Source organism: Homalodisca vitripennis, chromosome 5, assembly GCF_021130785.1.
Source record: "Homalodisca vitripennis isolate AUS2020 chromosome 5, UT_GWSS_2.1, whole genome shotgun sequence".
Lineage (NCBI taxonomy): Eukaryota > Metazoa > Arthropoda > Insecta > Hemiptera > Cicadellidae > Homalodisca > Homalodisca vitripennis.
The window spans coordinates 163,187,190-163,475,547 of record NC_060211.1 but is presented as its reverse complement, the minus strand read 5'-3'; the positions used below and the strand labels follow the sequence as shown (position 1 = coordinate 163,475,547).

The following is a 288,358-nucleotide window of genomic DNA, read 5'->3' as shown; positions in this document are numbered from 1 at the left end:
AAACACAACGTCCTGTGTTGTCCGGGGAAAGTTCTTAAACACTAATAGAGCTATCACTACAATAAAACGACATCAGTTTTTGTATTCACATTATGTACCGCCTTCTTGAATTTTGATTCATTCAAGCTGTCTGTAACCATCCAACCCCTAGGAAGGTTCTGTCCTGGCTAGATTATTCCTTCAAGTTGAACTTACACGGGATACAGGAAAAAGCGATGTGTCCCATGGATTTCCAGGAGCGGCACATCACTACCGTAAATGTCGAGATATTGAGGTATAAGGGTAGATCGATAGATAAAATCTACTGCGGGAGGTGACTTGGGTTTGGTGGGGCTCTTAGTCTTAAGGGCTGTTGCTAGCTTAGACACAAGAGTGTGCCACCCCCTGCCTGCTTTTATTGGAGAGACTGGTATAGAGCTGGCTCCCCCTTCTTCCAAGGAGAGATGATAGATAATTCCCAAAATCCTTTTTCATGGGATCTTGACAGAAGGTGGCGTCCCCCCCCCACTTTACCCACCCAGAATATCATGCCACTCCGGAAGCAGCTCAAAGGTCTTTTAGGACTAAGTTTGTCTCAGCTTGTTGTCTTAAGAGAAAAACACCATCTAAATATAATAGTGTAAATTACTCTTTTTTGGAAAATTCTTATTTTGAGAAAATTTGTTGCAAAATAAAAAAATTGTGTCCACCACCTTCCACAAGAACTTGTTTACGACAACTTGGTCAATTTTTTGTTATGCAGTAAGTAAGCTCACTTCATACTGGTGTGATTTTTACCTGCGTAAAGACTCGTCTTAATAAGTCGAGTTCAAGTGTAAAAATCCATACTGGCGAAATCTTTACTTGCAGAGTACTTGGTGGAGTATATTAATTGAAGATGTAAGTCTAGCAATAAAATCTCAACACTCATTGGACATTTTAAAGTTACTTCAAACTCAGACAGAATTGAAGTAAATGTATGAGACTTTTAGAATACACAAGAAAAGATTATGTAAATCTATACAAAAACTCTGGTGAAAAAGTTGAAGCCATAGATGGAAATTGCAAAACCTACAGACTATAGACATGCCGAGATATGATAAGGATCATTTTAAAGTTATTTCAAACTGTGACAGAATTGAGGAAAATGAATGAGATTTAGAATGCACAAGAAATTATTCTGGAAATCTCATTTCAAATATTGATCATATACCAAGGAACGTTAATATAGCATTTCAGGCATGCAAATGGTACACAGCATTGGATTTGCTATGCAGTCTTTCCGAGGGCTACCAGCGAGGTTAGCAAGCTGATTTGCAACATTTTACATATTCTCTGAAGCTGCTAGCCAGCTAGTCGAGTCAGTTACTCAAGGATTTCTCATGACGCCTTTCTGGATACTCGTATATATCCCTATCACAACACACTATCCCAGATCACAACATAAACTCAACACAAGGATAACAGAATTTCGGATATCGTTACGTTTTTAAAACAGAAACAATACGATTTGAGGACCTGTTTCGTATGTCCACTTATCCAGGTGATAAACCCTAAAACATAAGGCTAATAAAATTACAAAATTCCAACACTTATGGCCACGACCAGTTTTTTTGTCAACTTTGACTTTTGTGTTTCATCAATATGTATTAGTATTGCAGTTTTTGCGTGCTTATTTTAGGATTAGGAACCTGAAGAGGAGGACAGGTATCAGTTCCGAAACGTTGTATTTCTGTTTTTGTTCCTACGTTATGTTCATATGTTATCAAATCAACTATCGTCCATCATTAACTGTGAGCAAAACACTTTCACAATGTGCAAATTTTTAGATCGGTATAATATAATTAGCATATAATTACCATCCCACGAAATTGTAATTTCATAATCCAATTTATACTGGCCTTTTATATTTTGGCTAATTTCTGGTTGCTATCCATCTCATATTGTGATACTTTGAAGCCGTGTAGGAAATATCTATAAAACTTATGCATCAAGACAAAGGATATATAAAGGAAAGGATAAAAAAGGATGGTTCATTTAACAATTGCTCACAAATTGTGCTTGCGACTATAGCCTACAGTATGTTTAGTAAAAGTGTTCCAATACTTTAGGATTTTGTTTTACACGTAAAAATGAACAAAAAAAGTTCATATGAACGTATTTTAAAAATGAAATATTAACAAAATCCTTTACCCGTTTTAAACTATCAAACGTTTAGACTGTTTCATCAAAATACCTCAAAACAGACTAACGTTCATGTTTAAACGATAAAAGGATTTTATTAATATGTTATTTTCAAAAAGATCTACCAAATAAAGATTAGAAAAATTCTGAAGTTTTATAATTTTAACTTAACTGGTTCAAAAGATATGTTTTTATAAAAATACATACAGACATGTAGACAAAGTGTTTGCTCATTTTTATGTGTAGAACAAAATCCCAAAGTATTTGAACACATTTACTGAATACCGGGTATAGATAACGGGCCTGTTTTTGCTACACAACATTCTTTTAGGGACGTCTTTCCATAACGTGCATACGTATGTATCCCATTAGTCATTTTTTGTGTAATGAGCTGTATTTTCTGAATGATGGTATAAAATCTTAATTCTTAAACTCATATTTGATGTTTTCGGTTCACGCCATGTCGAACGAGTGCTAGCTAACACAATTAACAGCTTCTATTTTTATTATGTTTAGAGTTTAATGGTAATAACATCTGTTGGACGTGGCATGCATTGAAAAATTTACGTACCCTAATAGTCATGATGTTCCATAATTTGATAACTTAAACAATTGAAATCCCTTATCTTCTCAAAGTATTAACTCAATGATATGTATGATCTATGTCTATAGATCTCCTATTATGAAAACAATACCCTGCTCACTCCCAACGTCTGATGGTGTAGATACCGTACAGCCATCTCCCACGATTGCACAGTCTGCAAGGAATATTGATCGATGCCCTCACTCTGTAATCAGATTTGGATAACGCAATGTAGCGGTTCAGTGATGTATCAGATCTGCCTGCGAACCGATCGACCGGTCGAGCAACGTTTCCGATAGCTGGGAACAGTTGCGAAACCGAGTGGATTGTGGATTGTGTGTTGTGGGAGGTGGATTACGCAACAGTGCACTACTTGCCTTGACCCTAGCTTTCCCCTTACCTGGCTGCCAGCTGCGGTACTTTGTCTCGCCTTCCACAACTGTTGTCCTGGACCGGTGCGTGCTAGAGGTCGGTGCTGCCCATGATCTGATTGTAAAATACATTAGTGAAGGTTCCATTCGGATACGCTACTACGAATATTTTGTTCACTTCGGACAAGAAGATAAACCCTCTCATTGAACTGAGTTCAAAAAAGATTGTGCTTACTTCCGGAGTGACAGGATATTCGGGATGGGGTAAATTTTGAGAATATATATGATGTGAATTTAGCTCTAGCTCACCTTCCTTTTACGTGCAGCGTCTGAATTCTGATGCTGTTGCAGACTTGACTCCTTAAATCTGGAGTCATGCTCGCCTGAAAGGATCCAAAAATAGTCGGTTGCGAAGAACGAAGACACTCCAAACCAACCCTCCACATCGTTTTGACATCAGAGATACCCAGACTTCAAAAAGTAGTGTAATCTAGGTGAAGAGGTATTCTCATTGTCTCATTAGCTGCACAATTGAGTGCACTAAAATGTTGACTGACACGAGCCCAAAGCACGGTGGAGCAACCGAGTCTTCTAACCACAAAGCAAAGTCTGGGTGTCAAATACGTATATCTCGATAGAACTAATAAAGTATTCCCTTTACTAATTAAAAATATTTTTAAAGTTTCTATTTGAAAGATCGTAAACTTTCTCAATATCTAATAAAAGACAGTTGAATCAATTTTGTCCAAGATACAGAATCAACTTTTGACTATATTATACTTTGTAATGTATATCTGAATCAAGAAATTTATAGTTTATTCTTTTGAGGACCAAAAAACTAGCCAGGTTCCTGCATATACAAACAGAATATATGAAAAAGGAACAACAATTAGTCAACAGCCCCCCTCCCGTAGTCTCAGGAAAACCGTCTTGGCAACTTATTACATTTAAAACCACATAGATACTATATTGTATGTTTGTTTCTACTATTATAATACACGTTCAAATTAAGATGTTGTCTCTCTCTATCCCATAACACAATTCCATAATTACATACAGGTTAAAACTCACCCAAAATAAGCGACTGAAAAAACGATTTTGTTCAGAACGGTTGCCATCGAGACTATTCTCTAAGTTCCTTATGGAATACAGACAGTTGTTAAGTTTGGGACGCAAATGAATACGATGGTGCTGTTTTGATTCTGACATTATTTTAAACTGTGTTTATTTAACATTCTCCATTTTACATACTGTCATGCTTAGTAAGTAGTAGCTTTAAATTGTTAAAATGTATCAATACTTCCCCTTAGCTTTATTTCTTTACGTTTAATATGTATTATATGTAATTATTGTTCACATCTTTTGAGTATTAACAGCGTTAATTTCTTTCTTTAAAGTTTGTTATTGGCGATAGAAGGTTTGAAAGGATAATACGGTTGTGGAAGTTTGTCGCCGTCAAAATGTATAGTATAACGTTTAGATGATTTAAATTTACAAGTATATTCTTACTTTTCTTTCTTTTGTAATGGGCTAACTTTTTCACCTGATGAAGAGTATGGATTTCAATCCTCGAAACGTCGTGTTGCACATTTTGCAACATACAACAACGGCAAATTAGCTTTACATTTTCACAGTATTTTCTTATCTTAGAGTTTTAATACACAAACTAATCTTGAAATGGCCGGTTTTTGAGGACACCAAACTTTGCGTATTTTCTAGATAATATAGGTCACAGCTGTTCGAGCTGTACAAGGAAGGTGATATTCATTCATGTAAAGCCTGAGGAACTCCTTTCTGATGTACTTTGCACGAGTGAATGCAATTGAGTGCAGCAATGATGACCCGGAGGCAGTTAGCATTATCCTTCAATTTAACGCCATCAGCTCCTGGCTGATCATAACAGTGCTAAAGTAGCCATGAGGCTAGAAGCGCGCCAACTCCAGACCCAAACTAGGGGAAAGCGCGCAGAGATGAGTCGTGTAAGGTCGAGTTACCCAACGGCTGACGGATGAACCACCTAATTGATATTTGCGGGAGGAAGACGAGATCCACATTTGCCGTCATTTCGCGCCGGAATAAATCAAGAGCGGATTTCGCAAGCGCATAACGCGTGTGGGACGGTTACTTAACTCGGTTAGCCTTTGGCCCGACCGGCGCATCCGAGAAAGTTGCCCTGTTTCATCTCCCGAGATTATGATCGTCCGACCTCGTAAACAAGTCATGGTGAATCGGACGGGAGATTATCGTGGTTCCAGCCCCCCGAGGTCAGCAGAGATGTTGCACAGAGGAGCGCTTCTGGAGATTCCGCAACCCGTGAGTTCTGACAGTGCAGATTGAGATTCACTCTTCCTGATAAGATATTGGTGGAACGTGGTAGGCCAGCGTGTCTTCTTAAACGGCCCATTAGCCTTATTTAAAGTTCAACTCAAGTGAGATCTGGAAGCACAAACTCTTCAACAGCTCTTCTGGTAAGTTGCCACCTTTTCGTTTCGCAAGAGAAGATTTACACATTGACAGTAGGTTGAGCCCGTGACGTAACGCCCAGCTCTGGACGGCAACGGTTGCCGTGTAGGGCGGGCCAGGAAGTGGAGAAGGAAGCAGAACCACCGGCGAAAGCCCTGATATTACTTATACAATGATAAACAGGACTGGGTGTGGTTGTAGCGGCTCAATGGTGGCATTGTTCAGCTATAGTTGGATCACTACTCTTGATCGAGCGCTGATGTCTTGGTCCTTTTCTGGCCATTTGGAAGTCGAGCGCAGAATGGACGGTTCTTAGTTGGTTATGCCTCGATTATTGTGAACAGTAATGGCGAAGCAGCTAAGGGGATCGAATAACCAAATGGATAAAACATTATTTTTTTAATGACCTTGTAACACTTTAATATTAGACTAATACTATGCAATCGTGATTAGTAGAACTTATTTTAGAACTGTTCTATGACCCAAGAAAACTTGTATCAAGCTTCAGGTATAGGATCGATCAGTAGCTATCACACGGACAGACAGACAGCGACACGATTTTAAGTTAGAACTTATTTTAGAACTGTTGTATGACCCAAGAAAACTTGAATCAATCTTCAGGTATAGGATCGATCAGTAGCTATGGCACGGACAGACAGACAGCGACACGATTTTAAGTTAGAACTTATTTTAGAACTGTTCTATGACCCAAGAAAACTTGAATCAAGCTTCAGGTATAGGAGCGATCAGTAGCTATCGCACGGACAGACAGACAGCGACATGATTTTAAGTTAGAACTTATTTTAGAACTGTTCTATGACCCAAGAAAACTTGAATCAAGCTTCAGTTATAGGATCGATCAGTAGCTATCGCACGGACAGACTGACTGCGACACGATTTTAAGAAGGATCTGTTACGTCCTTAACAATTTTCCGGTAACGCTGTTTACATATTTTTATTACTAAAATAAAAATATTGGATTATAAATAATAATCTATGTAACGCACGATTAAGTACAAAAAACGATATCTATGACTTTAAAAAACGTTATAGGATATGATGAATGCATACAAAAATATACTAAATGTATTGCTTACTTTTGGATTCTTTGGTTTTAGCCACAAACTAGTCTACAATTAAAAACAGTGAATTAGTTACGAATCAAAAAAATAAATGTTTTGGCGATTGTTTTCACTATTATAATTGTATGTACATACATAGATAAATAGAGTGACGATGGGGGATGAAAAACAATAGTCAACAAAAAATGATGGGGAGTTGGATGACCTCTTAGTGTAAATAATTCATTACATTTTGTTTAGTTAAAAATTATTCTGCAACCCGTTAGTTTTAATTTTATAATAATATAATTAAATTCCAATGTGTAGAACTTGTAATATAAATGATCTAGTATAGCACTTCAACAATTCCCACCTATTCGAAATCTTCAGCGCATTTCACTACTGAAAACTAGAGAGACTGTGCACTGCGCAGACCATTAACTTCTTCGTGTTAGATGTGAAGCTATATAAAACCTTTATAATGCCTTACGAATTGAAGGTCTGGTGTCAAAACAAAATTAAAATAATATTTGTATTACAGCCTTTATACAGACCTTTGTGTCCCGTAACTGTCTGGACAAAGGTATACCACGTTATTGCTCAGGTCAAGACTAACATATTTCACCATATGAACATGGATCTCTAATGCTTAGTTTTCCCATCTGTCTGTCTGTATGTATTTTTTTCAATAACAATTAATATCTTAAAAACTAATAAATTAAATTATAAAAAGTTTGGCACACTCTTTTGTTATACTACGGCCAATTAGTGAAAAGAATATCATGAAATTACTATTAGTATTTTAAAAATGGTGGCCATTAAAACTTTTATATTTTCAACATCTTCAAACCAGCAATTTTTCTCAAGAATAACAGTTTTTATGCGATTTTATCATACATGTAATGACACAACGATTATTTAAATCAAACAATAAATAACTGATTTAGAGGAAATTTACTGTGACAAGGGCCATATTGAGGTTTTCTGCTAATAGCCAACAATACAAATAATGAATAACCTCTCAATGTGGGCCATGTCTTGTCACAGTAAATCTGTGACAAGACATATATTACATATATATTATTACATATATATATGTATATATATATATATATATATATATATATATATATATATATATATATATATATATATATATATGGCTTGAATTTGATGTCTTTGATTTACAATTATTAGGTCAACGTTACCAAGGTCATAGTAGTTAGCTTAATTTATTAACAGGAAAAACTAGTTCATTGATGATTGCTGAATCCATTACTATGGCATAATCTAGGGATGAAATGACAATTATTGTATCAGTAGTTTATTATTTACATTGCGTAACTGAAAATTCAAGCCATGTTTGAACGGTTTCCATTTCCGGCTCGGTCGTCCATTCTTTTGAGAATCTGACTTTCTTTCAATATTCCTTTACAATGTAAGTTAGTGAGTTTACCGTTCTTGCTTTTGCTTATGAGGAAAATGAGCACCCATATAATCTAGATAGTTAAGATAACCCATATTACTTCTGTAACTGTCGCCATCATAATGACTGATAGCTACGCTAAGTGACTGATACCGACTCTAGTGTTTTTAAGTGATTTTTCAGATAGCGATGTGCCCCAATGGTCATCACTTATCTCTTAATGTTTGTCGTTTAAAAAGAATTAACGCCGACTCCAGTTTTAATGCGAGATAGCGAGCCAAGCCACGCTTAACGTCTTGTCATGTACATGTTTGGAAATTGGCTCTATCACGTCAGGGTATCTAAGTAGCGAGATTTTTTCGTATTTCAGCCTTGAGACTCAAAATATTGGAATTGGCTAGTTACAGTGTCCACTTTGTTTCAGAGGGATCTAGACCAGGGGTGCCCAACCGTTTTTACTCAAGGGCCACATTGTAAACCCTTTATGTACAGGCGGGCCAACATCCCAGGGGATTTGGAACCCCAAACAAAACGTAATGCCCAGGGTTTGTTCCAGAAATCTTGTGCAAAATATGAGTTTTAAGGTTATTTGGCCCTTGTTTTCCTGATTATTGTAATTTCTTATTATTTATTAGTTGTTAGGTAAAGGTTTATAATATATTATATTTTTAGGTTCTTTTAGTAGAAATAAATATAAATCCAGACTTTTGGATGTTTGCTCTAATTCTGAGGGAACAATAAAGAAGTCACCAGTAAATTGAATACATTGATTTAAATTAATCCTACTAGGATACTAGGACATACAAATTACGTGGCGAGTGGTGACCTTGAGTTGGGTAGGGGTTACGTCGCCGCACCGCGCGCTGTGCCGTGCTTTACACGCGCTCTATTCGCCAGCCGGCAGCCACCACCGTAGTCAGTGAAATCTGTCTGCATGCAACTACTTTACTTCTTTCAACACTCATACTCCAACAAATGAATACGGCTCGTTCTACGTGAAATCGGCTGGACTGCTTGGTTCTCAAAATTTGTATTTATTTAATATTTCAAATGCTTGTAAACAAATTTGGTTGTTTTGGCAACAAGGCGGGCCACATAAAACTGACTCGCGGGCCGGATTCGGCCCGCGGGCCGTAGGTTGGGCAGCCCTGATCTAGACTGTGGTTGCTTTCAAAATGTTAGAACTTGAAAGTTAGTAGAAATTTTTTTATTCAAATATTCTATGTCACTGGCACCGCGATCTCACTGATATCACAAGCTTATAACGTTGTATAAATTTAAAAAGCCATTTTAATACAAATATTTTCATGTTTAATTTCAAACTTCACATAAATATTGAAGGTGAACATAGTATATTCAATGTGAATGTTGAGTTTAGCTCCAGTTAACCCTCTTAGTGCAGTGTCTGGAATCCCAAAGAAGTTTAAACACTTGACTTGATTACACATATAGCTTAACTATACTAAAAAATATAACATCATTTTATATAGACTTGGTGTGTGAGTTTTATTACTTAAACACATGTGTTTTTTTTTTTAATAAGGAATCCAATTTAATGAAAAAAGTCAGAATGTATCATGTGGCAAGATATGTTGAGGAAGATTTCATATGTAGACTTTCTATTTTGCATGAAACGTAATTTCTTCAAGAATGAGATTTTATTATGCGTCATTTTCGTGTAAACTTCTTTGTTAATGATTGTCTTCTGTCTATCACAAGAAGGAAATGAACTATTGATATGAAATTTTGAATACAACCTCAACAAAGTCCGTTACGACACGTAATGTGCAGTACTTATACCTTTTATATAATAAAGTTCAACAAACATTTTCTATATTGCTATTATTTACACGTTCATTAATACATAACATATGCTCCTGTGAACACTGTCTTGTATTCGTTTCCCACAGTAGTGAATGGTTTTATTCCTAAGATTCGAACATTTGTGCCACACTTAATACACTGTGTTCTTTGTTTGAAACACACATTGCAATTCATATAACCTAAAAGAGAAATAAAAAATGTATATCGAACTCTGTTGTCCCATTACCCAGCGAAATGTAAATATTACAGCAGGGTTTTACATTTTGTAATAACAGATTCTTTATCAGTATTCTTTGAGCCTAGAAAAATAGTATTTGAGACTAAGCTGTTTGTTTATTTTCTGTACGTAAAATGTGGATGAAACTTAGTTTTAAGCTGTTTCCACTGACACATTAAAAATAAGAATTATCAAAGATGTTACAAAATTATACTCGGCAAATTTTTACTAAGTATAGCATAAAAATAGGACACAAAAATTGGGCGGGCCTTACTCTTAAGCAAATATCTTTACACTATGACGTCATTACAAAGAATCTAAAATATTAAATACAGCTACTGTGTGTTGAATAAATTTTACATTACTGCGACCGGTGTAAGATTAACCTTCACAACCTCAAGGGTGAAGGTTGACCGCCTGTTTGTACAGAAAAGGTTAAACCGTACGGAGTAGTAATTGGAATAAATAACTGTAATCTAAATAAAGTAGAATTAAACTGTTAATAAATCACCCGGTTTTCCTTATCGACAAATAATTGATTTTTTAAACATACGGTCCTATATGTTTGCATTCCAAGGACAAAGTATATTGTAAATATTACGCAACGCGTAAGGGAACTAGTATAACTATGAAGAGGATTGAAGAAGATAACTGAAAAGAAAGCTTAAATTTAGAAAATTGAAGTATGAGCCATGAGGTGAGGGTGACACCGAAAATAAACACAAGTTATTAATCCCCTATAGTTTCAAATAAAATGGCTTAACTAAATGTTTGATTAACAAAATTAAAAAAAATTATATTGAAACACAAGATTCTAAACGTCTATTCTATTTTACACCTAATAATATGTAATAATATCTTAATATAATATAATATAATAAGGTGTAAATATCTTATCTACAAAAATTACCTAGTTAAACAAGTCCACATAAGTAAAAAATACCAAAGAAAATTATGCATGGTTTCGGATCACAGTTTTTTTATAAGTGAAGTGAAGGTGCTTTTATTTGTTCTCTTAGGACAAGAAGCTTAAAAAATGCCTCCAGCCTCTCCAGTGAACCTGGCAGATGGTGGCACACACTTATGTATAGGCTGGCAAGAACCTTTGACTCTTTAGGGACAAATTCCACGAACTTCAACAATCATCTCCTGCAATAGACTAGACCTATCGAATTACCCTTGCGCCCCAATTACTGTTGCGAATCTCAACATTTGCGGTTAGTGATGTGCCGCTCCTGGACATCGATAAGATTACCCAGATTTTAGTGACACACCGGTTTTTGCTGTATCCACTGTGGGTTCAACTGGTAGGTGTAAACCAGCCAGAGGTGAACCCTCCTGGGGAATAAATGAAGAACAAGTGAAGATGCTTACTCGATATTTTAAGGAGTTTAAAAACGAACTAGAGTGACGGCAACATCTCAGTCAGGAATCGGCATTATTATCTGTAACATATAAGTGTCGTAGTGGCTGTGGTCAACACAGCCGTTTCAGACCACTGCGGTTAAGGAGTTATGCTATATAATTAGTGGAGAAAAAATCATAATGGAGCCTTAAACTACTAAAACAATAAGGTGTACAAGGCCAGGAAACATTACTTTCCCAACACTTCACTTTGTAAAAAATGAAATGTTTTTAACTCCTCACAAACCGCAGAATAGAGAATTTTTTAATGAAATGAAATGAAAAATATTTTATTTTTAAGTATTAATAAATTTACACATAGTCCTTAAACATTCAAGCACGTGTGAATTATATATTATTCCAAATGACACTATATATTTATATCTACAGTAATTTCAACTGTCCATATACCAGTCTTTTTCTCTGAATGTTCGAATCACCATCCTAGGAATACAATGATCAACAACATAAATTTTGTGAAATTTAAAAAAAAACCAAAATTTAAAAAACAACTTCAAATGAAGATTTTAATATTTATTTCTCAAATTACAAAATCATTCCAAACCAAAAGTAGAAAACTTATACATCCGGCGAAAGCGTACGATGTCTCCAAATCAATTATCTTAAAATGAGAATGTTACAAAACTATTTGGGACATCATAAAAAACTACAAATAATATTTCTTGAGTTATCAAAAGCATTTAACCGTGAAAATGTGAAATTGTTTGACAAACTTGAGTTTCATGGCATCAGAGGCTTCTTCAATAGCATTTCTTAGCCATAGAACACACGTACAAATTTGAGACAAATTTTGTGAAGCAGTTGAACTGAGTTACGGGGTTCCTCAAGGATCATTGCTCAGTCCAATTCATTTTCTCATCTACGTCAATGGTATAGGGTCATCGCTATGTTATGGAATACTTGTATAGTATGCTTATGATGACAACGCTTTGTTTGAGTAACAATTCCAAACTAATTATGTAACAGCACATATTTATGTATAAATAATTGTTAATACATCAGGCTCAATCTCAAAGCAAATTACTAACAATCAAATGTCCAGAGACATAAATATTATTTACCTGGTTGTTAGGCGTAGAACGGCGATTTACGAACAGTTATCATTACAGACAGAAGTTGCTAGAATCAATAAAAACGCCCAAGTGCGTTAACAACTCGTTTGAAACGCGTTTTAGCGTCCCAGGCACTTTGGAACTTTACAGTATTGACGAGTTTATGGTTGTCTACACAATCAGTAGATTGACAAACGGCACTGGAAGTGCGAAAACGGTCTGCTGGAGAATACTGTATGTTTCACTGTTTTTTTTGATTTGGTGTAGATGTTTGAAATTTAAAAAAATCAAATAGTATCTGACGATTGCTATACATTTTGCCATTTTCTCGTAAAATAATACATTTTATTTGAAAATGTGATTAGCTCTGATTCCTTCCAGAGGAAATTCTAAAGCCTGATTTCTAAAAATATGTTGTTAACGAAAACACTGTATCTTATACGTAATAAACTACATTAATTAATTTTTGAACATTTTCCATATACTTTTATTTAAAAAGTATTTTTCTTATAACATTTTCACAGAATATATTTTATTTATAAAACATTAAATACTGCAATACCTCTAAAGATATGTATTCATTTCGACTAACTCAAGAATAAATGCCCCTTCATGAGGTAACTATATGCAATATCTCATTTCCCAACACTGAGCAATGAAATACTCATATATTAACAAGGAGTATCAAGTACCAATGTCCATAATTTGTGTGGAAACTAACAAGTTTATTAACCTATTAGTAATTTAATGTACCATTAAAACAGACCTTGAGCCCCTCTCTGGCTCAGACAATAGGCAGGTGTCGTTTGATTTCTCTTTGACGAATGTAGAGAAACACATCGTTCTTTCGTTTTCACTTTTGTTCTCACGTTTAACAATTTAAATAACTTGCCTTTACCTTCTAACAATGTTTTGCGGTTTTTAAGAATATTTTAGTGCCAAAATTTACGAGCTCCAAGAAAACTAATTGGTGAGTAAGAAAGTTTTAGTTAGCGCTCGAACGTGGAGTTGGTGTTACAACACTTTTGTCATTTACTACATTGATATTACTTGTCTGAGTATTGATTTTTAACTTTAAATTAAACTACGTTTATATATACCTCTACAATTTGTATCTGGTAAAATATTACACATCAATTCATAATAAACTGTAACTTAACTCAATCTAACTCAATGTTATACAAGAGATGGCAAATAAGATGATAGAGGAAGCCCCAAAGGAACCTTAAGCGCCCTTATTAGAATTGTGTCGTTGTCCTTCCGTCCATCTCTCTGTCATTTTGTGCGATAAATATTGATATAAAGTTGCTATAAAACACACACACACACACACACACACACACACACACACACACACACACACACACACACACACACACACACACACACACACACACACACACATATTTCTCTTAGTCCGAGGATAACCTTATTGATTTTGAAATCAAAAGGTATAAGGGCAGTCGTTACCAAGCCCAAAAACGGCAATATATATATATATATATATATATATATATATATATATATATATATATATATATATAAATTCACGGCTACAATACTTAATAATAACGCATAACAAGATGGTGGTTCATGCAACATAAAGCAATAAGTAGAACAAAATTAATAAGCTAAGTTACATGCAGTGAAGTTTAATGCAAACTACTATTTACTAATAGTGTAAAATTAAATTGCATAATTGTAATCTGACTAGAACGGAGACTAGAATTCATTCAAAAATCTATGAAACCAACCAATATCCTTCTTATTCTATTACATATTCACAAGAATGTTTATTTTTCTACGGGACTCTGAAAAAAGGGCTCAACTTCTTAAAGCCTGCAAGGCACAGGGTACGGCCCTTTGAGTAAGCGCTGTATCCTTGCAAGTGATCCCGAATACATAAAGCTTAGTATATTGGCGCCTGCATAAAGGTTATCGGAGACTGGCTCCAGGTCGAGTTCACTGCTGCCAGTAGCTCCCGGTAGACAGTTATGCTGTTTAGCAGCTAGAAGAAAAGCAAGACATCATATAATAACCTAAGAAATTGCACTTAGATTTAAAGGACTTTTGTGCTGCTTCCCGAGTAACAGGATATTCTGTAAGGGTAAGGTTGGGGCTAGACGTTACCTCTTATCAAGATCCATGAGGAAGGGTTTTTGGCATTAATGTCATATCTCTGAAGGGGAAGCCAGTTCTGTACCAGGCTCTCTTTTTAAACCAGACAGAGATACAGTGTTTTCGTCAAGAAAATATTTTTAGAAATCAGGCTTTAGAATATCATTTGGAAGGAATCAGAGAGTAAAACATTTTCATATCAAATATACTATTTTGCGCACGCCCTTATGTCTAGACTAGCAACAGCCTAGAGATCTCACCAACCCCAACCGTTATCCTCGTAGTGGACTAGACCTATCCATCTACCCTTGCACCATAAGGTTGCCCAGTGACACAAAGGTTTTTGCTGTACCCAGTGTAGGTTCAACTGGAAAGCATAAACAGCCAGAATTGGACTCTCATTGGGAGCGTGTTGCTCGCAGGCTTTGAAGACTAGCTCAGGAATGGTCCAGACGTACTCTAACCAACCTGGAACATCTAATAGTCGTTACACCAGCTGAATAAGTCTAAGAATTAAGATAAATGGAAAATTAAATTAAGATTTTATCTCACTAGATAATACTATGGAGAGGTTTAATTGTATGGTAAGCGAAATGAAAGTTTGAACATCAGGATGTACTTAAGTCTTTTGAGAATATTCAAGAAAACGTGTGTTACGATTTGGTATTCTGACCAACAGTTCTAAGATCCATAACTGTGACCGAGAGATGGATGTGTGCGTGTGCGGGTGCGGGTGTGGCGGGTGCGGGTGGGGTAACACACACAACCGCTGGCGTGATAGCGACCGGTCGGGCGGCACAGGCCGGCTACCGGTGACGACATACTGACACACTTCCACACCTGATCGACTGGAAACCGCCTCATTTTACTTTCAGCCCAATATACTTTATCCACTTTATTTACATAACTCAGAGAAAGGAGAGGAGTTTCTCCGATGGCAGTGACATCGAGAGTAGCCGTGACTTCCCCTCTGCAGAAGGATTGTGTCCTCAAGGGTGAAGTCCTGTAACTACTATCCGGGCAGCCATTAACCTTAATAGACTGTAACGCTGGGAAGCTTCTTTCATCTCCGTTTCGTCATGCTGCAAGCTGTGATGGCAGTGACATCGAGAGTAGCCGTGACTTCCCCTCTGCAGAAGGATCGTGTCCTCAGGGGTGAAGTCCTGTAACTACTATCCGGGCAGCCATTAACCTTAATAGACTGCAACGCTGGGAAGCTTCTTTTATCTCCAGTGGCAATGACATTGAGAGTAGCCGTGACTTCCCCTCTGCAGAAGGATTGTGTCCTCAAGGGTGAAGTCCTGTAACTACTATCCGGGCAGCCATTAACCTTAATAGACTGTAACGCTGGGAAGCTTCTTTCATCTCCGTTTCATCATGCTGCAAGCTGTGATGGCAGTGACATCGAGAGTAGCCGTGACTTCCCCTCTGCAGAAGGATTGTGTCCTCAAGGGTGAAGTCCTGTAACTACTATCCGGGCAGCCATTAACCTTAATAGACTGTAACGCTGGGAAGCTTCTTTCATCTCCGTTTCGTCATGCTGCAAGCTGTGATGGCAGTGACATCGAGAGTAGCCGTGACTTCCCCTCTGCAGAAGGATCGTGTCCTCAGGGGTGAAGTCCTGTAACTACTATCCGGGCAGCCATTAACCTTAATAGACTGCAACGCTGGGAAGCTTCTTTTATCTCCAGTGGCAATGACATCGAGAGTAGCCGTGACTTCCCCTCTGCAGAAGGATTGTGTCCTCAAGGGTGAAGTCCTGTAACTACTATCCGGGCAGCCATTAACCTTAATAGACTGTAACGCTGGGAAGCTTCTTTCATCTCCGTTTCGTCATGCTGCAAGCTGTGATGGCATTGACATCGAGAGTAGCCGTGACTTCCCCTCTGCAGAAGGATCGTGTCCTCAAGGGTGAAGTCCTGTAACTACTATCTGGGCAGCCATTAACCTTAATAGACTGCAACGCTAGGAAGCTTCTTTAATCTCCGGTGGCAGTGACATCGAGAGTAGCCGTGACTTCCCCTCTGCAGAAGGATCGTGTCCTCAAGGGTGAAGTCCTGTAACTACTATCCGGGCAGCCATTAACCTTAATAGACTGCAACGCTAGGAAGCTTCTTTAATCTCCGGTGGCAGTGACATCGAGAGTAGCCGTGACTTCCCCTCTGCAGAAGGATCGTGTCCTCAAGGGTGAAGTCCTGTAACTACTATCCGGGCAACCATTAACCTTAATAGACTGTAACGCTGGGAAGCTTCTTTCATCTCCGGTGGCAGTGACATCGAGTGTAGCCGTGACTTCCCCTCTGCAGAAGGATCGTGTCCTCAAAGATGAAGTCCTTAACTACTATCCGGGCAGCCAATAACCTTAATAGACTGCAACGCTGGGAAGCTTCTTTTATCTCCAGTGGCAGTGACATCGAGAGTAGCCGTGACTTCCCCTCTGCAGAAGGATCGTGTCCTCAAGGATGAAGTCCTGTAACTACTATCCGGGCAGCCATTAACCTTAATAGACTGCAACGCTGGGAAGCTTCTTTCATCTCTGTTTCGTCATGGTGCAAGCCGTGATTACTCATTACTGTACAGGCCACCAGTTAACCGTACTCATGTTCCAGTCCCACGCCCACATCCTGTGACTCTTCATTCATTGATTACATTTGTGTCCCAACCAGTATTTAAGTACTTTGCGTCATATTTTAATATCCCTTGATTAAATTTTAAATTACTGTATTGCCGTTCAGTGCAATTTTACCAAACATTAAATGTTAGAATACCTGCTGGGTTATTAATAACATTTCCGTATTGCAAGAAAATTATACTAATAATTAATATGCTCTAATCAAAGTAAATGGTCTTTCTGTACTAAAAGTTTTTCAGGATTTAAATGTCAGAAACTATCAGTACATTGCGTTTGTGGTTTTATATAAGAATATTTAATGAGAAATAGTACGTTATTTGCTAAAGTATATTCTGCTAATTCCACACAATTACCGAATTGAGATTATGAGAGTATGATTGTGAGTTATCAATACATATCCTTATACCGAAAGATCCTTATGATAGCCGGATGTCCAAGTGGGAATTCCCGGTGATACTCTATTAGAAGGCAAAGGGTATAATCAATATTTAATCACTACGGCTTAATCGATTACGAACGTCTAATCAATGAGGACCTATCTATTGAATAATGTAAGCCAAACTTTGGGTTATATTTTTCCTTCAAACTCGTTTCAAGTTCTACGTGTCAACGTGAACTTTAAAGTTAAAAAACACAACGTGCAAAGTAGTAATCTAAACGGACTGATATTTTCTCGTATATCAGTCTTACGATTCACATCGCGTCGAAACATTGCTTACAACATCTTGAAATATTTCCACCTCGTGTGGAAGCTATGTTCGGTCAACATATTTGGTTTAACAACTAAGGGCATTTCTTTGTTTTAAAAAGCAATCATATCATATATCAATTTAATGTAAATTGATATATGATTGATTCTGTACACAAAATAAACAATTGTGTAACAAGAAGCAATCAACCGTTCTTATTGGAATCAAAATTCAAAGTTTTATATGACTAGAATTCAATAAAAATGTAATAACTGGCTAACAAAAAAGGAATACAATAAATAAATTACGAGGGAGACAGACAATGTAAATGAGTTAATAATACTAGTAATAAGTAATGAAAAAAACATGTATTAGTGATTAAATGTATAGAGGGGTTAACAATGTAATAAATTAAGCGAGAATCAAATAAAAAATAGTTTATGAAAAGCAACAACAAAAAGTAATATAACGATACAAAGAGACACACAAATTATTGTATGACTAATTTCCAAACGACATTACCAGGACAAACATATCAGTGAACTATTAGGAATAACTTAACAGAATTAGTATAAATAGTTATTATTACCATCAAGATTATTTCTTATATAATCAAATAAAGTGCTCTCCTCAATTAAGACATTTCAAACACTTAATTGGTCTGTAGTTTGAAATCACAATTTGTTGGCCCTTTTTTGGTTGGACGTACTACAGATAACTTTTATTTTTCCGGGAAAATACCATTAAAATGATTGGTTTATCAGATGAGCCAGAAGAAAAGCTATGACATTTGCACACATCTTAAAAAATTTCGATGTAACATTACCCCATCCATTTGACTGTGAACCTCAGATATTGTATTCGGCTCAAAAAAATAAAGAAAAGGTTTATTTTGTCGTTGGATAGCTGGGATATTCGCAATATACTCGAAAGTTGTGTTAAAAGAAGTCAATTTATTGGTTCCCAATTTAAACCAAATATTCGTTAAACATTTTTCTGCATCAGTTGGTGTCTGAATACCTTCATTGCCATTAGTAATGACAGTAGGGTTCTTTGAAGAATTGCCCATGATTTACCAAGCTCATTATTTACCAACGTAAAGGTGCTAAGATGCTGTGCGTTTTACGACGTTGAAAGTCTTATCCGATGATGGGTGAATTGTGGCTCAAGATAATTCAACAATCGATAGTCTGCAAAAGAGGCGACTAGTAGAGTTCCATCGTTGAGTGAATCACCAGCTAAGTAGCTAATATCATTCATTATATTCGGTCACAGAGGCTGGCTGTATATGTTTCCTGGCACTATTAAAATCGTCTGTACATCGTGCACAATAAATTGGCGTGGATATGATCGTATTAGAACGCAGAATTAAAAATGCTGCCTTTGATGATTAAGAAATCCAACAAAAGGGGTTTAGGATGCTGCTTTAAAGGTTACTAGGAGGAACAAGATGACTTTCAGGAATGCATAAACTGTTCGCAGACAGGTTGCTCAATCATCTCACATGCGGAAGCTGAGTGAATTAAAAGAGTTCAGATTCCTCTTGTCCTATCATTCCATCTCTTATTTCTTATCTCTTCTATCTATTCTATTTCTGTCTCCAGTTTGATTCGTTTTGTGTAGCTTGCTAGTATTTTATAAATAATCGTGAAATTAAAATTCCAAAAGAAATAGTCTTGTGAGAGAACAACAGTAAAATTAGTCGTTTTCCCTGTAGCTCACCGCAATAGACCTTCACTTTCCGAGATAGATCCTTGGTCCTAGACAAAGAGCCAAACAATGGGCGATCAGACTCCAGCCAAGGCCAGTCTATGTGAGTTTCGTTTATTAGCTGATAAGGCAGTATCTGATTACAAAATCAGGAGTTGGCCACTTTAATTAATCTGATGGTCTCGCAATTTCCTCGGAGGCGGTGACGTAATGGAAGAAGAAGCTCACACCGCTATTAGGCAACCATCTACTCAGCCTGCGCCCGCCTGCAATCAAACATCTTTGATAATGTCACTGATAATATTGCAGCTGCTCTCTCCATGGGAATCAATCTCCATTGTTAAATGCCTTTATTAAGCTAACTTCATCTGTAATCTGGTCGGTTTAGAAACGCAGGGTTCGGATAATTTCCCTAGATGTAATAAATTTCACAGTTAAGATAAAGTACCCTTTGTGCTGCATACCGATGTACTTTAGACAATATTTATTATGCAGTTCACATAATTGAACATATATCGATTCTCTTCGTTGATGCTGTTTATAATAAATCAATACTGACCATGTATGACATTATCTTAATTATGAGCTTTTCATTTTGGTTTATGCTGTAAAGGGAACACATTTGAATGTTTATTTGAATATTTGAATGTTGAGTAGTAAACGTTTGATTGTGGCAAGATTGGAGCCTACACCCACTTATTAATTTGTCTATATTCAATTCTCCTACAATATATCACCCCAAAGCGTTCGAGGGGTAAGAACGACAGAACATGGGCAGCACGACTGGTCGTGCAGATCCTTGAGGGAATGACTTTCTCGCGGCGTGGGCGCGGCTAGGAACCTTGGCTGACTTGGACAGTACAGCTGCCCGGGCACAATCCTGCTGCTGCAGCGGCAATCTGCTGAGTCTAAACTGTAATGAACGGTGCTGAGTCTGGCCTTCTGGCTCCTGGTCACCTTCATTAACCGACATGCTTCTCCCTCCCGCACAGCTGGAGGCTCATTCAATAAGGGAAATTATAGACCTATGGCACTATGTCCAAACTGTATTAATGAAAATAAAATTTCGCCAAAATAAACTTCGGGTGGAAAACATTCATCAATTTAACTTGAATAGGACAGTTTGTTCGAGTCTTTAAGTTTTCTTAATTTTAGTCTCAGTATCTTAAATTTAAATTACTCCATAGATTCTAATCTAAATCAGCATTCTTCCATTTTTAAAACCAGAAAGAGCAACAGTCAGGAAATTTTTCTAAATATTAGTCATATACTTTGCCATTTTTATTTCTATATTCCAAAATCATTAGTGAAATTTCTGTATAACTGTTTATAAGAAGATAATGAGCAAAAATAAATTTTAAATAGAACTAAAATCTTACTAAATATTGTAAAATAATGTATTTCTTAGAAATACGTCACATACTTCTATTTATTTGTCTGATGTACTATTTAAAATTATTTATGAATACAATAAAAATTAATATTATAAGTATTGCAATATTTCGTAGGTTTAACATTTTCACTGTACACATTTTCTTACTGTTAAATAACATTAATGAAAGGTTAGAGCCTGGTTGATGTTTATTCATTCTTACAACTTTATTTTACTTAGTAGCTGCATCGTATGTTCTTAATAAAGAAAATAGATTTACCTAATGGATCTCATGTTCAAAATTAACATAAAAATTGGACTTATGGAAGCTGTTGTTTAACTATTTGTTATGTTCTTTCTGCACATCGTGCTATTTCTATGCTGAATATACCTATTTATATGTTTCTATTGTGATCGAAAGGAAGTACCATTCAGTGATAATCTGGTTATCTACCGGTAAAACTGTAAAAATCAAATCAGTTGCATTAGATATATTTGCTGGAAATGGCAATATCGTGACTATCTTTTTTATCTTAGTTCTTAGTCTCCCGCGGCCGGTGTCATACCTACCATTTAAGTGTTTTTGGTTCAAGCCGCTCGAAAAATGTCTTACACGATTAAGTTCTTAGTTTCAGTGTAATATTTTTGACTGAAGATGGCTCTTCACAGTTAGGCCGAAAAAGACACGTGAAACTCAAATTAAAATTATATGTATCCTTTATATATATATATATATATATATATATATATATATATATATATATATATATATATATATATTAATCAATATTACCACTAAAATGACTTTTTTATACTAACCTCATATCAAAAACTCATACAATACAACTATTTAAAACATACGAGAACTGTTGTATAAGCGTGAGTTTATATAATATATAACACTACTGGCTTAAATATTTTCAATTACAGTTTTATAATACTATTGAAAGTACTTTTAGTTAATCATATTTGAGAATTTTTGTAATTTATTTTACTACCCTATAGATTGTTACTTCAAGTAAAAATATAACACCTTATTCGTACGTAAAATAAAGAATTTTACATGAAAATCACAATTGTCAGTTATGATTGTGCATTGTCGCTGTAGACTGTTAAACAAAAAAGCTGCTTTCTAATTGACTGTAGACTGTGTACGATAAAGCTGCATTGTAGCTGACTGTAGATAGTGTACGATAAAGCTGCATTGTAACTGACTGAAGACTGTGTACGATAAAGCTGCATTGTAACTGACTGTAGACTGAGTACGATAAAGCTGAATTGTAATTTACTGTAGACTGTGTACGATAAAGCTGCATTGTAACTGACTGTAGACTGTGTACGATAAAGCTGCATTGTAACTGACTGTAGACTGACGATAAAGCTGCATTGTAACTGACTGTAACAGTGTACGATGCTGCATTGTAACTGACTGTAGACAGTGTACGATAAAGCTGCATTGTAACTGACTGTAGACTGTGTACAATAAAGCTGCATAGTAACTGACTGTAGACAGTGTACGATAAAGCTGCATTGTAACTGACTGTAGATTGTGTACGATAAAGCTGTATTGTAACTGACTGTAGACAGTGTACGATAAAGCTGCATTGTAACTGACTGTAGACTGTGTACAATAAAGCTGCATTGTAACTGACTGTAGACAGTGTACGATAAAGCTGCATTATAACTGACTGTAGACTGTGTACGGCTAAGCTGCATTGTAACTGAGTGTAGATTGTGTACGATAAAGCTGCATTGTAACTGACTGTAGATTGTGTACTATAAAGCTGCATTGTAATTGACTGTAGACTGTGTACAATAAAGCTGCATTGTAACTGACTGTAGACAGTGTACGATAAAGTTGCATTATAACTGACTGTAGATTGTGTACGATAAAGCTGCATTGTAACTGACTGTAGATTGTGTACGACAAAGCTGCATTGTAACTGACTGTATGCAATAAAGCTGCATCATATTAATAGATTAAATAGTACAGCCTGGAGATAAATTTGATGTAAAAGTCCTGATCTTATATTAATAATGATAAGATATATTTAGTAAACACAAAACATTTCAGCTCAACGTAAAATAATTGTGTGAGTGGTATTTGACAAATATAGACAAGGTTAGCTTAGTGTCTTAAAAATAAACGCAACGTTTACAATAATGCTACTCATACTTTATTGCAATTCATGATATTATTATCTCAGACTCGTATAACATTTACACACTCATATCTAATCTGTATGCATTTTGGAAGATCAAATATATGTTACATAGTAATGTATTTCTGACATAAACGACATTTTTCACTGTAAGGTACACAGTTGCTAACACTGCTATTAGAAAATTACCCAGAGTTTTGTGCTCATGAAATTGTAAATACGAGTTTCATACAATAATTTTTATAACTTACTTTATCTTTATCTGCGAAACATAGTAGTATCTGAAAACACAAGCCCAGATACTAAACAAAATCATGTTTTTAGCCCCTAAAAATTTGTAGTATAGTTTTAATTTGCAGAAAATGTGGCCACACAACAACAAAATAACGCTAAAAACCGGAAACGCCAGAAAAAGTGTAAAAGTGTAGGTGTAATAAATGTTCTTGAAAATCGTATATTTTAACCTAACCAAGGGAATTAATTTCAAATTTCAAATATCATCACATGGTGTGACTTAGTTAAGTATGTTTAAAGCTATAATTATTGGTTTAAATTATTTTCATTATATTTCGTTGAAATATATTATAATGTTTCCCATTTGCAAAACACCTCGAACATTAAGTTATTAAATGTCCAAGGAACTGAGGTTGGTATCCATAAAGCCTATTATAAAAAAGGATAAAATTTCAAACAAAATGCTATTTTAAGCTTAAAAATAATTATAAATACAGGGCTATCAAATTTGTATGCGTTAAAAACTTAAGAAATCTAATTTTAATTTATTTATCTTAAACTGAACAAAACATGAGAACCTAGAATTTAAAACCATTTTTTACAAACTATATAAAAATTTAGAGAGAAAACGTCTTACACCAGCAGTGATTGGATTCACGAGAATAGAACATTAAATTGAAAACAACTGTACAATTTGTGTGAGATTAAAATGATATGTGTTATTTGTTTTTTCCCGAGGTCACGTGATGTATGATGGAAGATTGTGCAAATTGAAAACATTATCCACACATTGAGGACCTTTCATTATGCCGTCAAAGGATAAATAAGGAAGTTTGGACAAACTGTGTCACAGACGCTGTACAGTGGATGACTCGCTGCTAAATAAAAGTGGTTATGTTTGTGGTAATAACGACTACCTTGACATTATCTTCTGCACACTTCAGTAGAAAGCTATAAACGTTGAGCAAAACTCCACACATTGAAGAATTAATCACCATGAGCCCAACCTCAATAGGTTAACATCGACTTTAAAGTACAGCGTGTCGAAATAAATCAATTCGTGTAACCATTTTTAATTTCAATTTAATGTGTGCGTTTTTATTATGATTATAAATTTCGCGTTCAAGGTCCATTACGTAAAATTACTAATCTAGCGTAATATGTTATTAAAGGAATATTGCCACTATGCAATATGAAAGCCAGATTACTGAATCATAAGATCAGAGATAAAATCTAGAGAGATATTATAGCCAATTATGTGTATTTCCAATAATTAAAAAGATTAAATAATACTTTTGTGAGCATAAACTTTAAAGTTAAAGATTAATTATATTACGTATTATATTACGACCATAGATACAACAAGATTTAATAAGATATTTAACAAAATTTGTTGGCAAGCACTCACAAGAGTAAGATATATTTGTTGTAGTTGACAGGACCTGGCGTTTAAAAACCTACAGAACCACTTTGCTTCTGAAATCCTTTTTGTGGAGGCCATCCTAGAAGCAACCTAATATGCGGAAGCTCATGGTGAATATCCAGTTATTGCTCTGTCTATACTCTTGAAACTTAACTGCCATTAGAAGCACCAACTCTCTGGAAGTTCATGGAATTTGGAAGATTCCTATGCATAGCAGTTCTCGAAATCCGGAATATTCTAATGGGAATATCCTGTCAATAAAAACCTCAGCCTCCATTTAGGGCTGTTATTTTCATCATTCTATCGCCATTAGGAAGGTATAAGCTAATAGTAGAAATATATGAGTCTGGCAGATTCTGTACTCTGAAAGCTCCTGGCTTCAGGAAGGTCAAGTTTCTGACTGAGATGTTCCGACCAGGAGGAGTCATGTTCTGACCACATGGAGAGTGCTTCCAGCCTTTAGAGCTTTCGGTTACTAGGAGCTTTAGACCACAGAAAGCTTGGCTGTCTCTAGAAAGTTTTTGCGTCTTAAAACTGTTTTGCCTTTGAGTGGTTCCAGCCAAGGGAAGATCCCTGATCTTGTCCCCTGGTACCGTGGAAAGATCTGTTTTAAGAGCTCCCAGATTCAGGATTATTCTAGCTTCTGTAAGATTTCAGACTGTGGCATGCTTCGTCCAGCTCACTTTCCCAACTAAGCTTTCTATCTCAATTAGTATATAGCATTCACAAAATTCTGGTCTGAGTTATCTTATGTTTAATTTATTGGGTTTATTAATTCTACATAGATACCTAGTACTTTCAAAATTATTGTGTAAGAAACGACTTTATACATTTAAATTTACCTAAATTTTTACTTGTATTGGAGAACTCGATTATTTAAACCCGTTTAAGAAGAATTGATATGATAGAACGTTTCATATTACCTGTTAAGGCTTAATTATTGCTTTAAAACGTTATATAGACGAATATACAAAAACTGTAATATTTGATAACCATAAAGATCTGTCTAAAGATTTTAGACGTATTCAAGAATATGTCAAAGTTACTACAAAGTCATATTATTTTTCTCAAACGAAAAGGATTTTATCAATATTTCCCTTTTTAAAGTAAAATATTGAGCACCAACTTTGTTGTTAAGAACCTATCAACAGCTGTAAAGAAATATTGTAAATCAAATGTGTTTGTGTTAAATTAATATTAACTGTTTTGTATCATTTCAGTAATGCGACGAGGATGAGTCTCTGAGAGATATTGAAGAAGGAACCTGAGAAAACCTTCACTCGTTCCGCTCTTCCAGCCATTTGGTTTTTAATCTTGGAGAAATCAGAGAGTGTATTGTTACTACTACATCATCTAAGACCTTGTATGACCTTGTTAAAAATTACTCGGATTTGTTCAGAGTCAGATGTGAAGGTGGATTACATAAACCTCCTGGTGAGTGAGATAACGTAAATCAGTACGAGGTGTAGACGGACACAAAGCAGTTCCGCCTGCAAGAGTCAAGGGCGTACGGCCCACAATTATCAGCTGGGAATAAAATAATAGGCGGTACTTTCTAATAATGTCCACAACTCGACCTTGAGTGGCCTTGGGCTGTGCCCATTCTCCCATTATCTGGGAAATGTTGAGCAACAAAGATTAGTTACGCGTGGGCGGTTACGGCCCATAAAAGTCATTGCACCTTCGGTTAAACGCACTGGACAAACAGCAAGAACAGCTCGGACATGACTTGCCGAGATACTCTGAATGCTGGTTACGCAATAAGCGAGGCCCATAGTTTGTAATTTCACGTGGAACACTATCGTGAACTGTCTGTAAGCTATGATTTCCATTTACACATAGACTAGTCATTGTGTTCATGTGAGATTCGATTGATAAAGCCTCTGGCTACGCAATGGCCCAGACTCGAACACCGATGTTTTGACTACCGCGCCTCGTTGGATGTGATGCAACGAACCTTAGGTGTTGGCTCGTTAGAAATGAAAACACAAGACCTTTTGTAGTCTACGGTCCTATCGTTCCTGGTGTTTTCTCTTGGACTCCTCTGTTATTTGAGCGTACGACTCAGTTTCCTAATTTGATTTATTTATATTGCGGTCTATTTCGTCTTATTGAACCACACCAAAGGACAAAATCCTCGATAAAGCATCATTGTGAAACCTTCAAAATAAAAATGGCAAGCTCCAAACTGTAAAACAGGAAGAGGTACAAAGATAAGGAATTTTCAAATGGCCGAAATGACCTTAGGAACACTTAAAACATCACACTAAATAGCTAATTGTTCTTGATGGTGTCCTTCTTGGAGGACACGTGCATATTTGTATGGTGCAAGGAAATAGAATGGATAGTGAGGATTTTAATATTCTCCTATTGAATATTTCCCGCTTCGAAGGGCTCTTGCACGTCTCCACTCTCTGTTGAGATATCAAAATATAATTTTATTTCTTTACATACTCTACTATACATAAAGTAATATGGTTAAATATTGTAACACTAACTGACTATTCCATATTTCAAATTTCACTGCAAGTAATTGTCAATAAAGGGGACGAAATCATACAAAATGGCTAATAATATATGAAAGAAGGAATCCCCATGACAACTTCAGGATGCAAAGGTTTGTATGTTATTTTTCTGCTGCTGAAAGAGAATTTTCTTATATTAAGTTTTAGAGAAATGTTATATTATTCACACACGAGTACTAAGCAACCATGTCTTTTATTTTAAGACCATTGTCATACCTCGGCCAAGAGAAGAACACAACTGTACTTATCTCAGACATTTATTCTGACTTTAGACGGGTTTATAATAATTGCCATGAAAATTTTAATTTAATGTCAAATGAGACTTTATCCCGTTTTCATTCAAAGTATCCTGGTACTAGTTCACTAAATTTTAAAGTAATCTTTGAATGGAGGTCAAAAGTGAACGTAGATGGATATTTATCCAACTTGTTTGTATTATATTCACAGGTCAGACAGTTAAATCTTTCAGATCCTGCCCTTTTATTCGCTGATCCTCAGCCCCAGTTACTATATAGATGTCAAAAACCGAAAGTAAGACCTTGAAAACACAAGGTCGACTGTCTGGAGTGTTCTAACGTCTCTCCACCCGAGTTTATTACCCCATTTTTCGTCCTTCAGGTTGATTGTTTTTACGGCCTTTCCTACAGCAGAGGCTACGTGCTGCAATTAATTCCTCCCGGCTAGACGCGACGGGGCGCGACACGTTGAAACGTGTTCTAGCGTTGTTCTCTTTGTTGTCTTGGTTACCTCCATTATGTCAGTAGCATACTCCTATATTCATGTATAATCGATACTACTCAATCAAGAAACAAATCGAACTTCACATAAAGTGGTATTTATGTTAATGTTAACTGTTATACACTACTGTGTTATATTTTAATCATTAAAATTTCAAAAAAAAAAAAACTAAAAACCTATAACGCTTTTTCAACCCTTATAAAACGTCCCGTAAGAGCCGAAATTAGTCGTTTTCTTTCAATAAAATAAATTTTAAAATGCTTCTTTTCGAAGCCCTAGAAACTAAAGTTAGTTCACTATATTTGTTACAGCGACCCAACTAAAAATTAAAAAATGTTATCCAAGGAAAATATATCCATAATGTTTTAAATCTGGTCGTAAGGAAGTAAGGAATTTGTGGCTAATGTTTAAATCAATATGCAGGGCAAACATTTATGTTGAAATAAAATAATATAATATTTTTGGTAAATATGGAAGAGGTTGAAATTAATCATATAAAATTATAAATCCGGTTATCCAATTGCGCGTGGGAATGAGTTTATTGAGAAGATTGATTTACGACTGAAAGCCAATAGGTGGAACAGTGAAAGACCGAATGATAGAACGATAGAACATGTTTGTCTCTAAATTTGGTCGTTTATACCTCAAAAAAAAAAAAAAAAAAAAAAAAAAAAAAAAAAAAAAAAAAAAAAAAAAATGTCAACTCCATGTGCATAGTATAGTAACAAACTATTGTGAACTATAAAATGCGTAGTTCTTGGTTGAGGAACACATTGTATATTATATATGTACATTAACTTATATTCCTAGCTAAGTTTGAAAGTTCTATAAGGAAGTAAATATAGGCTAAACAAGTTACCACTTTGTGAACATAAATAACTAGCAAAACCCAGTTAGTACTAGACCTTGGCGTAGAGTAGACTATTTTCAGAAGTTAAGTTTGTTTACCAGATTTTGAGAAACCTGTGGTGAGCGTTTTTTTTTTTTTTTAAGAAGAGACCAATCTTCTTATAGTAGCCTTATTCTGCATGTTCTAATAGCCGATTGTCCTGTACGAAGATCTCATAAACAGAGTCGGTACTACACAAAGTCGATTGCACTGACAAAAAGTGGTACAGCCGCAGACTGGATTTGAATCTGCGTTATCCCAGATCCAAAGTCCGACGTCTTAGACGATGAGGCCACCAGCTCTCTAAAAAAGGGGGTTTTCAGATTACAGCAAGTATTATGGATGCAAAGAAGTGAAGGCCATAGGCCTTCTTCAACAACTGGCGGGATTTCCTTGGCTGCTGCAGAAATTGTGTTCAGTCTTATCTCTAAGACCCTAATGAATACAATATTTGAAACAAGTGACTGAATCAAATTTCAGTGCATCTGCACGAAGAAATAGCCTCTCAGTATTTTTTTGAAGAGGTCGATAAAGTACTATTTGTATAGGTTGAAAAGTACCTTTCCGTAGTTAGTAGGCTGATAAAATAACCGGAAGAATAAAGAAGATCTATTTTCTCTGAAACCAACCTTTCCCATTGCCATCTAAGTGATCTTGGCCTTGCCCCGGCATCTAAGTGATCAGAGAGAGCCGAATTCCTGTCACTGATAAGAACGAATGTCTCAGCCCAGCGAAGCCTGAGATCGATAGTGCAGCAGAAGAAAAGTCAGGCAAAGAATGGGAGGAAGTATGGAGACTGCACCACATTCCCCTTTCTCCCCCAGGAGCCTTGGCATACAAACGGTGGTGGCTGACTGTGGCGCGGCCTTTCTTCGACACTTCAATATCGGACACTTCACCTTGAGCAGAGGCTGCCAGTGAGAACGCCATGTTACTGGCCGTGAGATGGGCGTGAGACACGGCGACTCCATCCAGCAGCATTTTAGCGCACATAATGAATCCTTTGTTTGTCTAATGGCACTCTAATTGAGCTTTAACAGGGTTTGGAAAGGTCTTCGTCGGATGAAATCACGTACGAAACTCGCATGTCACTTTGAGGAAGCAATTTATTCCACTTGCATCGTTTATTGGTTTCTTCTAAAACTCTGTATCATTACAATGTTTTGTGTATAACAAGCCATATAGAATCCATCCACTCCAATGGTGGATAAAAATAGGAAATAAAATAAAAATGTACATATTTCACTTGTCACGATGAAAAAACGTTAATACCATATCATGGTTTTTATAGGGACGAAACGACACCCGTTTAAGGTTTCTCAAAGCGCACTGAAGAAATCTAAATTTTTATGATCATAAAGCTTGTTTTCTATGTTTTGTGACATTACGGTATCGTATCTATTAGTTAACAGAACAAAAATTTATAAATCAGCTTTTGTACAGATATGTGTGATGCCTTCGGTGGTTATTTGCTGTCTGGTAATATTTTCCAAATAAATAACCTCTGCAAGGACAAGAAAAATAAAATAGAAAATGACCAGTTTCAATGCCTTTTGTACACGCATTATGGGTGTGTTTGTGTCGTGTTGAGTAAGCGCCGATTTCAACTTTTGATGATTTAAAAGTTGGTTGAATAAATTAAGTGGCTATCTTTACGTCCTATTTCAATTATTAGTTACACTTTGATCTTAACAATATTACATCAGCGATTATTTTGAAGTTTCCCTGATTTTAAAAGCTCCAAAAATCCGCTTACTCAACTTAATACTTTTTAGAATAGAAATACAAATCGAATTCACGTAAAGAAGGAAGAAATCTAACATTTTTCCAGAACGAGTTAAATTTAACAAATAGATAGACATATTTAACCAAATCTGTACAGAAATAATCTTTTTGTGTGGGATCTAAAAATCTCAGAGGACGGAGTTCTTTAAGGGTTAGGCAATAACTTTCGTTCTCTACGAGAGCCTTATTAACTTTTGATATATGGAATAACATGACATACAAACTTGCAGGAGCTGTATGGGATCAGATTTTTCTTTTTATCTTCCTATATATAGACTTTCTTTTCTAATTAGTTAAGCAAGAAAGAAGCTTAAGAACCTCCAGATCACAGTAACTATTATCATTTTTTAATATCACCATAGACCCATCGTAATTGGATTTTGGCTATTAAAGGGCTCACCCAAGACAATTCAGAAAGGATTATTTTCCCAAATTTTATGTCAATGAGTTTAAAAATTACCTACAGTGCAGCTAAAACAAATACACACTCATACACAAAACATTGTATTTATAGATTACGAGGTATAAAAGGTGATAATTGTGTTTAGACTTACACAAAACTTCATAATACAAGTACGCAAAGTTGATACACTATAATATAGTGATTAAACGAGAAGGTATTTATTAGTATGAGACTTTAGTTTTAAACTAAAATTAGACAAGGAACTAATTCTAAAAAGAGAAAAGATTTCTACAAACATATTATATTCAGTCATTAGTAATATACAGTAGTAACGCATTACTAATTAAACTCAGTAGTAATTAGGAAATAGAAAAATACGGCGACTTACAATTTATGTGAGGAAATTAGGACTGATGTTTTATGGACACCTGGTTGAACTCCACTAGATTAACAAAGCACCTATGTAAAGTTTAAAGAAATTCAAAGTAGAGCCAAGAAGGAAAAAATATGAATGCAACATTAAAAGAAGACGCCATAAATGACTGAAACCGACCTTTCAAAAAGGAATACAGATAAGAAAAAGAATTTTAACTGAAAAGTTGATCAAAGGGAAGAAAGCGAAAAGAAGGGAAAGAACTTAGTCCGACGAAAAAAAGAAAGACAGCTCATTCGGAAAGAATGAAAGTAGTGTGTGTATGAAAATTGCGTCTGACTGAGCATAATCGTGAAAAAAAAAAAAAATTCTTGATAAGACTACTGTGATGGAAACAGGATTGTTCCGGACATTTGTCTTCGTTCTGTGATACAAAAAAATCAGTAACACTGCGTTTCGAGATCTGCAATGAGATCACTCCTTCAGGTAAATAACTAACCTAACACATAATTACAAACTAGGTTAAAATAAACAAATCATACCAAAGCGTTGTGACACGCGTAAGTCAGGAACCACAACCACCATGGTGTGTGTCAACTTCACTGACTCTAAAACATGCAATTAATAAAAAACTAAACACAACACTAATTAATAAAACTGGACTACAGAATACAGGTTACAATAGGTCTGCATTCGTCGACCAACCACCTACGACCGATTTTTTGTGAGTAGTGTTACTGATTTTTGTATCACTAAAAGGTGGCAAATGTTCGGAAAAATCCTGTTTCCTTCACAACCCTGCCATCGTCAAAAACAAACTGCAAACAAAGAACTACTGTGATAGGACTCAGTAGTTTTCCATCCAACAATAATTTTGAAATGGACTAGATATTATGGCCTCTAGTTCTCCATAAAGGGCTTGCATAAACGTATCACAAATGTTGAAAGTTGAACTATAACATTTGCACGTTAATCTTGCATACCACAGGTAACAACCACTTAGTGACAACGTAAATATTTGAATAACGTTCACTCCGCAGAAACCGTTTCAATCACACTGTTGCGGTTATACCTACCGAGTAGACCACAGATAACTAGTTTCACGTCATTACGAGAAATAACAAAACTATAATAACAAACTTGCTCTGGCAATTTTCACACCCATTCAATCTGGATTCGGATTGTAATTTTGGCCCCAGATTGATCCGGTAGCCATAGCCACCGCACTTTTTAGTGGCCTTCGGATGTGGCAGATGTCAGATACTCGTTTCGACGAAAGGCTCAGAAGTCAGGGTGATCCGACAGGACCTAATGGGGTTTGATTACAAGGTTCAGGTTCGGTGTTTCACACTTCTAGAGTCAAACAGTAAATGCGTGTCAAGGGCGAATGCTGAGGGAGAAAGTGCGAACGGTCATTTTCTTAGGAAACTTCCCGGTAACGCTGGCAACGCCTTGGTCTTGCATTTTTATAGCGTTATCAAACGTCTCGTATACAATGGTGCGGTGCGGTCGGTGTTGGAGCAACCGTCGCCTGAACCGCAATAAGAACCGCGGTCGGGACCAGAACCAGAACCAGTGAAGGGCGGAAGTACGGGTAGAAATGTCAAGGCTTGTCAGATCCTGGAGCGGCGGTGCGGCTCGCCGTAGGTTAACCAACACCATTAGCGGCTCCCACCCATGTGGGGGCATAATTCACACATAACAGAGCAATCTTTATGTGGCTGTGCTCGGAATTACAATTTTGGCGGTTTATTTCAAAGCACCTGGAGGCAATGCGTTCCGCTTGTTTCTCAGGTTTAGTGTGAAATAAATGTCCTTTGAATTACCAAAAATGTGTGACCACTTCATCAAAATGTCAAAGTTATTTCTTTCTCATTTGTAATATTGGGTGATTTTATGTTTATTGGGTACATAATGGACTGTGAGGGTAGGCGAATGCTCCTCTGCAGATTGATTGGAAAAATAGGCGCTTGTTTGTTTATTTCCGGATAGTGTCCTAATGGCTTGTGCTATAAACTTGAAATTTAGGAATAATGGTCTAAAAAGAGATCCAACCTACAAATTTTGGAATTAAAAAAATATATATTTTTTAAGAAAATTTTTTACAAAAGAAAGTAAAAATAATAAAATAACTTATGTTTATCTATTTCATAATTAGTATTGTACGCAGAATCATTCAAAGGAAAGTTCAGGTTTGAATGTAAAATAAAGTTTTGATGATGTTAAAAAATGCTAAAGTTACAGGATATTTTAATATCAACGGCAGATAAGTAGAAGCCTACTTCTAAAAGCGAAATAAAATTATAGTGAATTGTAATATAAATTGTGCAAGCATTGTCTTCAAGAATAGAATTTGAAGTCTAATCTAATACCTTACTTCAAAATAACGAAACTTACGAGATATTCCGTAGATGTTTCTTATATAAAGGTGTAAGGTACTTTTATAAAAGTACTGAACTTGTACTACTACTTGTACTTGTACTTGTCTGACTTTTGAACTATGTTTTAATCCTACGAAAACTGATAGAAAACGGCCTAAGTAGAAAGGTATATTTTAGAGCTGTGTGAAAAAATTGAATCCGTCAATTTACATATTATACTAGTCTACCTAGTAAAGACTGCAATGTGTTTCTCAGTTCGAAATGATCTGCTTAATACATCTGCCTCCACTTTAGACCCTCTGGCTGTTTTCTTCTTTTTTTTTGAGAGGTAGGAAAAAGCATTTATGCACACAGGTAGCCATCCTGCAGTGTGGGACTCTCTTCAAAAGACATAAATTTCCCACTAAAAAATCTCCTCTATATTTCAAGATCCTAACCTTGGCGGACCCTCTGGAATGGAATGAAACAATGCAATCAGCCGTTACGCGTTCAATTCGTTATGCCTTTGGGAATGAACTAAATCCTAAGGACAAATCAAAACAATGGGAGAATGAATAAAATCAACAACTAAGCATTGTGAGTAAACTCCTCTCTTTAAAATGAGTGATAGATTTATTTTGGCTGTGTTGAAGATCATAAGCGAATATCCTTGTTTAATTGTTATACTCTCCTTACATTCATCACACAACATTCCAGAATGGGAAGGCCGATTCCAATAATTCGTAAAGTTAATTTTATTAAAGCCAGTGTAAAAGGCTGATATTAGTTATTATTAATTAATACTTCGCTTTTCAGAGATTTTGGATTTTACTACAAGAATAACTGTCAGAGCCCTCATTATCATTTTACTTTTGGAATTCTTCGATAGTAATTTAGTCAAACCTCTTTGCATTACTACAAAGACATGACTACTCTCTCACTAGCAATACAACTGTTTATTGTTTGTTTAAAGCTTGTGGATGATTTCAAAGTATAATAGAGTTTCGGACATAAGCCATCGTTATATGTTACAAAAAGTATAACTCTACGTTTCGAGGACTTACATCCCTCTTCTTCAAGTGATAAAAAGCCTAATACACAAACATACACAAAAAACGTTAAACAATTAAATTGCAACAATGGACTGCCACTTAAGTTGGCACCATTGAAACACTTTAATTTGTTGAGCATCTATTAGCGTTATCGAAATCTACCGTCTTCTCTGAATCCTCGGAACGTTTTGTTATACTTTTCAGTAATGTTTTTTTTATGTTGAACTACCAAAGGCAGACAAGATATCCGCGAATGTCTGTCTCTAGACAGCCCACTCTATCAACGGCCATGGCTGGCTGGGATTTTTTTTTCGCCTACTGCCGGTTGCCTGGCCTTGCATCAGATTAAGTTCTCCCCTGTCTCAAGGCAATATTACCGGCTGCAAACCACTTAGTCTATTGACAAGTTCGCAGAATCTAGAAACGGGTTGCTGCTGCCTTTTTACTGAAGGCTTTGCAGGAAGAAAGGAATGATTACGGTTCTTTAGATATTCACATAAATTTCCACTACTTGTTAGTCTGTAGAGACACCTTGGAGTTAACGATGTAATTGTATAAATAGAATATAGAAGTGTTCCAATACATCTTCTGGATAAGGGCAGTATTTGTATTTCCTATATGGAAAATAGGATAGTCACAAATTTATTTTAAGGTATTTAGTGTAAAATAATATATGTATAATAATACAGTTTACCCTTAAGAGAGTTACAAATAAAAATATATAAAGAGTAATCAAACAATATAAAGGTTTCAGAGAATATTTTATTGGAACACAACTTATTTGCTGAATAAATATATTAATATAATACACATTCACGTGAACACTCACACGCACAAGTACACACATTTTGATATGTGTGTGTAAATATATTCTTGCATAGAGACAAATTTATATATCTGCATTGGAATTATCTTGAAGACTAACGAACTAAAAAGTCTTCTCTTTGCTCCAATAAAAATTTACATACGTTTCTACTTTCAAATTTCAGGGTTGTTATTCGATTTCGGAGATGAAGTAAATAAATTAGTTAATTGGCTACTTAACATGTAAAGTTACATGTACATTAACATGTAAAGTTAAATTGTGAATATCTATGAAATCTAATTTAATTTATGATACTGTTCATTTACTTTTATATGAGTCTAAATTAAGAATCGGGCGGAAAATCTTAAAATCTGTATTTTACGATTGTAAGAAAAATGTAAAAATAAGATTGTTTTGTAAAAACAGACAACAAACTGATTTAATGTAAATAAAAGTGAATTAAAATTTCTATTTTTTTAAATCTGGGTATCGAAAGGACCTTAAATATTTGCTGTTAGGGTATTTCTGGAAATGTAATCAGAATATTAGCTGATTTTAATGACTGTCGAAGCTTAATGTGGGGTGTAACGAGTAAGTAAAGTTTCTAGCACTTTTATCAGCTCCTAATATTGGTCTTAATGTGACGTACCTTAGAGAATGTTATGAGTTTGTTACAATTTAGGGAACATGTTTCATGCAGCATTCTAATAATAATTGAATGGATTAGCCACAATAGAGCCGGTTTCTGCATGGATCATGGAGTCAAATAATGTCTAAGTTAATGGAAGTTAAAAATTCTAGTTGTGACCGAACACATTTTATCGATACAATCCAGATGGAAGGCAATGAGTATAAGATACAAAAGGCTATTAAAAAAAAAACATTTCACACTAAAAATTTTATTTAACATATTTACGATAGAGAATAGAGCACTATGTATGTGCTTGAGAGTGCCGATGGCCAATCGGTTTAAAGCGTTGGACTTTGCGTCTGAGATAGAGATAACGCAGGTTCGAATCCTGTCTCTGACCCTTGCACTTTTTATCAGTACCATCGATTGTCAGTATCGACTCTTCCCCTTATTCTGTTTGATAAGATCCTCGCACAGGCCAGTGGCCCATGAGGACGGGCAGAATAAGGCATAAAAGAGGATCGGCTTTTCCTTTTTCTATGAAAGCTTTTTTCTTAGAATCATCAATTACATTATATTTTTGCTCACCTCTCATTATGACCTTTAAAAATGATTGCATCTATCCTTAGTCATGATCATCCATCAATCATAACTCATTCTGTACTTCTCTTTACGTGATAAAACAAATAATAGTTAAGGATAAACAACATTATAATGAAAGTAATGTTTCAAGAAAAGTATCAATATAGCAGAGATTGATTATAGGACATGCTAAAAGTACATTACGTTACAAATGTATATCGGCGACATAAAATCGCGACTTTCATGGAATGGTCACACCTACGTAAAACCACATACCGCAATAGAAGGAATCCATCAAATAAATGGAACAACCCAATTCTTTCATCATTAAAAATGGCGCTTATTCACTTCTCAATGTGGTTAATGATGGTCCAGCCTCGGTATCTTACCTTACCGGTCGGTGTAACCCTGTAATACTTGGAATTAACGAGGTCATTCTATAATAGAAGAGGTAATTGTTCCCGCAGATTGGATTCCTCAAAGGGCAGTGCTCTGCGCGGCGCGGCGCGGACAGTCCGCAATATAGCTCAGGATACTCGCTTGCGATATCTGTTTCTCCACAGACCCGCTCAAACCACACGTCGAGTTTGGAAAACACCGTGTTGTGGGTATTATAGCAGTCTCGGGAGCGAAAAGTGTTGCCTTGGTAAATGTCAAATTGACGGAGCAATCCAAATTGAGTCATAGTCGGTTGAATGTTGTGTCATAAATCAAGTGGTCTATTTTAATCCATTACAAAAAAAGTAATGCCAATAATGGTTTTAATGCACTGTAATCCTAGTCTATGAGCCGAGAGTCAATTTGCATAGTATTAGTATAAATTTAATTTTTTCTTCACAGAGAATTTTTACTTAAGAGAGAAATGGGTCGTTAACTACACTAACTTCGGTGGAGGTCGAAATGGAACGGTACCTATCGAAAATGTTAAATAGATTTTTCATTCAGATTATATGTTTCCTAGTTTGATCAGTTAAAACCGACCATCATATATGTACATAATAGTAGTATCCCCGTCAGACAACTAGACAAAGACACTGAAAGTTGCCACTTCAAGTTAGATGACGTCAATTAACATTTATTTGCGTATAACGTAGCTATGGTGGGAAGGGTTGATTCAATGGGAATGTTGAGTTTAGCTCAAGTTCACCTTCCTCTTACGTGCAGCATCTGAAATCTGACTTTTTTTGAAATCTGGTCATGTTCTTCTGAAGGGATCCAAAAACAGTCGGCAGCAAAGAACGAAGAACCTCAAAACGAAACAATGCGGGCGATTTCGTCTGCAACTGCATCAGATTTATGATGCTGCACGTAAGAGAAAGGTGAACTGGAGCTAAACTCAACATTCGCATTTATTTACGTTTTTAGCGGATAGTTTTAAATGGGTCAAGGTAAGAAAAAATATGAGAAATAAATTTCATATTTTACCCGTTTTGGTATCCTTCCATTTCGACCTCCACCAAAAAAGCGTGATTGACACTCGATTTCTTTTTCGGGAAAAGTCTATATCAGTTTTAAGATAAACCAGGTTGTTTCTTTATACAATACAAATTGCTTCTCAGCTAGACTGTACAAGAATCAAGGAATTCTAATTTAATACCATTAATCAATTACAACACAAATTCCAATAATTATTTTAATTACGCGAGGCCTTTCAGAATCGACGATTCCATCGTCAGGAATCTTTACCAAAAAGGCCTCGATTCTGAAAGGCCTCGCAAAATTAAATTAATTATTGGAATATGTGTTGTAATTCACTACTGGTATTAAATTAAAATATTTACAATGCTCCTAGAATATTCAAGAAATTCAGACTTTGCCTCTTAAATTTAATAAAAAAAAGTCTTTATTACACATAAATGTGACATTTTTAGAAAGTTTCTGCTTGAATAATCTTGGATAAAAATATATAGAAGGGCTCTGAATTACAATTCATTTATTTATGATATGTGGGGTTTTGAGGATAACACGTCCTATAACTTGCAGCACCTGTTGCTTATTAGATTCGCACACTTAGATTCCAGTAACTCTCTTGGAAACCTCATATTCAGCTAAGAAGTGGCTGAGATGTGACTCGTGCTGAGCACGACTTCGCGCATTAGAGCGACAAGAAGTCGATTGTTCGTGGCAAAAAGACAATCCCATTCGAGTCACTTACCGAATCACGTAATTACATAAAGGAAGCAATCTCTGCGCCTGACTGTCTTTGAATTTCCGTGAACTGCAGACACATATGTCACAATGCGCAATCCCTGATAGCTGAGTCGGTGCCTTTCAATTTATCATCATAGGGATCCACGTTCGAATCCCGATTTGGGTATGGTGTTTTCGCACGCTAAGAAATAATCATCTGACCCTAGCCTGAAATACGTATATGGTTGCGAGGTAAAGTTTCCGATCGATGATTTATAAAAAAAATGTGAATTGTGTAGATCATCGCCTTTCTGCAAATCCTTTAGGCTTGCTCGTCCAATACCAGATACAACTTTAAAGAACAAGGTGACCCTTTTCATTCACGACTCGGAGATGTTCCGTAACAGCATCGTGAGAGAAACATTCCTCAACTATATAATTGCGAACTTCATGTGCAATAAAGTAAGTGCGGATTCAGCACGTGAAATCCCTCGAGTAAGTCAGTAATCACGCATTCACACGGGTTCACACGCAGTTCGGCGTTACTTATTGCTCTGAATGTGAAGGTTGGGGTTTGCCAATCCTCGGGCGCGAGCGCTGGTTGGCAAACAGAATCTGTTCTCTCTGAAATCACCGCTGACAGAGGGTTATTTTCGATTGAGGCGGCAAGGCTGCAGGCTGAAGGTCGTGGAAAGGCCAAGTGGTTATAATATAGGTCAGTTGAGCTACGTTATCAAACAATGGAGTGAAGTAAGTATAGCAGTAGCCCGGGGCCATCGATGGCCTTATCTCCTGCCAGCTCACTGTAGCTTCTGGTATGTCGTTCCGGGAGTGAAGTAAGTATATCAGTAGCCCGAGACCCTCGATATCCTCGCCTCATGCCAGCTCACTGTAGCATCTGGTATGTCATTCCGGGAGTGAAGTAAGTATATCAGTAGCCCGGGGTCCCTCGATGTCCTTGCCTCATGCCTAGCTCACTGTAGCATCTGGTATGTCATTCCGGGAGTGAAGTAAGTATAGCATTAGCCCGGGGCCCTCGATGTCCTTGCCTCCCTAGCTCACTGTAACTTCCAGTATATCGTTCCGGGAATAAACACGGTTCGACATTCTGTGACTTGTGTATGGATCCTTAACATATTGCAGTATGTAGTAAGAAGGGTATTTTCGTCTTGGATACTTACTTTGCATAATTTTAAATAATCTATTTATAGACATTATTCAGGGTTATTTTTTTCAACGCTGAAGACATTTAACTTGAGATTAAAATAAATTTGTAATATAGTAGTTCTATATCTGATTTTCTTAAACCATCACCTCCTCACAGTGGGTATTAGTTATTTTCAATTGATGCTAAAAGAAAGTTCAGTTGAAGTACAATACACTCTAAAAGTATAACTAAAGTGGCGCTCAAATAGTGGTGCAAAGTGATATGGTGGAGTAAGTGGCACAGCCGTTATATTTTTTCAATTATAGAGTTCTGTATTTTCTAAATCTTCCAAACATCTTGTTAATACGATGGGTGATGTAGACTTCTACGCAACACACTCATTCCCCTAGAGGGCACGCGTGGCCAGGAAGCCGAGCTGTTTGTAAGTTCGCCGTGGTCCAATTCTCCACACGGCGGCCCTGGCCGCTGCCTCTTGTCATTGCTTGATGAGATGAGTCGGCATTCATCGCGGTCACCTCCCACCTCGATATGTTGGCGATGCAGTCATTGACTTCATTCTTCCATTGTTTTGCTTTGTTCTTAGGATTTATTCCATTCTCGCTGGCACAATAACTTTGATACAGGAACGGCTCATGATCCGCAATATGTTCTATTGCTTCCTTTGTCCAGCAGGATCCTTCGGGGAAGTGAGTACGTGCGACGGTGGTCTCGACTGGGCTACTTCTGAACAGTAGATACCGATTGTCTTTGTAGCCTACTCCAAATTATTTGTCAAGGCTTCAAACAATTGGAACAGCCTCCTAAATAAATAAACAATAGGAAATGTTCAACTAGAAGAATACTGGGTTTCATCCTGGAATTCTAAAATGAACCACGTAGGAATCACTGGATCTTGCTGAATAGCTACTTGAACTGAATTGAGAGAGTAACTATTAGAAGAATAAATTGATTAATAACACTGCACTCATATGACTTTGGTGAGCAATGACAAATTGTGAATCCTCGTTTCGCTTAAGATTGGTTGGCCTTCATATCGTGGGGTTGGAAGAGCTTCAATGCATCAGAGCCTTGGATTTAACTCTGTGATAGATGATAATGGATGTGTTAGTTAATAACGGGAGTATCTTTTTCATACATATACATACAGACAAATCCATATCCTATTTCCCTCAAATTAGGATTTGGAATAAATTTATTGATGTGGTAATTGGATGATTAAATAAGATCATCAACTAACACACTGAACCTTCCGGTGTTTTCCAACAGTTCTAAATGTATAATTTAAGTGGCTGCATCAACCAGGTGTATCCATGATTTTCTACGTTTTTCTATAAATTAATCTCATCTCATCAATGCTGCGTTCATTGAGATAAAGTAATTTCTTTATTAAAATCCCTCGCCCCCACACCCCTAGGTCAGATTGCTAAGTTGGTAGTTGCGTTTACCAAAATGTTCTTAGGATGGGTAACTAGCATTGCTGAACGTTGCAGTTAATTTCTGGCATGTCCCCAGGAACTATATCGAATATGATAATTTTCGTAATGGTTAGCTGTACTGAACATGCAAGAAGATGAAGAAATCATTAGTGGTCAGCTTTGCTGGAATTCCGGCCTCAGAGTAAAAGCAAATTACTTCGCGCTGACAGAATCCACGACGATCAGCAATATCTAACCTTGGAAGACATTTCAAACTAAACAATGAACTATCAAACAAAGAATTGTCATTTCTTTTCCAGCTAGAAATTGTTTTCTTTCAATTGACCGCAAAAGACAAAGGGACAATAGATATATTTCTTTATTAATAATTATTTTTATAACTTCATTTATTTCCTTATTGCTAATCCTATTTAAAGAAATGAAGACAATTGTGGAAAATATAAGCTATGACTTCTTTTTATAATTAATACAATGTTCATATCGATGATTTGGGAGTGCCGATGACCGAGCGGTCTAAGACGTTGGACTTTGGGTCTGAGTTATAGATATCGCAGGTTCAGATCCTGTCTGTGACCGCTGCACTTTTTATCAGCACCTTGTACTTTATCGACTCTCCCCCTTTTCTGTTTGATAAGATTCTCGCACAGGCCAGTGGCCCATGATGACGGACGGAATAAGGCTTAAAAGGAGATCGGCCTCTCCTTAAAAAAATAATAAAAATATGTATCAACAGCACGGTTCAGTGCGAGTTCTCTGTCTCTTCGCGGCTGGCGGATTCTTGCTTTGTCGTTTTTCGGATATTTATGGCCACACGACCAAGGATATGACCAGCTTGGCAGGCAACCTTTGATGGCACAAGTATTTTGTAAGTGCAGTAATGTACTTTAATTTTATTGAGCTTCGGATCGCTATCAAGTTCACACCTCGCCTTTCACGCTCCACCGAACCTCGTTAACGTTGATATGATTTAACATTAATCCGTAATTTTTATTTGCTAGACAATAAACCTTGGGAACATGTAAGGCCACAAAACTTACAACACAAAAGAATGCCAAACAAGGTAACCTACTTTCACCGTATATTTTCCAGCAGACAAACGTGTTACAGGAGACATGTCGTATTTGTAAACTATTGACCGATATTGAATGGAGTATATACCCCGGCCGAGCCCTGGCCGTGTGTCCACAATCTCCCGTCGCCTTGACACGCATCTGGCAGCGATGATAATATCGCACTGGTCCGGTCACCGCTCGTAATTGGCGGCGGGACAGATGATCAGCTGACAGCTAGGCGTTACCATGGCAACAGTCAACTCACAGAGAGGACAAAACGAGCAGAGGAACACTAACCTCCTTCTGTAAGACTGCACCTTGTGTAGAAAACATAAATTTCTCCTATATTCGTTCTGGGTCAGATTCCGTTATATGCCCTCAACGCTTAAACTTTTTTCAATGAACTTAGAACGTTATAAAACGATGTAGTTGAGTAACATAACTAACATTATGCCCCCAACGCTAATTTTTCATTTACGGATGATTATAATGAATTACGAAAGAAAAACATCCCTCGAGATAGTACCTATCCGTAAAATATCAAATTCTAGAGGGGCAGATCAGAAATATAAATTGAATTGTAATGGAAAGGCAATTATGTACCGTGCAAAAAACTTAAATAATCATGTGATGCCGCGCGGCCTGACGTGGTCGGGATTCTCGAGAAAGATAAGATAACAGCGACAACAATACCGATCGCAATACCTGGAAATGCTTGTTGATTGATGGAATGTTAGTTCTGTTACTCAACTACATCGTTTTATAACGTTCTAAGTTCATTGAAAAAAGTTTAAGCGTTGGGGGCATATAACGGAATCTGACCTCGTTCTGTATTAGTTTAGTGTAAATATCATTATAAATAAGACCATATTTTATTTTGGTATCATGTTTGAGTTTAGAATAATGTCATATTAGACATAAGCTATGAACTATTGACATAATATTAGTGTATTGTGATAACAGAGGAACACAGACGGGACAGAGTGAAGTGCTGCTCTTATCAAAGAACAATCACAAGCTGGACTGACTTTATTTTCATGTTTTATTTTTGATGCCCTGCCACGCTACTTGAAACCGTGACAGTGTAAATTTCATTTATGTAATTTGTAATTTGTGTTGTATATTTGATGGAATAAATAATTATTCATCATATTACAGTAATTCTGAGCTGTTAGTAAATCAACTGTAATTTTTACTATTGAAATATATCACAAAGTAAACGTTTTGAATAACGTTTGAGGTGATGATAGGTGTCGCAGAGAAGGAATACTCTAAAAATAGTAATTCAAAAATATTAAAAGATAATTGCAAACAAAGTAATCAATTTATTACTAAACTATATTAAATGCTTACGCGATAAGGAGAGCTTTGTTATATACTGGCTGTCCCACCAAGAGGTTTAAACGTTTCATTTTATATTACCGCTCATTTATGCACCGAACATTTTCCAACTCAACACAGTTCATTAAATAGGGTTTTAAAGTATTCTTTGAAAATTTCAGCTCTCTAGCAATTGTTGAAACAAAATGGTGGGACACCCGTCCAACCTTCCTTAGTGATTTCGGTTGACCTGGAGAGCGGAGCATTGATGAGCATGCTAGTACTTCTCCTACCTCATTTGATCCTCTAGAGTAGTTTTTTACGACACCAGTTCTAACAAAAGATTTATCCAATTACTCGTAGTTATTGTTGGATTGCTAGGTGGTTCGACTCCTGGGTAGGCAACCTGAAATTGTCTCCTTGCTTCTGTAATGTTGACAAAAGCAATAGCCCACGCACAACACTTCACTTTTTGTTCAACATTAAAGGCCATTTCCCGAACTTCAAGATCAGTAAAGCTGTAATGGAGGAGGGTAGGTTATGTTTTTATAGCACAAGCAGTATTCTTTAATCAAACAGTTGTTTTCAACAATGACCGTTGTTAAACAGCTGTTCTTTAAACTGCAACGCAGTGATAAAATGAGGTAATTCAAGAAATAATTTGTATAGGAAGCAAAATGGTAAAATTTTCAATATGTTAACATTTCGTTTCTACAATTATTAGGCGGCTTTAATTTTCACAGAATACTGTTAAAGCCTATTTTATTAATTATGTTGTAGAGTTTGAAAATGTTCGGTGAATAAATGGACAAGTAATATAAAATCAAACGTTTAAACCTCTTCGTGGGACATTCTGTATTATATAGACAACATTGTAATTTTAACCTCACCTTGTTTAATTAATCGATTTAATATCCATTGAGATAGAGCCGGATACCGGGGTCTGAGGTTGAATTTAGATAATATCTTGAGGGATCTTTACCCTGCAAGAATTACGAGGAGGTGCCACCTATTCCTACGCTTATGACCAGTGGCATTTGTGATCGGTACTTTCTCTTGTCATATCATTCAATGTGAACTGATCATGGAGAAGTACGGATCACAACTTTTCGTGGTCATAAGTACGGAAGTTGGGGGTGCCTTCCACCCTACACTTCTGGCAAAAACTTCCCTTGAAACTCAGGTCACTTGAGTGGTTAAACCACTCTTCAAGTTGGACGAGATAAGAAGCTGCTTGTTGACAATGAGCATCTTATCGCTGCCTGTATCTCAATTTATCCTTCCGTCTTCGGATAAAGTTTGCTTTTTCCTTTAATTTTACCAAAAACCACACTTTCAAATCATCAAAAACTAAATATGGAATAATTTTATCATGTAGCTGAATTAGTAGAAAACCAATGGGTTTAATCAGATTATGTTTCCATATGAGTCGGTTGTTCTGCCGGCCATCCTGATTTTAACTCCATAATAACAATATTGAACCTCAAAGAAATTCCCGTATTTCATAGAACTGTGGGAGGTGTCTTAGTTTAAAGGTAATATAATTAATACATTATATACAATCTTTTAATTTTTTAAAATTGTTATTGGTTTATTCACAACCAAATTTCAAACATTGTTGCACTTCACCGTTTAAATATTTAACGAGTATATACTTCACCGTTTAAAAAATACAATGAATATACGTACACTGCACAAGAAAACCTAGAAAGAGCTTGGATGGATTATTTCTATCTGTAAAATGAGACGCTTTCCAAATAGCTCTAGGAGTTAACAGTATTTGAGTTATTGTTTGAGTTTGCAAAACTCAAGGTACTTTGAAATTGATAATTTAATAAATTGATGAACTTTTACCTGTCTTCTGATTCTAACCGTTTTCCAGTACATCCTTTACAACACACTATATATAACCTTCAACTATTTGATATTTCACCCAATCTAAAAAAAGATAATTCTAAAATATTCATAACGCTTTTTGTAATTATTTAAATACCTTAAATCTAGAAGGGGCCACGGGTTTTATTCTCGGGATGGTTAGCATCATTTTTAATTGCTAGCTTTGGAATGTTTTGTTTTAGACAGCTAGTTTAAAGTCACTGGAATTGCAGTATAAAACATGTATGGGACATTTTATTAGCGATTTTGTACATCTTAATAAACAAGTTTCATAATTAATTACTAATGGCTGTAGGGCAGCCATTACTTTATGGTTGCCTCACGAAATTTATACCTAAGCAGTCGTAAAGGTTCTGCTTAACTTTAATAGGTCCACGTAACCGCAGACCATTTAATGGACGGTGAACGGCTACGTAACAAATCCGTTCCATTAAAGGAGTGGACCATGCGTGTACGTGCGGAGAAGGGGCATGTTGTGGGCGGTAAATGTGTCGGTCATGCCGCCTCCGCCACCGGCTACCAGGACAGTGGTCATCCGGGCGAGCGGTGGCGAGTGGCAGCTGACGTGACTGGAGGCTCTGGAACTCCTGGAGAAATTGTGGTTTGTCATTGGATGTTGTTAATCATTTTACCACGCCATTAAGCAGAGCATCGATATCGTATCGGCAATCCTTGAAAGCCGCTAAACGCGTATATTTTATATTGGTAAATTAAATTATCATAATGGGCTGTAAAACGATAACCATTACATTTGCAATGTAAAACACAATTCTACTTTCCTTTCTGTCTGCTGAGGCGTTGCAAATTAGGATACTAGAGTTTGTTTATAAGCAAACTTAATGTAAATTTTATTACTATGTTTTTAAGCTATGGTTATTGTGGACTCCAGTATTATCTATGGCCAATATCTTAGAGATGCCAGAGGCACCAATATTCTGATTTTTTAAGGAGTGACCGTTGCATTATTTTGCCCGTCCTCTAGGGCGATTGGCCTATGCGCGATTTTTATCAAACAGAAAAGAGGAGAATCGATACAGTAAAGGTAAAAGTACAGTAAAGTCGAAGCAGTACTGATAAAGGTGCTGAGGCCACAGATAAGTTTTAACCAGCGCTATCTCTAACAAAAGTCTTAGTCTGCTCATCCATCGGCACTCCTAAATATCCGTCATGAATAGTATCAAGAATTTAAGATCCAAGTTCAAAAACTACCAACACAATCGATACAAATAATTTTCGTTTAGTGGACAGAACAAGGGGTACAAATTGAGAGAATGTTTCGAATCAGTTTGAAATTAATCTCAACATTCGCAAAACTCTTGAAATTAATAATGATCAAACATTCGCTACTTTACAAGTTCAATGTATACTTAATTCCCACCATGAATCTAGTAATATTATCTTCCACAAACAAATCCTCTCTGGAGTGTTTTAATTTGGTTCAGGAGCTCAGAATGTCAAGGAGTTTGTTAGAATTTCTACAGACAATGTTTTTACTGCTACTAACTAAGCTCACTGCTATTCTATATAATGCAAAACATGTTCCTGTGATACAAAAGTTACAAAAATAATGTTTTGATGAATGGTAAGATGTTGATTAGACACGATTTTCCTAAACTTTAAAAGCAAAATATTTGGCTTGAAGGCGTTTTAACTCAAACGTAACGAGGATCCTCAATACTAATGAGTTGTAATTTATAAATCCCACGTCCAAAGACGTCATTAAAATAAAGAACTGATAATTTTTTAAAGTATTTTAATATTTGGTAGAGTTAGCAATTAATTGTTCATACAATATATTTGAATAAAGTTTACTCTAGTTTCCTCTGGTTGTCTGAACATTTAATAGAGGTTTATTTGCAACTTGCCAGATCAGACACACCGTTTTTTTATGACTGATCCTCTCCAGATCCTCTTGCAATTGAAGTTCTAATACAACAGTTTCTGAAGCATTCGTAGGAAAGTAACATCTATATTTATAAATCTTCCTATCTAAATACCAGAAGTAAACTTATTATACAACATAAATATTTTGGAAAGCATGTATCATGATTTCAAAATGTATTATGCCCAACCACAATAATAAACAATTCATAAACTGGGGTTTTGTTTGCTAATGAAATAACATTATAATAAAAATTCGATTAAAAGCCTTCAATCTCAACTTTTTTAGATAAAAAAGAAAGACCGATTCCATGTTTAACCTTAATCCATCCTCATGGGCCACACGGATCACTGGCTTGTTCAAGGATCTTATAAAACAGAACAAAAACGAGAGGAGGTACAGTACAAGGTCAACGATAACGATATAAATTGAAACGGTCACAGAGAGGATTAGAATCTGCGTCGTATCTATCTCCAAAGTCAGTTTGGATCTATCTTCAAATGTAATGTTTGAAAAATTTAGATTGACAGATCTTCCTATTTGTGTTTCGATTCGTCAAATGTCTATATCTACTCAAGGACGTACATACGGGCTTTTTCAAATACTAATATTGCACTACCTTGATTTTACTATGACTAATTTGATGTCTGAAAGGTTGCAAGATTTGTATCGTCAAGGTTACTGTCATTGCAGTAGTAACCCTGGTCGAGTAAGCCAAAAAGAGAATTGATGCCCTTAAAATGACCATACTTCATAATTGTAACGGTTAAGACAGTTTTTTTATTTTCCTGAGTAAAAACCATAGTCTTGAGTACTTCGTAAATCTAAGGATACCAGTTCCTTACCAGAGTAATTACTATTCCAAGTTCCTTTGCATCTTGAGTCGATTCTTCTCACTTTGGATCTTTGAACATTATTTTGGGTTTTGAAAATTCTTCAAGTTTAATTTTCTTACTGTATTGTTTTAATAATGTTACTGAACGGTTTGTATTTCAGTTCTATTAGGATTTTTAAAATCAGTGTAACTGATAATTTGGCTTACTTTACACCAAATTGTACGAGCACAATCTTTACTACGTTACTGAATAATACATCAGTAGCAGAATTACATGCAGTAAACACCTTCGTTGCGGCTCTATATGGAGAGTTCTGATTACTAGTAACTACAGTAAGTAGTCAATGTGTAAATAAGGCCATTAGACAAATGGCTCTGTTGGAGAGGGCGTTGTAGAATACACCTACCGGTTCACAGATGTAAAACGCATCTACCTTGAACAATCTACAAGTAGTTCACACCGTAATATGAAAACCCAAACACACCATTATCGTGTCAGTAGTACTAAAATAATACCTCTGACAACAGCGGTACAAGATAGCTCCAAGCTGGGGCCGTTTGTTTACGATCGGTAACCGAAGACCAGCTTGTCGGCCTCGCTTACTGCAGGACCTCCGCTCCACCCGCCGCGCCGCGCCCTGTATGGTGTCGCCCTACTTACACGTCTGCAAGTAGTGTATGTATATCACAGCTGACCTGATCATTTATCGTTGTTAATGCTTAAAATGTTTTTTTAAGCTGCAAACAGCTGCGAAACATTGATTACATCCTTCTTTTGACTTATGCGTGTCACAATGATCTTGGTATGAGTTGTTTATTTTAACCAAGAGTGCAGTCATTATTTGTTAGGTTATTTATCTACCTGAGGAAGAGATCAGAATGCAGATCTCGAAATTTAGTGTTAATTTTTATATCACTGTACTGACTAGTGGTAAATGGCCGGATCAATCCTGTTTCCTTTACAAACATTGATATTGACCACCATTTGAAGAATATTTGTAATACATAAAAAAATAACTTGTATATAAATAATGGCAAAAAACTGTATCATGATAAAAATCGATACGGTTCATCCAGTACAATCTATTAATCGTATTAAGGGCTCGAAACACCCCTTGAAAATAGGCAAGGCTGGCACACCCTTATGTCTAGGCTAGCAAGAACCTTCGCCAATTTGGGAAAGAACCACGCCAACTCCAACAGTCATCTCCCGCTGTTTGCTAGACCTATCGAATTACCCTTACACTACAGAATCTTAACATTTGCGGTTAGTGATGTGCTACTCTTGGACATCCTTAAGGTTGATTAGATTTAGGTGACACATCGGTTTTTGCTGTGCCCAGTATGGGTTGAACTGGAAGGTATAAACCAGCCAGAAGTTTCCCCAACTAGCCTCTTCTTCTTAGTTAAGAGGGCAAAATAAAAAACATATTGAATTGAAATTCAAAATTCAAATCCAATTTCTCAATTTCAAATTCAAAATTAAATTTTTTAATGCAGTATACATTTAAAAACGTATGGAATCATGAGAATTGATTGTTTACAAACGCATAACATTAAAGCACAATTAAACCATACATTATTTGCTGTCTTACCCCACACATTCCTGCCAATATTCCCACTTACAGCGCCGGTTGTCAGTCTATTGATTGAGCGGTCATCCAGTCTTCAGCACTATAAAATGCTTGGGACGCCAAAAAACGCGTTTCAAACAAGTTTTTAATTTCTTAAGCGTTTGTTATTGAATTTTCAAAATGTCTTCATAAAACGAACCCCTGTCTGTGACGGTAAGTAAGTGTCCCTAAACCTCCTTCCTGCTGTGTCTCTCAGTTAATCTGTAGGCGTCTCTGCCTCTTGTCTAGACATGTCCATGTATGTCTCGGCCCCTTGTCATGACTAATTACTGACATTACTCTCAAAATTTCCATTCAGCCACCTTGTTAGTTATTGCTCTAAATTACACCTATAACACGTATTCTACCATTCAGTGTAAATCTCACACTACCTCACCACCCGCGGCTCATGCAGATTCCGAGAATTGATGGTGGCCCCACCCAGGGTCGACTTCAACAATCAAGGTACAATAGGTCACCGTTCCAGGTTAAATGAGATAAACGACATTTTATCAGACTATCTGATCTAGAAACCGGTTGGAACTGCCATTTTATCTTTCTCGTGTCGTAAACATTGTTATCGCTTGCATCCAATTACACCATTGCTATAGTGTGAGGATTGATTTGGATATTCATTTATTACTTAGAAAGTAACAAAGATTTTACTGATTTTGATAAAGATACGCTAAACTCTTTTGATCGTTTTTATATAGTTTCCATTTGGATAAATGGCTTTTACCAGAGGTCCGTTTTTCAATTTGTCTACCAACAACAACATGAACATTAATAATGAACATTGCTGTTAATGTTCAATGCTGTTAATGAACATTGATTGTCTAACAACAGAACATTATGAATTGAATTTTTATTGGTGTTAATGTTTATAGCTTTATTGAAACATAAATTTGTTAATAACCATTAATTAGCGAGTTCCTAGTTAGTTTGTACTTTCTCAATGTGCAGTTTTTTTACCTGATAATTGTTACTGTAATTATACGAGTAGTATACAGTAATCAAAGCACAAATTTAAAGGTATATTATGTTTGAATAGCAACAAATTGCTATGGTGGTATACCTGGACCATAAGTTGCATGTTTTAAAGGTACGCTTTTGAGGCTAGAAAATCGTCTACTGGTCAAGTACCGTCTACGGGTACTAAAGCCGTAATTGTCACATAAGTACAGTTTGAAGACTAGCAACAGTATTTCCTTGTCAAGCACAACCACATGGACCTTAGTCTCCCTCAGAGAATAATTTTGAGCCTAGCAGCATCGTCATCTTGTCAAGCACGATCACTGGGAGTAAAATGTGTATCAGAGTATGATTTGAAGATCAGCAACACTCAATTCTTGTTAAAGCACGATCACTTGGACCATAATCTGTCTTGGAGTATGATTTAAAGACTAGCTACACTCAATTCTTGTTAAAGCACGATCACTTGGACCATAATCTGTCTTGGAGTATGATTTAAAGACTAGCAACACTCACTTATTGTTAAAGCACGATCACTTGGACATAATCTGTCTCAGAGTATGATTTAGAGACTAGCAACACACACTTATTGTCAAAGCACGATCACTTGGACCATAATTTGTCTCAGAGTATGATTTAGAGACTAGCAACACACACTTATTGTCAAAGCACGATCACTTGGACCATAATCTGTCTCAGAGTATGATTTAGAGACTAGCAAAACTCACTTATTGTTAAAGCACGATCACTTGGACCATAATCTGTTTCAGAGTATGATTTGAAGACTAGCAACACTCACTTCTTGTTAAAGCACGATCACTCGACCGTGATCAGATCGTCCCTAGGCGCACGGTTGTGGTAAATTTGAATCTTAACCTCGGCTGCATCAGGAAATCACTTAAAAAGTATTCCGAGTCAACTATTTGAACTTCATTGGTGAGAGCAAGGTAACAGAAGAGGTGCAATAAGCAGTTTAGAGTCAACCGTCTCACATCACATATGGATATTGATTAAAAACAATTTACCCTACCATGTTTTTATATTTTATAATCTACGTTATTTTGTACATTTAATCAGATTGATATATTTGTATGTTTAATGTGTTAAACGTGTTTCAATCAGAGACTGAAACATACATAAGTGTGAGACGACTATGAGACAGGAATGGCCAAAACGATGGTATATGATTCTTCACAGGCATATTGCTTAATTCAACTGAAAGCTCTCTACATAGTCTTGACGAGTTTCTGACATTTGATGAGAGACCACCCAATGAGGAGACTGACTCCAGCGCTGGGAGTGGAATATAATTGGCGAGGGATGACTGTAACGTGAGAATGTGAATGTTGTAGTTGGAATGTAGTTTCTATGTGGCATCCATTTTAATCTCATAATTGAGAATTGACGTTTGATATGCTACATCTGTCGTTTAAAACAAAGAAACGATTTGTCTCGGATGAAATCAAATTAATTGATAATATTGCGGATAGCAGCGCATTCCCTATATTTCCTTTCCTATTTACGTCTTTATCTCAACCATTTCTGTATATTTAGCAGTCAATAATTAAATCATAAAAACACAAAATGTATTTTATGATAAGATCTATACAATAATTTTACAGTTTGTTTGGAATATATAATATAAATGAGGTTGGAAATGAAAAATCCCAAAAAAGTGTCATTTAATGGTTAGTAGATGGACTTGTTTATTTAAAATTAAATAATATCGAACTGATTATCATTAATTGAAACTCACATAAATACATCATTAACCACACATATGATAGGAATATATGGTTATATATTGAAAAATTAATCTAAAAGAATTAAATATGAGATTGGCAACGAAAAATATCCAAACCAAAGTGTCATTTAACGGTTAGCAGATGAGTTGGTCTACATAAAATGTAATAATACCGAAATGATATATTTCGAAACTTACATAAATACATCATTAACCTCTCATATGATAGGAATAGATGGTTATATATTGACAAATGAACCTAAAAACACTAAATATGATTATTAATTTTCCTCTTGCATTACACAACAATACGTTAGTTGATTATTACAATAATAACAGTTGGTAAGTTATTGTTCCAGTAACAGACCTTGATATGTTTCTCGGTGAAGCCTTGAAGCCTTGGCCATTATTACTATAATGACAGTGGACGTGGTCTGGCGACCAAATGAGTACGTGTAATACTCCCGTTTACTAATTCTCTACCTTGAAATATGAAAGACCCTTTTCTTAATTTAAAGTTTTGATTCGACTTTTATTGGTTCAAAATAGTTCCTCAGGTAAAACATTATTTACTTCAGTCCGAATGGAAATATGCCAGTCTGTTATTGTACATATATCGTAGTGTTGTAGGTCATAAAATGAATTTGTAAATATTATACAACTTGAATTTTTTTTATAATTTTCAATATTTTAAAAGACCTTTTTGTGAGGAGCCCCCTATTTCTACACCTTCTCTCGAAGTATCCGAATAAACCTGAATAGAAAAAAAGCAGTACTTTTAAAGAATCACAACACACTAGTATTACTAAATAAAAGCTGAAGTCCATGGCCATATAAAACCTGACGTGTATAAGTTTAGCCAAGAGGTTAAGATTTAAATCTTAAAGATTATAAATCGAATATTTTTTCCTAAAATAACGACTGAACTATGAACCCATCTTTTACTCAGACGTTTATACGGTTGACTAATCATGAAATTGAATTAAAAATTTGATATGTTGCACATTTAGATCTAGAATAAAAGTCTCATTTGTATTTTTTCTAATTTTTATATTTCAGTTAATATTAGTCTTCTGAGATTCACTATATCCTAGAGGTAAGGTTAGGACTCTAACCTCAATAAGAGGTCAACAAAACTTTTCTAATGTTTTACAACTTTCAGTATAATCAATTAAAATTTGGGCGCTGTAAGAAAATAAAAACAAATATGCCGATGCAATGGAATATTGAAATACCCGTCAAAAATGAACGACATTGCAAAGTAAATAAACTATTCCATCTTTATAAACACCAACCAATTAAAGAAAGTAACCATCACTTTTTGTGTAATTAACCGAGCAAGTACTTATGATTAACTGTACGGTACAGTATAGTCCGTGTGAATGGACAATAGTATTTCGGACATTTGCCATCGTTATACGTTACATAACGTATACACAAACGTTTCGAGGAGTGAAATGTACCCTCTTCCTCAAGTTAGAAGCCAATTAGTATATATATATATATATATATATATATATATATATATTATATATATATAATATATACAGGGTGTATATTATGTCTGGAAACACCCAAATATATCCTTTAATAATTTAAATATAAATTTGAAACCTCTTACAATCGTGATAGAGATTGGGCATCTACTTTTTGGAACAATGTTTTGTTATGTCACACCAACGGGGGACGTCCTGCCGAGGGTATCGTGAATATTCTTAATGGAAGCCTATACCTTGTGATACATAATTTTAAAGGTAATAGCTTACTGAATTGAATGCCACAAACCGCATCTCAAAGGAATTATTCTATCAGAAAATAGAGCATTTTTAGTATTGAAAATTTACTGATGTTCAACAATGTAATTTTAACATGGTTCTTGCCAACAAAATGTGTTACACTAATTTTTTAGCATTTTTTAAATGTTCAATTAAAATAAAATAAACAATTTATTTTTAAGCTGGTTTCATTAGTAACAAATTTACCAGTTTTTATTACAATGAATAAAACTTATGAGTCACTTTCTCTGATTACTTATGATCTGTACTTGGTGTTTTCCAGTCAGCAGGAAGGTTTAAAGAGACAAAGGTCACTAGCCTATGAGAAACATTATTGTGTTATTAATCATCTGGTCTACAGGTTTCAGTTTGTTGAGCATGGAGCTTTCACTAAGACAGGTCTAAGCTTGGGAATTATCAAATGGACAAAGGTCATATCATTCCTGTCGAGTTAATCAGTGTCTCTGAAGCATTGCTGTCAAACAAGTTATCTAATTACAGTAGTTCAGTTTTTATTTGGCATTTTAATGGAATTGTCTAAAAGAGAACGAATTACTCTGTTGATGATGCGAGGATATGGCGATCGTCAAAGATCTTATCGGGAAGTTTGTAATTTGTTTAATGACACTTTCCCAGAAAGGAATCCCATAAGTGTTTCAACAATATCAAAAACTATTGAGCGTTTTGAAATGACAGGGGAGTGTACGTAATCGGCCAAAGTCGGGTAGGATACAATCTGCAACAGATGAAGAACATGCACTAGATGTTTTGCAAACAACATTTATTGAAGACCCACATACATCGTTCAGAAAAGCTGCACAGCAACATGATATGCACCCTATGTCTGTGAGTAAGATTTTGAAAAATTAATAAATACAAACCATTTAAAGTTCATTTAGTCCAACAGTTAAGTGAGGATGATTACGACAGAAGAGTTGAGCTTTTTGTGAACTTGTGATGCGCCAAATGTGATGACAATAGAGATTTTCTGACCAACATACTATTTTTCTGATGAGGCAACTTTTTCCTAAATGGCAATGTTAACAGGCACAATTGCCGTTACTGGGCTAGTGAAAACCCACATTGGATTACTGAGTCCCATTCACAGCAACCACAAAAACTGAACGTATGGTGTGGAATTTTAGGTAACAAAATTGTTGGACCCTTTTTCATCAATGGAAATTTAAATGCCGAACTTTACTACAATATGCTCCAAAATGAAATAATCCCAGCTATTCAAATTGCATCAGGAGAATACTTTGATAATGTATGGTTTTCAGCAGGATGGTGCTCCACCCCATTATGGGAGGACAGGTAAGAGAGTATTTGGATTTAAGGTTTCCTCATAAATGGATTGGCCGAAGAGGAGAAATCGAATGGCCTCCAAGATCTCCGGATTTGTCACCAATCGATTATTTCCTATGGGGTCATTTAAAATCCAATGTTTATAGAAGAAAAGCCTCATAATTTTGGAAGACCTAAGAAACAGGATTATAGAGGAGATTGCTTTGATAACTGAAGAAATGTTAGGCAACTCTGTCCGAATCATTTTACACAAGATTGGCTCATTGTCAAACCGTAGAAGGAACACAGTTCGAACAATTGCTTTGACACCAAATGCAGGTAAAAACGTTTGTTGTAAGACTTTTCTAACGGCATAACATTATTTTTTATTTGTAATAAGAAATCAATAACATAAGTATTTCCATAATTGTACTGTAATAAAAAACTGGCAAATTTGTGCTAATAGAACCAGCTTAAAATGAAATTTTTGTTTTATTAATTGAACATTTAAAAAAATGCTAAAAAATTAGTGTAACACATTTTGTGACAAGAACCATGTTAAAATTACATTGTTGAACATCAGTAAATTTTCAATACTAAAAATGCTCTATTTTCTGATAGAATAATTCCCTTGAGATGCGGTTTGTGGCATTCAATTCAGTAAGCTATTACCTTTAAAATTATGTATCACAAGGTATAGGCTTCCATTAAGAATATTCACGATACCCTCGGCAGGACGTCCCCCGTTGGTGTGACATAACAAAACATTGTTCCAAAAAGTAGATTCCCAATCTCTATCACGATTGTAAGAGGTTTCAAATTTTATATTTATATTATTAAAGGATATATTTTTGGTGTTTCCAGACATAATATACACCCTGTATATAGCTTTTGAAAGTGCAGCAATCGACTGGCACTAAAAAAAGAAAAAAAGAGGATGAAACAAAATAAAACATATCTGAAAACTGCTTGGAGTCCAGGCAGAAGAAAATGAACCCACGCATTGCCATTGGACGGGAAGTAAGTCAAGAAGAAAAATTTCGTAATATATACATCGGTGGCAAATGTTCGAAATCCTGTTATCTTTTCAAAGATTACATTGTCAATAATACATTAAAAATATATATGCTCTGTTTCTTTAATAATAAGTTTATTTTGTTTTTTCCTTGTTACGATCAAGGTTACCAGAAATATAAATGTAAAACTGTTACGAATTTACTTGCAAGTTTCTACCGCTTGACATTTTATTGATGAATTCAATAGCGTTCTTGTATGGGCCAAGAGGAACCTATGTTTCAAGTCTCTAAGACGTTTCTATCAAGATTGCTCAAATGGGCACTTAGACGACAAGATTTTTCGTCTGAAAAAGAAGGACCTGCTATGTTCTTAGTAAAACAAAATATTAGATGTTAAAGGTATGTACCTCAATTACAGGTCATATACCACATGTGTTACATCAGGTGTCGATTTTAGCGTCGTCCACACGCTATATTCGTTGTTACCTAATTGGTCTGCAAACGCTATAGACCACATTTTACGGTTTCGCCCTCGTCGATGGGTTCTCCCATTGTGATGCAGAAATGTAATACAGTTATGTGTCCACAAAGCAGAATATTACTTTCCATACAAATGTGTTATGAAAGTATCTAATCAGACATTCCTGGGTCATTCATGTAATGTCCATTACAGCCTAGGAGTGTTATTGTCAAATAATTGGCTGTTTATGGAACATATAATCGGTTTAGTTTGGTTTGTAAATTAGAAAATATATGTAATAACAGATACTTTATACAGTATAACTAAAAATGGGTTTTTAAAAGTAAGTTTTAAAAATATATAATTTGGCAAAGGTCAGAACAACTCTGTCAACAACCGATGTTAGTTAGAACAATTAATAGCAAAAATACAAATTTTTCGTATGAAAACGTTTTGGCATTTTTTTTAATAATCCTATATTATAAATATAATCGTAAAAAATATAAATTGTTTCTTATTAATGCTATAATATTTTATCAGCAATTCGAGTTACTTCAGAATGATTATTTAATTTTAAAATGTAACGGAGGTTCAATTGGATTTACTTAATTTTATTCGAGTTATTTAGTATGAAAATTAACTTTATAGTCTTCAAATTCAATAATGTAACTTTTTTCATTCTATAAACTCCAAGAATAGAGAACAGCAGGAGGAAGAGGGACAGGAAAAGAAAAATAGAGGTAGTAATAGAATTAACAATACTGACCAATTTATATTTCTCCGCCTACTGGAATAAGATATATCTGCCTGTATGTTTTTGCAATGATCCTTCGTGAGGTTAAATAGTTCAGAGGATTTTATAGTCCTAACTAAGACTAACTTTGCCTTTAATAAAGTAATTCTTAATGCAGATCTAAATGCATTTTGAAAATAAAAACTAAAGTTTTGTTTTGTTATCTTATACGTGATTTTCTAAGCAGGCGGGATGAGCGCTTTTGGATTAAATATTGCTAATTCTATAAAGACAAATTTTAAGTAATTTGCAATTAGAATTTCTTCGTAACGTATCGGATTATGGGCATAGATGGGACTCTGTCTGAGAGATGGTGGGTACGATTTACAGAGAGGTCAACAAAAATTTCCAAGTGAGTCGGGCTCTTTAAAAAAAGAAACAAACACGTTTAGTGCAATCAGTTATAGGTGCTGCAAAAGCCTCCTAAAAAGTAAAATCAAACGTATGAAAGAGAAGATACCCTTGTATCAAACAGTACCATTAAAGAGAGAAACTCACAATTTTGCTGATTACAACTAATTAAATCGCTCGCTCTTGTTCACCACCTTGTCAGATCACACTCAACCCCTCAGGCACACATGACTTTCAAGAGCACGGCTTCACTTCTCGTGAGACGCCGGTGGTTTGAGCTAATGATAGATAAAGAGATATCGCCGAAGAACAAAGAACCCATTCTCCGAGTGTCGATTGCGGACTGGCGTGAGACGCGGGCGAGCGGTAGAAAGTGACAGAAGCTGGCCATTATTGCGGCGCTCGTGACGCTACGTGACGCGGTCTGGCGCAACACTTCCGATCGGAAACAATTGCGCGAAGACGTCCGTCATTTACCGATATAGGCCAGCGAGGCACCCGTGAGGCGTTACAATGGAGTGGCTGCCTGCCAGCCTGAGCCGGATCTTACCGAGGTGTCATATGTAATCAACTATTCGGGGTTTTGATGAGGTGTGGTCTCCACTTTGACCACCATGAGCATCGGAAGATGGAGTACAAGCCTTCAAATCTGCAGTAAAGTAAGGCAAACCGTTCACCACTCACAAGTTTAGGTGACCACCATGAGCATCGGAAGATGGAGTACAAGCCTTCAAATCTGCAGTAAATTAAGGCAAACCGTTCACGACTCACAAGTTTAGGAGTTAGATGAAGCAAACAATGGTCAGTGTTGTAAGCATCAGCACTCATCGTACATTTCCAACTGTCATCCTTTCTCGCCTTAGGTTCCGTTTATGGTGATGGTAACGTATAAAAATGTTTAATTTTGTATAATTGTATTATCACAAATAGGGTTTATCAAACAACCGTATGAACGCCAATAGAAGTTATAAGAAGACAGCCAAAGCTGTAGAAAAAATACAAGGTTGGCTGTAACCACACATCTCACAGGGCGTAAAATTCTGACTTCCTAAAGGTTTCTAATGTGTTTACTAGAAACTTATCTAGGAATTGATAGGGTGAATTGATAGGAATTGATAGGAAATCAAATTAACTCCAGTTAATTGATTGGAGATCAGGTTTCTGGTTTAGTTCTTTTTATCAAAACGAATTAAAAACATCATCTCTAAAGTACCTTCTGGATCAAGAAAAATAGAAAACACTGATTCTGTTCAATCCAGGAGAAGTTGTAGGCATTTGAAGTTGGACTTGGGTTGTATCGTTTAGTTCTGTCCTAAGAACCTTTTCAGCCACTTGGTTGAAGATAAGAATATTAAATTTTTACAGGTGGCTATGATCAACAAAAGATTCAACAAAAACCTGAAAATCTATCCCAAATACAAACAAAATGGTAACAGCCCCAAAACGTTATTATGTTGTTATTAAACTAGAAGTTCTTTGATGTCTTCTTTATTTATGACCTGTTAATGATGTATGGTACACAGCTCATCCCTCACCTTCCATACTTCCATTATCTCTCGCTACCTCTAGAACAGCAAAAGTAGAGCCCAGCACACCCTGCTCTTGGATGTGGAAGTGCGAATACATTGAGCAATCACCAGTGTTAATGTCCTCCGTCCTTGGTCCACCTTTACAATTGGAGCAAGGCGGTGCAGCGAGCTAATCTGAATTTAGTCGAACTTTGAACTTTGACCCCGCCCTACACCACGCAGAATAAGACAACACCCCTCCTTGCTTGAGAGCCTCATATATCAGTAAGACATAGTGACCAATCAGGTCATGGCATTGATTTAGATAGATCTGGACGGGAAGGTCTGCATTGACAGTAGTTGTGTCTGGTGTGTGTGTCTTTCTGTCATTTTTTGTTATATTTTATGGATACAGTATTATTTAATCAATGTCAAATTTCCACTCAACTTCAATAAATAAGTTAGAGCAATATTTATTTATTTATCAACGATTCCAACAGCAATGTCTACTACAATAAGCCAAGACTCAATTACTCATTATTTCAGTCGTTGATATCAAACACTAAGTACTTAAGATGGAGACTATAAATTTGGTAAATTTCTCTATTGGGAGCAAGTAACAGAGATGTATTTCCAACTTTATTTTAAATTAACTTTAAAGATCTCAAACAATAATTTGCTACAAGAGATGCCGTCAAATCTGTACGACACAAGTGGAAACAATCAAATTCCCCATTGGTTAAAATTTACGATCATTGGGAAAGGGCTAAACGATCAATGCCACGTAATGCAATGAAGATATAAAATGGTACGCATTGATGTAGCATTAAATATAGGGGAAGGAAGAACAATTGTTTCGAAATCCTTTTACTGAGTGATCAAAACTATCAAAGATACTTTCAAGTATGGCTATGCTACTGACCTGAATTTCCTTTTCCAATTTTCAAACACCTTTTTTATTTTAGGGCATATTTAGAAGATTGCAGTATCTCAAGGAATTCACAAGATATGGATTAGAAATTAATATAGAAACCTACTGATTTAGCCATACGAAACTCATCATACACAATACTTGAGGAGTGTATACCATAGAAAAGGAGGAGAAAACATTTTACTCGTAGTTCATTGTTTGGAGGAATGCAATGAATTACGTTGAAGAATACAAAGTTAAATTCAAGTCTTCAGCTACCCAACACTCCTTTACATTCAATTATAAAAAGTTAAGTAAAAGGCAAATGTTCAGGATCATTAACCTTAAACTGGTTTGAAAAAGAATGACAAGCTAGAGTTGTTTTCAACTGACTAGGGCTACCTGAACCAGAACTCCTCTCGAACACCGCGGTGGTTGTAACCAGGAACTGCAGACCACCGGAAGGAAGCCAAACACACGTAACTCACGTCTCCAGTTGGGTCGAGCTGTGGCTCACGAGTCCCTTGGCATTTGTCCGAGTCGAGCTGGCATTTCGAGCCGCAGTGTGGTAATACCGCATCATTAGACATTTTCGTCAATAGCACTCAGCAGAGACGTTGATTCATAAACACCCGAGTTCCTTAATGTACATTATCGGCAGTGTCCTTTTCTCTCAGCAGGATAAATGCGAGCTGTCGAAGATTAACGTAAGTTCTTTCTCAACGGTTGTGTCTACACGAAGATGCTCTCTGTCAGAGCCGTGGTGTAAACATTTCACAACGAGTTTCGAAGCAGCGTATAAAATATGAGGTCAATATGAGCAAAGGTTTTAATTACGGATGGTAATCTTTTATCTAATTATTGTTCGTAAACAATTATAAATTAGCTGTACACTCATTCTGCATATAAAGGACTGAGTGTGATATTAATTCAGTGTCGACGGTAATAAATGTCTAGGTATATGTGGGATTATTTTTATTATGAGGAGTCCCCATAATGTACCCTAAGCCATCCGATGTACCATTGTGAGGAATCCCCATAAAGTACCAAACTCCATCTAATATACCACTATGATGAATATCCATAACGTATCTCACACTATCTGATGTAAAACTAGGAGTAATCCTCATAAAGTACTCCAAAATATCTGATGTACCACTATGAAGAATATCATATCCGATGTACCACTATGAGGAATATCAATAAAATATGAATCACCATCCAATATACCGATATGGGGAATATTCATAATGTACGAACACTATCCGGTGTATACAGTACCTCATAAAGTACCTAAAACCATCAGATGTACCGTTATAAAGAATCCCCATAAAGTACACCGTACCAAACAATGAACCATTATAAAGAATCCCCATAAAGTACACCATACCATCCGATGCATCATTATGAAGAATTTCCATCACGTAGATCACATCATCCGCTGCACAATGCTCATCGTCCATTGGTTCCAACTTGGATGACATCAAGCTCCTTAATTTGGATTAAAACACACACCTAGGCATTCTCTCCATACTATCCTAACATGCTGTATTACTGTAAGACAGGGAATCTTTACGGAAGCTTTCGGCGTCAGGGCACCTTTACCTACAAAACACTATTATCGCTTCGTCGATACTACAGGTACTCAAGGAACAATATGTAATAGCATGTCAAAAAAATTTATAATTGATCCTCTTTTTGACTCAATAGTTTTGGTGGGCTTTGAATTAATGCATCTATTACACTGTCATAGTTAGGTCATCGTGATCTAATATCCGATATCCACCGTTTAGAGAAAAATCTAAAGTTCTCTTAGATACCATGACTTGGAGGATAAACCGTATCGTTCATTAAGACCTCTAAGGACTTCAAAATAAGTTGGTGACCTTTGACGTTGGAAACCTGTTCGCGAGTGTACTTACCTGTTCCATAATCATGGAACTCTTAGAACTAAGGACTTGATGCAAATATGTTAAACAAGGGTGAAATTTAGCGTAAAGAGGAAAGAAGAAAAATTATGTCTTCTTTATTGTCCACTTAATCAATATTTGTAAGGAGACAATTGACCAATAAGCACAAGCTTCAACAAACTCTAAGGCGTAATACAATATCTAAATTTTCAATCGAATCAACAAAAATGTGCAAAGAAGGAGTTACATACATTTTTGTTGGCCAAAAAGAGCTTGTACCCAAACAAAAATAGACTAAAAGAAGAAATCAGAAAATTTGAATCGGATCTTATACAAAGTGGATACACTCCGTTCAGTTATAAATAAATGAAGATATTTATTTAAAAAAACAACCGAGTCAGGAAATAAGCAAAAAAGAAACTTTTGTATTTTTGTAAATTATTTGTGCCCGGATTTTCGGAGATAATTTAAAGATTGGACATAAAATACATATTAAAACTGCATTTAGGACTAATATGTTTAAAACACCCCGAAGGCGAGTCAGTCGTCGCCCCAACCTAATCTAACGTTAAATTTGTCATATTTCGGTATTATTTATTTAAAAACTACTATATCCAGGTATACAAAAGAAACTCATTGGCTTGTTGTTATGACTCTTTATCTAACTGTTACACCCAAAATTAAGTGTATTTAGCTTAATGAGGTTCCAAATAAATTTGTTAAAACATTAATAGTTAATATTGAGTAAATTTAAGTATATCGTACAAAGGAGGTTGAAAGGAATATGTTAGTGAAAATTTCAGGGAAATAATTATATTAGTAAGCACTTATATAAAAGTGCACTAGTATAGGGAAATATATTAGTAAGCACTTATATAAAAGAGCACTAGTATATAAAAAAGTGTACCTACAGTTAACATTTTGAAGATTTTTTTCGGGACATTAAGTTAAAAGGGAAATTATTATCTTTATTCAGACAACAGCATCAAATCCAGGCCTATAAAGCTATTCTTATTCTATGCCTTCCAGCTTCCTCTTCTCAGTTCTTGCTGCTATTCTGGCCTTTTTGGTCATCTCAGCTTTTTTATCGGCTTTTGATTGCCACATTTGATCAAGCACAGATTGATCCAGCCTCAACATAGAGTTCCTGCAATAATGTTACCCTACCTAAGTAACCAGATTTTTAAGTTACTAATAGAATCCCGAAGTCCTATCTTGACTATTTCAAGTGCAACAAAAACTCATTTTAGGATACGCAACGATAAACGTTACTGAAAGAATCATTTGGACTTTGAGTCTTTGATTGCAGGTATTTCTGGAGTCTTGTTTGAAAAAATCTTTGTAGATAGGCTTGACTTTATTCATAACTGCCAAAGGGAGTAAAGACCCTTATTTCCGACATAAAACATGGAAGAAAAATTAAATATTTCAAAAGTTACATTAATATAAGAATGAAAAATGAATAATTCAACAAAGTGCCATATGCCGTTGTAGAATTGATTTGAATTGTTTATAAAATTGAAATATGTACGAATAGTATAGAAAACTATTCATACAATAATAAAATATATAACATGAAACAAATTCAATTTAATTTAAAAATTGACGTCGGACTCTCTTGCGTTTTAACCATAAAGTCAAAAAGAAAAATTTCACTCATGATTCCAAAACCGTTATCTCATTAAATTTTTGTACTTATATTCATTTGATATACATTCATTAATTGGCAAGATAAATGGCAGAGTAAAAGACCATTTAGAAAATACCAGAATAGCCTAAAATTGTCCAGCATTGCTGGCCTAAATATCCCTACATTAAGTGGGTTGAAGCTAACATAATACACCGATAAGGATAATTTTGAACGTAAATTAATTGAGGCTTCATAAATAAAAATAGGAGATCAACCTCTGTTAAAGTTAACCCATTTTGGGTACAATTATTAAAAATCATAAATTAGGAACATAAATTTCGATTATAACATTCAAAGAAACGCTAACGAATAAAATTAAAATACTCTGTGACTGTGAGATCGGCAAGAAAAGCTAAGGCCTTTGCCCCCCCCCCCCATCAAAACTGTTGCCATCCTGCCCCCCTTTTGTTTCAGTTCAGATGACGTTCTTTTTCTCAGTTTACCGCCTGATCTGGTATAATGACAATGTGTTGTTCCAGTGTTAGAGTTCTGGAGCGTGCGAGATTAGTCCAGCACAATAGAGGAAAGGTCAAACAAATATGTCTGACCTCTCAAAAAGTTAAGGTCATCTCTATATCTAGGTAAATGTGATGCAGGAATCTTCGAGTTTGCAGCTAGACATAATGGATGGGAGGATTTAATGGCTACCATTAACTTAATGAATAGTTGACGACTTCATGATGCCCCACGACCTGATGACACCTTTTAATGTATGTTTAGATAGGCGGACTGTCATCATTATCCAAACATCCAGCACAATACTTGGAATCATGTGTTTTGTTTGTCACGTAGTATGTATAGTAAAATTTGTACCATGTAAGGTATGACAGAAACAACATGGAATGTAAAATTTAAACACACATTATTGTTTTATTACATGAAACCAACGTTCAAACATTCTTTTATGTATTTGAAACGTATGTATGTATGTATGTATGTACGTATGTATTTGAAACATAGTAATTTGAAAAGCTGTTTATTGAAATTCTATCGTATATAGGAATAAAGCAAATAATAAACAGAAAACATAATTTCTTAAACTTACAATCATTTTATATCGAAGAACAAGACTTTCCCTTAAGATTGTTTAGTTCCCAGTCCACCTTCCTCTTAGTGCACCGTATAAAATCTGACGCTGTCACAGACTTGAGCTTCTTCGACGCCGACTTCTTTTGGATCTCATCAGACAAACATGATTCCAGATTCCATGATTCAGATTTCAGACGCTGAACTGAGAATAAGGTAAACTAGCTAAGGGTAAGGGAGCTAAACTCAACATGCTCATTGAAATAAATCTTCCCCCATTTATGTGCTAATAATTTAATTAAAATGCCTATAAACTGTTTTCCTGTGTACTAAAACAGCAACAGCTAGCTCTCAATTATGAATAAGATAAGACCCCTCGCCACTTGTCGCATAATAGGCTTCTTGAAATTACAGGAAAAGTTTATTGCTCATATCAATCCGTCAGATTGCCCTTGTTAGGATGTTATGTCACATATTAAAAATGTCATACGATTGTTCTCGGTTTGTTTAGAATCTTTTCTATCCTGCGATTTTCTATTTGCCATCAAATTTACTCACAATAAAAGTGTAAAAGTGTTCACAAACTCTCACCAAAACCCATGGAGTGGCATGCATGCCATCACCGAATTTAATGATGCTTATATAGAAATGAAGCTTCATGTAAAATTACAAGTCTATAGATAAGTTTGTTCTCGATATATTTTGTGGACAGACAGACAGACAAAAATAAAATTCTTCCTGCCCTTTATGTGATACACAGTGTTAGTTAAGATAAACCACGACCTTTGAACCGCATCTTGTATATATAACTTCTCGGAAAAAGATTTATATCGGAAGGAAGCCGCTCGTGCATAAAAAGCCGCGGTTATGAGCGAAATGCGCGTGTAAAAATCTACATATGATGTAAGCGTGTAGTGTGATTTCACATGTTAGTTCAATGTTTTTATTTGTGAAAACAAGATATAAAATTTGTATTCAAATGTACCCACAATGAATACACTTAGTTTCAAATATTACAATAATGTAGACTTCATATTGTATACAGATTGCATTAACCAATAAAGCATACTTTTATTGTACTGTATTTCGCTAATAAATTAATTTACAATAATCTTATCTTTCTCTACTAAACAAAATATTGTTAACTACTTGAAGTTATAGTATTCACAATTTGTATTATCAAATAAGCATTATTTAATTCAAGTTAAAAAAAAACTCCCTTAGTTTGTATCAAACTAATGATGGTTAAAAATATATTTTCTGAACCGTTCATACTTATATATTATTTATTTGGTGGGAGCTTTTACAAAAAAACTTTTTAAATCTTTGTTTCGATGACTTTTTACATTTTAATTTGTTATAACCTTATCTTATAATAAGATTAAGAAAATATTAACCAATTTCAATATATTAGTGCCTTTTTTCTACCAAAATTTAAGTTTTTTAAAATATAATTTACTGTTTAGTTTTAAAGCTGTATGTCACTTGCATATAGTTTAGTATAAGTTTACGTTTTTTTTTTATATTTCTACTGGAAAATTATTATTTGTTAACACAGTCGGTACCAATTCTATACTAGTTTAATATCTAAAATCCCATCTATTTACTATCCACAGTTTTGAAATTTTGATGTTCCATTGGAGTCTCAGATTTCATTTTAATTTTGTGTTCATGAATAACACTACCTAAGTCTGGTTCCACACTAGGTACAGAAAATATTCGTAATTATAGTATTTCGATGATTTTCCGATAATATATCCATAATGCCCTATTTTTTATAAAGGTTGTTTGAACTGGCCTAGATGATAGCGTGTAGGCAACCAGATAGACAGACGATATGCAAAGCGAGTTAAATGAATAACCTCAATCGTTTTACCAGAGGGTTCACTTCTGGCTGATTCATAACTTCCAGTTGAACCTACACTGGGTACAGCAAAAACCGATGTATCACTTAAAATTGGACAACCTTATGGATGTCCAGGAACAGCACATCACTAACCGCAAATGTCGAGATTCGGTGGTGCAAGGGTAAATCGGTCTAGTTTACTGCAGGAGATGCCTGTTCGAGTAGGTGGGGGGCTCCTTAAGTGTCAATGGTTCTTCCTAGCCTAGACACAAGGGTGTGCCACCCTCGCCTGCTTTGAGTAGAGAAGCTGGTTCAGACCTGGCTTCCCTGTCTTCCGAGAAGACATAGTTGAGATTAATACCCTAAATTCTTCCTAGTGGATCTCTACTGGAGGCGGCTCTTACCCCTAACCTTACCCATCCAGAATATCCTGTCACTTCGGAAGTAGCGCAAAGGTCCTTTTATGCCTATGTGCAATTTCTAAGCTTCTTTACCTAATATAACAAAAAGCCTCATTCGTTCCATAATTTATTCATGAATAAGTTCTACTAGAAATTCCATAGTTTAAGAAGTCAAAATGTAAGTATTACTTGCTTTTCTTGACCAAATGCGGGAGGTGATAAATCAACCGAAGGAAATGTTACGAAAATCCCTGCAGACTTGCCAAAATGCATAATTTCACATTTTAATTGGCTTACACCACTGTGACTCCACGGATTACAGCATTTGCACAGACATATCGCGGTAGAAACGGATGAGTTTTCGCGAAAGCATAGTAATTGGCACCACTGACTGACACATGCAGGTAATTAGGAATGAGTTAGTGACGACAGACCTGCACCAGCCCGTGTGTGAACCGGAGGATAAAATATCAATTTGCGCCATTTCGCAACCCAAGGCCGCGTCTCGGTCGCCGGCGAAGCCACAAGAAATGATAGTCCGATATGTGGTATTTGCCAGCTGTCCACTCTAGCTTCAAGTTGAGGCGAAGACACAGATTTGCCACAAAAGCAATTTGGAACTGAATGTGTCTCAATCTGTGGAGTAACCCCCATAAATGAAATAATACATTTAAACTTGTTTTTTACACTGAATTTCCAATGCCGTCTTTTTTTACTTTACCTAAATTTTTATTTAGAAAATGTAATGGAAATGTTTCGATAATGGGGCCCCAAAGGTGTACTTACAATTAAAATTATGCGAAATTAAATGTTTGAAACTGAAACCTTTGTTTAAATTTAGGACAGACAATATAAAATAAAAATATAAAATTAATATAAGAAGTAACAAAACTATTTGAAGCGTCATTGACACTATATTTTGTAGTCTATGTGTTTCTGATGTCGAAACTATCTAAAGTTTCGTTTTGAGCTTCTTTGTCGCCGATTCGCTTTTGATATCTTCAGACTAACAAGACTCCAGATTCCAGGGGTCAAGTCTGAGACAGTGTCAGATACCAGACGCCGCAATAAAAGGAAAGGGAATTGCATCAAAACTCAACATTCAAATTGAATAAACTCCTCCTAACATAGCTACGTTATGCATAACAAAAATAGCGGACTTAAATGATTGGAATTCACTTCATATAAACTGGAATGAAGACTTAGTGTTAAATAACAAAGAAGACTATTGAAGTTCCATTCGAAAATATTCTCGATTTATTAAAAAACTAAACTCTAGTCATATCATATCTAATTTCAATACTGGCTGCAATATTTCCAAATTTTATGATTTTGCATATTTAAACCATATGGTATTTTATTTTATTTGTAATAAAAATAATGTAAACCTTTATTTGTGCAGTCCCCTGACGATGAAATTTATTGTTTCGAAAAGCTTCGTCCAAAATATAAATAATATTTGAAAAGTGTTTTTTTATAACTGCTAATTTTATTTTTTTCCAATTGCTCCAAGAGTCTTCAATTAAATTCGAATACGATAATTAATTACATCAATATGACAAGTTGTAAAGTGTCTTATTTTTCGTAGATGAATTATTACCAAAACAAAAGTATATCAGACCTGTGTAAGCCAGAAGGATGACCACGTTATAAGGTGTAACCAGCCTTTAAAATTAGAAATGCCTTGTGGATCGGGTTAAAAAAACATGCTTACTTTGTGTTGCTAGAACTTATAATTGAAACAGCCACCGTTGACTGATTTGTCATACAGGAAGTGGGTTAAGGACACTTCTAATGTAACTTACGAATTCAATTTGTTAACAGGAACAACTCATTCACGCAACATCCTAGCATCCTGTGACAAATAGCGATAGGAGATAACGTAACCTTTGACATCCTGTTAAATAGACGATAATTTAGCATCGTATGGTAGACAACGACATGTGCTTAGATAAAGAGCCATAGTGTTGGCTTTACCATTGATGGCTTTTTATAATTTGTTACATCCCACGTCAAATATATTATGTAAAAAGTCTTGAAATTTCCAACTATAAAAGTGAGGAGTTGCGATTAGATTAGAATAACTTATTCTAATTGTATTCTCAACAACCATGTATTACAGTTTTTAGCGTTATTTATATTAAAGTTATAAAGGTTGTTTATGAGCTTTTCTGTAATATTTAAAAAAAAATTTTTAGGGTAAGTCAAACAACAAATGTAATACAAACATCGTACAGAAATACTTACTTCACTGTCCATATGTCTGTGTGTGTGTTTTATTAGAATTTTTAGAATTATAAAAAATAGAAAAAATTCTATTGGTCACATTTTATATGATTTGTTTGAAATGAAGGGAAATATCGGTATCACGTTTCGAAATGGGCGAACGATTGAATTTGTTTAAGGACCGTAAAACCTAAACAGATTATTAAAATGTTTAAGGGATAATAATAGTTGGTATATTTAAATATAAAATTTTGACTCATAGATAATAATTTCGGTCAGGAAATAATGTGGATTTAAGCAAAAGTGTCATTATTTACATGTCCATTACACCATTAACTGGTTTCGAAGACTTCAGTTTATTCACTCTGCCCTTATATACGAATTCATGCACACTAAGCAGCTTAATAAAACAACACTGGTGAGTTTTGTCTTATACATGAATAACATATTGTACACAGTTGTACAGTAACTTAAATGCAAGTGTAAAACATTCTTATCTAGTGAAAGTATGCGTGTGACCGTGAAAAAAATGCTTGATGAGATCTTGGATTGCTATCTGCCTTGCTTCTATGTCCATGAAGTATTTATATACTGCTGATTTATAATGATAATTTAGGGCAGATAAAAAACAGCTACCGTGTTTAGCATCACAGAACTTCGGTATTTAAACAACTTCCATCTTTCTTTTCGAGATTCTTAATTAACTCGTTATTTGTATAGCGAGCTAATTAAGAAGCTTCCCGAGGGTGTTTAATCTTCAAATACAAATAAATTCAAAACTCGATTAAAACGCCTGTTGGATTTTAAAGTATTTCTGCAGAGGAATTAATAAATGATCACACGAAAGTTTGATTTGTTCGTGAAACGGCCTGAGTTTAGTTGGATATAAATGATGATACTATGTGTGTAAATGACATTGTTGGTAATGTAGATGGTAATTAAATGACTTAGTACATGATATATATCCACAGAAATAGGTTTTATTCTCTTCATAAAATAAAGGACAAGCCATTTCTTCTATGGTTGTCAGAAACATATAAATTTTCAAGTAAATAAATATATTTTATATATATATATATATATTTTATATATATATATATTTATATATATATATATTTATATATATATATATACAGTATATATATATATATATTTATTTATTTGTTTGACAATTTTATACGTGTGTTTTCGAAAGAACGTCTTGACAGTGCTGAACATTTTAGTTTATTTTTGAAAATTTAGTGATTAGTATGAAAAATGCAAACACAGGAGCAAGTTTTTGAACTACTTACTGACAAGCACTAATTACTATTTAAGCACATGTCTTATATACCTATATTTTAGGACGATTTTAGGGATATCAGAAAATCAATGTAAATTATGAACAGACAAAAACGTATAAATTTAACATAAAACTTAAAATAAATGTGAACTTTAAGATAATTTACTTCAATAAACAAGATATTTAATTTATTGTTTTACGATGCAATCAACCGTACTATTATATAAGTATTTAAGGCAAACCCGTTCAAAAAGACGACGAGGAATTCGAGGTATGCTGGTGGACAAAATTAATTACAAATTGTATTCGGAACAGTTAAATGGTAGTGGCCTGAAAATATATTAGATAGAAAATAAATGATTGTTGGATTGATTGTATAATTCGTGATAATTTCACCTGAGATTAAAGTTCCTCATAATATCTAAAATTAAGTTAAATAGAATCTTAATTAAGGATTTTATTTTTGCTTATAATGTGAAATAAACATATAGCTTATACCTACCAATAATCACAGTGGTGGTGTAGGTTAATATTATAAGAAAGTATATCTAAATAATCTTTGTGCTCCATTTTCTTTGTCGATTGTTTGATGAAAATAGTTTAGTGGTCTGTTAGTCATTTGGCATTTCCGTCAATGGAACTTAGCTCTTGTTCAAGGACATTTACCAGGATAGGAGTGGACTAACCTTGGTAATCCAGGATCTCAGCGGCATAGCCTACACCGAAGCACACTTAACCTGTTACCAACAGCTTGTTTAACAATTTCCGTTTGCTAATTTCAAGTGGATCGAGTTTTGCAGGTTTTGTTTAACGACTTCTAATTACAGTTTCGTAAAAAGTGCATGCAGTAAAACTTTTTGTTTTAAGTTTTTTGTTTAATGCCCCTGGTGTGTTGAATTATATATGTCCTTATTAAAGAATTAAATTGAAAAATAATGTCGTAAATCTGACCAGTCAATTGAAATGTCAGCATAATCGATTTCTCGGGGCTAATGAATAATTCTAATTAATCATCTGTCGTTAGCCTATGATTTCGTAACTTGATATTTAGTACATAATACAAGACGTGTTTTTTTAAGTAAGTGACGTTCACAAAATTTGCCGCTACAGCGCTGCAGTCGGTGTCCCGCGCATGCGCACTGTTTACCTTCATCGTTTAGCAAGCCACAGATTAAATTACGGCAAAAATCGATCGTTTTTACATGTGTTAATGCATATTTTAAATTCCCCCGTCAATTTAAAATCCCGCCGACTGTGAAGTATTTGTTTTATTGGTGTTAAAATAGTGAAAACAGTTTAAATTCACTGTTAATATTGTGAAGTATATAGACAAAACATCAGTGATGGAATTCCATTCAAATGGACAAGAGCTTTAAAATATTGCCAAACAAATGTTCATGGTGAGAACGGAGTGGATGGCCCTTAATGATAACCAACGTTAAACGGGCATACGTTTCCCAATATATACGTTATCAGAAGAGTTTCCACAACTTTTTAAAAGTTTTCTCTACCATTTTTTTTAGAAACATTTTTTGCTGTATAACAATGTCTATCCACATGCTACAAAATCTCATCACAGGATTTTGTTAAGAACAATTTGATAGTGCCCCAAATAGCTCCAATTTAGCCCAGTGACTATAATGTGTTCTTCATCAGAAGTATCTTGAAGGTCAGAGCCGCAACCACGACAAAAGCGTCGAAATGATCGCGTTGCAGTCGCTGTTAAAACAGGCGGAAGTCTTCTAAGAGGACAGTATGCAAAATATTGTGTTTTGAATGTTTCAAAATGTGGATTTCGTTTAAAATTAAAATTTTTACAACAAATTTACTTAATATTTTCAGATATCACAACTGTAATTACTTTAAAAAACTTGCTTCGTATGAATGGCATATTAACTGCCAAAATAATCTTGAATAGGGTTTTCGAGACAGCGGCAGTTGGAAGTCCATAAGAACATTAACCCAGTGAGTTGGGGTTTAGAGTAAATAAGACGATCTATCCTAGTAGTGTCTTTAAAATAATCCACCAATCCTTTAAAATGTAAGTGCTAAAATGAGCCTAGTTGTAATTAGGGAAAAGGTGATCCAAAAATAGCAAATTTATGAAATAAATTTCAATTTCAACATATTATGATCCAAGCAATACCGCGATTCCCGAAGGTCTTTTGTATCTTTGTGATTCATGATGAATTAATTATATTTTCCATCGCCATAGCTCAGTCTGTTCAATCAAGAAAATAAAAATATATAGGTTTCGGAAACCAACTTCGGCCAAAAAGCATGTACTTCTAGCCCTTGTCATATATATGTTTATGCTTAAATATTATAAAATAAAAGCAATTATCCGCGTCTTCGGATGCAATTTCGCAGGTTTTGCTCCTGTATGAGGACTTCTGGTCTGAGTAAATTATGTTTCTGATGCCAAATGTTGAGTTTACCTACTTCACACAATCAAGAAAATATGTTAAAAGTGTACATTTATGGTCATTTTAATTTAATTAATTGCTCCAAAGATAAGTTTGACTCTCAAACCGATCAAAAACATTGATATACACACACAGCTCTGAGAAGCCTACTTTAGTCAAAAGAGAACTTAGATAGGTTTCATAACAGTCTTTAAATTCGTAGTAAAATTTTTTGAATATTTTAGAACATTTAGAGCTGAAAATGGTATATTAGTTCAAAAGAACAGCTCAGCGGAATTTCATCTACATTGTTCTTGTTTAGTGCTTCAAAGGGAGTCTTCGGAGTCAAATTCTGTTTAAGGACATTTTCTAAGGTAGATTATTACTTACCTAATCGCTGAATTCTAAAAAAAAGTTTAAAATATGGTTACTTACAATAAAGTTTATTCACTATAAATGTAAACAAATTGAAAATAATAAACAATGTCTACACAGTACAATTGATAACATTTGACGGGCTATTGAATTAATATTACACAACTTTAAAGACCAAGATGGGATTCTCGCTTCTTTAAAAACCAGTGGGGCGTAGCCCGGAAGAATTTCCGAAATAAGAAAAGACCGATATTTATCCCATAAACTCCAACTGCAGAATGTTCATGTACAATTTCAGAACAATCGGTTGAGTAGTTTACGAGTGAAAACAAAACAAACAAACAAAGGCATTTACAATATTATTAGGATTATGATATTATCAAGTACACAGTGCTTGATCAGTAGTGTAATGAAGATACCAAGAATAAAGTTAATATCTAATTTTTACTCAACATTGCGCCAGTGACGAATTAAAAACATCTAACCTATTGTAAATACTATTTAAAAAATATTATAAACCCAATCTTAATGAACACAGTTGTGAATGTTTTTACACAAGATACTCGAAACTGGTGGAATTCCTAGACATTGTGATAAGCCTTTAACTGTGGCTTTAGGCAAAGCGGTAAATTAACAACAACATGACTCATCAATCCATTATTTTCAGACTACTGTCCGAAAAACAACAAGACTTCTATGACGCAACACCTCATAAAAGATTATTTTGATATGTTGCATGACTTAATAAGGATTCCCCCTTACACCAGAAATAGATAGGAGTTAGGTAGGACTTCCCTAGGTCGTAATAGTCCTACATACATAAGCATATGCATCGGGATAACAAGGAAAACTCAACAATAACAAAGGAAATATCTTAGACCAAAAGTAGATTACAAGAGCTGGAAGTAGAAACTTGTTGGCCGAAGTGGATATCCGAGAGCTACATACAATGGAGTTTTTTGATCAGGGCAATAAGGCGATCAAAACAACTGTGGCCCCTTAAGTGCTTTTAAACTGCCGGAAGTAGGCACCTTTTAACCGAAGTGGGCTCCTCTGTCCTAAGCATGCATATATTTTTCTTGATCGAGACAACAAAGCAAACTCTGATATGACTTTGGAAATTGCATCCGAAGACGCGGATAATTGCTTTTATTTTATAATATTTAAGCATAAACAGATGTTTTACCCACTTTGTTAGATTTTAGTTAGAAGGGCCAAAAGCTGTTTAGTGTAAGTTAAATTTGCATTATAAAACATAAATATTACCATTTTTTCCGAATTCAAAAATATTCCAGGTAATTATTCCAATTTTTATTTTCATAATAAACCTTCCTTGGATTTTAACGAATATTTTACAGAGAATTAGTCCAGCCATTCTCGAGATTAACGCTTAGCAACACATTTTACGATTCATTTTTATTTATAATATCAAACACCAAAATATATGTTAGTGGCAGCAGTTTTAAAAATTTGATAGCACAATTAGAAACACCTAAAAAATATAAAACCATATTCTTATTTGTTTCAATAAAAATTAACAGAAATTTAATGTTTAATTAATGTTGCAGGGAATATTAAATTATGTATTAAGATATATTGTATAAATGACACACAAAAAATACAATTATTTTCTGTTTTTTTTTTTTCAATCTGAGATATAATAAAGGGGTGCCGAAGTAGGAAAGAGATACATTTATACTACAGTATTAAACATTATTTTGCATTTTGGTCGGGTTTCGTGAAATTCAACACCTCAGTTTCAAAACAGGAAAAAATAATTGTATTTTTATAGTTTTCCCTAGGTTATCATGTAAATAAACATGAATACCTCAATGCTGCAATTTAAACCAATTGTGAGTAATATATTATTAAATAAAAAAATATTTGTAGCAAATACAGACCGAGACAAAACGCATGAAGAATGGGACAATTTTACTGACAAGAAGCACGGTTCCACATTGTTAGACACGGAGATATATACACAGTTTACACTTCATTCAGCGCACAGTGTTTGTACAAGTAAGCCATGCATGATATTGTCTACTGCACGCCTAGACTGTTATGACAGGCCGTGCAGTAACACCAGATATGGTCGCTCGCATTGCTGACACCTTGTTAAGTGTTACTGTATTTCATTCCGTACCACAAAGCGGTGCCGCCTGCTGCCTCTCACAGGTACCACAGTTGCTGGCCTTTCTTTGTTATGAAACTGCTCACGTTTAGCACCACTCCGTTTTTACTTTCAATGACCGCTGGTTCCCGCAACAGCGGGTATTTGCTCCTAAGAATAAGTAATTTTGCTCTTTTAGTCGCCTGGCAGGACGCAATCAGTCAAGATTAGCTCGATCTTAATATTACAATGTGATTATTTAAATACAGTGCCGTTTGGTTTACCAGTCTGTTCAAAAACGAATAAAGGGGTAACAGTAAGGTTGTATTGAATATGCCTGTGCAGGTACAAAGCAACTGATGAATTGTGCTTAAGTTCTTTCTTTTACCAATACAAAAAATAGGTAGATATTTGGCCTAGTCATGCAATGCTATTTCATTTTACTTTACTTTCAACATAAAAAGAACCCATAAGGTTAATTTTTATCTATGCCTAATGTTACTGAACATAACCTCAAATTCATATTTGTTATATTTTTATTAGAATACTTTGGAAAAGACCTCTTAAAATATGAACGGGTTTTTCCGTTTTGACAGTCTCTGCACTCAAGTATAACCCCTCTTCAACCGTAAATTTATTTACACCCACGCACGGTTTCCCAATCGTTCAAATCGGTTTACTATTTCACGGATATCTAGCTCTCCTCCCATAAATATTCCCACATTTTTGTAATAACTTCATCAAATATCTGAATACATACAAATGACTATTATTACATTCCTGCATTATTAACTACACCAAAATTAACTATCACTTTTAATCATAAACTATATGAACAAACTGTCCACTTTCTTTCTGATTTTCCAAAGAAGGTTAAGTTTATTTTTAAGAACTTGGATGGGAAAGGAATTGTTCCGTGACGAGAGATTCACACACACACTCAAAGAAAATGATTGACAATAAGTATTTTCTTGTTTGAAAACAATACTATATATGATCTAATAAGAATTGAGATTAAGACGAGGTTCGTTTAATTAGTTGAATTTAAAACCAAATAATATTTGTAAATGTTCCTTAATATAATGTACCTGTATGTTACTTATTTGATACTGAAACACTCAGTAACTTATCTAATCATGGAGACAAATTATCCATTCTACTTGCACTAAGTGTAATTGGCACATTATGATATCTGAACTAATTAATTTTTTCCACAGTTCGAATACACCTATTGAACTGGAACACAATTTTAAGAAGTTAGTCATACAGACTCCTAAATTCTTTTGGACAGCTGTTTCAAATCCCATGTAAAGAGTTATTTAAATCGACAACACTTCCTTTGGTTTTGAAATTAAGAAATTAGTTTCGCACAGCATGGGATACATTTTACTTACTTAAAATTCAGATTTAATGTAGTAATTTAAATTTTGCTAAGATGCTTTCCATATAAATTATAACTACTGACATCTTTATAATTTTATCTCTTTTAAGAGGAAATAAAGAATATGCAGCCATAAAAACCTACTCATAGATTTGTAATTTTGGGTTTAGCTCCGGTTAACCTTCATCTTAGTACTCATACTCATTGAGTGTCCTAGAGGCTAAGATCTCTGGAAATACCACCATCCCGGGCATGAGTGTCACTTCAAGGGCAGCAATATCGCACTTTCTCTATGCAAATCTATTAAATAGCTGCTGTTAGTAGACTCAACAGGCTATAGCAAGAACCCTTCTTAGAAGCACGGTGAAAACAAACGAATAAAACTGAATATTATAAATTGGATTTAATGTATCACAACACACACTTTAAGCGTAAACAATTCTCTTTAATTTAACTGAATGAAATAGGATTATCTATTAGTGAGTACTATATTTCAAGTAAAAGACATATTTAGAATTTATTGGTTTATCAATTGGGCGAAAAAAGCTCTCAGCGTTGCATTAATCAAACCTTAAGGACTTTTTTGAAATTTGTTTTTATGGGCTTATCGATTGGGTGGCAAAAGCTCTCAGCGTTGCATTAATATCATTAATGGTGTTTGTTTGAAATTCGTTTTTGGCGAGGAAGGATTGTGAAGGAAACATGATTTTTTTCCGGACATTTGGCATTGTTCAGTGATACAAAAATCAGTAACTCTTCGTTACGAGATCTGCAATCTGATCTCTTCTTCAGTTAAAAAACTAATCTAACACACAATTAAAAAAAACTAGGTTAAAATAAACAATCCTAAGAACTTATTGCGGTTTACTTTGTCGAGACGGTATTTATTTTAAAAATTAATAGGTTCAGAATAAATACATTTAAAACATTCATTTTTGTCAAGTATTAAGAGAAATTACGTGTCTTTACACCTTAATGAGTACTTTTAGTTTCTTAAACAGAATAATATAGTGTTCACCATAATGTTTTAAATTACAGCCTCTAAACGTTCAATTGCTGACCTATTCAAGTTCCTTATTAGTTTGGAACCTTTGATCTTTAAACAGAAGATACTTACTTACATAACCTGTTTTATCAAATACTGGTGCACTACAAATGTACAATATAGACAAACAAACACCATGTTAAAAAGGTTTGAACTTTTGTATTCTCCATAGCATTTTAATGAAAGTGCATCTGTTGTCTTATTGTCTAAATAAAGAAAGTTATCTAAACCAATTGTGTAATTAAGTACTTTTGAATCGATTTCGTGAAGTCCAGAGGATGTACTCCCAGTTCTTTGAAAATTTAGTAGGAAAGAGATCAAGAAAATGAAGAAAGGACTATCAAGTGCCGAGGCCAAGCATGTGGTCGATAACCCGTTGTGTTTGAACTGTTTCTGTCTCTATCTAGGCTAACGAGTGTGTTGATAATTATATTGTTTAAGCTGCCAAACGCTCGGGAGGGTAGGGTAGGTGACTGTTACGTCGAAGGGGTCACACCGGCCTCCGCCTACACCTGATAATCAGCTGATCTACTACTCGCTCTCCTGCCATTGTTGCCACACCCACAGCACACCGGTCAGCCCCGTCACCATTTTAGATTAATAACACTATATGGACCAGTTCTGAGTGGCAATTTCGATTGAGCAATTCGCAAATGTCAACAAAAGTAAAATTGGCTCCTTACAGTTTTTGTATAGGTCAGAATATATCGCCAGATGGTGGAGTTCTAGTTTAACTGATTGAATGTGTTAAAACTAACAAATGGTTTCTTTTAAAATTATATTAAAACATATGTTTGTCTTATTTTAGAGCTGTAATCACTAACATTAACATAACTGAAATGAGTTGAAGTATTGGTCCATAAATTGCAGATTAAAACTCTTGGTCGCGTAACGAGAACTTTGAGTGAAGCAAGTCCTAAAGAACTTTAAGAGACTAGTATTTAAGTCAGAGAGAATGTGCTATTCAGCATTGTCTAGAATGGATGAAGAAATGAAATAGTCTATTAGGAATTTCGTAACATATAACTGAGATCAGTGTTTCACAGTATAAAATTGTATATAATATTCATAGAAGTGCGTGTCTTCAACGTCTGTTGCCTAACTTTCAAAAAAATATAGCATAGGAGAAAGGCCGTGATAGATGTAACAACTGTGATTCTAGAGGTATTTGAAACAAAGGTGCCATTTCAGCCAATAATGAGCGGGCGCCCGAAGCTAGCAAGGACGCGGGCATTCACTGACGAAGAGCGCTCTTCCGGAGACTTTAACGGTCGTGAATACTGATGGTAGTCGTAGACTCTGATTGGCCGTAGGATTCTGATTGATGTATTCTTGTGAACAACGCTTCTTTCGTGTCTTAAGAACTTCGTCTCTGAAATGTTAGTTAACTTACTTAGTTTTCATCCTAGAGCTTTTTAATGGTATTTTAATCCATTATAACATGGTATCTATATAAATTTTTAATATAGCTCCAGTTCACCTTCCTCCGAGTGCAGTGTCTGGAATCGGACTCAGTCACAGACTTAACTCCTAAAATCTGCTGAAGAACGCTCTTCCGGAGACTTTAACGATCGTGAATACTGATGGTAGTCATCGACTCTGATTGACCGTATATCTGGATTGATGTATTCTTGTGAACAAAGCTTCTTTCGTGTCTCAAGACCTTTGTTTCTTAAATATTAGTTTAATAGTTTTCATCCTAAAGCTTTTAACAGTATTTTAATCCGTTATAACATGGTATCTATATAAATGTTGAGTTTAGCTCTAGTTCACCTTCTCTGAGTGCAGCGTCTGGAATCTGACGAAGTCAATGACTTGACTCCTGAAATCTGGAGTAATTTCTGTCTGAAGAGATTTTAAAAAAGGCAGTGACGAAGAAGCTCAAAATGAACTCGTTACAACGTATCGAAATCAGTGACACATAGACCACAAGATATATTATAATCTAGATTAAGAGGTATTCTGATTGTCTCATCACGTTCACAATTAAGTCCACTAAGATAATTTAGACCCAATTTCCAAGCACGGTGGAGCAACAGAGTTTTTTAATCATTAAGTAACTATGGTGAGAAGGGTTAATTTCATGTGAATGTCGAGTTTAGCTCCAATGCACCTTCCTTCTAGTGCAGCGTCTGGAATCTGACGCAGTCAGAGATTCCTGGAATCTGGATTTATGTCCATCTGAAGAGATAATGAAGTCGGCCAAAATGAACTATTTACAGAGTATCGACATTAGAGACACGTGTGCTACAAAATATAGTGTAATATAGGTGAAGAAATATTCTCATTGTTTCATCTGGTGCACAATTGAGTCCACTTAGACGATGTTGACACGATCTCTAAATACGCTGGAGTGCGGCTGTAATTTCGAGTGTTTGTAGACAGTTCTATGCGGCGATTTGAGTTGATAATCTGTTTATTATTTACCTGGAGATGTAATTCAATGGAATCATTCTAATAATAAACTTATTTTTATGACTTACCTTTATTCTATATTGGGCTCTTTTCTATTGCAAGATTTTATTCATTACATTATGTTAAATATTTTTGTATAATTCATTATAACTACTATTCTTATTGTTTACCACTAAACAGTCTGCAACTATACGATTCGTATAGTAACTATTTAGCATTTGATGACATATATTGTAAGGTTATATAATCAAAGGTAAAATACTAAAAAATATAAATTTTATCTCCAGTCAATATTTAAGGAATTCTATCCAGATTAATAGTTTTCTACAGTTTTATTTCAGGTCAATCTTCGTTGAAATTCTAAAACACATATCTGGCTTAAAATAATAAGCTAAAACTACTAATTTTACTAATGTGAATTTGAAAAGAGTGGTTATAATTTCTAAACAGAGCTGTATTGTAATTTTTTATTAATTCTAACTTATTTAATTCTTACTTTTAAATGTTTGCTGAAGAAAGAAGGTGATTAGAAACAAACACAAAAGTAATATTAATGTGCAAGAAGCGATATATCGTACGAAATTAAAAGTAATATACTTGTAGTAAAACCAGTATTGCAAGGTTATATACGGAAGTTATTATTCTTAAAAATAACAGATTAGTGAGAATTTACTGACATATTTAAAAAAATATTTATCAAACAGATTTGGGTGAAAGTGAACTAATTTAGAGTCTACCTTTCCGGCACAGTTTTATTCCGGTATTGATGTTGCATTAATAGATTTCATCAATAATATTTTCCACATTGAATTATTTAAAATGTATTTCTAACATGTTATTAATGGAAATATTTTAAGTAGGCTAAATTATTTTTCTCAAAATCTGCGAATTAAAAACGTTTGTGAATTACTACTTTTAATACACGACATTAAATCCCACATTCACTTTAAATCCCGAGTATTAAAACACAAAGGTTTATTAAAGTAGCCAAAATTGTTCTCTATTTTCAGGTATCGTACTAAACTTAAGTTCGCATAACACTATTCTTTACATGTATTGCATTTAGGAAGAACTACTGTATTCCTATTGAGATTCAGAGTTAGTAGAACTAATTTAGTCCATGTATTTCTCTGTTACTTTTAAGTACGGTTGAATTTGGAATTTGATATGTACAGCAGTTTATCTCAGAGTCTTTAACGTTATTGATGTACTTCTTAGAACTCAAGAAATACAAGATCATTCATTGCGTGTTGAAAACGACAAAAATTACTATAGGAACAATACAAGGAGTTCGAAGGAGGAACATAGAAGGAGAGAAGGAGAAAGGTTGCCATTGAACACGAAAATATGCTTTAGCCGAGAACGACCTTTGGGTTGGAAAGGGCGAGGTCGTTTTGCCGGAACTGTTATTTCGACCAAGCGCAGATCGCGTACTAACCGTATGATTAAGTACGTACATTGACCGCTATACCCAGCCCAACAGTCCAGATTGACTATCAAATAGCAATATTGAATTATGGTAATAAATATCACCCACATACCACTTATCACTTATAGTCAATTCACTTAGTTAATCCTCTAGAAACTACAGCTAGAAGAATCAATATTCTTTAAGTAATTATCCTATTATTTTACTTTTCTTCGTTTATTTTCTCTACAATATTACTAATTATTAGAATTCGTAAATTATATTTATAATTTATCCTAACATCGGTGTGCTTCTTTCTATTACAGTGTTATAAAGTTAATCAACACACACTGCTCAAGACATAAATCATAAACCTAATATTTTCTCGAGTCTACACAGATGCCATTAAGGATCATGTAGGCTCTTTTCCCTTTAGTTATACAGTATTTAGGTAGCAAATTAAATCTAACGATAACTGCTGTTTTTGGGGTTTTGATTTTAATTAATTTGTATGTATGGTTTTATTTTTTTGTCATATAAGATGTTTTTTTTATTAGGTGTTCAATTATTTCATTTTAACTATTTAAAATTATGATACAATCATTTGTTATTCAATTCTTAATTTTTCGGATATATACTTTTGTAAGTTCAGTTATATATTTGTGGAAATAAATGTGATTTTGATTTGATTTGACTTACAATTAAATTTATGTTTGTACTATAATATCTGTTCTATACCAATCATCTATGTTATTAAAATCTGATATTGACGTAACCACTGCTAAAATCTTAAAAGACTTGATTATACAAATACCACATTCGGAATAATTACCAATATATGTTAACTGTAGTTATTGTATGTATGAACAACTGATTTAAATGAAACAGACGATTACTACTCATACAACAGATGTATTACAGGAATATGGTAATTATTAATTTATTTTCATTGGTTAGACAATAAAATCTATTTTGTATTGGAATTATACAATTAACCGTTTCAAAATGTAATATGTATTTTAAATAATCTGTACGTTGGTTTGGAACCACTTTGGCTTAACCCACAGTCAATCCTACTAGTGTCCACTGGTTTAACCGTACTTGCTATATTATCTTTGAATTGAATATTGACTGTCTTTACTCATCATGGTAACAATACAGACAGACGTGAGTTGTAATAGTGTATAACAAAAGTTTATTTTAATACAATCTTATTGCCTTAATATTTACTATAAAACTAGAACACATTCATTAATGTTCATTACATTTAACGGTAGAAAACATTTTTATTCTAATGTAAATACTATTGGAGGTAAAAACAAAATTTCTAATACTAAGGTTATCTGGTTTTCAAAGAAAAAAAATTATGTGTTATGTGTCATATACAGTATTAGAATTTAAACATTTTTAGATATAATAAATTGGAATTTTTACAATTAATTGGGGCTTGAGCCCAATGAAGGCTGTTAGAGCAAAGAATCACGTTCTACACCAAAATAACTTTTAGTTATTGTGAAAGTAAATGTAACACTTTTTCTCCTTCACACTGCGCCCATTATTGGGTAACACGTTAAGATTTTCATTTCAGAGTTCGATTGCTATTTTAAAATTAAATAAAGACACCATCAGCTTTGCCTACAAAGACCTTTAAAATGATGAATAACATTACGCTCGTTTATATTTTAAAAACTGGAGAAGGATGTCCAGACCTGCTGACTTTGGCACACTCTGTAATTGCACATAAGTAAAAAAAAATTTTTTGATTTCCTCCAGGACAACTGTACACGGAGAAATTGTTTGGTTTACTCATCTACTATAATACAGTACGTTCTTTCATAATTTGAGACACCTTATATATTTTATCTTTGTGCGGGAAATGTAAGAACTTACAGATTTAAAAATCAAATTATATCATTGATAACTTTTGGACAACACTGAATACAAAACAATTTGTTTGTAGTTACAAAAATGCATCTATTTTTAACGGCTAAATAAAAAAGGGTTAAATGTATTTATGTCATAAACGGCATAAGAGAGGAATTTGGTACACTATTGATAAATATACAGGATTATTGCTCAAAATACGCTGTAATTACAGACGGATTTTAAATCTACTTTACCACAAGTTCATACTCATAGTTATATTCCTTAGCCTACTTACGACACATTCGGATCTCCTAAATATGTTTAGACGATTGTTATTTAACAGTTTAAAGCTATTTCTAATGGAACTTGTGTATTTTTAATTATTTAAATAACTATTTTTAGCTTTTTTAACTTCTGTAACAATAATGAAAGCTTTACAAGGTAATTTATAACATTCCCGTTAATATTGTATAACTTCAATCAAATCTCTCTTATTTGTCATTTTTTATAAAATTTGATATAACAGATAATGAAAATAACTAAATTTAAAATAAATTTTGAAAACCACATTAATTTACACATTTTCAGTAATGTAATAAATTCAAGGTATTAATTAATGAAATTTTGGAGATAATTAAATCAGTAATTGTTATGTTTAAACAAACGCATTTATATTATTTATTATTTTAGATTATATATCGCTTACATGAGCATAATATAAATCCCACGTTTAAGTAAAAATTTTTTTAATGCCCTTTATTTCGAGATTACTACACACTGTAAAAATGTAATCATATGTAATGAAGGCTTACTTTGAATTAAAGTTGAATTAGAGTTATTATAAATGGAAATAGTTTTTCGATGTTTAAAATTTGTTGTTAAATAAAAACAAATTATGTTTTGCACTTCATTGTTTCAATTTTAAAATATTAAAGATTTTATTAAAAATTAAAATCATTTGAATACACATCAATAAATTGGCACATCTCCCTTACGTCTACGAAAAATAAAAGTAACAGAAGCTAAACATTGTTATCACAAGGATGCAAATTAGTGTGATTACTGAGTTTAATTTAAATACTCAAAATTTAATTTAGAAGAAAAACTAAAAACCGTTTGGATGCGAAGTTATATTATAGATTAACTTTTGCTGCTACGACCATTATGGTGGAAGTTCAGTATAGCAATTACCGGATCCTATGTATCTTAGTAGCCAACGATACAGTTTATAGACGAAGGCGATGCTGGTGGGGCGGGGGTGGGGGCGAAAGGCCGGGGACGGTTGCGGGCGGCTGGAGAGCGGTGACGGGCCCAGTCTGTGCGAGGACGGTCGGTGTAGAGGTAGTGTGGCGCGTGCGTGTATGGTGCCTCTCCGGATATCCCTAGACCCACCCCCTCGACACCATGACCAACCTAGGATTCTATTTATTTGTCTTCTTTCTCTTTCTTGGTGAGTAATTTTTACAGACATGTTATAGAACCTGTAAAAAATGTTACACCCCTAAAATAATTTTTTCAGTGGAACAGACGAAATTTGTTGTATCTTCTCTCCCTTTGAAGCTAAAGGAATGAAGATAAAACAAATTGTCGTATTTCTCATTGAAACAAAAAAATACCAAAAATACTCATAAGGGTGTAAATAACGTATAATCTTTCAAAAAACTGTATTCGACCAAGTAGCAAACTGAAATTAGTATCCTCCAGTGCCTTGTCTTAAAAAATTGGAAAAAATCAATTTAGTATCATGATAAAAATTGCAAAAAATATGTAAAAATATATGCTCTTTGACATATATAATGTACTTCTTCAATAACATAATTTTAAAACTTTTCTACAATGTGAGTTTGTGTTTGTGTGTTACAAATTTTTGTAACAATGCATTTTTAATTTTTTACTAAATTGATTTTTTGTATTCATTTTTACATGGCTGGAACTGACGATTTTCCAAGAACTTTATTAATAAATATGGTATGTTATTATTTCAGATGGGAGTTTTTTTTATTAAAAGTCAGTTTATGGGGTGGAGTACTTTATTTCTCAAACTTCACTAATCTTACCAGGCTGATTTGTTGATATTTCTGTCGTTACTATCATCAGTTAATATCGTTGTTATTATAAACCTGGAGTTTTGCAAAGTCCAGCTGTTTGATTCAGCGATCGAACATTAATTAGTCATAGCAACAGTTGAAGTACCTGTTGATTACAATTAAATAGAGAAAGTGGGTGAAGATCGTGCTGCGTATTAAACTTTCCGCGCTGCACTGAATGATAAAGATGCGGTGTTGAAAGTGTAGGAGGAAGTTATTTGGTTTTATTTTCTGTTTTAAATAGATAAACAATTTCTGTCCATGGAAATGTTATTATAGCATAAATTTGTTATATTTACAAACTCTTTATGGAAATTTTGTGGTATAGTTCTTTAGAACACTATAGAAAATACCATCCCTTTTTATACATTCCGTATTAGAACCCGAATTATTAAACATATGTAAAAGAAGAGAAACAAAAATCTTCACAAAGAGAGTTAGCTTTTTACCTTATTTTTAACTTTAGGATAGGCAATATTAGACTATTACAGTTTAATGGTGTAATATTTACAATTATTAAGTAAACATATTAAACTGCACAATAGCAGTAAAGATTTTTTGTTTTTTCAAAACTCTTGACTAATGAGCTCAGATTTTTTTGGATGTGGTTTTAGTGTTTATATGGGCGTTTGCTTGTAATTGACACGGTGTTTCCAATTACGTAGTTTATTAATTTTCACATTATAATTTTAGAGAAGTCTCCAAAGATGTTTCTTAAAAAGTGTGAATAAACAGGGCATAAATTAACTATGGATTATTCAAAATCGCTTAACAGTTCAAGCGAAACTATGTGCATTAAATGAACGTATAAATCTAGATTGTTTACCACTCTTCTTTCACATCAGGGGAACAACGAAGAGTCCCACGAAGAGCCGGTGGAAAATCGTAAATTTACATTTAATGGGATTGGAGAGTTCCTGATGAAGTGGTTTCAGCTCGCTTCTGCCTACGCTTGAGAACACATTTGTCACGTTACTCTATTATTTTGTGATTTGTTTTTAAATGCCGTGAAAAATTTTATGTTATTTAATATGCACTTAGCAAAGAGTTCAAGCGAAAGCGATGGGTCGAAGCACGTTGTTTATGAGAGACTTTAACGCAAGGTTCGTTGAACCACCGATATAATTCATTCGTCAAGCAATATACGAAAGTATACCAGTTGGTTTCATCCACCAACGCCTTCTTTACATCCCAATATTCCTTGAATATACTGTCCACCGTTAAGGATGAGCGTTAAAATGTTTCAAAATGACGTCAAACACATTCATATACAAAGTATGAAATCTACGTCAACCTTATGGTGGTTTAGTTATCGTCCTGCATTTCCAATAAAGTGAATAGCCTACACAATACAAACATTGCTGCCAGTGTAAATGAAATCTCCATATTAAACGACGGCTGTACTGGCTTCATCTTGAATTCAAGCCCATAAGAAAAATATAGAACCTCAAACAATGTCCTACTCTTACTTTTAATCTAAGAATTATGAGATGTGACTCATTCTAAAGATATGAATACATATCAAAACGTTTTGTATGCTTATTATATATATATATATATATATATATATATATATATATATATATATATATGCATATATAACTTGAGTTTGAAAGGAAACATCTTTTTATATTCTAATGTTGTATTTCTGTATCCTCAATATCTTTGAAACCCAACTTGTAATTATTTTTTATTTTAAAACATTTTATCAATAATTTGTTTAAATCAGGAATTTTTTATCACAGTTATGGCGTGTGGAAGTTTTAAAAGTTAAAAAGTAGGAGGTATAAATTACGTTTTAACAGTTTGTTTTTACTATTTACTAATGTTTAAGCAGTATTTTTGTGAATTGAAGGCCTAATTTAGTTTCAGATGAAGAACATGTTATCAAGAAAGGTTTTAAATCGATGTAGGAAAGCAATGGAGGTCTTTTTCACAATTTGTAGAAGTACGTAGGCAATCTGTTCACATAAAACTAGTGTTATAATGAAGAAACTAATTCAAACAGGATTTAACGTAATAAATTTCAAACATTTTAAACTTCGAAGTTGTACTTGGAATTATTTGTTTCTTGATTTACATATAGAAAATTGGGAACTTTATATTAAGTAATATTCTAGAAGATTTACATTTACAAATTTTTAAATTCTAAATTATTTCTAAGTGCAGTTAGTAGGAGGAATCCAGTCTTTACTCACGTTGTTTTTATATTTCTTACTGTCCGTTTTCTAACAGCAGCAAATAAAAATTGAGGTGTTTTCTGTAATAAAACTACTTAAAAGCGGCTTAAATTCCATTTGTGTCCCAACCTCCACACAATTCATCATTGTCGCATTGATTAGGAATATTAGGTGGTGAAAGAACCCTCTGAAAGGCCTCAATTGTACGATTACCGTGCGGTGTTGTCTGTGATTAACGAGGAAAGGTGAGTGTGTCCATTGGCCAAGGTCAATGGGGTCATCAGTGGAGGAGGATCAGGAGTCAATTAGTATCAAGTAACATTTATTGGCTGTAGGCAAGCCTTCGCCCTCTCACTAGACCCCACAAACACACGTACAAGATGCGGTGACGTACAGTAGCCTGTTGGATTACACTGACTTTAAATTAGCAGATGGAAACTGATCAGATACAATCTCGCGTGTCTTCATAGCGTGATCGCGTGCTCTTGCTGTCCAGTAAAAGCGTGTAAGATTTGACTTTTATTGGACCAATTAAGTAAACAAACAAACAAAACTGTTTCGGCAGGCTACATAACATTGCACTCCTTAATGGATTAATTGACTTGCAGAAATGCCCATTAAACAGAAATCCATTTCTTAACTCTCCTCGTGATTTAATTTTGTTGTAATAATATTTTTTCAACAATAACATTGATTCATTACTGAAATTATGTTTGTTTATGTCTATATTTAATGTTTAGAATTTACATCAGTAGCTTTCACATTGGTTAATTACGCAAATCAGTGCGTAAATTCGCTTATCGTTAGCGAAGCTGCCAATTTAGATTGGTTTCATAAAATAGTGGCTATCTATTATTTTCTTTAAGATTTCTGTTGATACAGATTCAAGGAAAACTCAAATAATGTAAAGACTGGTCTAGTCGTGTATAATTTGAAATGAATTAGTAATGGATTAATAAAAAAAAAACATTATAACACATAATTGTTCAATCATTTCCAAATCACTAAGAAAAACAGTAATTTGATTGAAGAGATTTGATTCATTCCATTGTCCATTGTTCTTATCTGACACTAGGATGCTTGGTGCACTAACCTGGTAAGGATATGATGACTATCCTATTAGAGGTACGGTGCTTCCTGTATGGAGTATTAACTAATATGGGATAGGAAGTGGATATTTTCCCAGTAATTATTACTCACCTTATGAATACATTGTTGTTCATGTAGACAAACTTATGTCTAAAAATATAACTTAATTTCTCTACGCCACATAAGGATGCCATCACCTAGTGAAACTTCCTTAATCTCCTATAAGGAAGGGCTATCATGCCCTATAAGGGATATAAGGAAAATTGCTTCAACGGTATGTAGAATTATCCATATTTAGATTCCCAATTACACAAATGGGAAGATACGTCATTACAATGATAATATTGAATCTGGATGTATACGTAATCTAGAGTTACCTTGTCATCCAGATGAATCTGCCAGATGATATCTTTGTTACGGTTTTTGAGCTGCATGATCTGATTGACTCCGCTTCGTGGACATGAAGGCTTGCGTAATCACATCACTGAATCTCTGGTAAACTCGAACCCCGGGTCAGATTACCCAATGGCAGACCTTTTGAAGGCCACCAACTTTCAGACCTAGTGGACCATGATATGATGGAATGCGGCGATGAAGATTCCTTACAAAGACATTAATCTCACTAATGATATGTGATTTCTTTACCTCTTAATAAAGGAACCAATGACACACTGATTTTACCCCAAGGCGAAATGTCAGGGTCTTTCGATTGTAAGGAATTTTGCAGCTAAATATAATCTGAAAAATTTAGAACTGTTAGTTTTTTGAGTACCCTGAAAGGACTAGTCTAATGTTCTTGAGTCTGCTACAGTCAAAAATGTTGGAAGTCATTTTGTGCTGCAAAGGAATTCAGCAATGGGTATCTTTTAGGTGAATCTTTCCAAATGAGAATTCAAGTAAGTAGTTTAGTTTATTGTCCTAAAAGCAGCTTTCGATTCGTGGCGAAGGTCTTCCGGAACATTGTCGTCAAGGTTGAGGAGTGTAGCTCATTGTTTTCCTTCTGCCTATTGTCTCTCATCTTCCTATAGTTTTTCGTTCTTCGTCGTTCGTTTAAACTGACTAACGGGTTTGGCATGTTCCTTTGAGGACCTTCTTCGGCTAGAGTGCCATCCACCTCATTTCACCTTGTATAAGAGAAGGAATCCTCTGTACCCATAGGCTCTGAAGGAACAGGATTATAGTAAAAAATTAGCCGTTTAAGGGTATATTTTGCTTACTAAATAAAAAGGTGGAATAATATTTACATTTAAAGGAAAACTTAGTGCGGCACAAATTATTAAAGTTCAGACCATTGAAACTCGTCATATAATCCAGATCTTCTCAAATCTATTTTGAAGATTCGGTCAGCAGAATGGCGTAATTTCGCTCAGTATTTATCATAGTACTTACTAGAATTCTCAGAAACATGTAGAAGATCATGTACTTCAAAGTAGAACCCATGGATTTTGCAATACGATATGTTATTGTTCAATAAAGAAATGTACTAAATCGTGATCCAGACCTCAAATGATATTTCTGCGGAATCTTATACAAAGTAGCAATAATACCACGAGATCTCCAGACCGGTGTGGTGTGGTGTGAGACAGTGGGTCAAAAGTTACCACCGAACTCGGTCATTAATACAAACACGCGCATAGCGCCGTGCCAGGACGCCAGTTACGACAGTCTGGCGGTTACCAAACGGGCACAGAATTAGCATACGCGACCCAGACGATAACATTTAAATTTACTAACAAAATAATAAGAGAGGTGCTGCGATCAAACATTGACTAATGTATGCTGATGACGTTGCGAAACTGAGGAGCCGAGAAATATGCGGTGCGAGTAGCGTGGGCCGAGGTATATTGCAACCATCTTTCCGTTAGGCTGGATAATTTTCAGTTTTTTTTTTTTTAATAGTTTGAACGAGATAATGTTTAGATGTATAATGCATCTTTAAAGGAAAATATTTAATCTAAGCCTTTTTAGTTTTGAATGTGTTATTAAAACCCTTTGCTGTATTAAAAACTGTATCTTTTTGACATATGTTACATTTAAGAGAGAATAGTCGTAGGCTATTGTGAAGGAAACAGGATTTTTCCGAACATTTGCCAACGTTCGGTGATACAAAAGACCAGTAACACTACGTTTCGAGATCTGCAATTTGATCTGTAGCTCTGGATCTCGAAACGTAATGTTACTGATCTTTTTTATCACTGAACGATGGCAAATGTTCGAAAAATCCTGTTTACTAAACAAACCTTCCGTCGTCAAAAACAAACTTCAATCCTAATTAATAGACTATTATACATCTAATTTTTAAAAATCCACAACATAAGTGCTTATTTCAATTTAAAAAAATGCTTTATGTCTATAATTATTAATGAAATTTACCTTTTCATATTGAAAAGGTTTAAATTTTTGTTTTCTTACACATTTTTACTTGGTAAATTCTTTTTGAGTTAAAAACTGTTTGCTTACATTTTTATCGTAAATTTAGTACTGTATGGCTGATCATTTATAACTGAAGGGTCTCATAATGAGGTTAATGTTAAAAAAATTTTATTTACCCAACAAACTCCCATTTTTGGATACGGTTCAAACCTTTTAATAGTAAGTTGCGGTCCGAGATCTCATTGTAAAGGTATAGATAAAAGAACAATAATTCGTGGAAATTAGATCCCTAAATCTAATTACACAACATTGAGCTGAGTTAAAGTTAGAATTTTACCTTGTTCAAACGGGTACACAATTGGGAAAGAGTTGTCAGAAATTAGGTTTTTAGGGTCGCTGGGTTTGCCTCATAAAGCCTTTCAGTTTGAGGTATAACTCAATGAGTATTCATATGAAAAATTGTTGTGTTGCTCTTCCTCTCTCCTATTCTGGAGCCGGATGAGACAATTTTGAATTTCGTCAAAAACTTCTTCAGATCATGCTATTACCTATTTATTACGTCAAAAAGATTTAGTTTTTCTCGTAAATGTATGTTAAGTAATTTCAACATTTTTCATATATTTTATACATTGTATGTAATCTAAGTTATAGTTTAATCCTTTAAACTTGCCTTCTCGGTAAAGTTAGGCTTCTAAAGCCACCTTTACAATATTCTTAACGATGTAAATGTTAATTTGAATCACGAATTTTAGCGTGGAACTACATACAAGTGACATTTCAAAGTTCTAGGGGATCACGAAAGCATTCAGCCGTCAGTTCGGGATACTGTTGCTATGTCAGTGCTAAACATGTGCTACCCCCCTTCGCAAGTGGTAATCGAAGAACATTTCTTGAAATAGTACCACCAAGTATACAAATTACCTAAAATATATACAAATTTCAAAAGCCTAATGTCGAATAAAAATTATGAAAGATAGTGATTTTAATTCAAAATATTAAACTATGATCCAATCATTCTTCCTTCATTTGTACGATTTTTCTTCCATATTTGTACGATTTTTCTTCCCGTATTCGTACGATAAGTTCCTCGTATTTGTTCAATCACTTCTCTCATATTTAGACGAATATTTAGCACTTTTTATTTGGTTTTGCGCTAATATGCATAGCGCTAATTAAATATAACATAGAGATATTATACAATTAGGTTTAGATCATTATCGATGGAGCCTCTAAACCGAGTAAGTACAGATTTTCATCTATTTATCACAGTTTGGTGTCGTTAAACGTAATCACCTCCACGTCCACTACATACTGTTATCAGTTAATAGCCGAGGTGGTCCCCGTAATGTTGCAGTATTACAGTATTACAGTCATACCGAGTGACATTTACATTATTGCTGACCTCACACTGGTAATTGCCGTCAAGTACAGTTGTACCGCATCCTACAACAATGCCCATTAACCCTACATACCGAGTGGAACAATGGGTAAGGACAGGCTCGACCCGCCACGCCGCCGACCTCTGGGTGACCTTTACCCTCATGAGCTGATTGGGCCGTGGAAGGTCCTTACTTACCTCATTTGTACCTAGTTGTTACTTGAAACAGATTGTTCACGGTTCCACCAAGGAGATAAAACCTTTGTAAGAAATCACGATACAATCTTCATTGTTGCTACTCTGTCTAAAATGAACTAATTAATTGAAATTTCTTGAGGAAATATTTGATTCGGTTAAATAACTGTTACACCAACACCAATTACAATATATTAGTAACACGTTATTAAAATAGAGTAAGGCTGAGATGTGGTGTGCTAATGGTGTTGTTCCCAGGTGTAAACTAGTTCACTTGCACAACTGCAGTTATGTCCCACGGATACATTGTCGCCTGCTGAAACCGCACACTCCATTGCGTTCTCACCACATTCACCTTTAGCAGACGTAGTCTTTGAAAACACTCGCAGCTTCACTTGAAAGAACTGTAATATCTTTGAATTCTAAATTTTAAAAGTTTAGATCTATAAAGGGTTTCTTACACAGTCAAGAATTTTGAGGTCGAACATGTCGTAAGAAGCAAAAAATGTCTAGCAAACTATGGACCAATTTCCTTCACTTTACCAATTTAAAAATATTCTCAAATTACCACTTATTCAATCCAGTTGCTATATTAATTACTACCGTTCAATTCTTAAGAAATTACAATCAACTCTAGCTCTTACCTTTATAGAAGTATACCTTAAACTTAAACAATTTCATACTATACGTATATTAATACAACCAACTCCACACTGAAATGTAGTTTACAACTGTAGCTTCACAAATTTAGGAACTTCCTAACCCTGTTTAGTTGGTAGTTAAGTTTTTTCTTATCTCCGCCTCTAAAATACCCGAGGAATTGGAGAAATTCCCTGGAAAAGGAAATTGGGCGTAATGTCGCCTGCATTCAGATCTCTACTGAAAGTAAAACAGCCGAGTCAAAGCAGCCTTGTTAAGTCCCTTTCAGTTTCAGTGAGGCGTGATCTGGCTGGCCCAGTTTCTCTAGTGTACCGCGCCACCACACAGAACCAGTTGCACTAGGTCGGCGTGTACCCGATGAAAGAAAGCCAGGAATAAGAAAGTGGTGTCATTGTGAACTCCCAGAGCGGCGGTGGCGGCGGTGGCTACTTCCTTCTGGTTTCTCTGTTACAATTAGTCGCTCCTTTCAATCAGCCGTGCCAATGTAATTGAGGTGGAGACAGACTGCGGGCTGATGGAGAAAAGGACAGATTTGATGGATTTGTGTCAGTCACTCGGATAGATAGACATGTCTCACTTACGTCATTAAGGAAGAGTGATCTTAACGATTGGGATACCCTAATGACGTGTGATAGGCGTTTGAATGTTCTCCGACACCTTGCAACTAGAGGGACTATTTATTTCAGTCCTATTGGAACCATTTATAATATAAAAGTTAGTCATGTTGTATTGTAATTTTTGTAAAACTTAGGAGAATCTTGAATTTTAGTATAAAAAGATACAAAGAGAAATTTAGTAAATTAAACACACGATTTTAATTACAGTAACTTCAAATTAGTGTTGAAGAAGATATAGTGGGTGAACGAAACGAGTATTTATGAGAATAATTGGGCATGAACATGCCTTAGCATACCTTATAGTGCTGCATTTTAATGCCTTAGGCTTTTTTCACCTGAAGAAGAGGGTAGATTTCAATCCTCGAAACGTAGTTTTATACGACATATAACGATGGCAAACGTCCGAAATCCTATATTAACAATTTTATTCTACAAGAAAATCGGCTTACACGGATAGTGATATGACTATCAGCAAGGTTTTCTTAATTCAAACACGTTGAAAAATTACTATCACAATTAAAATCTTAAAATATTTCGGCCCAACAACTGTTAGGGCAAAACTGTTTTGTAATACTTTGATGATTATTACCGGAGTGATTTAGAACCAGAGTATACCTTGATATTTTTCAAAACTGTTTAAAACGTGTTTAAACCATTATAATAGTGCAAGACATCATTGTTTCTGTTTTGATTCTCATTCCCCACATTAGTCGTTTGTTTAAACATAAATTCGTATTGGATTTTTTAACAGAGAATGTCTTTGAATGGACTTACTTTCTTGAGTGATTCAGAACACAAACTCTCCTCTCATTCTGGCCCCACTCCAAGGTCTTCGTAGCACACCAGTAGTAAAGTGCGTGTCCACCTCATGTCACCATGACATACATAATTTGGCTCACTATCCTGCCCATGAACTGTAACAAAGGTACACTGCAAGGTACACGTTTCCTCCCTCTCTTCATAGACTTTGGGTCTCTGTGGGGATCTCACCAATCACCTGGTACAGTTGTATACTGATCCATGCCAAGACGATCGATCCCTCTGTACGAATCCAAGAACTTCAAATCCATCGAGTTCTGACTTCAATCAATTGTTCCGCTCTCCTTTGACCTTGGTCCAGAAGTCATGCAGCTCTGTTAATTCATTGAAGTTTTATGTCCATTGCGTTTAGTTTACCCATAAATCTTATTTGTTTAAGTATAATTACAAACTATATGAAACTGGTAAAGCTACGAAACAAAAAATATGCTTAGCAGTTTGGTTCAGCTATATTCATCTATTATAGCTACTGCAACTGTGCACTTTTACTGAAACAGACTACCATAAAGAATCCATGCATTTATAACGAAATATTTGCTAAAATGGTGGTATTAAATATGCAGATGAATCTCACTTACAGCTTTTGTTATAGTCTTTCCTAAGACAGGGAGTCTTAGGATATTTAGGATAGTTTTGAAATATTGCTGCAATGTGAACATTATCATAAGCAAAGACAATATACGACGTAGAACACGTCTTCACACCCTAATAAGGCCTAATAAAGCCATACTAAATTGGAACAATAACGTTAATCAATCTCTTTGGTGCAAAGCTCGCTGCCTTTTATTAAAGTCTGTAAACATAATACAGATAATGAACCCTTAAGATCAACGCTCCAACTGAAAGATTATTTGTTCTTTATATTTTCATCACTCACAAACCGTCTCACACAACATCCTGCAGCGTCGGGTCTCACGCCTTGGGAAGTCTAGGAAGAAGAGTGTTTGGTAACAGTGAGTACAAGATGGTTCCCGAGTTTGGAGTGGCTTGGCCCACGTAAGAGCCCACTCCAGTGGTCACGGCGTGGTCCTCAGTGACAAGGGACGACCGACCACCGCCGCCCCCGCGCCCGCGGCACTCTGGCGTAACCTCAGTCAGTCGCCAACCGGAGTCTGAGTTGCTCAACTTATGCAAGTAACAGCTGTCTAGATGCATTGGAGTGGCCGACCACCAAGGTTACACGGATGTCCCTGACATTTCCCGGAGTGTGGGAGCCACACTACTGGACAGTGGTTGCGCAGCAGGGCGTTCCTGGAACAAACTGCAACCCTCCAGGATGGTATTTATATCAGGTTAAGTCTAAGAAAGGAATGTTTTTTACTGTCACCTGAAAAAAAGTTCATCCATTCATTGTTCCGCTTGTGAAAATCGACACTGCCACCGTTGTTACGATACATTTCTAGTTGTGTCCCAAATCATAAGCTCAAACTTTAAAAGTTTATAAAATTAGATAATTTTTATTACCTCCAAAACTGTACGTTTATTTAATTTTATAGTAATTATGTAGGTTGAAATAGGTGGTGAGATCATCAACGTAATATCCAGCGTGTATACCCAAATAAATTATAATATCGTTCGAGCAATTATTATTTTAAATATCTGTTGAAAGATATATAGTATTGATATCCAAAATTCATATAAAAGAATCTATCACAAATATTTACAGTAGAAAAATATCGGCATCAAAAAGATTAGTAACGCATTAAAAAGTATATTAAAAAAAACACATTTCTATAAACAAAATAGTCCACAGTGGTTGAAATGAAACTAAACCCGGTTATCAACACAAGAAAACTTAAAGCTACACGGCCCCTTTAGACCCTAAAATATAATAAAGTTATAGACCTAACTAATTTAATAGGTCTATAAATTGGCGTTAATGTTTTTTGAGTACATACTTTCTAAATAGACTTGGTTCATCGGACGAAATATAAAGATGTGCCAACTTAAACTAAATAACTCTTTTTAAGATCTTCAAGACCTTTTTTGAAAAATTAGCATATTTTTCCAAAATATTGTTCTTGAATCTAGATTAACAAATAAATTACCTTCATCTATTTAAATATTATAGTTTTATTGTGTTTAAACAACGTACGTTTAATTCGCAAACATAATTTATTCCATACCATTCAAGCACTTCATTGCTGTATTCACAATGTGTGTAAATAAATCAATACTTGGTTTATAGACAGAATGTCAAACCTGTTAAATAATTTGGTATTATGGATTTACATTGTTAAAGTCCTTTAGAAACAGTTTTTTTTTTTTTTTTCAAATACTTTTATCAAAATCTGTAAAATTGAAATTGGGTGATAATAGCTTAATAAGCAAAGAACCTGTTAAATAATTAGGTATTATGGATTTACATTGTTAAAGTCCTTTAGAAACAGTTTTTTCAAATACTTTTATCATAATCTGTAAAATTGAAATTGGGTGATAATAGCTTAATAAGCAAAGAACCTGTTAAATAATTAGGTATTATGGATTTACATTGTTAAAGTCCTTTAGAAACAGTTTTTTCAAATACTTTTATCAAAATCTGTAAAATTGAAATTGGGCGATAATAGCTTAATAAGCAAGAATCACCTTCCTTGAAAACTGGAATAAGAAGAGTCACATTTGTTTTTGTGTGTCTCTGCATTACCCCCGCCATCTATTCCTAAATATAGATATCAAGACTCGTTTGTATTAAGTACCAAACACTACCACACCGCCCCTTTTTTCTATTACAGGTAGTGATGTTTGTGCTCAGTAACTACCCGCTGGACGTTCCCATGGTCAGACGCAGGTAGTCACCGCACCACTACCGCTCACCAGATAACGTTACCTCGCACTGGTTACATTCTGTCCAACTGTGTGAACCGGACCAAGTTTCCTCTTTGTTGGACATTGCACACTTTCACAGTTGCAAAACATGTAATTGATATAATCACGTTGCCAGTTTAGCACGACAAAACTAGTTGTTGCCACGTCATGCTTGCGTGGGCACCGAGTTCTGAGTAGACTGAGCTTTGGATATTTAGCAACTATTCTTATCTAATTAATCTGTGCATGGCTGTGTACCTTTCACCATCACAAACAGGCGCAATTTTGGAGATTTTATTTTTGTTTGATTTACTCGTCTTGTTTCCAGTCCACATTAAGAGTGTAGCTCGTTTGTAATGGGAGGAAGCTTTGCCACCAAACAAAAGCCTTGATATTTTTTCTCAATAATAAAAGCGTAATTAAATCATTGAAAAAATTCACATATATGGTCACAGTAAATGTGTTTTCCATAATTATACTTTTATTAAATTTTTTTATGGAAATAATTTCAAATTATAAATATGATCCTTTTAGTAAATAGACATGACAAAACAGTTAAAAATATAAATAGTCGATAAAACATTTCCTTTGCAAAAAATATAGGAAAGTTTTTTAGTTTGAAGCCATATTGAAATAACAACAGTCTTCTAGTCTAATAGCTGAAAACCATGTTGCATTGTATAAGTATACAACCTTTATTTCTTGAAATCGATGGAGTAATATCACAAAAATAAAAAATAGATGTAGTCAGCAACAATAGTTTTGGTGTAGTTTGAAGTGGGAAAGGATCGAAAGGATTAAAAAATATCAAATTATAACTATATCTCCAGATCATATTTTTTAGCTTAACACACTTTAAACTTTAAAGTATAGGAACGTTTTTTAGTTTGAAGCCATATTAAAATAACAACAGTCTTCTAGTCTAATAGCTGAAAATCATGTTGCATTGTATAAGTATACAACCTTTATTTCATGAAATCGATGGAGTAAAATTACACAAAATAAAAAAATAAATATAGTCAGCCACAATAGATTTGGTGTAGTTTGAAGTGGGAAAGGATCGAAAAGTTTTAAAATTTCAAACTATAACTATATCTCAAGAATATTTATTCCCTTAACGCACTTTAAACCAACCTTTGAACGAATAAATAATAGCTGTATCACCGTCATACCAAAAGTTGCGGCACCCAAAATATTCGGTATTGTATTGTGATTGGTTAACGCTGATATTACATTTATTCACGTGTATAAGAAAAATCATTTCATATTTTTAACCATTTTGACCTCCAAAAAAATAGTACGTTTAAAAAACAATTACTTTCTTAGGGTATACATTTCTCTATTCATTATGAGAACAACCATTTTGTGTGCTTATACATTACGAAGTGGCTTTCGGATCCCTAAACGTTGCAAATTTTAGTAGGCCTTCACGTTATTGGGTGACCAAATACTAATTGTCCTTCACTAATAACCGATAATAATAATAGCTCTTGATTAACTTGAGCACAAAATATCGAGACAACCTTCTCAATCAGGTGACCCTATTATCGAACAAGTGCACCGCCCTTGTTCTTAGGCATTGACCTGATTTTTTGGACCTGCATTATCCATATTACAATGCTTAATCTGCTGTGACCTTTCTGTGCGTTGGCCACAATACACGCAATGACATGCTCAAACTTCATGTCACACTGTTATTTATTCTATGCATTTGATTATCCCGTTATCTATGTTCATGCATTTTTAATAAGTCCCCATTGTGTGTTTTTTATATCGTTAAGGATAGATATCGGAGTGAAGGACAAAACATTGGACGACGAGTAGCGGTATAAGTGATTCCAGTACCCATTTTGCTACTGGTTGAATTGAAGGCGCAAATCAAGCCCCCAGGATTAGAATAAGCTGTGGAGTTTGTTCTCTTGTTGAACTGTTCAAAAGTACTATGTATACTCTCTCCAGAATCCAATAACTTTGGAAGGATTATAAACTCTTTACCAATAAAACAGCGAGTCACCAATACCGACCCCTCTACCTGCCAGTCAGATTCATCCATCAAGTACATTCATGGAGTTCAAAAACTACTTTTTATATATTTAAATAATATTATTTATACTGATATCTTCTTGAAAAGATCAAGAAAAGAAGTCTAGCCAATTAAGACATGTGACAGTAAATGGGTAATGGTTTTAATACAGCCGTATATATTTCTAGTTTGACTTTACCATGTTAAAAGTATATCGTATTTGGACTAATATTTTTTAATTCATTTTAAAGTTTACGTAGGTAATAAAATAAATTTAAATTAATGAGAATTAGGAGTACATCTAGAGCACAGTAGATAGACAAGCACGATTATTAGGGCTGTGCGTGTGCGTGTGAGAGTGGTTGGATCGGTCCCCAAAATTCCCTCGAGAAACCGCATTTAATTCTTTACCAGTATTTCGACAATTCTAAATTTTATGACATATTATCTTGAATAAATCTATAATTTCCTAATTTGAATATTGTCCTGAAATATTACTAGAAGAAATATGAAAACTTCGTAACAAAAGCCGTCCTCCTACCACACAAAAAAAGAAAACCCTATTAACACCATATACTTCCATTACAATTTAACTCTTAGTTGGTACAATATGTCGTATTTCGTATGAAAATATAGACAAAAATTAATATTAAAATAGTCGAATTCCTCTATAGAACATTTTTTAATTGATTACACAACTCTGTGAAAAATTATACAGTTCATCGTTACGGCTTATAAATCCATGAAGTCTTAGTGAAGTTTCCATTATCTAGTTTCCAAAATATGTATTTTGATTATTTATTTCAGTTGGTTAAAAAAGGTATTTGTTGGCAGTCACTGTTAGTTTTGGTTATCCAATTGTTTGGGAACACCCAGTGACAAAAATTAACATAATATATTAACGTGTCCCGCCGTTGGTGAGTTGGTTGGACTTCCAGACTTCCATTCTCTTGACATCCTGCCCGCCAACACCTCAGGCACTGTGGAAAGTAGTCACAGATACTGTCCAATCTTGGACCACATCCGGAGGTATCACCTCACCATGTCGTGCTGCAGGCCATACCGGAACACTTGCCAGCCCCTGGACCCCGGGCGAGGAGAGCAGAGGACCGCGGATGGGACGGGATGACGCCGCCGACAAGCACGCGTCACCAGCCCGGAAGTGTCAGTGAAAGTCTCGCCAATTGGAGCTACAATATGCGCTTCACTGCTCTTGTTTGGTGCTTCTGCTCCTTATATAACGCCAGAACTTAATAACTGCATTTCTCGTACGTGTCTGTAACGTTTCGTTTCGCATACCAGCCGCCCAGCTGAAAACTCAAGGTACATTAAATTCGTAGATAAGATATGTTATTAAGGACCCAACAGTTCTTCCTTAAAACCTTGTCGTTGTCTGTCTGTCTGTCCGTGCAATAACTCTTGATAGAAACGTCGTAGAGACTTTAAACTTGCCAAATATGTTTCTCTTTGTCAAAGGAATAACTCTATTGGTTTTCTGATAAAAAGATCGATGGGCAGCAACGTTACCCTTACAGAACTTTATTGATTTTCGAATGTAAAGCTTGAAGAGCAGCAAAGTTGCCCATACAACACTGTTTTGATTTTCGGACAAAAAGATCGAAGGGCAGCAACGTTTTTCTTACAGAACCGAATTTATTTAGAATAAAAATTCGAAGGGCGGCGAAGTTGCCCTTACAGAATTGAATTGATTTTCGGATAAAAAGAGCGAAGGGCAGTAAAGTTGCCCTTGCAGAACTGAATTTATTTTCTGTAAAAAAGATCGAAGGGCAGCAAAGTTGCCCTTACAGAACTGAATTGATTTTCGGATAAAAAGATTGAAGGGCAGCAAATTCGTCCTTACAGAACTGAATTGATTTTCGGATAAAAATTCGAAGGACAGAAAAATTGCCCTTATAGAATTACTTTATTACTTTGGGTTCAAAAGGTTCAAACATATTAACGTTGTTGGCTACAATCACGAAACATTGAAACGTCTGAAATGTTGTTAAAATCACAAGACATTTTATATTATGAAATAGTGACACATGTGATGGAGGTAATTAGTTGGATTGTTCGGTAAAACTTTCGTTACACTTCCTTTGGAGTCGTTTCTTTCCTCAACAGGTTGATTTCTTTGTAGAATTTAAGAGACTATATCATAAAATCCAAACAACGTTTCTTCTAGCCTGTTACAGATTTAATTTCAATTTTCGCGAAAACTATTTCGAAATATGCTATTAATTAATTATTTACGTGTTTAAAAGGATGCCAAAATTTGCTTACAACGTATATACACATATTTTATTGTAAACAAAAATTCCCTAAATCCTTTCTCTTAATCAGATTTTTCCCTAATAAGGATAATTTATTAAATAAAACTTTGTGAAAAGTTATAAGGAAATGTGTTGTGCACAACGCTGCCACACACAGACATACGCAGGTTTTTGAAGAACCACTTAAAACATATCCTAGGGGTTTTAATCTGTAATAGTTTCACTCTCCCGAAGCTAGATATTACAAGTAGAGCGACCCAAAGGCATTATTTTCCCTACGGATATTCGCCAACAATGATATGTATAGTACCTGTTGTGCAGACTGCAGACTGTCCCGTGCACAGCCCGCAGCACTCCACAGATCACGATTTGGGGCCATCCTCTCCACGATTTGACCCCATCACCCGGTCAACACGTTGTCTGAGCCGCCCGGTTCCCTCATAACTATTCCGCCATCAGCCAATCACTCGTCCTTGTTGAAAGGCAACAAATACTCGACTAATGTGAGTAAGCTTAGGCTGTCCCTTCTGCATCCGTTACATTGTTTACATCTTCTGTTGGGTATCTGTTTTGGTACTTCAACCTCTTCTGTTGTTTCGATCACGTTAAAGTCACGTCTGAAATGTCTACCACGAACAATCAATTTAAAATCTTAAAATTGTGCTACAAACAAATTTTATAGGGTAATGTAGTTTCTATATATTCCACAACACGCAGTTTTTGGTATTAGTTATTCTGCTTAGTAAAGAGGGAATTCTTATAAAATAAATGTTTACTTCTTTGTTTGAAGTTCATTATTGACAATGGACGCGAAAAACTGGATCTATAATTTTCATTTTTAGACGTTACAAAAAAGAACATTATTTTTTCCAGGATTGGTATCCATTTTCATCAGGTGTCAAATATGTATAACTTGTTCGGCTGTTAAGATTGATGTTGGTGAGTGGCCTACATTGATCAGGTTTTAATTTCATGGAAGCTTAGCCTAAAAGATATTGGTAATGTAAAAATTGTTCCGAACAGAACCTTGTAAACAATGCCTTAAGGGTTTCTGACTTCTGACGAAGAGTCTTTCCCGAATTTCCTTTTTAGTCTTATTCTTTATATTTTCCTCATAGGCTACAAACGTGTAAATAAAAATAAGACTGAGAAAACAGGCCGATACAGTATGAGGTGAACAGTATGTACTAAAGTTTCCCAGTATTTGAGGTACTCGTCCAGAAATCATTCCAGCTTAATCCTTTATGAACAAGCAGTACCTTGGAAAATCTTTGTTGAATTTGACTTCTCCGTTTTCGCATACAATCGCTTGTTTCACTTTCCAATTTCTCTCAGGATGGGAATCTTACCACCACACAGGTGGGAATCATACATATTTCATAAGGACACGAGCAGAACTTCACCAGTTAAAAAGTGAGTCAACTCCATGTTCTTCGCAATAAAATACGTCGAAGCAACAGGGGATTAGCTTAAGTAATGATAGGAGTTGATATCTGTTGAGTTCAGTTGGTCAGGTGACATTGAGCTCCCGGTGTTTGGGAAGCTGTTGCCGCAGGTCAGCGGACAAAGTGGAGTGCTCCCGATGTTTGAGAAGCTGTTGCCGCAGGTCAGCGGACAAAGTAGAGTGCTCCCGATGTTTGGGAAGCTGTTGCCGCAGGTCAGCGGACAAAGTGGAGTGCTCCCGATGTTTGAGAAGCTGTTGCCGCAGGTCAGCGGACAAAGTGGAGTGCTCCCGATGTTTGAGAAGCTGTTGCCGCAGGTCAGCGGACAAAGTAGAGTGCTCCCGATGTTTGAGAAGCTGTTGCCGCAGGTCAGCGGACAAAGTAGAGTGCTCCCGATGTTTGGGAAGCTGTTGCCGCAGGTCAGCGGACAAAGTGGAGTGCTCCCGATGTTTGAGAAGCTGTTGCCGCAGGTCAGCGGACAAAGTGGAGTGCTCCCGATGTTTGAGAAGCTGTTGCCGCAGGTCAGCGGATAAAGCGGAGTGCTCCCGATGTTTGGGAAGCTGTTGCCGCAGGTCAGCGGACAAAGTGGAGTGCTCCCGATGTTTGAGAAGCTGTTGCCGCAGGTCAGCGGACAAAGTGGAGTGCTCCCGATGTTTGAGAAGCTGTTGCCGCAGGTCAGCGGACAAAGTGGAGTGCTCCCGATGTTTGAGAAGCTGTTGCCGCAGGTCAGCGGACAAAGCGGAGTGCTCCCGATGTTTGGGAAGCTGTTGCCGCAGGTCAGCGGACAAAGTGGAGTGCTCCCGATGTTTGGGAAGCTGTTGCCGCAGGTCAGCGGACAAAGCGGAGTGCTCCCGATGTTTGGGAAGCTGTTTCCACAGGTCAGCGGCCAAAGCGGAGTGCTCCCGATGTTTGGGAAGCTGTTGCCGCAGGTCAGCGGACAAAGCGGAGTGCTCCCGATGCAAATGAAGAGAAAGTGTTTCTCCCTAGCCGCTAGCATCTGTCTTGCGAAACCTGTCGCAGTCTGCCGCGACAAGGTTCAGTTCACAACTCCACAGTTACCATCCTGACTGCGATTGCTCTGTTTAGTCTGGGCCGTCTGTTCGATTCAATGAGAGAGCGCTTCTCTATTCCGCACTTTCATTTCCTAGTTTTTCATCATTCACTAGACTCGTTTCCATTGTGAACTCGTCTAGTGGCGTCAATTATTTGTGGGGAACACATATGCGCTCTTTGCAGGAGATTTAGAAAAATTGTGTTAAACATTTCCGGGTTTGGAAATTTTACATTTAATGAAAGTATTTTGTCGCAGGATTTGAGAGAAATTACTTGTATCTGTTGTAAAACTTTGTAGGATGGGACAGGGATGAAGGAGTGAATGGTGTCACGGTGTGTTAAAAAAACCGTAGTTGTACGACTATCTATCCTTCATCTAGTACTTAAAACCATATTTCAGTTTGCGACTCCATCCTATCCAATCTGCGAAATATGTGTGTCTTAATAAAAACGCTATGTAGGCTTGGCAAAAAAAAAAAAAAAAAAAAAAAAAAACATCATAGCACAAATGGCGAATATTTTGATAATCTAACGAAAGACTCCGAAATGTCAAAATCACAGGACGAAACGTCAAAAATTGACGCCAAACTAATCGTAAGGGGTATGAAAAAACCCCGTGTTTTTTAAATAATTTTAAAAGAGTAAGTCACACACACAAATTTGGTTTTAGCATCTAGACATACATCCCAACAAGTAAAAGACATCTAGAATACTACTTGGGCACTGTAAAAATAATTTAGTTTGTACTATATATCAATTAGTAGGGTAATAATTGGGTAAATATCAATTAACACATCGCTACAGTTATAATCTGTAACAGTCGAATTATACAACAGGTTTTCAAACTTTTAGAATCATTTAAATGTATATTCTCGTACAACTTTTGTCATTGAGACATGATTTATTTGCAAAATTAAGGCTATCAAGGAATCCTCGTCGACTGTCCTATTAAGGTGTAAAACTGGTACGCAATCTACCAGGACCAACCTTTAGACACTATTTCTAACTAATATACTTAGCTAAGGCTCAGACATGAGGTGAATGTCGTATTTCCAGTTCTGTTGCATCTATTTAGGCCTGATCAAGAATTCCATACGAGTGGGGGCCACTGGGCTGAGCCTTATCGCTTGGTGTTACATAACCTCAAAGAGCCCCAGGCCAGGCCGGACGTGTGGTGTGGTAAATTAATCACCTCCAGCTGCTAACCCAACACTGTCGTCAACAGGTCCAGCGATGATATAACCGACCGAGTTACCTAAACAGAGCCTCGTGCTGCGTACAGAATTCGGACAAATCTACGAGTGAATGGCGCTGGGTGCTGCAGACAAGCGGGATGGACGTGAGTGGAATCCGCTCGTTCCTATGGACAGCTGGAACGGCGGAATGGAAAGTGCAGCGGATTAGTAGCTGACAGCGGCGCATGCGCTTTGTTCTGTGACATGTACGTCGGTGATATAGCCTCCGTGCTTCGCTGCTCCGAGGAAGTTCTACGTAGTTATCTGCAATCATTTACTTCAATTACTTTAATCACCTCTAAAAGACTAGTTCGCGGTTGCCACTCCCGTTGTTTACATCCGCAGTCTTACAAAGTCCGTAAATCTAATTGTTTCCAGCACTGTTGTACGCTGTGCCTTCGCGGACGTAATGTGTTCGAAATAAAAGCCAAAGCGTTTTTCTACTTCACCCTATAATCCAGTGGCTCTTGTAACCTTTACAGTAAAAAGTGGTCCAGGAATCAAAGGTGTTCTAATAATTACTGCAATTTCTTTAATAACACATAATTGTGGGTTAGCTGTTATAGCCACTTACATCAGGAGTTATAGCATTTTAGTTACTATTATTTTGTGGTACTCATATGAAATACGGGCCACAGAAAATAAAACACAGGAAACTCAGTTCAAGTGTTTACACCAAGGCTTGATGGCCAGTTCTAGTGCTATTAGCGGATTCAGTTGACTAGTGTTACTTATTAAAATCAGTGAGACGTTCAGTGTTGTCTCTATTTGATGAAAAACATCCTTTCTATTAACATTTGCATAATTGATCAAATTGTTTTGTTTTGGTTCCGTATTATGGGGCTCGCCATAGTCAAGGTGTAAAAGTATAATTGCCTTTAAAGTAAAGTTATCTAGTAAGGCTGTACGAAGTTAAGGATACTGACTGTAATGTCTTAATATTACACGTCTCTCTCTTTATTTCTCTACATTTTAAGAACTTTTACAAGAGAATAAAAGGCTTACGGATAAAGTCAATCGTTACAAAAGAATAAGGAAGTTTCGAGAGATTATATCTCTTCTCTTTTTCAAGTGTTTACTTATAAAAAGGTATAGCATGAAAAATTAGAAAACTTATCTTTAATTAAATGTAATGATCTTGCCTCCTCACACTGCAATAAAAATGTGGAAAATACACCACGTGGATAAGACAAACAATTCTTCTGTACTCGGCCTCATGAAGACAAAAAATCCAAGTATAAATAAAAGTAGCAAAACATGAGTTCTTAACAATTGTGTAAACAACCCCATTCATACAAAGCATATTAGTAATTTTTGTTAACTACACGATGATAAAACGTATAAAGTCTCGTAACCTAACCTAAAATTAATGACATTTCGCCTACTTTATTTATTTAAACATTTTAATAATATGAGAATTTAGTTTTTGAAACTCCAAGTTTTCATTCAAAAGTAATATAGTTTAAATTTATGCTTAAAACGTGGATCAGACACCGCCAATAGTATAATGTGTTGATTTTAAAATATTGAAATACTCAATGTAAATTTCATGAATGATCATGCCTGACGACGCTCAATGTCAAATAAAAAGGAAATGTTTATTTTTTAATTGGCAACCACCGAATGATCTTCATTGAGACAATGGTAGTGAATAAATAAAAAATACTCCCACCTTTTACGAATGTAGCCTGTATATTTTTTACTGTTTTCATTAATGAAAGTAACAAAACTAACGCCAAGGCTGGCCCAATGGGCACTCCACACTGCAACTGAAGCCTGTCATGCCCCATCATGTTCGGTAGCGTAGCCTACTGAATCGCGGTCAACTTTCCCGACGATCTCGCCACAGATTCTTTGCTTCTACAGGAATATCTTCTTTATCAACTGTTTTTCTGTTAACATTCGGGGCAAATTTATTTGACTGTTATTATAAAAAGCGCTTCTGACATTTTCTTTTCCCCAATAACTAACATACGAGTATAATTGTTATTTACTAACAACATAACCTAACAAGATGTTTTGAACCAATTTGCACACAATCTAGTTTCTTGTGAAATTGTTTCAGGAGTTTACCGTAAGAAAGAAATCGATTGCTAAATAAATCTGGACTTTCAGAATCATTATATCGTTTGCTGACGGTAGCAAAAAATCTGTAAAGTTTTATAGTTTGTTAATTGTAACACGCTAATTGGATCCTGAACTGTAAAACTGAAAATATACTGTTGTAGTGATTGAGAGTATTCATTTAATAAAAAATTGTATGCCTCTACTATTAGCTTAAGATAGTTGTTATATATCTGTAGATACGGTATACACGTGATTAAGCATTTAGGTAGGTTTTGTATATAAAATCAGACCATTGCAACTGCTATCCATGTAACGCCTACAGAAAATTTCTGCATAAAATCACCGAACATGACTTACGGAGCCCAAATTTCCATAAGTTCCAAATTTTATACATATCTATGCTATACAACGCGGCTTGTGGGTACGATAGATGTCCAAAAAGCCTATACAAGTTTGTACAAAAATGCTTCCTTGAAATATTCCAACTTGGTGAAATAATTGGCCAGCTTTGCACACCCTTTAGTTTCCATATGGTGGCCATTTAATCTGTTTAAAAAATTCAAAATTCCGTACTCTATGGATTAACGGAAAAAAAATTGCTGTTCAGTGTTTGTAATATTCCCTAAACATTGCATATCTTGAATTGTTTTTAAGGCATTTGTGCATGTTAGTCCATAAGATTTTCTCGATCAACAAGAACTGGCAAACAGAGTTTCGTAAAACTTCGATACAAAATTAATTTATAAATATATCGACTAAATATATTGGCTAACCCAGTAGGGATCACTTCTGGCTGGTTTATACCTTCCAGTTAAACCTACCACTGGGCACAGCAAAAACCGATGTGTCACTTAAATCTGGGCAACCCTATTGATGTTCAGGAGCGGAATATCACTAACCGCAAATGAGATTCTGGGGTGCAAGGGCGATTCAATACGTCAAGTCTACTGCGGGAGATAACTGTTGGAGTTTGGTGGGGTTCGTTCCCTAACTATCAGAGTTTCTTGCTAGCCTCAACAAGGGTGTGCCACCCCTTGCCTTCTATGACTGCAGAGGCTGGTTCAGAGTTGGCCTCCCATTCTTCCGAGGAGACTTTGAGATTAGTGCCCTAATTCTTCTTCATGGGTCTCGGTAGGTGGCGGCCTCTACCCCCTAACCTAACCTATCCTGAATATCCTGTCACTTCGGAAGCAGCGCTAAGGTTCTTACAGGACTAAAAGCAATTTATAAGCTTCTTGTCCTAAGAGAACAAAAAAAGAAGGTACACGTTGGCCAGCTTGGGACGCAATTTCGTTACATTACTATCAAAGAAATTAGTGGATCCCCATAAACCATCTCAGGATGGGAGCTTGCTGATGGCAGCACAGGTGTTAACGCAGCAACATCTGTCGGTGAAAGGAACGATCATCAGGCGAGGAACATGCGGCAGCCTGGGGCCGGGCAATCTCCCGTGACCAACTTTACCGTACCGGTTGATATCAACGTTGCCGGCTCCAGAGTAAACAATGTAAAGACACACTGCCTGCCGTAGTAACGGTTCGCCAGCTGACTTAACCACAACACAATCAGCTGTTAGTGCCACCCAACCACCCACCTCCACTCGCGTCGTCGTCGTCGTGCTCCGAAAACATTCACTTTTACCGGTCACGCCGTGTTTTGTGTAATAGCGATAATAACTCGTCTGCTCTTTCACTTTCCTCAAGCGGTAACCCTGACGAATGCAGAATGAACGAGCGCTGTTTGTGGCCGGCCAACTGGTAACAGTCCTTGCCCTACTGGTATGGGTTATTTGGACTGCTGGTGTGTTACTCTTACCTGAGGACTGGTTTTGTAATACGGTTTCGGGAATGGAACTGATCTTTCAGTTCTATGTGATGAAAGTTCCTTCTTCCACCACCACTGATGACGTAGCTCTGCTGATGGTGTAAGGAACCTGAAAGGATTCAGCGTGAAATTTAATCATACAATTAGAGTGTTGTAAACGTCCTTGAAGGATTCTAAGTATACTTGTTGTAGAGCCATGTGTGAATAAATGATTACAACATACAAGCCAAATAAGTATGTGGGAAGAAGGGTGTAGAAAAGTTAGAATTTTCTTGCATAGTAAAGATAATTCTCAAAAATAGCTGTTAGATCGAACATTCCTTGAATTTTGTACCTGGCCAGCGTGTTTTATAAATTAACCCAAGTCAAAAATTTATGAAAATTGTTATATACATGAAAGTAAAAAATAACGTTATATAAGAATAAAAGGGCTCATGTAGCATTCCTAGCTTTGCTTGAGTAATTAATTATTCATTTGATTTCAAGGGTTATATAAAAAATCCACCTTTTTAATCCTCAGCAGAAGAATACATACGCATCTAATTTTTAAGGGTAGTAAAAACATCCAGTTTTCAATTGTAGTGTCGACCAAAACAAAACAAATGGTCAGAAGGAACCATTTTTACCAAACCCGTAAGCGTTTCTTCATAACTCAATTTCTTAAAGCAATCATTTATCATTCCCGAATGACATTTAATTAATTGCTGGAACCGAAGGTTTGGAATTTCTTATAGACATTCATTTGAATTTTAGGCTAACACATTTTTGAACATTTTCTTACCCTTGCAACCTACTGACCCTACAGGGTGTGAAATATTTTTATTGCTCTATGACATAAGGAAATTGTGAATTTTTAATATAAGACAATTTAAGAAAAACTACACGTTTAAGGGATTTCTTTTATTAATACATGCCATTGTCATCTTTCATCTATATACTGTAAAGAATAAAACCCTTACCTTTAATGACAATGTTTCGGTTAGGTAGCAGTTCTTCAAAGGACCTGATAATAACGTGTTCTAAATTTCTGCTTATAATTTCAACCACTCCACGAGGAATAACAAAAAGGGGTAGTATATTTTCTTGATTTCAGAAATGGTATGTTGTAGATTGTAGATCATAATGATGTGATAAAATGTTATTTAATTTTTTTTAATCCGACTGAAAACGGCTTGCACCTCCTAAAAGATCTAAACGGTTTAGTCGAGGCAAAACATTGCACAGCACCCAAACAAAGTAAGTCACCAATTACAATTACGTCCACGAACCGCATGTTCGTTGGGACTTTGGCTGCATTTCTTGGCAGAAGGAGAAATGTGACCTGAATCGATGTCAGGATCGGAGAAACCTTGCAGAGCGGTCCGGGCGACCTCGAGGTGGCGAGCAGAGTTACCACATCCACGTTCGGCAGACTCGGACTCCCCACTTGTGGAGACTCGGCTCTGATAGTACCGGTCGTGCAGTATAAAATATACTCTAGAGTATTGTAGAGGCTCTGATAGTAGCTACCGGTCGTGTAGTATAAAATCTACTCTAGAGTATTGTAGAGGCTCTGATAGTAGCTACCGGTCGTGTAGTATAAAATATACTCTAGAGTATTGTAGAGGCTCTGATAGTAGCTACCGGTCGTGTAGTATAAAATCTACTCTAGAGTATTGTAGAGGCTCTGATAGTAGCTACCGGTCGTGTAGTATAAAATCTACTCTAGAGTATTGTAGAGGCTCTGATAGTAGCTACCGGTCGTGTAGTATAAAATATACTCTAGAGTATTGTAGAGGCTCTGATAGTAGCTACCGGTCGTGTAGTATAAAATCTACTCTAGAGTATTGTAGAGGCTCTGATAGTAGCTACCGGTCGTGTAGTATAAAATCTACTCTAGAGTATTGTAGAGGCTCTGATAGTACCGGTCGTGTAGTATATAAATCTCCTCTACAATATTGTAGATTCAATTGTAAATAACACCCTTCCACTCTATGTGGAAAACGCAATCTTCAATCACAAAAGGTAGTTATGATGGGAAGGGTCGATGTAATGTGAATTTTGAGTTTAGATCCAGTTCACCTCCCTCTTCTGAAGAAATCCTAAAAAAGTCAGTAACGAAGAAACTCAAAAGAAACCCTTTATATAATTTCGAAACCAGAGACACCTAGACTACAAAATATTGTGTAATCTAGGTGAAGAAGTATTACATGGGGTCAGGACATCTTGATTGTAATCCAATAATGATGGTGTTACACCATGCAATAAAAATGCGATAAAAATAGGGGTGCAAAAGTGCATTAGGTGTAACATTGTTCATACACGGAAGAGTCAAGGTCGTTTAACTGAAGCCGGCTCTTAAAGTGTTATAACGTTGTAACACAACAAATGTTGTAACAGAATGCGGTAACGTCCATCTCCTGTCACCCTTTCAATGCAGCACTGTTCGTTAATAGGTTAGAAGAATATTTATAGAAAAATAGAACGTGAAAGTCTCCTTCAACCGCTCGAATAATCTATAAAAGTCTTCGTGGTCCTATGAGCATCGTACTTCACTTCGCCATGAAAAGATGTCTTTGTAGAATATGATTAGAATAATACACAACTTAAAGAATTTTATTGTATGATTAATTAGTTTTTTCTTTGTTTCAGGTACGTAACATTGAGATCTTGGAAACCACTAGAACCTACGAGTTTGTGTAAGTTTCATTCAGTTTTCAAAAGCCAGCAGAATATGTGAGCATCCCCGTCAGCAAATCTTACTGAATATCAAAACGTATAATTATCTCGGACTGGTCAGAAAATCAAGAGTAAAATAGAGAGGAGAGGCGGCCGCGGTCGATCATTATACCGGCAGAACTGGAACCATAATGGGCTGAAAGTACAAGTGGGAGAGAAGGTGCCGTTGGGTCGACGACGAGTTTCGCGGCACAAGACGACGCCTAACGTCTTCACTTGCTGCCGCCGGGTTGTTGAAAGCTTGGGCTTCTCCCCGAGCACTTGCTCTCACTTTGGCGCATATATTAGATCGCATCTTGAATCTCTCTCTCCGTAAATTTACCGAAGTACCATCTTTCTCAGTCCGAGAAACCCTTTCTAAACTACAATACTGGTAGAGATAGTAGAAGAAAGTAACGGAGTTGATGGAGGTTTGACCTAGGGTCAATCTCATGGACACAACATAAGTCATGTTGCAAAGTGTTTATCATGACTTCGTTGAAAATGCATTCGTGGAACCTTTAAACTGTGTCAGCACAGAAGGAAAACAAACATTTCTGCAACGAAACTTTTCCAACCAGTCTTGCAAATATAGTTACAATTAGTAGTTAACAATAGCTTCCTTGTAAACAGTGTCTGTGTATTTACCGCTAACAGTTGCCATATTACCGATACCAACAACAGAGCTAAATTATGCCAAATTATGGCAAAGCCTTTATCGCTTTGCATAGAAGATATCGTACTTTCATGAACATTTTATCTTAGCTCGAATAAAAATCTTTGTTTCGTTAACAGTTGACAATAAGTTTAAAAAAACACACTTTTTAAGTGAATGTGAATATGTGGTTTTTATCGTTTTCAAACCAATATAGTTACTTTAAATTTAATTGTTTGTTATTAAAGAATTCAATTCTTTACGCTGTATGCAATAAATAATACTATAAAATAAAAATAAAGTTTGTTTAAATTTTACTAACTATATTAATGTAAATCAAACAATTATGTTTTCATGATTCAAGATACGATTTAGTCACACTTTTCTCAAAATAAAATTGTGTTTCTAAAGCTTGAATAAAAATTTGTGGCTGTTTCAAACTGACAGAACAGAAATATGATGTAATCATTTTCTAAAAGATAAATGATTACCAGCATGTATTTGAGTGGTATTAGAAAACCAACCTATGCGGGTCCATTATAGGCCATACCAGACCCTATTTTCGCTAATTGCAAATTGTTGTAGTGTAAAATCTAAAATCATCATCATCAATTTCATGATCCGATGAATTAAACATGGAACTCTTACTTGCTTACATTGATTTCCGAAAGTACGTTATGGGTTTGATGAGTGCAAGTGTAGGTAAGAAATTCGATGAGGTGGGCTAAACACACAAAACCGTCCCCGTGAAGCTCACAACAGGGTGAGAAAAAACACGCTTCAACCGAAGACACTGGGAATGTATCAGATGTTACTCCGGACTTTCTCTAGCATTGTTACTCTGAGATCTGTACACTTGCACTAACTGCGAACCTGCGAGTCTTGTTTCCCAGGTAAAATTGACACCACTGACGTCACTGGAGTGATCAAAGGTTACCGCCTCGTTTCGCCTTCCACCGTCCAATTAAGTGAAAGAAATACGGTTGCCAGTTTCAACATTAAGTAAAAATTAACGATTGTCTTCCTTGTGAGGTATTGATTAGGTTTGATGTTTAATTCAAGAAATCAATCTCATAATTTTTCTATTCACTCTCAAATAACTTACCTATTGTTGTTTTAGAGGCCAACTTACATTTTTACGGTTTTTTATCAAACACTTTTGGTTTTGAATCTCTAAGAATTGAAATTACTTAATTAGGCAGTATTCATTTATTATTGTTTCTAGAGAAAAAACGTCTATATATTTGAATTTTTTATTGAGTGCCTAGAAAAGTTTTCAAGGTTGCTAAAATTTTGTCAGTATTATTTCAAACTTCTTGTGATTTCAGTACTGATTCAAATTTTTTGGTTGGAAAACTTTGAAATAGTAACAACAAATTTCAAAAGTTAAGAAATTCAAAATTCAAACAAACTGTATTTACTGTTACATTAACTTTCAAGCACGCAGCAAAAGTAACATTTTCAATTGATCTATGTTTTTTGTCGATTACTGCAAAAAGTTATTTTTGATTCTAAACTAAATTACTTTTTGAGGTAATGCAGAAATATTTGAGGATGGTTAATACTAAGCGCTGGCTGTAATTGAATGATCTTGAGTTTTACTGCATAAAAACTGTGTTAAACTTTAAACCCTTTTACGTTCATATTTTAGACCGTATAATTATGGGAAGGTCTCATTTTAAAGATATGATTAACACGTATCTAAAATACATAAACTAACCGTTTCAATGTTTTTATTGGTAATAGACATCAAATTTTGCTATACTAACTATACTACTTCATCGTTTTGATACTAAAAAGTATACAGTTTAAAGGAAAAACTAAAACAATTTGGAAGCGTGTCACATCTTTAAAATTTAAATATTTAATTTAAATATTAAAAATAGAGCCGTAAAAGTATGTGAATGTTCTTTTTATGGAGATAAAGTAAATGCAGTTTCGCTAAGTAAGCTCCAAGTCAGATCCTTGAATTTAATTTAATACAGTGATATCTCCTTGGCCATCTCTTCTAGCTTAATGGGATTATTTATTCATTTATTATTGACGTTGGCTTCACATAATAAATATACAACATTTAATTAATCCCAAATTACCTTCAAAATATCAAAGTTGAAAAAATACTACTATGCTAAGTAAATCCGAGACCTTTAAAAAGTATTTATGGGAAGAAGTGATCCTTGAATATTCCATTGGCCACACTCCTCGCAGAAGTATTCAGGACCCGCACCTGTCTCCGACCTTGCTCTTCACTCAGGCAAGGAGGCCAGGTCCTGCCCGACCTTGGTCCCAAAACGCATATGACAAGCGAGATATCATCTTAGCATAATACCTCAGGTGCTTTCCTAGAACAATTGGCCTTCCCTTGTATTGTTACCAACGTGTTCGTGAAACAGGCGCTCGTGAGCCTATTAACGGTATAATGCTAACACTAATGTGGGTTAAAATTACAAGATTGTCTTTTCAAGGCATTTTTCACTTCAAACTGCATTATTATTTTGAATTAGGTACCTAAGTACAACTTTGTGTATTCGGGATACGACTACATCTATAGTAAAAATAAATCGGAAAATCAAAAAATCAGGTTGTCCCTTTGACATCTTTTTCACACAAAAATCGTAAATTTAACCTTTTTAATTTCAAGTAATAAACAATATTATTATGTAGATATAAGTGAAATATTGTATATTTTCTCTAGAAATATATAATGAGCAGTGAGTAAAGAAGTGGTTTAAATTATTACAGATTCGTTACATATCTCTTTTAACAGAAAACCGTAAATAATATCAAATAACATAGAAGCATAATTTTTATGTAAATATGAAGGATGTGGCAAATATCAACTAACCAAAAATACACACTAACACAACCAAATACTGGCCGAAACTGTAACTTCTATGACATTTTACTCCTGAAATATTACCACGTGTCGAGTTTTCGATCCAATAAAATATTATTAGCCTTTATTCCGACCATTTCAGTTTTAAAAGAGCTACATCTGACTAATATTCGCTCACAAAAATTGTTATTAGCTTCCTATGGCATTATGAATTCCTTAAAAATTGGCCGTTATCGCTAACCGCTTGCAATAGCCTGAGCCTTATTACCTTCTTTAAAAGATTTTCTTGCTCATTTTTGTGGGAATTTAATTTAACTTCACGATTAACAGAGCCCAAGTAATACTAGACAAAAATAAATCCAGACTACAACTTATATTATAATTACATTAAGTGGTGACTTGGATAAACAATGTCGTTTAACGGGCCAACAGCCGATAATTAATGTTAAAATGTAGTTCGTAATATTTCAAATACATAAATACAGTTGCCAATGGAGCAGTGTTGCGGGTACGATGGTTATCTCAAGGTAACCGAGACAAGCAACGTCGAGCGTGGCTGCTGCTTGGATGGGTGACCGCTTAGCGATCCTGTCCTTGCAAGCAACCCGCCTGCCCGGCCATTAGTGGTGGTTTGGAAGTCACCCTTAAACCGTTGGTCCCCAGGATGTGTCAGAGAGCCCTTGAGTATCTTCTTAGCCTTAAATTCGCCTGGTTAAATAAGACATTCTTTACTTTATCTTACTTTTACATAACATAACAAATTATAAATGGAACTTCTCCCCACCATGAAATACAAAAACATAGGTTTGGGCACCTCTAAAAAGTCAAATACTGGATACGCCACTTGCAGCCTAAAATATTGTATTTATTCTTTAAAGATATAAAATAATGTTTTGCAACAAAAAATTTCGTTCTTTAAATTCTAATTTTCCAGTGGATGAATCAACAAATCTACCCAAAACACTGAGAAAGGAAAAACAGGGAGGTTGAGAAAGAGAGCCTTGGGTCCAATTTGAGGGAAATGTGCTTAAAATCAGAACAGCAAGAATGTCCAATTCTCTATAGTTGTATAAGTTTAAATAATTTGATTTCTCAATTCCACATTCGTTTGGTCACAAATAACTCAATAGTAGCCTATCGGTAAGATATGTGTGTTTGTACGGTCAAACACTATAATCGAGTGTGTCTTGTGCGGACTTGAGGACGCAATCGAGACAGAAAGGAGTGAGAAAGCACGTCCCTCAACTGCGCTGGGTGGAGGGAAAGTGTTGGGAGACTTGCATTCTTAGCTGTAACCCGTCCACATTGTTCGCAGTTGCTGCTTCATTCTGGCCTGCCTATACCTGTAATTAAATATTGCTTCAAAATGACGGCCTTGGCGCTTCCCTGAGAACGGATCTCCTGCGGGAAAAACGCGTTATGGTATAATCTATCGACCAGATACTGCAAAGTTTAGGAAATCAATGCCTAAAACTTCTTTAATTAAAAAATTAACAGTTTTGAAAGGCACTATTACATGGTATGTACACAATGTAGCTATGGTGGGCAGGAATCATTCAATGTGAATGTTGAGTTTTGCTCCAGTTCACCTTCCTCTTAGTGCAGCGTCTGGAATCTGTCACAGACTTGACTCCTGGAATCTGGAGTCATGTTCGTCTGAAGAGATCCATTAAAAGTCAGAGACGATGAAAATGAAAATGAAGTTCTTACATCGTTTCGACTTTAGGGACACCTAAGCGACAAAATATAGTGTAATGTTCGTGAAGACATAGTTAGCTATGGTAGGAAGGGTTGATTCAATGTGAATGTTGAGTTTAGCTCCAGTTTATCTTCCTCTTAGTGCAGCATCTAAAACCTGACACTGTTACAGACTTCTAGCTGGTATTTACCTTCCAGTTGAACCTACACTGGGTAAAGCAAGAACCAATGTGTCATTTAAATATTAAATAACTTTAAATCGATAGGTCTAGTCTACTGCAGGTGATGACTGGAGTTGGTGTGGCTCCCTAAGTGTTAAGGGTTGCTAGCCTAGACATATGGGTCTGTTTTTACTGGAGATGTTGGTACAGAGCTTTTTCCCCTTCTTCTGAGACAACATGACTGAAATTAATGCCCAAAATTCTAAAATCCTTTCCAATGGTTCTTGACAGGAGGTGTTCCCTATCCCTAACCTTACTCATCCAGAATATCGTGACACTCCGGAAGCAGCACAGAGGTCCTTTTTATGGCTAAGTGCGATTTCTCAGCTTCTTATCCTAAGAGAGCAAAAAAGATGGTTGTAAACTCTTTGATTTATCAAGACATCTCATACACATTAATGTCAGTCAGTAAACGTCCCCAGCTCATTAAGTAGTTAAACCAAGCTGCTTTATTATAATAGGTATTTAATTTGTAACTCCAAAGCAACAAGGATGCCTGTAATTTTAGCCTGTTAAGTACCTGCTTATTCAAACTCGATAGGCCATAACAAGCCAGTTGCTTTATAGCTGTTGATATATTAAGACTGGGTTTTATGACAGCCAGGTTTACCAGCTAGCCAAGGGTATAATAGAGGCTCGTTTGCTGAACAGTTACCTCTTAAATTTGCCTAAGTAACAGTAAATTACTGACGTTTATATATGACGTCTTAAAGACTATCTCTTTAACATTTTACAAGCTTGAAATTCAGATTGTTTACAAAAAGTGTAGTTTTAGTTTTTTTATTCATATGATAACTGTACTACCCGTTGAGAGAAAATAAGGAAAGTAATTTTTATTACTTGATATTAGGTTTCCCGAACAATTTAGACTATTTTTAATGCTTGCGTATGAAAAAAAACTCTAAATCAGTTTTCAAAATTTAAACTTGAATTTTGTAATATTATATATTTGTATAAAGAATACGTAATATTGAACTTAGCATGGTGATTGTGTTTCGTATCGCCGCTACATCTGTCCTACATACTTACTTACTTACTCCTGTGACCACTCGAAACCCAGATGGTTTTTGACCTCGCCAACAATGTCTCTCCAACCTCCTCCAACATCTGTCCTACATAAACCATATAAATTTGGTAGCTGTAGCTCTGGTAGTTCTTCTTCTACAAAATGATTGCATGTAACCATACCGGCCCCCTGAACACGATTTTACAGTTTTTGTGAGTTTCAGAGTAAAATAAAAAACTATACAACTTATAAGAAGGGATTAAATTTGGGAGGAATTACCATATTGTAGATTTTAAGTCAGCTTTACTTAAAACTATCCTGTTATATCGTTCGAAAATAGTCGAAAACGTAATTACCCTTTTTAGAGTAGAACTCAAAATTAATTTGCAACAAAAGACATCCGAAAATTGGATGGGAATGCTACAGACGAGTCAAACTATCCTAAGAACACACAATTTTTTGCAGATGAACAAAAAAATGTTATGGTCCAATATAATAAACATTCAAAATTAATCATCTATAATATTCAGTTTATTAAAAACAGATAGTTCTATTAAATACAGAATCTTTGTTTAAAATTTGTTATTCACGATGGAACGTTTGACAGGATAACATGATTTTGGACATTTGCCATCGTTATGGATACACAAGATATAATACAACGTTTCGTCCTTGCCGGTGTGATATGTGATTGTGTTTCTCGTACTCGTGACTTGTGCTCGGGACTTGCATTCTCTGCAATGACACCGCCTGGACTAGATTATAAGCAGCTTGTGGATATGTTTGAACTCTTTCCTTTCTCTTCTTTTCTTTTTTCTGTTCTCTATTTTCATGTTCTAATACATCACCCACCTGACGAAGAGGATAGATTTCAATCCTCGAAACGTTGTGTTACACCATTTTTAACCATAATAATGGCAAATGTCCGAAATCCTGTTATCCTGCCAAACAGAGTTTTTAAATAGAAAACTTTTAACTTTGTTTGAATCCCCACGCATGGATTCTGAAATATAAGTTTTTAAACCAAAACAGACGTATCCAGCAAAAGCACGAAATCCTATTTTTTTAATGAATCATTTTCAATTATACATATTCGGAAACAGTTTCATATTGCAGACATTTCCAATAAGTATTTCAAAAGGTCCTAACTCGATTCTGTATACAGTAGGCCTAGTGCACAAGACCTGAACAGGTAACTCAAAGCCGTTCTTGACCGTTTTACATGATGTCGCACCCCACTGCACGCGCCGCGCCGCGCCGGGTTTCGTAGCTTTACTTAACTAGACCGACAATTACAACCGACCTAGTTCCAGCTGGTCCTTTGTTTACCTAACCGTTACAGTTCCACATACCTATTCCAGCTCTAGTTGCGTCACCCCCCAGTACCGGGCCCATACTCAGGGAAAGTAACCGGTACACCGGTACCGTTCCGCGCCACTGTTACCGCCTCGCTTCGTCGCCATGCAGGAATTGTCTCATGGTCACTATCTCTACGCGGTGGGGTGGGGGGCAGGGGGGGAGATTTGGATTAGAGTAAATAGTAAAAAATGATCAAGAATAATGGGAGGGGAGGGTTCTCTGTAAAATACGTAATTTTAACTACTATTTTTCAGAAAATGCATTATGAACGATAAAAAATACGTCCCAACTCCATTTGTTCACTTAACTGGGACTTATTCGCCATATAAGCCTAGATTATATCTCTCCTACATATATATATATATATATATATATATATATATATATATATATATATATATATTTAAACTTAAACATTTGTATGTACGGTATATAATAACAGGGGTTCTCTTAAAGATTTCTGAACCGTTATTTAGAGTTATAAGGGTAAAATTCTTATACATACAAGCAATGAAAACATTTTCAAACGTGTTTAGTGGTTAAAATAAATAAAATTGTACTTTGACGATTAGATTAAATTAAGTACTTAAACATAACCCAACTTTGAAAAATAAAGTAATGAATAAGGTGTATGAATTATTCTAAATGACCAATTTTTCTTATGCAAAAACGCTTAATTAATTTTGACCTAACTCTTTCTCCAAAAAATGAAGATATTGTATTTGCCCCTCCTCCCTCTCCCCACCAAATCTCAAAGAATACAATACTGATATTGTTGTTCGGCAAGTATAATCACACGTTGAAACTGTATCAAAAGAGTTACGGAAGCTCCTAAATAGAGTCAGACCAACCGACTGCTCTTGGCAAATCACTTTCAGAACTGACCGTTACCCATAATGTCCAACCTCACTTACCAGTAGCGTATAAACAGACTGTAAACCTCGCGTAGGAATGGCTGAACGTAAGGGTACAAACCACATTAGATCTTGCTTGGTATAAGAATAGGTAATATGTTAACTAATTATGTAGAACAGTTAAGCAAGGAAGAAAGTAACCCTGTAGTAAACCACATCGCCTGCGAGCAACAATGGACAGATTCTAATTAAGTCACATGTTGCTACATGGTTGAGAAACGCACTTTCTTGTGAGCTAATTAAATTAGTAAACAACATTCAGCCACCGCCCGGAGTGTCGGTATTAATGGAATAACTCGCTGGCGGCTGGGCTTTCTTGTGTCACTGGGATTTCTCGTGGATATTTTGACCAAGGCTGAGCTTCTGTACGTTCTTTACGAGGATAATTAGGATATTTACACCTTTCGGTACGCCCAAGTCATGGAATAAGGGTTTCATAATTTATTGTGAATCGTTATTTTAATGCATTAGTGTGTTACGTTGAAATGTCCCAATTAGATCATCTACTGCGAATTACTTATCTCTTTTTAATCTTACTGCCAATGGCGCAGTGTAGCGGGTACGGCGGTTATTGCAAGATAACCGTGTCAGACAACGTCGAGCGTGGCTGCTGCTTGGATGACCGCTTAGCGATCCTGTTCTTGCAAGCAGCCCGCCTGCCTGGCCATTGGTGGTGGTTCGTTTGAGCCGTTGGTCCCCAGGTTAAGTGTTAGAGAGCCATTGAGTGTCTTCTTAGCCTTAACTTCGCCTGGTTAAGGCATTCTTTACTTTACCTTATTTTTACATAACATGAAAAAGTATGAATCGAATTTTTCCCCATTGTGAAATACAAGAACATAGGTTTGGGCACCTTAAAAAGTCAAATACTGGATACGCCACTTGTAGGCTGAAATATTATATTTATTCTTTAAAAATTTAAGAACATTTTTGCAACAAGAAATTGCAATTCTTTAAATTCCCATTTTTTCTACCCAAATGATTGAGAAAGGAAAAACAGGGAGGTTGTAAATGTAAGCCTTGGATCCAATTTAAGAGAGCTCTGACTTCGCCTGTTGAAATAAGACTTTATTTTACTTTTTATTTCAAAGCTCAGTTAAATAGAATCAGTTACGAGCTTTTTTTCTTCATAAGAGGGATACCTTAATTAATTACGTACGAACCATCTGCTGAGCTTAAAAATAAAAAAATAGATTTTTAGAATATTTTTCCAAGCGTGTTGCATGTAACAAACATTTTATCTCTATCATCGGGAAATAATATTAACATCTAATAAAATAGTACTCATAACTAACGTTTATAAGGAATAGTTATAGTTAGGAGTATCAAATCCAAATTGTTGTGAACAATCGATAAACGGGTTGTGAGTATTGTAACATTCATTTAGATTCAAGTACACTATGAATACAAAGCAGGTCGTGTGGACTAACTTAATTAAGTGACTGATATATTAAATGACCGGTTTATACGTAGTATGGTAATTACTCATCCTGTCATGTTTGATCATTGATATGGCCTTTTTAAGAAGCAATCACTCTACTGGGCTATTAATTTCCATTAGGACGACGTGTACTCGTTCTACAACCTTTATTAATACAAACATGTCCTGGCTGTAACTACACGCTGAGTACATTCTATTAGGGGATGGGTGCGCAGATCTTGTTTGATCAATTTTATCACTTATCTCCGTTCATAATGTAGGCAAAAGTGTTGTGAAAGACTACAATAAAGTGTAGTTTCTTTGTTTTTGTGTGAATTTTCGGGGGAGGGTGGGGGCTCTGTAGCAAACGAACCTGATTTGGCATGAAGATAAATATCCGAATGTGTGTTCTTTAAACTAAAATGCCCTTAAATTCCACATTAACGAGTTTTACAACTTATTCCCCCTGATTTTTTCAAATTAGCATAAAGTGCAGCGCTCCAAAATACGGGGTGCCAATCCTAACCGTACCACCTCTCAAAAACGATTTTAAGAAATGTACAGGAAATTTTAAATAGGAGAACTACAACTAATTTTCATTGAGCATTAAAAATCAAATTATACATTCAAAAATTGACCATTTGCCAATATGATTGGCAAATTCAAAATTTCAAACACAACAACATAAAGCTTCCTGTAATTTTGAATATAGAATAATAGTTTTAAAACCTCGATTTCTGAAAATTGTCTTTATGACAATTGTCTAGTAGTGATAGCACACCAAGGTTTATCTAAATTAACGTTTTACCATGTTATACTTAAGCACCATTGTAAAAATAATTTTAAATAACAACAAACAGAGGACGTTTGTGTTAATTTACTTCGAGATTTAAGTATTAGTGTCGCGCATGAACAGTAAAACCTTGGCGTAGGTTAACAAATTGCCGACAAGGATGTAAACATAGAATATTAAAGGTATGATAATCACCATGTTGTTTGTCAACTTCACTAACTCTAAAAAAAGGTGCATGTTTTTAGAGTTAGTGAAGTTGACAACAACATGGTGGTTGTGATTCCTGACGCTTTGGTATGATTTGTTTATTTTAACCTAGTTTGTAATTATGTATTAGGTTAGTTATTACCTGAAGAAGAGATCAGATTGCAGATCTCCAAACGTAGTGTTACTGATTTATTGTTTCACTGAACGATGGCAAATGTCCGGAAAAATCCTGTTTCCTTCACAATCCTTCCATCGTCAAAAATAACCTTCAAACAAAGAATCACCATATCCAACAAAGAATTATACAACATTCCAAAATATATTCAAATTGTCTGTAAAATAAACCGTCTGTTCTTAAAACTCAATAACTTAAGCTTTTTATAGATGATTTTTCTTGACTCTACGCGAATAGTTTTTTTACATTTAGAATCTGGGTTATTCACCAAACACAGTAAACTTGCTGAAGTTACTATTAGGTATCTAAATGAGTCAAATCATACTGATAATAAAGTCAGTACTCCTAAATAAGAAAATATACATTTTCAACGATAATATATAAATCAATTATACAACAATTAAATGGAATCACAAAATACGGCCACTTCCTGTTCCTGTGTACTACATTTTAAGTACGTAAGTGAATTGATATTGTGCATTATATAGCATACAACATCCGCTTGCCAAACGAAAGCCGCTGTAAAACCCCCCATTAAACTTTTATGACATGATTCGCCATTAAACCAACTCATTGTGAAGTTAAACTTTATGCGGTGACGTGGCGAATACTGACGTATCCATAATATTTTGCTTTTCAATTACCAATCAAGTTTAAAGACATTAAATACTCGAAATAAACAGCGTGATTGTTTTGAACATCGTTATTACAGAGATTGGTATGATTAATATTAGATTCCAGGTGTTAAACAGGAATAAATGTAGGGTATCTGAGGAATATTTAAATTTAAAATTACTACATTCTTATTAAAATGTACCAAGATACTTGAGGCGTCCAGACAGGGCTTACGTAAATAAATCAGGGAATCAATATTAACTTATCTCAAGTATGCTGTTTACTGGGAGTTGTATTGGTGCATAATATCAAAATATATCCATTTACCTTGAGTTCCCCCCAATAAGAACAATAATTTTAAACTTCGGGCAATTTCAAACCCTTATTTTTAGTCGTAGAATTATGGGAGATTACTCATTTTAAAGATAGTTTTATGGATTATTCGGAAACGAAATCTCAAATCTTTTTGTATTTATAAATATTGAAAAAGTATACACTTTATAACTGAGAAGCATTTGGTTGCATATTGGTGTCTTTAAAATTACGCATGTACCATGACGCTAAAATCAAAACGAAGGGCGTAAAGCTGCAAGAGGTTTAGCATTGTTGTTATGGGGTCATTTCAAGGTCATTTGACTACAGCCGGCTGTCAAAGTTGGCAGCCTTGATTCTAGTTCATCCAGTTTAACAGAGCGTTGAACTTTCCGGACCCGCATGGAAAGGCCAGAGCCAAGATCCGCCGCTCACTATCACACCTCGGGACCGGGTAACTCGCCAACTGCGGGCTCCAGGCCGAATGTCGACACTCACCGGTTAATTGTGTTACGGCTCCAGCCCAACCCGCTTTGCTTACTCGTTACATAAATTTAATTAATAACACTTTCTGGCATATTATCACTGCGAAAACATACCTTAATATGAGAATTGCTTGTTAGTCGACTGATTAGTATTTAATGCAAGAATGTTTGGACACGTCAATCATTCGCACAATTAAATTTTCACATAATTTCTTAATCGATAAACAATCTGAATCAACATAAAACGGAAGTGTCTTACAGAATTCTACAAGTGGTTTCATTTACATCACAAATCAAATTGGCTGATCAATTTTTGACCTTATCTACGAAGCAAGATCTTTTCACGTGATTCACATCGAGACAATTTTAAGATATTTTTCTTTTACTGCATGTTCGTGGTTACATTTGTGCTAACTATAAACCGAATTTATGGTACTATGTGTTATTTTGTTTTCATTTTATTTTTTTACATTATTTAAAGCGTAATATTAGTAGTTAGTAGGGCCAGTTTTTATTCTCTTTTGGAAGCGTATGCGCACTAGAACACAGTATTAATTTGCCAGAATATGTGTTATTCCTTTACGTTTAATTTATTAACGGTTTAATTTTAAATGAAGAAATAATGTAATTAATAAGGATATTGTGCCTTGCTCTCCACCTCCCTAGGTAACTGTAATCTGTTACCTTGTGTAGCAGAGTTGCTGGAATCTGCAACTTCTCAGCTACTTATCAGAAAATCAAAGTCTAAATTTATATACATTTGAGGTTTAAGTTCAGTTCTCATTAAATTTTGAAAAAGGGCACTCCAGAAAGAAGGAGTATGTAAAAAGCGAGTCGAACGCTCGTACCGCCCAGTGAATTGTGATTATCATCAATGGACATGACATCACTTTCTTTTCACTATAATGTTGTCTTGTAGTGGTCTTCGGACCTATCTACGACTGAAGAGACTAAACAAAGTCGAAACAACAGAAGCACACCTCCATCCTGAAAGACGGAATGGTTGTAATTTATTGACGCAGGCTCAATCAATTTAGAACATGCAAGCCACGCCGTAACGTAGATTCGGACACACACGAAACGTAACGTGCGCCGACATCAATACTCATACTCGAGAGGTTGATGTTTTGGTTTTGAATTCTAAATGTAATTTAAAACAATTGGCAAAGGTTTATCCCTTTCAACCTTATAAAAATGATAACCTGTTAATGGCGTCAATAATTCCCCATAACTATTACGCGCAACCGGGTTAAAGACGTGGGGCACGCTGATTTTAATCGCAGCTATCAACCAGTAAAAGCCATCTTGGCTATGGGAACCCACACGATCGCCGGATAAGCAGATGCTGACACGAAATTGTGAAATAGAGCCTAAACGTGCAACTGTTTGAATGGTACAAACGATCTTGAACGTCTGATTGAGAAGACGACCTCACATCACCGAGGATTTAAGAACTATACACCCTACCGCAACACCTTATACCAAATACAAATTTTGAGTGCTACACTAGTTAGGTGCAAGTGTTTCAACACTTCACTTCTATATTTAAAATTCTAAATTTTTGAAGGTTTGTGGAAAGAAGCAAAGTGCTATGAATTTGGGGTTTACATCAGGTAAGAACGCCCTAGTGGCGGATCGTTTCATCCAATGTAAATGTGTTGCCTTGAGCAACACCACGAAGTACCATCTGTTTGTTTCGGTCTCATAGCTAAAAAGCTCGTACCTCATCAGGTGTACACTTTAGTACACGACAGATTTAATAATTAAAGGTTAACTTCAGATGAAGAAGATTCTGAAGTATAAAATTTTGAAAACGAATTAAAAATCAATTGAAACTTAATTCGGTCAAACTATAATAATTTTGAAATTTTGAAACAAACTGATTTCTGAGTTCACGGGGGCACACCCGAGTCTGTATTTAGAACGGTGTTTGATATTTGTTGAGGAGAGAATGTTTACTAAACAAGGATATTGTGCCTTGCTCTCCACCTCCCTAGGTAACTGTAAAACTGTTACCTTGTGTAGCAGAGTTTGCTGGGAATCTGCAACTTCTCAGCTACATATCAGAAAATCAAGTCTAAATTTATATACATTTGAGGTTTAAGTCAGTCCCTCATTAAATTTTTGAAAAAGGGCACTCCAGAAAGAAGGAGTATGTAAAAGCGAGTCGAACGCTCGTACCCCGCCCAGTGAATTGTGATTATCATCAATGACATGACATCACTTTCTTTTTCACTATAATGTTGTCTTTGTAGTGGTCTTCGGACCTATCTACGACTGAAGAGACTAAACAAAGTCGAAACAACAGAAGCACACCTCCATCCTGAAAGACGGAATGGTTGTAATTTATTGACGCAGGCTCAATCAATTTAGAACATGCAAGCCACGCCGTAACGTAGATTCGGACACACACGAAACGTAACGTGCGCCGACATCAATACTCGAGAGGTGATGTTTTGGTTTTTGAATTCTAAATGTAATTAAAACAATTGGCAAAGGGTTTATCCCTTTCAACCTTATAAAATGATAACCTGTAATGGCGTCAATAATTCCCCCATCACTATTACGCGCAACCGGTTAAAGACGTGGGGGCACGCTGATTTTAATCGCAGCTATCAACCAGTAAAAGCCATCTTGGCTATGGGAACCCACACGATCGCCGGATAAGCAGATGCTGACACGAATTGTGAAATAGTAGCCTAAACGTGCAACTGTTTTTGATGGTACAAACGATCTTGAACGTCTGATTGAGAAGACGACCTCACATCACCGAGGATTTAAGAACTATACACCCTACCGCAACACCTTATACCAATACAAATTTTGAGTGCTACACTAGTTAGGTGCAAGTGTTCAACACTTCACTTCTATATTTAAAATTCTAAATTTTGAAGGTTTGTGGAAAGAAGCCAAAGTGCTATGAATTTGGGGTTTACATCAGGTAAGAACGCCCTAGTGGCGGATCGTTTTCATCCAATTAAATGTGTGTTGCCTTGAGCAACACCACGAAAGTACCATCTGTTTCGGTCTCAGAGCTAAAAAGCTCGTACCTCATCAGGTGTACACTTTAGTACACGACAGATTTAATAATTAAAGGTTAACTTCAGATGAAGAAGATTCTGAAGTATAAAAATTTTGAAAACGAATTAAAATCAATTGAAACTTAATTCGGTCAAACTTATAATTTTGAAATTTTGAAACAAACTGATTTCTGAGTTCACGGGGGCACACCCCGAGTCTGTATTTAGAACGGTGTTTGATATTTGTTGAGGAGGAGAAATGTTTACTAAACAAGGATATTGTGCCTTTGCTCTCCACCTCCCTAGGTAACTGTAAATCTGTTACCTTGTGTAGCAGAGTTTGCTGGAATCTGCAACTTCTCAGCTACTATCAGAAAATCAAGTCTAAATTTATATACATTTGAGGTTTAAGTTCAGTCTCATTAAATTTTTGAAAAAGGGCACTCCAGAAAGAAGGAGTATGTAAAAGCGAGTCGAACGCTCGTACCGCCCAGTGAATTGTGATTATCATCAATGACATGACATCACTTTCTTTTCACTATAATGTTGTCTTGTAGTGGTCTTCGGACCTATCTACGACTGAAGAGACTAAACAAAGTCGAAACAACAGAAGCACACCTCCATCCTGAAAGACGGAATGGTTGTAATTTATTGACGCAGGCTCAATCAATTTAGAACATGCAAGCCACGCCGTAACGTAGATTCGGACACACACGAAAACGTAACGTGCGCCGCGACATCAATACTCGGAGAGGTTGATGTTTTGGTTTTGAATTCTAAATGTAATTAAAACAATTGGCAAAGGGTGTTATCCCTTTCAACCTTATAAAATGATAACCTGTAATGGCGTCAATAATTCCCCATCACTATTACGCGCAACCGGGTTAAAGACGTGGGGCACGCTGATTTTAATCGCAGCTATCAACCAGTAAAAGCCATCTTGGCTATGGGAACCCACACGATCGCCGGATAAGCAGATGCTGACACGAATTGTGAAATAGAGCCTAAACGTGCAACTGTTTGATGGTACAAAACGATCTTGAACGTCTGATTGAGAAAGACGACCTCACATCACCGAAGGATTTAAGAACTATAACACCCTACCGCAACACCTTATACCAATACAAATTTTGAGTGCTACACTAGTTAGGTGCAAGTGTTCAACACTTCACTTCTATATTTAAAATTCTAAATTTTGAAGGTTATGTGGAAAGAAGCAAAGTGCTATGAATTTGGGGTTTACATCAGGTAAAAGAAACGCCCTAGTGGCGGATCGTTTCATCCAATGTAAATGTGTGTTGCCTTGAGCAACACCACGAAGTAACCATCCTGTTTCGGTCTCAGAGCTAAAAAAGCTCGTACCTCATCAGGTGTACACTTTAGTACACGACAGATTTAATAATTAAAGGTTAACTTCAGATGAAGAAGATTCTGAAGTATAAAAATTTTTGAAAACGAATTAAAATCCAATTGAAACTTAATTCGGTCAAACTTATAATTTTGAAATTTTTGAAACAAACTGATATTCTGAGTTCACGGGGGCACACCCGAGTCTGTACAACATTTAAAACGGTGTTTGATCATTTGTTGAGGAGAGAATGTTTTACTAAACAAGGATATTGTGCCTTGCTCTCCACCTCCCTAGGTAACTGTAATCTGTTACCTTGTGTAGCAGAGTTGCTGGAATCTGCAACTTCTCAGCTACTTTATCAGAAAATCAAGTCTAAATTTATATACATTTGAGGTTTAAGTTCAGTCTCATTAAATTTTGAAAAAGGGCACTCCAGAAAGAAGGAGTATGTAAAAGCGAGTCGAAACGCTCGTACCGCCCAGTGAATTGGTGATTATCATCAATGACATGACATCACTTTCTTTTCACTATAATGTTGTCTTGTAGTGGTCTTCGGACCTATCTACGACTGAAGAGACTAAACCAAAGTCGAAACAACAGAAGCACACCTCCATCCTGAAAGACGGAATGGTTGTAATTATATTGACGCAGGCTCAATCAATTTAGAACATGCAAGCCCACGCCGTAACGTAGATTCGGACACACACGAAACGTAACGTGCGCCGACATCATACTCGGAGAGGTTGATGTTTTGGTTTTGAATTCTAAATGTAATTAAAACAATTGGCAAAGGGTTTATCCCTTTCAACCTTATAAAATGAAAACCTGTAATGGCGTCAATAATTCCCCCATCACTATTACGCGCAACCGGGTTAAAGACGTGGGGCACGCTGATTTTAATCGCAGCTATCAACCAGTAAAAGCCATCTTGGCTATGGGAAACCCACACGATCGCCGGATAAGCAGATGCTGACACGAATTGTGAAATAGAAGCCTAAACCGTGCAACTGTTTGATGGTACAAACGATCTTGAAACGTCTGATTGAGAAGACGACCTCACATCACCGAGGATTTAAGAACTATACACCCTACCGCAACACCTTATACCATACAAATTTTGAGTGCTACACTAGTTAGGTGCAAGTGTTCAACACTTCACTTCTATATTTAAAATTCTAAATTTTGAAGGTTTGTGGAAAGAAGCAAAGTGCTATGAATTTTGGGGTTTACATCAGTAAGAACGCCCTAGTGGCGGATCGTTTCCATCCAATGTAAATGTGTGTTTGCCTTGAGCAACACCACGAAGTACCATCTGTATTCGGTCTCAGAGCTAAAAAGCTCGTACCTCATCAGGTGTACACTTTAGTACACGACAGATTTAATAATTAAAGGTTAACTTCAGATGAAGAAGATTCTGAAGTATAAAATTTTGAAAACGAATTAAAATCAATTGAAACTTAATTCGGTCAAACTTATAATTTTGAAATTTTGAAAACAAAACTGATTTCTGAGTTCACGGGGGCACACCCGAGTCTGTAATTTAGAACGGAGGTTTGAAATTTTGTTGAGGAGAGAATGGTTTTACTAAACAAGGATATTGTGCCTTGCTCTCCACCTCCCTAGGTAACTGTAATCTGTTACCTTGTGTAGCAGAGTTGCTGGAATCTGCAACTTCCTCAGCTACTTATCAGAAAATCAAGTCTAAATTTATATACATTTGAGGTTTAAGTTCAGTCTCATTAAATTTTTGAAAAAGGGCAACTCCAGAAAAGAAGGAGTATGTAAAAGCGAGTCGAACGCTCGTACCGCCCAGTGAATTGTGATTATCATCAATGACATGACATCACTTTCTTTTCACTATAATGTTTGGCTTGTAGTGGTCTTCCGGACCTATCTACGACTGAAGAGACTAAACAAAGTCGAAACAACAGAAGCACACCACCTCCATCCTGAAAGGACGGAATGGTTGTAATTTATTGACGCAGGCTCAATCAATTTAGAACATGGGCAAGCCACGCCGTAACGTAGATTCGGACACACACGAAACGTAACGTGCGCCGACATCAATACTCGGAGAGGTTGATGTTTTGGTTTGAATTCTAAATGTAATTAAAACAATTGGCAAAGGGTTATCCCTTTCAACCTTATAAAATGATAACCTGTAATGGCGTCAATAATTCCCCATCACTATTACGCGCAACCGGGTTAAAGACGTGGGGCACGCTGATTTTAATCGCAGCTATCAACCAGTAAAAGCCATCCTTGGCTATGGGAACCCACACGATCGCCGGATAAGCAGATGCTGACACGAATTGTGAAATAGAGCCTAAACGGTGCAACATGTTTGATGGTACAAACGATCTTGAACGTCTGATTGAGAGCAAGGCACAATATCCTTGTTTAGTTAAACATTCTCATCCTCAACAAATATCAAACACCGTTCTAAATGTAATAATAATCTTAATACTACTACTAATACTACAGCAAAGTGTGTTAAGATAAAAGACTGCTGTGATAAAATTACTTTCATACATCTTATATAAGCTCGATTTCATTTTTTTTGACGTGACAACGTCTTAAATTAGGTTGCGGCTCGGAGTCACTCATGAAAAAGTGTAACGCCCGGTAACGTTACGATGCCCGTCCAGTGGGTCCGCCGCACGGGATAAAGCAGATAACTATGTTTATTCGTGAAAATGTGGAGTGCTTAGATTCGTCATTTACAACAACTACAACAATAAAGGTAAATAATTGTACACTAATATTTCATTATCGTAAACTATGATTGATTGATTAATTGTTAGATTGACACAAAAGTTGAGAAACTGAGTTTATAGGTTATGTCATACTATTGACAAATGTTGATAGTGTTAAGTAAATTATTAGTTTAAATCACTCTGCAATCAATCGTAATTCAGTCGATTGAGAAGAAACAGCGCGTATTGCTAGTCAAACATTTAAAATAACAAATTATAACCTCTAACCTGTCATAACAGTGCGACCAAACAAACGAACTAAACCGACCAATCACCACGCGCGGAGTTAGAATTTAACTGTGTTTAGCAAGAATTTCAAATTCCAATTTTAGTAAATGTTTTATTCAAAAACGTTCATTTACTTTCTCCAAGTGACAACAACTAAACACAACACAAAGTTATGTATTTGAAGAAGAATTATTTTAATAACATTAATTTAAACGTTTGTAATTGTAGGAAAACCACTGGACTTGCTATATTATATTTTGATTGTCAGCTATACATATCGTACGTTCAAATCCTGTCTGAACTGTAGTATAATTTACTATTGCTCTACATCTCACACTATACAGACTTTCTCTACCTCCCTAACAACTTTTCACAAGATACTCCCACATGGTTGACAGGAAACAGTTGTATCGTGAGTATAAAAATAAATTTAAAAAGATAATGCCAACAAACTGATTGAGTACAGCAATATTTATGAGATCTCTACATTGCATTCTCACATACATGCATTTATTTCTCCTTTATATGGGATGGTGTATTATTGATTTTATAGAAGGATTTTAGTCTGACGACAAAAATGTATTGGTTCGTGTTTATAAAGAAACAATATTACATTACAGACCAATTTTTAGGACTCTTCGTCTTTTGGCTAAGACTTTTATTTTCAGCACGTTTCTTTATCTTCAACAGAGATATTTTGTTCGAAAAGGCAGCCATAACATGGTGATAAAAGTGATATCTATTTACGCAAATATATATTTCAATAGTATACAATCAAGCCCCAGTCCCGGAAAGTCCAACTATATTTTTACCATAATAATATCTTAATAGGGACCTGAATAATGCTTCAGTCAACCTAGCCACAACATTAGTCTGGCAGTGTCCTTGGTGGATGTAAATAGAATGTGGAGAACCAAACAACGAAGACAGGATAGAAACTTAGTCATACAAATCCTTTTCCTGCATCAAAAGGGTATATATGCCCTAAACACTGATAAAAAATAAAATTACGTGTGCCACCATGAAACAAGTAAATACGATAGAATTACGTCTAAAAATCTTCTAACTACTTAAAACTAACAGTACCTGGAAAATATTCAGTAATGAGTTTTGAAAAGCCATTGTATAGTAGAAACATTTAAACTATCGAAACAGTTAATGTGATGTAGTCTTGAACTTGGCCAAGTAGACTCTAAATAGACTTTTTTATTTTGACCACCTAAAAAGTAAAAAATTAATATTCTTTTCATACTATTCTATAACTGTACGGGTTTTTACACTTTTACCTTTGCTATTTGAAAGGCAATTGTTTAGTTACACTAATAACTTTGAATAGTCTTTAAAAATCTGACGTAACGCTGATTTTCTTTAAAAAAAAATAAAGATCATCGTTGTTAAGGAATATCCTTGTGAATTACTATAATGAAAATTACAATTTGTAATTAAATAAAAAGCTCTATTTGCATACCTAGCCCGTTATGACGTTCTTAAACCTCAATATGTTTAATTTTTCTGACACAAGTAGAAATGGTCATTTACTGAAACTCCTATAAGTGTGCTCTTTTCCGAAAATCAAAGTAGGTAATATTATAGTTATTGACTCTGTGATGGTGTTATAGTTACTCCAAAATTGTCTGATCAGTATGATCCTGAGTATGTCTGACTTCCTGGATCTAACATTCTACAATTTACCAGTCATTAGAATTTAATTAGTTCAGGATATTACAATTTGGAATTGGAATTTTCGGGCGTCTTTAAATAATTTAACCTGAAAATTAGTCTTGCTCTATTAAATGACGTACGTTGCTAATTGTTACTCATGGTTGGCAGCTGTTGGGGGCCTCAGAGCTTAGAGTTGCAAGTATTAGCCAACCGAGCAATTAGAAGGTGTAATTTACCGTTATTGGTTAAATAAGAAACAGGATCGCGGTTGCAGCGGCGGACTTGCTCGCCTTGGTGGTAAGGGCGTCACCCCGGCAAGGTCGAGCGACCACGCCCAGCCTGGCCAGGCCTTTCCGTGCTCAAGATCTGCCTCTGCGCTGATCGCCGCGAATTTAAGGTGCCAGGATAGCTAAAGCTTTGCTAACTCTCCATCTCTTGCCAAAGAAAACCATCAATTCAATCATTCCTAAATACTTACCATCAATGCCAAAAGAGTCACTCAGGCCCTTTCAACTTCCTTGTTTCTATCACTTATAAATACATGACATCTCTTCCTGCAGGCTGAGCTGATTTATATACTTTTGCATTACCTAGTAGCGAGATTAAAAATAAATTGTCAATAGCATTTTCTAGACTTATGGCGGTTATCTCAAGGTGACCGAGTCAATCAGCAACCGTTGTCACTGATGGGTAACCGCCGAGCGACTGTCCTTGGACGAATCCCGCCTCACCGTCAATACGACCGTCGCCGGTGTTTTATAATTCACCTCAAATCGTTGGTCTACTGTACCCGCAAAACAAAAATGGTTACAACTCTAGTATGAAACGGGAGCACTTCACCATATATGGACCTTTATGTCAAGAGTAATTGCATGGATGTAAAACATCGCCAATTTAAAAAGGGCCTTTTCGGTCTTTAGTAATAGATCAATGACATTTTGATACATGAATTTCCTTGACATCCTCTCTTGCCAGATTTACAATACAACACAGATCGGTATTAATACTCCTATTTCATAAGACAAATTCGATGACCTTGGAATTTCAATTTGCTTCCCGATGGTCCTGCAGTATAATAAGCGACCACCACCACAATCGAGTCATCGATATTGTAGATTTTCTGAACCACCGAAACCAAAACGTCGAATCGAATTACGTAATAGGGCAGCTGTTTTATGTCTTAAAAAAAGTAATAATTGAATGATGAGTAAAAAGCTGTCTATGATATGTGTATTTATAAAATGTAACAAACAAAACAGTGTAACATTTAGGCCTTTACACTAGTTACTTTATATTGTTTGAAGGATAAACGTGCCTGACAGCTTGTGACGCAAATAACATATTATGTACATCGCCATTATACAAATACCACTCATATGATTTTACTTGGTTTGAATTAATTTGGAACAATCTTATCATTGGATACGTTAAAAAGAGCTAGCAATAATCAATTGTACATAACAATAATTGCAATGTTTATGTATTCGATGGTGTAGGTATCTCTAATCGATAACATGGTGCACTGATTCGATTACGGTGGTGGCCGCTTACTATACTACAGCTCCCGTTTGTAAGCCTGGTTTCCAATAAAGTAACAGTTCATATCTATTCAGAGATGTACCCATGTTGCGTACATAAAGAACGGTTTGAGGATAATTCTAGATCAGATTTGACTAAGATACTCTTTTCTTCATGCAGAAAAGCGATACGCTCTTTTATTGAATACTCTTACAGCATAAGTACCATATAGTACTCATAAGTAATAAGATATGGCAAACAAACTTAAACATTAGACCACCTGTATTCAGAGTATTTGTTACGTAATTAAAAAAAAAAAACTGTTGAAAGCAAATGTACAGCATGATAAGACACCCAGTGGTATCACTCCACCAAACATGGACTTCCCGACTGTTTACGTCGTTACCTCAAGCAAGGATCGTGCCCCTATCTCCACCATTACACGCCACATCGCACAACACTGTGTAGTTTGTCGGAGAAAGTCTTGTCAGCGGAAATAACGCTGTTTTATCAAAGTCGGAAACAATCCATTTAATAGCCAACATTTCGAGTGTCTTCTACTGCACAGAATGGAACGTTGGCATCTTCAATAGCTTCCTTCATTGCTTTCCTACCTTCATTGGAAACAATCGCGTGGCCATTGCTCGTTATATATGCGATCCTTCTGAAGATGAGTTTCATAAAACTGTCTTGTTTAAACGCAGATTGAATAGCCTTTCTCCATTGTTCAGTCTATATTGTGTTCGTATCTGTAATGTCTTGTTTTGTTAGGCATCTCATCTTGTTTACTGGTACTCATCTTGTTTACTGGTAAATTAAGAACTTCTTTAATACCTCTTTAGAACTCTTTTCTATGCCCACTCTATCTGGGATGGGTTTATTTAAATATCAAATTGTTGAAAGGATAACATAATATCGGACATTTGCCATCGCCATTATTAAATTAAGTAGGTTAATTGTACCTGTACCCAAAACAATTGAAAATTGGTACCATATGGACTGCAACGGTGGGGTTTTAATATTCAAATATGCAACCATTATACTTTTTTTATGGCCGCCTACAGCGAGTGGAGTAGAAAATTAGAAACACAGTAAACAATATTGTTGAACAGAGATACAAAGTAACAATTTGTTAATTGATTATGATATATTTTTGGTTCAAAGCACTCTTAAAACAGCATTACATTACCCACAGGAATTTGGCACGTTAAATAATTAATAAATGCTTCCAGTGAAGGCGATGCCTTCCAGTGACACTACTAGGAATACTTAGGATGCGTTTTTAAAATTGGATGGTTGTGATACCTAAATCATAATACACAGAAATGTGTACACACCGTGTATGACAGCGAGTGGAATAGAAAATTAGAAAAACAGCAATCAATATTATTGAACAGAGATAGTAAAGTATCAATTTGTCAATTCATAATCATAATCGGTTCAAAGCACTCTTGAGGAAGGATATTTTTAGAGTAGTAAATTATTTGTTTCACTAAGATTTATTGAGTGTCAATGCTACCGTCTGAAGGATGGAGCGAGAAAAAAGAAGGAGAGCGGCCGCAGCAGCCCAGTAGCCGTGTGTCCTCGAGGATGTGACTGGTGAACTTTACACAAAGACCTTGCCGCGCCGGGCTGCCACCCGTGAAGCAGCATCCTCCGATCTCAAGGTTATCGTCCACTATTGTCGGAGCCAATTACCATTGCCGTGCTCACGGTCGGGAAACAGAGGATTTTCGCACCATTCAGGCCCAAGGAGTACTCTTGATTCACCAAGATTGTGATAAACAATTGTTAGTTAAAAGTAGTAAAGTGAGTGTTATTAGTCATGATTTATTGTGATGATTTGCCCCTAAACACACTTTCGTAAGGATCATAATTATTGTAACTATACGGCTTGAATTGCTAATTGTATGTTTTGAAGTTCTTATTATATTAGTTGTACATTAGCCGGAAACATTCGTTTTATGCAATTTAACCACTTCTTTATGACTGTGACAGATAAAACTTTAAGGATGGATTAAATAAAATTGTTTGATTTTTTTAATGTAAGAGTTATTTCAATTTTGCTAATAATTGTTTTGAAACATACTATTTAATATTAAAATCAAATTTATTTGACTTTCTGCTGTCATAATTTCCACTTCGAACTTATTTTTCATGCTTCGTGGAATAGAATTCCGAAATAGCAATAAATGTTTTGAACACAAAATACAGAGTTAAAGTCCACTTATTATTCAACTGCGTTTATAAAACCAATATGAGCTAATACTACTTTTACTAGTGCGTTTATAAATACAAAAAGTGTTACTAAGTCGTTCTCACAATTCTATTACGAAGAATCGTTTTAAAACCGAAGAACTTTGTATTACTATGCCAAACTTTTAATACAAAAGCGCTTTCACTTGTTATAGTACCATAAAAAGTGGATAAATAGAAATAAACCATATGATATGGCAGTTAACGCAAAATGTATCTGCAGTTCTCATGACCTCATTTACTAGTGAAATTTCAAAATAACAAATGTGTTTTAAAAAATGTTCCACAAACTTTTATAAGATTTGCGAACCACTGCAGTCTTGGATCTTCTGCTCCTATAAATAAAAAATATAGCATTAGAAAACATGATATAGCAGCTAATGAAATTTGAAAAAGTGTCACTACCATGACACTCCGTTAAAGTCTGAAGTCCAATGAATAATCTTGCTTACCAAGTCATTCGCACGTTGAGGAACTAAATATCTTTTGGGGAAATAGGATGCATTAGTATTTTAAAGAAACGTTTTTAACCCTCGAACCATTAAGATTTCTGCTTTCGAAGCTGGCCACTACATCGATCAAGATCTCATTATGTTTTATGATAAAATGGAAATTATCCACCACTTTGCATCAATTAGTCTACAACATACTGTAGAACAAACGTATTGTGTCGTTAACCAAATACCTACAGAGACAGTGATGGATGCATTAATTCACCCAGCCACTGCATCTCTCGGTGGTATCGTCACTGCCAGATTAGTGAGGCAATGCCATTTGTATATTTCCTATTAGAGTCTCCCGTAATGATTGCGGTATCTTGCGACAGACAACGGCGCGAGCGAGTTACATGACAACCGCGGTCCACTAGAGCAGAACCATCACCAATAGAGCTGTTAATGGCACGATACCGCGGCACCAAGGCCGCCTCTGGTCAATCGTGTGTGACCGAGGACGCACGTGAGGCCACGAGTCACTGTCACCGATCGACCGCAGTCGTACGTACCTAGTGTTATGTCACAGTCACGTAATGTGTGGTGCCCATGAAATACGCATTGTATAATCACGCATAAACGAAAATTTTAACCACTCAAAAGCATTGTAAGATGGTGATATTTTCAACAACCGTCATCTCTCCTCTCTCTTCGGAGACTTTCCTAATGTATAAGTAGGCTATACATATGATGGGAATCAAAATTAAGTAATTTAAGTCTCATTAAGTACAGTTATACATTTCACTTAATCCAATTTCCGAGTGCTTCGGATTTCCCTTTAATCTATATGCTCGTTAGCCTCTTTGCCTACTAGATGATCTCGATTCACTTAGGCATTACTTTCAGAAGATCGTGTTGTTGGTGTAGAGGCTAAACATATATTCATCTCCGTTTGATTTATACTGCTTGCTCCTCCCAACTCTACCAAAATTATCTAATGGAAGATTCGGTTTAACATGCTATCTCAGATGGAGAAATGCAGACGCAAGAAGATAAGGAAATGATTATGTCATGGTTGAGATTAAAGAGCAACTCATTAATTTCTGTCTCATCTCATGAGATTCACTCTAACAGCTAAAAATACTTGGCAGGAATGGTCAAACCTTTCTTTCACTTCTTTCTCAACTCATGAGATTCACAATATCTAAAAAATCTTTATCAAAAAGGCTAAACACTATTATACTTTTTCTCAATTCATGAGATTCGTAATAACTAAGCGTCCTTGGCAAGCATAATCAGCACTATTATACTTTTTTCTCAACTCATGAGATTTCTAATAACTGAAAGTACTAGAAAAGAATGAACGCTAGTAGGTACTGGAGTAAAAGATACTTCATCAGTTTGATAAGGGTGTGCTCCATTTATATAATCCTCTTGAAGCTTTAAAAGAATGGTAAAAATGAAGTTGACTGGGTACTCTGATATTATGTGTATGTTTCAAAACCTTTAGAAAGAAAGCAACTGACAGAAGATTATAGATATGCTATGGCAGTTTCAGCTTTTTAACTTCTAAGAGGAAACTGGAATGGGTCATAAAGTTATATAAATTCAAGATTGGTCTATACTTTCCCCTGCCGTAGGCCTACATGGACACGTGGACATAGCTGAGAAACGGCAAGAAAAAACAAAAGTAGGATTACAGACCTATCGTTACTTGAAGAATAACGTCTGTTATGGATGCTTCTAGCAGACGCCATCACTGCGGCACAAGATGGTGACGATGGCTCTTCTGTCACAGCCGCTTACCTCGGCAACAAAGCCGGTTCATTTACACAAGTGGTTGTAAACCCACTGGCAAATGCTGCTGTGCTTAATCGCCTGTGATTTATTAACGCTGACTGTGAAAGGACACTAATTGACCGACCGTTGGCTCAATATTTTACCGTATTCAACAAGCGGCGCTCGCGCAGCTATTCGGATCATTAGTTGACTCGATTTTCCCCGTAATTGTAGGATATAAGGTGGCAAAACGTGATATCCGCGCTAGTGAAACGTAAAGAAGCGTTTAAAACTTTCTTCAGTGAGTGTAATCACCATTAATCGCAACGATATGTCCTTTTTAACGCGCCTTGGCCTCTATAGCCTTCGGCTCGTGGACCTAGTTTCGGTAGCTTTTCGACTAATTTCCTACTATGATTTTAGATTAAATTAACAGTTAGAGGCGAGAAACCGTGCAATGGGAGGTCGCAGGAATCGACCTCTGACCCCCCCACATTGAGAACAACACCTCCTCCTGACTGTAATTATCGTGGATTCATCATCCTTCGATTACTGCGAAGTTTAGATTCTCAAATTGGGTCAGGAGCCTTCGTATTTCAGATGACTTAAATATTTCTTTGACATAACGAACTTCAGCAACACTATTCTGAATGCTTCTTGACCTTGAAAGATACTCCTTTGTGCCACATAACATAAAGAATATTCATGCAGAGGTGTAAATAGACTGAAGGAAAAGGGCTAACACTTTATAATCCGTTGTATATGTACATTGTATGTATACTACAAGTTAGTGGTACTTCAGATCATGTTTCAATTTATACTTTCCATCCAATTTTCATTCTATAGCTCGATTTGTTCTTCGGATATTCTGCAGGAAACAAAAAGACAGACGGATAAACAAATGAATACAAATTGAATTTTGGGAGTAATGAAAAAACATAGAATTTCAACTAATTAGCTCAATTCCTTATCGAGTTACCTGCAACGATTTTGAATTTGCTGGCCCTCTATAAAATCCCATGAGGGTATGCACTATCATCTAACTCGACTTTACCTGTATCTTCACGCAAAATTTCAAGTCTGTTCGTCAGTGTGTTTGCGAATAGGTTCCCGAGATTCCTGTGGAAGTTAAAATTCATTAACACTTAGCCACATCCTATTGGAAGATACCACCATCAAACTCATTATTGCTTTTATATAAATGAAGCTTCATGCAGTATTTAAAGTCCATACCTTAATTATTTCTCGAGATAACATGCGGCCAGACAGATAGGCAGCACACAGTGATAGGCTTTGATAAAGTTCAGCCAATAATTAGTACCAAGGAAATAATTGTTATTTCGGTTTAGACTTTTATTATACACTGATACAAATGGCACAGTATCCACAACTTTCAAATGACCACATGTGAGTCTATGCCTGATACCCTGCAAAACCTGTAACTATGGTAGCCATCTTGTTCTGTACAGCCTTCTACATTCTGATTTTTCAGCCAGCTCATGAACCCTGGCCCTGATTTTTTAATGGGTGAGATCTAAGTTTATCAAAACTCATGCCTCCAATTTACCAAACTCTGCGCCAACTGTTGTTCACTGCGAGAATAGAATGTATTTTGGCCCAACAACTGCACATTCGAAACGGCCAGTCTTGATTACTGTTTTTTTTTCGGTATTAACTTAGCGATTTGAGAATGATTCGACTCAGGACACCACTCAGAAGCTGAGTATCGATGACCACTTTTCCAGATCATACCAGGCTCGCCAACTTAATCAGTTCGAAAAATTCCACTTAAGAGTAACACATACGAGTATGTCATGTATATAACAAATCACCTTCATAAAAAAAATTTAGGTTGCTTATCCAAAGCGGAAGTTGGTGATGAATTAGTGAGATTCACCCTCCTGCTATTCCCCACTGCAAAAATGTACTTGTTGCCTTATATGGTGATGGAATAATATCAATTTCTATTTCTATTCATGAACATAACCTCCTCTATTCTCTTCTCATGGCAAGAATTAAGAGTCAGTACTGAGTTATCGAGCCCGGAAGATAAGAATGAGCACTATCACATACGGCAAGGCCGTGGCAGATAAGGATCAAGTAAACGTTTAGACGGTAAACGGGGCAGTGAGAGGGCAAAAATACCAGAGCACAGAGGCGGCCAGGTCGCCGCGCCAGGCCGGGAGAACTGAGCTACAAGTGTTACCTAACACGGCCGTGTCAGACCGTGTTTTATAACTGGTGTCCTGTCCAGTCCAGCTCACATATATAGAACACTTCCTTCTATTGCGTAAATACTCGTACCTTCACTCCAGTCCACCACACATTTTTGTTCTTGGGTAATGTAGGCTACTCACTTGCATTAGCAGTCCATTTAGTTCTTTGGTTGCGACAGCGAAACAGGTGTAGGCGTAGAGGTTATACAGACACGGTCTGAGTAGGCGGGTGCTGGGTTTGTAGATTTTATGGCTCCTGATGCTAATGATAATGGCTATCCTTCCAATTGTATTATCAAAAGTTTATTTGAAAGGTTGAAAGAACAACAAGGATGGTTGAAAGAAGATTCTGAGCCTTTGTAACCTTAAAAGTGCATTTCGGTAAAAGTAGTTTACACTGTTCAAATTCATGCAGAGTTATAACAAGACTAAAGCGGTGCTTTAAGTAATAAATTAATTAATCATAAGCACTAAAAAAATTCAAATTTTAACAACGTTTAAAAGCAATGTAATACATGTATATAGTACTCGCTTGAATTGTAGTCTGGACACAATATCTCAGAAACTGTTCAAGTTTTGTAAACACTTAAAATATTGAAGGAGTGATCTTATTAAATGAAGTAACAGAATTAACCCAAAAGTAAGTGTAACATTCTAGAAATCATCACATATAATATAAGTAAAGAAAATATAAAATAATAACTTAGTCTAGAAATACAGACTATATTTCTTTTAATTTGAAGCTGTAGCATTTGAAAGTTCAAAAGTAATTGTTTTTGTACAAACTAAAAAAACTCTAAAAATAAAATAACAGAAAATATTTTAAAATATGTAAATTTTTGTCTCATATCTACTTTACATTTAATTCCAAATGTTCCTATATGTTTTCACTTAATTTCCCAACATGGAATTACAGCTACTCCTGAAGGAATTATACGTTATTTGCAGATACAACCATATTTTAATGGTTTCCTAATGGATATTTGGGTTTGATTGGTTTCTAGTAGATTTTTATGGAACTATCCACACTTATTAATGTTTATACCCATTTCTACATAAAAGAGTGCCTCAATGATTTCTATCTTGAGCTTTTATAGGAATTCAGAAGCATTGACAATATATCACGTTCTGCTATGAAATTTTTGGACAAACTGTAGAAACTACCTTGTATTTTTATACGTTGAATTGATGGCTTAGTGGGGTGGTATAAATCACCTGAGGCCACTAACCTTCTGAAGCATCTTGTTACATCTTGTATCTATTTTAATGGAAAAGGATACCTACCCTTGGTTTTATGGATGACTCCAGGACTGTCGCAGATCAACGCCATGAATGGTTCTGAAGAAGACGGTGGCCATAATAAGTAATTAGATTACCATTAGACTTTGGCAGCCTACAACTTTCATCGGCCGTGGGAGAAATGTAACATGACCATATTCTCCATTGGTGAAGACCCACGACCACCGAGGTTACACATACCCCCCCCCCCGCTCGTACCTTCTGTGGAACTTAATAATACAAATGTTAATTGGGGTGTTATGTAACGTTCGGGCCATGAGGCAATAAATCCCACCACTAATCATCGCTAGTAATATACATACATGGAGTCATAAATATCAAAACTGGTTAGTAAAACCGTCGCCCGTCGTGTCAGGTTAGTGGGAGCCTAGGCTCGCCTTGTTGTGGGGGGGGGGGGGGTCATCGAGTCCTGATGGCACAATTAACACGTGTCATCGTACAGATTGTATCCTACAGGACGTACGATGAACATACGACTATCAGCTGGTCGTGCGTTGGGCAATGTGCCCTTGGTAACTGGAGAACCCCCTCCCCCCCCCACCGAACCATCACGTCATGTCCGTTACATGCGGTCTTCTCGCTGTTTACCATAATCTTGTATTACGCATGCGTTCTCTTTAAACCACCATCGCTAAGCTCCATCAGCTGAAATTGGCATTAAAAACGCCATTTCGATATTCTCCTTGATCCCTCCCCTTAGCATCCGTTCTTTGTTTGATTTTTTTGACAATGGAAGAATTTTTGAGGAATAGGATTTCCTGGACATATGCCACTGCTCAGTGATACACAAAAGCCACTATGCCACACTGGTAAATGTCTGGCAAATTCTGTTTCGTTCGCATTCACCGTTAATAGTAAAATAGTACTGTAGATAATTTTCCCATGAGGGAGAACAAAGACATTCCGGTGTCAGATAATAGTAAATGTAATACCGTTACTATTTACTATTACGCTCAGAAGTAAGTAAAAGAGATTCCTAATCTAGCAAGTAAGTGACAAAATCCTACTGTTAAAGAGGGTTCCTTGTTGTATACCTAAAAAGTGTAACGCTTAGACAAATCGTACAAGAACGACATTCGCCATCACCAAACTCAATGTAGCTCCTTGCAAAATTTAAAATCTAAACGCTTAGCTCTCGAGATATCGTTTAGATAGACAGATAAACGGACAGACAGAAATAACCCTACAAGAGATTGTCTAACCCTTCCTTCGTTAAAGCTCAAGCAACCAGTTAGATAAATTTATATGCTATTAATAATATTGTTTTTGAAAATTCATATTACTTTATTATGAATTGAATCTGTTATGCTGTAAATATGTATAGAACTTAAAAACACAAACTTTTGCCAAATACATGCAATATGATTAAAATACAGAATTATACTATTACTTCATAACTGAAGGCATCATTATATAATCTTAATCTTCTTGACTAATTATTTTCTTTGAGTTTAAACTTTAGCTAACTATTCAAATCCCTCTGTAGAGTTAAACTAGCGGTTTAGAAACTCCCTTACAACAGTGAAAGTGCATTGCTACTGAGTAGTGTAATAGTGTACTTTAGGCAAAAGGACTTTCGCTGTTTTAAAATGTTCTGCAGGAAACAGAGGGTTCAGAGCACAGACCGCAAGTGACCACCCCGAGAAAGTTGGTGACCGCGGTTGAGCGGTTGTCATTGCGGTCTAAGTCATGGTCTTTCTCACCGGTCGGTCTCTGGTAACAAGGGTTTTGGAAAAGTTCGTTTTCTCTTTATGTATTAGAAACTTAATTTTCTTTCCGAAGATTATTTTTTAACATTTTCCTTTCGATCTGTCCCTTATTTATTAAAAAAGTAATATTGCATGCAATGCAGTTGTTATACAAATCTGAAAAATGGTCAATTAGCTTTGAAACAGACTATTTCAGAGTCCTAATACTCTGTGTGCTAAATAGTTTGAAACTGGTATTCGACTCATTTTAAATATTTTTAATGCAGATTTTCACTTTTACGGGTTTTTGCATCATTTTGTTATTCTTTCCTCTCTATAACCTTATTTCAGGACTTATGGTGATTCAAAATATGCTTTTATCATATATTTCATCATGAGCCAAATCGATTGAGTAATGGAAAGTTTTATATCTAGAATAAGTTGTTTTGTTCTTTTTTTTTATTTTTATTTAGGTTGTTCATCACAATGGCATCACTACAGATGTTTGATGAAAAAGATAGATTCGGAATTGCAAATTTGGTAGGAATTACAGAGATGAGCCCTAGCTTGACTCTCTGACCTACTCCAAACCACTGCCAAGATAACCAAAAAGGGATATGTGAGGTTGGAAAGATCATCTCCAATTTCAAGGCCGTCATGTATCATCAATTACGATTATCGTTGCTTTAGAGGATTTTCACATGAAGTACCTCCGACTGCTTCTGACTAGGATCATTTTTATACTGTCTAAGGTTGTGCAACCCTTGTTCACATCAAGTGGATTTGGAGTCTCCTGCAATCGTTGTGAATCGAGTTATTCCGAACTACATTTTATAGGTACAGAACTCCAGCTATCATTATTCTTACAATAAGGAGGATCTTATCTATCAGGACAAGGGGAATGGTTGGTACTTAATATTTTACGAGGAGGTACGAGTAGGTCAAAGGTAGGGTTTGACCCCCAATATCGATAGACACGGATCAACAAAGTACAGTAATTTGTAGTAGCCACAACTTCCCAGCTTTGTTGCCGTGTTTCTCAAACACAGAACGAGTGTTCCATTTATGATTTCTGAGCTACCTTTAAAAAAGTGAAAAATGCGATAAATGGTCGAGGCATTGATTAAAATTGCCCAAGTGGGATCAAAGGTAGCGTTTGACCTCCAATATCGCTAGACACGGATCAACAAAGTATAGTAATTTTTTGTAGCCACAACTTCCTAGCTTTGTTGTCGTGTCCATCAAACACAGAACGAGTTATCCATTTATGATTTCTGAGGTACTTATAAAAATGTACAAAAGTCTATAAATGGTTGGGGCATGAATATCAAATTGTCAAAGTGGGAAGAAAGGAGCTTGGGCGTTGTTTACCCATTTGGCGATATCGCCCAGCGCACTTGGCCACACCTCTTGTTAGCAACGCAAACATCTGCTTGTCTGTCATGTCCACTTTAGCTTGCACTATCCGATGCAGATGTGTATCTGACAGGTTGTCACTCCCAAAAAGAGTGCCGGTACCGAGGGTCAGTGAGTGCGAGGCGAGACAGCAGGAACTCCAGATGAGGGCCGACTGGCGTGAAGCCAACCTTGCAGGGCAGGGCGGGGCGGTCTTCACGCGGATTCTCTCAAGGTTCTATCTTTCACTCTGTTATGTTTCCTGAATGTATTTCTCCTAATAACCAATATAACTCAATGACGAAGCGCTCCTCCCCCTATTTATCATATTTTGTATCCTGATCATAAAGAAGTGCGCTCCACAAAAAAAACCCTACCAAGTCAAACAGGTCTAATAAACCTGCCAATGTTCAGTTTTTTATTTTAAATTAATAAAAACTTGTATGTGTGTTGTTTCCGTGATTTTTATTATTTGGCTAATGACAACGCTAATAATTTCCGCATCGTTTTCTTCCGCATGGTTTTGTCGTAATGCATCATTTCCATAATTTTTTTGTATATAAGCGTCGAAATTTGAATATTACTACTATTAATATATTTCTTTTCACATTATTATATATAATTTTGTTATATTACTAAAATTAAATTTAATACAGTTAAAGACTTCTCACTGTATCAGTTTGCAGAAATTCCGACAGCCAATCTAATACTATCATTCACACGACCTAGTACAACATTCTTCCATTATGTCTAATTCGTACAGTTAGCCAAATGTTCAAGAATAAACATACTGCAATAGACATATAACACTTTACTTACGCATTGAAATTTACATTAAACTCGATATGCCTTACTCTGTCCATTAAACGGAGTGTCCATAGGCAAGAACAAAGTCAGGAAAACATTTCGGGGGAAGGGGGTTCAGACAACTGATATTTTCCCGTAGTGGACAGAGGGTTTGATAATGATCTTTCAGCAGTACATGTCAGTAATACTAAATTATTTTAATAATAATAATCGTTTACTATAAAAAAAATTGGAAAAATTGAAAATTTGGGAAGATCCAGATCCCTTGGATCCCTTCGCTGGCTACGTCCTTGTCTATATGAGCTGAACTTAATTCAAAACCACAAATTAAAAATGAAATGTATGGCATATTAACAGTAAACTGCTTTAAATTGTAATTAAAACAGTTTAATGAACAGTTTTAAGTGACGGAATTTGACCGGTAGCATTAACGATAAATGTTGGCCAGTACTCAAATTTCATCGTAATGAAAATGTTGACAATCCTTCCCAGGAAATCGATTATTACTATCGACTAATAATAATCGATAAACCAGTAAACCTTTTTAGACATACCAATCAATATCAACTGAGGCTCAATCTCATACTGAGCTCGCCACCATATGCGATATTGCAATTTAAGTGATACAGTTATATTGGTTTCTAAAGAATAAGTTTAAATATACTTATTCTATTTGTACCTGCAATAAGTTCATTCAACAGTAACATTATCCATTATGAAATCCAAGTCGCTATGGCGTCAACAATTGGTTAGTTTGTTTTAGGGGGTGGATGGAGCAAGAACATTTCGATTACGAAGAGCACCAAACCAATAAGTAGGTCTCTAAATCAAGGAGCAAGAACATAAGCTAACCAAATACTGTACAAGACAGAAGTGTTGTTTGTAAATTCTTTGTTGACACTTGTTGATACCATCTGTTTGTTGTTTACAGGTGAGTGACGGGTAGATTACATCAGACTATGGACCACAGGCACTGTGCTGTAAGTATTGGCAAAGCAACAAGGCTCCCGTGCTGTAACTACTGCAGAAGCCCCGTGCCTGTTTTATTGGTTATTGGTCTTGTTTTTAACAATTAAGTTGAAAAACAAAATAATGCAGTGGAGCGTTATATATATAGGAAGTCCTAATAAGTATTCCTGTTGGATTTACCAGATCGTAGTGATGAAATATGTTTTTGTTTTCGATAAATCGAGCTAATGGACGGCCTAGTGTTGAACCGTGTCGTACGCCTACTTTACAGATTAGAACGACTAGCTCCTTTTATGCTTAACTCTAAGTTAATATTTAACTCATGAAGACTTTTACTCTTCACATTAAATGTAGATTCATTGGCAAAATGATTTTGTTAGCTCTGGTGACGAGATGAGAGAGATATTTAATACGACCGGGAAAAGTAATGGTCCCAATACTGAACCTTGGGATACTCTATACTTTACAATATTACGAAAAGTGTTTAATGCCAGTTATATAAAAGTATAATATGACTTTCTGCTTCTTTCCTTGTAATTACGTTTATATATTACAGTTAATAAGGATATATATGTTTTTGTCATCATGGATAATTCAAGTCACGAATTCATAAATACCCCGAATTAATTAAAAATGTCTAGTCATTGAAACCTTAGATAGTATCATTTTTAAGAGCGTTCTTTCTACGACATAGCATTTTAGATTGAGTACACAAAATGTTTTTAAGGCAAAACAACCTAAATTTTGCAAATTTCTATTAACCTCCTCAGGAATCGAATGCGTGACCTTTACATCACGGAGCCGCTGACTTATCCTTATGTTGCAGTAAATGTCATAATTCTTGCAACCCTATAAATGTATGTTCTATAACGTCTCACATACAGAAAAACGGCCATTCTGTGCTATTCAAACCTCTGTTCCCAAGAGTATATTTTATAAATTAGTGAAAACTAAATAAAGAGTAACATTATTTGCAGATATTATTCAGACCAGTTCAAAAGACGACAGCCAATGTAAATTATATAAAAACACAACCTAGTTTTTCGTGAAATCGATAGAGAAAGTTCATTTAAGAAAGAAATCAACTTTTACTCAGATCATGTTTTATAGTTTGACACTCATACACGCAACAGTCATACACGTGAACGGTAGTTATACCATCGTTTACCAAAGAGGTAACGAGCCAACTAGGGAAAGGGTCTGAAAGTGCTGTGATGCTTGGAATAAATCAAAATGGTATAAAATAAACGAAAATTATAATGATTTAAATTTATGTAATTCTCGCTGGACTTCTTTTCTGAACAGTATCGATGTATAAGGATGGTATTGATAGGTACAAAATCAGCCTATTGCAATAATTGTCATCGTGGAAGCACTAACTAAACATTTCTATATAACTTGACCGGTCGTGACAATTTAAAAATTCATAACTTCGTTATTTATGGACTAAAACGAAATGGAATGCATATAAACAAACAGTCCCTACAATTTTTATTCCTAGCAATCTCTTTGCATCTCGAACGTTTTTGATAATAATACCACGAGAAATGTTTGTAACAATTATTATTTCAATTGTTACAAAACCTTCCTGCTTCTTCCAACTAAGCCGCAGAGCCTACTCTTTGTGTTACGATCAACACATACTTTAATGACAAAGCTGCCTTATAAAAATAATCCTCTATGGAAGTTTAGAACGAAGAGTTAAATAGTAACCTATCAGTCTATGTATGGGTTGCTTACGTCAATTTGTCCTTATTTTATGAAATTGGCAATAGGTATCAGGAGCACATAGTATTAGTAGATACCATCTTGCAGGTCGTCTACTGAACTACAAAATAATGCATGGTAGTTATGCAAATTTCGGATGACAAATAGTCGACCTTGTCGATGTTGTATGTTTTATCCCTTCTCAGATAATACTATACTACAAATCAATTTGGGACGTTGTTCCTCATTTATCATGGAACTCGCCTTCTATTGGTGTGTTCATAATTAGCAAGTACTAATAGAAAGGCTAAGAACTGTGGTTTAACATGGCCGTCACGTTTCCGGCATGAAAGCAGTGAAAACGGACTTTGGTGACCTCGCTTTCAGCACAATTGTAATTTCCGGGCGGTCTTGGAAGAGCAGCTTGGCAACAGTGACGTCATACACAGTGGGCCCAGTTTTACATAACAGCGGTACCGCGGTCGTGGACCTCTCCTGCTAGCGGTAGCTCCCACACTGCCGCCCGTCCTCCACTTGTGGAGGCGGATGATTCACGGAGAAGATAGCGGCAAACACTCCAAGAGGAAGTTTGCTATGCGTGTGGCCAAACGTCCTTGAGCCGACAGTTATTTTCTTGTGCAGTCCTCCACCCTGGAGATCACTAGGTTAGAGTTATCTAGGTGGATAAATTTTCAAAAAACTTTAATTGTTGGATCAAACATTTTGAAGACTTCATGACACTCGTATACGATGATGTCACAGAAAAGCCCTATAGTGCACAGGAAGATTATAATCAGTTTACTAAGTTTTACCTATTATTCTTCAATGTCCTTACCTTGTCTTTTTGAGCAAGGTATACCAAGATGATTCACAGTGTCTGCCCTTACCTAGTTTTTAAACCAAGATGATTCACAGTGTCCGCCCTTAACTAGTTTTTTAAACAATGTATACCGAGAGGATTCACAATATCCGCCCTTACTTAGTTTTTTAAGCGAGGTGTCCCAAGATTATTCACAGTGTCCGCCCTTTAACTTGTTTTTAAACCAAGATGATTCACAGTGTCTGCCTTTACCTAGTTTTTAAACCAAGATGATTTACAGTGTCCGCCTTTACCTAGTTTTTTAAACAAGGTACACCCAGAGGATTCACATATGGCTGATTTACACCTTCCCGCAATTCTATGGATGTCCATGAATGGCACATAACTTACCCTAAATGTTTATATATAGGAGTAAAAGGGTTGATCGATCGATCACTTTATTGTTAGAGTAGACAGACCTCTTCTGCCTCCTGCAATCTCGCAGGACCACTGCTTTCGGACTGATATTCAGGATGGGTAAGGTTGAGGTTGGAGGCCCTCTCCTGTCATTATCCATGTTACATCCACCTTGAGGAGAGATACTGAACACTATATCTCGGCCATGTTATCTTGGGGCAGGGGAGGCTAGCTATGGTCCAACCTTTCCAGTCAATGTAGGCAGGAAACGCTGCTCCACAATGTTTGGGCTTGCAAAAATCTACTCGCCTACTTCAACCAAATCTAACGGAGGACAAAGTAAAAGTAAAGTAAAGGTGTCTTATTTTACCAGGCGAAGTTAGGGACAAGGAGCCTCTCTCTAACACTTACCTGGGGACCAACGACTTAAAGATTACTTCCGAACCACCTCCTATGGCCGGGCAGGCGGGCTGCTTGCAAGGACAGGACCGTTCAGCGGTCGCCCATCCAAGCAGCAGCCACTGGTGATAACCATTGTATCCTCGACACTGCAACATTGGCAAGGAGGACAAGGAGGGTTCTCGAGATGCCCCTCACCTAGAATTTTTAAGTTGTGTAATTACATATTACAAATAAAAGATCTTTAAGAGTCTAGCTAGAACTCGGTAAAAAGAAACGGAGAGACAGAGATGCACTCCACACAATGCGGTCACATTTTAAACCACAGTCCGGGCAGCGCAGAAGTGACGCTGTCGACCAATTGGCCACGTCACGTGATCGCAGGTGATGAATATGTTAAATTGTCTCGGTCAATGGGGAGCAATCACCTGATTCTACGTCATCGTCCATGGTGCACTTCGGCCAACTTATCAAATATTTATATAGAGATCACAAATATAAACAAAATTATTGCAAACAATTAAATTGTGAAGACCTATCGATCAACCCTTTTACCTCATTATCTTTACATTTACTCTTACTGATGTGCTGCTCCTGGACACCCATGGATTGCCTAGAGGAAGGTGACATTGGTAAATGCTGTACCCAGTGTAGGCTCAACTGGAAGACATAAACCAGCCAGGGCGAACCCTTTTGGGGCTTGCTTTCTAGTTACTGTAAGTTTTGTCTTATCAACACCTGCAAATTTACAAAATTATCTCGACGCGAATTTGCAGTTTTTTCAACGTGAATAATTGTAGGCAAAGTTTTGTTTACATAATCTCTTAGTAGGACCACGTTTATGACCGTAATCACCCGAAATTGCTCACGTTCAAGGCCGTGGTGCGGCGACGGCTCGGTTAAGGCAGCTCGCCCAGCCACGCCGCCCGACAGGTTTGCGGCAATAATGTTGTGTCAGTGTCAGTCGTGGGCTGGTTAAAACTGTAGCAGATTATGTTTCTAGCCTTAATCTCCGCTGCGTTTCTAAATGCAGTTGGTAAAGAAGTGTTCTTAGATGGTAGCTAGAAGGCTAGAGTCATGTCCGCTTCAAGAGCCAACCTTTTTCGGAGCTAGCGAAACCTACCGCTATTACATTCGCGTTTGCCTCAGATTGTTTAATACCCTGTAGAATTAGTCCGTTGCATGCCTCGTGCACATCTTCTGTACAAATTATCTAAAATCTCTCACTTGCAAAAACATATATATTTTAAATTATTAGGAACCCATCAGGGATTTCTTAAAGTCGTACCTTTGTCCTTCCTTCCGCGATAGCTTTTAATGGAAATGCACTGTATGGTTTGGATTTGGTACAAAGGTTCCTATTGCAAGAACGTAGGGGGAGGGAATTGCAGGAAAACATTTTGGGAGGCCCAGGCAACTGATATTTTCCCATATTTTCCCTATTTTGTTTCTTAAAAAGTTCTTCACTAGCTTCTTTTTTTTAGAACAACCTTTAATAGTGAATTATTTTAATTACTAATTAACGTTTACTAAAAACTTAATTGAAAAAATTGAAAATTTGGGGGTTGGACCCCCTTGCTGGCTACGTCCTTGTCCTATTGGTACAAGAACACCTATTTATTTTTGAAGTTCAGAGGTCAAAATTAAAATGAAAAGTTTAATTATAACATTTTGGATAGAAGCGAGAAAACTGCAGAGCTAATTTGTAAAGATATTAAGTACAGTTATGACAGTAAATATGACATGTTATCGTGTGACTTAATAACACATATTATGAAGTTATTTTGTTAGACTGCTTGGTAAGATTTTCGCTATTACGTTTAGTCAGATTATTCGAAACTCCAGTGTTGTCGTATTGGTTTATTTCTCTCGGTATTTATATAATATCGTTCAATTAATGTGCTTGCTTAATATTTTGCTCAAGTGCCTGTTCTAGTGTGGTGAATACTATACAGAAACCAAGATAGGTATATTTTAAAATAGTTTCTTTTTCCTTGGAAGTTGGTCAAGAATTGTTTGTTTTTTTTTAATAATACATGATAAGTTTATAGTAATCGTGTATTACTATATTTTAATTGGTCCTTTTAGTGGTTTAGAAGTTGTATGAGGAAATTAAATTTGTATATTGAACCTGTAAAAGCAAAGGCAACTTCAGACCTAATTGTGTAAAAACTTTTGTTAAATTTATTGTGCTGTTCAATTTGCAACAATCACAAAAATTTCCGATTGCTCAGTTAGCAATGTTTAACATGGTCTTAAAATGTAATTTTTGTATACATACAAATCGAAAAGTAAAGGTTACATTTCTTAAGACACCATGTGGTTACACAAACCCAATACCACACATCGAGTTGTTATATAGTTATTGGTTCATGAATTTTTCATTCCTGAGCTAGGCTGTTAAAATATACAGATGTAAACAAGCACAACCACTATTGTGAGTGTATCCACACAGTCTCCTGGCCTTGGTATTAATGGGACGTGGGACTTCGAGAGTTTATGTTTATGTTCTATGTATGAGTTTAGTTCTGGTGCTACGAAATACCAATGTTTGTAATTTCTTATCCATGAAATTTTAGTTGTCGAAAACCGTAAGATGACTAATTATAATGACGTGGCCGATACGATGCCGCCTGCACATGTGTTCTGCGACCTCAAGGTTATACTAACATCCAAACAAGTAAAGCTGTGTTTCGGTTAGTGATGGAAGAATCGATTGAATTTTACAACCGGATTTTCAATCGGTTAGTTTAAATTCAAATTTTTTAACTTGAATGAAAGTATTAAACAATTTTAAATCTTTGTAGCTTCCATGTTAATGCAATTATAAAGTTGCAAAGATAAATATTTATAATTGATACAAAAGTTCTTTTATTGTAATTGTGTAGGAAATTAAAAACTTGGTTATCAAAAGTTGCTCAAAATACATCAAGCCATGGATCTTCACATTCCATAAACATAATTAATCTATTTTTATTTCAAAGACAAAAGACCAAATGATAGCAACGTACTACTAGATCTCATTCATTTAACTAATAAAACGATATCAACCGATTGAAAAATCGAAGAGTTGTAATATAACATCGATAGATTTCATTTGACTTAATCATTGAAGGAAAACTATTGACAGAAATACATCTACTGACTGAAACTATTGAACCATAGGCGGGCTAACTAATATCATTCAATGCCAAAATAATTTAATGAAAAATTCAATTCCTACCAGTTTTACGATTCAGTTACGTTCCATCGGTTGTTTCTAGTTTCATTCCCACGCTGCTACTGTCATAGAATAAACCCTTGACTTCAAGCATTCGGTTTTATATCGATGATTTATTCGATATTCATTTGAGGTTGTTACGTGATAAATATAAATCTCATCTTAGGGATTATTTTGGGAAACTTACGTTATTTATAACCGTATTATAATTCGTACTCTGTTATCGCAAAGTGAATTAATTAAGAAAAATAACAATGTTAATTAATTCACGTACCAGTTGGATTTCACCAAAAGGCTGGATGGATAGGTATCGAATGTTCCCAAAATACCTACGTACTCAAGGACAAACGAGATAGAAAGAGAGAGTGAGACGCTACGTTCGTAATTTGTGGATGACACCGGCCACCAGCTTTCTTCATCTGGCCAATCGGTGTCAATTTGACACGTTGCGAGATTTGTGGTGTCTAAAGTACGTGACGCACGTGAAATACTCGCTTCTGCTTTCATCGATTGGGCCCTCTCTTCGGTTGTTCGATAGAGTTGAGGAAAGTGCCCCGGCCAGTTTAACTTTCCTTGAACGGCCAACCGACTTGGCTCTAATCGATTGTAAAAAAGAAACTGTAGATAAATGTGTCCCTATTCGCTAAAGTGTCACACGAGGATTATTTGATTTATTGCTTACTTTTTAGTGTAATAACTTTTAGCTCAAGGTTTACCTGAGTTGACAGGCAAAACATATTGAAATTTCTTTAAAAGAAACAACGATTCTCCAATAATTTTTAATTTGTTACACACGACCTTTCGACGTCCAAGATGCTACCCGCAGGCCCATTTGAAACGGTATAAATATTTTTACAATTTAAAACCAAATCAGCTGAATAAAGCTTGGAAAGCTTGGGCGATGTGTGTATACATGTACATGTGTTCATATCACGTATGTGTGATATACATATAACCCAAACTAATATATATATATATATATATATATATTTTATTATTATTATTATTATTATACTTACAAAGTTTATTATACTTTTAACTATACAAACCTTTTATTCAGATTATAATTCTTTTTAATTGTACAAATATTTATACTGTTACAAAATGTTTGATTCACACCTAACGATGGCATCCTGGATGTCGAATGGCCTTGCGTAAGAAATTAAAAATTATTGGATAATTGTGTGTTTCTTTGAAAGGTAAATTTTTGTTTTTCAATAAGAAGAGCTCCTCCTTCAATGAAACTGTAAAACAAGTTTAAACATATCTGAAATATTTTCTAAAATTCTAAATCAGTTGTGTCAATAACGTCACATTAAATGATGGGTGGTTACAATACTTAAAGACATAAGTAAGATGTAAGACTATCAACTAAAAGTCATGTCTGTGAGTTCTTTCATATAGCCTCTTTTTATCCTTCAAATATTCCAAAACATATGACAATGTTCTTTGGTATGATGCCACCTTTAACATCATGGTGAAGGTTAGCGTATAGCTTTTCTCGAAAAAGAAGAGCGTACAGCTCGAGCTTTTGCAGACAAAATTAGCAGTTTTACGGGTTTTTGTGTCTCCACCTATTTACGCCACACAGTGCCTTCAGTGGAAAGGTATATGCTCTCGAAAGTGTAAGTCCGATTATTTCGGAATATTAGCCAGTCGCTGTTTAATGGGAGGAGGAGGGATTTGGAAGGTGAACGCCGGGGTCTTTTACTAGAGCATTACTAAATCACTGCGTTGTTTGGTGTATAATTGCTATAATTTGCAGTTTTCAGTCCAGACTAGTTGTTGGACTGTGACATAACCCCAAGTGGCCTACTCCTTCGGCTAGTTCTGGTCCATTTAAAGTATCTTGAACTCCACTCTTGACCAAAGTACATTTTGCCTCTTTCATCCCTAATTGCTATTTCAGATAGTTCTAAATTGTTGAGATGGTTGGTTTTAAACCAATATCCCAGGTTGAATATTTTAAGACAATGGAAATGCTCTACCAGTGTTACGCCTTTAAACTCCCAGTTTTGGACAGTTGAGATCTCAGCCTTGAAGAAAGATCTAAAGGCTTCAAGTTACGTTTAAATTTGGGGTTTGACCGAAATTATAATATCAAGGTTTGATTCCTGGAAGGCAGTTAAATAGTGAACTATATTACTAGATTTGACGTGGTTATAGTCTTATTATTGTTACGTCTATGTATAATGTCGACTGGGAAAGTACCATGAAGGAATACTCACTCTTTATCATGTCAGATATTATCCCCAGTACTAGGTATTCAAAATTTACTTAAATAGTGTGAAAATGAATAACTTACATACTGTAGGATTCTACCAAAGTTGCCGATCAACATCTATATCTTTTCTTGTTTACAGGAAGGTTTTACCTTTTGTGTATAAGAATGTTTTAAGGGAGGTAAGGTGGAGAATAAGACTATAGTGCCATTGGGGAGGTTTAGGAAACACCCTTGTAATTTTGGTATCGTTAGTATTGGTATGTTGATAAGTGAATTCGATGCTAACATTTCCTTTGTCTTAGACAATATACCAGAACGTCATAAATGTCATTTCTGTGCCGCACTGATAGTCAGACAAATTCATTGATTTAAATACGAGGGTATAATGAGGGAAATACAAATAGCTTAAAAGGGCAGAGAAAACATTATCTTCTCCAGGGTGCAAATGGGTATATGTGGATGTATATTCCATATCAGCTTTTGATTTATCTAGAGCGACCTAGAGACATAACTTCTTTGGGGACGCTTGCAGGAAACATCTTCAAGCCAAAGAAGTTTGTGGATGTCTTGGATCTTCTCGTGGGTGAATCTCATGACTGATTCTGAAATATTCTCCCTTGAACACCAGTTAATGATCTGCAGATTATGATTACTGTTTAAAATATCTGCCTAGATTTCAGGGAACCGTACTTAAACAAGAATAACAGAATAGACTGCATTGATTGTAACTGTATAACTTCAAAAATGATACTAAAACTAAGAATTCAGAAGTCGTATTCGTATTAGACACTTCCTTAAAGGAGATTCATTGTCATTAATTGGAATTTTGTGCTGAATTGATCCATCATAATTATACAATTATGTCATAGTGTCTTGTGTATGACAAATGTACTTCAACTCAATACTACTGGGTTTGACTTCAATTGCAACTGCCTTCCATTTATTACAAGCATAAAAGAATCAACATTGATCAACAAAGCGGTGAAACTACCTGAGTAGCGAACACCTTTGAGTATTCAAAAGGTTATTCAAATGCTGTTTAGGCTACGCTGAGATAACAGCTGCCTGAAAAGATGATTCATCTCCTCCATTCATGTCACTGTAATAGTTTGTTTTTGTTTGAAGAAGCCGTATGTAATTTATCAAGTGATTGATGTAAGATGACCAACAAAAGTGTCAAACAAAGGTTAGTTAGAAAATTGTTCCTTCAACTTTAGATTTCACCACGTTACCAACACAAAACAACACACATCTATCATATCTGTCTAGGTTGTACACCATATTCAAGACTGTATTGGAAAGAGGACATTTCTATTCAAGCGTTTGGAATAAGCCTAAAACTATTCATTTTTGAACACTCTGGATGAGCCCAGAAGTCTTATTTAAGAAGTATTCCTAATAGTGATCAGAATAGCATATATAATAATGACGTAAATGTAAAAATTAAACTATGTTTCAGGCTTTATACAGTGTTCTCGAATTTAAAGAATATCGTTAGAAATAAAAATGATGTTGCTCTTGATTTGGTTATTTATCATGTTTATATGAGCTAAATTTTAAACTAATTTCTTGTACTGTAATAGAACAGGTCTATTCGGTTGGCCGGTGAATGCAGACATATTGTGACCTATAGTTAACTAATTAGTGCTTAGTTTTGACTGAGTGCGTGTTTTAGAATTAGTGTGCATAGAATGGAAACACAACAGTCATGTGGCTTATGCGTGTCGAACGCTTTGCTATGTTTTGCTTACTTTTTAATTTTAACCTAGATTGTAATCATGCATTAAAGTAATTAACCTGAAGAAGAGATCAAATTGCGACGTAGTGGTACTGACTGTATTGTATCACCGAACAATGGCAAATGTCCGGAAAATCCTTTTCCTTCACAACCCTTCCATCGTCAAAAACAAACCTCAAACAAAGAATTTGAATTTGAATTATTTTTAATTACGCATTTAAATGTACACTCCATGTGAAATGCACTTGTAAGAGGAGGTTCTCTCTACGTCAGTGGCACTTTAATATGTTATACTACACGGTTTAAGGGAAAATCCATTTGCAAAATTTCATGATCTCGTTGATATAGAGGTCTGAACTCTCATCTCTACGCTAAGAGACGGTGGTCATTGAATATTACATCCGTATTGAAATACTTATTGCATGTAGAGCTATTAAGTGAAAGTTGACGTTTTTATGATGGTATAAAAATAATATTCTACATGTCGATATACTTACACGAACACTTAAACTGTTATTTTACACCATATGCAACTTACAAATCGTTTTCATGCTCTGCGGAACTAACGGCACCGAGTTATGCAAGAGGTACCTATCACGTAGTGGGAGAGTAAATGTCAGGCATATTAATACACCGCTACACCCCGGTTATGTATTCATGCATGTGCTTTAGCGCTTGTTTGTAGAAAGTGGATTGGTCCCAGCGCGTGTCAAAGTGTTGCCAATATTAGCGCGCGAAATATCCCAGTCAGTTGACGTAGACCCGGGTGCCCCCTGACCTCCAGATGTACTGTACTTCGGCCCGCGGCGTTTGATGAATTGCCCAACCACTCATCGCTCGCCCCGGCACGACGCTGACATTTCCCCGGCCCGTACAATCCGCGGGCTGTACAATGGTCGTAATTAGGCGCTCTGAGGCTGAGGCAACATCCCTGTCGTCCATCATGTGCCCGTCAACATCACGTTAACAGCGCTTTGTCCGGGGATCTCGCACTCGTGCCGCCCACATCGCGATTAGCGGTCGGTTGCGAACCCTGCACTCGATGAGACCATTGTTGTTGGGCAATGTTGGGCTGAAGATGCAGGTATGCCTCGGTGCAAGGTTACTTTGTGGCGACCGGTGCACGAACACTCATCCGTCTTGTGAATCTTGATAGCGTCGAACGTCTAACCTATTTCCCATCCAACACCAATGCGCACGTTTGTAATGTATTAATGAAGCAAGCATTTCCTATTTAATAATGCTCACCTTTAGACTCGTGACTCAAAGCATAATCGCAAAGCAAATATTTGTGTATTACTTTACATTATGACTATGTTGTGACTACATTATGACTATTGTGTATTACTTTCTCATCTTGACTAAGACACTGTGTGGTGGTTCCTATTGCACAGTGCAATAGCACTTGATGGTGAATTCGGAGCACTATTTAATATGAACTAAATGGACTAAAATCCTAACCTACATAATAATTTTCTGGTTTGCTTCCGTTCAACGTTGCTTCAGGCATTTATTTTTTACAAAACTTATCAAAGTCTGGGACATTCGAAAAGCTTAAAACAGCCTATTATGAACATTCAAGTTTACTTATGGTTTGAGATAATGGGACACTTAGTCTTGATCTCTATTCTTCTGATAATTCTAAAACATAAAATTGAAAGAATATTTAGAATACAGAAAGGGCTGTCAAAACCATACCTAAATAAAAATCTAGAGAGTTCTGTAAAATTTACTTTCAGGAAGCTTGCACTGCCAATCCTATCAGGCCTTTACATTCTTGGTGACGTTCTTTACTGTCAATTCAAGTGTGAGTTTGTTCTAGAAAGGGATGTGCTACAAAGTACAAGACTAGAGATATGGGGAATTTCCGCACGAAACACGAGCGACCGCTTACTGTCACAACTGGAGGAGGTCAAGCAAATCCGTAAACTCTCTAAAGCCTACCCCATCAAAGTTCAAATCACCACAGCAACTTCTTGGCATGAAAGGTGTTTCACTATGTTTAATGTATGAGGAATAGTTGGAGCGTTAATAATCAGTAACTACACATTCTCTAATTCCTTTCTAAAGTCCTATCGAGTGAATGGCTGTAGAGATTGATTTATATTCTATAAATATTCAATAATAGTGTTATTTCGTCAACATAGTATTAAAGTTATTAATACAGTTTTTAGCTGTCGAAATGAATTAATATATTGTTTGTCTTCCTTTCTCTATTCAAAATACATATCTTTTTCGATTTTTGTGTTTTCTGTAATTTAAAACGTAGCCAATAATTATGTAGGGAGCATTAATGTTTTTAATATATGTCGTTTATCACGACAACTTATACTTACAGTTCACTAAAATCCGCCCAAATAATTAAAGAACCCATTTATAACAGGACAGGAATACGTTTTAAATACTTATTACTACTTAATTTGAAGTTCGTTTTTGGCGATGGAAGGATTGTGAAGGAAACAGTATTTTTTCCGGACATTTGCCATAGTTCAGTGATACAAAAAAAATCAGTTACACTACGTTTCGAGATCTGCAATCCGATCTCTTCTTCAAGTAATAACTAACCTAACACATAACTACAAACTATGAAACGTAGTGTTACTGATTTTTGTATCACTGAACGATGGCAAATGTCAGGAAAAATCCTGTTTCCTCTACTTATTACTGCTGTTACGGGTATTCCGGCTAGGAAATGTTCAGTCTTATTTTCATTAAAAAAACTGCTTTAAAGTATCGTATGCTTGGTCGTGTTGAATTTTTAGCGGCTTCCGTAAATAGAACCCTCTCAGATGAAGTATAATTAATCTCGTTGTCTATTCAGAAGCATTGAGGCGAAACAAAGTGTGTGGGTGAAAGCTACAGTTGCTAACACTACCCGCAGTTCTTCATCACATAACCTTGGATCTCTCTCTTTGTTCTCTGAAAATTTCCATTTTCTCGATATTTAAAGGTTGAATGAAACATGTTTTGTTGTGCTGGAGACAAGAAAATGAGTCAACTCAATAGCCAAAGGTCTGAGGATTTGGCACTTCTAGTTTCTTGGCAAATCGTAGTACTCTACATAATGTATATTTTATCCAGGTTTCATTACAGGTTCCAGACTGTAGTATTTAGATTCTTGCAGCGAGTGCCTCTATAGATTAGAAATTGGCGCGCGTAATCTATCAGTAGCCGCGAACAAGATAGCCAGCTGCGCCGACCTCTATGTCATAGCTTAAACAATAGGAGCCTACTACTTTCCGGAATTCTTCTAGACAGGTTCTGGTAGGATGATTCCTGCTAGGTTAGCAGGCTTAGAGCGGAGGTTGTGTCGGAGTCGTTGTGCGGCTATCGGGTAGAGTGGACCGGGTAGAAGTGAATGTACGTTGTCTAGGCTTACTATAATTGTTAGGGAACTTTTCGGAACCATATCTAAATTATTAGTTAATCTTTCATCATCAAAGCTGGTTGGTTTTGGATGGGGGAAATCTAGTGGCGGATCCACGGTTAATTTATTATTCCTCTGGAAGGTACCCTCTTCCAGTTGCGACGACATAAGGTCGCAAATATTGGTAGCGCGAGCCGTCCGCCTCGGATTCCCAACACCATTCCTAACCAGCATTAATTTCAAATTCACGCATTCCGTCCATTTTTTTAGTTTTCGAATAACATACCAGTGGTAATTTTTCAAACAATGGCGTAAATCACCCCAGGGCAGCGACCGACGCCACGAGGGAAGCAGCGACCTTCACCAACAGGATCAGATAACTAAATTAGTTCTAGTCATTTTAAAATAAGCTTAAAGTATAAACCTTTATTACATCAGTTAAATTAAACATTTATTTTATTGTTCACAGTTCAACTTTAATAATAAAATTTCAAACCTTAATAATTTAATACTATTTTGCCCTTTTTTATAAAGTACATCTTAAATAACTTAGCATTAATTAATTTAACTACTAACAGTAAAAATCTCCTTTAAGCTTTAACTAAGCAGAGTTACGATTTGTTTAACCAAGTTAAATAGTTTTCTTTAATTACTAGTACCGTAACCTGAAGTACGCTTTCTATTAGACTGTAACACTATTTATTTCACTAATTATAGGTGTTTTTGCAGTATTTTTCTTTTGTTAACTTTTATTTACATAACTGTCCATTTATTTCTTACAGCCACAATTCCTTTTTTAAGTTTTTCATAAGGATTAAGTCATTTAAAAATTATTATCTCGGAGTTCGTGATTTCCGTCTGTCTGTCTGTCAGTTTCAAACAAGAATTTCTCGTTTCATTTTAAGACAATTTTACAATTTAATTTGTCAATTTTCCTCGTAGTTATACTTATAGTTTTATAAGCTCGCAATTGTTATAATTATTTTACTTCATTTTTTATACGAATTAGATTTTCTTATTTTTGGAACTACAGTAAAATTTCTCGACACAAGTTTAGTCAGTTTGCCGTGCAAGCACGTAATTGTGTAAGCAGAGTTCCTCAGATCCGGTTTTTGTATCACTCCGTAGATAACGAAGTCTAATTATGTTACTCTACGTTTGTGGATTTGAAGAGGTTAATATAGATTTTACTACTACAGTTAAGCAGGAATATTTTATAATTTCCGGCCAATGTTTAAGGTACTACGTAAGTTATCTTTGTAAGCCAACGTTAATTGACTTGTTTTCGTTTTCACTTAATTATTGTTTTAAGCGAATGATTTCTTTAAATTATTTTACGACGTAGCCTTTTATACGTGTAGATATTGGTTATATTATTAAGTGTTAAACACATAATAATGACTGGTGCTTTTTGTTTTAATGTAAATTGCAGCTTGCGACGATCATTTGTAACTAACCTTGAGTTACGAATACAGGTAAGATAGTTGGTGACTTTGTTATTTTTGTTATTGCCAATATTTTACTTTCGGTAGAACCTTAACCTTTGTGGTTTAAATATCTCTTTGCTTGGAAATATGTTTAATGTTGGATACGAGCATTTGTTTCAGGTACTTAAACAGTTGTTACAATAATTATAACTCTTATAACGCAACTTTATTTTAATAACAACCTTATTTATTTACAAAAGATATAAAAGCTAGTTTACAAAGTAAATTTTATATAATTTAAACTACTTAAACTTCAATATAAAACTAATTTTTAAAATTTAAAATTTTTGTTTTAACTACTTGAATTTTTCCTCCCTAGTAGGTGTTGGTTCGCTTTATTTTCCTCAAAGCTAGGTCGGCCCAATTTGTTTGAAATAATTGTCTAATTACTATTATTGTTTTCAGACTCCTCCAGTCTAATAATTACAAAATTAAACATATTTCGGTACCAGTTGGCTTTGTTTAGCTTATTGTGTTCCTATTTTCTCTCTTCAAATATGTATAAACCAGACAATATTCCCAAAACTGTAGCGTGGATTAAAGAGTTAAAAGCAACTCAGGCCCGTGATCAGTGCTGCAGCGGGTACACTTGAGGGAATGAGAGTTCAGCTTCGCCACACAATCCTAGAAAATAAATGGAATATTGACCAACTTCTAGAATCTAATTCTGAACCAAGAAACATGGAACAGAGATGGAGTAAAGCTCTAGACAATCTGATCCGTGCTAAGGTGATAAAGTAATGTATCGACTATACCTGAGTAGTGCACCCAAACAAGTCTCAGCCAAATTGCAGCCTATGTGGTCTAAACCTTTGGAAATTGAAACCTTCACATCCTCTGTAACAGTTGCCTTGCGTGACCCAAAAATCAAGAAACGTGTGAGGTCAGCACATGTATCCCATATTTAAAAAGTGAATTCTCCCAACTCTACGACAGTGATCTGCCACTAGAGATTTCCTCTATTCCGAAAAGGCCATTGTGATATTAGGTTGAATTTGGGTTTATTTTCATTCTTCTTTCTTATAACACCTTACAAAATAACATTTCATTTTCTTCGTATTCTCTTCATTGGGACCCTGCATTGGTGGCTCTGCCTGACACTGAGGTGGATTTGGCTAAGGAGTTCACCTGCGTGTGCTCTCCTCTTGCTACCTGGTGTTGGGTTTGGCAATTCTGGTGTTTGGTCCAAACTGTCTACTATACACTTACACGGGGATGGGTGGTTATGAGATCTGCCGTTTAGATTTTTTGTTTGTTTGAAGTATTTACAGCTTCCATGACTTGATATTTATTTATATATTTTTTTCTGTAATTAATATTGGGAGCAGCGACAGTATCATTGCCACCTATGCGCAACCCCAAACACACTTCATTAACACATCTTTAACTATCTCTATCCTATTGATTTATTTTTTGTTAAGTTATAACTTAAGGCAATTAGGGATAGAGAATAATTTTTATTGATAAATGCTATTAGAACCGACATTATTTAACATTTCCCTTATAGTCGACTATTCAACAAAGTATTCTCCTATATATACAACTAGGCTAAAGCTATAGAGAAGCACACACGCCAGTTACTCAAACTTTATTTATTGCTATAAATGCTTATCTCTGTGTAATTTAGTGTTCGTGTATGGTGTTTCGTTGATAAATATTACTTTGTATTTTCGAGCATGCGTGTTAATCTACGACCATATAATGGTCAGTTATATGTATATTTATGTGTATGTGTTAGTTATATAGAGTGGTTATCCTATCCACAAATCAATGGTCATTTCCAATCCTATCCTGGCCAATTAACTTATCATAACTCTGAGCCAACAGAAGTTTTTTTTTCTTTTCAGTTATTGTTTGTTGGCCCATTCCTTCTCGATCTGAACTCTCCATTTAGGGAATACTACTCGCCATATGTCACCAAACAATCTTGAGAAACTAATGGGGTAGATAAGTTTAAAGAACTGTGTTAGCAGACCAATTCTCCTCTTTTCCTTGCCTCTTATGACTGTAGTCACTAGGAGACCTCATCATTAAGATTTGGATTTACATTTCCAATGGCCATATCATCTTTTCACCACCTTTCCTGTATTTCAAATATTGAAAGAAAATGAACAAAACAATTGTATATGTTCTTCCAGAGAGGTCATGGGGACCTTTCACTTCCTCTCCTTCTGCGTCCGGTGGATTGGCTTGTTGGTAGCAGGCTTGTCTCCCGTTGCGGGAGGGGGGAGGGAAGTAAGGGGAACAGGACTAGGATAATGGCCAGCTACGAGGGAAGAAATATTCTAATGAGTTACACAAGAATAAAATATCCTTAACTTCCCCTTTCCTACTTGGCCTATTTTTGGAGGGAAATCTGAGTCTGATGATGGGGCTGAATGAAGGTTGTGATTCTCAGTCAAACACGGTTTCCAGAATCCTGATTCCTTTTACCTAGATTATCTTCTATAATTTAAATAAACTTTTTAAAGAAGCCCAACCTTAACTTTGGAAGAGTTAGAAGTATATAGCAGGCATGTGACATATTGGTGATAGATAGCTCTTAGTTGCTTTCCTCTTATGGGTTGAAATTGTCTGTTGTTGAGGACTGGAGCTGTTCAGCGAGAATGGGCGCGGTTTCTGCACCGCTTTCTGCATGGTAGTGTTTTGAAACATTTTAGGAAGCTCTGCGTTCTAGTTTATGATATTTGGCTCGATTTAACTATAACTGATTCTCTTCTATCCAGATAACATTCCTTATACCCTTTCTACCACTCGTAATGGCTAACCAAATTTCCTTCGAACTCCTCGGACAAGGAGGGGAGGATGCGGCGAGTGCCTCTATACATTTGAAATTGGCGCGCGTAATCTTTCAGTAGCCGCGAACACCATAGCCAGCTGCGCCGACCTCTAGGTCATAGCTTAAACAATAGGAGCCTCCTACTTTCCGGAATTCTTCTGGACAGGTTCTGGTAGGATGATTCCTGCTAGGTTAGCAGGCTGAGAGCGGAGGTTGTGTCGGAGTCGTTGTGCGGCGATCGGGTAGAGTGGACCGAGTAGAAGTGAATGTACGTTGTCTAGGATTAAGTATAATTGTTAGGGAACTTTTCGGAACCATATCTAAATTATTAGTTAATCTTTCGTCATCAAAGCTGGTTGGGTTTGGATGGGGGAAATCTAGTGGCGGATCCACGGTTAATTATTATTCCTCTGGAAGGTGCCCTCTTCCCGTTGCGACGACACGAGGTTGCATTCTAATTTAAATTAGTACCAGCTACAGTAATTATTAATGTACAGTTGTAATTTGCCTTCTGTAGTCCAGTTTTTGCACGAATCGCTTTTGGCCCAATATATTTAGCTTGACATACAGTCGTCATATCAGCGCCAGACTATGGTCGTTCTAAAAGAACAAAAAGCGCCATTAAAAAATCTTTATAGAGTTGGCTAATACTAATTTGACCTTTATCTTCTTGTGTGATGGCTTGTTTTAATTGCACACAAGAAAAGTGTGATTTGACGAAGTAGCATTGTTTATGCTTTAACCCTTTTTATACCCTCCTATTACGATCCCCACCAAAATTATCGTGGCTGAGATCGATTTCATTCCTAGTCGGAAAGTTCTCTACCGATTTCACGAAAAACATTTTGTGTATGTATACAATGCAAATTGGCTCTAAGTTCCTAAACTATAAAAAATTATATCAATAAATGTCTCTGAAAATATTTAGTATAACTTATTTTTAGTCTTCATTGGGTTTTTATAATTTTAATTCCCAAATTGGACCACTATGTATTGTAAAAACGTGTATTTTACGTCGTGAAGGTTCATAACAAACTTAAGGCTCGTGACTTAATATATGAAGTTATTAATCGTGTAATTAGGTTAGGTTAGGCTAATCTAGGTTAGGTTAGGTTAGGCTAGGGTAGGTTAGGTTAGGGTAGGTTAAGTTGAGTTAGGTTAGGTTAGGTTAGGGGGTAAATGATATGCGCATTGACTCGTACGTTATGATGGTATAACATGACAGCTACGTAATAAGGAAGTCAAGCCGTGTTTGGTTGTTGAGTGCAAGATCTCGTCGTGTCGGTTTGCGATTGCAGGGCGGGGCGGTGACAATCCCGGGCGCGGAGCTGGAGATGTAGGTGAAGGCCACGGAGAGAGTGGTGCTACCGCCACCTGCATCTCGCCAACACTTTCCTATAATTTCACTCCAAATATTCCCGGAGATTCACTCTCTGTGACCTGATCTGCAAAAATACAGCACCGTTATTTATAGCCACCAGTTCTCAACCGTTTTTATGATTAACCTTTAATACGTATACTTTCCAACAGGATATTTTTGATTCGCGTAGTTGGTAAATATGTACTAAATATATGTGGGCTACAAGTATATTTTAATAGGTTATATGACACAGGAGTATTATAGTGTAATAATTTTTCATGTTGTCATTCAATACTGCCACGTGAATAATGTAATAAAATGTATACTTAGTTTTGATTTACCTAAACCAGATTAAACGTGTCCTAATTATTTAGGTTAATCGAACTGATCGAAGACTAATTTTTTGTTTGACTACACAAACAGTGTGTAAAATGTATAGAAGCACCTTAATATTTTTTTTAAGTAACCATGTTATTCTACTATCTTAATTTCTTCTTTGTAACCATCACATGCCTACATTAGTAGGCGAGGGGAGTCAATGCGCTTATCATTTTGAAGCTCTTCATTATTAAAACACAATCCTGCTAACCGTACTACATAAGATTTAATCATTACAAAATGGCGACTGTTGAAATAAGATCTGTATTAAACTTATAAGCTGCCGCCATTTTGTGTTGGATAAACGAGTTAAGAACCACTATACCAGAAAATAGAGCACTTTGAGTATTAAAATAATTGAGTTTCGTAAAAGACATCACTGAATGTAGGTTATTAACAAAATTATTTTAGTGTTTCCACCCATATTAGACCGTATATATGTTTTGCAATATGAAACAACAGTTGTACATTGTAGCATGCTCAATGTATTATGTATCTGCAGATAGATATTCTCCTTGTACGCAGTCCATACATGTAACACTTTTCGCTATAAAAAGGGCGGGTTTTACATCTCTCTGAATTTTGTATAAATTCCATACTAAATGACACTAGGTGTTCTAATATTTACCTTGCATGGTACATACGGATATGCAAAACTATTCTTTATGTGGGTACGCTCTCGGGATATTTTTATAACTGCCCACCGAGTCATATTTTATGGAATTTAAATCTAAAATGTGTGTTGTATGTATAAATGTAAAAAATAATGTTATAACTTTGATTGTTCCTTAAACTTCTTTGGATTTTGTTAAGAAAATTCATTTCTTAAGATGTTTTTAGTGTAGTACCTGTCTCAGACATGAAAGATTTAGAATCTTTAGAGATAACTTCTGAGTTTTTAATAAGGGGTTTAATGCCAATGTCATTAAGGTTATTAAGTTTAAGAAAAAATGTTTTATTAACCTGCCCAGTAATCAAACCAGTGACAGGATATAGAGCCACAGCCTTACCTGTACGAAGTATGCTTCACAGTAGTGAAGCAAGGTATAGCCTACAGGGCATACTCTCTAATAAGATCTAGTACCTTAGAAAAACCATTTTCAAAAATATCGCACTGATGCAATGACCCCTTTTATAGTCATAATCATAATCATCATAATCATAATCTCTTTATTGCGTGTTTGACAATATATAACATTGTATTGCAATAGTCAAATGCATAGTGCCCCATTACCTTTTACTTGGGGCATCTGCCTTTTTGTGCAGGATTGGTATCGGAAACACTGCAAAGCAGTGGAGAGCGTCTTTCCGTATTATCGCAGGTTTATAAGAGCACGCCCTGATCTTTTTCAAATCTAAATCATGTTCATTAACGTAGCATTATTGAGTTTGTTTTAAGTATAATAAATATGTAAAAAGAAATCATTTCAATCGGAATCAAGTCTTCAAGTACTTTTATTTCTAAGTTAAACATTTACTGACATTAAAACATTACTTGTAACTGTACTTTTTTCAGGATCTCCGACCAAGAATATTTTTTATTTTCGTAATTATGAGAAGATCTTATTTAATGTATTTGTAACCCAATTTTAATTCGGTTTTGGAGAGAAAAGTATAGTTCTAATAAACAGCGGTGGGATGAACTAGCGAGCCCTCTGCATTGTCAAACTGTGCACATACGAAGTGTGTGAATATGTGGCCTGTGAGACACACACTAGTCCGTGCGTGCGCGTGTGATAGTCCGACCGGTAAATGTGGTGACAACCGTTACTAACCAGCAGTTACTCGATCCTTTACACTATCGACCTTGAGGAAAAACTGGTATTGAGATTTTCTAAAGAGATTACTCGCCGAGTACCAGCATATTTACTATTCAATAGCGTCGCGATCTAGGAGGCAGTAAAAACCGTGTTAAACTGGTTCATGTTTTTGCGCCACGCCTGAGTGAGCAGCTTGATGAATTCTCTTGACAGTTGTAACTATTAGTGTACCTATATAGCTGCCAGTTGTAACTATTAGTGTACAACGCTCAAATTGAATTGCACTGACTCACTCGAGCTTGAACTAAATTGTTTTAACAACTCAGAATGAAGCATTATTTAATTCAGCACTGTATTGCCATTACATAAAAGTAGTTACGTCATAGTTCATTCTGATTTTTGTCAGTTTATTTACCGCATATGAATCATGAAAAAGTATTTAAAAACCTTTAATATTGCGTTTTAATCATTGTTTTATGAATTAACAAGACAGTTATTATCTCTGTAAATGTGACTACGTTACACACATAGTTTACGAGTACTAAATTCAGCATAATTAATCAATAAGTAAATCTCACCATAACACCGTTACTGATGTAAAACTTGTCATTACGTAATGGTTACGTAAGTTTTGCGTAAGTAACAAGTTAGATGTGAATTTATAGTATCTGAGATGTTACCAAATCGCATCTGGTTATGTCAGTTCCAAAATTTAACCACCTGAGTAAAAATGTTTCTAGATTGGAATATAATTATGCCAAGTTTAAACAGATAGCTTGAAGCTTATACTTTCAATATGCTTCATTATGGTAATTTTTCAGACATTCGTTGCCGCCTGCATTATTTTATCCTAATCAGGCTCTTTTCCAAATATTTTGTTATTCGCAGTGGCCACTGTAGTCGTAGTCAGAAAATCTTATAAGTTTGAGTACATAGTCTTCTATCCATCTTTCAGAAGAACAACGGAGAGAATATACGAGTAGACGCCAATGGAAGTATTGGGGGAGAAATAACTAAAAAAAACGATTATGCGTGGTGTTATGCTAACTTTATAACTTTCAAATTGTATCTAATTTGTATGCATCTATTTAATATTCGTAATATTTAATCTATAGTATTAATTTACTCTTTTTATTAATATTAATTATTAATATAAAGTTTAATCTGATAACTTATTGACAGATGATGTACATTATAGGAGTAATCAGGTCTTTAGTACCTAGATCTTTATTTCCAAGCTTTCCTTTATTAATCAGACCTATAATAATAATTTTTCTTTGATAATTTCACGCTTCTCTGAAGGGATTGGACACAAAACATTAATAGTTGTTTATATTTCTACTAGTACACATTTATCAGTATGCACTTTGACTTCTTATTGACCGTTGCGTTACCTTGTGCGAATTGTAATACTAATACATAAAGTATTCATGTAATAATAACGTTCATATTCTGTAATCAATATTTTATTGTAATAACACATTTATAACATTTTAAGGCTTTTATTTATTTTCATAATCCCACCTTACACATGTATTGTTGTTATAAAGTTATGTAATGTCCTGACAACACGGATCTAACAATTATTGATTTTCTTCAACTTTGGCAGGTAAAATACAAATTTTTATGGTCCAATCTCTACATATAAAAGCAAGCACTCCACTCACTCACTCATCACTAATTCCCCAACTTCCAGATATCACAGAAAGTTGAAATTTGGCAGACCTATGTCTCATTTTGTCTTAAATAAAAAAAAAAAAAAAATAATTTTCACTAGAAGAACTATATTTTGTTTTCAAACTTCTTTATGTAAAAAGAATACAATTTAACACACCGGTATCTCAGACAAATAATAGGCCTATATATTTCATGAAGAGCAACCTGTAGGGGTTGAAAAATGGGTTGCAACTACTAGACAACTATGCTTATTTTTCAACTGCCCGCTTCTTTACTCTTTCTATGCTATAAACAATAGAAATTGTATTTTTTTTTTATCCACAACAAACCACCTAAGTGTGCAATAATTAAACGGCAATCAATTCGCTCTACGACTCAGACAGAATTGCCGCGAGGAAGCATTTGGTAATATCCTGGAAATACTATTTTATTCTAACACTTGTTCACTACAATGTAACATCCTGGTTACACAAACACAATACACCACTTGTATCCAATGTAATTCTTGAAGCGTGAAAAAGAGCGATTGGATATCGTCAGGAAACATCGGTTTATAACGATTGTCTGCTGGTTTGCAGTTTTTTATTCGTTGAGCTACAACGCCCAACATTAGCACCTCTGGGCACAAAGACCCATAAAACCGAACGTGTCTGTCTGTCTATCGTTTAAAGGTATCTTGCTACTAAACAGTCACCCAAACGAGCTGATATGTACGAGGACCATTCATTAAAGATTTCCCCGTCCCACTTCTGTTTATAGCACATTAATTTGTAACAATGGAAGGCTCTATACGATATGTGCCAATTTGCAATTCGTAACTAGTTACTGTCTCTAGTTTACGGGTGTAAAAATGTGTGAGGTTAGTAATGTACCCTGTGGTATGCCATGTCTATATGTAGAGAGGCCATAAAGCCTTATTACTTGGAACTTCCTACGACTAAGTATTGCACTTTGGGCGAGATAAAAGAGATTTGAGGCGAAGAACTGGTATCGTTAAGAACAGGCATCGTAGATTCAAATGTGGTGGGAAGTCGCGTTGGTGGAAACGACTCTAATTCAAGGGCGCCTATAGCCACAACCGATGGACTTACCAACCAACAAATATTTCATATAAGTAAACCTCTCGTTATCGTTCTCATCCCAGCAGATTCTATCAGCATTAATGGGGGTGTAATTGTAAAATGTACTTTATTGCCGTCTTCTTATGAAAGGCGAATTCGCTCACTGACGTCTCCGACTTCTGACACTTTGCGACAAGTCGAATGCCCTCTTACCCGAATGATAGTTTAGGCCTTTAAAACCAGGAAGAACTTTTAATCGTAGTTACACAGGCTGAAAGGAGGGTTAAAGACTATGATCCTAAAATAAAATCTAGTCGATGAAATGGAACCAACAACTTAGGTTTTGTAACATTTTTTATTTGTCCGATAAGAATTTTGGTTTTTTAATCAAAATAAGGTTTTTTTATTTTCTATTCAAGTATGTTTTTTAATGCTTGCTTTGTACGTTTAAGCTGTAGTGCATAACCTCGAATAACATGGATTATTGGAGTGTAACACTCAATGATCTATCAGAATATAATTTGTTGCAAAAAAGTAATTTTTAGATTAAAACTATTCATGTGTATGCTTTTAAGAATTTAATTTTTTTAATGCAGGAAACTTTATATCGCGGGACTCTAGTAGCCGAAAGTTTTTACTTATTCATAACCTAAGTGCATTTTTTATTAAAAAATAAATGTTTGTATGTTATTTGAATTTTTTTAATATTTCAATTAATTAATTAAAATATTAAATTTAAGTTTTTTGACCTCGGTGACCATCAATGTTGGTTTATAATAAAAACAAAGATCCTGTCCATATTCATGGAGAAAGGATTCTTTAACTATTAGATAATGGGTATTTTGGGATTTGTTTATTTTTTGGACTTGTTTATATACCATCGATGTTTTTAAAATCGTCTCTCTACACGTGTCTCGTGTTGACAATTTTTGTAGCACAATAAAACAGAAAAATATAGTAATGGGATTTCAAAAAAGTCTTAAAATGGCATTAGATTTATACAAATATATCGCTATACACCAACTAAATGTTATCTAATGTAAGTCATTGGACTGGAAAATGTTCATTTCTGTTTATCTATATGTCCGTTTGCACTAAAATGTACCACGATGCCTTCTACGTGCTTACAGTTTTGAATGAAGCTTCATTTTTGTATAAGTAATGCTAAGTTTTTTTTTGTGAGCGTTAGCGAATATTGTTACATTGTTAAGAATGATGGCAATGAGTAAACAGCAGAATAAATACAAGTGTAAGAAAAACTGAATACAGTTATATGAGAAATGTAACATTTTTATTCATAGAGTAAAAAGGAAAAATAATAGAGTAGAAAGTCAATGTCGGTGATAAAATTTGATTTCAGCGCAAACTTAAATTGCAGTACCATTCCCAGCTCATATAAAGTGTAATGGACAACAATTGTAATGTATATCTCGAAAACGATTTGATCTGCATACTTTAATTGTTTGTATTAAACTTCATTTGTACGTAGATAAGAATTAATTCTGCGATAGTGTGGATAGGCCATGGAACCATGGGATTTGCTGAACGTTAATGAGGCTTATAACTTAGCAGAGTTTTAATTTTGTCTGCTGGTGAATGTAAAAATGTCTATTCTATATGATTGCCTATTTGTCTGTACTGTCTATCCGTAGAACATACCGAAAATGAAATTAGCTATAAGTTTTAAATTTTGGATACAACCCTAGCGAAGACTGTTACACGAGAAGTGATGTGGCATACTCCTTCCTATCTTATTTATTGGTTGCTATTTAATATTTTTTGGAAATGTGTATTAAACTTAGCTGGGCGTATAGAATCTCTCCTAAATTTAGTATTTGATGAGTGATGCAATTGTCGTTTGAAAATAACACACGCGCGCGCGCACGCAAGACCTTACAAAGAGACTGTGTCGCCACAAAATTTATTTAAACAGTATTGTTTGTTTATAACGACCTATATACCTCCAACAGCTGATGTGGCAAGCGATAATTACAGAGCTAATCAAGTGCAGTTTGCCCCGGGGTAGGGCTTGCTAATCTGTAATGAACGGGCCATTGAGGGCCTGTCTCACCTGACCGCCCTTGCACCGCGTTAGTCCACAGAACACACCCGCCTGCCCGGCCATTGAGGCCACAAGCTGTCGACAATAGCAGTCTGAGGACGTAACGTTGCCAATACACGCGGAACAGATCAAGGTTGTGCAGACGGAAGTTACCGGGTTACGGTTACACAATCGCGGGTCCAGCCACTGAGCAGAGCCACGCCCTACTGCAAGGACGTTCCGTGACTCTACCGGCCAGAAAAGACCAGTTGCTGGTTACACCTTGGGTGTGATTATGAAATGTTGTAGAAAGTTCAGAAAGGCCCACTTCAAGAGATCCAGTAGGTCAAGGAAATGTGTACGAACTTGATCATCTTCCGAAGGAAACCCACAATTTATGAAACCATTCAATCACAAACCACGAAACTGATGCAATTGCGTCAAGTTCAGTCGACCACGTCATTTTACGACTTCTTTGTTTCTTATCAGTGAATATGGGTGAAACTCGATGGTCGGATAACAACCATTAACAGATTATCACTCCTACCATACACGTAAATAGATCCCAACTATATATGGTCACAAACATAGCACAGAGTACACAATATTCCCAAGGGCAACTTTGCAGCCCTTTGACATCTTGGCCTAAAAATCAATCCAATAAATGAATATGTACAATGGATTATTAAAGGACCCGACGGGAAGTAAGGAAAGATCTATAGCCCAGATTGACGGACTTTGAAAAAGGATTTAAAACCTTTTTACCGAAAGATTATTAGTTCTCCCTTGGACCAAGAGGAATCTATGTACCGAGTTTCAAGTCTCTAGGATCATTTTATCAATAATTATCACTCACTCGAATAGACAGACAGGCAGATCAACAACATACTTTAAAATGAACCTATCGAGTCGTTAATAATGGAATCGGTGTAATATGTATTACACGCTATGTATTTTTCAGCCAATGCCATACATTCGGCTAATAATTCAACCACTAATTACAACTGGAAATATTTCAAACTTCTGTACTGAGTTCGATTAACAAGGATTTTGCAATGTTGTGGCATACTGCTGAAACTCAGTTCTGTAAACGTTGAATACCATAATTTCATGCAAAAAAAGTACCCTGACATTTAGCTGGTGAATATCGAAACATGCATGAAATCGAATTGAATTCACCTCTCACACCAATTCAAAGTGCTATGAGAATGCCACAAACTCTCACTAGAACGCGACTAGAATTGCATCAAGTTCAATTAACCACGTCAATTTACGACCTGTTCGGTTCTCATCAGATGAATATAGGTGAGGCTGTATGGTTGGGTAACAACCATTATCAGACAACATAGGCTATTCCCAGGGCTATCACACCTACCACGTAGAATTACACAGGGCTTCGACACCTTTCATTGGGTGAAACTTGAATCAAAGTCACTTTCCTTAATTGCACCTTATAATGAGAATGTTGCAACTCTCGTAAATTGGATACTCATTAAATAGAATTGCACGCTTTGTCGCTTTGTAAATCTGAGAAAGTTTCTGATAACGGACACCCACGCTTAATTGCCAGGAAATAAAATCTAGGATTCGTAGATTTAGATTTTTTCCGGGCTGAAAAACAAATTCATCCTTAGCTGGTAAGGCGGCAAAAACCTTTAATTTAATTAAACCTAACCAAAAGTCGTACTTAAAATATTTAATACCGATACATATGATGTTATGTTGTTTTAATTAAGGCAGTCTGTAAAACATATTTATGATAATAACATGGTGTTATTAATAATAATAATTGTTAATTTGGAACTAAACTACAATACTTACTGTTTAGCTGTTGGTAAAAAAGAAAGGGAGAAAGGAATAGGTTATGAAAAGGCCCTCTTTATGATGGGTCCAAAGCTGTCGTGGCACTAAGGTAGAGGATAAAACCCCTCAATCGCTTGAATATAAAACCACCAGGCTGATCGCTATTCTGTTTAACCTTCGCTTTCAAGCCAGTCTTATCTTTTAAAATACTTATCAGACGAATTTGTACTGTAGTGGATGCTAATCGTCTATGCGGTCAGTCTTGTCTAAACCTCCGGTTGGTGTTCTTAGTCATAGAGTATTTAGCTTCATGATTGATGGCAAAGTAGATTAACTCACAAGGCTGAATCGGGCGTCCTCGTGGATCTCTTTTGAGTGTCTGGCCTCTTAGGAATTAGATAAAGAAAATCTGGATGTTTTAATCTCTCAAAAAGTATCTCCACTGAATGTTTCTTACCCAAACTTAACTTTTACTTTATCCTCTTCGTAACGCTTTAATATCAAGATTGGGCTGGATTGTATTAGTGAAAAGCACTTCTGGATGAAGTAAATGAATGTATCTAAGACTTAAGAAATTAGAAGGAGTTTAAGCATTTGTATATTCTCGCCTTTCATACCGAGAGAGAAAGCGGTTATTGTGGAGGAAGTTGTTTGATTTCTCAATCACCATCTTATTTAGATGTTACCTGGGTGTAACTTGTTATGATGACGATTGTGCAGCACACCAGTTTTTATCGAGCATTTGTTGAAATAGTAATGCAAGATCTAGCTATGACTTCTGATTGGACAGGCAATCATACGAACTTTGGTAGGTGGAATAATATGAACACCAGAATTGCGGAGGCTGGTCGGGAATGGACAATCCATCCGCCTTGCTCAAGTGTGGGAGCAGGTGGATACAAGGGTCAGTGCTAAGGTTTCCATTGCCCATCCTATGATTCATCTTCTTCCTAATCTATATGCTTAATCTCCTTCGTTTATGTTGCTAGCAATACAGAAAACTTCTACTTCATCAGCCTATATCGAATCTCTTGTTCTTGGATTTCCCTACCAAGACCAGCTGATGATACAAGACTAATAAAAACGCTGAGAATTAACAGTGACGGATAAATTGTTTTGTACTTGTTCGTCCAGAGCTTCGCAAATGTAGAAGGCCATCTCTCTGGAAAATCCAACTTATAAATTACAATGTATGTGCCTGCCATCAGAGACTTATGGAGAGCGGACTTGACCAACGACACCGGAGCGACTGTAGTTGTAGGAGGAGGCCTTATACGGAGGACATTATCGCCCCCTTGCCGGTACATTTGTGTAGCGTCGACCAAATACGCTCACGCCGCCCTCCGGGACACACCCAACCAGTCATTAATAACTCCTACAACGCCCCTTGGCATTGACCTTTCTGTTCCCTCTGCGAAGATGTTTGAGGATATAGATCTTTGCGATAGCTCTGTATGCAATGAAGGTTGACTGTGTGGCAAAAAGAAAATAAATCTGCCAGAGTTAATATAATCGTTTTTATCGTTCAATTTGATATGAGTGACTGGCATTCTTGAAGGGATAATGGCTGAAAAGGCGTACCAATATCTTGCACTACGCAACAAATTGCAAGAAATAATTGTTAATTTAAAGAATATATCAAGGTGCTTAGTTCATGTTATTTTGTAAATCGACAGTAAACAATAATGAAGTAAACTAGAAGAGCGGGGAAATCGTGTAAGTGGAAGAAAAGGAATTATTTGGATTGCACTACTGCCCGTAATGTTGATCCTTTCTATTGCGTCGACGTCCATATATGGAATAGGTAATTGGACTATTCTACTTAGCACAGCCCAGCTCCAGTCACATAATTCCAGCAGCTATGTCGTTGTCCATCTAGGGAGAGTATAAGTTATTTCATAAGGGTGCCTAGTGACCCCTAGTCAGACGACGACCTGATGACTATTGTGTGTCCTAGACACTCGAGAAACGAATGGGGTTCCTTATGTCAAGCAATTGGGATGATTCGAAGGTGGCCAAGTCTTTAGAACTTACCAGTCTTAGAATTTCAATGTCGAGGCTATCTTCTCTTCATCCACGACCACATGGCACGGAATTTGGTCTCAGATCAAAGAGTTCTTGCCCCCCGTCTCAGCTTTTTAGAGGAATCGTTATTAGGGTTCTTTTAGTATATGAATCTTTCTAGGTGGAACACGACCAGTGAATTCAGGGCTTTGTAGGACCAGGTAATAAGCCTCCACGTAGGAGTGAATCAAGGTGTATTGTGAGCACCTATGCCTTCCCTGACAACCTTCCCCTCTAATACTAGAGAAGATCTATCCTATAATCTTCCCTTTTCGTATTCTATATACTGGCAATATTCAATACCTTGGTTATGATGGTCCAAATTTAACAACTATTTTATACTTAGAGACGACACTCGCCAAAATGATCGTGTATGACGAATCTATAGAACTCAACTTTGTTCTTCTGATACAGGCCTAGCTTGAATGAATATAAGCAATAACATTCAACATTTCGCATCGTAGCAAATTATTGAGAAATAATTATAGAGTTTAATTTTAGAGAGAGAGGGGGCGAGAGATAGAGAAAGAGGGGGAGTGATGGAGAGAGAGAGGGAGAGGAGAGAGAGATTTATCAGTATCGCCTTTAAATTAATATCCAAGTGTTATGAAATAACAATATTTTAGTTCTATACATTATTGTTCTCTTAACTGATCTGTTTTTGCAACATACGGTCTCATTTAAAAGTTAGATTTCCTCCTCATTAAATAACTCAGTATTAGGAGATTGTTATCGATTGTCCGAGGCGGAGAGTCGTGTGCCATTATTGGAGGGAAAGGCTAGATGTTTAATTGAGGAGCCTGCGGTAACCGTATCTGTATCAGAGCAAGGCAGGCAGGGAGAGGCACGCGTAACGCGTGATCTCGCGGCAGCACGAGCCGCGAGGGCGGGAAGGATAGCAGTGACCCGGCTGTTAGGTTATCTCACAGAGCCTGCGGCACTCACATAACCTCTCAGTTCGGTAACGGGCTCATCAGCTGTCTGTAATGTAAACCACAGTGTGCTCCGGCCTTGCGCTTGTATTCCGGTTTCCGTCATTCGTATCAAAACTAATTATCTCGGTTGTCTGTGTGCAGACGACACGGCGGAGAGTACAATCCTTGAGTGCTTGAATAGATAGGAGAAGTTAACTTGCAGGTGGTCTAATCAAAGACGGTGAGTTTTAATTTTTTTTTCATTGGTAATCTGTTATGCAGCGTTCGAAAAAAATAAAATTTCTACAGTTCATTTATATATTCATTCAATATAAGAATTTTTAATTACTAGAATACAAGTAAAATTGATACAATCCAATTTCTGGCTTTCAACCAGAATTAAGAACTCAACCTATTCCTGGTACCTAACGATTGAGGATTTGGTAAACCCTGTCCTTCAAATGACTTATGTAATGTCAGCAAAATGTGATTTAATACAGGCAGGCTGCACTTTACTGTACTAGGGGAGGTAGTAGGTGTCCTTCAGGTTTAGCGGTCATTTCAAAGTCAAGTGAAGAAACAGCTGATGTTGTAATGATGTAGGCAATCCTCGATGTTTGCATACAACACGACGATTGCATGCATACTTTGTCTTGCAAGCTACAAATTTAGTAGCAATCTCTCAAAGCATATTAGACTCTTCGTGCACTTTTTTGCAAGTTATATTTTATAATTTTCATATTCTGTAGATAGTTTTGGAAAGATAACCTTGATTTGAATGAAAATTTAATTTTTCCCTCTTTTTATAATTTTTACTCAGACAAAACCATTATATTCTCTATGACATTTAAACAATTTATTGCCATCATGTTTTATTGTTTAAATATTTGTAAAATACTATCAGTACCTCTTAAACAGTTTTATAAGACTATAATAAAGATGGAAAGGAGATTAAATTTACTGTATTGATTCAAGAAATGAAAGGACCTAAAGATAGTAATCCATATAATAAGATTTCTCCATGGAATATTGTACTTATATTGTCCTAACTTTGTATTATTTGAATAAATAATAAGTTACTGTGCCAAAGAGGCTATTTTTTAAAACATCGAGCATTTACAAGTGTTTAGATAGTATTAACTTAGCAATTCTTTTAGCTATCCAAAATTATGTTTATAAATCCATCAACTCTTTGAATTTATACAAACTTCCCAATTTTTCTCATGATTACATAAAATTTGTTAAAACATTTGGTTTCCCAACTACATAGCCAACTGGAAAATAGTTCTTTTTCACTCTTACCTTTACACAAATCATTCCAACGGGAGTGTTTTGCTCTTTAAACCTACAATAGAGAATTCATCTTAAGATGTCAATACAGCTGCAGTTTAAGTTAGATAAAAAACAGTTAATCATTGTTACAACAACATTATTCAACAATTACTTGTCTTGTATTGAATTCCTTGGCTACCTTATTTTTCAAATAAATTTCGACAGCAGAGCTCCGATCTAAACCACGAATTGAAGGATTTATACTCGTATCGTGTGAGATGAGGTTCACCTTGGACCAGGTCAGTGGACTCCCCCCCCCCCCCCACTACATCTCTGAATATTAATTGTCCTCAATGAACTCTGTAAAAGGACAAGAATTCGTGAACCAGGCAATTTTCATTAATGTTAGGAATTTACGAAGTGGAGAGCTTCGGGGCTCGTAAGGATTCATGGTGTTTACTCCTGGCAACTCTACAAGAGTGAAATCTTCAAAACAACTCCTAGAACTGACTAATGACTCGGGTTTACTGCGAGTGAGTCGGGAATGACGGTGCAGAAGTAAGGACAGTGACGGCCTACTGTTGATGAGCGCCTCCAGTGATATGCAACTCAGCCGGAAGATCTTAAATTGGAGCAATAGTACGAAAATAGTGAATAGAACGAATAGCCTGAATATCAAGAGTTGTCAGAATATACGAAAGGTCCTGAATAGGAACAATAGTACATAAATGGTGAATAGAATTAATATGAGCAATAGCCTGAATATTAGCAGTAGTTTGAATATAGTAAAGGTCCTGAATAGTAGGACAATAGTGAATAGAACGAATAGCCTGAATATCAAGAGTTGTCTGAATATACGAAAGGTCCTGAATAGTAACAATAGTACATACATAGTGAATAGAATTAATATGAGCAATATCCTGAATATCTTTTTAAATTTTAACATGTATTGTATGCTATGAGACTAAACTAGACATTCTTTGTTTAAAGTGTGTTATTGACGATGGAATGGATGGGATAGAAGGTTTGAAAGGATAGCAGATTTTCGGACATTTGCCATCGTTCTAGGTTATAAAAGGTATAACGATGGCAAATGTGCGAAATCCTGCTATCCTTTTTAAACAAGACAGTTCTACCAAACTTGCAGCCATTCAATAGTTTTAAAAACTGGGTAAGGCCATAAAAGCTTAAATTTATGTGTAGATACCGGCAAACTAAATTGCCTGTTTTTTTTTAAAAAACTGTTTTATTTAGTACCGCACGATTGTAATATTGATAATAGTACTTTAAACACTCGGCTACCTTGACATAAGTGTCTTTGTTGAGTAGAAAGCTGATTTGGTCGGGTAGACAGATTGCCACTGCTATGTCCTCCTTTGCAGCTTGGATATTTAATACTTTATTCTATTCATAATTCCTCCTTTCTTTTTAATACGATTCAAATGACCGCAAAACATCGGTTTCTCCATTCCCTTCAGTCTGTTTGTACCTAAACACACTTGTGTGAAAAAGTTTTTATTTCGACTTCACCAAGAATCTGTTGAGGAATAAATTATTTATTTTCAAAGTGCTAAAACCCGTGAGGTGTATTTGCAGCCATGAACTGCAGACTTGCGACTGGCCCCGCAACGTGGGTTGTGGAGAGCTGGTGAGCACGGTGAGCTCTGCCAAGGTCCAGGAACCGCGGCTCAGACCTCAGCAGCAGCACCTGAGGTCCCAGCAGCAGCAGCAACATCGCGATCAGCAGCAGCAGCAGCGCGATCAGTATCAGCATGAATTTTAACACACTTGTGTGAAAAAGTTTTTATTTCGACTTCACCAAGAATCTGTTGAGGAATAAATTATTTATTTCCAAAGTGCTAAAACCCGTGAGGCGTATTTGCAGCCATGAACTGCAGACCGTTATAAATTAGTCCTCAATCTTTCTCCACTGCTCTGGATTTCGAGTTGAATGTGCTAAAATCCGTGAGATATATTTGCAGCCATGAACTGCAGACCGTTATAAATTAGTCCTCAATCTTCCTCCACTGCTCTGGATTTCGTGTTGAATGTGCTAAAATCCGTGAGATATATTTGCAGCCATGAACTGCAGACCGTTATAAATTAGTCCTCAATCTTCCTCCACTGCTCTGGATTTCGTGTTGAATGTGCTAAAATCCGTGAGATGTATTTGCAGCCATGAACTGCAGACCGTTATAAATTAGTCCTCAATCTTTCTCCACTGCTCTGGATTTCGTGTTGAATGTGCTAAAATCCGTGAGATGTATTTGCAGCCATGAACTGCAGACCGTTATAAATTAGTCCTCTATCTTTCTCCACTGCTCTGGATTTCGTGTTGAATGTGCTAAAATCCGTGAGATGTATTTGCAGCCATGAACTGCAGACCGTTATAAATTAGTCCTCAATCTTTCTCCACTGCTCTGGATTTCGTGTTGAATGTGCTAAAATCCGTGAGATGTATTTGCAGCCATGAACTGCAGACCGTTATAAATTAGTCCTCTATCTTTCTCCACTGCTCTGGATTTCGTGTTGAATGTGCTAAAATCCGTGAGGTGTATTTGCAGCCATGAACTGCAGACCGTTATAAATTAATCCTGAATCTTTCTCCACTGCTCTGGATTTCGAGTTGAACGTGCTAAAATCCGTGAGATGTATTTGCAGCCATGAACTGCAGACCGTTATAAATTAGTCCTGAATCTTTCTCCACTGCTCTGGATTTCGTGTTGAATGTGCTAAAATCCGTGAGGTGTATTTGCAGCCATGAACTGCAGACGTTTTAAATTAGTCCTCAAACTTTCTCCACTGCTCTGGATTTCGTGTTGAATGTGCTAAACTCCTTGAGATGTATTTGCAGCCATGAACTGCAGACCGTTATAAATTAGTCCTGAATCTTTCTCCACTGCTCTGATTTCGTGTTGATGTGCTAAAATCCGTGAGATGTATTTGCAGCCATGAACTGCAGACCGTATTAAATTAGTCCTCAATCTTTCTCCACTGCTCTGGATTTCGTGTTGAATGTGCTAAAATCCGTGAGGTGTATTTGCAGCCATGAACTGCAGACCGTTATAAATTAATCCTGAATCTTTCTCCACTGCTCTGGATTTCGAGTTGAACGTGCTAAAATCCGTGAGATGTATTTGCAGCCATGAACTGCAGACCGTTATAAATTAGTCCTGAATCTTTCTCCACTGCTCTGGATTTCGTGTTGAATGTGCTAAAATCCGTGAGGTGTATTTGCAGCCATGAACTGCAGACGTTTTAAATTAGTCCTCAAACTTTCTCCACTGCTCTGGATTTCGTGTTGAATGTGCTAAACTCCTTGAAATGTATTTGCAGCCATGAACTGCAGACCGTTATAAATTAGTCCTGAATCATTCTCCACTGCTCTGATTTCGTGTTGATGTGCTAAAATCCGTGAGATGTATTTGCAGCCATGAACTGCAGACCGTTATAAATTAGTCCTCAATCTTTCTCCACTGCTCTGGATTTCGTGTTGAATGTGCTAAAATCCGTGAGATGTATTTGCAGCCATGAACTGCAAACCGTTATAAATTAGCCCTCAATCTTTCTCCACTGCTCTAGATTTCGTGTTGAATGTGCTAAAATCCGTGAGTTGTATTTGCAGCCATGAACTGCAGACCGTTATAAATTAGTCCTCAATCTTTCTCCACTGCTTTGGATTTCGTGTTGAATGTGCTAAAATCCTTGAGGTGTATTTGCAGCCATGAACTGCAGACCGTTATAAATTAGTCCTCAATCTTCCTCCACTCCTCTGGATTTCGTGTTGAATGTGCTAAAATCCGTGAGATGTATTTGCAGCCATGAACTGCAGACCGTTATAAATTAGTCCTCAATCTTTCTCCACTGCTCTGGATTTCGTGTTGAATGTGCTAAAATCCGTGAGATGTATTTGCAGCCATGAACTGCAGACCGTTATAAATTAGTCCTCTATCTTTCTCCACTGCTCTGGATTTCGTGTTGAATGTGCTAAATTCCGTGAGGTGTATTTGCAGCCATGAACTGCAGACCGTTATAAATTAATCCTGAATCTTTCTCCACTGCTCTGGATTTCGAGTTGAACGTGCTAAAATCCGTGAGATGTATTTGCAGCCATGAACTGCTGACCGTTATAAATTAGTCCTGAATCTTTCTCCACTGCTCTGGATTTCGTGTTGATTGTGCTAAAATCCGTGAGGTGTATTTGCAGCCATGAACTGCAGACGTTTTAAATTAGTCCTCAAACTTTCTCCACTGCTCTGGATTTCGTGTTGAATGTGCTAAACTCCTTGAGATGTATTTGCAGCCATGAACTGCAGACCGTTATAAATTAGTCCTGAATCTTTCTCCACTGCTCTGATTTCGTGTTGATGTGCTAAAATCCGTGAGATGTATTTGCAGCCATGAACTGCAGACCGTTATAAATTAGTCCTCTATCTTTCTCCACTGCTCTGGATTTCGTGTTGAATGTGCTAAAATCCGTGAGATGTATTTGCAGCCATGAACTGCAGACCGTTATAAATTAGTCCTCAATCTTTCTCCACTGCTCTGGATTTCGTGTTGAATGTGCTAAAAATCCGTGAGATGTATTTGCAGCCATGAACTGCAGACCGTTATAAATTAGTCCTCTATCTTTCTCCACTGCTCTGGATTTCGTGTTGAATGTGCTAAAATCCGTGAGGTGTATTTGCAGCCATGAACTGCAGACCGTTATAAATTAATCCTGAATCTTTCTCCACTGCTCTGGATTTCGAGTTGAACGTGCTAAAAATCCGTGAGATGTATTTGCAGCCATGAACTGCAGACCGTTATAAATTAGTCCTCAATCTTTCTCCACTGCTCTGGATTTCGTGTTGAATGTGCTAAAATCCGTGAGTTGTATTTGCAGCCATGAACTGCAGACCGTTATAAATTAGTCCTCAATCTTTCTCCACTGCTTTGGATTTCGTGTTGAATGTGCTAAATTCCGTGAGGTGTATTTGCAGCCATGAACTGCAGACCGTTATAAATTAGTCCTCAATCTTTCTCCACTGCTCTGGATTTCGTGTTGAATGTGCTAAAATCCGTGAGTTGTATTTGCAGCCATGAACTGCAGACCGTTATAAATTAGTCCTCGATCTTTCTCCACTGCTTTGGATTTCGTGTTGAATGTGCTAAATTCCGTGAGGTGTATTTGCAGCCATGAACTGCAGACCGTTATAAATTAGTCCTCAATCTTTCTCCACTGCTCTGGATTTCGTGTTGAATGTGCTAAAATCCGTGAGTTGTATTTGCAGCCATGAACTGCAGACCGTTATAAATTAGTCCTCGATCTTTCTCCACTGCTTTGGATTTCGTGTTGAATGTGCTAAATTCCGTGAGGTGTATTTGCAGCCATGAACTGCAGGACCGTTATAAATTAGTTCTCAATCTTCCTCCACTCCTCTGGATTTCGTGTTGAATGTGCTAAAATCCGTGAGGTGTATTTGCAGCCATGAACTGCAGACCGTTATAAATTAGTCCTGAATCTTTCTCCACTGCTCTGGATTTCGTGTTGAATGTGCTAAAATCCGTGAGGTGTATTTGCAGCCATGAACTGCAGACCGTTATAAATTAACTTTGTTTACCGTCACCATGAATTTAATCCATTTGGAAATTTAGATTGTGGGCTTGTCCATGGTTTTAAGTATGTACTTAAATTATCTGTTTTTCTAATTGGTTTCACCAAATATGTTTCTTCAAAATTTAAATTATTTATTAAGCCATGTGCCTCTACAGGTTGCTCTGTCTTTTTATGTTTATATGCATACTGCATACCTGTAGGCTACCCTGTCATCCTTGTTTTAAGAAAATTTTATTGTTGAGCCAATAGGGCATAAACAATATTTTTTTATTCACATGATAATTCTTCGAATATACTGTACGATGTTTGTGTAGAACTACTTGTAAATGTTTTTGAAGTAGAATGTACATGTTGCATACTAAACACCTGGGTTTATTGCAAGGATGTGATCCAACTGTCACTTTGTTTTATTCTTTGTGTTTAGGTAATTTTCGGTGCACTAAAATATCTTTCAGAAGTAGTGGTATTCTAAATCTTATTTTGGGAATGTATTTGAAAATGTTGTTAGTTGAAGCAGAGCTGTCCAAATAAACTGTGTGCTACTTGAAGGATATTGTTAATATCAAGGCACACATTATAGAAGGTTTATCAGCAAGTTGTACTTTCTTCCTGTACTGCCGATTTTTACCTGCGTCTGACTGTCTGTTCCAGACGGGACGCTGACACAGCAGAGGCGGAGCAACAAGAACTCGCAGGCCTCCAGCACGAGTGCTTCCCAAGTGGTGGACTTTGACTGTCCCGAGGAGTTTGGATATTACCCTCACCCTGCCGACTGTACGCAGTACTATGTGTGTGTCTTCGGCGGCGCTCTGCTGGAGTCCTGTACTGGAGGGCTTATGTACAGGTGAGGACAATGTACCATCTGATAACTCAAATCGGCGATTAAATTTTGTTTTGTACACGTTATCGTAAGAGTCGTTCCAATTGGATTGTGCGTATTAAAAACCGTATAAATTAAGTCTGTTAATATGCAGACTTATATTGACAGTTGTACGGCTTTCTTATGCCGCAGTGAGGATTCGTGAAGGGAAAAAATTGCCTATTCCACCCTAAAAATGCAAACCTTTAAGTCAATTGCCTGTATACATTTGATAGTTCGAGAAACTATTTAATTACAACGTTTTGATTTAACTTATATACATTTCAGACTGTTACGAATATTAAAAGTCACTGCACAAATCGTTAGTAAATGTTTTTTGGCTAACATTTATATTTAAACGTGATGCTACTGCATTTGGCAACACAATGGTTAAATATAAGGACTCCCAATTTGAAACGTAAGCAAAGTTTATATGGTATATTACTTTTTTAATGTTAACGTGTATGGTATGCTATGATACTAAACTAGACAGTTTTTTTAAAGTTTGTTATTGACGATGGAAGGTTTGAAAGGGTAACAGGATTTCGGATATTTGCAATCGTTGTAGGTTATAAAAGGTATAACGATGGCAAATGTACGACCCTGCTATCCTTTTTGAACTAGACAGTTCTACCAAAATTGCAGCCATTCAATAGTTTTAAAAACTGGGTAAGGCCGTAAAAGCTTAAAGTTATGTGTAGATACCGGCAAACTAAATTGCCTGTTTTTTTTTTAAACTGTTTTATTTAGTACCCCACGATTGTAATTGATAATATTACTTAAACACTCGGCTACCTTGACATAAGTGTCTTTGTTGAGTAGAAAGCTGATTTGGTCGGGTAGACAGATTGCCACTATAACTATGTCCTCTTTTGAAGCTTGGAAATTTAATACTTTATTCTATTCATAATTCCTTTCTTTTTAATACGATTGAAATGACCGCAAAAACATCGGTTTCTCCATTCCCTTCCTTTTGTTTGTACCTAAACACACTTGTGTGAAACAGTTTTTATTTCGATTTCACCAAGAATCTGTTGAGGAATAAATTATTTATTTTCAAAGTGCTAAAACCCGTGAGGTGTATTTGCAGCCATGAACTGCAGACTTGCGACTGGCCCCGCAACGTGGGTTGTGGAGAGCTGGTGAGCACGGTGAGCTCTGCCAAGGCCCAGGAACCGCGGCTCAGACAACCTCAGCAGCAGCAGCACCTGAGGTCCCAGCAGCATCGCGATCAGCAGCAGCAGCAGCGCGATCAGCAGCAGCAGCAGCGCGATCAGCATCAGCATGATCAGCGGCAGCAGCAGAACGAACAGCGGCAGCAGCAGCCGGTCCAGCAGTTCCCGCCTCAGCGACTGCTCCAGCGGGACGAAGCCATACCCAAGGTCAGCTGACATGTTTCTAGAAAACAAGATTTTGAGGTTTAAACCGTAGTCTTTTCATATTCGGTAGACAACAAACGTTACCTGCCCAGTCAAAGTGATAATATTACCTACAACTACAGTAGGGACCACTAAAGAGTGCAGTTGAGGGAGGAGCCTATTTGGCGCGTGACCTTGGAGCAGCTAACGAGGGCTGAGCGACGTTGCCAAACAAACAAGGTCTGTGAAGTTGACATACCCAAAATAGCTTACCCACATTTTGTCATACCCTTCGTTAGTTCCTGTTAGTTCTCACGAAAATTTCGTTAGTTACGCAATATTAACGACTTTACAGCCTTAATTCAATGGGTACGCTAACTTCACACCATGAAAAGTAGCTTACCCAGATTAACTCGTTATAGTTAGATTTTTTAAGTATAAATCGTTAATTCCTCATTATTTCCCGTTAGTTCTCATGAGAAAATGATTATATCAGTAGTATTAACTATTTTACAGGCTTCATTTAATGGGTAAACTAACTTCACAATATGAAACATACCTAGCCTACCCACATTAAATAAATATAAGCACGTTCTCGGAATATTTATTGTTAGTTCTTCGTTAGTTCCTGTTAGTTCTCGCAAAAAACGTTAGTTCAGCGATAATAACAACTTTACAGCCTTAATTCAATTTGGGTAAGCCAACTTCACAACACGAAAAGTAGCCTACCCAGATTAAGTATATATAGTTTGATTTTCTAAGTATTAATCGTTAGTTCCTGTTAGTTCTCACGAACATTTTTTTAGTTCAGCGATATTAACAACTTTACAGCACTACGTATTTCAATGGGTAAGCCAAATCCACAATAAAAACCACCATACCCGAAATAATTCTTAATAATTAGATTTTCGTAATGTATATCGTTAGTTCCTGTTAGTTCTCACGAAAATTTCAATATTTCAGCGATATTAACAACTTTACAGCCTTAATTCAATGGGTACGCTAACTTCACACCATGAAAAGTAGCTTAGCCTACCTAGAATAAATCGTTATAATTAGATTGTAGTAATGTATATCGTTAATTCAAAGTTAGTTCCTGTTAGTTCTCATGAAAACTTTGTTAGTTCAGCGATATTCACAACTTTACAGCACTATATCAATGGAAAAGCCAAATCCACAGCATAAAAAGCAGCATACCCAAAATAAATCTTAATAATTACATTTTAGTGATGCATACGATTAGTTCTTCGTTAGTTCCTGTAAGTTCTCACGAATATTTCATTGATTCAGCAATATTTACAATTGTATATCACTAACTCTAACTAATGTGAATTAGCCCACAGTCACAGCATGACATGTTGCTTCCCAATTGTACGAGTATGTGTGAAATAAGGGATAAATAATAGGCTATGAAATTTTTTCATTCCAGTTTTAATACAATTAATTAATTTATAACTTTACATAAAACAAGTGTGCTGAAATGGCCTTATCATCTCTAATAATCAATACTCTTTTTGATAAATCATTAAACAGCTTCCAAGTGCCATTTAAATTTCTAACATACGCTACGTAATGGCCAGGCGTATAAGCTACTACTCCAGTTAGTACAAATCTCTGACCATACAATTGTAGACACACTGGGAATTCATTTAAGAATTGTGGCCGATTAAATGGCCTGTCTGTACTTTTTACGGAAACTAATCGATCAATGAGGTGATCAATATCGATAACCAAAAATATTCAACAATATCCAAATGCACTGTAGGGCTTCCTTTGCATGGTGGTGCGCAGGTAAGTAATTTATATTGGTTCGGGCTTGTGGTAACTTCCTCATTACTTTTGGCAGATTGAGTTCTTAATGATGAATTTATCGCTTTATCAATAAAACTCACTCCATTAAGCAATAGGACGTCCATATTAGTGTCTAGGACACTGATTATTGTAGACAGAGGACGTAGGCACTCATCTTCCGAACACTTAATGGAATTTATTCTTACACTAGGAACACCACTCAAGAGCTTTCTTGCCAAGGAAGGCGCATTATCAGTACAATCGTACGTACTCCTTGATTTGATTGCCATTATTCTTTGTACAGACACTTTCAGGCATTATTAGTGAACCTCTTGGCTGATACACTTCAATTAAAGCAGCAGCACGATGGACGTATGTGTCTTTTCTTGCACCCACAGTTGCTAAACTTCTAGCAGTCTTTAAGAGGACATTCGTCGAGCTGTTTATGAAATTGCGATAATCCTCATACATTGTGTAGGTTGACGCAATAACTTGAACTAACGCATCAAACGCACAAGTGTTTCGTAAAAGTACCAAATTATTTTGACTTATTTTGATTGGTTTACTTGTGTTTCCATTCATTAAAATTTGTTTTTTGGTTTGCTGTAACATATTGCCACGAAGTGCTGCTTCCAACTCGGGCAAAGGATTTAAGTAGATTGGTGTTTTTTTCTTTGTTTTTTGTCTTTTCTACACCCAAATCTCTCTCATTTTCAACTTGTCTTAACTCATCGTGAATGTTTGTATTATTTTGGCATGGTACACCATTGGATACCTGCAGTTATTTCGTTCTTAGGGGATCTTTCACTTTCATCACAAATAATTTCAGCAGTGGTTCGAGAATTTACGACTATATTTTTTGAGTTTATTATATTTCTGAGTCTTTTTTCTCCAATCAGAGTGCTACGACATTCGTCGTTTGTAGAAGCTCTAAAAATCCTACATGTTCCCTCTATGGCATCTATATGAAGCGATAAAAACTTAGGGATAGACAGTGGTTTTGTTAAACGTTTAAGGATATTCTTTTTTAAGTCAGAAAAATCACACTCAACAGATGAAAAATTCGCAGTTAAGTAAGGGGAACGAAATGGCTGAACCATTACTGCATACCACAGAAAGAATCTTTCACCTATACGCAAAAACTCCTTTGCCACCGCAGGGGAAAAATAAGGATTTAATCTGCCTTTATTCACAGTTTTTATTGAACCTTTCAAGAAGAAGAAGATTCAATCGAGGCAATCCACATCTTCATTTGACTTTTAATTTGCTGAAATATCCAATTCAGTTGGAATATCGAAATCTTCTCCATACTCACTTGCTTGTTCTTCATGTGGAAAATTGGCGTTCTTAAAATCTTTAATGTAATTTGAGAGTACGCGAACTCGAAATGTACATTGTACAATAAAATATATAAACAGTGTTCAAAGGTTTATTATTAGTATATATTCATATTTGTTTTTTACAGATTTAATTTAATAGTAAATATAATAATTTTTATGTAGATTTTTGTAATGCTGTTACATATAACCTACAATCTACGATTGTGTCTGAATTTCTGATAAACGATGAAATAATATGTTTCTCAAATATGCCTAATTTCTCTTCGAAATTACCGTAGACTTAATATTACATAATAAGTGCTTCGAGTAACAAGCTTGTGACAGAACTTAGGATTCCTCCCTCTCGCACACATTGTCCTATTTTTGTAAACATTTTTACTCATGACTTGGTTTTCTGAATTTTTTTATAAATATCACTAACTAACAGAATTAATTAAATCATATTTTTTATTTATTCTACTTCAGTTAAATCTTCCAATTAATATGTTTACAAAATTAATTAACGCTTTATTAATACAATAACAACATAAACCTTTAAGTCTACGCGCAGGTAATTAAAAGCCATGTAGGCTCATCCCTTGTTAGTTTCTTAATAGACAGTAATTACATAGCAAAGTAAAGCTAATGATAAATGCTGTTTTTATTTAATGATTCATCCTTTTGAGATATAAGATTTTTATTATTGTGTATTATTGTGTAAGTTCTTTCATGTCAAATATAAGAATACTATTAAAAAAACCATAATTTGTTATTTTTCCTCTTCAATATATGATATTTATTGCTTAATGTACAGTTATTCATTTCGTAAAAATAAAAGCCGGTTTATTTATTTGATTTGACATTGAATTATTTGGTTTTTTTAACAAAAAAAACTCGACTTTTGAAATATTATGGAAGGGAAAATATAATTATGGTTTTTAATGCACATTTAGTCAAGTATATATGCTGTGTCATTTTTATTGTACATGATTGCTTATTTGGTGTTTTCACCAAAAGAAAATCTACTGATAGTTGAGTTAAGGGTATTCTCTGAGCATTCATTAACAGTGTAAGTTTAATCCAATCGTGAGAACTCAATGGATCATCTTTCTCGATACAATTAAAACTACCCTATTTGTATATGAAGGCCATAATTAAATTACGTATTTGATGTAATAGCTTCACGAAAATATACTTTTCTATAAGTTTAATTATATAAAATTAAAAAACTAATATAATTTTGTTTACTTCCTGATGTTTCCCGACAGACAGTTTAAGGTCGTATTGTAGACAATAGAGTTCACTTTTAGAGTATAAAATTGTTATTTGTAGAATGTTTTGGATGGTTCAAAACTTGGTCTACGAAGATTTCTGCGTAAACAATTAAATGTTTGAGCGAAATATTTTTGTACTCAGCAAATATTTAATGTAGAACTAAACCAATGGTATTATTTGATTTAATTGGCATTTAAATATGTATTGAAACATAATAAATTTAATGTTTCATGTTTAATTTAATAATTACATGCCGGATTTAAACAATATCAAACCCTCTGCGTTGTTTGTACCATGGTTTCAAATTAAATATACTTTAAAATAAAGTTGTATTTGATTGCCCAGAGCCTAGTTTTGTAACGTAACCATATTCGATGCATAGTATTTTTTACAATTGGTATTCAATTATTTGTTTTTGAAATAGTAAAGTCATATCATTGCAATACAATAAGTATACTATTAACAAATCGCAATATGCTCAGTTTTATTGTTTTATTCAGTAGGAGGTGCTTATTGTTCACATCAACAAGGTATAGGCGCTGATTCAAAGGGAGTGCTAAATCAGCACATGGACACGGTTAAGACGCTGAATTAAGACCCCCCACCCTATTCCTAGGGGGTGCTTATTCAGGGCATGGAAACGGCCACTGCGCTGATTTAGCACCCCCTTTCGTGATCAAAATGACGTCAGTAGCGAAGGGGTGCTATGTCCAGGGGGTGCTAATTCAGGCGCACCTTTTTAAGTACTTAAACTTAAGATAACAAGAAGATTGATCTCGTACGAAAATGTGTTGATAATTTTTTTTACTTTATACTTTACTTAAAAAAGAATCCTTAAATATCGTAACATAAATAAATAAAATAATTTAACTTGATACATTAGGTAGTATTACCTTCAAAATCATGTAAAAATGGCATTGTTTGTTACAATGTAATTTGACTGTTCACTATCACAGAGAATTGATAAAAACTCCATAAAGGTATTAATAGTATTATTAGGGTGTATAACAACCAAAAATAAAATGCACAACTCTTGCTTATCATATGGTAATACTTACAACTGAGTTTAAGAATATTATGTGATGGAACGTGCATATATTATTATTATTTAATTTTTATGTAGACTTCGTTTTGTAATTTGTTAACTAGATATACTTTTATTGATAAATAACCTTTTTCAACTACATTGGCAAATTGTTAACTGCGTTAAAAATACATAATTGCTTTGAAAATAGTTAAAACTTTATGTTTGATTTAAAAGTCAAGCTTGGTAATTTAATATGGTTTGATTTTTAGACGATATATATTCAATTCGTTAAGTGACTTATGATCATGGCACACTAAGATCACTATATTACATGAGTACAAACATTTCATTTGAAACTTCAAACACATCTTATTATAAAAATACATAGACTCACTTACCTTTGACACGGCTCGATGTTAGTAGTTGGCTCCAGAGCCAACTTATTCCCATGGTGTAGGTGTCTGAAATGTGGGTTCTAAAGTGGGAAATGAGTATACATATAGGTTCCTTCCCCCTTCTTCACCTATCAGAACCCTTTGTTACGCCAGGTAGCTCTTACGCTGAGCCCATTAGAAGGGTGTGCCATGAATCCCATTTCGGCAGACCATACGACGCATTGTTCGCACAGACCATATATTCCCAAGGTCTCTCTTTTCTATATTACCCATCATAAAAGTTCCTTGTGATGAAACATGCAAGGGACCGGAAATATAAAAAAAACGCCATTCCTTGTTTGAAGGGTTTTGACAACAGAGAGAGAAGATCACTACCAAATGGTTGAAAGTTCGTTATTAAATTTATATGAGTAGGATAACTATAAGGCACGTTTTGATGTCTTACAAAATTAAGTAAAAACTATACCGAAGTAGTTTAATACTAACAGCGAGTAAATCTAACGAAGAACTAACAATAAATATTCCGAGAACGTGCTTGTATTTATTTAATGTGGGTAGGCTAGGTATGTTTCATACTGTGAAGTCGGCTTACCCATTAAATGAAGCCTGTAAAATTGTTAATACTACTGATATAACCATTTTCTCACGAGAACTAACGGGAACTAACGATTTATACTTAAAAGATTTAACTATAACGACTTAATCTGGGTAAGCTACTTTTCATGGTGTGAAGTTAACGTACCCATTGAATTAAGGCTGTAAAGTCGTTAATTAATATTGCGGAACTAACGAAATTTTCGTGAGAACTTACAGGAACTAACGATATACATTACTAAAATCTAATTATTAAGATTTATTCTAGGGTATCTGGTTTTTATTGTGGATTTGGCTTCCCATTGAAATAGTGCTGTAAAGTTGTTAATATCGCTGAACTAACGAATTTTACTTGAGAACTAACAGAAACTAACGATTAAAACTTAGAAAATCAAACTATATAGACTTAATCTGGGTAGGCTACTTTTTGTGTTGTGAAGTTGGCTTACCCAAATAGAATTAAGGCTGTAAAGTTGTTATTATCGCTGAACTAACCAAGTTTTTGTGAGAAACTAACAGGAACTAACGAGGAGCTAACGATTTATACTTACAAAATTTAACTATAACGAGTTAATCTGGGTAAGCTACTTTTCATGGTGTGAAGTTAGCGTACCCATTAAATCAAGGCTGTAAAGTCGTTAATATTGCAGAACTAACGAAATTTTCGTGAGAACTAACAGGAACTAACGAGGAACTAACGAAGGGTATGAAAAAATGTGGGTAAACTATTCTGGGTATGTCAATTTCACAGACCTTGCCAAACATGTTCCCCCCTGTAACCCAGCGCGCCGCGGCGAACCACAGTAGCCCTTTAGTGTGGCAACGTCGCACGAGTTTGTCCATTCTATTGGTCTTCTTTAACTGCACTCTTTCGTGGTCGCTACTGTAGAGAGCTTTAATTTTTTTTGACTTAAGGAGCTATGAGTATTGCTCGATTCTACTGAACTTAGTCGTCGCGTAGCGGACCTGCGTAAAGATTAAGGATTCAAAAACATTAAAAAATGGGTCTTGGCCATTTTCCCTTCAGAAGGTTAGGTACTGTAACATAAATTTAAATGGCACTGGTGTATACAAAGGCACCTAAAATTAATTTTAATTGAGAATATGTTGACAGTCCATCAAGAGTGAAGAACGTGTGAGTCCCTTTCAACATATTCTGTACAAACAGTGGCGTAGCTGGAATTTTCTATAGGGGGGGGAGTTACCGGGAAATTATACATAATATGCATAATCCTAATGTAAGAAGTAGCTAAACTACTATGTTTGAATACTTCGTTGCTTTCATGTAAACTGGGCATAATATTTAAACGAACTGTCAATTACCAATCATAGAGTACCATAATTATTCTTGTCAAAGACAAAGTTTTTAATTTACGATACGTGAGAAACCTGTTTACCTGTTACTGTAGCTGGGACATAAACTGTTATTAGCTTACACACCTTTAAGCATTGTTTTTACAGTAACTTAAAACAATATTATTAATAAAACATAGTTTAAACGTCATGAAAATTCTGGTCAGCAAAATGAAATCTTTAGATTCGAAGGTTTTCCTCCGTAGGATTTCTTGGAATGTGTAGTTGTCAAGAAACACGTAACTATCGTATTGGTAAAATGTTAATAAATTCCCTACAGTATTTATCTTTTTTGTTGCATTCCATTACTGTTTAAACGTCATGAAAATTCTGGTCAGCAAAATGAAATCTTTAGTAAGGTTTTCCTCCGTAGGATTTCTTGTGTACTGTTATCCTTGCGGGATAACTGTAACAGTCAATGTGCTTGAACAGTATAGTACTTGTACTGTATAAATAACCAAGCAACTTACTTCATCGTGAAATCGTAACAATCAATGTAACAATCCCTTAAGAAACAATCATCAATGATGAGGCGTGCTAGATTTAGTGGAGATTGATATGGAACGGTTAAATCAGTGTTAACCAATCACATGAAAACCTATTTGGTTGAAGTCCATTTCATTCTCAAATTTCGTCGGTTGATAATTGGTATTGTGTGACTATTACAAATCCAATTACAAATTGGCTAACGTCTCCTAACCTATGAGAACGTTCCCATCAGTAACACTACATTGATGAGAAGTTTTTATAATTATTTTGTGACCTTTATCTCAACCATTACTTATCAACAAATTGGAGATGGAGGTGCTACGACTCTTCGAATGATTGCTCTTCAGTGATTTTGGCGATCCAGGTTACAATCTAGATTAAGATAATTGAGTATTTACATTTTACAACATACTTCGTTTATTGTTCTGCTTTATATTGTACAATATTGTGATGTTCACACCAAGATGAAAACTGATATTAGTAACCTGCAAGAACTAAATTTCTAAAACGAGTACTAGATAGTACTACATAATTGGTATGACATAAGGTTCTAGTTTCGGTAATATTTATCAGGAGCTAGCTGCTAACACAAATTTCTCAGAAAGTAAAGTGTACGTTTGTGACTATACCAAGAACCAATTAATTCTTTGTTTAGTTTGTTATTGACTATTTAAGGTTTGAAAGAATAATAGGATTTCAGACATTTTCCATCATTATATATTATATTGTATAAAACAACGTTTCGAGGAATGAAACCTATCCTCTTCTTCATGTGAAGAAATAATTAGTACATAGAAAAAAAGAAGAGAAGGAAAAGGAGTGTTCAAACGTACCTGAAAACCCACCCAAATTTAATTATCAAGGAATTCAACATCAAAAATAGATAATTTATAAATAAACGCTCCAATAATTATGAAATTTTATTTTTGTGGGGCCTTTCGTGTTTATGTAACACACCATCAGACCCAAATAACTGAAATGAGGGTCTGACAATGTGTTCCTTGAACGCGAAAGGCCTCACAAAAATAAAATTCCATAGTTATTGGGGCGTTTGTTTATAAACTAAGTATTTGATTCCAATAAGAAGAAACTGGTAGAATGTATCAAAAATATATGTAACTTTCAGATTCAGATAAAAAATATAACCTCTAAACTGTAATAAAACTCAGACCAATAAAATTTCCCTCTCAGCAACAACAACAGCAGTTTCGGAAAAAATTGAACTCTTTTCTTTCTCTCTATTTTATGTCCTAATTTTTCCTCACCTGAAGAAGATTATATATTTCAACTCTCGAAACGTTATATTATACATTTTGTAACAATATCCGAAATCCAATTTCCTTTCATTAATAATATTAATGAAATATTATCAGCGTCACCATGAGATTTGTTAAATGACGGTTGTCATATTATTGAACTATTTTATTTATATTTTAATTCTTTCGTTAAGACTAATACTGCAGTGAGCTCACGCAGTAATGAGGAGGACACTGTTGCAGCACCATCTGTACACGGAGGAGGATCTGGGACCAGCAGAGGAGGTGGAGAGCGACCGCCAGCAGAGAGTATACCGAGGACAACCTGCCACACTAGGCCAGGTGGCTCGGGACAGAGACGGACTTAGCAGACATTCTAACGCACTTCAGGTAACGCTTCTTATCATACAGTAGAACCCCGCTAATCCGCCCTCGGGTAATCCGCCTCCTCGCTTAATCCGACCATGCCGTCGCTAATCAATGTTGGTTTACGTTTCCGGTACATCGATTTATTTAAATCGTTCCAAGTCGAGTATCACATACAGAAGCGAAAAATGCGTTTGATTTGGCCCTTCAGTACATTGAACAAAGTCCAGTGTCTACTCCAATTGCCATTTTGTGGATCCTGAAATGGAGGAATATTGCTGTAAAGTCGAGATTTTCGTCTGCTAAGCAAAAGAACATTACGGACTTCTTTAGACCGACGCAAGATAATTAAATTCAGTGATAATAATCGTGTGACAATCTCTTAATGCATTTTTTAGTTTAAACTATAGTTTTATCACGTTTTTATGTCAATAAATGTTCTCCTCTGATAATCCGACATCTTTTACTGATCCGACCATACTCTCGGTCCTGCAGGTGACGGATTAGCGGTTTTCTACTGTATTACACTTGGCATTGTAGATTCCATTTATAGTTTCCTTTCTGAGAGATTTTCTTGGTCGGTACACGAACACTTTTTACAGGTTGCTCCCGGAAATGGAAGAGAGAAATTGTCAGTTATCTCATTTGGGACTCAGCAGCAGTACAGGTAAGCCTTACCTAAATTTTCAAGTTATTCAAGAGAGATTTCTAATCATATTGCCAACAAAATGTTCAGATTTGTTAAGTAGCCTCGAAGACAAAATGAAGTTATAAATAGTTTGTCATGGTGCTACCTCGTAATAAATCGTAATCAATACATAGATTCATAACTTGTAGGGTCTTAGTTTCTCAAATTAAAGAGAACATATATTTTGTAAATTTAATTTTACCTTGAAAGGATAATAGGATTGTAATGTACATCTACAATATTTATATGTTACTAAATGTACAACAAAATGTTTAGAGGATTGAAATATATCCTCTTATTCAGGTTAGAAGATAATTAGTATCTAGAAAAAGAAATCAATGTTATTATTCAATACAATACATTTTTGGCATTTGTATAAATATTTTGAACGACGAAGTATGATAAAAAATTTATTTAAGAAATATTCAATACAGTTTCAGAAAAGCATTTAAGTGATGCATCATGTTCAGGAATACAGACTCTTTATTTTAAAACGCTCTATAAATAGCTCCAAGCATGTATTTATATGTTTTTTAAGATGTTATATCAAGTAGAAACTCTCCAAAATGTTTTAAGTTACAATGACGCTGGAAGGTTGGTCCAGAATGCATATGCATATTATAAAATACTATGGTAAATATGAATAAATACAATGTACTCTTAAGAAAGTGACATCAGATCTGAGATGATGACGGTATGATGTTGTGGTGTAAACGTAATGACTGGCACTTTGTTCACTTGACTGACCAGAACGGATTCTGAGACTGAGGATGTGCAGTCGAATGACCTGGCCGAACATAAACGTCGGGATAAACGACAGACTAAGTTCAGGTAACTCACTTGTTCCACAGTTCACCAACTCTTTAACAGTGTTTTGTTTGACTACTAAACCACTTCACTTGTACAGATTTGTCATTCGCATCGATGTTGTTACTTTAGTTGTGCTGTACAGTTACTCTATTACTCTAGGTGCAGTTTTAGTATCAAAATGGTAACTTTAATTAGTCATGGAAAGGTGTATAACTTAGAAATGGCACGTCTTACTTAGAAATATCTTAGTTTACCTTTTCAACGGTATAGCTAGATGTTGTAACCAAATGTATTTATATGTTTCTTAGCCATGTGTTTTTTTTTTCATTCTTATCAAAAGAGAGAGAAAGAGGGGGTGGAGAGGGGGGAAGAAAGAGGGGGAGAGGGAGAGAGAGAACTATTTTTTCTTGAAACCGGTGAAGGAATTTTAAATAAGAAATCTATTGATCGTCAGTTGCACTAATAAATTGTGCTAATGCCGAAATGGAAAGGTCTCAAAGGGTTAAAAATATGAAACAATAATTTTTTCAGAACATATTTTTACTAGCTTGATAAATCCGAACAACAGACAATAAATAATCATTATATCATCGTTAGACAACTAAATAAATACACTAAAAGTCGCTTCTTTAAGGGTTTGTATATGGTACGCTAACGCTGATTTAAAATTTATTTCAGTGTTTGGTGGTTTTTTATAAGTGTGCCAAGCTAAAAAAAATTAGCTCTGAGAAAAACTATTATTTCATATTTTAACCCTTTTGATACTCTCCCGTTTTGACTTCACCAAAATTATCGCGGGTAACGTTCGTTTTTATTCCTAGAGGAAAATCAATTTCAAGAAAAATCAGATTGTGTACTTATACAATTCAAATGTTTGTTTCTCAACTCATAGACTATAATAGAGTAAGTATTCTGTTTCAAGAACCTTAAAAATAAAATAGTAAAGATAATATTTTTTATACCACAGCAGACAAAAGACTCCTGTTATTAAATAATAACTTCCAACACGGGCAAAACATTACAGGAGGGAGTTCAGAACATGTTCGTATTACTTACTAATTCATATACATCCTACATCTCTTTGCAAATTCTCACTTGTCTCTTTTGGATGATGTTTGGGAGTTTTCCAAAGACCATATAAAAATGTACTACAACTTAAAATTGTATTAGTTCAAGTCCCTTTGCACGAATATGAGTAACAATTTTCACCATTCACAACTAACCTCACCATGCATGTTTCACCATCCTGTCCGGCTGCTAAGTCCTACTTATAAGTTGATAGAAATTTATTGTAGTCAATTCGTACTCATAAACTGATAAAAACTATTGTATTCGGCCAATAACATGCCTAGAAATCTATTTATTTTTTGTGCTACAGCTGAAACAAGTCTTAGCTCTTGACTTAGTGTAGACGCTCCGCCAAAGACTATGTCAACTTACAGACTATAAGGGTATCCACTATACGTAGTTACTATGGTCTAACGGTTAGTAACAAAAGTTTTGTATGTAAGCGCTATGTATGTAATCTCATTGCAACAGTAGCCACTCTTAATGGAGTGCCAATAGCCGAGCTGTCTAAGTCGTTGGACTTTGAGCCTGAGCTAGAGATAGCGCAGGTTCGAATCCTGTCTGTGACCCTTGCACTTTTTATCAGTACCATCGACCTTGTACTGTATCGACTCTCCCCCTTATTCTGTTTGATAAGATCCTCGCACAGGCCAGTGGTCCATGAGGACGGGCAGAATAAGACTTAAAACGGTATCGGTAATCGGATCGATCATAATTCCGTGAATTGATTTATCTAATACAGAGTTAGTGAGAATTTGCAGGAGATGAGGAAGTTATATGATAGTCAAAGGGTAAGATAGCTAGAATTCTAGGATGTTGAGTTCATCTTACTAAGAACGCAGGTTCAGTTCATCTTCTTTATTATATCACAGTTAAACAGAGGGTGCTATACGATACAAAAACGTTTTGCTTTTGTTGCGCTTTGAGAAAGATATGAATCGGTTCCTATTCTCATAGTTCTAGTAATTATAAAAAATAATAAAATAATCTTTCACTTTCATCTGTAAGGATGGCGTTAAAATTAACAAAGACGGCAATCTTGGAAGTACCCAGTCCCAGTCAGTATTGCACTGGTCTGTAGCAAATGTGATATACAAATCAGCTCAATTTTTCAATTGTATCCGGAATTCATCTGTTGCCCACGCACAGTATGATATAGTACTTCGTAATTTCACATCGCTCTTTTCATTTAAACTAACTGAACCGGAGTTCAGTTTGTTTGTACATTTTGGACTGTTACATCTCCGATGTTCTAGAAGTAAATTCTTTCAGAGTTCAAAAACCATCTTTAAGATATTTTACTAAGAGACGTTAACAGGGTGTAGGTCTGGTTTTGTTACCTAACCGATTAAAATTGTAAATAGCTGCATGTTCTGTAAATATTGAATAACAACCAATATCTTGTAGAAAAACTAACAGTTAGTAGCCTACCCGTACCGTGTTTCCCACAAGTAGGTAATTATTTTTGACAATTCTTAAAACAATTATTATCTAAATTACAAAACAAATTAAATGTGGTATGTAGTGGTATGTAGATTTCAAGATAAAATCTGTTATTAAAATGCAACGCTTATACAGACAACCTTACTACAATGTTCAAACATTCCATTAATTAGTATTATCGTTATAAAAATTTGAAGAATTGTTTTTGATTTTGTAAACTACTACAAGATGATTGCTTAAATTTTAAACTTAAGATTGTTAGAATTAAAAAATACAATTTTAAGAAGTAAAACCTGAAGATATTTATAAATTAGACTTATACAAGACGAATGTTATCAAAACTAGATCATTTGTATAGCCTTCTTCCAAATGAACCCATTTATACCGGCCAAAACATTGCTGACGCAAATAAAACATTAACACAGTCAGGGTAATTAAATTGTATTATCAATTTTGTATGCGGTGGGCACCGGAAAATATAGCAAAAGTCATGACACTGCCCGCGTAAGACTAGCGGTCATGTATTTGGCTTAAATAAAAATATATTTTGCTGAATAAAAATAATATGAAAAGTATTATTGGTTTGGAATATGTCCTCTTAATGGATAATATTCTATGTATCATAGGACATTATTCAGAAAGACTGTATCCAATATCCAATAGTTGCTAGCATTGTACCAAACATTATGAAGGAGACATAATACAAAACCAAGCCTAATCAAAAGTTTAAGAACTGTTTGAGACCAGTGAAGGATACGAATCCACTGTGTATGCCGGGAGTCTATGAAATTCCACGAAGTTACGGTTCATTTTAATTGGGGAAATAAAACACTTCTTATTTTAAACGAAATTAGTGGATTCATCAGGCGCACGAAACGTCAGGATACGCCATAGCGTAAAAAGTCACAAAAACAAACATGTACCGATACTAGAATTCGACAAAATAAAAGTAATGCAAAAATTCCCTACTATTACCCAATGAAGACAAGAGAAATCTTAGAAATAATCTAGAAAGAACATTGTTTTGACAAATAAGATAGCATCAAACTGTTAAAAATCTGGCAGCCTTTGATGAATATTGGCCACGATGTCCGTTGATTGGTTAAGGTTCAGCCAATCACGATAAAGCTCCGCCCATTCAGCTCACCTGTACAGCCGAATAGGTATTATTGGCATTTTAACACGGATCGGCTTAAAATCTGTTGACTGAAGATAGACTAAATGTTGACTATCCACAGCCATATTTTTCGATGTGAACCGGAAAATGTAAATGTGAATATCATATCAATTTATAATAGTACAGATCTAAAACTGGTGTAAGTTGGGTAAACTAACCAGCATGGATGTTCTGTAATTGTGTATTTATTTTAAAATAAAATGTTTGGGGATTATTGTACTAACCGAAATTTTTAATGATTTATTGGTATGTATAAACTTTTGAAATGCTATTTTAGAATAGTGGGTATATAATCAAAAAGTATGTGGTGGGAGGTACTGCCATTACTAGCATTTGTTAATATATCTTGTCACAAAAGTTTAAATTTGTTTAATGCATAATTTGGAAGTAGCAATGTTGAGTTACTTATGCATAGATTTTTTCATTTTTACTAAACATTTTCTACTGTGATCAAATTCACAAAACTATTCACACTCAACGTAATAAATAACTTTAGGGACTGATTTTAAATACTTTTTGAATCTTTAGTTTTGGATTCTGTTTAGCTGTACTTTCCTCATTAACATTTTGAAAACAAGGCCGTTCTCTACCAGACCTTGATGGTTTTATCTTTTGGCAACCGTTTTTGTGATAAATAACAAAAATATTTTATAGTAACGCACTTTAATTTTGGAATACGGTTAACCCAATATTGAACATGTCCCAAGGTTTCTCCATGATAATCAGAACAGACCAAAAATTTTCTTACATTCGCAACTCTGTAATTTGTAAGTTAGAAAATTCGTGGGTGCATATCATGCCAAAAAATCAATAACAGTAAAACAATAAATTATTCTCTGCAACATCCAAGAATTCACATTACTAGTTTTCAGAGAAGTGATATCTTGAGTATTATTGGATTTTAATCCAAATCTCCCTATCCCTATTTCGTTTGATCAGTAGTAAATTCTTAACATTTTAAAGAATTTTTGGGCAACATCTTGAAATGTTAACAGGATGCAGAATTCCAAGCAAGGTTTCTTCACTTGTTTTTTTCTGCAATAAGTTTTTCGGAAAAATTTTTGACTTGATGTCAAGAATAGTGGCTGCTACCGTTAAGCTACGTAGTTACAAAAATTTGTCCCTCAAGGAAACGTTCACCAAAATTGTATGAAAAATTATGATGCAACTATAGCAGATTAAATATCCTTTAATATCAAAACTGTAGATGAAAATGCCTTTTTGAAGTATGATGTTCCGATGATGCAATTCATCGCTAATACCTCCCAAACAATTTTCAAAGACGAACCTGAATTGCACATACACATTGACTGTTTGGTAAACCAATAATGGAATACATAATGGAAGGAGGAGTAAGAGAGATTTCGTGCTTGTGAGCTTGTGTTCAGGAAAACTAAGAAATATGTGATATGTCAAGGACCAGTAGATCTAACTCTAAATTCAAAATTGTCTATCTCTTACATCAATCCGTTTATAAATAGATCTAGATACATCTTACAACGAAGCAAATCACTGCTTTCTAAATTAGTTAGGATCACGAAGAAATCAAATCTAGCTTCAAATCTAGCGTCAGGTGAATTTCTGGAATTAGATATGTTCCGCCGATAATGCTATAATAAGTAATGCCAATATTCAAATTCCAAAATGCAGCCTTGTAATCAGAATGTTAATCAGGCAAAGTCTCCCTTGACCATTCAAATATTTCCCATATTAATGCAATGTCACCTATGAATCTGACTACTAAGAACTTGTTGTACTTCAAGTTTCCCAGGAAACACCAGGACAGCACACCCGAGTGTAACAGTTGGTGCTACTTCTTGGGCAGCAGCCTCTCCTCACTTCCCCCCTCTCGCTACCCCTCAGCTTCCTCCTCCTCCACCACCATCTTGGCCGGTTTACACTTCACACTACAACCAGGCTAATAAAAGTCCTGGAATCAGTAACAACTATAATTCAGCACGGAATAGGCATACTTTCACACCATCTAAATTTTCTAAACCTATACGTTTTCCAATACAAGACAATGAGAATGACTTTGTTCCTATAATTGGACAAGGAGTGAAGCTACCAAAGCCTTCACCTGGCTTACTCATAACTCCAAGTTCTATTGAAAAAGAAAATCAAGCAGGCACATCTAAGAATAAACAACATCCTCATCATCTCGTGAGTTTGTCATCTCTTGAAAATCAACCAGACAATTATGTGTTTTTCAATCTAGAGACTTCACCGAATTCCTATAGTAAAAATAATAGACCAAATCAAAATGTTGTAAACAACAGTGTGGTACCTTTTCTGTTAAAAATACAACTATTTCAAAACCAGACTCATGTAATAAACAACATTCAAAACAGCAACTCAACTAATGGAAAAGATAAAGCCAATTTCAATTTGAGTGAATTTGCTCTTGATAGTGAGAAAACTCAAGTTTCTTCTCCAAACTATAATGCAGATGTAAACCACAAAAATGATAAAAATGGTGAAAGAGGCTCAGAAATAAAACCTGTTGTAAATTTTAATCTAGCTCAACTGGATAGTGACAAAAGCCTACCTCACAGAGTTAATGTTAAAAATAATGTCAATAACTTACCCCAACACTCACAGTATTATACAGAACATGGAAATAGTGAAGAATACAAAGATAAAGATCAAACCTCAAAGTATGAATTTGAAAAAGATACACTAAAATCAGATGAAGAAGGTTTAGAATTTTCAGTTCCACCTAAAAATGTCTACGAATATCAAAAATACAAATATCAAAATGTTAACAATTCATTTTCAAATCCTGTATTAAATTTTGGTAACTACTTTGATGAGTTAAATGATCAGTCCGTATCCAAAAATGCTACACTATCAGTTCAAAACAGTGGACACTCTCTAGGATCTAGTAATGATAATGATGATAAGATCAATACAAACAGATACAAAACGAAAGCAAGGAAGCCAAACAACTTTCAACAAGAAGGAAATCTCAATAAAACTCATCCAGGTTTGATAAAAACGATTCAGTACCAGCCTTTAACAGAAGAGTTGTTGCAAGAACAAAGACAACGTTACAAAATACAAACACAAGGAATTGGTGACAATTTTAACTTTACGACAAGAAATGTTCCACAGACTGGTGTGTCTAATAGTCAACCTTATTTCAATAAAACGTATTCAAAATATAACAACCACTATCAATCTCTCAAAGATATTCCAAAACCTCTAGATTTGGTTTCAAAGGAATTTGAAAATCCTAATTATCAAGTCACGGGTACTATAACGGATTATTCTGATTATACACAACGTCCTCTAGAGGATACTATAGTTGACACATACACTAATGATGTCTCAATTCCCAGTAATCATAAGTACATCGAAAATATAAACATACCTCCTTCACATTCTTTTAATTTCTCTGATGAAGCTAATGAATTCAAACCAATTTTATCTAAACACACTACTGCTCACCCAATTTATTACAAAGATTTTCAGTACAACATATCTGATGAAGAACCCACCTTATTCTCCGTACACAGGGAGAATTCTTTGAGTGATCCACCCCACAACAAGCATAAAAGAAGTAAACAAGAGGACAGCCTGTATGACGATGAAGATTATTATGGAAGTGATGAAGACTATTACTCCGATGAATTTTCCATTGAAAACTTGCATTCACCTGTAAATAAGGAGGTGAAAACCGCCAGATATACCAAAAAAATTAAACAACATAGACTTTTTAACCTTTGATAAATCCAACCTCTATGATGACTACGATGAAGCATCAATAGAGGAAGAGGATGAGTCGGAAAGGGATGATTATCTATCATCGTCATATAATAAAGGGGAAATATTCGACTGCAATAAGTATAAGAATCATAAGTGTAACACTACTGAAAGTATAGAAAGTGATTACGATCAATCAGAAGGCAGTGAAGAGTATGACTATGATGAGGAAGACATCGATGGTGAAAGCAATAAATCAACAAGGCCAGCCAATTATGCAGTTGTTGAGAACATAGCCGAAAGTCAACAACTATTCACCAAATCAGTTATGAAAAGTGATCCTGCAAATAATAAAAATCATTTGCCTAATAGTAGTGGCTTATTAGCTTTGAATGGTTCACCATTCGTTAATAAACCAACTAATTCTTTGTTGAGTTTCCCAAGAACTAATCCGAATAAAACATCCGATTTTCCTCCCACTCTGCTGACCTACCAGAACAACAAACTGGGTGAAAATATATACCAAGATGTATTACTGAAGACAGCATCTGTAGGGAAGGGATTTTATAATACTTCTGTCTTCACAAATGGTACATCGACTTCCTCAGATGAATTTAAGAATCTCCCAAAGATCATCCAAAGACACAACACCTCACCTACTCACTTACGTAATATTACATTTAGACCAGACACAACCAAACTTAACCAGAGTTTACATATGACTACTGACAGCTCAAAACTGCACTCTGCTACTACCTTACCTTTCATTCCCAAATCACTGAAACATTTGAGGCAAAGACCACTGACGCAACGCACTAACTTTACGCATCCTCAAACTGGCCAACGACCAATGACGCTACTAACGTTCAACTCTCATCTGACTAAACCTCTGAGAGTCAATGGGTAAGTAATGTGTGAAAAGTCCAACAATATTCTTCTTTGGTAGGAAAAATATTAATCGTTTTTAAAACAAAAATTTTTAACATCTGTGATTTTGTTAACAGTACTTTATGTATCATGTCGAACTTAACAGACACTAAGATGAGTATGTATAACTAGCATCTATGCATTTGTTAATAAAATATGTATACTCACTTTGTTTGTAGAAGAATTGCAAGTGAAATATAAGAGAAAAAAATGTAAATACTACACCAGGTATATTTACAATTTCACTTGAATTTTAGTAAAAATTTTAAGAGAATCAGTTGTCGACAGACAATCCATACATGGACGTCTCAATGTCGTTACTAACTGAGACCAGTCAAGAGAAATCGCTAGTGTTACCCTATTACAAGATTAGTGTTATTAGTACAAGATTAGCCTCCAGATAGCACTGTGAACAAATTTGTTTCGATGAGACATCTTTGTTTTTGTTTTTTCGTACTGTAGAGTGTGTCCAGAAACCATGTTTGTTTTAGTTGTGTTATCAGTATTGTTTACTCTGGTTTATACTCACTATCACTCATCCTTGTTAGATCTTTGCGGTCTTTGACTCACAGGAATAAAAAAAAAATAAATAAATCCTCTCTCCTGCATAGAGGTTCTCAATATAAATCAATGTTGAACATAGCGATCCTTGAATGGGTGTTTGTGGTGACACAGTAGTGTAGCATGGATTTTCAAAATGGAAGGCGGTTTACCAAAAGATTACAGTATGCACAATGATTTTGATCCTGGCAAAAACTAATGATTATAAACTGTAAAAGTATAAATCAGCTTGCTGCAAAATGTTTGTGTATGATTGACATGGCGTAAAATATTTGTTCAGTGCATTTTTCTCTTTGATTATACTTATACAAATCAATGTGCGATCCTATGAACCACATCCTTGGCTACGTCACTGAAATGATCAAAATATCGAAGGACTATTTAAAGAACAAAGTTCCAGGAAGGGAGGGAACTTTCTGGTTCTCTATTTAGAATCATCGTTCAGCCAATTCTTAGTATTGGACAGAGCCCTCGCCTGATCCTACTTGGCTAAACAGGTCATACCTTACTTTACTTTGTCAAATAGCCAGTGGCTAAGACTGTGCTGTACTGTTTTAGCCGCCAGAGCATTGCTCCACCGTATATAGAGCCGACCACGACCCGAGTGACTGCCCGAGGGTACAATGCGACACAGCAACAACAACAACAGTACACTCCTTCTCCGTACGACCCGTACTACAACATATACGAGGATGAGGCCGATCTGTACAAGGACATCGGTAAGCTATCAGGTGAAACAATCTAATGTTTAGCTAATAATTCTGCAATTATATTAAATTTGAACATAAATAGTTCCGAACTGAGGATTGTTGGATTATTCATTAATTGTTAATCTGCTGGTTTTGTAATTACGATTTAAAAACAATCGTGAAATAATGTCATATTTAAATATTGAAAAGTTTAAACACAATGAGAAACGGGCCATACTTTAATTACTTAGAGTATTAATAATCTGAAAACAGGCCAGATTAGTGATAATTTAAATTCCATGTATTAGAGCATGTTGTACATAAAACTTCAACACATGAAGGAAATTAAAAATAAAATGTATACTGAAATTGAACTATTTACATATGATACGCTGATGAAACTAAAATTGAGATCATTCAATACAATTAACTCACAAACACTTTTACAACCAAATGAGAAGTTAGTAGGTACTTAGTAGTAATCTCCCAAGCTTTTACTTGTTATGATTCTATTAAGTTTTAAGTATCTGAAAAGCAGCAAATAGGGCAGGAAAATGGTTAGTTCTATGTAAACACATTTGTTCCTCAAAGAACAGAAAATAACTGGTGTTTTGATAGCCTACAGTTTAAGAATAGTCCTGGGAATTAATTGATCAATTATTTTAGTAATTTAACTGTAACAGAATATATTATGTATTTCATTTTGTCAATGCACAAGCGTTAATTTTCTCTTATTTTAACTTATTTTCTGCATTAAACGGCACATTTTTCAACTCAGGAATTATAACTCTCTCATTCTTCTCATTTCCTTCTTTGTTATACATAATCAAATTTCTTTTGCCCTATCTTCAGCCTCTTTCAAGATTCTTATCCAGACTGTCATGTGCCATCTAGGTACTCTTTCTCTAGAACGTGCCCTATCCACTATGGCCTTAATTGACTGATGAAGATTTCCACTAGGTCTTGTTGGTTCTTGCCAAAAATCCTGGTTAGAAGTAGTCTCAAGCAATTATGAATATTTAATGTGCAACAACGATTTAAATCACAAAATTAAGCAGTTTCTGGAATGTAAACCCTACAAAAGGAGAAACTGAAAATGTTTGATCCATCATAAGATGTTTACCATAGAGACCTTTATGGGACATTTTCAGAGTAAGATTTATGTACACAATCAACAGCTTTAACACTGAATAACATCATAAGTTGGTACATTAACAGAGACCATTAGTCCTTTGGCCACTACTAAGGCGGTACTGAACTGTTGCAGACTACAGCCAATACTCGGGCCAGCAGAACCAGCAGTACCAGAAGCAGTCTCCAGTAGTCCAGCAGCAAGTACAGGCCACTCCATCACGAAAACCATCAGTGCAATACAGTCCCCCTCCACCACAGCAGTCGTACAACGCTGTACAGCAGGATGTGTACTCCCAGTCTGTTGGTGCTCAGGACTACAGCGATAACTATAACCTCCAGGTATGAGTTAGGTACCTCATGGTATTGTTGTTGTTTCGGTTTTATAAATTAAACTTAGAATGCTGAGGGAAAGAGAATCAAAGAGGAGACTTTTGGAAGATCGGGACAGGTGTAGTTTCTCACATATATGGAGCCACGACTCATATCTTCTTCCTCGGTTTCGGTTACTGTTTGGGTACCATAGTGAAAGAAGAGCTAGTCATACAACCTCGTTTCTGATTGGCTGATGTTTTATACTGCAGTATTAATATAAAAATATTAATATCTTAACCAGGGATACATTCATGTATTACATCAGTTATAATATAAACAAGCAAATCAGAGATATTCTGATTTGGAGTGTTTAAACTTTATACTTTTAATAAAATATCACACTAGCGTTTGATAGTTAAGTAAGAATCCAAATAGGATAGTCAATGCAGTAACATAATTTTATATTGATATTGATGACATATTCTAAATTCCGTTTCTAGATATCTCACTATTTTATAGTTTTAATATCAATTTAACTTAAGCGACGTTCACATTGTTGTTCAAGGATGAAGATATTGACTACAAGCAGTCTGATATAGACCTGAAGAGCAACAGGTAAGTCTGCATCTTGGTCATGGAATGCTTTGCTTATTGCTTTAATACCTTAACAATCATCATATTATATGTAAACGTTCCCCTCGTTTTTCCAGGTGAATGTGAATGTAAATTATCTATTACATTTTATCAGATTATGTTGTTCTTTAATTTGAAATTAGCAAATAGTATTTTAATGTTTCTCATGGATTTAGAAGTCAAAAAGAGGATATAATAATTGTAATTAAACATATCTGAAAATTATGAATGACACAGTGTAATTTTATAACACATGCAAGAATTCAACAGGCTAATTTTGTTTCAAAACCGATTATTAATGGTATAATATTATTAAATTAATAAACTACCGTATGTTACTAGCAACTTAAAGGGAACAGAATTTTACAATTTTTTAATATTTCTCTTGATCAAATATATTTTTAAAATAAAATTACTTCACAATATACGTTTTTATTTATTTATTTGAATATTGAATCAATTTCATAATGATAATGATTAAAGTTTTTTACTCAGTATTATTGATTCAGGTATTTATACACTTATTGGTATTAGATGTGTTATTTGTCTTGGAAACTTAGTAAAAACATATTTTTTTTTTAAATTAGTAATATAATCTCTAAAGTTTGCCATTTTGCAACCACATTGTATCACCAAATCTGTTAGCAGTAATTGTAGCATTAAGTTATGTATTTAGGATTTTTCACACTCAAGTTTGTGTTTCTTTTTATTTTATTGTCATAATTTAAACTTCGTACATGTGTATTATTTGTATGGATTACTCTCTTATAAATCCGAACAAAATTAATCGTATTTGCATTTGTGTTAAAATATAAAATCATATTTTTCAAAATACTTTTAGGACCTTTTAAAAATGTTTCATTTGGTTATGAAAAATTATAATACAGGTCAATAGATAGGTTGACACTTTGGTACTGTATGTAATCCTTTATATGGTTGGTAATTGGTAAACTGATAGGTAAAAATTTTCAACATATTTCAGGGTCCTCTCTCAAATCAGGGTTCATCTACGGCACCCTGATAATAATAATGATAAGATAATTGTATCTTCAATTATAGATACCTTCTTTTGAACTCTATTCTCATTTACACTCACACAAAAAAGATTAATATCAATTTTTGTTTAATAAAGTAACAACACAAATTCTATTAGTGTTGTTTAAAATAGGGGCAGTAGGTTTACAAGGATGATATTATTATTGAAGGAAATTTATTGTGTTCGGAAAACCAGCTAGCTATCAAACCAAGAGGAGTTAGTAAAAAAATGCACATATTAAATTTAGGAGAAAAACTTTTTTTTATAATTACTTTTAATTACACTATTATTTCTTCTTTCTTTGAAAGCACCAACCTTTAAATGTATTATGGCTACATTGTTAAATATGAATTTTAAATAAATTGTTTATATGAATTAATTCATAAATGTGTAACTTTAAACTTCGTTATTTATAAAATAATTCTTAAATGTACTTTCCCATATTAGACCATACTCAATAAATGGACATCAATATTGTAGAGTATGATCCTTTCAACCATCGTTTGTCTCCTGAAAATAATAGACAAAAGGTAAAAAACAAACTGTAACCATGTATCCAATAGACTTCATTACAAAAAGTTATCTGTAACAAAAACATTGAGATTGTATAGAATGTTTATTTACCTCCATAAACTTAAATTCTTTTATGCCAAAGTTTTTCTTTACAGTTATATCTGAGTAAGAAAATTTCAGAACTTTGAGTCAGCATTGAAGGTTTTGGACCTTATTCCAAATTCTAATGAATACAATACTAGAGTAAGTAGTGTAGAATTTTTGCAATCAATATATTTTTAATTAAGCTCTAGAGAAATGTTACACAACTTCTTTATACTCTAATTAATTATATATTCCTTTCTAACTGGCTGGCTCTTTTGGCACTGGATTCATAACGCTTATGGATTTGCCAAAATCTTCATAACATTGAAAGGTAATGAGTTTAAGTGATATGTTTTGCATTAATTTTCTTACTTTGATAAATATCCCAAGGTCAAAATAAAAGAATACAGTGTCACTTAGAATTTCACCCATACTTTGTTACATCTCTTTGGATTTTAATGGGAACAAAAATGCAGTCTTGACAAAAAACATGCTTGGCACAAAGTTGGCAAATACAAATTTACTTATATTATCAAATTTTTATTTGTGAAACTATATTTCGAAACATGTCAAATCAAGGATATTTATCGAGAGATTTTTTTAAATGAAATTTTGGTTTGGTTAAAAATGTGAATTTATTTGTTGTTTTCATTCATCTTGCTACAGATCGAGATCTACAAAACGAGAAGAAGCAGTCAAAACACCCGATGGAGCTGAAAAAGAAAGGCAAAAACAAGTTCAACGTAATTTCCCTCGCAATAGGCATTTAACTCTTACAGCTGCATTTTCGTTCGAAGATGAAAAATTTCCAGTAACATCTTCTAAACAGTTGGAAGAAAATGTAAGGCAAAGATCAAATTCTTTCAGAGTGGAAGATCCACCTAGTAGTGGGCCTTCGCGAGATACGCACGAGTTAGTGCTAAATTATCTACGACAGGAAAATCCTACAAGTACAGAAAAACCCAAAATCTCAGATGAAACAAAAACAATATCAGAAATCAACGCAAATAGAGGTTCTGTAAATGTTGAATATTCCAAGAAGGACAACCAACCAAAACCATTCTCTTATTATTTGGATGACCTTGATACTAGTCACATTTCTTCCACACCACCCCCTAAAAGGGACACAAATATTGAAGCTGATTTCGGACATCAGTCAAAGTCGAGGCCTTTCAGAATAATTGTACCAAGTAGTACTTCAAACCCTCTCAGAAATCCAGTTACAGAGTCAGATCAAGTTACAGATAAACCAAAATACACGATTAGAAGAGGAAACAGGTACCATTATGATAATACTGAAACATCAACTCCAGCAATAGAAACTCCTTCAGAAACTGTGAAGCCTTACAAATTACCTCCTCTTACAAAAGAAACTATAGAGTCCCTTCCTATACAATTATCTTCCCAAACTACTCAGGAATCAGTGGAAAACTTTAGAAGAGCATACCAAAGGAATATGGAAGAACAAACTGGTACAAGGAGAAGATTGCCAAACATAAATAATGAATTTTCAAAGACTATTCAAGATGAAAATATTCAATTCGTACCAGTTAATCCATCAAGGAGCCTTCAGGAAGATTCTATTGCGTTAGCAAGAACACATAGATTCCAAAATCGTTCAAGAATTACAGAAAACACTCCTAAAATTATAAATAGACAACATGCACAGTTATCTACTGAAATAGAATCACCATCAAAAGAAATTAATTCATCAGATTTGTCAAGCAATTTGAAAAGTGGCAGGCAAACAAGTACACGAATCATAAGTAGGCAGCATTCAACTGCCTCTACCACAGAAGAAAGTATTTTTAAATTTATTCCTATTCAAGCAGTAAAAAGCAGAGATGATTATGAAGCCAGTCAAAATCAAGAAACGCAACCCCAAAAAATCCACATAGACGATCTTCGACCAGATGTTACAACAAACACTGTACAACCAAGAAAAACAGGAAATAATCTGTACCAAGTGACAGAAGATATTGAGAGTTACACACCACTTTATCATGCCACAAAAAGGAAATACCACACACATACTACAGAGGAACCTACAGATAATAATAGAAAATCAAATATATTAAATTCTGAGGATATCATAATAAAAGAGAATAATAAGGACTCGGCGTATGATTTCTCAAGTACTACCAGAACACCAGTAAGATTCTTCCAAACTACAGAAAAAGTTGTCCCTAAGCCAGTATATTCATTGAAAATTGATAGGGAAAACAACGCTCAAGTTGGTGGTTTTATTCTAGCAACATTAGAAACTATCACTGTTCCACCTGTTGACTCTAAAAGTGCAAATGACAATGCTGCCAATATCAGAAAAACAAGTTCAATTGAACAAAAGCACACTGTTGGCAATAACCAAGATGGCAATAGTGGAGGTACAATCCAAAATGAACAACAAAACAGCTACTATGCCATTGGTAATATACAGAATAATCAAATTAGAATTAGGAATCGGGTCAGACCTGCAACAAGGAATGGCTTTAAAAATGAGTATAATGCATACTCAACATCAGTAGAACAAAGTACAGAATATAATCATGATGAACAAGTAACAATAACTACTGCTCGTCCAAGAATACGTAAACCTCAAGACTCAATCATAAATCCCAGCACAGAGAGCACGCCTTTAAATAATATCAATGAACAAGAAAAATTAGACGCGGGAAGAAGAATAATTAATTCAAGAACAAATACTAAAATAAACCCATCAAAAGAAAGAAATGGAAATGATGATGAACATTTCAATACTGAAGTTGATTCTGTGGCAGATTTAGAAAGTGTTAACTACAATCAGAGGAGAAGACAGTTGAAAAATAGAAATCGTTTACAATTGGTAACAGAAGAACAAGGAGATCGACAGGAGAGTGATAATATTGATTTCAATTCTGAAGAAGATATAACTTTTAATAATAAAGAACCTTCTTTTGGAATTGAAAGTTTGAAAGGAGATAATGATGCAACTGACCTGAATCAGAGGAATACAAATTTCTCATTGGAAGCTCAGTATATTCCAAGAAGAATAAAAACATTGTCATCAGCTGCTGTTACAAACAGAGCTGAAGCTGCTACTGAAGGGTATGATGAAGATTCGATCAGTGACTTTGCTCAAGACAGACAATCAAATGTTAGAAAAATGCATATAAGAAAGAAAGTATGGAAGACAACAATTCAACCTCAAAGTTCAACAGACAATTATAATATAGAGGACAATTCATCTACAAACAGACCTTATATTGACTCAGGAAGGCAAAATAATTATCAAAGGCTTCCAGTTGAACCTTATGGTGATAACGAAATTAAAAGTACTACACAGACTGTAAGAGATACTGGTTCAAATAGACAAGATAACTCGCCCTCATTTAGAAACAGAGATGAATTTGTCAACAATAGAAATTATCACTTCAAGAACAATGAAGACCAGTACCTGGGAAGAGGTAATGGACAGTTTGAAAAGAAAGAAAATTCAAATTTGAAAGCAAATAGACCTACACTTGCAACTGTAACAGTTGATCCATATGAGCTGATAAAATCTTCATCAAATGATAATAAATCTAACAGAAGCAGAGGTTACGATCAAACAACGTTTACAACACAAAAACCAGTTATTTTGAGAAATGGTGGTACTGAAACAAGGCCCACTCTGGAATCTAAACCACTGTCTCCATTAGCGATGGAAATAAATTCATATTTTAAAGAACTTGTACAAAATTCAACATTCACTAATACTACCGACATGAAAGTTTCAACAACTCCTTACCCCATGACAACAGTTGAAAGAATAAGAGACAAGTTCAGGTTAGGGAACTTTCCAAAACCGACTCCGCCCTCAAGTACATTTGCTAGGAAACCAAGCGTAGAAGACATAACACCTCCACCCCTGCCTTCTGATCGGTGTTCCCAGGAACTAGACAATGATTCTGAGTGCAACGAAAAACCGCTTTTAAGGTACGCTCACTCAGACTCACTCATTTTTTAATTCTGAATAAACTTTAAAACTATTTTAAATAACTACAAAGAAATTAATTCTCAATCGAATTACTATAACAAACCTGTACTAATACATTGAGATCGAATGCCAACAAAAAAAAGTAAATAATGAGTTGTTTTTTCCATGACAGAGTCAGGCCTACCCCTGCTTCCCCAGATAGCCAGGCCACTCCTGGTTTGACCAGGTAGGGAATAAACTTCATATGAAATGCAAATTACTGGTCATGCTTTCATTTAAACATGTCATCATTCCTTGAGCATCTATCTTTAACTGTCTTTCTTAAACATGCTAATTAAAAATGCATATTACTGTTTTAGCACGGGAGAGCGCCATGCATGCTTGCTGCTGTTGCAAATTACTTGACGAAGACTACACAGCGGTTTTTTGTTGCACTTTGACCATGTAAAAAACTCCACTCCACATGCTACAACACTTAGTTTTAAATAGAAAATTCAGATACGATGACAGAGATACACTACTGAAAACGGATTATTCACATCACTACAATAGGTTACTACAAAAACTAACCGTAACATAACCAGTAAAGTCATACTGCTGTATAGAAATGATAATATATATACATTTACTATATTCTATCAATCCAGTGAAAAGTCTTCAATGCTTCTGTAACTGTATAATTTACTTCTTTATCTGTCTATAATATGAATTACAAATGTTTAGTTCTTAATTGTAAATTTGTTTCTTGTATTGTCTTTCAATCTGTATCAAAAAATGTTGAGTTTTCTAGGTGCAATATGAGTGTGGAACGTTTAGGACAAAAAGGTATTAGAATAGTATTTTTTATAACTCTGTTCAATATTATTTATTTTTAAACTCAACCAATACTAGCTGGAGTAAAATGAACTGTTGTCATATTTTTCTAATTGGCCTTATTTCATTCAAAGTTGTTAATTGCATAATATTGTTTGATAAAGCTGAACTTCCATATGGTATAGTAAAAGTTGTTTTTATAAAAATATTATGGAATCAATGTTTACAAGATTAACTTGATCATTGTTGGGAATTTCAATGAGGTGTAGTTGGCATGACTAGTTTTGATAAGATAAATATCTATTCTTGGAATTTTAAAGATTGTTTAATTGTTAGCAAGTACAACTACACAACTACTTTGTTTACTAGTCCTTGTAAACATCCTTGTTGTTTTTACAAAGTTCATGTAGGTACTGTATATTGTCTAATTATAAGTTTGCATCTTGTAGGAGACAAAATTTTTGTCCTCCATTCAGCTAATGATTCAGTTTCATCAGATGATTTGAAGTTAAGTGGGAAAGAGGACTTCACAGTCCTAACTTTCCCTAGCAAAGCTGTTTCGTTTAATTTCAAATCATACTTCTGCCAGTCATTATGTTATTTATAAAGTAGCATTTTTCAACTTTGAATAATTTTTCCATCAACCCATTTACCATCACTTTTCTCGGTTCTCCTTTTCAGAATACTCTCAATTCAGATATTAGCATTCTCCATTAAGACAAAAAAATATGTTTTCAAAAAAGAAAATGGAAAAGCTGTAGACATACTTATTGTAATTGATTTTCCTTGATACGGTACTTGATTTTGTCAATCGCCAATTATTGTCCATTCTGAACATACTTGATTATTTTAACAGTGGTAAAACTTATATGGCACCCACTATAAGAACCATCTTCAACGTTTATTTGAAAAAAAAGGATTCAGCCATTCATATATTGATGAGAAACTTTTCATGTTCTATATTTGCAGGATTTAATTACAATTATAAGATTAGATGATATCTCAGCCAATATTGGATTTGATTTTTAATCACATTACAGTCTTGTAAACAATGATTCTAGTATCAGTGTCATTCTACTACCTTTAACTTTTGGTGAATCATGTACAAATTAGTGATGAGAACAAGGCGACTACTATAATCCTAAACAATTTCCAACAAAATCTGAAAATGTACTTCTACATAGCTGAATGAACCTATAATTAAATAATTACGTTTGTGAACATCTACTACATACATTATCTGCTGTAGAAATTTGTATTTATTTAGCATTCCTCAAACAAAATTTAACATATTTTGAAAAAGTTATGATTTTATGATCAATTCTATAAAAATTATGAAATTATCTTTGTTTGAAGTTTGTTATTGATGATGAATTATTTGACAGGACATCAGGATATTTTACTCTCATTACTCACTCACTAATGGCAATCAGGATGTTAGTATTATATTGCAGCTTTCTTTGAGTCTTATCCTTCACTGTTGCAAACATATCATAAAAATTTGAATTATTTTATTTTATATTTATTCTTTTAGCAACTTTCCATCAAACCATTGTCGTTTATTCATCAAATTTTACCTCTAATTTTATTTATTTATTTTTAAATTTTGTTCTAAATATCCAATTAAATCAAATTTATTTCCAAACAATATATTCAAAATTAATTATTTTCCATTTTTTTATGTTAATATTATATTGAATTTTATATCGGTATTTACTAGTATCCCTAGCATAAACACGGGTTTAAATGTGTGTATTACTCTTTAGTGAATATATTATTTGTAAATAAACTTATATTTCATAATACAAAAATAATAATTAAATTTCGAGAATGCAAACTTCTTCTTAGGTTGTTAAAAAATCTGATTTTCAGTCCCCCACCTACCATGGTGCATATGACTTGTGTTGTGTAACGCACTTTGTTTCGTGCAGTGACTTTGTTTAGGTTCATTTTCACTAGTATATTTTTTAAATGGTTGCTCAAAACTGTATGATTTCAATCAATACATACATGGCACACTATTATTATAACTTGTTTTAAATGTTAAATCTGTTATTACATTATGTCCAAAATAACCGCAGTGTTATTGAATTATTTCCATGTGACGCTCTAAATACCAGGTCTATAGGAACTAATTAACTGGTTTATACTTCAATTAGGGTAAATTAAACACATTTGATCATCACATACAAGCACCAGCCAAATGCACTATAATAGGTAGGATATGAACGGATATTTATTCATCTGAGAACTTTACACTCTTAACCCAGAATTGTCAATATTTTATTTTGTTACATCTATGTTTGAGGCTTTTATTAAACTTGTATGACTAGTTAGTAGAGTAGGAAAAACAATTATAACTTGTACCATGACTATATTAAATGTTTAGATTCCAATTTTTATTGTTCACTGTTTTAGTAACATCAATTTTACACTTTAGTCAGTGAAAGTTGTTATATATTTTTACATAAGTAAAGTCCTTTTCAGAACTAGTTTGAAAATCCTAATTCATATAATTTGCAAACTATACAACACGTGGCATCTTAATGTGTCATTAATATCCCCTATTTTATTATGGATTCATTAACTCCCATTTAAATTATATTGTCATTGCAATAAAATTATAACCATGTGAATGTCTACAATTACTGCAAAATTATTTTAAAAAATCGATTACATGTGTGTTTTGAATGTAAATATTTACACAGAACAATAATTTGGCTTCCTAAACATAATAATGTTACTAAACACGTAATTTTTTAAGTCAGGATGGAATTGAAAACTGTAAAACTATAGACTAATAAATAAAAAAAATCCAAACTGATCATACAGAGGTATTATAAAGTTGTACTCTAATTATTTGTTTGATCTAACCCATTGATATAAAAATAATAAGTATCTAACTAGTACACATGTTGGTTGAAGAGTGAATGTTTTCAGCCTCTGCTATAAAAATTGTTTGTGGTTTTGATCAGCAGTATTTTATTACATAAGAAGTAATTTTGTTCACAGAACAAAAGTCATATGAGATCAATTTATTTTTAGATGTGTTTTAAAGTTCAAAAACACAAATTTATCCAACCTTTGTTCATTATTAAAAATGAACCTTTTAATATAATACTCTAAAAGTGGCCATTAATTAGCTTGGATGGTTCATAACTTTTGTCAGAGTCAATTCCATCACTTCTCACTCCACTGGTGGGTAATAAATAAACTGGTCAACCTAGTTGGCACAGTAACGCAGTTACTTTCATAAATATGGCAGCTAAAAACCACACATGTTATTCCCGCCAACACGGCACTAACGGAAAAGTACTGTATGTTTAGGTTCACTACAGAATGTCATTCATACTCAGTTAACAAGATGTTCACAAGTTGGTCTCTTTCCAGACAGCCAATAAAATCAGATATTAAACTGCTTCAGAACCCACATTCAACTGCAACTTCTTTAGTTTTCCTGATTGTTGACCTACTAGTTATGAATGACTCTTGCTACAGATCAGCCTACCTTGGATAGTAACAAGACTACACTGTACCACTACACACTTCTAATCCTCATCCATCATCTCATACTCACCCAAGACACCATCTTGCATTTGGTAAAGAAAACGTATTCCTCCAAAAATGCATCTGGCCAATGCTTAAACATTTGTTTCTCAAAGTGTTTCAACTGATTAAATCCAGAAAAATCAGACTTATAGACGAGAACATTAAAATAGGTGCTATTACCTAAAAAATGTAACTCCTTATCAAAATTAATAATTGTCTACTTTCTTTAGAATAGATTGAGCAAAAATATATCCATTGGCTATTGATTCCCATTAAGAATTAATTAGCTTTAACACTATTGTATGTTTATTTTCAGAAGTATTCAACAAATAATCAGTTCTTAATGTTTAAAATAAATCAGCATAAGGCAAACGATCATTATTGTTCCGTTCATTAAATACAAATCTTTCAAAACAAAACAGAAATCACGGCATAACCCAACCAAATAAACTGGACTGTGATTGAAATGACACTAAACGAGTATGGCAGTGTTTCAAGTGAAGAAATAATAAAATCAGTGAAAATTGTGAAGATTTTTTGAAAAAATGTGATTTGTGAACAACGATAGCCTGTACCCCATCTAATGTGTACTTGTTACAATTATGTATAATTTTTTAAATTTTAAAATTATTAATTTTCCCAGCACATATTTTCTTCAACTGAATTGGCTACTTCTTAACCTTCATCTGATCCTGACCCAACCTCTACATGAAGAACATTCAGGTATGGTTTAGTCTTAATGTTCTGTAATATTCCGCCACAAGAGCTGTCACCTGAAGTGAGAATATTCTAGTTTCACAATTCGCAACAGTGATTGATGTAATGTGGATGCATTATTGGTTAAAACTTAAATAAAATATCCCAAAAATGATCTGTTTTAAGGAAAAAAATTAACCATCAGTTGTTTGTGTAGTTATTGATTCTTTACACAAATATTTTACTGGCGCTTTGTAATTGTCGGGACCCACTTCAAGTATTGTTTATATTATGTATTGTTTTGATTTAACAATATTCCATGCAATATAACTTGATGGTAAATTGTGTTACCTTTGATTATGAAAAAGGCAAGTCTAAGATGTTAAATTTTATTATATTTTAAAAATTATACTTACAATTTAATTGTGTTTTGTACATAGATGCCACTAAACATTTGTTGAATGTACATCTTTTTCAAATCCTCCTAAATGTTTTTTGTGTGTTGTTTTGTAGAGAATATGGTATATAGATTGTTATTTCTCGCCCAGTACACTTATTTCTGAAACTAATGGAGTGGACTTTGATATAAACTTTATATAAAACTAAAAATTTTATGTTTTTATAAGATGTGATGAGACCACGTGTCACTTGGTAGTGTGATGACAGCTAACTGACAATTCGCCTAATGCTGTGTAGTTATTTAACATTCACTTGCATGCGTGTAATTTGTAAAACTTTGCTTTATCATTTGCTTTCTTCAGTACTATGCTTATTACGAGATCCAACACCGCATGCATACTAATGAAACTAGATTAACCAAGTAGAGTTTATGAATTTGAATAATTTGAGGGGTCACTCTATTACAGGCAGTGCTGAAATCGAAAACCTATAGCCTTGTGGAAGATGATCATAGGTCTACAAATAAATTCATACCCAAAAAAAAAAAAAAAAAAAAAATATTCAAAAGAAACTTTTAAAAGATTAAAAAATAACCCGTAAAGAACAAGGTAAAATATGGAAATATAATGTTCATACAATGCTAAAAATATTTTTTTAATTTAAAAAACTATTTTAGAAAGTAAATTTTCACAGCTATTATCAATAACCTCTTGAACGTTTGCTCGTAACATTAATTCTTATGAACATTGTGTCCAGAAGGCTACTTTGACTGTAGTATAACCTCCTTAAAAGGTTTCTGAAATTTTTATAATAAAGCATGGCCATGTATATAAAATAGTCACAATTTTTATAAATATATTGATTACAATCCATCTAAAAAAATGCTTATCATAATTCAGTAAACGCTATACAGTGTCTGAACCAATTGTGTTTTAGTTAATAAAGTTGCAGTGGCATAACTATGATTGGGGGGGAGGGGGTTGATCATAATGAAGGCCCAATTCAAAGTAAAACATTTATCTGCTGTATTTCAAACAAGTTGGAATATTGTTATACAAAGATTTTTGTATTGTTAGGTTTCTTGAAAGGAAGGTTCTATTCCTCTCAACCCCTTCCCACTAGTCATGCCACTGCAAAGTTGTATAGGCATGTTTTAGAATATTTCATGAATAGTTCTTGATTGTCTTGTCATTTTATGGTTAAAACTAAATTCTTCATGTAAATATTATTTTTGTATGTTGATTTATTTGATATGTAACATTGGGTGGTAGATTTGTAATTGTGTCAGTGCTAACAAATAATATTTGCATGATATTGTATGTCATGTTTGGATTTACTGTTTTCAATATATGAAATTTTCTTTGTCAACATTTTTTATTTATTTGTGTACAAATATTTTGATTAATATACTAGTAATTCATTTGTTTTATAATAAATTATTATGACCTTTATTTTCTGTCATAATGCAATACAGAATGAGTTTTACTATTTACCAAATACGCAGTGTTTATATACACATTATACATACAAATTTTAATATGGCAAGCGTTTTGGCATCGTTTGGTGTAAAACTTATTGAAATATTGAGTAATGAAACCTCATTACATAAATTTTTGTAACAAAATAATAGTAAACCTTTGTTTTTGTATTTAATTTTGACGATTCAGGTTTCACTATTAATTATTACTTATTGAATGGTTTATGCTTTGCACTGGGCTTATCACAGTGAAGAAAATATTCAATGAAATGATTTGTTTTACCTCAACTTGTTTGATTGTTTTGAATTCACAAAGATAGTTTAAAAATTGTTTTAATTTTTCAAAATTGTAATTTTAACGATGATGCACTTTTAAAACTATGCAACTAATGCAGAAATCAAAAGTAACCGTGACATGATTCTGTGTGTAGGGGAAACAGCCGTAACAGAGGAAGTGCCACTTACACTGTTTCACCGAACGAAGCAGAGCCTGCTGCACCTGTCAACCGTGGCACCCCTGCTTCCATCAGGTACATAGTTTTGTTTACAAAAATTGTGTTCCAGTGGTGCAAAAGGTGATTGTTCTAGACTTGGGTGTATTATTTGATTCCAAGCTGTTAATGCTTCAGTATGTATATAACATTATTAAAAGCCAAATACAATCTTGGGCTTATTAAGTAGATTGGAGGACACTTTAAAAGAAAATTGATCTGCCTGATGTTGTATAAGTCACTTGTGAGGTGTCATCTTGAACTCGCCTCTATCATCTAATTTATTTATATTGTCTAATTTTGGGCTATGTCTCCCAAGTAGCATTGACTTAAAATAGTGATTTTAATGATCTAAGAATTTGAATGTTGTTGTAATTTTTAATATACAATTTATGGTTGTAACATTATGACTTAGTTGTATTAACTTGGCGAAGCTTATTGTAATTTGTGTTACTTAATAGCCAATAAAGAATCTGAATCTAATATCTGGTAGTGAATAAGTTGATCTAAACTTTTACATTTTCCTAATCTTAATCAAAATCTAGTTGATTATAAATAATTTTGAGTCAGTTTTTGCATATCTTTTATATTGGAGGAACTTATTTTAATATTTTACTTGTGTTTTGTGTCAAGACATTTTTATCACAAATAACTAACATAAAAAAAATTGAAACTAGACAGAATTTACTTAGTTTGTTCCAAGATGTTTATGTATTATGTTATATTTTGATATTGCACAAGTATATATTTAAGTATATATTTTTAACTTATTTAAAGACTTGTGCACAATCTTTTTTTTTTTTTGAAATGAATTCAAACTACTTTTCAAACAATATTTTGTTACAGCAGAAACAGGCCAACTCTGAAGCCATCGACTTCAGTTGTATCAAAGGCATCAGAATATGTTGATATCTACCGATACCCTCCTTCTAGGTAAGTAAATTTAAGCATAAAACAACATATTGAATAATTCTACAACCTTTCAACTTTTTTCAACATTTACATAGATTTATGACATATACATGCTGATGTCTTTGTTGGGTGTAAATAAACCTCAATTTGTCATCATGATTATTTATAATTCTTAACTGACTTCCACCAAATTGTTATAGGTGTGCTATGTTAGTTACTACTTCAAAATTACTGCTTTGGCAAATTGGAGTTGAGAGGGCAGACCTTCAAAACTAACTGTAAAGCCGTTGCTTAACCCTCTCCCGGTCGAATTACCGCGACGCGCTTTTGGCGCTACTGAGCTGAATTAAATCGCCCGCTCTGCCGCGAGGGCACACTTATTCGCGTTTTTACTACGTTAAGAACTTTATTTTATTAAAACTATTATTTATGGTACATCGTTACAAAGATGATTAAATCCTCTATAATAACGTTGTATTTATTTAAAAAAAATATCAACCTTATGAGGTAACTTAAAATCAAACAAAAAGTCAAACTTACATGAAAAATCTTGTTTTAATTGTTGTATAAATTATCGAATATAAAGGGTTATAAATATAAAAATTAAGATAACACTAAGACTTTGTCTAGTGTTATCTTGGTCTAGACCAGACAGGCGGGACCCGAGTGGCGGTACCAGAGGCGCGAGGCAATGGCTGGACACGGGTCACGGTGCCGGCGGCGCGAGGCAGCGCTGGATCACGTGGCGAGTCACCAGTGTCCCTATCTTCTTGGTTAGAATGGTGAATTTCCTCATCACTAAATACATCGATATTCATGGAACTTTCATCGTCACTGAAACCATCACCACTTTATTGTCAAAAACGCGATCAATTTCGCTATCACGCAAACACCTTGAACCTGCCATCTATGAAGTACAGAACCAAGTGAAAAGACTGCAAAACAACTAATGAAATGATTTCAGTAAATAAGTGGTTATAAAAAGCCCCGAGGCGTTTCGAGGCGTTTGCCCGGGAGAGGGTTAATCTTTCAGGCAAAATTCGTTTTCACACTGGAAGTCTTTTGGATAGATGGATTGAATTTAAATTGACATGAATGTTCATATTAAGGATATTTGGAGCTAAAAGTTAGGCCAAACGCCTCATACCCATAACAAGAGCCAAAAAACATCCTAACCCACATAAGTACTCTGGACTTCTTTTGCTTACTTAGATTTGAACTAAATTGGCAAGAGCATACCCTAAAACAATAGTCAATAGGTATTCCATGTCCTTGGCTTTGTACCAATTATGAATGCCCTATGACATTTCTATATATTAGATGTTACATGGAATTAATGAGTACCTCAGAAACATAGTGAACCTAGAGATTGTGGTTCTCATATATTAGATTATCCTATGGTGCTGTGTTTCAAGAGTGGTCTGAAAGACCTTTGCTGTCCACTGAAAGATCCTTTAGACAAAGAGTATCCAGTTACCGTGTAGTCCAGATGTCGAGAACCAGGCCCGTACTCAGACCGGTTTTGTCAGACAATTTTACCAGGGCCCTTGGGGGCCCGAGCTGGGCCCTGCCACACATTTGTTTCAAGAGATCATGTCAACAAATAGTGGCAGGACATTATGGAGCCCAGGCTGAATATTTTTTCCGGGGCCCATCAAGGCTGGGTATGGCCCTGTCGAGAACTCCTCTGGGCCAGGAACACAAAGGAGCCAGAGATCTGAAACCCTTAAAGACCAGTTAGACATAGTGGCTGAAGACTTATAGTGACAAGAGCTTTTAAGAAGAACGAGGCAAAAACAAAGTCGAGAACCCCTCTGGGCCAGGAACACAAAGGAGCCAGAGATCTGAAACCCTTAAAGACCAGTTAGACATAGTGGCTGAAGACTTATAGTGACAAGAGCTTTTAAGAAGAACGAGGCAAAAACAAAGTCGAGAACCCCTCTGGGCCAGGAACACAAAGGAGCCAGAGATCTGAAACCCTTAAAGACCAGTTAGACATAGTGGCTGAAGACTTATAGTGACAAGAGCTTTTAAGAAGAACAAGGCAAAAACAGAGCGCTTTTAAAAGTTAACAAAATTTTAGAAAGTTGTCTTTCCAATATACAAGAGCATTCAATGACCAGATACTTTTAGTGGTAAGAGGAATTCTAGTGAACAGAAATTCCAAAAGGCTTGATAAGCTTTAAAATAGCTAAATGAGCCTGAAAACTGTTAATGGCTGTGTGCTATAAGGCAGGGACTTTCTGCAACAATGTGGTTAAGTATCCAGAGGTTTCTAAATTCAAAGTATTTCATATTAAAATTCTTATATATTAAATTATTAATTTGCCTTAATTTTATGGAAAGTAAGCCACATCTGATCGGTTTTTGCAAAAGCCTCGGACTTTGAGGACACAAAATTAAAATAAGGGAGGCGCAAAGGTCCTCTTAGGACTAACTGCGGAGACATACTGTCCTTTTCCTTCAGGACAAAAAAAGCCACACATTGTACACACACATTTAAAATCTATTTAAAAACTATTAGGTTAAATTATTTCTTTACTAGTTTTGCTTCAAGTTGTAGCTTCAGATTTAATGGGTGTAAACTAACAGATGTTTTGTAAACTAACAGTATATGTGTGTTGTAGGCCTGAACCAATCTACCCCACCCCTCAGGTGGACAAGACCGCTGCCAAGTGTCGTAAGGATGTCTGTTTGCTGCCAGACTGCAGCTGTGGTGGCAAGGAAATTCCAGGTACTGAAAGTATTCAATCACCGTCATCAAACTGTCACTGTCAGAGATATCGATAAGATTGTACGAGTTCCAAATTCAGTGCTTGATTTGAAATGGAATGCACCAGAATCAACAACTGGAACCTTATATTTTCAACATTTGGGGGGGGGCAGACCCCAGACCCCTTTTTATACTGGAACATGCACCATAAAATCTTTGACTATGTAAACTTCAGTTTTAAAATTTAATATCTAAATGCTATATATTCTTCCTAAATAATAATGTATTGAAATACGATCATTACCTGTATATGAACTCCACTTTATATTGTAAAACATTGAAAATATATATTATATCATATTTTAATATTTATGTCAGATTCAATGTGTCTTTCTGAGAATCTGATAATACACTGAGCATTGAATCTTCTAAGTATACATGGTACAATGCTATGGAAGTGTAATGATGTGCAATTTCTTGATACAGTGCCTTCAAACTTTTCAGAGAATAAAGAAAGAAAACTTCTTCAGTGTATCACTAACTAAATTACACCAATCTGATATTTATGAAAAGTTTCTGTTTTGAAACAGTCACATGTCTGTAAATCGAATCTGAACTTTTTAAGGATTTTACGTCTTTAATAGCATGTTCCATAGTTTTTCTATAGTAATAACTACATAATACAGTCCTAAATCAAATCTCTTTGTATTTGTAATGACAACATTGAGAACAAGACTATGACAGAAAGTAGGTGCTGTATCATTAGATGTTAATTGTTCATTTTGAAACAGAAGAAATGTTCATATACGAGTAAGTGATTCTGAAGTAAAAATGGTATACCACACTATAATGTTAGATATAGTTACTGTTACTAAATATAGTTTATACTAAGGTATGTTATTCATGTAATTTACATTTTATTTAAAATGCAATCCTTTAAAACAAACTACCCCAGACAACAATCTGGTACATATGAAATTGCATTTACTGTACTATGAAGAGGTTTCTTGGGATAAAGAGCATTAAAAGTGTATAGCTCAAGAAATTCTATTTATTTTAATTTTATTTTTATTTATGGTTTAAGGAGAGAAAAAAATCCAGCTTTCAAAAAATAGTGTTGGTTAGGGATATTAGATTTAACTTTCAACTCATAGAGAAGCATTGATTTTAGAAAGAAAATTTGTACATATTGCTGAGATACAATGAGATAATCCATACACTTACCGAATTTAATCAAGAAAAGGAATGAATCAATAAACAACAAAATTTAAGGATAGTGTTCTGTTTCCTTTGATACATACTGTTTTAATGAATCCATCCACAGAATACTATTAACTAACAGTGTCACAAACTCATGAAATATCTATTTTTTAGGAGATTTGCCTCCCGAACAAACACCACAGATAGTTTTGCTGACTTTTGACGACTCCGTCAATGACCTCAACAAGGGCTTGTACAGCGACCTGTTCGAGAAAGGTAGAACCAACCCCAATGGCTGCCCTATTGCAGCTACCTTCTACGTATCACACGAGTGGACAGATTACAGTCAGGTTCAGAATCTTTACGCTGGTGGGCACGAAATCGCTTCACACTCTGTGTCGTAAGTTGGAAAATAATTCCCTGTAGTTCTTATTTAATAAATTGTATGAAGGCAAAATAGTTCTGAATAAATAAAATAATTTGCATTCTATATTAAATGAGGAAAACTTAATTCATTCTAGAACACTACCAATAAGATAGTACAATACATTATTTCTAATGTTTAATGAAATTTTCTTGGTTAAAAAATCAATTTTAATATAGTTATTTAAAAATTTAACCTTCTGCACTTGAATTGCCACCAATGTTGGCCTCCGGCGTTCCTTTGCTAACTTTGCCAGAGTTGTTGAGTAATGATAATTAGCTTTGTCCCCTGAGGTCAGATGTCTAGCACAGCTGGCCACTAATGATTTCTTTTTCTTCCCAAACGTCCAGTACATCTACTCATCCGAACCAATTTTTTACATTCTTTGTTATTACTAGGCAAAATTAATAAAGAAACGGATGGCCAACAGTGCTGGAGATCCGACCTGAAAGGATATTTTCTAAAGACAAAAGGTTAAGTTACAAATCCAGTTCATGGATAACTAAAATTTTTGAAATGATAACTTCACAAACATTTTAAAAAAGCATCTAAAACCAAATTTAAAATCCCTCACGAAAGATTTCAGTTTTCCCAATACCAAATGTCGACCAAATATTTTAAATTTTGTATTTTGTTAAGTAATAGATTAAATTTTCACAATTATTTAATATTTTTATACAAGTATCAGGGAGGGCTTGTTAAGAGTAAATTTTTAAAAGTATCCCATTCATACACCAATAGTTATGGAGTGCTTTTTATTGTAGGTATTAAAAAAATATAAAATTAAAATCTTGAAAAGGTACCATTTTATACATGCAGACAAGGAATGTATATGGTATGAATTTCAATCTGTTTTTCTTTTTAATCTGTGATGAGTCACAAGATAGAGAACTGCTGTTTGACCACCCAACTAATTTTTGGGAAAAGTGAAAAATCAAAAATTACTTGAAAATAAACTTTGAGAAGTCAAATGAACATCACTTTAAAATTTATTTTTATTATTAAAATTTAAGAGGAGTTTTATTTCATCTATATGCTCATTTAAAAACAGTAATAGGAAGCAGTAATTATGAAATATTTTAAAATAAACATTAAAAAATAAATGTTTGTTACTATTCCAATCATAGACTTGCAAAACCACTGATTATTTGCAAAATATCTGTCATGAAAGACTGCCATAATATAGCACACTAAATCATGGAAATTTAAATGTTCAGCCATAGCTTTGGAGAGCAGTTTTCAGTGAAGAAATGGACAAGAGAAATCGCCGGACAGAGAGAGATCCTATCTGCTTATGGAGGAGTGAGACAGGAAGACATCAGAGGCATGCGTGCACCATTCCTTGCTGTAAGACCAACAATTTATAAACAAGCCATTTTTTATGTGCAGAATCAAATTGCTTTTATTTTACAGCTGTTAGGTTTTATATTTTTAATACGGATAAGTTACAGTTGTTATATATTTTATAACCAACAAGCATTGATAAATATACGGACTCTAAATAACAGAAATAAACTAGCTTTTGTAAGCCAGCTAATGCAAATCTATTTTTAGGTTGGTGGCAACAAGATGTTCAAAATGCTTTACGATTCCAACTTCACATACGATTCGTCGATGCCGGTCTACGAGAACAAACCTCCCAGCTGGCCATACACACTTGATTACAAAATTTTCCATGACTGCATGATTCCGCCTTGCCCCACACGCTCTTACCCAGGTCAGTTTATTAGTGATACACTTGTATTTGAAACTTTGTTCCACGTTCATCATCACAGACTATTTTTGGATCCCTTCAGACGAACATGACTCCAGATTTCAGGAGTCAAGTCTGCAAAAACATCAGATTTCAGATGCTTCATGTAAGAGGAAGGTGAACTAGAGCTAAATTCAACATTCACATTGAATCAGCCCTTTCCATCTTAGCTGCTTTATTTGTACAACAGATTAGTTTATAACAATTTACACCCTTTATTCAAACATTTTACACTACAGTATTCTTGTATGTTGCAACTACCTTGTGTTGTTTTCCTTGTATTAGTTTTAATTATAAGTATTTAGTTATTTCTTTTTGTTTTGCATTTAAAAAACGTTGCGTAAATATTAGCATTATTACTGATGAACATTATTTTCCACGCATAAGCTAATGGCCATAGCAGATATTAAATTCTGATAAAATGTTGTTTTTAATTTTAATTTGTTGTTGTTGTTGATCATAGTAGCATTTTATAGTACCCAACATACACTAGCATGCTGAGTATACAAATTAATTGAATACTTTAATAATATATAATTTGTTTAAAACAGTCCATTTACTTATTATTATTTAGTTACTTATTACTTACTTTAGTTATTAGTATTATTACTTAATTTATAAATGACTTCATCAACAGTAAGAAAACCATCTAGATAAAGAACTATAATTGTACTAAACTAAGGAATAGTTCAAATAATTATATTGTCTTACCATATATATATATATATATAAAGTAAAGTCTTGTTTACCAATTATTTAATAAGGCCTTCACTTAATTTACCAAACTCCAAATAGGCTGCATGTTCATTAATAGATATACAATTTGGATGACCAATAATAAAAGGATGATAAAAAACCAACAATAATACATTTTTCATTAAATAACCCATACAACAAAATAATTTTAGTAAATTTAATAATTTTAAATTGTTATCATATTACAAACTGTAATATGGTTACAATTTTAACAGTGTTAGATTTCAGTGTTTTTTCTATCCATTTTTAAAACTTATTATTTGTATTTTTCCTCCAAGTTGTCTACATTTCAGTGTACTGATTAAGAGATGATTAAAAGTATTAATTTGTATCATAGATTGCCTTACGAATCCAATTAGTTTAGCACAGCGCTTGATTTCACTCCTTGAGCCAGGACACAATATAAGTAGACGTTGTTGTTATATCAACTATACTGTGATAAGATTATAACGATATTCTTGAAACATCGTCATGGACAAACATTTGTGCTGTGGAAACATGTATAAATGCAAAGTGAGACAGGAACGATTATGATCTCCTGAAGATCTCCTAAGAAGTGGAATTGATCAGTGTTCTAAAATTTTAAAGACTTAAATCTGTTAACCTGTCCATCGGTTTATGTGCTGAGATGCTTATTGTTTGTAAGGCAGAATTTCGAGCTCATTTTTGCAAATCACTATAACCACAATTAAAATACAAGAAATAGAGATCTGTTGCACTTTCCAATTCACAGACTGTTTGTTTGAGCGTTCACCACAATATTTTGGAAGAAAATTATACAATAAGTTGTCTAATAGATTTAAAGCAATACAAAAAGACAATAAATTTAAAATAAAAGTTTCAGATATGTTAAAAGAAAAAAAATATTGCTCTGCTGAAGCGTATCTGTGTATAATCTATATGATAAATAATTTAATAACATTATGAATATAAACATAACATAAATTTAAACATTTTATTTTATTTTTTTTACTTTTATAATTATAATAACATTGTACATATTTAATTGTAGAACATTATACTTAATTAATTAAACTTTTGACTTTAACAATGTTTCATAACTGACAGTAATATTAACTTCTATTTTATATCTGAACAATGTCACCCATTCTTACAGCTGTGCTGGATTAAAAGCAATGTAGGCTACGTTATGTAAATTGTGACAATAAAGAATTTGAATTTAAATTGAAAAAAAAATTGGATTGGAAAGGTAAACTATAGTACAAATATAAATTAAACAAACCATGGCCAAAAATCAGTTTTAAAATTATACAGCCTGTTTCTCTGTATATTTTCCAATTCCTATTATTACCTTAAAACTCTCTTTGTGTGTATATCGTCAAAAGATTTCTTCCTCCAAAAAACAAGGAATAACGTACCGTACATCATTTACAGGAGTGTGGGAAGTTCCGATGGTGATGTGGCAGGACCTGAATGGAGGCAGATGCTCCATGGGAGATGCTTGCAGTAACCCTCCCACAGCGGACGGTGTATACAAGATGCTTGTCAAGAACTTTGAGCGTCACTTCACATCAAACAGGTACCATATAATAATACCAAACTTATTTTGATTTCATACTGTCTGAAGTTGAAGTGTGCGAAGTTAATATCGAGAAAGGTATACAACTGATGAAATACTTGACTGTACCTAGGTCACCGTTCGGGCTGTTCTATCATGCAGCATGGTTCACACAGCCGCACCACAAAGAAGGCTTCATCGCCTTCTTGGACACCATCACTAAGATGCCGGAGGTGTGGCTGTTGACCAACTGGCAGGCCATCCAGTGGGTGCGAGATCCCACACCAATATCCAGGCTCAACAGCTTCGCTCCGTTCCAGTGCAATTATCCGGTGAGTAAAGCATCCCTCTCCTGCTTCCCTAAGATGCAGCAAATATGAATGAATTATGGGAATTATGCATGTGGATATTATAGGGAATCTTTTTGTATGAATTAAGGTTAACTTAATTTTTTTAAGTCATTAATTCGAAGTATGCTTATTCTTCCCATAAGAAGCTGAGTGTTTTGATTGCATTGCGTGGTTGTAACTTGGAACATAAAATCATAATTCTGCAACTCTTGGCAGACTTCTTATTGCTTACAAACGTGAATACTGCATTATAGCTGGCCATAATGTTATAGCTTCATAAAAAATGTTGGTGCATAGATAACAAAAACACATTTCACGGCCATAACCTATAAAACCAAATTTAATTTTTCTCTAATATTCATAGAGTAAAAATGTAAGTTTAAATAGTTGTAACTTGTATTTTAGTTTGTGGCTAAGATCATTTATTAGTTTTTCTCTGATTTCTTCACTGATCAAAATCATTAAATGGCAACTACAGATATCATTCAAAATCCATTTATCATTGTCACTGTTCCACAAATTATGACAATACATACAATCTTTTTACACAATTTCACCTAACCTAGCTTTGTATCACAGTTCCCCAGAAGTCAGAAATTTTAACTACAGGCCAAGTTTTAGTGTGCGGAAAATAGTAACTAACTACAGTCCATTTACTTCACACTTAGCATTACACTCAATTGAGAGTGAATTTATTCAACTTGCCTCGTGCAAGTGTTTTGATTGTATGTTACAATCATGTTGTCTGATTGTATTGAGTATCCAACAACAGATTGTTTGGATTCTCAAATTATCAAATTTGCTGAGGCTCAAATAATAAACCCAAGTTAAATCAAGCATAAAACTTTGTTGTAGTCCTAATATTTACCAGGAATGGCACTAAGATATAACAATATTAGGGCTAGCCTCACCATCTCAAATTTTCCTATAACTGGCCTCCAAGTTCGTAGACCAAACGGTAATAACACCAAATAAAGGTGACTATTTAAAATTGTTATAGAAATCAAATTTTCAACATCTATTATGTTTATTTATATGGTTCCATTAACAATTAAAATCTTAATAATTTCAACCTCCCTATGGAGGACCATCTTCTGTCAACATATTTTAAACCAAACATATCCGCTTATACAAGTGAGTTGAAGGAGCAGTGTCATGATCATAAGCTGCCAGCTTTTTAATAATTTGATATTATCTGGTTTTTAGACAAAAAATTTGAGTTTTTGTTAACATCTGTTGACTGGACATGATGATTACTCTGCCGCAATGATACTTACCAATCTACATTTGTAACATATTGCCTCCTCAAGCTAAAAAGTCAATGTAAGTAACAAAACAAATTGTTGTTGTTACAGGAAAGGCCACGAAGGTGTAACAACCCGAAGGTGTGCAACCTGTGGCACAAATCTGGTGTGCGTTACATGCGGACCTGCCAACCCTGCCCAGATATCTACCCCTGGACTGGCAAGACTGGGGTGAGGAACAGCCGAGTAGACAACGAGATCATCACGGAATAGACGAGAGAACACGCTCAAATCAAGCATATCACAATGTGGTCACTTCTTCATTTTCTGCTCAAGAACCTCTATTTTAAAGAGGCGTCCATAAAATTGAAGGACTGGTCACATGAATATTAAAAAATTGAATCAACTGCCAAATATACCATTCTTAAATTGAGAAATTTTATATTTTTGAGTGCTATTGAATTAGCTTCATAAAACAAGAGCAACTTTCAGTTACAAAATTACTCAGGTTTATTTTTTTAAACAGAAAATGAAAGGATAGGAATAATCTTGCCAAATGCGTACCGGTGTAAAGCAAGGATGTAAATATACTGAGCCCCAAGACGATATTCAATGCCAGAGACTATCTTAATTTATATGTGATCAATATACGGTAGTATTTTATATTTATTGTGTAAATCTTTTTTTTACTTAGCAACCACTCAACGATTGTGTAGCTTTACTTAGTTAGTTAGAGTGTAAAATATTTTGTAAAGTTCTGTGATGACTGAAGAACAAGGTTGGTGAACCCTCCAGACTTTGCGATCAAAACCGTCCAAATGTTCCTCACCTAAATAAATCTGATCTTTTTAATTGCGATGAAAGCATAATACTAATTTAATCAAAGAAATTTTCCAGTTGGAAACCTACAATCGATTTTTTTACAGTGTTGTGATAACATTACCTTGTAAGTGTGATTTCAATATGTGCAATTTTAAAACGAGTTGATTGTGGTAGCTGTAGAAGTTAAGCTGTAAATGTACAAGCCATTTTTAGGAATAAAACAAAAATAAAAAAATATTATTTCATATACTTGTGTTTTAACTTAAATAACCTTAACAATATGGATGTCCGTAAACTCCTTGAATGATAAACCTTGTACTTTAGACTATGAAACCTAAACTTGGTGCTAGTGATTCTTGGATCTAAGAAGTTTACTGAATGAATCATTAAAATCATAGGCAATTTTTTGGGCAAATTTGGAATGATTCTGTATTATTGAAGTGCCTTGAATTGTGCACTTTGCTGCAAATGGAATTTTAAAAGATGGCTCAATCACAAATTTAATTATTTAATGACATACCTTTAAAATTTGTACTTGTTATTGGTTGTCTAATTAAATTAAAATAATTACGATAGCTGTACATACATATGTGTGTTGCCCCACATTATTTCTGAGTAACCAAAATATGTTTCATTCTAAGTTCTGATACAGAAAACTATATTAGACAATTAAAAAAGAAATCAAGAATATCGACACTGCTAGTTTCATGTTGTATTAAATTATTAAAACTTTATAATTTTGAGATTTGGATTAAATTAATGATCAGAGAATTAGACATAATTTAATCATTTCTTAATTAGAAAACGCAAAATCTTGGTACGGTATTCCAAACGTAAATCTTGACAAAAGCACCTCCAAACTAATGCAGAAATATATTAATTTACAGAACCTTAATCACTGAATATGAAACAGTATATTATAAACAAAATGATAAGCAAAAAAGTCACTATATAAATAAAAAACCATCTACTTATATCCATGTAAGACAAAAATTTTAAATTTGAAAATTTGAGACACTCAAAATAAAAGTACTAGCTAAATGTTTTATTTGGCCAAGTATAACTGTGTAATAAATAAAACAGTTTCTCTAAATATAAAGAATACCTTCAGATCCATACAGTACCTAAAACCCAAAGTTTTGAAAAACAATAGTTGTTAAGTTCAAATATTGTTATAAATTAGATGTCTACTAAGATAAATACAACAATGTTTATGAATACATTTACATAATAACACTTTCTCTTAAAACTCCAAAAATGCATAATCTTAAATAATTATATATTATAGAACATGTGAATAAAAAAAATTATTGAAATAAAAACAATTTTTGCCTAATTCATTTTACTCTTTGGACTTTGGACCAATGCACAGACTATAGAGCTTATTTAACAAATTAATATTTTTTACTATGGGTAGAACTAAAAGAACACTTTCACCTGCATGTTTTCTGCCATTTCAATAATTACTACCTTTGTATGTATATACGTAGCCATATACAATTAAAAATTCGAATTATGGAACATGAGCTGTTTAAAGATCAAGGAGTAGCTCATATTCACCTATTTAATTTCAATTTTAATTATCAGAGTCATATAGTAATTAATAAATGAATAATAATTTCATTTGGATCTACTTGTAATATTTGTAAAATTGGTGTTGTACCGTTGAAATAAATAAATAATCTCAAAATGTCCCCTATAAGTAAAAAAAGTTACTTTCAAGCATGAACCATGCAGAACATAAAATTTAAAAAAGTGGAACACACTGTGCTTTCTGGAAGTACTAAGAGTATTGCCACAAATGTAGTTTCAGGGTTGCTACAGGAGTCCAATAATGAAATTCCCTGACTTTTCCCTGATTTCCAGACCAAATTTTTCATTTTTCCCTGACTTTTTTCGACGCAATCCCCAGGGTTTTTGGCAATTAATGAGTGGAAAAAAAGTGGTGTGTTGAGGCTAACAGGGTGGCAAATATAAAAAAGCAAAAAATAAAGTGAACACAGTTTAATACGTACAAAAAGATTGACTTAAATGATCTTTTACAACACAGAAGTAAAATACTTTAGAAACACTGCGCCATAAGTAATTAGTAGCACATAGAAATTACAGAGTTTATTTGTGTAAAGGGATTTTATATTTTTCCCTGACTTTTCCCTGACTTCCCTGACCTGTAGCATCCCTGAGTTTGTTACCTACATATTTGAGTTTTTCGAATTCAACAAAAATATTGATAAATTTTTGATATCCCTGTGTACATTTTTTGTAATTATTTCATCTTACCTTACTAATATACTAATTCCAAGAATCTTCATATAGTCTAAATAAGATGTGGTATGAAGCTCATAACTATTAACTCTTTTTACTCGATTCCAATGCAAATCTTTTGAACATATTAATAATAAGAGTGGCTGCAGACTACATAATCGATTTACCGAGGAATTAAGAAGACTGAAGGGGCAAGACCTGAAGAAGAACTTGAGCAAGTGGCTGATTAATCAACCTCTCTACACATTTGCTGAATTCTTCAGAGATCGCAACTATCCTTAATTTTAACTAATAAAACTTTCATTATTTTAATTTCATTATTTTTTGTTGTTGTAATAATCAAGTACTTGAGGCCACTGTATTTCTCTATGAAATTAAAAAAAAATTGTAATTTGTTATAATGAATTAATTGAAAATTACAAATGATTAAATCGTAAAAAGTATAGTAAGGGCTCTGTGGTGTAGTGGTAGAATTCTCGCCCGATAAGTGAGAGATATGGGTTCAAGTCCCAGCTTAGCAAGTACTTTTTGTGATTCAATCTTTGTTGAAATTAAATTACAATATTGCCATTCTTAAAAATGTAATGAAAGTTAAAAGTGGTTTGACAGGCAAGTAAGTGAACTGGGTTTGAGTCCCGGTGAAGCAAGTTGTTTTTGCAATTTAAACTTTATTCAAATTAAATTGGGCTAATGCCATTTATACAAATTTATAAACGTATAATTTTAGCTAGATTTTTATACAAACCTATTGTAATTGTATTCAAGGTAGCACTTAGGGAAAATCTCTACATAACTTCAATGAACATGCCCCCAAAGCCCAAAACCACTCCCTGTTCTAAAGATGAAACCTGCCACAAAAAGTTATCCTATAAATATCTTGGCCATGGCCATTGGTGGTTTGGTTCACCATTTCATTCCAATATGGCGTTAGTCAAAACTTAAAAAAACTCACAACTGCACTATTTATAAAACCAGAGAAATTATAAGAAATGTTTTGGACTGTTTATAACACTGTTTATGATCAACAATGTTTTTATGTCTAAAACAGTATTTGAGATATCTATTACAATGTAACTCCGACAAGAAATAAATCATTAATATTTGTGCTATCACAAAATTTACCTATAGTTGTGTCTAAACTGATGTAAAAACAATATTATTTCAAATTGACAGACTTAAACAGTAGTCTATTTAAACATGTTCTCATACACCTTATATATTGGAATAGATTTATTATATTGCTACAAATTTCTTTACAAGTTTTTTGTGAAGCGTTGGTAAAACAGTCACTTTTTAAAGTGGTAGGAAATTTGAGCCGCTGACTCTATTTGAATCACAACTGATAAAGAAATAGATAGAAGCCTGTTTGTAATTAGTAATTTATCCGGTTTTCACAGTACAAATTTCAAATGAATGACACAAAGAAATTAAAAACAAAACAAAAACAACACTATCTCATAATTACCAAGGTCAAATATGAGACCATATTAATTAGAAGGGGGTTAATTGTTTGAACTTGTAATTGTGCACCATTTTAATTGTAATATTGTGTTAATGTAGCACCACTGATACTTATATAATGTTGATAACATTTATAACAACCAAAAAAATGTTATTTTGAGATTATAAAGAGCTAGAGCAATGATTAATTACATGCTAAAAGTTTGTTAGTTACTCTCACTTAAATGGATCTTATTAACTGTTATTAATTTATAATTTCCAGAACAAAAGAGTTCTGAGTACAATTACCTCAGTACAATTGACATGATAGAATAGAAACACTTCTTTATTGAGGTGAAATCAAGACGATATGGTTCTTTCTTTGTTTAACCTCTTAAAAAAACAACAATCTTAATAGTACAAAATAAGGCTTATCTAACTAAAACTTACTAACACAATATTCCATTCAATCTTTCATTCGCACAGTCACGATTCAGAGTAGCCCCACCACCCACCACAATCATCCGGTCCAGGTATCTTCGTCTTAGCTCCCCCACAAATCATTCCTGGCTCTCAATTTGTTTGACAGAATCTGGTAAGGAGTTCCATAATCTACAGGCAGTGACGCTGAAGGATTAGTTATAGGTTGTGGTTCTGTGTATTGGAATTCTGAGACTTAGTGCACCAGACTGAGTTTTTCTTATGCCACTCCCTGCCAAAAACTGAAAAGTTTCCAGATAAATCTTTTGGTGAATCTGCATTAATAATAGAGTATGTGTGCACTATAGCATATAATGTCAAAAAGTATACTGAAAAGTTGTATGCTCATGTTCTACTGAAAGATTTGTCTTCTTATTGTTAAACTTACTTACCATCCGATAGAGTACATGAAGAAAATTTACCCAGCCAATCATTGGTTCATTAATTAGCCAATACTTCACTCTTGAGAAGTTTGTGCATGATTACTGCGAGTTTAAAATTTTAACAATGTAAATTAATGGTATATTTTCAACATTGAGTTACCTCATGACTAGATTAAAAACATTTAGGTTAAGCTGTCTCACCTATATTCTCAATGTATACGTAAATGAAAACTTAAGATGACTTGAATTATTAAAACCATCTTTAAGCTATATTTGTAATGAAGTCAACCATTTCATGTCTACAATCAAAGTTTTTTAACTGATTTTGTTATCAGGGGAACAAGGTGATCTTATACAAAATGTTTTGAATTCTATTTAGCTATGAAATACTCTTAAGAGATTTGTCACTAAAATTTGGGAACATTTATGTTTGCAGGGATTCTCTTACACATTGATACGAGAAATATTTCTTTTATTCAAAACATCTTTCTCACAGCCGACTGCTCTAGGAATAATAGTTCATAAGGGCCATGATGTTGGTAGTAAATAGTCCAGGAGTAGAGAGCCAATTTGCGCTGAGAGTGCACAAAACCTGGGTTTTCTTTAAATCGATCGTCAGTCCCGATAATTTTGGTAGAGATCAAAATGGGAGCGCATCAAAAGGGTTAAAAATATGAAACAGAATTTGTTTTCTAAGATCATACTTTTCTTGGGGCTTGACACAATTAAAATCAACCAACAGACGCACAAATAATGTTAAATCAGTAACAGCTACTATATAAGTACAGACCCTAAAAGTAGTGAATTTCAGTATCTTTATCTAGCTATCTAACACTGATATAACTATTATTTATGTTTCTGGTTGGGTTTAAGTGTGTCAAATTAGGAAAACCATTATTTTTGGAAAAATATTGTTTTGTTCTTAACCCTTTCAATATCCTTCTACTTCACCCTCCACCAAAACTAGCGCATTTGACGGCCAATTTTATTTTGAAAAATCGTCTGTTGATAGAAAAACCAGGTTGTGTACTTATTCTGAGCATACTGGTTCTCAGCTCCTACAATAATAGCATGATAAGCAAGACCACAATAAAAACTATTGATTGGAAACACTAACCTAAACATAATGCAGGTTCTTTACAGATTCTTGTTTGGTGTATTTGCCACCTGATTGCAGAAAACGTACTATTGAAGAAATATGAATACAGTACTAAATAGCACTCATACAGTTGAGGAGAAATAATTTGAGTTGGCAAAGGTTGTTGTTGGCATAATCCAATTTACACTGTACATGCTCGTGATGATAACAAACAACAACATCTGTGCCACTCTGCATCTGAACAAATCACTGTGAAAACAGTACTAATTGGAGACGAGTACGATTTCGGCAAATAACTACTGTCTGAGTGAACCTTCTTTAGTACAAGTAAAAATATACTTAATCAAGTTTTTTCTATATATTTATTTATTATATACTTCAATTTTAATAGTATATAATTTAAGAATTTTTATTAATAATAAGCAGTCAAAATTTAACATAGTCAAAATGTTATGGATTGATCCTTACTTATCAATAACAACATGTTTTTATAATTAGACATACTAATATGTTTTTCTTTAAAGGCCCATAAATATGAATTTTTAAAACAATTCATTGTGATTTTACACACAAGAGAAACCATTATAAACTGAATTTCCAGTAGCATCTTGGGTTATAGGTCTGATTACAGGACATGGTCACCTGAGGAAGCATCTTTACAGAGTTGCATCCTTCGGGAGGATCCGCTCTGTAGAACGTGTGATGAGCAGGAGGAAACCTGCTCTTTGATTGTCCTGCAATAGCAAGGGAGCGGTATACCATCTTTGTTAGTTTGGACAAGGGTGTAAATTTCCCCAGGAGGACCTGATAGGTTGTTTTCGGCGGTTTGTGGAACTGCTGAAATCATAGACTGGTAGGCCTCATGGTGTGCTTCCGGGGTGCGCAAAAGGCCCTTGAGACTTAAGTGCATGGCAATAGGCCGCCCCATAGAAGAAGAAGATGAAGCATCAGCAACATGCAGAAAACTTGACGTTCACATGACAAGCAGAACACCAGTTTTAACAAAGTTTTTGACAACAAAACAAAGCAAACTGACAACTGGAAATTGTAGGTGGCTTAGAGGATTTTTTTTCTGTGTTGTTGAGAGCAAAATCTATGTTGTGTACAGAGTTTGTGTCATGAAACGGTAATAAATACAGAACATTTATTGGTGAAAGTACCCTTTTCAACAAGCACTGCACTGGTGCTTCATACTACAGCATAACACAAATCTAACTAGTATTATTTTGTTGTAAAGTGGTACCTTTAATGATTCTCTAAACTATATCAATAATTCTCTGTATGCTTTCTGTGAGTCATTACAACTGAAACTGCTTTGTCGTCATGTAACTGGGTCGGTTACGGAACCACAACGAAAAACGATCCACTGATTTTGTTGTGACATGACTGTTACAATGAAGGGGTGGGTCAGTTTTACATTTGTGACAAAGCAAATAAAGCAGAGTTAATAAATTTTGTTTCTCTTATTTCACACCTAAGCTAAACCAAGCTTATTTTGTAGAAGAACACGCAAATGTAGGATCACCCAGATCATGTGGGTCTGTCTAGCCTAAGTAACATGTATGAAATATTTTTTACATTACACTATTGACAATGCGATTTTCCTTTCTATAAATCTAACTTTTCTAGTGCAGCATCTGGCTAAAGGAGTAGATATTTCATAATAAAAATTAATGGTAGCCTATTTTATGCAATTCATGTTATAAATTAAGGTTAGCATACAATTGCAGTTTTGATATAAACAAAATATAAACGAGATAAACACTTTTTATAACAAACATACTGATTTTTATAATATGACCACATTGTTCATCATTTTATTTACAAAATAAACTCGTATGCAGCTTAGTTACTTATTAAGAGAAATAAAAATTGTTAGCAGTGCTTTATTTCTTAATCATAAACATAAAAGAAAACGCAACAGAAGTGTATAGGTTCATCGTGTTCTCCAATAAAGGCATTAATTTTAAGCATTACACACACTCCTTTTGTGTGTTACGAGAGATTTTTAAAAATTGTTTCAGAATGTTAATTTGTAATGATGTAACAACCAAAAAGGAAGATGAAAATGTCTTATGAAAAACTCGCAAGACACATATACAATATTGTGTGTTAGATTGTGCAATACGAAGCAATAGTATGCTTTGCTAATAGTTTTATGCACGGTTACTTGAATACATGGTAGGGGTTACGAGGTGGGTACACGCAGTATATCACATCTCGGGAAAATGCCATTTCCATCTGCCAATTACAATAATATGAAGATTTATCACTTTGATGCTAAATATGTAAGTGATTTCTACATAAATATGTTTACGCCTTAAAAGGAATTACCAAAATACTAATGAACTGTACCCAGTTGCCCATTGCCAATGCCAAAAGATAAAATAAAAATGTAATTACTACTGAGTATCAATTGCTGACGGAAATAGATACAGCTGACAGCTTGCTTCCTCCAGAGAAGAATAAGAGGACAGAACCTGAAGAGAGAGCTCAGCAAATGGTTGGCGGAACAGCCTTTCTACAGCATAGCCGAGTTTTTCAATAACAATTGAACAATTGTATTTTGTGAAATATTTTTTTTGACTTAAGTATATTTTAACCTCTGACAAGCAATTGTTAACAAACTTCTTATTATTCTGTACTTTTTGGAAAACAGTATTGACACCTTTGTATTTCTCTACGATATCACAAATAAAGAGATTGATTGAGTAATATCTCGCTGTAACGTGCGTGACCCCACCGTGTATTCCAATAAGCGTGGTTTCATACGTGTTGATGATTCTGTTATGAGACAGATCAAGAGAATCTTTAATCATAAACCGGAAAATCAAAGTGATGAGCATTTCTCAATACTGTAATTGTGACATTCCACAACAGTTTGGCGAGTGTTACCTACATAAACATTGACCGGTAAGACATGCGAAATGACACACGATAAAATCCTAAGATTATTACATAGAAGTAAATTGCAAACATTCAGCTTTAGTATTGAACAGTAACAGAGTTTAAACAGCAAATCAAGGAATTGCTGATAAAGAAATGTACGCCAATTATTGTGTATTGTTGGAGCTAACACTGTCAATACACTACGGATCTTATTGATTCTTCCCTGTATGTACACAATTCGTAGCAAACTAAGAACTATAAAAAGATTCACATTTTGCTGTGCCAATTGAATACCTCTAGCTTCCTCAAATTTTTCATTCAAAGACAATGTTTTGAATTCCTTTGTCTAATCATCATCATCATCATCGTTAGACGTTTCCGTTCTCACGGGTCGTCGTACACAGCCTCCTCCACTTTAGTCTATCGTTCCATGTCTCCTTCTTCTAATATTAGAACAGCCTTTGTCTAATATTAGAAGAAATTAATCTTCTAATGAATACATCACGAATATTATAATCATTCTTATTCTGTTCAGAGATAACTTATGTAACATTGCATTGTTTATGCGATTCCCTAAGAGCCTGTATTTATCAACTTTCTCACCTGGTTTTGACGAGTAGCTATTTGTGGGGTAAACAACCAAATTTCTTAAAATAAAGACTGCTTCATTAAGTGTGTTGTCTCTGCTATGTGCTTGTAGACAGGTGAACTTAAGTGACTGACGTACTTTCACTGTCAGATGTTTTATGTAAAACACTCCACAAAGATTGTGAATGTCTGGTACCAAGAAACCAGCTTTAGATGTTATCAGGATCCAAATCAACATAATAGGTTTAGAGTTTATGGATTTTTAAGTGTGTCTAATGAATTAACACAGATGAAACAAGTAGTAAATAATGTAAAGATGGGTTTTCATTTATTATACACAGAAGTAAACTATAACCATTCAGCTTTAGTAATTGAATTTAACCCTAGAACTGGCAATGGTGTCACTCTGTACTGGCGGCTCTATTTTAACAGCCTCGCAGACGTTTCTTATAATGTATCACAATTTATAACTGTTAGTCCAAATATAAACTATTATATGTCAATGTATTCACAACTATATGGAGAGCATTATAATAACAATATCTTATTGTTTCCATGGAAACATATTTTTATTTTTTTTACAAAATGTAAGAAAAATGTTTTTTGGAATTTTTTTTGTAAATATTTCGTTGTGTAACTGCTTAGCAATAAGCTTTACATCAAAACCGTAAATGTATAACTTATTCAAAATTTTGTCCTGATTCCAAAAATATATAATTATTGTAACTTTTACCTCAAAACGTATGTTTTACAGGGCTTTGTATGAAAAAGCAACCATATTTACTTATTTTAAAAAATGCGTACATTTCTAAATAAATATTATTGTTCGTGGGTAAACATAATCTCTTGACTGCATTTATACTTATATAAGTATGACAGTTAAAACAAAAATAAAATAATAAATTTTAATCTTACCTTATTTACATATGTACAATATATACAAAGTTTCATTTTACACTCAGCGTCACTAGATCCCGCCCTGCGAGCTCTCTAAGATCATTTGATCGGTCTCTAAAGTTTTCACCCATACTGAACAACTAAAACTATAACCTAAGAAAGCTAAAAAAACAATAATAACACGAAATACTATTGCATTCGTAACCTCAAACACAAAACGCGACACTTTTTTGTGTACAGTTTCACAACAATGTGGTTGACCCGTACTACGTTCATGTCAGCTGTCCAAAAAAACGATGTTTTACGGTAAACAAAGAAGACAATAATCGAAGTAAGAACAGTAAATCGGTACTATAGTTATTGCTCTTCCAGAATATATAAAATAAAAATCATTTATATGACCTTAATTGCCTAAAATTTCAATAACTGTACATGTCTACTTTGGCGACGAATATTTGTCGTTGCCAAATCGGACGGGCCTTTGGCAACAAAAATTCGTTTCATACCAGCTGGAGGGTTAAACAACAAATCAAGAACAGCTGACAAGGTTTAGGTTAAGGTTTAATACAATGAACAGATGAATAATATTTTGCTAGGTAATATACAAATGTGAAACCACAAAGATTAACTATAACACTGCAGATTACTAATTAAGATAAGAAATATGTAAAATTATTGATTTTGATATGTGGATAGTTCTGTGTAGGAATGTTGTATGGATGGAGGTAAAATGATATTACTAACCACTTTTTAACAGTCTTCTGCTATAAGTCTACAGATTTCATGTCAGTGGTAAAATGAACACTATAAACTGCTGAATCTAAGACAACAAAAAATTATACAAAATCCTTGATCATATTCGTGAAAGCCTAAAATTAAATATTCTTTTGAGTACGATCATAACACTGGGTTTGATACTGCAGCTGACAGTACTATTGCAGTTGACCTAAGGACACACATGTACTTAGAATAACATAACATAACGTTCCACCTTTGATCTTGTAACCCTCTATGGCTCATGAAGTAAATCTTATTACAGTTCACCATGGGAAGCAGTTATGATACAACAAACTAGTATTTAAACTGATAAGAAAAAATTTTTAAAAAATAATTAAGAAGCCTAGTCAACCATTGAGTACAATATTATTTACTTCATTATCACAAACATGATTTGATAAAAGGGCAAATCTACAGCTGCAATCACAAATCTCACGGAATATATTTCAGCAGAGGACTCTGGGGGAAACTGGGAGTGGAAATATACCAATGGAATAATATTATACATAAATACGTAATATGTGTATGACACTTGAAGTTAACGGACGGTTGCCTTCATTCAGTGATACAAAAAATCAGTAACACTACGTTTCGAGATCTTCAATCTGATCTCTTCTTCAGGTCAATAACTAACCTTAACACATAATTACAAACTAGGTTACCATTTCATTCCTGAAGTGAATGTCTACTTTGAATCCAAAAACTTGTCTTTCAAAGCCTTACTGGTGATTTGACTACGCCCCATGGATACCCTCTAACTGAAGAACCACACATCCAAGTCGTATTCATTTTAGAAATCGCTCATGTCATAGGTGAGGGTTTTCCAGAAATAGACTATCAGGATATCGAAGAAATGATCCAAGATAATTACGAGGAACTAACAGAGGAGGAGTTGAACAAACTCGTAACATCTAAAAATGAGGTAACTGAACAGCCCTTTTAACTTCTGTATGTACGAGGGAGGTTTTCTTTTCGACCTCCGATCTCACGCAATAGTGGCCAGACACGTGGCAGGTGCGCAGTAGACAATCGCACATCATTCAATTACCTGACCACTGATATAAAGACAGGTATTACAGATCCAAACTTTACGATATAGCTTGATGAGGTGACGCAACACTCCTTTTCAATTTCTATTCAATTGTGAAAATTCTAAACAGGAGGATTTGGAACCTTAACAAGAACTGAACACATTACTTGCAGTAACAAACTTGCAAAAAACGTCTATTTCTCTTAGAAATGTGCAAGTAAAGTTTATTGTCTATTTAATTTTAATACACAATTAATAATTATCATTTAAAACTAAGAATCTTATAGATGAAACAGGTAACTTCACCCAAGGCAAATAAAACTACTATATTTTTTTTGTTTTAAATATTTACTATCAAAATCTGATTAACAAGCAGCAAAGCTATCTCCAAGGAAAGAATTTATATACACCAAAATTATGTGAATGTTTAAAAGAAGTCCAGCCCATTACTTGGCTAAGGAAAATTAATCATGACGTCAAAAAATATACGACATAAATGAACTTTAAAATTATGAAGAATTGACGTCCGATAAATACATAATTTGTGCATATTTTTACAGTATACTCTTCCAAGCTGTAAATCTAAGATATTTCATATGGTTCAACATAAGCTTAATATCCTTTCCTTCACTAAGATAAAAAATTATTATTACAGAAATGCTTTCGAAATGTACAGCGTAAACAACTATACAAAATAAAATGTAGTATCAAAACTCTTCGTCAGGAACACAAGGAAGCTGAAGTAAATCAGATAATTTGGTTTCATATAAAACTCATTAAATAGCACGAGAAAAAAAGTAAATAAAATTTAATAAACTATCAAACTAGTATCACTCAGTTAATAACATTGTTAAAAAACCAGTTCACCAGTCACGAAAAGATCAAGAAAAACTTATACACTTGACATAAGAGTAACTGGAAGCTTGAAGATTGGATCCAATAGACATTGAGTGGACTGCGCGTGACAGTCATGCTTGCACATCTTTCAGTTCCTCCGGCAAATCGTTCTTAGGGTGTTTGTTCTCAAAATGCTGCTTATACGTCTTGGGGTCAGGCATCTGAGCCTAAAACAACACACAAAATATCTTAATGATAAGTATAAACCAACATTTTCAGAGCTTTCAGTTCCTCTGGTATGGGTATTCATTCCCAAAATAAATGTTGCTTATGTGCCTTGACATCAAGCTTTTGAGCCTAAAGTAGCTGAGTACATATCACTCAAATTTTAAAAGTAGGACCAAAACTTCATTAATGGAGTCAGGTACATTATTAATGTACTAATAGCACAACTTTTCAAATAACAATTCTTTATACACTATGATTCCACCATCAGCAAAGTATTATGAGTTTATTTATATTTTCCCCTCTTTTCTACAGTTTCTTTAATGAATAAACAATAACGTCACAAGTGTTACCATTGAGAAGCATTTTAAGTTTATTTATTTATGAAGATAAATATATAATGGCATATTCCAACTACATCTCAACAGTAATGGATTAAATTTTAACCAAATAATGTAATTTAATGAAAACATTCAATATTTTAATACGAGATATGAGAATTAGTATTAGTATGCTACCAACATATACAAGAACTAATAAAAGGGGCTTCTTAAATCAGAAGTGAATCTTGTTCCCGCCAAATATTTGGTGGCATAGGGGATGACTTCAACCTAGTAGCAATCACTGAGAAAGCAGAGACCACAATTGTCCAACAAATGTCTCATTTTATATTATTTAAACAACATGTAATTTAATGCATTCAAGGATTTAGCAGTCTTACATTACAACAAATCCAGACATTTTCAAGTAAACGATTTGTAATCAGTTTTTATTTCTTGCTCAAAAATGTTTTTAATAAGCGAATATATCAAATCAAATACCAAAAAGGGCCATGTAAATGAAATACTCAAACTGTTCTGGAAATATCACTAACTTATTATATTTTAAAAATCTATACAAATAAAAGCACATTCGGTTGCTACAGATTAGGTAAGAATGGAATAGGGAATATAGGGAAGAAAGGGAGGTGTGATAATTGATCAACTTGCGTTAAGAGATTTATTTTAAAATATACAATGTATCCCGTAAGGAAATCATAGATTTATAGATTATCAAAAACTAGCAAAAATAACAAAATATGACACTAATAAAAATGTCTTCATTTCTGAGATATTTATACTTCTTTCTAATATTCATCATCTTATACCATCTAAATGAATATTTCAGACAATACTGATATAAAATATTCCAGTCGTGATCATTTCAACGTTGAAGATCTTTATTTTGTTAACTATTTTAAATCCAGCGAAGTCACAATTAATTTTTTTTTTTATCCATATCAGCATCAGAAACGAATAGTGAATACTAATGTGAAATTTGAGGATGATATCTCAATCATACGTGTGTTAAAACAGTTTATTTGGAGAGCATGCATTATAAAAAAGAACTGTTCTCAAAAATACAGATCTCTATTTCCATATATTATAATGCACTAGTAATGCACACCTCTTCTATGGACTGAGCTTTTATATTCACTGTATGTAATGTAAATTGTTACTTAAGAATCTTAATTCAGAGTTTACATCTTTTTAATAATTTTTGTTCCACACATAATAAAAATAACACCTAACCTAAGAATTTTAGTTTTATTGTTTCTCAATCCAAATTTGGAAACCCAAATAAATATTCACAATGTCTCGTTTAGAATAAAATTATAATTATGATAAACTAATAACTTGATTTAACTTTTTTAGAGTTTTTGGTTTTAAGTGTCACTGTATGGATTTTTTACTTTTTGGCAAAATCTCTTTAATTTGCTTACTACTAACTGAAAATCAAAAATATTTAATTACAAAAAATTATGTTCTGGCCATGTCTAAACACCTCCCTGCGGTGGATAGGTGTGGTGGATAGGTCTGTGTGTGGATTGGCGAAGACCTCTTCACAAAGGTCTCAAAAGAATTAAAAGTAAAAAAAGTAAAGAATGTCTTATTTTACCAGGCGAAGTTAGGGCTAAGAAGGACTAAGAATGTTTTGAAAATATTCAAAAAAGTAAAGAGGAATATTTAAAATTTTACAACTACAAAAAAGATTCTATTTAAAACTTATTGTTATTTAATTTGAATTGCAGTGGTTTTGCTATTACATGGGTAGTCAAACCATGACTACACCTGAGGTTTACACTACATGTATTAGTGATAGTAGTTTTTATTTTTTAATGTGAATCACCTTTCACAACACACACATTGTGCAATTAAAAATTACACATTCTAGAGAATTACAACATGCAAATTAAGCCTGTGTCAATTTTAAAAATTATATACATATTTTTATTAAAATTTTTCAGAAAAAATTGTAATTTTAAAAATATTATAAGAAAAGTTAAATTTTGTTATTGAAAACTATATTATACAAAAGTATTCTTTTAAGAACCAACAAATTTATTTATCATCCAAAATTTATTTATTTAGTTAAAATCTCAATCTTAATATTTTATTGAATTGTTCTCGTGACTCTTGAACCAAAAGCATGGTTTAAACTCTCTATGCTCAAATAAGTAATTAGATTTCATTACATCAAGAGGAGAGTATATTATTACAACAATACCCAAACAGCACATTGTTCGTTTACATGTGGCAACTTGCTGTTTATATGAAACCACTAATCGCTCTCTTTTGGCAAACACATTTATTTAAATTACGTTAAGTTTTACTTCCAGTATCAGCATATTAAAAATAGAGCTTTATACAAAAAAAGTAAAAATCTAATAACCAAATCATCTTAAAGTTTACCTGACAATTAATAATAGTAAATAAAAATTGGAACATTAGTTAGAGTAATCTTGTTTTAGTCTTCATGTCAGTCTGAAAATCTATATGGACACAGACAATTTATATTTTGTGTATTATAAAGTAAATAGAAATTAAGATGTCTACAATAACCAATTGATCTTATATGAAGCTAAGTTTGCATCCCATGTGCTAGAGTACATCATCTTGAGGAGATTTGTCAAAATATTAATTGTTTCAAAATGTTTGATTTCTTTCTCTTTCATGCTTCTATACGTCATAATTCTTCTATGTGTTTTCCTTCATACTTCCATCATAATATCATTTTATCGTCCATACCTTTAAGTTCTACTATTCCTGGTGATGACCTTTCTTGCAGTTTTATGAACAGGAATAACATTTATTGTAGCTAGTACTGTTCAAAGATATGAATATACAAAAAAAATGATTTTGTAATTTTTCAGAGTTTAATCTCTTTTATAAGAAAATGGTTCATCTTCTCCATGCTCTTTAATATTTTTCTTCATTGGTGAATATTTTATCTCATTCTTCTTCATTAAAGTAACTTTTCAATCTTCTTAGCTGGTAAATGGTTTATAAAATTCTTCTTCACTTAAGTGCTCTTTAATTTTCTTCTTAACTGGTGAATAGCCCTGTACCTGTAATGTTTCCATACATGAGTCCTGGAGTTTTTTGGCAGATTTTGTTTAGTTACCCTCTTGTACATAACACTTTTATTTTAATTCTTTTAAAGCCGGATAAAAAAAGTTCAAGGACATAAAAATATCTTTGAATTACTCTGGTATTTTTTTTTTTAATTTATGCTGCAGCTATGGTAAAAGTTGGAAAGATTTTACCATTTATGTAATATACAGTTATTATATATAATAGCTAACGATTTTGGTCAAGTGATTACTAATGTTCTATTTACCACTTTATCCCGTGATGTCGCATATTATCTGGCTGGTATGTTATTAGCAAAGTCTTATGTTTAACTCTTTAGCTGTTTGCCAATTTTAAAAATCTTTTCCTAAAACTGTTCCGTGTTTTAGTGTGGATCATAAAAACGATTCAGCTCAAAATGACATTTATGCAGGGGTTTGCTTAGAAAAATGTGTAATTTAAAAAAAAATCATGATTATATTTTTGCTTGAAATTAGTTTTATTTCTTGCCCAAGAACTTGCATTTAAAACAGTACTTGTACATAAGTACTGCAAATTTAATAAATAAAAAATGTTAAAATTTCAAAAACAAAAATAATTTTATTTACTTTTAATTTTTAAATTTAGAGCTATAATGTTTTATTACAGTATTAGCCATAATAAACAGTACTGAAACTGAATCAGCTGTAGTTGCCTTCTCGATCAGCTGATCCAATTGTCAATAGTTCCCACGGCTTCTTGTTCGTTACTTCTTTCTTATTTGAGGTTAGTTTTTACTAACATGGTGCTAACAACGGTAGAGAAAGCTTTAATCGTAGAGCATTATTTTTGCTCATACGGAATTGGACGTGCGGGTGGGCCAAGCTTGTCATTAACTGCATTACATTTTCAGGAACATTTCCACAAAAACCCGCCTAGTAATGCTGTGATTCTTAGTGTTGTTGAAAGATTTCGAGGAACAGGTAGTGTCTTGACACAGTGGAAGGGCTTTTCAGGTCGCCCAACTACTGTCTGTACAAAGGAAAACCACGGAAGAATGTTGCAGCAACAAGTGTTACAGCCACCGAAAAGAAGCCTAATGCGAGCTTTTCTTAAAATGAATATTAGCAATACGTCAATGCAAAGAATGTTCAAAAACATTGGTGGTTTTCCCTACAGGATACAAACTGGACAACCTTTGAACTGTAGAAACAAACTAGCCAGAGTTCGGTACTGTGGTTCAATGTTAGCAATATGCTATGAAGAACCTGAGTTTCTGAGTGATCTATGGTTTACAGATGAATGTCATGTGCACCTTAATGGTTTCATAAACAAGCAGACAACACGTTTCTTTGGATTTGAACGTCCTGACATTGTTGTAGAGAGGCTACAGCACAGTAAGCGTGTAACCATTTGGTGCACTGTGTCTGGGAGGGGTATAGTGGGACCATACTTTTTGAAGGCAACTAAACTGAACGGGGGTCATATTTAACATGTTAATACCCGAGTTTAACCAATTTTACTTCCTTTGACTTTTATTTATTGGTAAAATCTATATGTAGGACCTAATATTACTGTGTTTACTTACCATAATAAAATATTACCAATTCAGTACTGTTTATTTTGGCTAAGAGCCAAAACAATAAAACTATAATAATAGAATATCTTAAAAGTACTTATAATTATGAACAGATCCTGAAAATTTCAAGTAATTTGGATAAAATATACGCAAGTTATATTAAAAACAATAAATCGTAACTTAAGATGGATTTGAGGCAATTTTTCATCTATTACGTATAAAGTCGTATATACATAGTCAAGTATAACACATTAAAAGCATGAAAACACTTGTTGTGTGGAGAATTTAATTCTCTTTTAATTCTCTAAAAATTGGTATATAGATACTCTAATCTTTCAAAAATACCACATTTATCATAAATTTATTGTGCAACAACGATAAATCGTTATGAAACCATTGTCAGCAAAAGCATGAACGACAATATATTGTTGTAAAACAGTTTTTGCCAAAAACATAAACAATTAACTGTTGTGAAACAGCCAAAGGGTTAATAATTCTATAAACAGGTTTTTTTTCATAATTCTATTGTATTTTAATTTATAAATCAATGAGAGTTTTCTGAGTACATTAATATTATGAAACAATGTTTTTGTTACTACAATTAAAATACATTAAAAACGGTTGCAACAAGGACGTGAAATTTTGTTTTGAACAACACTTGCAGTTTTTCATAACTCGTGATGATTGCACACTGCAGTTTTCCGTGTAAAAACAGTTTGTTAATTTTAACATTCAATGACTGTGAAGCCTGTTACCTGTGCAAACCAATATCAATACAAACTGGCCGAAAATACTCTTGACATTCTGCTGTTAAAATTAATTTACTACAGTGGAAATAAAAATGTAGTTTTAAAATATTAATTTTTAGTTTTTTATAATCTTGAAATTAGACAGCATTTTAGGCAAAAAAAGTTTTTGAGCACATAAATTTATGATGTTCCAGAACGCCAATATTAAGACTGATGTTAAGACTGCACAAATGTTAAGACTGATTCAAATAAAAGCATAATTTTAACAATTTTGGACTCTAAATTAGTGCTTAAAGAAAAAAAGTTTGTGTGTGTTAAACTTTAATATTTTGATACCTTAGCAGATTATTTTTGTTAAGTTTTGGATTTTGAGTGGCTGGACAAATCTTAGAAACAACTAAGACAGTTACTAGAAATTCTTCATGCAAAAACAACTATTTAGCTAACACGACATTGTTATTTAATTATGTGAAAAATACAATTAAATACAGTATATAAAACATGTTCAAACAACTTTTTTAAGTCTGACCTACTACACAGCACCAATAACATACTTATATAAAAAAAGGTGTGGGACACCTATGTCTGCTTATTTATAATGTGACAGAAAGGGCAATACAAAAGATACTTAACACACACAGACACTAGTATTGAATGTTTTAAAATACACCTTACCTTACACACTTTACAGACATAGACCAGAGCCTTTTGTGCAGCCTTCTTCTGCTCACTCACACTATGTCCTTGTTGTTTCTTGGCCTTAGCGGCCTTGTCTTGGGCTTTGGCTTGTGACTGTAACTTCTGTTGTCCTCTGGCCATTCTTTCTTTTTAACAGTAAACCTGAAATTGTTATACAATTGATTCATGAAAATTGGTTGTAATTCAATAACTATAACACAATTACGTAATAGCTATTATAACTAATTCCTAACATTGCAAGATACAGTGGTAAATGGTGTTTAGATTTCAATTTTGTTGTTGGGTTGAAGAATGTGTAGTACAGTGTACACATTATAAATAATAAACCAACTATAAAACAATTCAAGTATATTCCAATTTTTAATTTATTATGTTAGTCAACAGATTTTAGCAAACAAAATCTATTTTACAACCTATTGAGGCTTTTAAATTACTTCTGAAAAATCCACAATTACATAATATTGAAGAGAGATAGAACAAGAATGTGAATTAATCAAATACTTTGGAACACATACTGGCAATAAGTTGAGGAAAACTTATAAAACATTTATCCAGAAGAAGTTATACTAAGGCCTCTGAAGGACTTGTCAGAATTTATAATTTCATTAAACGAACACAGATAATTTCAGAATTCACTGATCAGATGTCACAGACCAACTATGCCAGAACACTACATCTAACTACATTCCAACTTACAAAGTGGTTGTGACTGACCAATGTTGTAACCTAGTTTGAGATAGAAGGGATAGCTAAATAAAATTTTAATTACACAAGCACCGTATTCACCTACTCATAGTTGATAAGTTATTCTAGGTTGTTTTGGTTAATCAAGTATGTACAGCGGTCTACAATAGAAAAGTGTTTCAAAACCATGACAACATTCTGTAGGGGAGAACGACTCAGTAGCAATGTCTTTTTTCTGCTGTCCCTCGCTCAATGCTTTAATAATTTTGATTTTCTCACCAAGTTTTCCTTTCATTTTATCACTCATTGTACATACACTATATAAAACTTAAGGGAAATACAATTATATTAGTAGTGCTTTGAGTTATCGAGATTCATTGGATCAATTTTGAGCTACAAAGGTAAACTAGAACTAATATTTCAAAACATTTAGGCTTAGCCAATGTTATTTAAATTATAAAGTTATTGTTTTGTTTTATGAACTTGGAATAAAATTTTTCCAAAAAAAGTATTTACATTTTATTTTAATTTATAATACACTATTTACTATATTTATTTATTTAAAACTTAAGGGAAATACAATAAAAACCATGACAACAAAGGACAGGATTAGACAATAGCTGAAAAATTTTAAAAAATAAACGTCAAATTATGATTTTTTTTATATTAGTAGTGCTTTGAGTTATCGAGATTCATTGGATCAATTTTGAGCTACAAAGGTAAACTAGAATTAATATTTCAAAACATTTAGGCTTAGCCAATGTTATTCAAATTATAAAGTTATTATTTTGTTTTTTGAACTTGGAATAAAATTCTTCCAAAAAAATGTATTTACATATTATTTTAATTTATCAAAATTTTTGGAAGAGAACAGAATTTTGAGTTATCAAACAGATTACAGCAGCAAAGCTTAGATCGTTCTGATCAACCAGCAGAGTTCACTTTGAGCAGTTTGAATTAAGTTTCGGGTAAACTTAATAATATAATAAATAATGGATATACTGTAAGCTATTTTCAAAATACTAGCAGAAGAAGTGCCAGTTACAGCTATGAATCAAAAATCCAAACTAAGACCACAAGTGGTTTGCAAAATTATAATCTGAATTAAATAGCTTCATGAAATTTATTACATTCTGAAGAACGCCAAAATTATAACGAATTACTGGTTTGGGGTACAAAATGCCCCCCTTAGAATAAGAACCTGAAATCATTTCTAAGACGATATATAAATAGTAGTAACCAAAAGAATTTTAACATCTACAATAACATTTACATCAATAATGTTGCCAACTGTAAAAACTATTCAAGGTAAAAAATTGATTATTTATCTAAATAGTTTTATTTTTTTTTTATTTTAGAGTGAATTTTGAACAAATGAAAATGATCAAGATTTTCTTCTCTATGATTTGCCTTTGCAAAATAACCGTATAAATTATTTTTTGTCATGCTTCAATGAAAGACACGCTAATTTCATTGAACTTTTACAGTGTACGAAGTTTAAGTTGAACTGTATTTTATTTTAATGATGGGTGTACTTAGCGATAGTAGGGGACAGTTGGCTCGGTTGTACAACACCATTTGTCTTATTGGTACACCCTTTATCGTGACAGGATTAAATACCAGTGATTGATACAGTGTGTTAGTTATGTTCTGAAGAAACTTCAATAAAAATTTCTCTTGAATGGGGTTAACACAATGTTTTGTGTTTAGTCGAAGAGGTGAACACGTAAATACCAAAGATAAAATAGTTAGACAAACACAACATTTTTTTCCTCAATTCCATGTCCTAATTACTTCTACAAATTATGAAACCCCTAATGAGGTATGAATAATTCAGAGGATTTACAGTTTCATCAACACACAGAATTTTGGAAATCTGCATAAAGCTCCATGATTTGAGACATGCATTCTAGAAAAGACAATCGAAAGAAGCTTGTGAATTAATTTCAACATTACTGCATTTCTGAGCACTGATGATCAACTTGTAATCAAACATGAGTCTATGTTGATACGTTAATATGGACCCAAACTTTGTAATTCTTTGCCAACGCAGAAAAATAAATTAAGAGTCTCAACAATTTTAAAATCAAGGTGAGAACATAATTGGTCGGAAAGGCATTCTACAGTCTGTACTAGAGGCCTTTGAGTACATGTATGCAGTTAGCAGTGCAAGAATTAGCCACTTTACAAATTTTAAACTCAGTTGTTGACATTTCTAGTAATTTAAGTATTTATTTTGTGATTTGAAGTATTTAGTTTAGGATCTTACTGAATGAATACTTGTTGACATGCACAGAAAACGTGTTATATTCTATTGTCTAAACAAATGGCTTATCTCCAGAGTCAACAGTGTAACTACTGAATGTTCAAACTTAGTTGGTGAGAAACTCAAACATTATCATACTGTACAGCATGATGATGACATAATCTGCTCTGACATGTCTGTACCAGTTAGAAACCACCATTGACAAAATTATACTCATATTAAAAAAAACAACAACAACATAATGAGTTAGCAGATTTACATCAAAAATTACATAAGGATTATCTTATATCACTTGCAATAAATAATTAATTCAAATTTTACTCATCTTTCATAGATTTTGGAATTAAGACACCATTGCTAAGAGTTCTGTTTTGAAATATTCGCCTAATTATATTTAACAATTCTTTCCTACTCAATGCACACACATTTGTGTAGTGGTATATTGAGGCTAAAGAATTGAATTTTAAACATATTGAAACATTATTCCTAGTACATACTTACTGCATTGGGAATGGTCTGAAGCAGGTTACAAAAGAAAATATATAATATAACAAATACAGGACAGATGATGTAGATCTCTTGGAGAAGTTTTCATAATTTAGTAAGGGTAGAAAACTCTTTTTTAATTTTTTTTAATAAAAAGTTTTATTTTTTTGGAAAAGTTCATATTACATTTAAATTCACGGTTATGTCTGTAATTCTAAGAGGGATGGAAATTACTGTTATGTATATATGTGTTATCAGTACTTTACAAGAGATAAGTTTAGCAACATGTACCTAAAATTGGAATTTTTCCTCCTCAATTACATAATTCATTGTCGCCACATTTTCTAGCGAGTTGCTTTTAATCTATTATAGTGTATCTTCTATTGATTAGTGATAATCAAGACTATTATATCGGTTGTTATGAACTCAATGCCAAAGAATGACTACTTAATTGTTAGGATCTTGATATTCAATACAAGTGACTTGTAAGTTTGAGAAGATTAGAGATCTCTCTAGTGAAATAATGAAGATGTATATATCAATGTATACAAAAGCTTGTGTGTAAATATATGAATAAATCTCTAAATATACTATTGAGTATTGATAAGCCCAATCACATTACATATACGCTCTACAGCTGACCAAAATCAGAGTTGGGATTGTGAGAGTCAAATTTTTAAGTCAGTTTTAGCTTTATTCAGTTATATTATTTTTGTACACCTGAGTAAAAGTTTATTTTGGTATGTCTCCTATGTTTTCAAGACTTTGAATTTTTTAGATGAGCCTTGTATGTACTTCTAAAACAAACTTTACATAAAAATCTGAACTAGAATTATAACTCGAACAAAAAACTTGGCACATCAATATCTACTAAAAGAAGCACAACGACAGTTTCATCCTACAATCCGTATATTATGAGATATTCTACAACTAATGGTTTGTAGAGTTCATAACCCCTTATAGGTTGTTGGATACAAAATTCAACCGGTTATAGGATTTCTTTATATGCACTTTTAACCCGCGAGAACTCGCGCTACAAGAAGTTACACAAGAACTCGCGTTGTTAGATCGAATCTAACATCCTCCAACCAACTAAGAACGGCTTTTTCATGGTCTTCATTCATTGCAATAATTGTAAAGTCATAAAAGAGCAATATACGAAATATAACTCAAAAGCAAACAGAAAAACAAGAAAAATCACTAAACTGATGGATTTAAACTGGCAGTTACGCGATCACTCACGCCGTTAGATCGCTCCTAACATTAGGCTGACGCGACCACTCGCGCTGTTAGGTTGAAACTAATAACCCACGAGGAGCGTCCACCCCACCCACCATGACGCCCCACTCCAGCAATTTCTAATGTCTAAACATGATGCAATACGCAGCACACATACCCATAGAAGCATAAATTAAGGGTTCAGTGTTGCAAGATAACAAATAAAAAAAGTGTTATATAACACAAAAATTATGTTAGATTCAATCTAATAGCGCGAGTGCTCCCGGGTTAAGTGTTCCTGAGTTAGGCACTTACTGGTGAATATTTCAACCAAATGTCATTACGTTAATAAATTATAGTAATGTGGGAGCTTTCTTAATTCTAAGAATATTTCTCAGACTGATGTGTTCAGACATCAAGGGGATTCCCAATTGCTTGTTAATAAGTTTGGTCACTCTTCCACATTAAAATCATATAAGACTAGTTTCCATTCACATTCTGCAGATGTTTAAAAACAAAAGTCAACCGTAAAGCAGCAAAACTATTTTTGTTTGTATTATTTTTAAATTATAATCGTTGAAAATTTGTGATAAATTTCCAAATAATTGTCCCAGAAATAAGATAAACTTACATTCATTTATAAATGTATGAAACACTGTTTTTACATAGTTAACTTTTTGTTTTTAGACTAATGAGAAAACTGTTTATAGACTTTTGTTAAATTTATGAGAAAACTTTTTATCAGATTGTTACTAGCACTTTATTCTTTAAAAAATTTGTTAACGACCCCACTCCACTGGTGCACCAAAACAAATAATTTTACCATCAGTTAAACAAAAAATATCTAGGCTTATATTTAAGATAAATTATTAGTATTTAAGACATATTCTTATTAAATTTACTAGTATTTCCTTACATTCTCCATATAATAGTGAGTAGGTAGGAATTTTGTTATTTCATCATGTTAGATTTATTATTCAAATCATTTGTGCTCTATGTTATAAATAGTGAATACGGTAATATAGATGTACTCATACATTTTATTACCCTGGAAATATTGGTTGATTATTCAACATGAACCATTAACATTTACTGATTAGAAACCAACCATGATCTACTAGAACTGATAATTGTAAAAATAATTCAACACTTTTAAGTAGTATTAATGTATTAATACATTTGTTGTGTTTGTGAGTAACGTTGTCTAAATGTAAATGTTAATGTTAATTGCTAATGTTAGTGATAAAGATGGCCATTGATTTTTCAACCAGTAAGCGTCAATTCTAAACACTTTGAAATAGATAACAGGATTTCGGACATTAGCCATAATTGTCCAAAATCCTATAATTCTTACAAATCGTCACCATCAAACTTTAAACAAAGAACCTAGTATCCCAATTAGGGTTACAAAAATCACAAGTATACTGATTTTACAAGCTAAATCTTTCTCAGATAAAAATTAATTTGGGTATTTAGCACTAAATAATACGCCAAATAAACAACCAAACATATTAGTGATATGAGTTTACAAATGTTTAAAATTTTAACAGCTTAATTTATTGCACACCAAACTATACGATCTTCCAATGGTTATACACATCTTCTTTCTTGTATAACAACTCCTTTTACAGATGTATACAACAAGGAAATAATATTATTCTCATAGCTTTCATCAAATGAATGGTTTTATTCACACTCACATTATACAATAGATATATCAAATGTGTTAAAATTAATAAAATCAATGTATTACAAATACTTTTATGGTCATTTATCAAGATACTTGATCAACTTTAATGATAGATATCTTCTTTCATCACAATACACTAAAATAAAATACATTAAAAAACACATGACTAGAAACAAACAATTTGTTACAATGCTTACACCGACTTTACTTAACATCTATACTAACAACAATGCACAGGAGAGTACTTTTGCCACAATTAATTACTACATAATACACGCTTAGACATTTTTACTCTCTTAAAGACAACATCTTTAGCACAGGAAGCCGTAAAACAAATACCGAAATTTCATTACTTGCTGAGACAATCTATTTACATACACAGTCCAAAGTAAAAGAGTAGTAAATAATTAATATATACAGTAACACAAAATAATACTGAAAAATGTTTCAACACTTTTAGGGTATTTGAATAGTAAGAATTTTTTTTATTTTTCTGTACAAATTTCCCCCTCTTCATATTGGAAATCAACTTTGAGAAATTTTTAAAAATTTCTAAATTTCTAAATGTCTAGAATCTGTATCAACATTTTGGACGCTGTAAGGTATCTAACTTTAAACTGCTACAATTATTCATGTGAAAACTTTACTAAATTACACACAGTGGAGAGGTATATTTATGATAAAAAATAAACTCTTTATACAAAAAAACATTGAACAACCCCTGAGCAAAAAGGGATATACCTACAATTAATGACTGTGACAAAAGAACTACTGATGGAGTGTCTTACGAATTTTCACTGTAGGAGCACAAGAAGGTCACTGATAGCAATGGTCAGTCACAAGATAAAAATATACTAGCAATTACTGACTGAGACAAAAGAATTAGTGATGGAGTGTCTTACGAGTGTTCACTGTAGGAGCACAAGTAGGCCACTGATAGCAATGGTTAGTCACAAGATAAAAATATACTAGCAATTACTGACTGAGACAAAAGAATTAGTGATGGAGTGTCTTATGAGTGTTCACTGTAGGAGCACAAGTAGGCCACTGATAGCAATGGTTAGTCACAAGATAAAAATATACTAGCAATTACTGACTGAGACAAAAGAATTAGTGATGGAGTGTTCACTGTAGGAGCACAAGTAGGCCACTGATAGCAATGGTTAGTCACAGGATAAAAATTCACTGCTTGTAATAGTTAAAATATTAATTTTAATTTTTTAATTTACTAACAAAATATTTAATTGTGAAATAAAATCACTAGCTCAAACTGCATTGTATAAAGTGGGCAATATTTGGTCATAGTTAATTAATTTTAAACACACCTCTCCACTATGCCTCTATCAGTATTTCCTAATTCCATTAAAAAATTTAAATCATCTTTGAAATGCTATGTGCAGTGTGTTAACATAATATGTCATGTACATCTAAAAGATTTGATTTTTTTTTAATTAAATAAATTTAAAGAGTACAAATAAAAACAATCTAAAAACTAATAGTCTGTTTAGTGATCAAACATTGTAAATGATATTATAAATATATAAAACTACACAGACTCGTACAAATACCGTCATGCCCTGCCCAAACAAAACAAGACCAAATACATGCACAGTTCATTAAATATACATGTAGTAACGATTATTATTGTGAAGAGCCTAGTGTTAAAAATATAAATTACTTAATAATAACAGGTAAAATCCATTACAAAACACTTAAAAAGTAATTATAATTCTATAAAAGTTGGAAAATTTGTAGGAAAATATAAAAATAATTGTAAAAAGTCTAGCATCCACAAATGTGGATTTAAACATATTTCGTATCAGACGGCAAAGACATTGATGACTGTATTTTTCAACTGTTACGATGATCTGCTTCAGTAAGCTCTGGTAGGGAGTGTTTAAAAAATAATAGCATTTCGGTACATTTTGTTTAAGTGTAAAACTGGAGATTTGAGAAAATCAAAATATTTTGCAACTAATGTATAAAAAGATTTTAAAATATGAATTCATTTACTTTTCTACATAATCAACCTTCAGGTGAATACACTTGGTCCAATCAAAAATAGAATACAAAAATTTAACACCTATGTCTTTATGAATAAATGTTCCTTATTGGTCTGTGAACCAGTTTTCTTTAGTAGCCTTTGCTGACTTCTATTCCTGTACATCTATTTTCAAGTTAATCCTTAAATCTCACAACACACTGCCACCACTTTTGTGATACACTTTTAAAAACAAAACTTTCTTGATGATATATGATCCCTTTATGTCACCACTGCAAGGGCAGGAATTTCCATCATTTCAGGATCTCACTGATAAAACATGTTTCATTGCCAGACACTAGTTTGAACATAAATATTTCCTGGACTTTTCTTAAAATAGCAAAAGCTGTCAAAGTCATACAGTGATTACGATAATGAATGAAGACGTTTCTTGATACCCACATGGCAAAGATTTTAGACATACCTAGCACCATGAACTGCATGCACTGCCATAGCAAATATTCAGTTCCATGGCAACTTCAGGAACAATTAATGAATGGAAAGGATTCAAGACACCCACATAGCAGATATTTGGGAGACATGCTTAACATCATGAACTGCATGCAACTACCATAGCACATATTGAGTTCCATGGCAACTTCAGAGACAATGAATAATCTCAATTGCACAGATTTGAGAAAAACCTAACATCATAAACTGTACGCACTGCAATAGCATATATTTAGTTCCGTGACAACTTCAGACAAAATGAACGATCTGATTCAGTAATCGTAGGATTCCCTGACCATAAGTTGTTTATCATAGAAACTCATTAGACCACTGAGTCATTATTGAAAAAGAAAGTAAATCCTCAACTTACATTTTTACTTTTCAAAACTAAATTTCACTTGTAAAATTTTACTTTTTGCAAAGGAACTTGGTTACAAATTTTATCAAATAAGATGTTATTGGATGTGCATTTTTTATTAAGTTAAAAAATGTATCATTTTAACATGCGAAGTTTGGACTAATAAGCCTTCCACTAGCAGCTAGAGACCAATAGCTTAAAGGTGACTTCCGAACCACCGAGGGCAGGCGGTTTGCACGGACAGGAATTCGTTCAGTGGTCACCTATAGAAGTACCAGCCAAGGTTGAAATTGCCCACTAGACTAAACTATTGGCAAGTCTTTCCATGAGACAAGATGAGAAATCATGCCAATAGCTGGGTTCCTCTATTGTATCTTAGTTGCAAAACTGTTTGACCTCGGTTTACAGATTTAAATGCCTGTCTTGCTTTTAACTTTACAGTCCTGACACTCACAAATGTTGGTTATCCTGAGAGAACACAATATTTTCATTTTAGAGTATATTTTCTTAACCATGAAACCTCACTCAGATGATATTTACATAGATACTTTAATACAAATTTGTCCATCAATATAAAGAGTTAAATTTAACTGGAGGCTATAGTGAGCCTTGTTTGAACAGAAAATATTCAACAACTAATATTATAAAAAAGCTAATGGAAAGTGTTTTCGGTTTGTACTTGGTACAGTTCCCGAGTATTTTATTTTTTCATTAACCTCCTGTCAAATAATTAACCCCATCACCCCATCAGAGAATCTGCCTAGGGCAAAGGAGTATAAGTATTATTTAAATACGTTTAATCATTTTTTTTAATTTGTGTAGTACTAATGACTATAAAATATAAAAATACATCTAATCATCTTGGTTTTTAATACTGTACACAATTGTCAAGGAATGTTTTTATCAATCTCATAGTTTAAAATATTTTCATGTACTTCTTGTGAGTCTTTTTGGACCAAATTGTCGCTTAAAATATCAAACTATTACAATGGATGGTCAAAAGACGTCAATAAATAGTCAATAAAAATCAATTATAAATGTTAAAAATACACTTTTTGATTGCAGTTATTTTTAAAACTCCACAATGAATAATGCTTGAACACTTAATTATTTGAGTACTAGATCAGAAAGAAACACCAATTGTTGTATAAACAATTGAACACTAAATATAGTGTCAATGATAAATTGTTACATTGTAGTAACCATAAAAAAATACAAAATTATCATTCAGTCAAATGGAATGTATACATCTTCCTTAGCTCTATAAAGCATTGTGAACCATTCATTATTTCATTCACATTATTTGTTTGATCCCATTATTATGACTGAGATCGTCCAGTTCAGGCTGTGTTTTCTTTTTTCTGGACACTCTTCGCTTTTTGGCTGCCAAGCACTGAGGACAGTACCAGCTCCCCTTCGGAGGATCCGTTATCCCAACACAAGGGTAATGGAACCACTCGTGTGGACAGGACTTGTTGTCACACGCGACCATTCCTCCGTAAGCGACTTCATTACAAATACAGTAACGTGGCTCATTGGGATCATATGAACTGTCGTTACGGCTGGACGTAGGCGATTCCGCCTGACCCTGAACCGGTGCTTGAAGACTTATCGTAGCCGAGGACTGACTACTAGAGCTGCTAGCACTCGACTTCTTCTTATTCTTCTTACTCGTGTCTTGAATGGCAGCGATCGCCGTCTGGGCAGCCCCGGCCAGTTCCTTACTTATGCCCAGTTCATGTGAGCTACTTACGGTCACTCCACTAACAATCGAGTTGATAGCTTCGTACGATGCCTTCAGGCTAGCGGTGCGTCTGCCTTGCTGCATCTGCTGTGTGGCCACAATGGCTTGTGTAGCAGCTGCCGCAATCGCCGTACCACCAGCCCCCATATGGCTGAGACTGTAGTTCACGGTGGGCGGATTGGCCGGTGCACTCATCGGCCGCACATCGGGTAACATTTTCTCTACATTTAACAATCTTTTATATTCACTAATTGAAGTGTCCCGTTTCTTTTCACTCAAAGATGCACTCGGTCTACTGACGACAACAGAATAAAGATTTTCTTTTTGACTGTTATTGCCAGCAGAAGCATCCATCTCCTCTGATCGTTTTTCTAAAATTTCAGTTATTCCCGCACGATCAGCTTCCAGTTCCATTTTGAACTTGTGACATTCTTGTTCCAACCTCCGCAGGTACAATGCGACTAGGTCATACAACTGATTGGAAAGCTGTACCTTTTCATCAGCATCCTCTAAACATTTGTAATAATCCTTTTTAATTTCATTGTATTCTGCATCTTTTTCTTGTGGATTCATTTCATTTGCGTGTGAAAAAAATATTTTAACACGCTTCTCAAGACTTTCTGTAGTATTTTGCACTTGCAAATCCATTTCTCGCATTACAGTGAACCTGTCCCTCAATTCTTGGGGCAAATGTTCAATCAGTTCTAAATAATCTTCTAAATAGAGCATGTTTCTTCTTTAAATGATTTTGTAAGTATTTAAAAGTTTCTCAGTATCTGGAACAAAAAGTATTTTGATAAAAAAAATCCTACTGGCAGACTACAGTATGTCACAAAAGAAACATATTGCATATCATGCTCAATACTTCAATTTACTCATACGTATTTATTTTCATATACTTTCAATGTTTTCATATTAAATTGAGAACTGTACATTTTAAATCAATATAATTATTCAAATGCTACTAATGAAATGTTCTTGAAGTGAGACAAATACGTGGAGGTGTCTGAACCCTTTTGAAACTAACCTCTGATTCATATCAACTATAAATTATGTGTATCTTTTTGCATAAACTACAGCACTTAAGTTAGAATTAGAAAGAAAATGAGCTTCATTATAATTTCCTTGGATTAATAAAAGACTAAATTAAAATACAAAGAGATTTACAGCAAATCGTGGAACATATATATATATAGGTCCTCATACAATGTTTTGTCGTAAATAAACATGCCTTAGTCTAAAACAAACAGTACTTTTTTTTTTTTTTTAATTAAAGCTTTAAATTTAAATACAATGAAAGTTATAAATGGATGCACGCTTGGTACATTGCACTAATTATCAACAAACAACTGATTTCCATTTGTAATTATTTCCATTCATAATTATTCCTTCTTCAAACTTCACAGTAACTGACAATAATATACATAGTAACTGTATTTTTATGTATTTTGTTTTATGAAACAAACAAGTGTTGTAATATGTTAAAGCTTTGGGATAAAAAATATGTGACTATGATAAGTGAGAAAGCTTATATAGTCCTAACTCATCAAAGTTGTCAATAATAAGATACGGTATTATGAATATACAAAAATTAAACTTAATTTATTTTCTTCCAGAGGGCTGCGAATGTGCGTTCTGTTTGAACTTAGATTTGATCATATAGTGGAGCGCCTGGGGAGTTTGACCTCGGAATACAGGAATGAATTCAGAGGTCAAATATTTGAACGTGGAATTTTTGGAATATTTGATGTGAAATTTTGTTTTTTTAAATATAAATTGGGATGTTAACCAAAAATGTTTTTGTGCATTCGATTTTCTTGGTTTATTACAAATTACTGTAAAAAATTAATATTTGATCACACAGTTTTGCTTTTTCATATACATATATGTGAAATTTCACCTAATTAGATGTACAAAATCATCTATTAAAGATAATTATGTAAATGAATGGTTGTAGGGAGCTTTAATAGATAAGATAAAACTTAGAGGGGAGTGCTCTGAACATGTGTATATACTATAACAATGAACATTCTGTGCTTTATATTTTTTTTATTTTTTATAGTAATCCTTTTATATTTTTTAACAGAAGCTGTATTCAAGATTTTTTCTATTAAACTTTTACATCTGATTTAAACTGCAGTTCATTATTGGATGATTAATTATATAATAGATAAATCGATGATTATAAACCAATTTAAATAAAAAATATAATAATAATGAATAAAATATTATTGTTTTCTATTAGTTTTCAAACAATGGATAAACCAATGACCAGCAATGGAACTGATGAGTATAGCTGTGTTATATGTACAAAACCTGGGTTCATCTTCCAATAATACTTTAAAAATTATACTTTAATAATACTTTAAATAATAATAATAATAATAATACTTTAAATAAATAATAATACTTTAAAAAAATTCAGATTTTGGTGAAATAATATAAATTAGTAGAGGAGTGACCTCTTTAAGAGATGTTTCAAGGAAACCACAGGATGGACTGTTACCTCACTTACAAACTGAATTTATGCCCATACAGGTTGTCAAAAAAAAATATTAATAAGAAATACATTGAAATGTATAACAAAGGTAAAGTGAAAGTTATTTATTTTCACCTCTGAATAAAAGTTCCGAAGCAGCATCTAAATCCATGCTAACTTCGATTGGGGGAAGAAAAATGTTTCCTTAGTGGGCAAGAAGCTGATAAGGCAAAATAAGCAAAACTGAATAAAGATCGACGAAGATATATTCCATATATCAATACTCCAACTTTAAATGAATCCATTGTGAATTTTATTGCCATAGAAAGAAATGATTATTATCGAGAAATTCATAAGAGTTTCTGGTATAACAGACTTACAGGCATTTGGAGCAAAATATCATACAGATTGTTATAGTTTGCTCAAAAATTCTATTCACCTGAGTAATGTTCAAAAGAAATTAATCTGAGAATTTAGATTGTAGATGCAACAATGGAGCAAATATACAAGTCCATAGAAGAGAATGATAAGAGTAGACAAATGTCATAACCATAGAGCATATTCGGGATGAACAAACTATTAAAAACCGACTAATAGAATGTTTCAGCGATGATATTGTTATTTCAACTATCTAATACCATTATATGTTTTTAAAATATCAACCATGATGTATTAACAGAAAATTTGTACAGTCAAAAATATAATAATAAATAAATAAGAAGAGGAATTTTATATATTGAAAGCAGCTAGCGAAATTATTAGAAGAGCATAAGAGCTCAAGTCTACAATGATGCAAATTATACGCCAAGTGATAAAATGCTTGAAGATGTTGATGAATCAATTCCAAAATCTTAGGAGTTTTTACTATCAGAAATAATATTAAAAGACAAAAAAAATAACATGGACATAATTCCTAGATATGAAAAGAAAAGTAAATCTATAGCACATGCTATAACATCAGCTGTACAACCACATTACTTTGGCTGCAATGTTTTATAGCAAATTGGGATCAATATATATATATATATATATATATATACACATTGCAGTTACCGCTCCACTCACCCCTACACATTTCACCATCTGCTCAAGGTCCCTACTGCCCTTGGTTGATACACACAGATACCTTTAATTTGCTCAGTTATTATTAGCTTTCCTTAGATATAGTTATAATTATCTTTAGTTCCTCCATATCTATCTAGGTGAAATTCCACATATAAATAAAATATACTATATGGACAAAAATTTGTTTTTTTATAATAATTTGTTTAAACAATGAAAAAATCAAATGCACAAAAAATTGTTGGTTAACATTGTAATTTATAGTTTAAAAAACAAAATCCCACGTCGATAATATAAATTCATTAACTGTAATTGTATTTTGAGGTTTTAACATTTTGACATCTCCAGGTACTCCACTGATATTTTAAAACTTGTACAAACAGGTGAAAAAGACTACAATGAGTAAAAGTGATATTATGTTTTATGTTGTAACTTCTGTAAAAATTTAACAAGAGGGCTAAAGTTGTAACAATAAATGCGAATACAAAAAAATCATTATATATGCATATATACAGGAGAGAGAAAGAGAGAGAATTCATAAAAAGTATTATTTTTTCAGATAATTTATGGATTTCAAAAGTGTTAGCTTATAATAAAAAAAAGAGAAAATACTATTTTAATACATGTTTGTATTAAGAATGTCATGAAAACTTTTGAACATACATTTAAAAGATTTTATAGACACATATTTCTGTAAAACAAAAATTAATACCATAATTATTAACATTAGTTGTACAAATATAAACAAAACTATGTAAAATGCTTTAAATTGGTAAAAACAGTTTCTTTATGTCTAAATTTAGACCTGTCTCAAAAAAGTAAAGTTGTATTGCATGCATAAAAAATGTATTACTTAGAAATTTTAGAAACTTTTTCATGAAATCCCAAACTATTACATAAATTAAAATAGTATTTAACTGCCATAAAACAGGTACAAATTATTACATTAATCACACAATGAACAATGTAAACATTGAATACACTTTTACAAACATCTAAAAATAGTACTTATTCAAACTTACTTGAATGTCAGTTAATCGTATACAGTTATTTGTTTTCTGAAGCTAACAGTCCTCACTTTTTGTTCAGTACTTTTTACTGAGAACAACCTAAAATACACAATTGTTAAGTTTCACTATGGATAACCAATATATTGAACATTAATTTGATTACAGCGATAGATAAATTGGTATAAAAGAAATGTTACTCTAATGATAAAAGTAGACGGAAAGGTATCAAAGCTTATTGATGTAATGATAGTTGAGATTATATACAGTCATTAAAAGTAGTTAAGATCAATGGCTCTTGTCATTAGATCAGTAGATATCTTCACTTGATGAAGCACATCGAAGACATTTGAAACCACACAATATAAATGAAATAGCACACAGACAGAAATCGTGCAACATTTACACATTTCTCAGTACACACGTAATGACAGGAGTGTCATCGCGATGTAAGGGCTCTCGAGGAGGAAACTAAATGTAAATGTTACGGCCATCTCTTTGTTTCTTTAACTGTTTGTAACTATTAACTTTAAATATTTTTTGACGTCTCCCCCATATAATGCTCATTTATATAACAAATTCCCCAACATAACAGAGTATTTTAATTCCCTTCAAATGTATGTAACACTTACAAAGAAGTTAAAAAAATTGTATACTGTAGTTTATACTAACTCTGAAACTTGTCTAAACAAGAAAACAAGGAAATAAGATTGTTCTTGACATTTGGAATCATTCAGTGATACAAAAAATATCAGGGAAAGTAAACAATATCATCTGCCCCCACTCCCCATCTTCCTCCCGCCACCACTCTCCATCCTCCTCCTGCCCCCACTCCCCATTCTCCTCCTGCTCCCACTCCACATCCTCCTCCTATCATCAGTCATTATATCGTCCATGTTTTTATTTTTTTAATGTTTGAGGTTGCGATGACGGAAAACAAACTTTAAGGAATCTCTTTCAGTGGAATAAAGACAAGCTATTATCAGTTGTTGAAGATAACCGAAAGAAAAAATAGACATTGCTCGGAATATAAAATTGCTCCTTACATGTTATTAATAATCATTGAGAATAAAGAGAAGAACAGAGGTAAGGCTGTACTACCTACACTTTAAAAAGTGTGGACAAAGTCAAATTAAAATAAAGGTTAAGCTCAGAAGTATGTGCTACATAGACATTCTCATGCAGCTCTGAGAATTCCTTACTAGCCAATATTGGTCCTGCTTTTAAGCGCACAAATATCATTTTTAAGAATTCCGTGATATGAATTTGCTATATCAAGACCCCACTAAATGTGATTTCAATCAACTCCGAGATACTAGAGTGAAGACATCTACTTCACTGGAGATGATAAAAGGAGAACCACAGTCTCAACTACTGTCATAAAACTGTTTACAGCTCAACGTAATTTAAGCTATCATTATCAATGTATTATCAATGATACACCCGATAATAGAGAAACATTTCACAACAGACAAGTAATAATGAGAAATTACAAATGTGATCAGTACATTAATACAATGTAATTTGTAAGTTACAGTTGTAAAGGAAAGTTTAATATATATTTTAGACAATTTTGCTAAATACAAATAGTATTATAACTATTTAAAACAACATACAACACACATCATATATATTTTTCATTTTTAACTATTATACATACATCTCAACTCTTGTTGTCACCATGGCTTAAACAAATTACTCAGAATTAAGTAAATTTCACTTTCAAGACGGGTCAATCCATTTGAAATCACCCAATAAAAATAAAATTTGTTGCTAAACATTTTTAATTTGCCTAATTTTTTTATTATGAGTTCCCTTTGGGTAGACAATCACAAAACACTATTTGAAAAAATTTTACAAGCCATAGTTTTTTCCTGGCGGCCATTTTTAAAATGGCGGTTTTGCAGATTTTAGTAAAATACGCTGTTTGCGAAAAGTTTAATTGCCAAGCTATTTTTAAAGATATCAGAATAATCCAAAAACCAGTGTGTTCAGCATAAAATGAACTTCAATTTGGCATTATAATAATGTTTCTTTTGTGCAAGAAAGTCAGTCAAACTTGTTCTGTGAAATCTCAGAAGAAAATCATCAATTGTTACTTTTTAAGACCATAAAAGTTTAAGAAGGAAAAGAGACTCACTACTAATATTTTATTTCTTCGTTGAAAACTAATATAACTAACTACTGAAAAAGTTTTAGCCCTGAGAATGCTCTCCTTTTTTTCTAGAGCTTTTCAAAAATAACCGAAAGCCTAATAATGTCAATTTCCTAGGGTTAATAACTAAAAAGAGACTGAATGAAAATAAATGAAAATTTTACAGAATGTTCTTTATACAAATAGAAATATCTCATAAAAAAATTATGACTGAGACTTAGCTACATTTAGAGATATACAGCATTGTATTTCAGTTAAAAGCGCTACCCTTTTTCTCGCTTGTGCGGTACCAAGTTAGCAAACAAGGGCTTGTTTAAATCATTATGTTAACAATAAACTTATATTTAATGCTCAAAACATTATATTCCTTATTTAAACCTACTTAGGATTTACAATAAAAATTATTTAAAACCAGAAAAATAATTATTCTGATATCTTTAAAAATAGCTTGGCAATTAAACTTTTCGCAAACAGCGTATTTTACTAAAATCTGCAAAACCGCCATTTTAAAAATGGCCGCCAGGAAAAAACTATGGCTTGTAAAATTTTTTCAAATAGTGTTTTGTGATTGTCTACCCATAGGGAACTCATAATAAAAAAATTAGGCAAATTAAAAATGTTGAGCAACATGACCTGGGTGATTTGAAATGGATTGACCCAGACAAATTTGTTTCTAATTTGGTAATTCTGTTAAATAGTGGATTTTTCATATAATAATTCATTTAACAAAACTTGGAAAAATGCTCTCAATTTTATAGATTTCTAAATATTTTAATATCATCATGAGACCTTTTTACATGGGTTTTGTATATATATTGAAATAAATCAGCATATTTCAAATTACACTCATAGTAGCAATTAAAGGCAATTTTAAACAACAATGAACATGAACCACAGATCCTAAAAAGCACCCCCAGTTCACAGCTTGTGAAAATGATAACCGTCCCATAAAAACTCAAATAAATTGAAACTTCGTACAAGAACTTGTTTTATAAATATCTCGGCTGTTTGTAAGGTAGTTGGTAAGCCAATTTGTTCCCAATATAGCGGCCATTAAATTACTTTCTTCAATTCACAAATAAGTTATTCTCATAGTGTTTATGAGTGAAAATAACATTTGCTTTACTTTTTGTTATAAACCAGTTTTTTAATCTTTAACGGTTTTTACGACACAAGTTAAGTTCAACTCCATTTTACCTTCCACTTAGTATAGCGTCTGAAGACTAATACACTAAAAAATTTTAGTGTATTTATTTGTATGGAAAAATTTGTTCTGGAAAAAGTTTGGCTACATCATTACATTCAGAATTTCTTCCTCAACAAGAACATTTCCTTCAAACATTACTCAATTGCTTATGATTATAACTCAATTGTCCAGAGACATTCATAGCAAACACGGTTAACAGCATTTCTGTGATGCCAAACAACTAGTTTTGACTACTTGCTAGTATTTTGTTACTTTATTTTATTATAGACTTGTGAATATTATTGTCAAGTGACGTCAAACTGTTCGTGAAATTTTCCATCAAGTGGTATACAATAGTAAAAGTTTAAAAAAATAATAATCATATTGAAATTGTCTACTCATTTTTTAACGTGAAAATGTTAAGTTTTTGTGGATATGCAAAATAAATTTTAATATTTTTTTCTTAAGCTGAAAAAACCTAAATTGAAATACAGAATAGATCCAACTGCATATAAATGTTCCCTACAATGTGCAGAAAAAGAAAAAAAATATATAATAGTATATTCTTTACTTCAATAAGAAACATTCTACAAAGGTTTGAATGGTGATGTGCACATCTATCAGAATAGGGTCTGACGTTAACAGGAATAAGGAATTTCAACAGCCAGATCCGGAGTTAATTGACCTGTATTTGACAGGTATTGAAAATTAATTTAGTGTTGTTTTTAATATTACTCATAGAATCCTTTACTATTAATGTAATGTAATTTAATTGTGTTTTATTTTAAATAATTTCATTATTAAATTGTTTGTGAAAATTTTAAAAGATGATGTCATTTTTATATACTATTTGAAATTTAATATTTCAGGCTATCAATTTACTTCACAATAAAATACCTGGAAAGTAAATGTTAAATTTCTGATAAAAAATCAAATGCTTGATCCACACACACTCTTTATGAAGAATGAAACAACAGCTTTTAATACCTAGACATATTCTTTGTGCAATAACTTTTTCATATGTTTGTAATACATGTTGGGGCAGTTGTAGACAAACCAGTAAGAAAACGGTTTTTACTAGCAAAACATAAATATTTTCCAAAATTCATTGCTTAATACATTGTTTACTTCATTTTTGATTACATGAGTGGATTTAACACGTTCACTACGGCATGAGCCACCGTAACTCATATGTGAGAAAACTCTTTACTGTAATAATTATAAAAAATATAATTCTTGTCACTTTAACCCCAAATTTAATCTGTTAAAAATAAAAAATATATGTTCCACAAAATAGAGTAAGTTTGGTGAAATTCTGTAGGAATCTAAACTAACGTCTACTACAAGTCACTAATGACTCATACCACAGTAAACATGTTAAAATTTTCACTAAAAATTCATATCTAGCCTACTGTCATAGTTCTCTACAATAATAATAATCTGTTAAATATTCACCAAAATTTATTAACCCTCTCCTGACCTTGAATCTCTAAAGCCTGGCATTTTAATATAATGTTGTATGCCTAATAATTTTTATAAAATATTACATAAAATAAATTTTATTAAAATTCACACTTATGCATAACACATATCAGTACTGTTTGGATGCAATTTTTAAACACATAAAAATGGAAATAAGCGTTCTCTCACTGCAGAGTGGCCAGAGAGGGTTGATATAACAAATGAAACATTAAATCTTATCCATCTTAACTGTAAATGACATACTTAGCAATAGTAATGGTAAACATATACAAGGCATATTCAGAAAGTAAGTGTACTTCACCGCCAAAGGAATTGTTTATCAACAAGTTCGCTTCACTGCTGTGCAGCCTGATTCCTCCTCTTCGCAATGAGACCAGTTCAAGATCTGTATATTGAGAACTATCAACGTGACAATTCGATTCATGAAAAATGTCAATCCAATCTCCAACCAAGTGCAAAATACTTTATCTCGTTTGGAAGGGAAAAACTCCATTTGAGGATTAAATGAGGTATAAACTACATATGGTGATAAAGCTATGAATCGTACAAGTGGTGTCACGAGTTTAATTACGGTCGTACGTCTGTGCATGATGATCAGAGGAGCAGACGACCTACAATTGTGACTGACAAAATTCTGGAAAAAATTTACAATTCACTACCAGAGGGAACTGCCCGATATGGGCCTGCACGCGACCACAGAGCGAATACCACACAATAAGGAAGATCTGCATGAGGCCAAGGCACGGGATCAAGCATAGAATCACGAAGGCGTGGACATGGGAATGACAATCCGCCACGTCACAACCGCGCGTGAGAACGCACGTCACAACCGCGGCTCGACTCAATTACATGATACATCCTGAACAATTCCACACATTCTCCTCACCTAACCCTTCAGATTACTATCTCTTTACGTGAGGGTGCACATAGGAGGATTAAGGTTTTCAACCGACGAGGAGGTGAAGGGGAAAGTAGAGAAGTGGACACTGGGTTTGGGGGAGGAACCTAATTCCAAGGAACACAAAAAAAAGTAATACCCCGGTTCACCACCTGCATTAAGAGAAATGGTGACTATGTCAAAAAATAGCTTACATATGTACTAATGTAATTAGGTAATTCTTTTGTTCACATAAGATATTTGTAACCTGCAACATTCAATACACTTACTTTCTGGATATACCTTGTACCATACGATAAGGATGTGACAACACTTTATATTAGTTTTTTTAATAGAAGAAACAGAAAATGTATGGAAGAATTATATTCTGCATCTGCACAGTGACTCATGTAACATTTTCAGCTTAAATTTTCCTAACAGTTTAGATGAAAAGTTTTAAATTAATATTTTGTAGTTTTAAATTACAACGTGGCTACATTGCACCTTAGATGGCTAACAAATACGTGTAGACCTCATATCCTTTCCTGCAACCATTTAACCATTAGTGTACTCTGTATTCTTGTGACCCTACACTACAAGTGCCTATGTTACTATAGTGGCACAGTGGTTTAAGTATACTGGCATTATTTTTTTGACTAACTATTTGTACAAAATGCTATAAATTAAATTCAACATATATTGAAACATATAGAAGGGGGTAAGAGCATTTGCATATTTATTGTTTATTACAAAAATTACATTATAATTACAAATTAATACATATGTTGATATATTATGATATATACGTTTCTTGACTTGCAATCAGTAGTCCCTTTAATTGGATATGTTTTATTAGTTAGATAACTGCTAAAATTTGCTATATGACAAGATTTTGCACGTACCACAAACAAAGTGGTTTTGATAGGGTTTACAACCGTTAAATTCTTTTCCATGATTTTTGTTTTTTAACAAATTGGTTTGGACAAACACATTTTTAAGATGTTAGTCTTTTAAATATTACTCTAGTTAGTTTTGAAAAAATATCTTTGGTTTCTGTTGATGATTGTAGAATATGAAAAACAGTTTTGATTATAAGGGTTTCTTTAGTTAAGTCCAGTGTAGAATTTGGTAATAAATTTTGGTTCATTTAGAGGAACATTTTTGTTATCATTAGTATTTATCTATATATTAATTGGAATTAATTTATATTATTACATTTTGTGAAGGAGTTAGCTAATTTGTTCATATAATTTGTGAAAGCAGACTCTTTGCTACAAAGATTTTCTACTTGAATGGCCTAACGTTGGAATGCTAGTATAGTTTAGGTATTGCATGTTGCTATCTTTACATGAATTTTGGTTTTAAGAAAACCTTCTAAAAACTCATTAACATCTAGGGGGGTGATAATTTTACAGAAACACTTACATGTAAAATTTTGTGTAAAAATCTGATAAGGCAATTTAGAAAGTCTTTGAGAAGGTTTTTACCTAAACATTGTTGTTACTAAACATGTGTGTCCTAATTACTACTGTTCAAATAGCAGGATAAAAACATTTGAAAGATATTATAATAATGAGAGTCTTTAGAACAGATAATTTAATTCTGTCAATCCTATTATAATTACATTATATAATACATTTTATTAGTCCTGTGTATTAGAAAATATCTCCAGATAATATGAAATTTGATAATAAAAGATCACCGTATTTTAAAACTATAACTTAAATGACATTATGTTTTCATAATTCTCTATTGTACCTAAGGATTGTCACAATATGTGTACCAAACACAAGAAAAATAAAACATTTTTAGAAACATGTTCCTCTTGATTTTATGCTTGTTATGATGTCCTGAATCGATTTCTGAAATACTGGTTACCTATTATGGGGCACTTTATATTGTATACTGGACAAATATTATAGCCAATCCCAATAATATGTACATAAGAGAATTTATAAAGATGTGCATATCCTTTAAATCAATAAACACCACATAATCAAGTCTACTGATTGATTGTATTACCATTCATATTGCCATGTATAAATCATCTATAGACAATGTACTTTTAGGGCAAAAAAGCTATTGACAATAAATAAAAATTTCTTTTGACATTTGACTATCAAAGATTGTAATAAAATTGTCAAACCATAGATACTGATAAATATAGCTTACTTACTTAGACACCTTTTAAAAAGTTTTAAAAATACAAATTAAACCATAAATAATCAGTATGAATTAAACAGATTGAAACTCCTACTCGCCTATTTTCACGATTCAAGATGTTTTATTGTCATTAAACAATAAACAATACTAATTGTCAAAGTCAATAATTATTCACAGTAACATAATTGATGAAAATAAAATCTAAACTTAAATTAAGTTTTCTTAAAATACTGCACATAACACAAAATGAGTACGATAAAACCTAAACAAACACAATAAACAATTAAACTTTAAATGATATATTTAAAACTAAACTAATAAAATCTTGGTGTACTATACAGGCTAAAATAGTAATGTATGGAATGAAACACATTATTTTTTAATGTGTTACTTATTATTACTACCTTAAATCTATTCAAATTAACAATCCAAGCCTCCTCCTTTTTTTTGTTTTCTCCAATCAAAAATATACTCATTCCAATAAATTATTGTTTCTCACATGTAAAGTGATCAGATTTTAATATCTCTTTTTGCCATATAAAATCTTTGCGGGCAGAGCCATATTTTCCCAAAGTGTGATGCCGTACACAATGTGAGAATTTAAAATAACATAGTAGACTGAGTTCAACATGGGTAGATTAACACGAGATCTTAATTTTCTCACTAAACAAGTTACTCTAGAGTGTTTATTATACTAACTATTAATACATCTTAATGTACAATGTAAATTTATACCTAGGAATTTAACAGGTTTACTGTTTTGAACAATTTCACTATTCAAAGAAAAAGTATTTCTTCCGTTTTGATATTAATTACCTACCATTAATTAATGTGAACTAAACTTTTCTAGAGCTTCTTTGATTGAATTATTTTGTTGTAAAAATAGAATATCTAACACTACATTATGGTGAAACAGCATTATGTCATCTGCATATAGTAGGCTTACAGTTTGGCAAGGCATGTTGTATGAGAAATCATCGACGGAAATTATAAATAATAATTTCCTTCCCAATTTCTTTACGTCCCAATACTGATCCTCGCAAGACTCCTATCTAAGAAATTTAAAAATCTGATTTTTCTCTTTTTACTACAACCACATTTTCCCCTTCTCTTAAATAATATGAAATTAAAACTAGCTCATTATGCTTGATGCCCTCTGTTGTTACTATTAGTAATCTATGTGAAATACATTTAATTGTTTTTGCAAGATTACGTAAAACATAGCAGATGATGTTAATTTATTTTTTAAATTATTCAATACCTAGTCTACAATTTCTTTAAAGGTTTTGACTGGGTTGAGACCTTTAAAAAAAATCCATGCTGTTCTTTACAAATTAATTCATTTTCATAGAAAAAATTAATTTAAGTGATTCTTAATCTAACATTTTCAATACAGTAAAAGAAGTGGCTTAACTATAAAATCAATTATTTCCCTAACAATTCTATTTGAAAATGTAAAAGTATATTTCTGCTGTACACCTAATATATGGGTATATTTTTAAATGTCATCTTATATCATTCTCCTCCATCTAATTATATTATTATTTCCTCTGTGACTTAGCAAATATTAATTAAATAACAGGGGCTCTGCAAAAAAAAATTGTATGTTTTGATATAAAAACATGTTTTTCAACATTAAATACCAAATATTTAGCTGAATGTTTTGCAACATATCAGGTTTATTTCACACTAACATTTTTAAAATAAAAGAAATATTGTCTTTTAAAATTATTTTCTAAAGAGTGAATGGTAACTTCCAATATAAACATTAAATTGTCTATATATAGTTTTAGAATTATAAACCATATTGATCCATAAAAACTTGGATTGAAACAAAGATTTTTAAACTTTCTGGCACTCTCTGCATTTTTTCACTAATGCTTCAACAAGTAACAGTAGTCAGCTGTCATATTCATATTCCAACTTCCTTGGTACCTCTTTTCATTATCCTTAATATCCTGTTGAAATCTTTCTTCATGTTCTTCACTTAAACCACCAAGATTTTTGGAATAGAAATCAATGTCTAAATGAAGGAAATGCATTACCTTTTGTGATTCAATGTTTATTAAAATTAAATAAGGCTATTGCCATTTACACAAATTTAATGTAAATAAAAGTCATTTGACAGGTGTTTGGTCTTCCGATCATATGTTAGTTTGGTTATTTAAACGCATACGTGACAGATACGGCCAAATACAATATAATTGAATCGTAAAAAGTGAGGGCTCTGTGGTGTAATGGTAGCACATTCACCCGGCAAGTGAGAGATCCGGGTTCGAGTCCCGGCGGAGCTAGTACCTTTTGTGATTCAATGTTTATTAAAATTAAATAAGGCTATTGCCATTTACACAAATTTAATGTAAATAAAAGTCATTTGACAGGTGTTTGGTCTTCCGATCATATGTTAGTTTGGTTATTTAAACGCATACGTGACAGATACGGCCAAATACAATATAATTGAATCGTAAAAAGTGAGGGCTCTGTGGTGTAATGGTAGCACATTCACCCGGCAAGTGAGAGATCCGGGTTCGAGTCCCGGCGGAGCTAGTACCTTTTGTGATTCAATGTTTATTAAAATTAAATAAGGCTATTGCCATTTACACAAATTTAATGTATATATATATATATATATATATATATATATATATATATACTCATATTGTACTCCAGTTTCATGAAACTGTTTTAAATTTTCTTTACTGTCTGTCTGTATTCAGGATTCCTGTGATTTCCCATTGTTCCCTACATCTTCCTTGATAGATATTCAAGCATTCATCTATTTAGAAGTCATTGTTTTCTTAAAATCAATGTCCTCCATCAGTTTTCTAATTTGTGATTCTATGTAAAATGCCTTCTTTAACTTTCGCTTGATATTCTTGAGAACTTGTCAGTACGCTATGGTATTAAAACAGTATTATACTTTTGAAAGATATTTGGTGAATTACTTAATTAAACTTACTTTAATGTGCAGAGGGGGGAGTAGTACTGTACATTCTCCCTTTGTACAAGCATCAATTGTCAATATTCTTGGACTGACTTGTAAATTAGTGTTTACAATCTTGGCTTTCACTGATGAAACAGCAAATGGTGCTCTCATCAGTGATGCCAACTGTTAATTAGTTATGATGAAAACAACCTCTCGTATTGGCCCATAACAATGAAAACCATGTAAAGTGTGACAATAACCATGACAGCCTGTATGGAAACTGTACGTGATAGGAGAAAACAGACACTAGATTTGGATTTGGAAGTAAAAATACATCAAAAACCATATAAAAGCATCATAACAAATTGGCCTTTGTTTAACATCTTTTCTCCTGTAAAAATACCAAACAAGGTAGTCTGCCAAATTAGACATTGTCACTTTTTTCAGTAATTTTAACTGATCTTCACAATGATTCTATCGTTTGAGTGTTGAAGCTAATATAAAAGAATCAACAAAAACTTTATTATGATACACCGTAAAATAGTTACATCGCAGATGTACACTCAGTTGATATCAAAGGCATTTTGCAGTCTATTTTATTTTTATGGTACATTTCTCATCTTTAACATCCCCTGCACATTTTGAATTTTGTTGTGTAGCTATATAAATATTAATTTCAATAACTCCCAAAACTCACTATCAAATATCACTGTGTATTAATTTTACTCTCCTTATCTTATCAATCACAACAAAAATGCTATCTCTACCTGCAGTTCTTATCCTTAAAATAGTTAGTCGATCAAACAGAAAGAAACCAACTTTACAACAACAAAAAAACAAAGCTTCTTGACTTGTTTTCTGTGATCCCGAACCTATTTCCCAAAATAATCATAATTGATCATGTTTATTCTACAATAAAAAAGATAGTAAAAATTATTCTAGACCAAACTGTTTTCTTGGAAAACATATTTAATTCCTTGATATTATCCAGAGGCCATTATTTTTGGAAGAGTTTTTCCGAGGACCAAAAAAACTACATTATTAGAAAGAACAGACTTTAATTACTTTGTTAAAATTACATGGCAACATGATGATTGGTTTTTGTTTTCTACTATCCAAAAGGAAGCAATGTTGGCGAGAAGGAGGTTACTCTGTCCCTATGTACTACTTGTTATTACAGGATATAAGTAGTTATAATAAATTATGTTACTAGTAGTACCAAAGTTAAAGAAAACCTTTACCATGTAACGTCTGTACCAAAGTGAATAACTTTTTAATTTAATTATATGTAGGCTAGTTCTTAGTCTTGACAAACAAACAAGACATAAGCGTGTATTACTTCATATATATTATATACTACTGTATAATTTCTATAAAATTTCGTAAAATAAATTCGTTATAAACCTATAGCAATTTATATACATTTTTTCAGATTTATGTATTTTTGATCACGAAAACCACGCTTCCTGTTCTACTTTCAGTTTTTGCAGTAAAACTAATTTAGGTACTTTGGGATTATACCGACCACACATGTATGAAGAACACAAAAATATAAATTTGTAGAATCAAACATGACAGAACGAAAAAACAACTCTTTAATTACAAACTTACAACGATTATAAATTGTTAATGTCGCTGTTATCTTATCTTTCTCAAGAATCCCAATTACGGCAGGCCGCGCGGCATCACACGATTATTTAAGTTTTTTGCACGGTACATAATTGCCTTTCCATTACAATAAAATGTATATTTCTGATCAGCCCCTCTAGAATTTGATATTTTACTGATAGGTACTATCTTGAGGGATGTTTTTCTTTCGTTGACATCAGCGCGGGGTAGCCCCGAAGGTGCTGACGAAGCCCGCGCTGATGGCCGGAGGCACTCGCATTTTGGGTGGCGGAGTGTGATCAAGAATAAAAACAAGTTTTTTAAGTTTTTTTCAATAAAGAGTTTAGTTTTTGTTTTTGTGAAGCAAAATGTTAAATAACGATTCATGTCTGGGTGTGGTCGGTACAATCCCAAAGTACCCTAATTTATTTACCAAAAGACTCCTCATACAAAACTATACACTTTCCCCCTTTTTTAACATGTAAATAACAAAAACAATTCCCCACTCAAATTAACAAATTCTAATGAAAATGTTTACCCTAGTTACTTATTATCAATGTATTATACTGTTCATTGTGAGTAAAATGATACCAAATACTGTTAGGTTTGCAGTAAAAAAATAATTATTTACTGTATTTAGAAAAATAGTTTGCAAGACTAGGAAAAACGGCTTGGTGTTTAAGAAAATTACTAAGGGCAGTTAGAGGGTTAAGATAAAAATGTTCGCAAAAGTAAATTTTGCTATTTTATAGTTTTAGAGTTTAAACTAACAATTATATATTTTTGTTTAGGCTAGGCCTACACGTAAAATTGTTGCTAAAATAAAAATAGATTGCTGGTATTTTAGTTAAATGTGACAGGGTAGTAAACATTGTTAGTAAACAAACAAACCTTAAAAATTAAAGTGGTCTATAGTAAAATATAAAAAAGATACACAGTAACCACTGCAAACATGCTTTAAAGGGGGCTGGCAATTCTACTGCAAAATGGCATAGATGAAAAGAGTTAAATAGCATATTTATATTTTTCACAAATAGCCTAGGCTATTTAAAAAACTTGCACTAACCAAAATAACAGCTCAGCATATTAGGAAAATTGACCAGCAGTTTTTTTTTTAAAGTAACCTTAAGCCTAGGTTACTTGCACCAAACATAGCCTAGGTCCAAAGAATTAATTTTGTTTTTTTGGGTCACTAGGTTTAATCTTTCAATGGTCGTTATTCCACAAACCAAAGTAACCTGCACAAGCTGTAAATTAATTTATGTAATAATATATTTTTATAATTCATATTCGTATGCATAAATCTTACAACACATGTTCAAACCTAGTTTCACTCTGCCATGTTTTCCATAAAAGTCAACACAAACCCTTACAATTATGACCCTATGAATAATTTTTCATAGAAATAAACCAACTTACCTAACAAGGTTTGATGTAAACAGTAACTTTATCCGATTGAGAAATAAAGGAACAATAAATTGGAAATTTTAATACGTAACACAATTTTACAACCTGCACAAGTGAAATGCTCGTATTGCTTGCTTTTCTCTCCTCGTTGACACTCCACCTCAACCACCACCAACCGACGAGTAAACACCGTCCACTAGTTACCACGGTCACGGACCAATTCACAATCCATAATCCCTACCACCAGTCCACAAGGTGTACGCTTACAACCCATTATGATCAAACGATAGATCCATCCACTTCCTACACAATTTAAGCCGATAGCCTATTATTCCTCATTTCTTAATATTCCCTCATTACAACTTTGTTCAAGTGAGCTTTATTCAAGGGGGTATTTAATTACTATATATATCTCCTAAATTATTAAACCTCAAATTATTATGCTCTTTATAACGTTTATTTTTTATAAGCTGTTGGTTTAATTTGTTATGATACAGTGATATTCAAAATTATAGATATACACGTTTATAAAGACCGGAATTACACTAATGTATGACAAAGTGATACATAGACTTAAAATGCATGTTATTGAATTTGCTCAAACACATGAAACTTCGCGATATAACAAGACAATGGAAACCTCTCTCACGTGTATCTGGTTTGGGAAAAACACCCTACTAGATGCAAATGTTTTAAGGGAAATTTTTTTAGGGAGTTGCAGGCAAACACTTTATTCCGCTTCATCTAAACGCTAAGGATTTATCTACTAATCCATATGATACAACCGTTTCTTCCACTAACTCTTTAGGCCCGGTAGCTAGTAGGCCTATTTTAGGACCAGTTAATCCTTGTATTTCACGCCGTAAAGGAGGCAGGCCAAATAACCAAATATAATATCATGGTTTTACTTCACTTGATTAAATCATTGAACAATCTTTCTAAAAATTTGAACAAATTTTACTCAGACCATCACAACAAATAGGTATGAGCCTTCTAACAGCAGTATTTTCCCAATTAATGTAGAGTGGACTTGTTTTCATAATAGCCTTGTGGAATGCTAACGTTCTTCTAAACAATAAAAAAGAAATTCGACTCTTTCTTAATCTATATAATTTGATGTACTTTTGATACCGGAAACCCATTAAAAGACAGTAACTTCTTTAAAAATCTAATCTTTATACTTTATTGCAGTCGTTATCAGGTCAATAATATTTCTCATGGTGGAAGCGTAATTCTTATAAAAACGCTATCAAATATGATGAACTACTCTGTCTACAATACAATTGTTTACAATCTGTCAGTATTATGCTGGAGAGTTCAAATTGCCCTTGTACATTATCAGCAGTACATTGCCCTCCAATATTTGATTAGCACACTAACAATCTCAATATTTCTTCGGTAATCTGGGGAACAATTTTACAACAGGAGTAAATTACAACTACAAACCTCAATAGTGGGATTCCCGAGTAACAACGTCAATAGGACAACTTCTTAAAAGGTCAATGCAAATAACTAGACCTACCAATCCACAGATGAATCCAGTTATTAGCCTGCAGACTATAGAGCACTTTCCGATGTGCTTGATATTTTTATAACGACTAGAATACCTAAAAATTATATGAATGTTCAGTCTTGATTAGATTTAACGTCTAATATCACTCCACAGTTATATAGTTCAATATAGCCCTGAAATATTTTTAAAGGAGATTAGCCCATTTTTCTACAACAAACAACAGATTCGCCACTACTTCAGAAATTTATTATTAATAACTAGACCTTCAAATTCCCTTTCAGACAAACAACTGCGTTAATGATACCATATGTTATGTAAATAGTACTATTTAAAACTGCGCTGAACAAGCCACACCCAACATAAACAATTCTCCAAATCAGTCCTTAGTTTTACCCTATTTACAGCATTAAAATAATATAGAATATACAGCTGACTGACAAAACAGTTTTACCTAGTGTTTTCTAGTCCGCTATTTTCTTCGAATTGTTTGTTCAAAAGTTTTATTTAAGTGTTTTTAATTATTGTTTTTAACTTTTTACCGTGTTTAGATTGTATTTGTTTGATTAATTCACAAGATTCGTTCACACAAGAAATTTGATGTTCAATTCAAATATTGTAAACAAAGGCTTAACCTAAAATGTTTTAAACCTACTCCTACCGCTATGACAGCCAGCCAGGCTAATGAATTGTTCCAGCTCGGACAAAGTTCGACGTTAGACATGAATGAAATGCTAAACTGTTTCCTCTTCCCGATAACAACAAC

The 288,358-nt window shown here is 34.5% G+C and overlaps 2 protein-coding genes, 1 long non-coding RNA gene and 2 other non-coding genes across 11 annotated transcripts; 3 read left to right on the top strand and 2 right to left on the bottom strand.

The window, feature by feature from the left end:
- The first annotated feature begins 85,906 nt into the window (after positions 1-85,906).
- On the top strand, positions 85,907-237,732 carry LOC124363091 (putative mediator of RNA polymerase II transcription subunit 26). Of its 4 annotated transcripts, none has more exons than XM_046818198.1 (19): positions 85,907-86,049; positions 188,202-188,394; positions 189,500-189,791; positions 199,510-199,656; positions 200,235-200,299; positions 210,570-210,730; positions 211,968-212,173; positions 212,712-212,761; positions 215,079-218,366; positions 218,540-218,593; positions 225,733-225,831; positions 226,639-226,725; positions 229,332-229,438; positions 230,792-231,017; positions 232,259-232,388; positions 232,596-232,758; positions 234,946-235,090; positions 235,203-235,401; positions 236,775-237,732. In XM_046818198.1, the coding sequence occupies exons 1-19, from the start codon at positions 86,004-86,006 to the stop codon at positions 236,934-236,936; spliced, it is 5,820 nt and encodes a 1,939-aa protein (XP_046674154.1). In that variant the 5' UTR covers positions 85,907-86,003; the 3' UTR covers positions 236,937-237,732. The 4 variants fall into 4 exon arrangements, with proteins under 4 accessions (XP_046674154.1, XP_046674153.1, XP_046674156.1 ...); XM_046818197.1 differs by having other exon boundaries at positions 210,570-210,742; XM_046818200.1 differs by lacking the exons at positions 215,079-218,366; positions 218,540-218,593.
- LOC124363092 lies at positions 235,017-242,081 on the bottom strand. The gene is made up of 2 exons (XR_006922518.1): positions 241,706-242,081; positions 235,017-235,429 (listed from the first exon to the last, which is right to left on the bottom strand). It is a non-coding gene; the product is annotated as an uncharacterized LOC124363092 (long non-coding RNA).
- Positions 242,082-250,114: 8,033 nt separating this feature from the next.
- Positions 250,115-286,314, bottom strand: LOC124363090 (zinc finger protein 706-like). 4 transcript variants are annotated; one of them, XM_046818196.1, is made up of 4 exons: positions 286,095-286,283; positions 272,294-272,380; positions 256,770-256,934; positions 250,115-250,397 (listed from the first exon to the last, which is right to left on the bottom strand). In XM_046818196.1, the coding sequence occupies exons 3-4, from the start codon at positions 256,911-256,913 to the stop codon at positions 250,302-250,304; spliced, it is 240 nt and encodes a 79-aa protein (XP_046674152.1). In that variant the 5' UTR covers positions 256,914-256,934; positions 272,294-272,380; positions 286,095-286,283; the 3' UTR covers positions 250,115-250,301. The 4 variants fall into 4 exon arrangements, with proteins under 4 accessions (XP_046674152.1, XP_046674150.1, XP_046674148.1 ...); XM_046818194.1 differs by lacking the exon at positions 272,294-272,380 and having other exon boundaries at positions 286,095-286,280; XM_046818192.1 differs by lacking the exons at positions 250,115-250,397; positions 256,770-256,934 and adding an exon at positions 263,115-268,506 and having other exon boundaries at positions 286,095-286,314.
- On the top strand, positions 282,365-282,435 carry Trnaa-ggc. Its single transcript has one exon. It is a non-coding gene; the product is annotated as a tRNA-Ala (tRNA).
- Positions 282,618-282,688, top strand: Trnaa-ggc. Its single transcript has one exon. It is a non-coding gene; the product is annotated as a tRNA-Ala (tRNA).
- Positions 286,315-288,358: the final 2,044 nt, after the last annotated feature.

Coding starts and splice junctions, on each gene's coding strand:
- LOC124363090 (XM_046818192.1), bottom strand. CDS start 268,459: ATGCTCTATTTAGAAGATTATTTAGAACTGATTGAACATTTGCCCCAA.
- LOC124363091 (XM_046818197.1), top strand. CDS start 86,004: ATGACCAACCTAGGATTCTATTTATTTGTCTTCTTTCTCTTTCTTG. Junction 199,657..200,234: donor GACATTCTAACGCACTTCAG/GTAACGCTTCTT, acceptor CACTTTTTACAG/GTTGCTCCCGGAAATGGAAG. Junction 210,743..211,967: donor GGACATCGGTAAGCTATCAG/GTGAAACAATCT, acceptor GAACTGTTGCAG/ACTACAGCCAATACTCGGGC.